This window comes from Geotrypetes seraphini, chromosome 1 (genome assembly GCF_902459505.1).
Source record: "Geotrypetes seraphini chromosome 1, aGeoSer1.1, whole genome shotgun sequence".
NCBI lineage: Eukaryota > Metazoa > Chordata > Amphibia > Gymnophiona > Dermophiidae > Geotrypetes > Geotrypetes seraphini.
In genome coordinates this window covers 488,145,936-488,434,293 of record NC_047084.1, presented here as the reverse complement: position 1 = coordinate 488,434,293, position 288,358 = coordinate 488,145,936, and the positions used below count along the sequence as shown (strand labels likewise).

At 41.3% G+C, this 288,358-nt stretch overlaps 1 protein-coding gene across 5 annotated transcripts; it reads left to right on the top strand.

Moving 5' to 3' along the window:
- Nucleotides 1–75,748: 75,748 nt before the first annotated feature.
- Nucleotides 75,749–261,165, top strand: MUSK (muscle associated receptor tyrosine kinase). Of its 5 annotated transcripts, none has more exons than XM_033926479.1 (18): nt 75,831–75,931; nt 79,305–79,360; nt 95,134–95,260; nt 103,937–104,088; nt 120,169–120,296; nt 132,553–132,694; nt 182,054–182,178; nt 196,584–196,743; nt 205,570–205,576; nt 210,861–211,124; nt 222,543–222,718; nt 227,782–227,805; nt 232,117–232,205; nt 234,228–234,387; nt 245,849–246,032; nt 250,925–251,116; nt 252,567–252,715; nt 259,165–261,165. In XM_033926479.1, exons 3-18 carry the CDS (start codon nt 95,196–95,198, stop codon nt 259,845–259,847), a joined length of 2,700 nt encoding a protein of 899 aa, XP_033782370.1. In that variant the 5' UTR covers nt 75,831–75,931; nt 79,305–79,360; nt 95,134–95,195; the 3' UTR covers nt 259,848–261,165. The 5 variants fall into 5 exon arrangements, with proteins under 5 accessions (XP_033782342.1, XP_033782370.1, XP_033782352.1 ...); XM_033926461.1 differs by lacking the exon at nt 75,831–75,931 and adding an exon at nt 78,211–78,433; XM_033926451.1 differs by lacking the exon at nt 79,305–79,360 and having other exon boundaries at nt 75,749–75,931.
- The last annotated feature ends 27,193 nt before the right edge of the window (nt 261,166–288,358 follow it).

The following is a 288,358-nucleotide window of genomic DNA, read 5'->3' as shown; positions in this document are numbered from 1 at the left end:
TCAGATTTTGTGTTTGGAGCCCTACATGGCCCCTCACTAAACTTCCCTTATGATTTCCTATTCTAAAAGTGGGTCTTCTATAGAAAACACTGAAGTCACATGTGCCAACTAAGGAGATCAAAAAAGGTGAACTGTTAAAAATAAAATAAAGAGTTAAATTAAAAACAGACATACTGGTGGTTTTTTTTTCCATTAGAGTGTTTATCAGATTAAAATACCTGAAGTATGTGTTTGAGATTGAGAGCATATGGAAGATGAGGTATTACAATTCAGTGAAAACATTTAGTTTATTGGTAATTTGGCAAAGTTGCACTGTTAGTTTCTAGTCTTAGTTGTACTGAAATGACCCAAACCTTATTAAATCAAAACAATAGTTTTAATAGCATTATGCACATAGGGCTCCTTTTACTAAGCTGCGACATGCACTAATGTGTGCTTACCACAGCTTAAATGGGATTATCACAGGGCATGCTGTGGTGTCAAGTTTTCAAGTTTATTAGGTTTTTATATACCGCCTATCAAGGTTATCTAAGCGGTTTAACAATCAGGTACTCAAGCGTTTTCCCTATCGGTCCCGGTGGGCTCACAATCTATCTAACGTACCTGGGGCTATGGTGTCCCATGGAAAGTTATGAATGTGTTTGTGCAAACCACACGTTTAAAAATTTTAAAAAGAAATTTTCTAGAAGGAGGTGTGCCTGGAGAGTGGGCATTTTTTTCTCTAATCAATTAGTGCATCTATAGTGTTGGCGGTAAGGGCTCATGTGCTAATTTTTGTGTGCATTAATGCAACATTAGTGTGTGACCATTAATTTAAAAAATGGAAAATTGGTCATTTTCTGGCAGTATAAAAATGGCCTTAGCATGTGGGAAAGACCAGCATAAGGGTGCACTAAGGCCACTTTTTTTTTACTACAGCTATGTAAAAGGACACCAGAGTGACTCCCACATATTATTCATGATGTTTGAAAAAAAAAAAAAAAAAGCTATCCCTCACATAACACCCTCTACTGGAGGGCATTAAGCATGTAACATGTAGTTAATGCAGGAAAATAGGTATCATTGTATTAAGGGGTTTTGCAGTATTACCTGTTTCCTTGCGTTATACTATGCGTTAGTGAATTTTTCACCCAGGGAGTATAGTATGGGCAGAAAGTGGGCATGGAAATGTTATCCACTAGTGCAGTGTCCCACAAAATTTTTGGTGTGGCAGCACACTAAACCTGGTGCCCCAGCCAGAAGGCCTCCGGAAGTGCGCGGATGTCGACATGATGACATCACATGCATGTGTGACATCATCACATCGATGTCTGCACATTCACGGAGGCCCTTCGGTCGTGACCCTGAACCTGTCACTTCGCCGGTGGGGAATCCTGGAGGAGGGGAGGTGCAGGGAGAGGAGGAGAGATGCCAATGAGGAGAGTTCTCAGCGCCGTGGGAGGCACATCCTGTAAGCAGTCAGCCAGCACCGGCGCCTCTTCTCCCTAGCGGCATCTTGGGGCACACCTAGAATCCTCTGCGGCACACTAGGGTGCCAGGGCACACAGTTTACGATACACTGTACTAGTGGGTTATATTTACTGCTCACCCACTGACTAAAGCACTGTTACAGTGGGAGCATTTAACACCAGCTAAATAAGAGGCAGTAACTACTCCTGTGTCAACCTGTGTTAGCCTGCTATTGAGACAGACCTGAGGGAAGCCACAGCTTGTGCTGTGATTGGTAGCATAGAATTCCTATGAGCGTCTGAACTTTTCCTGCAGCAACTTGCGATAAAAATCCCTAGCGCAGGTTGATAAAAGGGGGCCTAATTTTGTACCTGAGGCAGCAGATAGAATTGAACCCTGCTTTGTTGGTTTAACCACTAGGCTACTCCTTTACAAATGCACAGTTGTATGTGTAAGTGGATTAGGTTCTATTCTATAAGATAGCATCTGTGTCAAACTCTGAATTAGTTCTGGATTTGTCACAATCTATATGTCAGAATCAGCCCACGTGGATGGTGGAGGAACTTACTTCCTCTTCCATCTTATGATCTGCACAAGCTGATACAATAGTGGAACCCTTGCCTGTGCCCTCTAACATGCCTTTTGTATTTCCCTGACTGTGTTTACTCACAGAGGTTCCACAATGAATGGAGGCAGGTCAGTTCTATGAAAGACTCCAAACTCTAGGCTGAGCAGCTCTAGCAGTGTGAACAGTGGGGACTTAGAACATACACAGTGTTGTTGATTCCCACAGTCCATTATCTCTATTTTTGAGCTTCCTATCTAAACATGGAAGTACAGGTAGAAGGATGAGACTGACACCACTGCTTATGCACTGAATCTGCACAGCTTCTGCTGCTGACTGTGAGGAAAGAATGGAAGGGATGGAAGGGATATGAGAAGGAAGAAGACAGGGAAAGATGAGACGATGGGGAGGGAAGAAGAAGAAGGAAAGGGAGAAAAACTCAGAAAAGAAATAAGGAAGGTGCCAAGAATAAGCATGGAAAGATGAAGAAGAGAAATGGAAGAAGCTAAGAGGAAAGAAGAGAAAGATGAGGATGTGAAGGACAGAGGTGAACAGGCATAGGAGCCAGCTCTGTGGCTGCCAGAGGGTGCTAAGTACCTCCAATATTGAGCAAACTCCATTGTGTCCAGGAAGGGATAATTTGCATTTGTGTTGTTTTTGGCTCTTGTCTTTCATTTGTTCTGGGGCTGGCCTCAGCGTGGCTGCACTTTTCAAGGCTGTATTGTTTGTTCCCCTGACGAGCCAAACATTGGTGAAACAAGGTTGCTTGCTGGGAAGATTGGAGAAGATCAAGATGTGACAGTGCTCAAACTCAAGTCATCTTTTGTCAGCTAAGTCCCTGAACGTGCCTCCGGGTGACTTTGCCCTTTTCTAAACCTAAGCTGTTCTGTGAGGGAGTTTTTTTGCCAGTGAAAGTATCAAAAACAGTTTTTTTGTTTTTAATTTGTACCTTTTGGTTCTATACTGCTACATTAGTCTGAGGCTTTTTCTCCCTCTTTTTGGGTGCATGCTGGGTTTGAAAAGGGGGGTACCTCAGTGCCACGATCACACAACATTTTGAATCATTATGTGAACATATGTTATATGTTGTGCGTCCTCGTATAATTTGTTACCACAATAATTTTGAAATGTCGGTGACTATGGGGACAGGGAAGAAGAACGTGGATGAGGGAGACCACAGAAGAATGAAGGAAGGGTAGGGAGGAGAGAGGGGAAGGAAGGATGAAGACTGGTGGGAGGAGGAGCAGATGGTGAAGAATTGAGGGAAAGGATATATGATAGGAGCAGTGGAAGAACAGTATGCAAGAAATGGGAAAGAGTGAGTGCTGATGGAGGAGAACTGAGAGATAGAAGCAGGAGAGGAAAATTAGAATACAGTGTGGCAGAGAAACAGAAGAAAAACAAAATATGAAAGCTAGAATTAGCATAAGTAAGAAAGAGATAGCATGATGAAAAAATTAATATAAAGTCTCTGAGAATATAATAGGGAATAGAAGAAGGGAATTTCTAATCAAAGAAGGAGGAAATGTATAAAAAGGAAACATGAATAAAAGACCAAAAAAATAAAAACAACAAATCTACAAGAATAATTAAAACAGGAAAGATACTGGAGGAGAGAAAATGTCACTGCCCTTTCCAGAAAGATCTTTGAATGGGTTTAGGGCAGGGGTGCTCAATGTCAGTCCTCAAGGGCTGCAACACAGTTGGGTTTTCAGGATTTCCCCAATGAATATGTATGAGATCTATTTGCATGCATGCAGATTGATCTCTTGCATATTTATTGAGGAAATCCTGAAAATTTGGGTTGTGGCTCTCAAGGACAGACATTGAGCATTCCTGGTCTAGGCCAGGGGGACTGTTTAATCATTAGAGAGGTTAATGTGAGGAAAGGGGTTGTGTCAGTAGGATTACTAAATGGCTCCAGAAAAAGGAGGACGGATTGAGACATCCAGATTTTACTTCCATTGCTTTCAATAGCCCAGATGTCTCTATCTGTCCTCCTTACTTCCATTGCTTTCAATAGAATTGAAATCCGGATGTTTCAATCCGTCCTCCTTTTTCTGGAGCCATATGGTAACCCTAGTTGTGTGTATTAGGAAGCTGTTAAGGGATACTGGAGACTGGGAAGTTGCTCTATGTATAAGAGCTACCAGGAGTATAGGGGACATTTTTCTATGAATTGGGAGTGGTGTGGCCACATAGAAACATAGAAATAGACAGCAGATAAGGGCCCACGGCCCATCTAATCTGCCCACCTTAATGTCCCTCCCCTACCTTTGCCCTGTGAATAGATCCCATGTGCCGATCCCATTTTGCCTTAAAATCAGGCACGCTGCTGGCCTCAATCACCTGTAGTGGAAGACTATTCAAGCGATCAACCACTCTTTCAGTGAAAAAGAATTTCCTGGTGTCACCTCGTAGTTTCCCGCCCCTGATTTTCAACGGATGCCCTCTTGTTGTCGTGGGACCCTTGAAAAAGAAGATATCTTCCTCCGCCTCGATGCAGCCCGTAAGATACTTGAACGTCTCGATCATGTCTCCCCTCTCTCTGCGCTCCTCGAGCGAGTATAGCTGTAATTTGTCAAGCCGTTTTTCGTATGGTAAATCCTTGAGTCCCGAGACCATCCGGGTGGCCATTCTTTGCACCGACTCCAGTCTCAGCACATCCTTGCGATAATGCGGCCTCCAGAATTGCACACAGTATTCCAGGTGGGGCCTCACCATGGATCTATATAATGGCCACTGCTGGTGTAGGAGCAGGATCCAGGGGAAATTTTCAAAAGGCCAGTTTATTAGCACGCCATACGGTTTGTTTGTGAATTTAAACAAGCTAGCTTCAAAGAAAAGAGCTAGTAAAATTTGGGTCGAAGTGTGAATTTGAGGAGGCACAGCCTCTGAAGAAACTGTAAAGTGAAACGGTTGGGCAGCCTGTACAAATAATTAACACACTATCAATTTTGAGCCTGTTAATAAAATTTGACAGTATTTTGTGTATATGCCAATACAAAGACCGATGATGAACACATCACCCCTGCCTAGGGCACGAAAAAATGTATAAGTAGTTTCTCGGGTATTTGAGATCTTGTGGTGAAACTAGCTAGGTACTACACAGGTTTGTTCTCTATAATTTTGGAATTGTTCTTTTGAACAACTTAGATTTTCCTGTTTAGTGGACTAGCTAGGCTAATAGCCATCTAATGAAGCCACACATTTTAACCAGTCCACTGCTCTTTGAACATTTATCCCCTTTTGTTTTCCCCTCAAACACCAATAGTCAAACTTTAATCAAAATAATAATTCCAGTGAACTAAAGTCCTGGAAAACATTATAAATATAGAATGCATATAGAAGTATGCTATAAAAAATGTCTTGGTCTTGGAATTCCCTGATTGTTCTTCCAAGATTGCATAATTCCTTAGTTTATATTGCGTAAAACATAATCAAGTGATAGGAACAGACATTTATTTAAAACTCCTCTCCTACTTTGAGTAGTATCATCTGAACAAATATACTTTTACAGCTTGAGTGGAATGCTTTCTTTGATTTAATTCCTTAGTAGATCTGTGGATGGAAGTCAGCTGCTTATTGTTTGCAAACCTGGGTCAAAGGTTAGTCTGAAGTTTGGACTTTTCTCTCTTCCAAACTGAAAATGTAAACATGGTTTACACATATCTGCTTTTTGTGTGATAGCTGGCTCCATCTGAGTGTCAAGGATGTGGGGTTTGAAGAAGATGAAGCTATCAAATAAAGAGGAAGGGGCACATATCTGACAGAAAGAACACCACATGTTAACACAGTTCTTGGGGGGAGGGGGGAATGTTTATAAGATGGATCTTTCCTCTCTAGATTGCCAGTCAGGCCAGAGGAAGCTCATAAAATTCCTCTGTGACATTGTAAATTGTCTTTATAAATTACAACCAAATGTTTGGAATGTTCTGTAATGTTTGTCAGATTAAACCTTTATTTAACTCACCATTTAACTCATTATAAAATCCCCAAGCCTTGTGGGTTCTGTGCATAAAATATGCCATTCATCATGAATTCTAAGGGTTTCTCATCACCGTTTTTTTAAAAAAAATGATTACCAGTAGATCAGAGTCATATCCCTGCAGAGAGAAAAAACCCCAAGGTAGGGTAGCCAATTCAGCTGACTTCATAGCCTGATATCATGCTAGTGTCAACCCCCTGGCCTAAATCTAACTCATTAAAAAACGATAGCCATCTTCAGGAAAATACATGTCCAGTCTACTACATGCAACTGTAGTTCTAATAGCCCCTTTCAGTTGCTTCCTGTTTCCCTGACACTTCCTGCAGTGCTGACCTCCACATCCTTAATCTTAAAATTGTCATTAACTTTTTAATATTAAAATTGCAACTCACTTAATGGAGGCAGTATAAGGGCCTCATACATCCACAGAATGAACTTTTTCTAATAGTTGACTTTAATCACCAGTCTGGTTCAATTCTTTTTAACATATGCATAACATATATTAAAGTACAAAAATGGGAATACAGTATACCAGGGGTGACCAATAGGTCGATCTCGATCGACCGGTAGATCGCCAAGGCAAAGTGAGTCGATCGCGTGATAGACTCACTTTGCCTTGGTGATCTCCCAGGCCGATCAGCCTTCCTCTCCCCGATGTAAATTCTACCGTCGGAGAGGAAGTTCGGGTCAGCCAATCGCTGCCTGGCTGGGCCGGACCTTCCTCTCCGATGGCAAAATTGACATCGGGGAGAGGAATGCTAGTCGGTCCGACGAAGGGAAGCAGGGAGAGCTTGGGGCGGTGGCTTTGGGACCTGTTCCCCGATGGTGGCAGCTTTGGCTTGGTGGAGGGCAGGGAGACAGAAGGAAAGAAGGGAAACAGAAAAAAAAGAAAGGGGGCATGAAGAGAGAAAAAAAGAAAGGGAGGCAGGGAGAAAGAAAGGGCAGGGAGAGAGGAAGAAAAAGTTGGGGGAGGGAACGAGGTCTGGAGGAGAGGAAGCATACAGACTGAAAGAAGGGAAGAAAGATTGGATGCACAGTCAGAAGAAGAAAGTGCAACCAGAGACTCATGAAATCACCAGACAACAAAGGTAGAAAAAATGATTTTATTTTAAATTTAGTGATCAAAATTTGTCTGAATTTAAATCTGCTGTCTATATTTTGCACTTTGGCCCCCCTTTTACTAAACCACAATAGTGTTTTTTAGCGCAGGGAGCCTATGAGCATTGAGAGCAGCGCTGGGCATTCAGCGCAGCTCCCTGCGCTAAAAACTGCTATTGTGGTTTAGTAAAAAGGGAGGGGGGTATATTTATTTTTGTATGATTGTTACTGAGGTGACAGTACATAGAGTCATCTGCCTTGACCTCTTTGAAAAAACCCCGGAATAGGAATGATAATTAACATTTTCTCAGCATACAGTGCGCTTTGTGTTTTTTTAAATTTTATTGTTGGTAGATCATTTTGATTGGTCATTTTAAAAGTAGCTCGCAAGCCCAAAAAGTGTGGGCACCCCTGCAGTATACCATAAGCATTTAATTGGGAAAGCTTAGTCCACGAGATTATATTGTTTCTATTAAGTAAGCTGGAAAGATTTTGTTATGGAATTACGTGAATCTCTCCTTTTCTAAACTTACATTTTTTTTGTTAATGTGGAAGTACTTTATTTGTTGGAATCTTAATGTTAAAACAAAATCCACTATGTACCCAGAGGCCTTCTAATAACAATGGGGATCATTTAAAAAAAAAAAAATGGTTGTTCAAAAGATGGCATAAACCGGCACTTGGATGTCTTACTAGTCAAAACGTCCAAGTTGCCATTTTCGAAACTGACTTTCTGGACATCTTTCTAGTCATTTTGGCCCTGATTCTGCAAAGTGCGTCCCAATTGTAGGCAGCTGTAGGCGTCTTACAGCTGTCTAATCAGCCAATCAGGAGGCATGTTTTCTAAAAAAAATGCTCCCCAGGCAGGCCACCTATATTGAAGGCGCCTCCAAGAGCCTAGGGAGGCCCACAAGCCCGTCTAAGCTCACCTAAGGCTAGACAAACCTAGGCGGCCCTGCATGTCTCCCTAGTAGAGCGAGAGACGCTTACAATGTAGGCTAGCAAAATGCTGGCCTACATGGTAAGTAGACACGGCCGCTGTATTATGTTTTCCCTCTTCCTTCTCTTTTATAGGTAAATGTAAGTAATTATTTCTTTCATAGGTACTATAGTTGGATTGTAAGCCCGTTGGGACAGAGAGGGAAATTCAAAATACCTGACTAGATTTAATTGTTTTGTAAACCGCCTCAAATTCTTTGGGAGATGTAGCGGTATATAAGACACCACATTAAATTAAAGTTTAAATTAAATAAAACAAACATTCATTAAGTCCAATAAAAATTTGTTTGTTGACTTTTTCCACAAAGTAAAGGAAGAAATGCATGTTCATTTCTGGGTTTTCTAGTGCTGCACTGCTCATAAAGTCTTGCTTTTTCAGGAATACCCAATTAGGTTTTATCTATATGTTTCTGTTACTAGTTGGGGTTCCTTATTCTGTATGAGTTGAGAGTCTCAAAATTCTGCATGTGACTGAGGGGAAGGATTCTGCTAGTGTGTAGGGTAGTGTTGCCCGATTTGCAATTCAAATTGATTCATCGATTCACTTTGGTGAATCGATTTGAATCGATTTGTTTTAAATAAATCAGGCTTGCTGATTTGACCAGGTCTCCTAAAGCAGGAGCAGCAGCACTGCCTCTTGCTGGCCGTCCATTGCCGCTGCTGCTCATGCTTTAGGGGGCCCCTTGGATCAGGCAGGAAGTGCTGCAGTGCTTAGGTGCTCTTTGTAGCATTCTCCGGATTCCTCCCGGCCTTATCTTTAGCTAATTATGGCAGCCTGCAGAGAGGATCGCCAGTGCTGTAGCGATCCTTGCAGGCTGCCATCATCCTCCATTGCATGTTCCCTCTGCCGCGATCCTGCCCCTGATGTCAGAGGATGGGCGGGAGAATCTCGGAGAGAACGGGAACCTGAAGGCCTTGAGCATGCGCAGATGCTCAAGGCCCAGCACGAAGGAGGCAGATCTTCGGGCACCGGCACCAGCATGTCCTGTGCATTGGTGCCGGTGCTGGTGCCAAATGGGGGGTAAGAAATGTGATCGAGAGGGTGGGTGGGTGCCTTTTTGATGCTGGATCGCGGCAGGGTGGGGGTGCGATGCGAGCGGAGGCTGCCGGATCGAGGGGGGGTGGGGGTGCGACGCGAGCGGAGGCTGCCGGATCGCGGGGGGGGGGGCGCTCCTAAATCAAGGCACGCTCAATTTCCGAGGCGCCGATTTTGCAAATGTTTTGCTCGTCTTGCAAAAAACTCGCAAACCGGTGCACTCGCAAACCGAGGTACCACTGTATTTGTTATATATGTAAGGAGAAACATCCTTGTTTCACTGTTGCATACTGTGTTACAGACCTTGAAGTGCAAGTTTTTCTTTGAGATTCTTGTATACAATCCAGACTTTCTATAGCTGGGGTGAAGCTCTGGAATTCTCTTCCTGGAACCCTGAGGATTTGTATGGATCGTGTGCAATTTAAAAAAAAAAATGTTGAGAACACAATTATTTGTTGACGCCTTTTTATGATATAGCAAAGAATGATCCAGTATTAGTTTATTGTATATTGAATAGAAATACAGTGGTGCCTCACACAACGAACTTAATTCGTTCCAGGAGCAAGTTTGTTATGCGAAAAGTTCGTTATGTGAAACGCGTTTTCCCATAACAATACATGTTAAAAAAAATAATTCGTTCTGTAGCATAAAATATGCTAAGATGACATAAAAAAAGATAAATTTATCTTGTTAGAGCTGTTAGCATGATATAGAGGGGATATATGTGAAGGGGAGGGGAGACAGGGGTTTTGTTGATCCTTGCTGTGTATTATAATCACCCCCCACATACTCCCCAGTACCTTTTTTAATTCCTCCTATCTTTCCCAGCCAGTGGCGTACAGGCCAGAAGCGCAGAGATCAGGAGCAATTCCTCTGCACGCCTGTGTGGGCCCATGCCGATCTCCGAATGGCTGCAGTTAGTTCTTGTGAGTCCCGCGAGAGCTGGCTGCAGTTAGTTCTTGTGAGTCCCGCGAGAGCTGACTGCAGCCATTCAGAGATCAGCGCAGGCCCAGGCAGTAGCACAGAAGGCTTGCTCTTGATCTCTGTCTGCGCTTCTGGCTGGGAAATTTGCTAGACCACCAGTTCGAGTGAGCGGGTGAGATTAAAGTTGCAGCAGTGGTGGCTTTTTTAAAAAAATATGTGGCGGCGGGGGGAGGTTTAAAAATATGCGGTGGCGGCAGAGGCTTAAAAATATGCAGCAGCGGCGGCAGGGGGTTTAAAATATGTAGCGCCACTGCACAGGGAGCCAGGCGGAGAGAGGGCAGTTAAGCGATGCAGCTCGGGCGACTTCGTTGTGTGAAACGAAGTTCGTTGTGTGAAGCAAGACCTGAAGTTCGTTGTGCGCAGCGTTCACTGTGCGAGGCGTCTGTTATGCGAGGCACCACTGTATGATGATTTTTACTCTTGCCTTTACTCAGAATATTATGATTAGGTGAGGGATATGAAGGGATTTTTAAGTTAGAATTTATGTTGAGCATATTTTATTAGATTGTAAATGTAACAGAAATTGGTCGTAATGGTTATAACATGTATAATGTGTTGTTCGACTGAATATTATATATATTTTGTATGGAAACGATGTAGAGTTAAGCAGTCTATAAATTTAAATAAATAAATATATAAATAAATATATTGTAGAACAGTGGTCTCAAATTTGCGGCCCGGGGGCCACATGCGACCCACTAGGTGCTATTTTGAGGCCCTCGGTATTTTTATCATAATCACAAAAGTAAAATAAGACAGTTTCTTGATCATATATCTTTTTAGCTATAAATTACAATATTATTATTAAGACTTAGCTAAAAGGAAAGATTTATAAACTATAAAGAGTTTTACCTCATGTAAAATTGTCATTTATTTAATAAGACATTAACTATTTTTTCTGAGGCCCTCCAAGTATTTACAAATCCAAAACGTGGCCCTGCAAAGGGTTTGAGTTTGAGACCACTGCTGTAGAAGAATTCGTTGAATGATACTATTAATTATAATGGCAGTTCTACTAGATGGTTGTTACTGGCTGAGGGGTTTCTTTAAGCATAGAAGAACCTTGGTACAGTACTTTTCTTGTACTGTCTTTTATAGCTAATTTAAAGATGGAGGAGGGTCTGTGATTTGGTGGTAGGTATGATCTGTAGTAACATAGTAAATGATGGCAGATAAAGACCTAGGGCTCCTTTTACTAAGGTGCACTAGCGTTTTTAGCGCACGCAGGAAATTACCGCACGCTACACCGCGCGCTGTGCTTCTAGAACTAATGACAGCTCAATGCTGGCGTTAGCGTCTAGCGCACGCGGCAATTTAGCGTGCACTATTCCGCACGTTAAAGCCCTAGCGCACTTTAGTAAAAGGAGCCCTTAATATACGCTGGAAAGAATTAATATGCTGAAAAGTTCTCATCTTACCTAAATTCTGAAGATTATTTTGCCACTGTAGCTAAAAAGAGTATTATCTTATTTCGTCAAGTGCCAATTTGCAGAAATGAAATTCTATGTTTTTGGCATTATTTCAGATCATTGACTGAACCATATCCATGTCATTCTCTTTCTGATTAGGCTGAACTTTTCAGCACCCCCTCGTATTGTTTTTCCTGAAGGAATAGCAAAACGGTGTACAGACTAAAATTAAGATAAAAGGAAACACCAAGGAATAGATAGGAAAGAGATCAAAACAAGAGACCAACCAGTCTACACAGGGCTGATGCAGTGGCTTCTGGTGCCCCCCCTGCAACCTATATATCAGTGCCTCTTCCCTCATTAATATTGATGGTAGATCACCCAAACCCCTTTCCCCAAAACGCCTTTATCAACACTCAGTTTGTTCACACTGTGCTATTATTTAATTAAAGAGGTTTTACAAAAGATTACAACCATTTAGCCTTTTCCTGTTCATGTTTACTAAGGGGTCCTTTTATTAAGGTGCGCTAATATAAAGGTATTACTTTTGGTCCGTCTACCTATTTTCCGCCCATGGATGATGCAAAGAAATGCACTATACAACCGCACTGAGTGCAAACAAAACCGAGAATGTCCGTCGGTAACAGAGTTCTGAAACTTCCTGTGATTTCGAAGCCCGCCAACGGAGCCACAGCGGAAGCATCTGATACTTTGGAATTAGCTGGGCATTTTCCCCATAGATTGCATCTGCAAAAGATTTCGACAGTTTTGCAGACTGAGTTCATGGAGGATCAAGTTGCAGATTTAAGCAGCGCTGTGTTTACAGGACCCCCTACTCACTACTACTGGCATTCAACTGGACAGATATCTGGAGAGAACGAAGTGTGCAGGTCTCTAGTTTGCACATTTCTTTAGAGCAGCATCACACGCAGCTGCAGATGTCGAGTGTATTGTTTTTGGCGGCTAACCTGATGAAAACAGATATTAGAAATGAACTGTCCACGGTGGTGCCAGAGTTTAATTACTGTTAGAAATGGGCCTGGGAACTTTATGGCTATCGTAATTGATAGTGTAATGCCATCAATGTAGCCACTCAAGCAGCAAACTAGACAATTCAAATCTCCAATCTACTGATAACAACCCCAGACTGCAGGACATTCAGAAAAGAAATAAAGACTATACTCTTCAAGAAATCCCTGAAAAAGTCTTAACACTACGAGTACCTTCCTTCCTCCCATCTTCTTCCTAACCCCCCCCCCGAATCAACCTGATCTACTCTTTACTCGCTCTGGAAATGTCCAGAGATTTTCCTTTGTAATCCACCTTCTATAACTCTTTTGTGATCCGCCTTGAACCGCAAGGTAATGGCGGAATAGAAATCTCTAATGTAAAGTAATGTAATGTAATTTATTTCTTATATACCGCTACATCCGTTAGGTTCTAAGCGGTTTACAGAAAATATACATTAAGATTAGAAATAAGAAAGGTACTTGAAAAATTCCCTTACTGTCCCGAAGGCTCACAATCTAACTAAAGTACCTGGAGGGTAATAGAGAAGTGAAAAGTAGAGTTAGAGGAAAAATAAAAATAAAATAAACATTTTAACAAGACAGCATTGATCTAAATACTTTGGAAGGTAGAAGAGAGGAGAGAAAGGAATAGAAGCAGAAGGGGGAGCCGTTGAACAGTAGAATTCTGGAGAAATTTAAATGATAGAAATAGAACAAAACAAAGACAAAAGGCAAAACAATAGATAAGATTAAAGATAAATCATAAGCTGGAAAGAAAAATAAAATAAAACTTTGTCTTCAATCCACGGTTTCAGTGTCAGTGATGAAGTGGAGCAAGTAAGTTTAGGAGGAGCGATTGACGTAATCATAAAGGAATAACAAATGTGAAGGAAACGTGCATCTCCGATGATCTACAGTCTTTTAATAATAATAATAATAATAACTTTATTTTTCTATACCGCCATAATCTTGCGACTTCTAGGCGGTTCACAGTGAAGAGAGCTGTACAATCAGCGAATTACAGTGTACAAATAGTGAAGGTGTCACTGAACAGTCAGTGATTATGGAGTACAAATTAGCAAGAAAAAGATATTAATGGGTTACAGTATAATCTTAACATGTTACATTTGTTCTCCTTATACATGAAAGAGAAAATGCAAGCAACGATCAATGCATGTTTTATATCTTAAATATTACATATGTGAATAGCCTATCATTAGCACTATCACATTTAATACCTCATTCAGTGTTGCTAATTTTAAAATTAGCAACACTGAATGAGGTATTAATTTAAATAAAATTAATAAAATTAGCAACACTAATCCCCCCCTTTTGCTAAACTGTGATAACGTTTTTTAGCGCAGAGAGCCACGCTGAATGCTGCGTGCTGCTCCCAATATCCATAGAGTTCCTATGAGTGTCGTGAGCAGCGTGCAGTATTCGGCGCAGCTCCCTGTGCTAAAAACCGCTATCGCAGTGTAGTAAAGGGGAAGGGGTGAATGAAGTATTATTTATTTAATTTTATTTAACAATTTATATACTGCATAAAACTATGAATTAAATATGATAGTGCTAATGATAGGCTATTCACATATGTAATATTGTTGAATATTGCCTCATTTGAATAAGAGTTGTGTAACAGGCTATAATTGTTTTATATCTTATGCAGTAGGTAAAAGGTATGCAAATAACTGGCACCCCCCCCTTATTGAGACATCATCAACAACTTCTATCGTACCAAGCAGCCTTATGGGGCAAAGACCTAGGAAAACTAATCACACACTCAAACAACTATAGCGAATTTAGGAAACACCTAAAAACATACCTGTTCTTGAATTACATAGGTAACGAATAAGGACAATAGCCCCCTTCGTAATTCCACCCATATCTGATCTTGCAAACTGTTAACCTCTAATCTCTAAACTATGAATGTTCCAATCAATTTATGAAACTTTTCTAACTCATTGTAAATAGCACGGAACTTCCCGGTCCGGCAGTATATAAACTGTTGTTATTATTAATGTTGTTAATTTCAGATGTTCACTGTTATACTCTGTAATTCGCTGTCTGTACAGTTTCACCTCATTGTAAACCGCCTAGAAGTCGCAAGATTATTGGCGGTATATAAGAATAAAGTTATTATTATTATTATTATTATTGGCATTTCAACTCACATGTTTCAAACTTGCTCTAATTCAACCAGTCACCCTCTTTCTCTGGCTACGATATGTCCAACACATGCAAGTATGCTTGTTTGTGTTACTTTAGTACTCAAAATCTCAAAGCATTATTTCACAGATCCAAAGCAAATTACCAGCAAGAATAAATGACACAATACAGTAGAAATGAAAATAAAAACATAAGTGTTTTATGTAGCCTAATTATTAGATCAGCAGACTGAGAAGCAGGGAAGCCCAGTTCAGATCCCACTGCAGTTGCTTGTGACCTTGGGCAAGTCACTTATACCCCCATTGCCTCAGGTAGAAATTTAGGGGCCTGTTTACTAAGCAAAAATTGGCCTTAGCGCAACCTAGCATAGGTTTTTCGTGTGTGCAAAGGTCATTTTTACTGTGGCAGTAAAATGTCCAATTTTCCATTTTTTTTGTATTAATGACCTTGAACTAATGTTGCCATTAAAATTACTGTATGAGCACTTACCTACACCTATTTTGAAGATGGCAATGCTCATGTGTTAATCCTGCACTAACCAGTTAGTGCATGATATATAGCTGTGCTAAGCAAAGAAACACCCACTATTTGACCTCAGACATGCCTCTTCAAACAAACCCCCCCCCCCACAAAAAAATAAAAGAAATTTTAGCACTCAGATAGGGCATGCATTTGGAACTTACCATAGGACGCCTGAGCACATCCCATGGTACACGATTTTAAACTGTGTCATAAGAATATAAGAATTGCCACTGCTGGGTCAGACCAGAGGTCCATCATGCCCAGCAGACTGCTCACACGGCGGCGCTCTGGTCATAGACCAGCACCCTAACTGAGACTAGTCCTACCAGCATATGTCCTTGTTCATTATGAACTTGTCTAACTTTGTCTTGAATCCCTGGAGGGTATTTTCCCCTATGACAGACTCCGGAAGAGCGTTCCAGTTTTCTACCACTCTCTGGGTGAAGAACTTCCTTGCGTTCGTACGGAATCTATCCCCTTTCAGTTTTAGAGAGTGCCCTCTCGTTCTCCCTACCTTGAAGAGGGTGAACAACCTGTCCATATCTACTAAGTCTATTCCCTTCAGTACCTTGAATGTTTCGGTCGTGTCCCCTCTCAATCTCCTCCGGTTTCTCTAATCTTTCGCTGTACGGCAACTCCTCCAGCCCCTTAACCATCTTAGTCGCCAACTCCTCCAGCCCCTTAACCATCTTAGTCGCTCTTCTCTGGACCCTTTCGAGTAGTACCGTGTCCTTCTTCATGTACGGCGACTAATGTTGGATGTAGTACTCCAGGTGAGGGCGCACCATGGACCTGTCAGATGCATGTTAGCGCCTAATGCAGCTTAGTCAAAGGGCTTCTTAGTTAACTGCATTTCCTTGAGTAATTGTGCTTTCTGCAACATTAATTTTAATCAGTAGAATTATTGCACTAGACATTTAAATGAAGTTTGAAGTTAGGTGATTTTTTCTTTTCTTTTCTTTCTTTCTTTTTTTTTTCCACCTGACTATTTTCAATTTCCTGAATAATTCCAAAGAACTATTAATTCAAAGTATAGAGAAGCAAAGCAATGTCTAGATTGCTTATATGAAAAGTGTTCATTCTTGAAATCCTTTTGTTCATACACATCCAGGGTGGGGAAGGGGGTGGGAATACTTTATGATTTCTAATGCAAGGGAAGAAGTGGGGCCATTGGATGATGGAGACAAAAAAGGAGTGGTAAAAGAGGAAAAAGAGATAGCAGACAGGTTAAATAAGTTCTTCACGTCAGTCTTCACGAGGGAGGACACATCCAATATTCCGGAACCGGAGGACATCGTAAATGGGGATCGGGATGAAAAGCTGGTCCAACTAGAAGTAAGCCAAGAGGATGTCCTCAGGCAGATAGACAGACTAAAGAGCGACAAATCACCAGGTCCAGACGGCATTCACCCAAGGGTACTCAAGGAACTAAGGAACGTAATAGCAGAGCCACTTCGCCAAATATGTAACCTCTCCTTAAAAACTGGAGAGATCCCGGAGGATTGGAAAATTGCGAATGTCACACCCATCTTCAAGAAGGGTTCAAGGGGGGACCCGGGGAACTACAGGCCGGTGAGCTTGACCTCGGTCCCGGGAAAAATGATGGAAGCACTGATTAAGGACAGTATCTGTGAACACATAGAAAACAATGGACAGCTAAAGTCGAGCCAGCACGGCTTCTGCAAGGGTAGGTCATGCCTCACAAACTTATTGTACTTCTTTGAGGGGGTAAACAGACAGGTGGATAAAGGGGTATCCATTGACATCATTTACCTTGACTTTCAAAAAGCCTTTGACAAGGTACCGCACGAAAGACTGCTTAAAAAGCTGTGGAGACACGGGGTGCAAGGGGAGGTCCACCGATGGATCAAAAACTGGCTGGCGGACAGGAAACAGAGGGTTGGAGTGAAGGGCCATTACTCGGACTGGCATGGGGTCACGAGCGGAGTTCCGCAGGGGTCGGTGCTGGGACCGCTCCTGTTCAATATATTTATTAATGACCTGGAGGCAGGAACAAATTGCGAAGTTATTAAATTTGCGGATGACACCAAACTCTACCGCAGGGTTGATACCATGGAAGACTGCGAAGATCTGCAAAGGGACCTAACGACGCTAGAAGAATGGGCCAAAAAATGGCAAATGAACTTTAATGTAGGGAAATGCAAGGTCATGCATGTAGGGAAAAAGAACCCGATGTTCAGCTACAAAATGGGAGGATCATTGCTAGGGGTAAGTAACCTTGAAAGAGACCTGGGAGTGATGGTGGACACGTCTTTGAAGGCGTCGGCACAGTGCGCCACAGCCTCAAGAAAAGCAAACAAAATGTTGGGTATCATTAAGAAGGGTATCACGACCAGGACAAAGGAGGTCATCCTGCCACTGTATCATGCAATGGTGCGACCGCATCTGGAGTACTGTGTCCAATATTGGTCGCCGTACCTCAAAAAGGACATGGCGGTACTTGAGAGAGTCCAGAGAAGAGCAACTAAACTGATAAGAGGTATGGAAAACCTCTCATATACTGACAGACTGAAAAAGCTGGGGCTGTTCTCCCTGGAAAAGCGGAGACTTAGAGGAGACATGATAGAAACCTTCAAGATCCTGAAGGGTATAGAAAAAGTAGACAGGGACAGATTTTTCAGATTACGGGGAACCACAAGTACAAGGGGGCACTCGGAAAAACTAAAAGGAGACAGGTTTAAAACAAATGCCAGAAAGTTCTTTTTCACCCAGAGGGTGGTGGACACATGGAACGCGCTTCCGGAGGCTGTGATAGGCCGGAGCACGTTACAAGGCTTCAAAGAAGGTTTGGATAGGTTCCTAGAGGATAAAGGAATTGAGGGGTACAGATAAGAGTAGCGGTAGGTTATAGGGATAGTCTGGGACCATTGCTTAGGCAATGGGCCTGATGGGCCGCCGCGGGAGCGGACCGCTGGGCGAGATGGACCTCTGGTCTGCCTCAGCGGAGGCAACTTCTTATGTTCTTATGTTCTTAAGAACAATTGTTGGGTATAAGGGAGGGGGGATATTTGATGTGAGTTAGAATTTGATGGTATATTAAGTGATGTTAAAGTATAAAATGATTGTATCTTATGTTATACTTATTGGAAGTTTTAAAAATGAATAAAGATTAAAAAAAAAAAAGAAAAGAAAGAGATAACATAGAAACATAGAAGAAGATGAAGGTTATTAATTTACATCACTGGCAGTTGCTTTTCCCCCTCAGGGCCAAAGGAAATCTATTAGTTTCATTTTTTCATAATATGTGCACAGTGGACTGAGCGGAGTAAAACTTTAGCCTTTCCTCATAGGGTAGTCATCTCATCTAGAGAATGACACAGGGGCAAATTTATCCCCATCCCCACGGGAACTCATTTTTCCTTCCCGTCTCCATGAGTTCTTTTCCTGTCGCTGCCCTATTCCTGCAAGTTCCGTCCTCATCTGCACAAGCCTCAAACACTTTAAAATCATAAGTGTTCGAGGCTTGTGCGGTTAAGGAAGAGCTTACACCTAAATCCTTTTCCTGGGCTTTGACTCCTAACATAGAATCCAGCATCACATAGCTATAGTTCGGGTTCCTCTTTCCCACATGCATCACTTTGCACTTGCTCACATTAAACATCATCTGCCATTTTGATGCCAAGTTTTCCAATCTCACAATGTCCTCTTGCAATTTTTCACAATCTTCTTGTGATTTAACAACTTTGAAGAACTTTGTGTCATCAGCAAATTTAATTATCTCATTAGTTATTCCCATCTCTAGGTTATTGATAAATATGTTAAAAAGCAGCGGTCCCAGCACAGACCCCTGAGGAGCCCCACTAGTTACCCTTCTCATTTGAGAATATTGACCATTTAAACCCACTTTCTGTTTTCTGTCTTTCAACCAGTTCTTAATCCATAATAGAACATTACCTCCTATCCCATGACTTTCTAATTTCCTCAAAGTCTTTCATGAGGTACTTTGTCAAATGCCTTTTGAAAGTCCATATACATAATATCAACCAGCTCACCTTTAGCCACATGTTCATTCACCCCTTCAAAGAAATGCAGTAGATTGGTGAGGCAAGAACTCCCTTGACTAAATCCATGTTGGCTTTCTCTCATTAATCCATGCTTATGTATATATTCTGTCATTTTGTTCTTTATAATAGGCTGTACCATTTTGCCTATCACTGACTTCAGACTCCCCGGTCTATAATTTCTCAGATCACCTCTAGAATCCTTTTTAAAAAATGGCATCACATTGGCCACCCTTCAAACTTCCAGTAGTACTCTGCTGGATTTGAGAGAAAAATTACAAACTATTAACAATAGCTCTGCAAGTTCATTTTTCAATTCTATCAGCACTCTGGGAAATATACCAAACAATTCAGGTGATTTGCTACTGTTCAGTTTGTTAAATTGACCCATTACATCTTCCAGTGTTACAGTGGCCTGCATCTTTCCTCTCTCTCTCTCTCACTCCCTCCCACTCTCAGCGGTTCTATGATGCTCTTAACCTACCTCAATTGCTGCTGGCAGAGACACCGTAGTGGTTGAAAGGAACTGCTTTGGGGGCTCAGTCTTCCCCGTGATGCATCCTGCCTATCTAGTACAGGAAGTTGCTTCTGAAGAGACAACTTTCTGTTCTGCAAAGGCAGGACGCATCACAGGGAAGACTGAAGCCTTGGGGCAGCTCCTTTCAATTGCTGCAATGTCCCTGCTGGTAGCGTATGAGGCATGTTAGCACCATCAGACTGTGGGGAGCCAGCAAGAGGGAGAGACGCTGGAACCTTGGGGAGGGGGAAGGAGGAAAGATGCTTGACCTGCAGGGGAGATGGAAAGGGAAATAAGTGCTGCTCTATTGGACTGGGAGGGGGGAGAGAGAGGTACTGAAATGAAGACGTGCTGGCCCCTCCTACATCCAAATGGTCTGGAATTGGACATTTTGAACTTGGACATTTTTGTGGTCGAAAATGGTGAACAAGTTAGACATCCTAAGGATGGATGTCTTGATGGCCAAGATATCTAAGTAGGCTGTTTCTCTGCCTCCGACTTTGGACGTCTTGCTTGAAATGTCCAAAGTCGGACTTGGATGTCCTATCGAAAATGTTCCTCCACATGTATATATATATATATATCTGTGTGGGTATTAGGGAAAGGGGTGTGGCAGCACTGGTAGGGTGTAACGTAGAGAAAGCATGCAGAGCAAAAGTATACTCACAGGGGTTGTAACTCAATGAGAATGGCACAACCACACACTGTACCATTATTTCTCAGGCTCAGTCTTATTTATCGTTTAGAAAGTTGCTGAAAATTGATTTATTTGGTAAATTTGTAAATTGATATTTTATCTCAATGTAAAGTCATAACTTTGACCTTTCTTGAATGTACTTCCATGTTAATTGTATTTTTTCACTGATTGTACAGACCTCTTTGTTGTGAACCGCTTAGAACTATGTGGCGTGGCGGTATATAAGAATAAAGTTATTATTATTATTAATGTGGCCATGCAAAGGCAGTGTGTGGTTTTGCATTCTCATTCAGTTACAACCCCTGTGAGTATGTGTGTATATACAATATGTGCAGTGGCGTAATAAGGGGGGCGAGGGGGCAGTCCGCCCTGAGCGCTGTCTTCTTAATGGCGCAGCACCCTCCTCTCAGCCCCCCTCCTACTCCTCTCCTTGTCACACGCGTGCACCCCTTGTCTTCCCCTGTACCTTTTTTACTTTCCCGGCACAAGGTTGCTGCCTGCATTGGCATCGGCGCTCTCTCTGATGTCACTTCTGGGTCCCGCACCTAGGAATTGACGTCAAAGGGTGAGCCAATAAAGACGTGGGCATGCTGCTCATAACATAACAATCAATAATAATAAAACCCTTAGTGCGCATGCACACTTGAAACTCCGTGCCTCCGCATGCGCAGTACACCGCTGTGCCTTCTGAGAGCAAAGGGCGAGGGTGAAGGAAGGGAGAGATGGCCATGGTCAGAAGATGGGTGTGACCATCTGGAAGGAGAACTGGTGAAAAGAGACAGTCATGTTCTGAAGGAACAGACCGCCTCTGTTTGGGAGTGACAAAGGGGGTCGGAATGGTCTAAGAGCAGAGGCGAACGAGACCGGCCCAGTGCAGGTGAAGTTGACAGAAACTGTCACAGTTTCAGTGAGAGAACGCGCACATGTGTGTATGTGTGTGGGGGGGGGGGGAGAATCCTGGTGTGAAGGAGTGGAGAGACAGAGGGGGTCGGAACGGGCGTTGTGACTGGGTTCGCTTGCCCGGGAAGCCAAGGCGCCGGAGGTAAAAGGGAGGAGAGCTGCAATCGGACATCTTGCTTGCATCTCGGGGATGCATCCTATCTACCTCCATGATTGCCCCAGTTGGAAAATGCAAAAAAGCTGAATCCTCTCTCCCAACCGACTGGAAAGGAAATTAAATCCTTGCAGAGCAGGGGAGACAGAAAGAAAGAAAGACAAGCAGGCAGAAGGCAGGGAGAGAGACAGAAAGAAAGAAAGACAGACAGACAGGGGGCTAGGGAGAGATACAGCAAGAAAGACACACAAAGACAGGGGGGTAGGGAGAGAGCCAGAAAGAAAGAAAGACAAACAGGGGTAAGAGAGAGAAACAGAAAGAAAGAAAGACAGTGAGGGGTCCAGAGAGAGCCAGAAAGAAAGAAAGACAGACAGATAGACAGCGTCAGAGAGAGAGACAGAAAGAAAGACAGTCAACGGGCAGGGAGAGAGACAAAAAGAAAGAAGGACAGAAAGACAGGGGGCAGGGAGAGAGACAGAAAGAAAGACAGACAGACAGTGGGGCAGGGAGAGAAACAGAAAGAAAGAAGGCAGACAGACAGTGGGCAGGGAGAGCGAGAGACAGAAAGAAAAAAAGACAAAAAGCTGAATGGGAGAGAGACAGAAAGACAGACAGACAGCTGGCTGGGAGAGAGACGGAAAGAAAGAAAGACAGCGTCTGGGAGAGAGACAGAAAGAAAGACAGACAGCAGGCAGGGAGAGAAACAGAAAGAAAGAAAGACAGACACACAGAAAGACATAGGGAAGGGAGAGAGACAGAAAGAAAGACAGACAGACAGTGAGGCAGGGAGAGAGACAGACAGACAGAAAGAAAGAACAGACAGACATGGGGCTAGGGAAAGAGAAAGAAAGACAGACAGAAAGAAAGGGGGCAGAGAGGGAGAAAGAATGAAAGAAAAAAACGCTTCAGTGCCCCATTATGCTAAAAGTCTACACATCTATTCTAGCACCTGTTAATGTAATGGGCTTAAACACTAGTAATCTTATATACTCTACAACCTCACAGCTTAGCATGGTTTACAAGAAAGAGAACTGCACATATGCAGGGAAATGACAATTCTATGTAAAGAATTCAAGGAGAAAAATAGAAATATAACAGTTGAGATACTAAAAATTCTTTGTAAAGAGATAAATTTTTAATAATTTCCTGAGGTTAATGTAAGATTGAGAACTGGAAATCAGCTTACCAAAGATCTTATCCTAAAGGGCAGCTTGGTAAGCCAAACTTCAGCTGGTAAATCTTTTAAATCAGCAACCCCTAACCGCAGGAAAAGCAAAAAAATCTAATTTCATGAAAAAGGCTTCTACCATTTGCAAAGAGGAAATGCTCAGAGATGTAAGTTGGAATTAAACCATAGTTTTATAACAAAAACACCCAAATTTTTAAATACAATTCTCAATTCTATTTGTACCCAAATATAATTCTCAATGAAGTTTCTGATAGTAACCTGGAGAAGTTAAAAAGGTACAAGGAAAAGAAAGGGGTCATGTGGCGGGGAGAGGGGGAAGAGGGAGGGGGGAGAGGCGCCACCGTCCCATAATGCCGCTCACTCTTACATATGTTATACTGTATTTTATGTGCATTTGAATGTTGTATATGTATTTGTGCTTGTATATGTACATGTGTTGTATGTGTGCATGTATCTAAGTGTTTATTAATTTACTAGTATTTTAGCCCGTTACATCAATGGGTGCTAGCTGTCTGTCTTTCTTTCCCCCCACTTCCCTGTGCAGCAGTCACAGCAGCATTCCCTCCCCCTCCATGTCCCTGTGCAGCAGCATTTCCCCCCACCCTACTTCCCTGTACAGCAGCATTTCGATCCCCCCTCCACTTCCCTGTGCAGCAGCCACAGCAGCAGCATTCCCTTCCCCCACACCACTTCCCTGTGCAGCAGTAGCATTTCCCTTACCCCCCCATCCCATGGTCCCGACAAATCTGTCTATTCCAGCAGCGTGTGTAGCACTCTACACACGCTGCTTTGGGGCCTTCTACTGCCCTGATTTACTCTGGCACGTCCCTGATGACATCATCAGAGACACAGCAGAGCAAATCAGGGCAGTAGAAGGCCCCGAAGCAGCTTGTGTAGAGTGCTGCACACGCTGCTGGAGTCGGGACCGCGAAGAACGTAGCGGCTGGAGTGTTTTTTCGATGCTTCCCTTCCCACCCCGCGAGGTGTCGCCACGGCTCCTCTCAATCCCCGCCAGCGTCGGAAGCCTTCTCTAACGCTGGTGTGGCTGGTGAGAGGAGCCGAATATTGTGGAGAGTCCAGCGCTGGCGGCCAGTCCTGTCGGCAGTGTAGGTAGGTGCTGGGAAGAAGGCTGGGGACTCGCGCATGCGCACTCCTGCAGCCACAGACCTATAGACATGGAAGCACGCAGTTAAGAGTGCACATGCGCGGCTAGGGTTTTATTATATAGATTAATAGATGCTGGCACTCTCATCTTGAAGCAGGGACACTGGATCATTTGTTGTTCTATTGTCCTTTGATACTCAATTTTTGGAGATCAATATGGGGACAAATCAACTTGATTTTGGAATCTTGTATTCCGCTGTCGTATGTGGTGGTTATTTGTGGCACTTTGTTGTTATCCAAACCTCCTTTAGACAAATATAAAAATAGATTATTTGGTATCATGACTGGGATAGCCATACAGAAAATTTGGATCACCTTAATTTTCCTTTTTGGTGGTAGTCTGTATACATATGTTACAAATATGAGAGAGTGATCTCAGAAATTATGGGAAATAATAAGTCTTTCAAATTAACTTGGAGTCCACTGGTAAATTTTATTAATGTTGATTAGTTGGATTAGTCTCCTGATTTCTCATTTGAATTAGACATCCAGGGAGGGAGGGAGGGTGGGTAGAGGGGGATTATATTTTGAGGTCATCATTAATCAATAAGTTATATATGAATTCATTGATGTAATGTATCGTGCTTGATATTGAATGGGGAGGGGGAAAATGTTTTTGAAGAAATTTTATTTTGATGAGAATGCAATTTTGCAGTTAATTATTTGTATTTGTGTATTTTATTGCATTGTTTTTGATTGAAAATCAATAAAGATTTAAAAAAATTAATATACTGCATACAACTATGTGGTTTCCATATCACATACATAAAATCTTGTTTCCCTTCGATTTTCATATATAACATAGGCATGTCTGGACAACATCATAATCATCCCCCCAAAATAAAATATCAATATATCAAGTCAAGACAAAATTCATCAATTAAAAGACAGAAGACGTCAGATCAAATGATCGATTCCAAAGTAGGATGTGAACAAGAATATTTGTTGTGTGTGTGTGTAGTACCTGGATGGGAGACCACCTGCAAATACCAGGTGCTGTAGGCTGAGGGGCCCTATGCTGGGCAGCAGCAACATAGTGGAGCAACACACAGAATAGCAGAAGGCAATGACAAACCACTCCTGTACTCTGCCATGAAACATCACAGGGTGGATTTCTCACTGTGTGTGCTGCCTTGAGTTGGTGGCATGATTAAGGTGACCATACGTCCCGTTTTGGAACGGGACAATCCCTTTTTCAGATCCCCTGTCCCGTTGTCCCCACTCACAGCTTCGGGATGCCGAAATGTCCCGTTTTCAGAGAGGGCGTCCCGAAGCTGTGAGTGGGGACAAAGGGACAGGGGATCGCAGCCTGGATTCGGCAGCGGCAGCATCCTCACTCGGGCCCCACTGACCCTCCTATCTCTCCCTCCCATGCGAATCCTGCTGATCCTCCCAGCAAAATGACCGAGCAGCAAACCTTCCTCCAGTAGCGTTGGCAGCCGCAGCACACTAAGGCTGCTTCACCAGCAGGAGAAAGCCACGAAACAGCCTGTTTAGCGTGCTGCGGCTGCCAAAGCTACTGGAGGGAGGTTTGCTGCTCGGTCATCTCGCTGGGAGGATCGGCAGGGTTCGCATGGGAGGCAGAGATAGGATGGTCAGCGGGGGTTTAGCTGGGAGGGGGGAGAAGCGGTCTGTCTCGGGTGCACCAAGGCCTGGCGCCATTACCTTTTTCGGGCAGCAGCAGCGTTTACAATTCGCTGCTGTTGCCGGCTTCAGACCTTCCGCTCAGGTCCTGCCCACTACTTGTTTTCATGAAGACAGGACCTGAAAGAGAGGAAGGCCTGAGGCCGGCAACAGCAGTGAATTTTGAATGCTGCTGCCCGATAAAGTTCAGGACACCAGACCTTGGGTGACAGAAAGAGGAAAGGGAGCAGAGGGGGAGAGATTTGGGAAGAGTGTTGCTTTACCCAACTGGAGGGAGAAGGAAGATGAGGGAGGGAATGAAAGGAGATGCCAAGGAGGGAAGAAGAGATGTCAGGGCATGGAGGGAAGGAGGAAGTTATGCCAGATCAAGGGAAAAGAAAGGAGGAGATGTCAGAGCATGGAGGTGGAGGAAAAGATGGAAGAAAAGGAAAGGAGAGAGATGCCAGGGAATCAGGGAAGGGATGCCAGACTGTGGGGTGGGAATGAAAAAAAGGAAAAGAGAGAGATGCCAGAGCATAGGGGACGGGGTGGTGACAGAGAGAGAAACATGGAGAGGTAGCAGAGCTGAAATCAATCATGTACAAAGGAGAGAAGGGGCACAGGATATATAGTTTATGGAAGGAGCATAGAAAGAGAGAAGATGCCATATGGAAGAGAGAGAGAGAGAGGGTGGACACTGGATAGAAAGGGCAGAGAGGACAGTGAATGGAAGGGGCGAGACAGAGGGTGAACAATAGATGTAAGGGGTAGAGAGAGGGAAACAGACACTGAATGGAAGGTTTGGGGAGAGGAAGGACAGCCGCTGAATGGAAGTATGAGGGACAGTGGGAGCAGACGCTGGAAGGAAGTGGGGAGGAGAAAGAAAAAAGGGCACATACAGGATTGAGGGAAGAGGATAGAGTTAGTTACAGGAAGGGGTGATGGAAAGAGATGGCAAGCTATAGGTAGACACACTGAAAGAGGGAAATTGAGGACTGAATAGTAAAAAAGAATTTAGACAGAGGCAGAAAATAAATTGAGAAGGAAGACCAGGGAAGAACAGGAGGAAAGGAGCAGAGAGAGAGATGCCAGAGCAGGGGGGAAAGAGAGGAGACAGATACCAGACCTGGGAGGAGGAAGGAGACAGATACTAGATATGAGCGGAAAAAGGAGGAGAGAGATATGCTAAAATCTGCTGGGAGGGAAGGAGGGAGGAAGGAAAAAAGGAGAGAAAGAGGCAGAGAAAAGGGAGGAGGGGGTTGTAAGCACATTAGAAAGACTACAGAGAAAAAGGCTTGGATGAAAGGGGAAAGACAGGAGGCAGATGCAGGACTATGGGAGGTTCAGACAGAGGGGGAGAGAGAGGGAGAACTGGAACAAAGGTAGAAAGGAGAACTGACACTGGATCTGGGGAGGGTAATGGAGGGAAAAGAGCGAGAGACCTGGACCCAAAAGGGATGAGGCTGGATTGTGAAAGAAATGTTGGATGCAAAAAAAAGAAAGAAAGATTGGATGCACAGTCAGAAGGAAGTGAAGAGATTCATGAAATCATCAGATAACAAAGGTAAGAAAAATGATTTTATTATCAATTTCGTGATCAAAATGTGTCTGTTTTGAGAATTTATACCTGCTGTCTATATTTTGCACTATATTTGTCTATTTTTCTATGGTTACTGAGGTGACATTGCATATTTTAAAGTAATCTGCCTTGAAATCTTTAAAAAAAAACAACTGAAACTCGTAAATGATAATTAACATTTTCTCTGCGTACAGTGTGCTTTGTGGTTTAAAAAAAAATAATTTTATGTTTACCATTATGAATTAATAAGATATTGTGTGTACATGAAAATAAATGGAAGAAATTGGGGGCAGGGCTAGGGTGGGGCTGGGGGTAGGGCTAGGACAGGATTGGGGGACGGGACTAAATATTAATAGATGTCCCGTTTTGATGAAAAAAATAAATGGTCACATTAGGCATGATTCATCTTGGTGTGTGTCTGTGATTGGGAGAGGAGGATAGTGGCAGTTTGCTAACTATTCAATGCTAACTATTTCTGCAGCTTCTCCCAGTGGATTATTATTATTTTTTTTTTTGTAATGGGGGAATTATTTCTCTGCAGCCCATGGTCTAATCTGACCCATTTTTAAACTTGTGTCTTTTTACTAGTTTTTTTCTCCATTCCAGATTTGGCCCTGTTCTATTTTCAGAGTTTTCAGAGAGTTATCTTGCCCCCAGGCAGACAGGCGGACATTCTCAACCCCTTATGTATAATTCTTTCCAGCATCTGTTGGGCTGGAAAGAATTAAAATAAAATTACTTACCACATAAATAGATATGGCTTAATGGGAATGAGTCAGTATGGGTTTGGCAAAGGGAAATCTCACACAGTTTATTAGATTTTTTTGAAGCTGTAATGTGGATAAAGGTGAATTGTTTCATACAGCGTCTTTGCATTTTCAGACTCTTCGGGAGATTAAAGAGTCAAAAGATAGGAGGCAGGTTTCATCGTTGATAACTGGTTAAAGTAGAACAAAATAGGACAGATTGGTCAGTGTTTCAAGTGGAAAGGTTTGCAGCAGTGGCGTACCAAGAGGGGGGAGCAGCTCATCAGGGGGTGCTCCAGGCCAGAGTTCCATCCCTCCATGCTTCAGCCTGCAATCTTCAGGCCACCAGCAGTGTTAATGTGTTGAACATGCTACCTTTGGCGACCAGGAAGTTTTCCCTCTGCTGAAACGTCCTGCCTAGGACTACCAGATGTCCGGATTTCCCTAGACATGTCCTCTTTTTGAGAACTCTGTCGGACATTCAAGCAGCCTTTTCAATTTGCCACTTTAGTCCATTTTTCGTCATTTTGGGGGGCAGCAGCAGCCTGAAAAAGAAATCATCTTGGTTGGGGTCAGCTTTGTGCTGCAGAGCTCCTACCTCTTCTAGCAGCCTTTCCATCTGGCCCGCTCCCTTCTACTTGCATCCGGCCACACCCCCTTCCCCGCGGCCCTCTTTGGCAACTCATCAATCAAGACAGGCTGCCGACATTGGGGTTGTCCCTCTGCGAGTCCCACCTACTTTGTTTAAACTTCCTGTTTTCATAAAGGCAGGACTTGAAGAGGGAAGGCCCCGATGTCAGCAGCCTGTCTTGATTGCCGCTGCTGACGGGTCGCAGAAGAGTGTCGTGGGGCAGGGAGTTCGGCTGGGTGCAGGTGGGAGGAGACAGATGCAGGACTCATGGGTGAGGGAGGAGAACGAGAGAGAGAAAGACAGAGGGGAGGAAAACAAAAGGAAATATGTCATACCGGGCTGGGCCGGAGTGGAGGGAGGGTGGAAAGATTCTGGCTACAGGGTGCAGTAACAAAGGAAGAGGGGGGAAATAAGCTGAAAATGGAGATAGTGACAGAGAAGAGAAGGGGCAAGCAGGAACTATAAGGATAGAGATACAGAGGGGAAATGCTGAAAGGAGGGGTTAGATAGGAACATAGAGGGAGCAATGCTGAAAGGGGCTAGATTGGTACACAGAGGGGAATAATACTCAAATGGAGGTTGATGGGGATACAAATGGGGCAATGCTGAAAAGGGGGAGAGGAGATAGGGACACAGAGAGGGAGCAATGCTGAAGGGAGGTAGTGCTGAAAAACAGGAAGTGAAATAGAGATACAAAAGTAATGCTGAAAAAAGGGGGGAAGATAAGGACATTGAAAGGGCAGATGGTGAACATGTGATATACAGTCTCTTGATAAGAACATAAGAATTGCCACTGCTGGGTCGGACCAGTGGTCCATCATGCCCAGCAGTCTGCTCACGCAGCGACCCTTAGGTCAAATACCAGTGCTCTAACTGAGACTAGCCTGTAAACCACATCGATCTGGAAGGTGTTGTTGTCTAGAAATGTATGTTAATGGGGGAAAGACAAGGACAGGGACACAATGAAGATTCTGAAAAAGAGGTGAGATGGACACAAAGAAGGGTGATGCTGGAAAAGAGGTGGAATGATAACTCTGACAGACACAGAAGGGAAATGCTGGATCAAGGAGAGATGGGGGCTCAGGCTGGATGGAATGGGAGAAAGAGGGTCAACCCATAATGAAGGGGCACAGAAAGAGGACAGACATTGGAAAGAATGAGAGAGTGAAGAGACCATGAGGAAAGTTGAAACCCAGAGACAACCAAGGTAGATAAAAGTTTTTTTTATAGCAGTGTTAATAAATGTTTATAATTTGAAAATAGAAATAAGGTGATCTTTTTATTAGACTAAGTTTAATATTTTTTTGTCTAGCTTTAAAAGGCCAAAACTTCCCCACATCTCCCCACATCCCCCATTCAAAGCACAAAGATTTTAAGCCTGTAGTGTTTTTGGTTTTTTTCTTTTATTTTGATTGAAAAAACATCAGTAACAGTACAACAAACTACAACTTGTGTGGCATGCTGGGTTCTGCATTGTACACAGAAAACCAAATATCAGCTCAATACAATCATATTTTAGTCCAGACAATAATTTTAGTTCAAATTATTTTTACGCAAAACATATCAAGAACGGCCCTCAGAATATCACATACAAATAACTTAGGGCTCCTTTTACTAACCCGCATTAGAGATTTCTACTGCGGGCTGGTGAGGTAAATGCTCTGATGCTCATAGGAATTCTTTGAGCGTCAGAGCACTTACCTCACTGGCCTGCAGTAGAAACATCTATCACTGTTTAGTAAACCCAGCGTAAAACCTAGTATTATTCCTCTCCTTGTCTCAATCTGTCTTCCTTTTTTTCTGAAGCCATATGGTAACCCTAGGGCAGTGGTCTCCATTAATTTTTAAGTGAGGGTGGTTCTGGGTCCAAAAGGGCTGAAGAAGAGCCAAAATATCTTCCTACTTGTGGCCATGATGCCAATAATGCTTCTCAACCTTCATTCTTACCAGAACACCTGGTCTTGGTCACACATGCAGAACACAGATAAACCCTTTGCAAATACAAGACCACAAACTAAAAGTACTAATATACACAAATAAAAACCTAAGATGTCAGACTCTTCATGCAGTACAATACCAGAGAAATAGAAAGAAATTAATTTCTTCTTGAACAGTTCAAAATATAGACAGCAGATATAAATTCTCAACACTGACACATTTCAATCACTAAATTGAAAATAATGATTTTATTTTTCTAATTATTTTTCTCTGTCTCTGGTTGCACTTCCTTCTGTCTGTTCTCTTAACTTTGTTTCCAGGATCTTCTTATACATTTGCTGTTTTTATCTCCTTCTTCACTTTCTGCCCTACATCCATCTTTGGCATTAACTTTTAACATTCAACTTTCTTCCATTTTCTCCTTCCTTCTCAAATCTATCTACTTTCCCCATGCCTTCTCTTCTCTTCTATCCATATCCTTCCTCACTCAGCCCTTCCCTTCCACTCCCCTCCCCCATCCAAGTGTCCTATCTCTTCCCTCTTCCTTCTTCCCTCTTCCCATCTATCCATAAACAGTATTTCTTCCATCTCTTTTCCTTTCCTCTCTACCCATCCCTGTGTACCAACTCTTTTATTTTTCTCCTGTGTTCTGACATCTGTTTTCCCCTTTGTCCATACTGTGGTCTGTCATCTTTCTCCTCTCTTTCCCACAGTATGGTATCTCTCTTCCCTCTTTCCTTTCCCTCTCCGCTAGGCTGGCATCTCTCTCTACCTCCTTCCCTTCCCTAGTCTGGCATGTCTCTCCCTTCCCTGCCCTGGCATCTCTCTCCTATCCTGGCCTGCCCTGGCATCTCTCTCCTGCCATGTCCTCCCATGGTCTGGCATCTCTCCCCTTCTCTTTCCTGGCATCAATGGGCAGGCACAGCTGGCGTGAGAAGGGGGTAGGAGACCCTCTTTGCTGCTGGTAACAACTTCAAGAGATATGAGAGAGGGGAGGGGGGATGGGGTAGAATGCATTTTAAGAGAAACCTTCATGGAGGGGGAGAGGGAGATGCCAGCAGTGTTGTATAGTAACTAACACCCCCCCCCCCTTTATCAAACTGCACTAAAGGTTTTTAGCGTGGGCTGGTGAGGTAAGTGCTCTGACGCTTCTATGAGTATCAGAGCATTAATCTTGCTGGCTCATGCTAAAAACCTAAAGTGCAGCTTGATAAAAGGGGCCCTACGTAAATGTACTAATTACTGTACTGTACTTAAGTAGAAGTTTTTTGTTACTTTTACGTGTAAAGAAGTACAGGATAACATTTGTTACTTATAGTTTTACTGGAGTAATATGTTGTTTTTTTTTATTTCCATTACTTTTACCTGGTTACATTTGATGCTTATAGTTAAAAGTAAAAAGTAAATGTAGTGGGGATGTAAATGACAATTCCTCAGTAAACCAAATGAAACAGCAAAAATGGAAACCGGATCATTTCATCTTATATTTTGCTGTTCTGTGAATTTAGCCTATAAGAACTGTGGAGTTGTCTGTATTTGAACTGGTTACTAGTTTCTAGTAATGAGTTGGGTCACTTAAAGTGAACCAATATTGTAGTTGCGGTACTTTTATTTTTTTACTCAAAAAAAAGTATTATATTAGGCAAGAACCTTTCTATTGCTACTTACATACAATTTTTAAATGTGTTCTTCACTATATTTTTATTTTACTTAAGTACTTTGACCAACACTGAATACCAGGCGCTAGAGAATGTCACGCGGACACATTTTTTCCCCGTTCCCGTGGGAACTCATTTTCCCGTCCCATCTCGGCAAGTTCCTTTTCTGCCCCTGCCCCATTCCTGCAAGCTCCGTCCTCATCTGCACAAGCCTCAAACACTTTAAAATCATAAGTGTTCGAGGCTTGTGCGGTTAAGGCAGAGCTTACAGGAATGGAGCAGGGATAGGGATAGTGACAAAACTCACGGGGGACAGGAGGGGGGAATTGAGTTCCTGCAGGGATAGGAAAAAATTTGTCCCCGTGCCATTCTCTACCAGACGCCTCCACCCCAGGCACCACTGCATCTTGTTATGCCACTGTTCGGATGGGCTGACCCCAATTTGAAAGAAGAAATCTGATTAAACTTTAAAATTTATTCATTCAAAATGCTATTAGGTGCTATAGTAATAAAACGGCTTCAATTGGTTCAAAATACAGCAGTAAAAATTGTATTTAATGCAAAAAAATATGGCCATGTCACTCCTCTCTTATGTAAAGCTCATTGGTTAACAATAGAGCATAGGATCACCTATAAAATTCTATTACTAACCTATAAAACAAAAATAAATAACCAGCCAGAATTTATCAATAACTTACTTATTCTGTATAATCAAACTAGGACTCTATGATCTACTGCTCACAATTTTCTCATTGAAACAGATCAGCACAATGAGGACTACAATTTTTTCTGTCAATGTTCCTTTTCTCTGGAACAGTATCTCTAACTACCAGGGTGAAAACTTAACACTTATTGATTTTAAAGTGAAGCTAAAGACATTCCTTTTTCTCGATGCCTTTGTAGCTTAAAATGTCTTTTTAAGGATGATTTAGATTTAGAATTAAAAAAGATTTATTTTATAGTCCCCATCCTTTTTGGTTTTTTTTCCCTTAAGTATTTTTTTCCCTTAAGTCCCCATCCTTAAGGTTTTTTTTTCTATCATTGTAATTCCAATCCCTTCTCCCCTTATGTTACTGTTCGTTCTTGTCCTTAAATTGTCTTTGCCCTCAGTTTGTTTTTGATATTATTGCATTTTAATTGTTATGGCTTTTTTTGTACACCGCCTAGAAGGTTTGAGTGGGCAGTATAATAAATTTTAAATAAACTTGAATCTATATGCAGATAAATGACAATATGCCCACAATGATAACTTCACCTCTTAATCCCTATCACTAAAGGGCTCATTAGTACTTTCACTGACTCATAACTCTGTCTCAGTTTTCGGATGCCAGCTTCTCATACACACTGTCAACTGAGCCACAGCTAGTTGTCTGCCCTGAATTAAAAAGGCAGACATTCCCACTTAAGAACTCAATTAGACTCCACACCACTTTTGAATCTTTTTTTTTTGGTCAACTGTCTTCTTCATAGACTAAACAGTTTTCCTCCACAACATTTTTGTAGGCTACTGACTACAGACAACTTAGAACTTTAAGGCTGGACAGTAAAAACCAAACAAACCAAACCCAGAACTCACTGTTAAAGACTTAACTTTATAGGAAATAAAGTTAAAATATTCCAGATACTATCACTATTTAAACATCAGTTGACTTTTATTTGACACTTACCACAGTTATTTCAGATTATAAAAATCACTTTTCTACAATAAATTTTTACACAATCAACAAATGTCACAAAGAAAACATATTTTAAGCGTCATACATAGAGATTCTATTCTGTTCCAAACCTCACAGACAGAGCACATTCATAAAGGCCTGCTCTCCACTGCTTCTCACCTAAGAAATATGGCTTTATCCCAGGACAAGCAGGCAGCATATTCTCACATGTGGGTGATGGCATACAGGGAATCCTGCACAGACAGTCTAAAGTGAACTATCACTTTAAGAAACAATAAGACTACCTGTACCATGCATCCGTGGGTACCTTCTCAGCTGCTGGTGGCTCACGGGACCATCAATTTATTGTTTTCCGAGGAGCAGAGAAGCTGATTTCCAATTTTCTTTACACACGTCTTTCTTAAGTGTGTGTTGTATGATTTTCTAATGTACTTTTTTTGCACATGCATATCTTCTCTGTGTGTTATCAGTGTATGTTATGTGCCTTCATGATTTATTGATCTTTCCATCACCAGTGGTGGGGTGAGAGAGGAGAGAACAATGAGTGACAGCTGCAACTTCTACGCCCAAAAAATTGGCTCCCCTAACCCCGTCATCAAATATCTTTTCAAAATAGTCAACAACCTTTATGACATTCAGACCCTAACTCGTCCTATCTTAGACTCCCCGCCAACGGCCAATACCCTTGCCAAGTTTTTCAACAACAAAATCTGCAATCTGAGATCCACCCTATTGGCCGTCTCAAACAACTACCTGAACTACCCAGTTGCTCAGCTCTATGACGAACCTAGGGCTGATCTATTCTGGAACAATTTTACCATCCCCACCTGGCAACAATTCTGTAAGTTTACGCAAGATATACCAACTCCCACTGTAAACTAGACTGTTGCCCTCCAAATGTAATGAAAGTAGCCCCGGTCACCTTCAAAGCCAAGCTACACACTTGGATCTCCTCCCTTCTACAGTCTGGCACCTTTCCGGAGGACCTAGGCCAAATCCTAATCACTCCGATTGTAAAAAAACCCCAAAGCCTGACATCAGCCTGACATCTAATTACAGACCCATTGCGAACATTCCCCTCTTTACAAAGTTGATGAAAGGTCTGGTCAACCAAGATTTAGACCTACCTGGACAAATTCAACATTCTAAATGATAATCAGTCAGGCTTCCGTTCCGGACACAGCACTGAAACTGTTATTGCTTCTTTACTAGACTCCCTCCATAGCCTGTTTAGTCAGGGCACAAGTGCTCTAGTACTGCAACTCGATCTTAGTAGTGCCTTCGACTTAGTTGATCATGCCATTCTTTTGGACTGTTTGGATTCAATCGGCCTCTCAGGTAATGTGTTAAAATGGTTCCAGGGTTTCCTAAGTAAATGATCCTACCAAGTTTTCAGTGACAATACTCATTCCTTCAGCTGGGTAAACGCATTTGGAGTACCATAGGGCTCCCCCCTGTCCCCCACACTATTCAACATATACCTGGCCGCTCTAGGGAACCCATTGCAAAGTTTGAAAATCAAATTCTACATCTACGCTGACGACATCACTATAGTCTTTCCCCTAACTAACCTAACTCCCGAGACAAAAAAATCGCCTGGCATCTATCTTAAAGCAAATCGAACTTTGGATGACAGACTTCAAATTGAAACTCAATACAGATAAAACCAAATTCTTCCTGGCGAGTCCGAATGACAAAATCAAAGATTCATCAATCTCCTTGAATGGTCAAATCTTTCCTATCACAGATTCCATAAAAATTCTGGGAGTGACCATTGACCGCAACCTTACCCTTAAAGTATACACCGACCTACTGGTCAGGAAAGGCTTCTCCACCTTATGGAAATTAAGAACCATCCGAAAATACTTCGATGCTACCTCATTCCGCTTACTGGTGCAATCCTCCATTCTAAGCTTACTTGACTACTGTAATATCATCTATCTGGGGTCTTTCAAAAAAACCATTCAAAATTCGGCAATACGTCTGATATATAGGCTAAAAAAATGGGAACACATAATCCCCTACTACCAAAAACTCCACTGGCTACCCTTGAAAGCAAGAATACAATTCAAGTTTGCCTGTTTCTGTTTCAAATCCATCCTTGGATCGGCCCCCTTATACTTGGTTCCCCACTTTATCTTAAATCGCCCTTCCAGACCCACTCGCAAAACCCATCTGTTCAGCTACCCAACTCTAAAGGGCTGCCATTACAAAAGATTCCTGAATAGAACGCTTACCTTCCAAGCAGGTCAACTAAACGATTGGCTGGGCAATATTATCTCGCACTCCTCATCCTACCTAGACTTCAGAAAATTACTAAAAAACCAACCTATTTAACCGATTCATAACCTAATTCCCCTATGCCCGTCCTCTTGTTCCCTAGTTCTCTTAGCCTCCCCCCGCTCCCTGCTCCCCTTACATATGGCCCCTTTTATTATATTGTACCTATATCCTGCTTCCCTTTAATTGTATCTTCTTCGCTGATTGTACCAATATTAGCTGATTGCCCAGTCCTTCTCATATTATATTGTACCTGTATCCTGTCCCACTATGCGCTGATTGTATCTTCCCTTTAATTGTATCTTCATTCGCTGATTGTACCAATATTCGCTGATTGTCCAGTCCTTCTTATATTACACTGTACCTGCATCCTGTCCCAATATGTGCTGATTGTCCAGCCCTCTTAATTGTATCTTCTTTCTCTGATTGTACCAACTTTCGCTGTTTTTCCAGCCCTTCTTTATTGTAAACCGCCTCGAACTACTACGGCTTTGGCGGTATATAAGAAATAAATTAGTATTATTATTATGATGGTGGAGCCAGAGATAGCACCGAGTCCTGGACAGGTCACAGATAGAAACATGATTTATTTATTTTAAAACATTTTTAATCCGCCTTTATCCAAGACGGCTCACAGTATTACATACACATTTCAGGATTTACACAACATAAAAATCACATACATCAGCAAAAATATACCATCTCAACCTATAAATATACCATCTCAACCGCATCTACTACATTGCTTCGATAAAGCAGCATAAATCTGATAACCTGCAAAAAAGATGATATTCTGATGGCAGATGAAGGCCAAATGGCCCATCCAGTCTGCCCATCTGCAGTAACCATTATCTCTTCTTCTCTCTAAGAGATCCCATGTGCCTCCAGCATGTGCAGAATGCGTGTGACATCATCCGCGCATGCTTGATGAAAGCCCTCCAGACGTGGCCGGAGCTCGGGGCTTTCCAAAACCTGGACAAACTGCAGAGATTTGGAAAATCCAAAAGAAGACAAGTCTGGGTTTTCTCTGATGTCTGGTAACCCTAGTTGGGGAGGCTGTTCCAGGGGTAGACTTGCCCACTTTCTGTTAGACCAGTCAGAGCTGATTTTTCAGCGGCATTGTTTAGTTAAGTGAACATAAGAATAGCCATACAGGGTCAGACCAATGGTCCATCTAGCCTAGTATCCTGTTTCCAACAGTGGTCACAAGTACTTGGCAGAAACTCCCTAAACTTAAACATACTAGACAAAACGTCCATCCCTTACATGGATCTACTAGCCTGCCAACTTTCATGCACTTCACTAAAAGGATTCATAACCTGCATGCTCTGCTACATAACACCAAGGAACTGGAACACAGCAAGACCAGAATTCGAAGATTTTATATTTTATGTCCTCATTGGGAGTGCAATTGACCCAGCTGGGGATAAAACTATTTAGCTACGCTGACGACTTCACGATAATTATCCCATTCACTAACTCTGTCTCAGAAGTCACCCCCAAAGCAACAGAAGTACTAAATCGGATGGAGCAATGGATGACTGAATTCAGACTAAAACTAAACTCAGAGAAAACAAAATTTTTCATAGCATTGCTACACCCACTTGACACTAAAGCATCAATGTGCATCAATAACCTTAGTTATCCCATTCAACCCACTATGAAGGTATTGGGAGTAACACTGGACCAGAGCCTGACCATGAAAGACCAGGTAGACTCCTTGATTAGAAAAATCTTTCTCACCCTCTGGAAGCTTCGGTCCATTAGAGCTTACTTCGATGTCTCATCATGTCGAATTCAGGTACAATCCCTTATACTAAGTCAACTCGATTATTGTAACATCGCCTATTTGGCACTCCCACAGAAGAATATGCGGCGATTGCAAATGGTACAAAATTGTGCACTGAAGAAGTTTGATCACGTAACACCTTCCTATCGACTTCTACACTGGCTGTCGATGGAGGCATGTGTGAAATTCAAGTTTGGTTGTTTTTGCTTCAAGGTACTTTATGGCTTAGCCCCTAAATATATAACAGACCTTTTCTCTTTCACAACCAACAGACATAGGTGAAGCTCACACCCAAACTTTATTTCTCCACCGGTTAGAGGTTGTAAATTTAAAAGTCATCACCAACATCTTTTCTCACATCAAGCAGCACTATGGGGTAAAGATCTAGAACAATTACTCGTGCCTACTACTTATAGGGAATTCAGGAAACGCCTAAAAACACATCTGTTCCTGAAATATTTAGGAAACCAAACTATACATTCTTAGTCCTCAACAAACGATCTCTAGAACTGTTAATCACTAAGTCTGTACTTTGTTTATTCTACTCAATCTGTAACATCTTTAATCATTGTAAACCGCATAGAACTTCATAGTCCTGCGGTATATAAATTGTTATTATTATTATTACTCTTTTATAAAAATTAGCCTCTATTGGGGCAATTCTACAACTGGGCACTTCCACTGAAGTACTCGAAGGGTGCAAGTCAGGATCGAATACGAACTTAACCTGGCACTGGTACTGTTGCAGTTAATCCCCCCTCGCCCCCACCCCCCACCACAAGACGTGGTATAACTATGGCTATGTAAGTGCAGCACGGAGGTATAACTTAAAATATTCTGTGAGTTATGGGCATAAGGGGGAGCCACAGCCCTGTGTATGTTCACTTCCATTTTCACGTTACATGAATAGCACTTAGGCACCATAATGGCACTTTCATGGGGTAAGTGTACACCCACTGTACATGCATAAGTGTTAGCATCCTGCACACTTACATATGCAAGGAGTGCTTAGATGAAGGCACCTAGATATAGAACTGATTTCATGTGTGAATATTTGTTCTGTGCTATACAAATGATTAACAGCAATAATAATGGCAATAACAGAAACACTACTTAAAATTGTCACATTTAATTTTCAAATGGCAAAACTGCCAGAAAATCTACCATTTGAGGAGTCCCATCAGCGGACACATGAAAACACTTGTTCTTGGTGAAAATAGTGACTCTGCTGCTCTCTAGTGGCGATTAGTGCAAGGAGCTATGAAATCTGAGAAAGGCAATGTAGTGAGATGTAGAATACTTCCAGCTTACAAATACTTTTGAGAAATACCATGGTCAGACTGCAGTTGGCTATTCTTATATGAGACAGTGCATACTGCAACGAGGGGTCTATGGGAAAAACCAAAGTGGCCGTGTGCCAGAGGAAACATACAATGGCAAGACAGAGCAATGCTGATAAGGAGTCCAGGCCTCATCAGCAAAAATGGGAGCTGACTTACTGCATGGCCAGCTGGGTCCTGAAATGGGAGACTCCTAGGCCAGCTTGGCTTTAACCAGGGAAAGGAGGATATAGAGTTTAGATATTCAGGCCAGAGAAGGTCTTACACTGTGGTGTTCCAGAGTCTCCAATTGAAAGCAGCAGAAGGACCTAGGCTGCAGTTCAGACTGCAGAGTTAGAGGTTTAATATGCTTTGAGAGGCTGATAGTACCTAGAGAAGTCTAGACTATTTTGAGAGGGACTGATGCATCTTTAGCACCTAAGAAACTAAATGCATAGATGGCTCTGTTCACTTATGTAGCTGGTTTAATGTGGTAAAAAACCCAACAAAAAACAGATTAGTCATTAGACATTAAGGGGCATAGTTATCAGTGTGGGCCACTGTTAAGACATGTTATTTTACCTCACATCCCATTTTGTACAATGAGACCTAGTTACTAATAACTGGGGTTAAGTGTACAATAACTAGGGTTCCCAGACATCAGGGAAAACCTGAACATGTCTGCTTTATAGAGGACTGTCTGGGACCCCGGACAGACTTTCCAAAGTCCAGGGACTGAGCTTAAGCTCGAGCATAATGCTTCAAAATTCCTGCAGCGTTATGCTCAAGCTTAAGCTCATTCCCCTTATGAAGCTTGTTATAGCGAAACAGGGGCCCTGTGAGAATTTATTGAAGTACTGGAGGGGGTCCGTTGGAAAAACATCATTGAAGATGGAATAAATCCCAGACCTTCCATTACCTTTAGCTTCTGCCTACACACTATACTAAGAAGATCTTTACAGCAGATAAGTTTTTCTATTTATTTCTTTGTTTTGAGTTTTGTATGCTTTTGCTAACCATCTCATTTGAAAACCAGTTGATTAATGCAATATTTTTACTCAAACACTGAATGAATGAATGTGGAGTTTTTATGACCAAGGATGTGTTTACACCTTCAGATTAATATTTGAAGTTGTTTTGTCCGGAGGATTTTGATTTCTGATCCAACGTGACACTGAGGTCTTTTCTCCACTGGCCAATGAGAACTGTAATTTATTTCTTCATGTATTAGTGTGTTCCTGATTGTTTTTTAACCCTAACAATAACACATCTTAATGATAGCTCATGTTGCTAACTTCAACGCTCCCCCTAAATGATACTCTCCAGAATGTCCTATATTCAACAGAGTAATCTTTTGATTCTCTTAACATTCTCATTCACTCCTTAGTAATCTCTTGCATTGACTACTGTCACATTTTACATGAAGGAATAACCAAGAAAGAAATTAGACGCCTACAAATTATTCAGAATTCTTTCATTACAGTTATAACCAATATGAGAAAATGTTATCATGTTACCCCCTTATTGATTAACGCCCACTGGCTACCAGTAGAATATCACATTACGTACAAAATTATGTGACTATCTAGAGCCTCTGGTCAGCCGGATTTCATTAATAGACTTTTAATTCCACATTCCTCTCAACGTTACCTCCAATCAATTAATCAAAATCTGCTTTTAGTCCCATCTTTAAAACACATTAATACTATGCGAATTAACATTTTCTTTGTTACCACCCCTAGAAACATAGAAACATAGAAAAAAGCAGCAGAAAAGGGCTATAGCCCACCAAGTCTGCCCATTCCAAGTATCCCCTCCCCTGAATTTACTCCCTTAAAGATCCCACGTGAGTATCCCATTTTCTCTTAAAATCTGTCACGCTGCTGGCCTTTATCACCCTATGTTGTGGAACTTAGGCCCAGATTCACTAACCTGTCCGATCGGGCCTGATCTGGGCAGGTCCGACTAATTTAGTAAAGACAAATATGCAGATGGGGGGCGATCGGAGGAACGCCCCCATCTGCCTGTACGGATCGCTGTTGTGCGATCCGCATGCATGCGCAGACCATCTGTAGATGGTCTGCGCCTGCCCGTCCAAACTGGGGCCGTTTTCTTTTTTAACTTTAACTTTTTTATTGTTTTTAGCCCTGCGAGCCCGTGATTTTAACCTGCTTTAAACTTGCGTGTTAAAATCATGGGCTCACAGGCTGGGGAAGGGCAGGAGAGATTCAGGGAAGATCAGGGCAGAGCAGGGCGGCATTCGGGGGGGAAGATTGAGCAGGGCGGTATTCAGGGGGAAGATCGGGGCAGAGCAGGATGGTATTCAGGGGGAAGATCGAGCAGGGCAGCATTCAGGGGGAAGATCGAGCAGGGCAGCATTCAGGGGGTAGATCGGGGCAGAGCAGGGTGACATTCAGGGGGAAGATCGAGCAGGGCGGCATTCAGGGGAAAGATCGGGGCAGAGCAGGGCGGCATGCGGGGCGAGCAGGCAGGATAGATTGCAGGACAGAGAGCAGGGCTTCTAGTCGGAAAGATGTTTTCGACTGGTCCCCAGCAGTCGCTTCTTCAGTTGATCCGCCAGCCCAGTCGGTTCAGATTGATTGTGTTGTGAATCGTGTCCCTGCCTACTTTGCATGTGTTTCACCGCATCTGCATGCACGGATTCAAAGCGGATTGCAGGAGAGGTAAGTGAATCAGGCCGGAGGGAAATTTGCTCGTAAAGGGGTTGCAAACTAATTGGTACACAATCAGTTTGCTTTGTGAATCTAGCCCTTAGCCCCAAACTACCAAAGAGAAAGTATATCACTTAACACCTTTAAATCAAATTTGAAAACATTCCTGTTCAAAGACGCCTTTGACCTATGATTGTCCTTTTAAGGATGTTGTACTTACTTTTTACCAGCACTAATGCCAGCCATAAGTCTCCCCGCTCCTTCGTTCTTCCCTTCCCTTCTTTACTATCCAAATATTGTAGTTCTTCCCCTTTTCCCTTTGTTCCTGTTTAGTCCGTGACTTGTGTATATTTGTATTGCATATGTTTGTTCATTTTTATATTTTTTTATGTATCTCCTTTTGTTTTAATATGTAAACCGCCTTGAAGCCTGATTTGGCGGGATATCAAATTTATAATAAATTTGTAAACCTGCATTTGCGCATACACAATAATGCACTGAAATATTTAGTGGATAGCATTCTGCCATATGAGCTGCATCACACACTCCTTTCTGTGACTCATGTTGATCTATGCATTCTGACAGTGAAACAGCTGAGCTTGAAAGTGTCTAGAGTCGGCATGTTTTCTTGTATAGGTCCCCAAGAGTGGAATAATCTTCCTCGACACATACATCAGCAGACAAGTTTAAGAAGCTTTAAAAAATGGTTAAAAAGACATTATTCTGTATGTATTGTGATTATTGATTTTTATGCGTTTGGACTGTGTATGTATTTTGTTGTGACCTGCTTTTTTTTTTTTTTTCTTAACTTTATTTAGTTTTTAATGCCAACAAAAAGTGCAATACAATTTATATACAAATAATGATAATCAACCAAACACTTATAATCAATCAGTATCTATACAAAAGATAAAAATTCCCTCCCCAATCCATCATTACTATAAGGAATAATACCAAAACAAAAGATATACCCCCTCCCTCTCCCACCCCCCTGGATGTGTGGGTGAAAAACAACGGAAAATAAAGATAAAGGACAACTATAGCAAATCTACAAAAGGCAGAATACAAATAAATAAAAACATAAACATGATCACAAAAAAGTGGAGTAGAGGAGTGCCCTAGTGGTTAGATCAGCTACCTCGGTACCCTGAGGTTGTGAATTCAATTTCCACCACAGCTCCTTGTGATTCTAGGCAAGTCACTTAACACCTCATTGCTCCAGGCACAAAATAAGTACCCGTCTAAAATTTGTAAACCACTTTGATTGTAAGCACACAGGAAATCTGAGTCTCAAAGGCCTTATGGAACCTCAGTGTATGCTAGGATTTCTGTCTCACATATTTTCAGGAAGCTTTACTTTTGGTTCCTTCTCAGGCCAACTCTGCAGATGCCCTTTCCCTACTGATGTTGATAATTCCCACTAAAGGAAGCCCTGACGGACCTTATTGATCAAAGAATGTTGCTAATGTTCTGCCATTGCTTGTGCTTCTGAATTATTGAGATAACAGACCTCAGGCTTCCAACCACCTCAATTAACCCTTTAATTGGCAGACAGTGAAATGGCTGCTTTACGTAACTTGATGTTGAGCCGAGAGCAACAGTGCCAAGTAACAGACATTTGAGAGCCATAGAAAACACATGTTGCTTCTGAACAACAATGCCAAATAAAGGGCTATAGTCTTGCAGTCAGCCCAAAATGCAGCTGTATGTCTGCTTACCAGTAGAAGAGTACAGCATTATGGGGCTGGATTCAGTCAATGGCTCAGAACTCGGAAAAAAAATCAGTGCTAGCCACGATTCTATAAAAGGCATGCACCCAGCAGCATAGCGAGGGAAGGAGGCGCTCTTGCTTGGTGCTCTTCCCCACCATAGCTGCCCCTCCCCTGTATTCTTTCTCAGTTGCACACATCTCCCAGTGTACCTCTTCAAATGATCACCAGCAGCGAGCAGCATCTCTAACCTGCAGCTTGCCCTGGCCTCAGCTTTCTCTTTGACATCACTTCCTGGTCTCGCGACCAGGAAGTGATATCAAAGTGAGGGGGCCAGTCCTTCGCCTAAAAGCTGGATTCTGTAACCAGTGTCTGTCAAAAAGAACATCGGTTACAGAATCCCCCCCACCTCAACAACGATTGGCCAGGAGGGAGCCCAAGCCATCCTGGCCCGGCGACCCCCCCACCCCGCTGACTACAATCGAGCCAGGAGGGATCCCAGGCCCTCAGGCCCTCTTGTCCTCGGCGTACCCCCCTCCCATGATTGCCCCCCCTGAACCCCCGATCAGCCCCCCACCCACCGACCTTGCGACCCCCTGCTGCTTCTGTTTGCATGGCCTTAGGCACATGGGCCCAACCCAGCTCATGTGCCTAAGGCCCCGCCCACAGAAGGGGCCTAAGTCTACTGGGCCGATTCCAGTTGGCCCAGGTGCCTCAGGCCCCACCTGTGGTTGGGGTTTGAGGTGCCTGGGCCAATCAGGCCCTAAGGCCTGCCATTCAACGGATGGCGGGCCTGCCGGCTTGCCAGGCTTGGGACCTGTCCGTCCGGCCAACGTTTTTACAGGTACGGGAAGGGGGGCTAGGGGGGTCGAGGGGTCGGCAGGGGGGTGTCGCAGGGTCGGCAGGTGGGGTGCCAATCGGAGGTTCGGGGGGAGATCATGGGAGGGGTGTGCACCAAGGGCAGGAGGACCTGGGATCCCTCCTACCCGGATCTTAGTGGGGGTGGGGGGCAGAGGGCAGGAGGGCTTGGGCTCCCTCCTGGTCCAATCGTAGTCAGTGGGGTGGGGGTGTCGGCAGTTGCCAGGCCAGGAAGGCTTGGGCTCCCTCCTGCCCCGATCTTGTAGGGGGGGGGGGGGTGATGCATCACGGCAGGAGAGATTGGCTATCTTCCCTGCCGTGATGCGATCACCCCTCTACCCGAACTGCCACAAACCGCGGCAGGAGAGATTGGGCATCTCTCCTGACGTGGGTCGCAGCAGTTAGGGTAGAGGGGTGATCGCCATCACGGCAGGGGAGATGAGCCATCTCTCTTGCCGCAAATGGTTGCTGTGGGGAGTGGGTAGGTTGCTGGGCCGCTGAGATGATCGCGGCAGCCGACATCAGTTCAGTAGGCCCTTTTTCGGCACTTATACCTGTTTTGACTTGGTCTAAGTCAAAACGTATAAATGCCAACTAGGCAACCTGCTTAAAGTTTTGGTTATACCTGCTGGACGTCGTCCCACCTCCCGCCCTTTCCCCTCCTCTAAAAACGCCTCTTTTCACTCTATGTGTTTAGAGGCAGGGGAAAGGCCTAAGCTGGTTTTAGATACGTCTAAAACCAGCTTTGGTTATGAGTACTTGGACGATCAGGCTTTCTGATCGTCTAAGTACCCATTTAGGCCACTTTTTAGACGGGGTTTTTTATTTTGATTATGAGCCCCATAGGCAGCATTTGGGCAGAGTGCACATGTATGCACATAAATTATATAATACTATGATTTACATGTATTCATGCATGCAGTACATCTAGGTGCATACTTAGTGGGCACTTATGCCAGCCATAAACCTATATTGCAGGTGCTGAAGATACATATATATTTTATAGTATTCTATTAGATATGCGTGTAAGTGTGGTATGTGAAGTTTGGGCGCTTCTGTTTTGGCACTGGCATTTCAGCTCAGAGTTTTTGGGCAAAATAATTTTGACTAGACTGGAATTTTGTATGCTGGCATCCAAAAGTCCTCCCATCCACCACACTGATGTCTGGTACTCAGGAGCAGGGCCCATTTCTGCTTGCTGCTGCAGCTGGGGGTCTTTGAGCAGAAGGGAAAAAAAGAAAAACAATTTCATCATTAATTAATGGTGCATGTGACAGTGGCACTGAAATTCCAGCATCAAAATGACTTTAAGGGTGTACTATGCCAATACAGAATAGCACTCGGATGAAATTTTGTCACATTCACTTGTCTTTGCTGGTATTCTAATTATTTGTAAAGGCCACCTAAAACTAGGCGCCAATATCAATAGGCTTAATCAGTGCTGATACTGGCACTCAACACCTCACAATCAGCTTTAATGGGACTGAACTGAGAGGCTGTCTCGATTCTCTAAAAAGTAGGGGCCTATCCCAAAGTGCCTACACTAAAAGTGGTTACGGGGACTGATCATGGATGTGTTTTCGAATTAGGTGCCTTTTTGACAATTAGGTACCTTTAGACTCTGATGAAGGTGCCCAACTTTAGGTGAAGAAAACCCTAGAATAGATCAGGAATGCCTAAATGTTAGGATGCTGAGGTCCAGATTCTCTATTGGGTACCGATATCAGCAGCAGCTTAAAAAGCGTGTCAATCATGTGATGTGCCCTCTAGAGAATTGTGCCTCCATGAAAGATAGGTGCCAGAAATGTAGGCCAGGGTTTTCCGGGCCTACATTTCCGGTGCCTCTCTATGCCATGAATCACGCTTACATAGTCGCTTTAGGATGCCTACTGCCTCTTCCGGCATTAGCCACACCCTTAGTGGCGTTTGGTGGGCTAAAGCGCCTACTTAGGTGCAATTCCGTACTGATTTATTTTAAAAAATTATTTTAATGGCATTTTTAACTGAGTTTCGGTGCCTACTGGCACCTAAAAAATTAGCGCTGGTTAGAGAATCCAGGCCTGAGTGCCACCTAGGCAACCTAAGGTGATGCTATATGTGATTCTATAAACAGACACCTAAGTTTTATAGAGTCAGTGCTGATAGCAATGCCTAACTTCAGACAGACTTTATAGAATCAGGGTCATAATGTGCATGTATTATCACCTATTATGCATTTTTACAGAATTCTTATGAGAGCTGGTATCGAAATGATCATGAATGTTGAGCTTTTGAAAATTCTCAGATGGGAGCTAGAGGCTTGAAAGTTAACTGAGGGGAGGGTTAGGCTGAATGTTCGTCTAGTGGTCTCAAACACTTTTACTTTCTTGGCTTGTTAGTATATTTTGGGGAGATTTAAGTACTGTGAAATTCAGAGACTTGCCAGTAGGTGGCAGTGCCCACACAAGAAAAGGATTCCCACTGCTTTTCCTAGCAGAATGCTGAATAAATATAAATCTCATCTAAAGGCACATTATATGAGTCCTCTAGCATTATACACATATCACTGAATTGTTTAGAGTTGTGAATTCAAATATCATCCTGTATATATGGAGATAAATTTATTTTCTCTTTTAGGAAGTAAAAGATTCCATATTCCTTAGGTTGACTCTTCATTTTATCCCCTGTTTAAAACTCAGTACACATCCCCTTTCTGATATTTTATCCATTTTATTTACATATTGCATATTGCATATTTATTTACATATTGCATATTTTTTTTTCTATCCTTGTGTTTCACTTTGATACAATATAGTTTTATGTGCTTCTGTGTTTATATACGTATAATTTTTGGAATTCATTTTATACATATTTATTTCAGTTGTAGAGACCAGTGTTTCCCAACTTCTTCAAGCCAAGTACCCCCTAAGTTTTAAAAAAATGTCAAATGAGTACTCCTGAGTTCTGATCATCTCTGGCAGATAGAAACATAGAAACATTCCAAAACTGACATATTTGAATCATGAACTAGAAAATAAAATTACTTTTTCTATCTTTGTTGTCAGGTTTTTTTGTTTCTCTAATTTAATCTGGTTTCTCCTTTCCTCTCCCTTCTCTTACTTTCTTGCAGTGGCGTACCAAAGGCAGGGCAGTGGGTGCGATCCACCTCAGGTACAAACAGTACAGGAGTACATTAAGCAGTTATGGAGCCACAATCTACAGGCATGCAGAGATCACTCTGCTAGTCCCTTGCCCCTCTGATGTCAACTTCCTGTAGACTTCGGCTCCATGACTTCTCAATGCATCCCTGTACTGCCTGATCTCTTGTAGAGGCGAACCAAAATTGGTGGTTTTGGTTCTGGCTGAAACCAAATCCGTGGCTTGGTTTTGGCAGGAACTGAAGCCGAAACTGAAAAGTCATGACTGCTCCCTCCTGGGCTTTCCTGGCTATAGATGCAGCCCCTCACCCCTCATCCCCCAATGGTAAAAAAGAACCTGTGAGCTGCCAGTGCTGCTCCCAGCCCTCTACTGAGCATCAGTAGGCCCTCCCAGACCTACTTTAATAAGCCCTGGTCATAGGCGCTAAAACCAATAGAAACTACCTCAAGCACTCACAGCACCCACAGAGTTGGCACCTATGGCCCTGGTGGCCTCTTTGGAGGCAGGAAAGAACCCCACTTTTTCCCTGCTTGCTTCTCTGCCCATTGCTGCCATCGTCACTTTAAAATGGCTGCCGAGACAGCTGCAGGAGGTCACAACAGCCTTATTGAGATTGGAACTGGCATTAGCAAGAGCTCCATGTTGAACTTGGTCTACATGATTGCGGTGGTTGCAGTTCATACGTAGATGATGAAGGCATATGCTATGGGGCGTCATTGCTTTCCTCTGGGTCTTCTCAACCTAAATGTTCCCTGGGCTTATATACTTCCTTAACCATTTCCTCCTGGCTCCACTGCGGCATACCAAAAATAATCTCAAACTAAAAATACCAGCAGCAGACATAAATATCACTTCATTGATCTAGAGCAGTGTCAAGCAAACTTTCTTGAGCCACGGCACACTAAATGTAGTGGCCGCGGCTTGAGGCATCCGGAAGTGCGCGGACATCACCATGATAATGTCGCATGCATGTGTGACATCATCACGTCGACGCCCGCGCATGCCCTCCAGACAGGTCCTGAGACACCAGTGAAGGGTGCCAACAGTGAAGAGGACCGGAGAGAAGGAGGCGCTAGTGCTGGCTGATTGCCTCCAGGGCGTGCCTCTTGCTGCAAGAGGCACGTGCTGCAAGCTGTCAGCCTTCGCCTCTCCTCCTCCCCAGTGTGCCACGGCACACTTGAAATCTCAGGAGGCACATGGTTTGCGGTACACTGATCTAGAGAGAAGTATGCTTTGTTGATTCACATCTCTGGAATATTTATGTATGCTGCTGGTATTTTTGATCTGAGATATTTTGGTATTTTGCCTCTGATGTAGCCTTGGGCGAAAAGTGGCCAGGTCAGGCATACTATATAATTAAAAGTTCTTCAGATTTTAAACATGTCTGGTCTACTCTTTGTCCTGCTTTACGTTGGAGATGTACTAGTTTGGCTTTCTTTGCGGCACAAAGCTGCCTGCCAAATGGAACTTGCAAGGGCTTGAGTTGTGTCAGAACCTCTGGACCCAAACCGTCCTCCTGGACCAGGGCCACAGTCTTCAGAATCTACTTTGTTTTGCCTCTCCTGTCTGGCTAGACCACTTTATAAATGACAGGACTTGTCTTCCCTACTATCGCACCAAAAATTCACATTTTACCTAAAAGGTAGAAAAGTGGTAAATATGCTGTAATATATATTTTATAAATATATCGATATGAATGTTGGTAATACTTTCTAATTAAGTGATGAAAAGAAATGGTTATAAGGATGTGCTTCATAAATGTGAAGGTTATTTTATAGCTAGAAAAAAATTAATCCTCCATATCTGATACAGTCTCCAGTACAATCTGAGAGGAAGTGAGTAAAAGTGTTTGTAAAAACCTCAAAATTAAAAGGCTTTAAAAGTTAGTTGAGTTTTATCAAAGATTGAATAAAAGTTAGAATCGGAGAGAAAAAAAAAAGCATATGAGCCACAGCTAAAAGCAACTGTTAAGAAAAACAGAACTTAAAAACATGCTGCAGATTATCAGGCAGTTGAAGTATTTCAGTAAGGATGAAAGATCAGGACTCCAGATGGCATTTCAAAAGAAAACAAATCCCAAGAAAAATGAAAACAGAAGAAGAAGAAGAAAAAAAAAAAATGACATGGAAATGAGAGCACATGGCAGTGCACAAAGAGTGCACTGGAGGATATGTGAAACACTGGAAAAGTGGACGGCCTGACTGATTTGCAGAGACGGCAAGCATACAAAGTGGGCAGGTCACTGAAAAACCTGCAGTACTGAAGAATTATGTGCAGGAAGGAGAAAAATATGGAATAACTGATAGCTATTTTATTCCAGTCTTACTTAGAACCTCATTTTAGATCAAATGTCCAAATCGGAACTGAGAAGACAAGATTGAAACATGTCAAGTTCTGCTAGTATTTTAGGGCCTGTTGTGAAATACATGCAGGAATGGGCATGTGTACTTCAGTTACATGTGGTGAAAGCTCCATTTTACATGTCTGACTAGGATGAATAGACAGATGCTGAAATATTATAAGAAATTAGGGACGCTAAAGAACTGGGTAACATGTTAATAATGGGTAATTTCAATTACCCTATCCTACTCACACTATCCAATCACCACAGAACCCCTCACTGTATCGTACATTCAATGCAAGTGGAGAAAAAGACTCAGGTTTTAAGAGTCACACCCTGTGGAACCCAACGAGGAGTACCTCAAACATGATGACTCACCCTCAGTCACTGGTAGAAAAAACGGCTGGTGCTAAAAACTGCGCTATGGTTTTGGAAAAGGGGGGGGGCGGGGAGTTTAGAAAATTGGAAACAGGATATTGTGCTTGAAGGATGTTCTTATATCAAAACTAATGGCGTTGATATTCCCGCGGAAGATTTTTTGAAGCAGTTGCTCTCTTTCTAAAGATATTCCCCTGACGCAGCCACTTGGCGAAACAGGGCCTGTTGGGAATACTGAGTTCATTCTTTGAAAAGTGTGTCTGGTTCCGTATTGGAGCAACGGATATTTATTTCCACTGCTTGTGGGAGATGAATGGAAGATAAGTGCAAGTTTTTACAGTTTTTTGCTGTTTTTTTGCAGTTTAACTTGTATATTTTAAACTGTATCTTTATGAATCTTTTCCATGGAGTTTTTTGACCTGGGATGTGTTTTGTATGGCAGTTTATAACTGAACATATAGTTTCTTGGTTGTTTCCTTGAAACACTGAGGTCTTTTTCTCCATGTTAGTTACTTGCCTTTCAGCCTGTTTCCTTCCACTATTAGCAGCTTTATTCTGAATATTTGTTGGTTATTTTTTTGGATATTCAGCTTGTATACTTTTTGATAAGTTGATATTCATTTACCAGGCTGAAGAGGCACTTTTGTTAAACCACAATGAGGGGCCATTCCTGGATTTCCAGTAGCACTTAACTGTGCAGTGTCACTGAACATCCAGCAATGGAAGTAAAACTTGGATGTCTCAATCCATCCTCCATTTTCTGGAGCCATATGGTACCTAGCCCACTGGAACAGACAGGGAAAGCACCTGATTACTATGAGGCTCATAATCAAAACAGAAATACGACTAAAAACCCGCACAAATCGGCATTTGGATGACCTAAAAACAGGTCGTCCAAGTGTCGATAATTGAAATGGGTTTTTAGATGTATTCAGAGACTTTTTAGGCCTCTGAATCCCGCTGTGTACTGAAAGGGACGTTTTTGAACGAGTTGCTAGGGCGGGATGTGGGCAGAATGTGGGCCAAGCTAGACTTAGTCGGAGCAGTTACTGCCGCTGCTGGCGCTAAAACCCATGCTATGCGTTTGTAAAAGAGGGGGGTTTGTTACCCTATGGACCGTTATAAATGCCGGCTTTTCTTAATTATGACTGGGATAGCCATGCAGATGATAACACATAATTGGAAGAATTGGGATCGCCTCAATTTTACTTTTTGGTGGGCGAACCTATAGGTATGAAAAAATGGATGCTGAAATGCTGGGGCATAGCAATGTTGGTTTGGGGCCCGTTGACATCTTTTATTACTTCTCTGTACTTGTTTTTGTCTTTAATTTCTGTGCCATTTCCTTACACATCCAGGGTAGGAGGGATTGTACTATTGCATTATTTTAAATGTGTAGGTTATTGAAAGAGTACCGTATATACATTTGTGTTATTGATTAATCGATGGGTGGGTGGGATAAAATGGTTGATTTTGAATATCTGTAAGTTGAATGTGCTTTTCTTGACTTGTTATATGTTCTTATACGTGTGTGTTGCACTGTTAATATTTGAAAATTAATAAAGATTTAAAAAAGAAAAAAACATTCAAATTTCCATTTTTGAAACAAGTTTTCTAGACTGTTTTCTATGCTGCTTGTCTGCAGTGCATCTAAATCTCAAGGGGACATATGGGGGCATGTTTTGTGTGGGATTAGGGTGGACTAATGATTTGGACATTTTTCTATAATAATGGAAAATTGCTGAAAACATCCAGGACAAAACTTGAACGTTTGAGGCTAAACCTGTTTCAGTAAAATTTATGTGCCAAAAAGGTGGCCATGATGACCAGGTGACTACTAGAGGTGTGAAGGCATAGTCCCCCTTACTCCCCCCAGTGGTCACTGACCCCCCCCTCCTTACCACTGACCAGCAAAGACATGAATGAAACATACATACCAGCCTGTATGACAACTTCAGATGTTATGGCCAGTCCTATTAGAGCAGCCAGTAAGTCTCTGGAGTAGCCTGGTGGTCAGTGCAGTGGACTGCAGAGAAGGGGACCTAAGCCCAGATCCCACTCTAACTAGTATACTTATGGTGGAATGTATGAACCCTAAAAAAAAGCCTACTGTACATATATAAAGGTGACACCTGCAGGCATAAGGGCTATTGGGTATAATTGGTTGGTGAGTTTTAGAGATCTTATTATAGTGAGATGTGTACATGGATCCTTTTATGTGACGTTAACTGCAGTGCCCCCTAGGGTGTCTCACTGCTCTGCTGGGATGACTGTGTGGCCAATCTGCTAAGAATGTTGACACTCTCCCCCCCCCCATGTCCCAATGGCTGTATTTTGTGTGTTTTTCATTTTGGGGGGTTGTGAGGGTTTTTTTTCCCCAAAATGATCATGTAGATAAATGTAAGCTGGTTGATATCGTTTATTTGGATTTTCAAAAGGCATTTGGCAAAGTATCTCATGAAAGACTTCTGAGGCTATTAGAAAATCATGGGATAGGATGTAATATCCTAATATGGATTAAAAACTGATTAAATAATTTTAAAAAATCAGAGAGTAGGTTTAAATGGTCTGTGCTGGGATCACTGCTTTTTAACATATTTATCAATGGTCTAGACATGGGAATAACTAGTGAGATAATTAAATTTGCAGCTAGGGCTCTTTAGCTTGTAGGAGACAGCTTAGGGGTGATATGATAGAGGTCTATAAAATATTGAGTGGAGTGAAAAGGGTAGATGTGAATTGCTTGTTTACTTTTTCAAAAAATACTAGCTCTAGGGAGCATGTGATAAAGTTACTAAGTAGTAGACTTAAAACAAATTGTAGAAAATAATTCTTCACACAACGATTAAACTCTGGAATTCTGGTGAAATCAGTTAGCTCAACAGGGTTTTAAAAAGATTTGGATCATTTTCTAAAAGAGAAGTCCATAGGCAATTATTGAGATGACTTGGGGAAATTCACTGCTTATTCCTATGATAAGCAGCATAAAATTTGTTTTACTACTTGGGATCCTGCTAGGTATTTGGGACCTGGACTGGCCGCTGTTAGAAACAGGATATTGGACTTGATGGATCTTCGATTTGTCCCAATATGGCAATTCTTATGCTCTTATGAGGACAAACGCATATGGGAAATGGCCATTTTTGGAAAGAAAAAACAAAAAAACCCAAAACAACTTTTTTCTGTTTTGAAAATTGTCATTTTCTCTACTGGATTTTTAGACGTTTTTCTCAAAATGTTGCATTAGGATGTATTTTATTGATGTATAATGTCCTAATTCCAGGCACTGATAACTTTAGGGTAAGGAAAGATGTTTCCTGTCATACTCTATGCTTTTCTAGTATAAATATAAAGAGACATGTTTATGGCTTCATGAATACAAATGTTATCATGTCACTGGAAGCTGAAATTCTACAGAAGTTTTTGATGACTCACATTGAGCTAAGAAAGAAATGACTCAAGATGCAGAAATACTGTACCAAGATCAAGTTTATTTTGGTCAACAACATTCAGGAAAAATGGAAGCAGGCAAAAAGCTGACTGACCTTGAACTGACATAGGGTGGTAGAGTCCTTCTAGTGTTACCTTTTCAGGACCCTTTACAAGCTCACAAGTGGTGCAATAATTAACACTACCCTTCCCCCTCTGTATTCGCGGTTTCCGTATCTACGGATTCGCTTATTCGCAGTTTTAAACCAAAAAATGCATTTTCATTTTTCAGGCTATTTTAAGCCCTATAAGCCTCCCCTTAAGCCTTACCTGGTGGTCTAGCGGGCTTTCGGGGCAGGAGCGATCTTCTCACACTCCTGCCCGGTGCAGATCGCTCACAGGAAATGGTTGCCTTGAGCTCCTGTAGTCTCTCGAGATTACGACAGGAGCTCAAGGCAGCCATTTCCTGTGAGCGATCTGTATGGGGCAGCAGCGTGGGAAGATCACTCCTGCCCCAAAAACCCGCTAGACCACCAGGTAAAGCTTAAGGGGGGCTTACAGGGCTTAAAATAGCTGGGGGGAAGTGGGCGTTAAGGGCAGAACCAGCTCAAATATTATTTGCAGTTTTTTAATATTCGTGGGCCGGCTCTGCCCCTAACCACCGTAAATACAGAGGGGGAAGTGTATTCCTTAAGAAGCATCTTTTGTTGATTTACGGACATACTTAGCAATAGCATAAAATCTATAAGCTCTTAAAGTACTGTTACCAATCAAGTTACCATGATCATAGCCAGAAGTCTATTATAAGGGGAGGGGGGGGGGGCAAGGGAGGACTGCGGGGGCCAGGTGTTTTCTCTACCTTCCTTCTGCACTATGCTCACCATATTCAATTATACTTTTGCTGTCAGGAATGCTAAGCTCTACCAGCCACAGAGGCCTCCTCCTGTGGTTCACTTGTGCTGCCAGAGCAGTGCTCAAGTTAGAAGCACACTCCTGTGCATGCTCATTAAAGTTGTTGAACTGAACATCCATGAGAGAGCTAATACTGGCAGCCAAAACCTGCCTGCTGACTTACATCCTGTTCTGTCTGCACTGTCAAGACTTGAGAGAGAACTCTTCGGCTGGTGGGACCTGGCACACCCGCCAGCCATTAAAGCAGAGGAGGCCCGAGTTGAAGGTGAGAGGTCCCAGGCCCCCTGAGGCCCTCTGTGGCCATGCCACTGCAAGTGACCTTGTAACTACAAGATACTGGCAACCCCTACATATCTCATATCATGTTGTCATTCTAGATATTCATAAATCTGTTAACCACATAATTTCCTTTCAACTGATTTCTCAAAAATGATTTCAGTGCTATTGCTGTACATTCTTTCAGGAGTAGGGCATAACATGCTGGCTTTCCAATAGACAAGCAGTGAATTCTGATAGCCTTATTTGACGATAATAAAAGCATTACAGCACACTCAGGTCACAACAGAACAGGCGTTAACATCAGAGGCATGTGGGCCAAAAATGTTTATTTTTTTTTAGTTTCCTATGTTTGTAGGTGTAGTGATCTCTCTCTGGGGATTAATCAATCAGTTAAACTCATTAGCACTGTTTTCTCAAAAATATTACCAGGATGGTCTCTCAGTTTTTAAGCAAATCTTCCTTTAATGTAGAATTTGAACAGAAAAATTAACATTTACAGTTCAGCTGCTTGTAAAAAATTTTCTTCTGCAAACAGACCAACTCTCTACCAGTGAATCCCAAGGTTGGGATCTTGAAAAGTGATGCTGAATTTTATTAGAGTAATAGTATTAAAGGTAAAAAGATTTGAGATACAGTGCTTCTTGCAAGAATGCGTTTGTCTAGAATTATACAAGTGCTAGCCAGGGCAGGATTAACCAATAGGCCCAGTAGGCACGTGCCTAGGGCCCGAAATGGTCAGGGGGGCTCGATGAAGGAGGGCATCAACATTGTTTTTTCCAAACAGTGATGGGCCCCTCCTACATTGAAAGGCAACGCGGGCCCCCCTGATCGGCAATGAGAGCCTCCCTCCGATCAGCAACGCGCCCCCCCCCTCCATCGACGGAAAGTAAGACAAGCAAGCAACACGGGTAAGAAAGGCAACGGGAACTATAATTTTGCAAGCGGTGCTGCTTGCCCAAGGCTTCCCTCTGACGCAGCTTCCCATTTCTGCCTGGGCGCATGGTGGGGCGGGGCGGGGCAGGGGGCCCAGTGTACTTGTGTGCCTAGGGGCCCTCGACAAATTAATCCTGCTCTGGTCCTAGCTATTGTGCTGTGGAGAAGTGTGTGTGTGTGTGTGTGTGTTGGAGGGGGGTGCTAGCCCAGCATGCTAGAGAGCAAACAAACAATAGAAAAACAGTCCCAAGTTACACAGAGATCTGTCTAACACAGCGGTCTCAAACTTGCGGCCCCTCAGGTGCTATTTTGCGGCCCACGGTCTTGTACCTGATCTCACACTCTGCACAGGAAGAGAGGCTCCAATGTTGGCATCAGCTGACTTGCAACTTCATGCAAAATTGTCAAAATGGTTAATTTTATTAAAAACAGACCACTAAAGACCCTTTTTTTAAAGGAAATTTTGTATTGATATGGATTCACAGTAGAGAAATTTAATTTTACACACAGAAGTGACATGACTATCGAAGAGGAAAGTGCTATGTCGTGTACTTGAACTCCAAAAAGAGATTCTTGCATTTTTTGAGGAAGAAAACCAAGAATGCTTTTGGTAAATGTCTACATTGTGAATTTTGGATCTCCAGGCTAGAATATTTAACTGAGATATTTATGCACTTCAACAACCGTAATACAAGTATGCAAGATAAAAATGAAAATATTCTAACTTCAACAGATAGGCTAATTGCATTTCAGAAAAGGGTATTATTAATTTGGAAAAAAAAGACCTAAAGATGGTACTTTTTAAAATCCTTTTCTTTGTTACATAAAACTCATATTAAAGGTATGATCAGCTCAGCGGTCACGGCAACCTGCCCACCCCCCACAGCAAAGATTGCGGCAGGGAAGATGGCTCATTTTCCCTGCCGCGATAGCGATCCCCCAGCTCCCCGAACTGCAGCACTTTGAGATGAGGATCGCGGCAGGAGAGATGAGGCATCTCCCCTGCCGTGATCCTCCCCCCAAAGTGCCGCGGTTCGGGGGGTGGGGGATAGCCATCGCTGCAGGAGAGATGCCCAATCTTTCCTGCCGCAATCCACTCTCCCCCCACCGAACCAATATGGGCAAGAGGGAGCCCAACCCCTCCTGCCCCGATGAACCCCCACCCCCCAATCAGATATGGGCAGGAGGGAGCCCAACCCCTCCTGCCCCACCGACCACCCACCCCCGATGCGATCCGGGCAGGAGGGAGCCCAACCCCTCCTACCCACGATGAACCCCCCCACGAATGCCCCCGAATCCCCGATCGGCCCCCTAAACCCCGTGACACCCCCCAATCTGTGACCCTGCGACACCCTACCCCCGGCACCCTCCCTTACCTAAAATCCGTTGGCTGAATGGACCGGTCCAAAGCTCATCCGCCTGGCAGGCCCTCTATCCGCCGAATCCGTCCGTCTGGCCAATGGATTTTAGGTAAGGGGGTGTCGGGGTGGGGGTGTCACGGGGTTGCAGGTTGGGGGGTGTCACAGGGTTCGGGGGATGATCAGCGGTTCAAGGGGCGGTCATGGCGGGTTCATTGTGGGCAGGAGGGGTTGGGCTCCCTCCTGCCCGGTTCGCATTGGCGGGTGGGGGTTCATCGGGGAAGGAGGGGTTGGGCTCCCTCCTGCCTGTATCGGTGGGGGTGGGTGGGGGATCACCAGGGCAGGAGGGGTTGGACTCCCTCCTGCCTGGATCGCATCGGGGGGGGGTTGCTGGGGCAGGAGGTGTTGGGCTTCCTCCTGCCCATATCCGATTGGAAGGAGGTGGGGGAGTTCATCGGGGCAGAAGAGGGTTGGGCTCCCTCCTGCCCGTATCGGTTCGGGGTGTGTGTGTGTGTGGGGGGGGGAGGGGGTGGATCGCAGCAGGAGAGATTGGGCATCTCTCCTGCAGCGATGACGATCCTCCACCCCCCAAACTGCGGCATGGGGGAGGATCGCAGCAGGGGAGAAGTGCCACAGTTCAGGGAGGGGGGGAGATTGCCATTGCGGAAGGAGAGATGAGCCATTGCTGGGGGGGGGGAATTCTGTAACTGGTGTTCTTTTTGACAGACACCAGTTACAGAATCCAGCTTTTAGGGATGGACTGGCCCCTCCTTCGCCTAAAAGATCTGGGTTTGGGACTTGCTGTTTTTTTGGATGGTAATGTGTTCTAATTGTAGACGTAGTGGTGGTCTGGGCATTTAAACAGCTGAACATAAAGTTAGGCCATTCTCAAAAAAAGCTCATTTTGGAGATTTTTTTTGAGAATGGACATTTTCCCTTCTTCTGCTTTCAGCGTTTAGGCCAGAGCCTAGGCCAAAAGGGGACATTTTTTTTTAATTATGCCCCTCCACGGGTCCTTTTACTAAGGCGCGCTATCTGTTTTAGCGCGTGCTAAACGCTAACACTTAATAAAAGGACCCCCATGACTGGGCTCAAAACTTCTGATGTTGGTTTAAAGTTATCTGAAGAAGAAGAGCTGGCTTCTGTATCTAGTGATTGTGGGTTAAAAATTAAACATGAGCATATTGAAAAAGTTTAGATTTTAGAGAATATCCTTCAGTATCTAAAAAAGCTTTGCCCATTTTGATGCAGTTTTCTATATCATACCTATGCGAATTAGGGTTTTCTTCACTAACATCAACCCCTCTTTTTACAAAACCGTAGCACAGTTTTTAGTGCCGGCTGTGCCGGTACCAGCTCCGACACTCATAGGAATTCTATGAGTGTCGGAGCTGTTTAGTGCTGTGGTCGGCATTAAAACCCACACTATGGTTTTGTAAAAAAAGGTGGGGGGTAAATGCAAAAAAAAAAAAAGAGAAAGACTTCAATGCGTTGAAGATGAAATGAGGGTATGTTTGTCTCATATATCCCAACATTGCACATTATAAACATTGTCAAAAACATTGAAAAAATTGCCAAAAAACATCAAGCTCATGTTTCACACAACGACGCTTAATTTATTAAAACAAGGTTATTAATAGCTTTCTGAAATTTATTACTTTTATTCCTAGTTTTTATAATATTTTATAATTTTGTGTACAAACTGCACTGGAAAAATTTAGATATGTTTTACAGCGTGCCCTGAACCAAAAAGTTTTGAGAAACACTGCTATAGAGTATAGAATAACCACAAGTCTTTCTACAGTAATGATCTCTCCCTGGGGATTATCAGTCAGTTAAACTCATTAGCACTGTAGTCTCAAAAACATTATCAAGATGGACTCTCAGGCCTGGATTTTGTAAACGGTGCCTCTATTGGCCAGCACCTTCATAGACGGTGCCAGCTGCCTGTCAGTCATGCATAGATGTCATTAACAGAATCGCAGCTACCGAAAAGCTTAGGCGCTTCCTTTGTAACTAGTGTGTTTCCCCGAAAATAAGACCTACCCCAAAAATAAGCTCTAACAGGATTGTTGGGGTAGGTCTTAATATAAGCCCTACCTCATAAATAAGCCCTAGTCCTGGGATTCGCCAGCAGTTCCCCTTCCCTCCCTCGTGCAGCAGAACCCTTGAGCGAGCACCGCCCCCCCCCCCCCGCGCACTCGCACCTGCACTCGCCGCGCAGCCGAACCCCTATCCTTCCCTCCCTCCTATCCGAACCACGCCATCATCAGTAATGTGGCAGAGTAAATTCATGGGCAGACAAGGCCGAAGCAGCCTGTTTAGAGTGCTGCCAACCCAACGCTGCTTTAGGAGGTATGTAGGGCTCGCTCTCGGTCGGCAAGGATCAGATGGGAGGGAGGGAAGGATGGGGGTTCAGCTGCGTGGCGGGGGCAGGTGCTCAGGGGGGGGCGGGGGCTCACTCAAGGGTTCTGCTACACAAGGGATGGGAGGGAAGGGAAACTGGGCAAGGGTCCTGCTGCACAAGGGATGGGAGGGAGGGAAGGATAGAAGCTGGGTAAGGTTTCTGCTGCACGAAGGATGGGAGGGAGGGGAGGAAAGATGCTGCACATGTGGGGGTGAAAAAGGAAAGAGGAAGAATTGGGGTGAAGGAGAGGAAGGGAGAGATGATCATGTACATACCCTGAAAATAAGACCTAGTTCCCTTTTTTGGGCCTAAAATTAGACACTGTCTTATTTTGGGGGAAACACGGTAGCAGTGAAGACTTTAGGTAGGATACATCCAATTGGACAGCAGTGAGGTTGGAAACTAGGAGGCAGTTCTAGTCACACAGAAGAAGGAGGTTTTCTGGAAGAAGTTTCTGCATGTGGTGGTAGGGTTATCATATTTGTACATGCAAAAAAAACACATGCTTTGCTCCCAGCTCCAACCCACCCCTGCATTAACCTCTTCTCTCCTTCAGTGAGCTCAGAGCTGTGTCTGGAAGGTGTCTGAGCATGCGCAGATGTGATGTGATGACATCACATGCATGCACACATGCTTGGACGCCCTGCAGATACAGCCTCGAACTGCTAAACCCGGACAAACTGCTGGGTTTTCAAAAACTGCCTAGACACCTGAACGGTTCCCTAAAAAGCGTACATGTCCAGGTGGGAGAAAAATGAAGCCCCCCTCCAAAGAATGCCCCAATACATCCTTATAGGAACTTAAGGAACCGCCTGCCCCTCTCATCTCTTATCCTGATCCCAGTCACATAAAAGTTTCAAGTTTATTTATTATTTGATTAATTGCTTATTCCAAATTCTAAGCGATGTACAAATCAGCAAAATACATATTTAAAATATACATAAAGTAGACATACATAATTAATTAAGGGATAAGTTTTCAAAAATAATAAAAAAATAATTAATACAATACATGACACAATAGGGGAGGCAGGAAAGAAATACAATCTTAAAAAGAAAAGAGTCAACAATTAAAGGTTAAGCACAAGAGGAATGGAAAGACTACTAAATAGGTAAGTTAAAAATAAACGAAAGAGCAGTTAACATTTCAATTAAATATTGACTGCATCTTTAAAAAGAAAACTCTTAAGTTTGCTCTTAAACCTTTCCAAGTTCTTCTCCTCTCTTAAGTATAGCGGGAGTGAGTTCCAAGTCTGAGGCGCTGTAATAGTAAAAATAAATTGCCTTCGAGTATTAATGATTTTAAGAGAGGGAATGACCAATAAATGTTGGTTGTTTGATCTCAGTAATTTAGATGACTTATAAGGTATCAGTGCTTTATAAATAAAAGTTGGAGATTTAAATAGTAGAGATTTAAATGTAAGTAAACATAATTTATATAGAATACGATAGGATACCGGAAGCCAATGAGCATTTTGAAGTAAGGGAGTTACATGGTCAAATTTCTTTGCTCCCATAATTAATTTAATAGAGGCATTCTGGATTATCTGTAACCGCCTAATTTCCTTTTGAGCCATTCCCTTAAATAACGCATTGCAATAATCAATTTTAGAGATAATCATTGAATGAATTAATATATATATATATACACACAGGGTTACAGACGTCCTTTTTGAGGACATGTCCTGGGGTCCAGATGACTTTTCAAAATCAGAACTTTGTCCAGGTTTTGAAAAGCTTCCTCAAAATCACATCGGATGGGCAGCAGTGGGCGGGGCTGGGGAAGGGCTAGGACAGGATTGAGGACATAATGGGGCGGAGATGGATGGAACTGGGTAGGTATTGGGGTGGGTCTAGTGGATCCAGCCCTATACAGTATACCCCCGTGAATTCGCAATTCACGGACTCAGTCTTTCGAGGTATTTTCTGACCGCCTCTTCCGGGAAGAGGCGGTCAGAAAATACCGCAAATGACTGACCAATAGAAAAGCAACTTTCATTTTGAAGTTATGTTACCAGCTCTGCCAAAATAAAGTCGGGGGGGGGAATTCACAAACCGCACTCTTCTGCCTCTGATCGTCACCAGTAGAGCTACTGAGGAACTCCAGGGAAAGACATGGCAGTTGATCGCCCACCACCACAGTAGCAGAAGCCACTGTCCCTACTCATTAAACTTCTCCATGTAAACTGCTCTACTCCAAAGAAATAGTCCCCCTACTGCCCCACCATCCTTTAAACTATTCTACCCCCAAAAAATCCCTTGTAGTCACTCTGCCATCCCCCAATCTGTCTCATCCCCCAAATCTAACCCCTCATAACTGACACAATACCTTATAAATTACTCCCAACCCCCAAAACAAGCTCCACTGCAACTGCCCCACCCCCTGTTTCTCTCTTTATGTTTCTGACCTACTGCAAAGAGCTGTCACTCAAAATACAGCAGACCCGAAGGGGTGCAGGTGGCTTATTGCTGTGCCCAGCACTGTAGCTAGATGCCTAGACAGCACTATATTTTTCTCTGTGTTCACTGCCAACTTGGTGATGAGATTTCCATTGCTAACATTTCACCATAAATCTTGCTGTGTGTAAGTGAGCCATCTAGGCATACAGAGATTTATTAAAACTGGATTTAAATAGATAGCAGCTGCTCAGATTATATGTTCCTCTAGAAAAATGTCCCATGGGTATTACTCTGCATGTGCCACTCCAAATCCAGCACATTTTTGCAAAAGGACAAACACTTAAAAATTACATTATTATTTACAATTACCTGTTGTATATATGTTTGCTTATAATTCTGTTGTTCTGGTGACCTTCAGGGCAGCTCCACTGCGACAGGAGCTGCCCCAGCGAATTCACAGGCCATCGGTGGAGTGGAGTAAGCCGGGGTTGACATGGAAGACTCGTTCTGTCCCCCAACGTGTCGCCATTTATGGTGGCATGCTGCTGCTCGTCAGGTTGCCTAAGTTGCAAGCCAAAGGCGTGCTTTTTGCGCAGTTTCTGGGCAACCCTAGATCAACTGAAGCCTGATCAACGAAAAGGTACTATCATTAACCTCCTGTCTCCTAACACTTACAGTCTAGGAATATATCTTCCACACTCACTAAATCCTGGTTGTTTTGTACAGTCCTGCTACTTGCCACTATTGGAAAGAGTCTACCCTGAATTACCAAAGAAACAAACTCAAAAAACCATGATGAATCTCTCTATCACACAAATCTTACTTGTCCTATGCCTGGTAAGCCTAATAGAATTCCAGTCCAAATCTACCATCAACAGACCCATATCTTCAAGAAGCCAAACCCCAAAGTTCCACCACCACACCATGGGATAGCTACTCTCATCACCAATATCCCATCCCCGTTCTCAGTTTCATGCGTGATACTGACACAAAACAGTTAACACAACCCCCTTTCAGAAACCATGCTAACTTAAGATATATATACCAAATATTCAGCAATCAAAATGAGGAATAACCTCAAACTGAATCCCCTGTATGTACTTCAACGCTAGGTCTGTAGTCAACATTTGTGTGTTAGAAGCTGTAGTCCTTAAAGAGATAAGCAAGAGATGAATTTCTGTCAGTAACCCTGATGATGTTATCATGCATTTGATTTGTGTTTCAATTTGGAAAAATGTTATGCATGTAAAATGGTTTATTTTACATGTATTAAAATTATTTTAGTATCAATATTTTATTGAAACTTTTTAAAAACATATCCAACATAATTATAAAGCTAAAACAATATCAATACATTAGCAAGCTGCAAACTCACAAGTAAGAGATATAAAGGAGTTATATGAGGTTAACATTTAAATCTTTACAGAATGCATCAAGAGGAGCCTAAGTCCCAGTGAAGCTGAAGATGTTATTTTGTTTGAACGCTATTATTTATTCGTATTTTCTGATGGTACAAAGATGATGCCACCATTCGTGAAAGTTAAGTTTGGAAATTATCCTTCCAATTGTAGATAATATGATGAGTAGCTAAAGCAATCATAATATCAAAAATTTTTGTGAATGATGGTGGTATCGAGATATCTGGGTTTGAATATTAAAATTATTTTAAATACATTAATCAAATTTTATATGTGTAAATTTACCAAGCAAATTGAAACATGTTTGAAAGTTTCCAAAGAAAATAGACCAAATGATTTTTTACAAGCACACTCCTTATTCCACAGACTTTTAGTCACATTAAGGGCTTGCAATCTGTACTCTTCCAGGTAACATGCCCAAAAATCCAGTAGGGAAAATTACTATTTTCAAATCAAAAAAACACTTAAACCCCCCCCCCCCAAAAAAAAGGTCATTTTCTAGATGTGTTTGTCCTCAGTGCGTCTATCTTTTTGAACCATTTTCAAATACAATCCCTCCTCCGTATTCACGGGGGTTAGGGGCAGAGCCAGCCCGCGAATATTAAAAATCCGTGGATAATGTTCGGGCCGGTTCTGCCCCTAATCCCCGTTTCCCCTGGCTATTTTAAGCCTTACTTGGTGGTCTAGCGTGTTTTCAGGCAGGAGCAATCTTCCCATGCTCCTGCACCGTGCAGATCGCTCACAGGAAATGGCTGCCTTGAGCCCCCGTAGTCTCTCAAGCCATTTCCTGTGAATGATCTGCATGGGGCAGGAGCGTGGAAAGATTGATCCTGCCCCCAAAACCCGCTAGACCACCAGGTAAGGCTTAAGGGGGGGCTTTCAGGGCTTAAAATAGCCTGAAAAATGAAAATAAATTTTTAAATTTAAAACCGTGAATCCGTAGATACGGAATTCGCGAATACAGAGGAGGAAGTGTAAAGAGAAACGTCCAAATGAAAATTGCATAAAAATAACAACCATTGGGATGTAGGAAGAGCCAGTATTCTTAGCAGTCTGGCCACATACACATCCCTGAAAACAAGAAAACACTCCAAAAAGAAAACTTCCAGAGGAGCTTACAGAAGAGACAAACTGAAAGGCAGTATAGTCAACGAGTTCTGAGAGTGGTATTCTGACTTTAAAGTGTGAAGCAGGGTAACAAACCCTCAATAAATAAATAACATATTATACTTATAAAACGGGATATCCTCGGTGTGAAGGATTAGCGAGGGGAGGAGAACCTCCAGCGCTTAACACACCTAGGCAGAGGCAAAAAACCCTTACCTGCACACCATCATTGGATATCTCACGTGTGCCCAACCAAAACTGGTGAAAAATAGTGCAGTGAGTTAATTACTAATTCACACAAGTAAATATAATTAAAGCAAAAATACCACTCTGAGAACCCCCCAGCCAACTCCAAAAGAAAATAAACTCAGACTTAGCTTGGATTGAAGAGTAGACAAAATCCTCCCAATAGAGAAAAGTCCAGCAAATGACTGATTCCAAAGAATTGTTCTTCAGGTAGGGTTCAACCAAGCCTGGTTTCGGTGATAAAATATCCCTTCATCAGGAACCCATTAGAACTGGAGAGCAAAAAACATGCAGGACAATGATCTAAGCTGGATGGAAGGAGGGCGCCCTCTTTCCAGCCAGCTTAGATCATTCTGATGAAGGGATATTTTATCACCAAAACCAGGCTTGGTTGAACTTTAAAGTCAGAATACCACTCTCAGAACGCGTTGACTATACTGCCTTTCACATACACTTCCCAGCAGAGCACTGGGGCACCCTAGGGGGCACTGCTGTGAACTTCACATAAAGTGTCCAGGTCCTTTTCTCACATAACCCTCTTACAGTTCTCAGCCCAGCCAAGAAGAGAATGAAGTGGATATGATTTAATCAATGACCTAAAACAATGTCAAAACAGAGAATTTTGTTTCTGCAAATCGGCACTTAACAAAATAAGATAACACTCTTTTCAGCTACAGTGGCAAAATAATGCCCAGAATTTAGGAAGTTGGTTGGTTGGGCTGAGAACTTTTCAGCACCCCCTCATATGGTGAACCCTCCAAAACTCACCTACAACCTATTGTACCCAACTATATACCTCCCCAATAGACATTGTGCCTGCAGGTGTCACCTATATATCAGTACAGTATGCTTTTTGTGGGCTTGCACTTTCCATCACAAGTGTACTAGTTAGAGTGGGATATGGATCTGGGTCCCCTTCTCTGCAGTCCACTGCACTGACCACCAGGTTACTCCAAAGACCTGCTTGCTGCACTAATAGAACTGGCTATAATATCTGAAGCTGACATATAGGCTGGTATGTACTGTTTCATTCAGATCTTTGAAGGGTGGGAGGGGGGGGGGGCAATGCTTTCATGCCTCCAGTGCTCATCTGGTCAGTTTGGGCATCTTTTTGGCACTTTTTCATTATTAAAACAGGTCTAGCCTCAAACGTTCAAGTTTTGCCATGGACATTTTCTGCAATGTTCCATTATTGCAGAAAAACATCCAAATTCATACTTTCCCCCTCCTAGCGAGTCCTCAATAGTCCCTCTTCCCTAACTTGTGCACATCATACACTTTCTATTCTCTTAGACCAGGGGTAGGCAATTCCAGTCCTCGAGAGCCGGAGCCCAGGTCAGGTTTTCAGGATATCCACAATGAATATGTATGAGATAGATTTGCATGCACTGCCTCCTTGAGATGCAAATCTATCTCATGCATATTTATTGTGGATATCCTGAAAACCTGACCTGGCTCCGGCTCTCGAGGACCAGAATTGCCTACCCCTGTCTTGGGCCATCTCTACTTCTTTCTTAGTTCCTCCCTGCCTTAGTGTCTTCTTCCTTTGATTTTCTTAATCTGTTTCCCCCCCCCCTCGTGCCTATTCCAACACCCCATTTTATGCTTTCTGCTTCCTTCTGACTTGACCTGATTTGTCGCAACGTCAGAGGGAAGGCTTCCAGATGAGGCATGGGACGCTTCCCACAGCTTTGTGCAATGCAGCACTCAGGGAGCCAGCCTGAAGACCCTGTGTTGATCGCGCTGTGGACTGGTCTGAAGCTAACACTGGGGGGCAGGCCAGAAGGCAAGGCACATGGAGGGAGAGAGACAACAACGGTAGGGGAAATGGTTTTATTTTTTTTATTTAGTGATTTTACATCTGCCCTAATTGTCTGTCCTAACTGTCTGTTCAGGAAGAAATGCATTTGTTTGTTTTCTCTGGGGGTTGTACTGCTTGCAGAGCCTTGAATCTTAGGGTTTGTTTGTGAGTATTAGTACTTTTAGTTTTTGGTCCTGCATTTGCATGGGGTTATGTGTTTTCTGGTAGGAATGAATGTTGAAAAGCATACAGTGTGCTTTGTGTATTTTAATTTTGTGGTTAACCATTATGTGTTGTTAATACGATTATATTGTATGTGTGTATATATGAAAAATGGATGGAAAAATGGTGTTACAATTAGTACTATTAAGGGGGCGGGGTCTGGGGCAGAGATTGGGTGGAGATGGGCACGACTTAGCCCAGTGTTCTTCAACTGCCAGTCCGCGGACTGGTGTCGGTCCACAAAATAATTATTTTATTTCCGACGGTCCATAGGTGTCAAAAGGTTTAAGAACACTGTTCTAGTACACACCATATTTACCATACTATGCTTCCCAGGCTATGTCCACCATACCACAATATCTCATACCATGCCATTCAATGTTTACTGTACCATGTCTTCCATGCTATACACACTTTGCCTTACTGTTTTTGCTAAATTGTGTCTTACTTTGTCAGCCTTGCTTATAATACTATGATTGCCTTGCAATGCTCTGCCATTTTACGCTCACTGTGCTGTGTCTCACCATACTATGTTTTGCCATTTTATGTTTTACCATGCTTTGTTAACTGTTTGCCATCTCTATCAAACAATGGTTACCTTTCTATTTTTTACCATACAATGTCTAAAAGTGTGGTGCAGGGGTTATAATCTGTAGTTATGGATTCAAGTCCACGTTGTCTCCTGTGGCCCTTAGCGGGCCACCTGGTCCCCCATTGCCCCAGGTACATTAGATAAATTGTGAGCCAGATAGGGAATAGATACATGTAAACCTTTCTGAGCTCCCCTGGAAGAATGGCATAAATATATAAATAAAATGAGAATGGAAAGCCAGGGCTTAGGAGCTGAGCTGGAGCTTAGGAGCTAAGAACCTCTTACCCCCTTCCAGCTGCTGCCATGCTATTTCTTTAGAACTGTACAGCATAATGAGACCACTAAGGGTTCCTTTTACTAATGTGCGCTAGCATTTTTAGCGTGCGCTACAATGCTGTGCGTGCTAGCCCCGCGCTACACGGAAAATACTCACGCCAGCTCTATGGAGGCATTAGCATGTAGCGTGCGGGGCAATGTAGCATGCGCTAAAACTGCTAGCGCACCTTAGTAAAAGGAGCCCTAAGTTTCACACCACTTTGTCCCATTAGATTTAACAAGGGAATGAGTGTTTTTTATTTTTGTGAAAAAAAGGAGATGGTGTTACTCCCTATTCCCCTTTCATTCTGAAACTCAATCATAGGTCTCTGTATTTCAGAGCTGCCAAAAAGAAACAATTTTAAAGATATTTTTCAAACTATGGCATCAAATACTGGCATAATCCCTTTGTCCTCCCCATGTCCTTCTAGTTAAATAACATTAATTCTGGTGACTACAGGGCTGGAAGAGAAGGGCAAAATATAGCTTCAAGTTTATTTGGTTTTGATATACAGCTTTAAAATACAAAGCGGCTTATAGTTATACAGAAATTATAAAAAAATATTTAAAAATATAAAAGAGGTAGCTAACAGACTTACAGAAACAATACAGACATAACATGCTACGTAAGGGTAGATGGGGAGGATACGTTGCATAAAACTAAAAAGAAAGGGGAAAGAGAACAAAAGGGGTAAGGGAGTCTTTAATGTTGAGCCAATTGTCTGAGTCTCATAAGCGAAAATCCTTAGGAATAGATCTCGTAAGCGTCTTTGAAAAGAAATGTTTTAAGGCTGGATTTAAGGTTTCAGAGGCTAGTTTCTTGTCTCATAGCCAGAAGTAGGGCATTCCACAATGTGGGGGCTGTTACTGAGAAGATTGTTTTGCGTGTCGTATCATAAAACAACTGTCAAATGGAAGAAACTGCAAGAAGATGTTGTTCTAAAAAGAAGACATGTCCGGGTTTTCCCAGATGTCTGGTAACCCTACTCTTTTCATTCCCTTCACTCCTTCCTTTCTCCATTTATTTCTCTCCCAGTATGTCTTTTTAAAAATCTTAGGGTTACTAGATTTCATCATTAAGAAAAGAGGACACCTGGTTCTACCCTGTTTTGCCCCAGCCCTGCCCCATTCTGCCTCCCACCTAGGGTTACCAGATTTCCATTTGGAAAATCTGGACCCCCCCCAGACCCACCCGCAGGCCCACCCAGTTCCACTCATCCCCGACCTGTTATGCCCCAGTCCCACCCCCAATCCTGCCCTAGACCCTCCCCTCCACCTGCTCTCATTGGGCATGAGTGCATCCGCGCATGCGTGGATGCAACGTGATGATATCAGGCTGCAGGGGAGGCGGGAGCAGTAACTAAGATACAGAAGCATTTCCTTCCTGTGTTTGGCTGTAGTTCTGCAGCATGATGTTTGCTTCCTCAGATCTATAGACTTACAGGGAAAAATATTGGGGGTGTACAAGCACCCAGCGAGCTGGCGCCTGTGGTAAGATGGATGCATAAGAAGGTAGGGTCAGTTTAAAAAAATGTTTGTTCTGAGCAGCATTTTCTTCACTTTTCAACTGGCGTTTGCACTGGAACAGAACTTTAATAAATCTAACTATGATTTTTGCTTCCTTCTTCCTGGAACAGCTCAGCTCCATTGATGAAAGTGTAGTAATGGGGTTTCTTCTAATTTTGGCCTGTGTACTTTTCTGGTGGATTTTCTGGTGGTGTTATAACTTGTATGTGGGTTTTGAATGAAGGAGTGTGTAAGCCTTTTCTTCAATTCTTATGATATATATTAAAAGCATCAGTGGTAAACTTAAGCATTCAAACCCACAGGATGAGTCCCTTTAGCCTCCCCAGCAAGCATTACTCAGATATGACTTGAGTTTTGCTTTGGTCTCAGCACGTCCCTGGAGAAGACAAGCTTGACATGATTTGATGTGGTTGCATCCCCTTAAGGTTTTGGACCAAATAAGAAGAAATTGTTAGACTAAAAATAAAAAAGTTCTTTGCTTGCTTGTTGGGAGAGTCCATTAATTAAAAGCAAGGCATGTTTATATAGATCACTAATTAAAAATGGCACCTCTTTAGAAGTCTATGTATTTTAAAGCTATATATTCATACGGATAAAGCCAAAAGTTTAAAAGCAGGGCTTTAAAGAAACAATCCATCTGGGTCTATGTCTTCAGAACACAGATTCCTATAAGTGACATCTTATAGTCAACAGGGAAGGCCGTTTTATAACATGTCATTTAACTGGTGTGGCAGGTATTTACTTAAGATACGCTGTTTTTAAAGTAAAAATGTGCATCCTTTTCCTTAACCTAGCATGTAACTGTAGTTCTAGGCTAGAGAATGACATGAGGACAAATTTTTCCCCCATCCCCGTGGGAACTCATTTTTCCATCCAGTTCTTTTCCTATCCCTGCCCCATTCCTGCAAACTCCGTCCTCATCTGCACAAGACTCAAACACTTTAAAATCATAAGTGTTCAAGGCTTGTGTAGTTAAGGCAGAGCTTACAGGAATGAGGCAGGGACAGGGGCAGCGACAAAACTCGCGGGGATGGAGAAATTGAATTCCTGTGGGAACGGGGACAAATTTGTCCCCGTGTCATTTTCTAGTCTAGGACACACCAAGCCAGTCTTGTTTTCATGATATCCGTAATGAATGCACTGTCTCCATTATATGTAAATCTATTTCATGTACAGTACTCCCCCGATATTCGTGGGGTTTCCGTTCCAGGAACCCCCACGAATCACAAAAAACCACAAATACGGTTTTTCATGGGGGAGCCTGAAGAGAGCAGTGGGAGAGGGCAGCAGGAGAGCAGCCAGAGCACCGCGAGTGCAAGAAATCACTCGTGGTATGCTCCGACCTCCTCTTCCTGCACTAAGTTGGGCCTTATCCAATCAGGAGCTGCGTGTCAAAGTAGCTCCTGATTGGATAAGGCCCGACTTAGTACAGGAAGAGGCGGTCAGAGTGCTCCGGCTGCTCTCTCCTGCCTCTCCCGCTGCCCTCTCCTTGTCGGCGGTTCGCGGTCAGAAAATACCGCGAATGACCGGGAACACGAACGACCAGGGGAACACTGTATATTCATTGTGGATATCCTGAATAGCCGACTGGCTAGGTGTGTCCTGAGCACTGGGTTGAGAATCCCCTGCCTTAGAAAGTTAAACCATTGAAAGTGCACGCATATGTTTCCATCTCTTATTTAGTACACACAATATTCCCAATTTATGTTCAAATCTGTTTTATTATGAAGACAACACAACCAACAACAAAGTCAAAAGAAATATTTTCCAACAATACAAAAGTACAATGTTCCCAATTTATTGTAAGGCCTAGATGAGCATTTTATTTTTATTGAAATTTCAAATAAATTTCAAATAAATGTAACGGTTAGAGTGGCTTATGGGCCTAGCTCTTCTTATCTTTGGCTCAGTAGCCCATCCATCAGGCTACTTAAGACACCTATGAGATGCTTTAGTAGACGTTCCCATACTACAATACATGCTTCTGTTTTAGTGACAGGTATGTATTGTTTTATTCTGATTTTGGGGTGGGAGTAGGTTAGTGACCACTGGGGGAGTGTGAGGGAGTCATGCTTACTTACATCCAATGGTCATCTGGTCAGTTTGAGCATATTTTAGGCACTTAGGGCCTCTTCTATCAAACTACGCTAGCAGGTTTTAGCGCGGTGAGCCGCGCTGAATGGCCCGCGCAGCTCCCAATGCTCATAGGAACTCTATGAACATCGGGAGCAGCGTGGGCCATTCAGCGCGGCTCCCCACACTAAAAACTGCTATTGCAGTTTGATAGAAGAGGGGGTTAGACACATCTAAAACTGGTCTAGCCTGAAACATCTACATTCCGTCCAGGACATCCTTTGAATGGTTTGATTATAGCCGAAAGACATCCAAATCTAAGCCCACCCAGACAATTGTCCTCTAACATGCCTCTAACACAACCCTTTACCGTTTAGACGTTCTGGAGGTAGAACATCTCATAAAACATCTAATTTTTTTGTTTAGATTATCAGCATTTGAACGTTTGCGAGAAAAACGTCCAACTGCCAATTTATATGGTTTTTAAAAAATCTTTTGGAGTTTTGAAAATGCCCCTAATAGTCAGTTAATTAAATTCAGCACTTAACCAGGGAAAGACATCCCTGGTTAAGGAAGATCGAAGGAACCAGGCGAAGAGGGCTGGACACATTGAAAACAACCATGGGGATGAGGCTGGAAGACCTCTCCGGACCAGAACCAAATCAATTTCTTTTTAGATCTGCAATTCATCAAGTCACAAGGACTTGAAAACAAGTCGATGACACCTAACATCAACCCTGGCCATTTAGGTGCTGAATATCAGCATTTAACTGGCCAAGTGCTAATTTTACCCCTGAAACACCCTCCCCCCCCTCCTAAATAGCTAGTTTTGAGTTCAGCACTAACCAGTTAAGTGCTGCAGAAAATTAGCATCCCCAAGGAGAAAATTTAACTAGCCAGAAGCCATTTCTGACCAGTTAAATCATTTTAAATATCAACCCCAATAAACATAAGTGTTAGACACTTTTTCTATGTAGTAAAGTTGCTTAGTGCATAACTGTGAGGGGGTTCCATATTGGTGGAATGTTTGGTGCAGTGGTTAGAGCTACAGCCTTGGCACCCTGCAGTTGTGAGTTCAAATCCCACACTGTTCCTTGTGACCCTGGGCAAGTCACTTAATCCCCATTGCCCTAGGTACATTAGATAGAGTGGGATCCTATCAGGACAGTTAGGGAAAAATGCTTGAGTACCTGAATAATTTGTAATTTGCACAGAATTGTCGGTTATGCAGAATATAAAATGATTAAAAAACACAGGCAGGTCACCAAGCAATGTGCACACCTTTTAGAATACTACCAGTTGCACACATTGCATGGAACAATTGGGCACACCGATATGCACCATCCATTGAACTGTCACAAGTGTGCATGCCTACATTTTGGCACACCAATACGGCTTTGTGCTAGCATTCTATAATAGCTTAGGTTTTATCCAAGTGCCATTATAAAATCGGTCTAAGTATGCCTATGGTGGTGACTACCTGTTGGTGCCAAGTTATAGAATTGTCCTCTATGGGGGGCAATTCTATAACTGGGTGCAGTGAGAGCCTGTTTTATAATGACATCTGGGTGTCCAGATTCCACAACAGAAGAGCGGGACTTGAGTGTGATTGTATGTGATGATCTTAAGGTGGCCAAACAGGTTGAAAAGGTGACAGCGAAAGCTAGAAGGATGCTAGGGTGCATAGGGAGAGGTATGGCCAATAGTAAAAAAGAGGTATTGATACCCCTCTATAAGACTCTGGTGAGACCTCATTTAGAATATTGTGTACAATTCTGGAGGCCGCACCTTCAAAAAGATATAAAAAGGATGGAGTCAGTCCAGAGGAAGGTTACTAAAATGGTGTATGGTTTTGTCATAAGGCAGGTGGGAACAGACTTCAAGATCTCAATATGTATAGTTTGGAGGAAAGTCAGGTGAGGGGAGATATGATAAAGACGTTAAATACCTACTTGGCGTAAATGCGCATGAGTCGAGTCTCTTTCATTTGAAAGGAAGCTCTGGAATGAGAGGGCATAGGATGAAGTTAAGAGGTGATAGGCTCAGGAGTAATCTAAGGAAATACTTTGTTACAGAAAGGATGGAAGATGCGTGGAACAGTCTCGCGGTAGAGGTGGTGGAGACAGAGACTGTGTTTGAATTCAAGAAAGCATTGGATAGGCACGTGGGATCTCTTACAGAGAGAGAAAGATAATGGTTACTGCGGATGGGCAGACTGGATGGGCCATTTGGTCTTTATCTGCCATCATATTTCTATGTTTCTATTATAAAATACTAATTTAACCCAGTATTGGCATATCCAACTTTTAGGGCTCCTTTTACAAAGGTGCGTTAGGGCCTTAACGCGCGGAATAGCGCGCGCTAAAATGCCCCACGCGCTAGCCGCTACCGCCTCCTTTTACGCAGGCGGTAATTTTTCAGCTAGCGCACACTGTAGCGCGCGCTAACCTTGTGCGCGCGCTAAAAACGCTAGCGCACCTTAGTAAAAGGAGCCCTTAGACGCCTGCAGTTATCCTAGCACAACTACAGGCTCCAAAATGCGGCAACTGTGCATACTGTATTCTGAAAATTTATGGGTATAAATGGTAGCCCTGCCCATGCCCCCCCCCCTCATGCTCCACCCATGTCGATGCCCCCCTTGCAGTTACCTGCTATGCCACTTACATGCACCTTTACAGAAGGCATACAGTTGATTTGCTGCCACACTTAAAATCTCAAAAGGCACACTAGTGTGCCACGGCACACAGTTTGCGATACAGTGATATAGATAATAAACGATTAATGATAGATGATAACTGAACAGGCTGGACTGCAGTCCTAGCTATTCTTGGTTAGCTATATGGGTACGACACTAAACATTGAGTGGGCACTACCAAAGGCCTGGATATTGATTAGCAGTAATGTAATGTAATGTAATTTATTTCTTATATACCGCTACATCCGTTAGGTTCTAAGCGGTTTACAGAAAATATACATTAAGATTAGAAATAAGAAAGGTACTTGAAAAATTCCCTTACTGTCCCGAAGGCTCACAATCTAACTAAAGTACCTGGAGGGTAATAGAGAAGTGAAAAGTAGAGTTAGAGGAAAAATAAAAATAAAATAAACATTTTAACAAGACAGCATTGATCTAAATACTTTGGAAGGTAGAAGAGAGGAGAGAAAGGAATAGAAGCAGAAGGGGGAGCCGTTGAACAGTAGAATTCTGGAGAAATTTAAATGATAGAAATAGAACAAAACAAAGACAAAAGGCAAAACAATAGATAAGATTAAAGATAAATCATAAGCTGGAAAGAAAAATAAAATAAAACTTTGTCTTCAATCCACGGTTTCAGCGTCAGTGATGAAGTGGAGCAAGTAAGTTTAGGAGGAGCGATTGACGTTTCCAGAAAGTTTCCACATATAAGCAGGCACTGACTCTTTGGGCTTAATTCTGCTTATAGCAGTTAGTGCAGTCAAACATGGTGACTGCTGGAGGCTGAAAATTGTCCAATGCACTAAATTACAGTACAAAGGTTTTCCACAGAGAGGAGTCTATCTATGCCCATTAACATGCACAATACAACCCAAACCCACAAAGATCCCTGCTTTTAAGTGATTTTTCATATCAAGGGTCTGTTGTGACAAATTTTGCAAAATGAGCCCCTTGCCAGCCGTAAACCTTTGTGTGCAGTCTACTGGGCGCAAATGTTTATTGACATTCAGAGTTAATAATCTGCAATAGTGCAGTGCTGGGCAAAGCAGCTCATTAATCCAAAATGAAGCAAAAATGTCATTGTGAACTGGTCATTGCAAAAAAAAAAAAAAAAAAAAAAATGTTAACTGCATGTCAGCAGGTGTAGTTTACATTTGTTCAGGTGTTCCAGGAGCTCATGTTTGCATGCATGTTCATACCAATTGTATTTACAGTACATACATTAACCCATAGAAAAATGTACAGGTTATTACATCAGCCTCCTACTGATTTCTAATTTTAGAATAGTTTGGAGTAAAATCTTAGGGCTCCTTTTATCAAGTCACGCTAGCGGTTTAATGCGCCTAATTTGCGCGCGTTAAACTGCTGACCACGCTAGCCGTTACCGCCTCCTCTTGAGCAGGCGGTAGTTTTTGGCCAGCGCGGGGGGGTTAGCGCGTGATGAAAAGTCATGCGCGTTAACCCCGCTAGCGTGGCTTGATAAAAGGAGCCCTATGCTTGTTTGTTTTTTTAATTCAAATTTTTTTCCCCATTTCTTCAACCTTTAAAATATACTTCCATATCAAAACAGACTAATGTAACTGATAATAAAAATGTATTGTACTGAACTTTGAGCATACCATATCAGCTTACTGTTTTGGACAGGGATCTGGCCTTATCTTCCATTCTCATTTCTTAAAAAAAAGGATTTTAAAGAAGGCTTTCCCCTTGTTCCCCTTGCTCCACATTTTCATATCAAACTAAGTAGATGTACACCAGCTGGGCTTGTCTATCATGCCAGGCAAGTCCGGGAATTCCTGAATATACTTAGATCCAACAGGGCCTGCTGCGGAGACGGTCATTAGTTTGACAAACTCGTAACCGGCCATGGTCTAAAATGAAACAGACCCAGGATTTAAGTTGCTTTCTTTAAAGGATCCTGTCCTTGGATTAACCATGAAAGACACATCAAACATTCCACTCCTGCAGCTCCTTGTCCTGGCCGTCAGCCTGGCAGAGAAGCTTCCTAAAGGTTTGTATGATCCATTTTGTATTTGCTTGCTTTATTTCAGCGGTGTTTCTCTTTCAAAGGTAAAATGCCTTATTCTGGAGTTTGTTGAGTTCTTATTAGAAGCTTCTTAAATATGTAGGATTATTAGGAAGGCAAAAATCCAAATCTATTCAGATTGCATGTGATAAAAATACTCAAACCCTCCTTTGATTAAGTATGAGATTTCCTGTTGCTGAATCTGGATTTCAACAATTTTTATGCTTTTCCAGTTCCATATATTTTAGAGTAATCGCTGACTTGAACTGAGCAGTTTGAATCTTGAGCCTGTAACTCATATCGATAAAACAGCTTGTAGACCCTGCTATGAGGCACATCTCCCAAGGAATACCCAGCTAGCAAAAGAAAAGCAGAGCAGCAAACCCAGCTAGATCTAAAAAGGAGCTTTCTGGAACTGCCTAATTCTCTACTAGCAAAGCTCTTCATTTTGAAGTTTCATATAGAATAGAGCCTTGAAAACTACCAGTGATTTAGGGGAAAATTAAGGGCTCCTTTTACTAAGCTGCGATAGCGGTTTTAGCGTGTGCAGAATTGCCGCACAAGCTAGACGCTAACGCCAGCATTGAGCTGCCATTAGTTCTAGTGGTGTAGCGTGGGTTTAGCGCGTGCTAAAAACGGTATGGCAGCTTAGTAAAAGGAGCCCTAAGTAGTTAAAAAGTACTCCCTCTGTGTAATATTCAAACTCTTTAATCTGTTTTTAGGGAGCTGGGGCATGACTACTTTTCTAACATAGTGAAGTGTACTGTGTAGTACAAAACTTCAGTGTTCTTTGCATCGGAGCCTTATAACTTTCTCCTCAGTCCATCTAAAGCTGGCATTATTTCGGAGAGACTTGATCACTGCACATGCTAACTCAGAACTGTATTGAGGGCTGTGAGGGTGTTGTCGCTGTACAGGGTGCAAAAATGGCTCTTTGCATATTATTTACCCTACTGTAGTTGTGGCGAAGTGAGTGGGGAGGGGGGCACTTGGGAGCACGTTGCACAGGGCGCAATTCTAGCTCGGGACGCTCCTGTGGTAACCACCAGCTATATGGTCTGTTGGTCATGACTAGATTGTAAGCTTTAAGAAAGGACTTATCCACTGTGAGAGGTAATTTGATAAAAGAGTACCTAGTTGGTCAAGGCATGTAGATGCATCTTTTGTACCTGTCCTATAAAAACTCTAGCAATAGTGAATTAATCTGATGTCAACAACAATTGTTAATACTATATCATTAGAATCATTCCAAAAAGCATTCAATCATGTACAGTATTTAGGTTTGCGCAACATATGAGGGTTCTTCAAAGAGCTTCGGCACTTTCATATTTTTGTGCTCAACCAAAAACATTCTTTTCTGATTGCATTAAGAAGTTAGTAGGACGTTGGGAAAATATCGCAAAACAGGGTGATTATGTGGAAAAGTGAAGTAATTTGCTTTTGAGATATTTAATAAATAGTGTTTAAAAAATTAAAAAAAACCCCAGAAACTTTGAAAATCCCTTATACGTATACATCAGTTAAAATCATTTTTCACCCTAAATCAGCTGCATTCAATTTGCAATTTTTTAGGTGGTGAAGCCCTACTACGTATGCTGAATCATGCTTACATGAGTTCTTGTTTAGACTATTGCAATGCAATTTACACTGGTATATCCCAAACTAATTTAACACGACTTCAATCATTGCAGAACACAGCTGCCTGTTTCTTATGTAGAATTAAGTGTAGGGATCATGTTACCCCCCTCCCCCCTCTAGTTTTAAGATTGCATTGGCTTCCCATCCAATTTAGGATAAAATTTAAAATACCTTTGTTTTCAAAGCCTTACTTGGCAGGACCCCAGACTATTTATCAGCTCTGACAATTCCCTTGTCTTTTTTGCTCTCTCAGTCATTGTAGACTTGTTCTCCTGGGCCCTTCAAGTGCTCAGTGGGAATCAACAAAAAAAAACAGGGCATTCTTTTTTCTAACTCCTAACCTTTGGAACAGTTTACCATTACATCTGTGTTTTTTCCTTGTATCTACAGAGTGCTGAGAAGATCACAGGGATAGTTTGAGTCCTTTACTCTGTCATCCTCTTAAACTCTCCTGGCTTTCTTTCATCATGATTTGGAACCTCTCTATTGGGACTCCCTAAATATCCTGTTTGAATAGTATCCTTCAAGGATACTCTACATTGAACTGTCCACTCCTGGGTGACTGTTGACTCCTCTGCCCTCCACCTATTTTGCTCTATCTTCTTTTTTAAACGTTAGGGCCAGCAGCCTGGTTCAATCCTAGATAAGATGGAGTCTATCTTTTTGGAATAGGCTGTCCCTTTCCAAGAAGGTTGCCCATTTCCTAACAAATCTAAATCCCTCTTCCTATACCATTGACTCAACCACACAGTGGTTGCCTCTTGGGTCCTGCACGTGGATTTATTTGGATCAAATCGTTATCTGAGAGTTTGAAAGTGTTTCTACTTGTAGAAGACCATCTCAGCAGAGGTCAGTAACTTCTTATTACTATATCAGATGTTGAATCATACTATTTATAGTTCTGGAAACTTATAACTCTGAAGAGGAGTGGTTTAAACTTTTGAATAAGAAATTAACACTGATGATAACATGGCAACATCTGCTTTGCTCATGAAGTTGTCTTTTCATATGTTTATACTACCAATTATGGCTCCAATCCAGGCATTCCTGCCGCTGAGTACACTGCTAGGTCACAAGCCCAAGGTTTTCACCGAAGCACTACTTGCTATTCCTTTTCAACAGCTAAATCACAATTCATTAAGCATTGATTTTTGCCTACTACTGACTGCTTGCATAACATGGCATGGGTGAGAACTGTTCATTTTAGTAGGGAGATGAGTTACAATGTACTTGCAAAGAGCACATAATGAGATAGGAAAAGTAAGACAGCAAAAGATATGCTCTAAAAGGCACTATTCAGAGCCCGGGGATGGGTGTAGGGGGGCAGAGGGAGGGCAAGAGAAGGACGAATGAAGAGACTGATGATGCCTTTGATCAGTTTTCTAGTATAAGCATACTGGACTCTGAAGGGAAATCTATGACTTCTGGTCAAGATCCTTTACTGCAATGCCTGGCGCTAACTAGGGGTGAGGGAGCTATAAATATAGGAGGAAAAATTCCTGTAGAGTTGCAAAAAAGACTCATGGGGCCAGAACCCAAGAAAGGGCAGTTTTGATTGATTATAAGTCTAAAGGAGGAAAGAACTAAGTCAGCAAAGGTGAAGTTTTTCTTAACTAATAATTCTCTTCTTGCTTCCTGCCACACCAGTCCAGATGGACAGGATATGACTTTCCCTTCATCAGATAGAAACAGATTGAAACTGCTTGTCTTTCCTATATAGGTTGGTGCAGCTGGGAAGCTAATCCTGTTGCCACAGCTGACTCAGGCTGTGTACAGGTACAAAAGTTTTTCGCTTTATCATTTTTCAGACTTTTTCTCAACTTTCTGGTGTTTTTGGTTCATTTTATTCATTTTTTAAAAAATTCTTTATTCGTTTTAAAAATTTTCAAAAAGTGCAATACAAGAAAAAAAATAATTTTACACTTTACCATCACTTAATACTCTATCAAAGTCTAATTCCCATCCAATATCCCTCCCCCAACAATTATCCTCAGACTTAAGAAAAGAAAAAGTACCCTCTCCCCCCTCCCCCCAACTTGGACGTGTATGTTCAAAGGGAAAGAGTAATATTCATTTCTTACAATAATTTGTTAATGGGTCCCAAACATCTCTAAACTTCTTGAAATGCCCCTGCTGTATGGCTATTACACGCTCCATTTTAAAGATGTGGCATAAAGAATTCCACCAAAAATTATAACTCAGCCGGTCCCAATTTTTCCAATTTTTTGTAATATACTGTATGGCAACCCCTGTCATAATGAGTAAAAGTTTATTATTATTAGAAGATATTTGGCTCTTAGCTCTCATTGATGTACCAAATAACACAGTATCGTACGATAATGCCACCGGATTTTCCAATAAACTACTTACTTGACTCCAAATGGATTTCCAGAAATTAAGTACCAATGGACAATAGAATAGTAAATGATCCAGAGTCCCAGCTTCAACATGACAGTGCCAGCATCTATTAGACTTAGAGCTGTCTAATTTTTGTAAACGAACTGGGGTCCAAAATGCTCTATGTAACAAGAAAAACCAAGTTTGTCTCATGGATGCCGATGCCATACATCTCATTCTCCAAGCCCAAAATCATGGCCATTGAGATGCAGAAATCTGATGCTTTATCTCAATGTTCCAGATGTCACAAAGACCAGTCTTTGGTTTCATATTCAAAAATTCAGATATTAATTTATACCACTGAGCGGCCTAGTGTCCCAGGAAGTCCGCCTGAAAACATAAGACCGGCAAGCTATATTGATTTTTAAGACTTTTTCATTCAGGGAACCCCTCCTTTATTTGTTTTTTTTAACATGTTTGAACTTTTTAAAACATGCAAAGTGATTGTACATACGTTGATGCTTAGGATAAACTTAGGTTAAGCTTGTTACATCAATTTCATTTACACTACGTTTTTGAAGATTTGTTAATGAATGTACATCCCTACAGGAAAAATTGTCTGCAACAGAAAGAAAAAGGAAAAACAAGTCTAAATTCACCACACATCTTAAAGTCCACAAATTAATAGGGGGTAGGAGCCTTCACATTAAGCCATCAGGTATCATTAATACAGAAAATACTGACTATAACTTGTCTGCTTACACAGTATACACGGCAGAAATATTCATGGATACAAAGCTAATTTATTTATTTATTTATTTTAAAAATATCTATTCCGCTTTAAGCCTACACGGATTACAATAAAACAGACATGGAGCTCCTTTTACAAAGGTGCGTTAGGGCTTTAACACGTGGAATATTGCGCGCTAGACCTTAACGCCAGCACTGAGCTGGCATTAGTTCTAGCCGCATAGCACGCGCTAAAAACGCTAGCGCACCTTAGTAAAAGGAGCCCATAATCTACTAGATACAGAGGAAAAACATTACCTCCTCACCTTTTCCTTACAAACATTGTATTACATCAATTATACTTAAAAACATGCCATTCTAATACAAAACTTGTACAAATAAATAAGTTTTCGATTGTTTCTTGTAAGACCTCAGATCCTTACACAATCTCAAATAGCATATTGTGGAGTAGAAGTGGAAACTTATCAAACAGGGAAAAAGCCAGTTGAGAGGATTTAAAAAACATACTTATGTATTTTGCATCTTTATTTTTTATTTTTTGTAAATCTTTATTAGTTTTCAATTATTAACAGTGCAATACATTGAATTTAAACATAAATAAATCAAACAATAGCACTTTAAATATACAAATAATTAAACAACAAACATTTTCACCCCCCCAACTAATGAAAATAAAACCACATGTATAATTTCAATAAAATAGATATAATGAATAATAATTATAATGTTTTCCCATCTCCTTCCCTCCCACTCTGGATGTGTAAGGAGGACAAATAAAAAGAAAAGGTACATGACAACTATTGTGACTCAATGAATGATGTCAATGGGTTCCACACCCTTTCAAAAGCACTACTGTATCTTAAAATGTCAGCATTCATTCTTTCATATGTGTAGCTAGAACATAAGTTTGTCCACCAGAAAGTATAATTAAGTCTATCATAACTCATCCAGTTGCGTGTTATCATTTGGATGGATATTTCCATCGTTATTTAAAAAAAACAGCTTTTATAGCGATCCAAAGAAGGTTTAACATGTAATAGAGTACCACAAATTATGGCTTCATAAGTCAGTGGTATTGATGACCCTAGTACTACATTAATTTGGCCCCATATCAACTTCCAAAAATTAAGTATCAATGGACAATAGAATATCAGATGATCCAAAGTTCCTCTATTAGTATGAGCGCATTTTGCATCTTTAAATTTTATCACACACTTGCATGAGTATTTCAACAAAAAAAGTTGTTCCTATCTGGAGTACTCTCTGTTGGATGAGAAGAAACTGTTGCCTCTTTTTTTGTGCTGAACAAGCAATATTAGGAAATATTAGGATTTTTAATCCACAAAAGATAAAGGCCCTCTTTTACTAAGGTGCGCTAACCGATTAGCGCACGCTAATCGATTTAGCGTGCGCTAAATGCTAATGCGTGCATGTTAGTCAATGGACGCATTAGCATTTAGCCCACGCTAATCGGTTAGCGTACCTTAGTAAAAGAGGAGTAAAATCTCTACATTGAAAAAACTCAGTCTAGTCTCATAATCAGTCTGTTGCTTTAACCACAAGACTAGTTCTCTCAGGAATCAGTGCTCAAAGCTCTTAAAACTTGTGTTGATACATTGGAAACTTTATTTGAATCTGCTTTAATAAAAGATAATAACCTGCTACATAGAGACTTGAAAATATTTCCAAGAAAAGAAATTTGTGATATATTAACTTTTCCAAAGTCAAAAATACTTCAGCCAAAAAGATATATAGGAAATATATACTGGAGATCTTAAAACTTCCATAAGGGTCTATTCTACCTGTCTTGAAGGTTTACTACTTACCTACAAAACCTAAATTGGCTCTGTAAATGAAGCCTTGATGGATTCTTTAGAACTTATTTCTCCAGATCAAACTACTGGTCTAATTATATTTCTTGAAACAACTATTGAGCAGTAAGCAAACCCTACTACAATGACTGTGACCAGTGGCGTAGTGAGGGTGAGTGGTGCCCAGGGCGGTAGCGCTTGTCCCCTGCCCTCTTCTCCATCCCCCATTCCTTCCCAATCCCCCCCCAGCTGTACGCACATGCCCCCCTCCTTTTCCCCATACCTTTTTAATTTTCCAGGCGGGAGCAACAGAACAAACTTGCTGCTCGCGTTGTGTCAGCTATCCCTCTGATGTCACTTCCTATGTGCGGGACCCGGAAGTGACAGGGAAAATTAAAGAGGTACATTACATTAGTGATTTTTATTACAATACCTTGCGGTTCAAGGTGGATTACACAAGAGGTTGTCTGGACATTTCCAGGAGAGTTACAAAGTAGAGCAGGTTACTTCAGGGGAGATCTGGACATTGTTTCAGGGTCATTACAAGATAGATAATTTAGTTAGAAGGTTGTGGAATCTGGGGGAGATGGAAATGCTTCCTGCTGTGTTAGTTTGTCTTGATGGATTTCTTGAATAGCAGGGTTTTTATTTCTCTTCTGAAAGTTTTGTAGTCTGGAAGAGGCGAATGCTCGCAGCAGGGAAGTCAAGAAGGAGTTGGGAGGGGGGGACAGAGAGGAGGATGGGTGCCTGTGCCCCTTACAAAGACCACGCCCAGGGCAGACCGACTCCCTCTACACCGCCTCATACTAAGCCACTGACTGTGACTTTGGTCTCTGATCCTGATGAGGGATGAAATAATGAGACTGTTTTGACAATGCATTGTTTGATAACATTCAAAACACCTCACTCTGCAGGGGCAGGAGATGTCTTAAGGTCAGCCTGTTGTTTCTGGTTTCCAATCTGAATATTGACCCTCATGTCTTCACCTGAGACCAGTGACCCTGAATCACATGGCCATGACTGCTTCTTGGGATTAATAATAATAGAATGGCAGCAATGACAGAGGTACTAGGTCCATCCCTTTAACATGTTGTCCCTGTTTGGCCACACTTAGATGCTCCTCGATCCTTTTAAGAAAGGGAGCTACGCATTACAATTCTCATCCTCTAGTAACTGGATAAGAGGGATTCCTTGACCATGGTTCTAGTTCCAGGACTGATGCAATCATTCCCAGAGCCCTCAAGTAATCCAAGACCCACAGGATCTGGGAGCTTAACAAACCCCCAAATCTAAGCATGCAGGAAGAAAATGAGAACATACAAGGGCCAATCAAAAAGTAAAGGCAAAATACATTTAACAACTTTAATAGAAGTAACTGTGATCAACTGAACATATAACTTTTCCACCCAGTCTCCATGCAAGACAACACATTTGTTGTATCGTTCAACTAGCTTCTGCATTCCTGCAGAGAAGAAGTTTATTGGCTGCTCCCAAAGCCAGGTGAGCACTGTTTCCTTTATCATGCTTTGTCTTTTGCTCATCGCCAGTGACAATTCTCTCCAGAACACTCAGATCTTCTTCATTCCATCTCAGGAACTGGGCCACAATCTCCACACGTTGTTGCTTGTGCAGATCAGTAAACTGTATGAGAACCCATCGTGCGCAGACTTTCCTATATCCCAAGTCATCATGCATTATGGCAAATTCAGATCTGTAGCTGATATCCAAATTTGCAGCCAATTGAAACATTGTTTTATCTGTCAGTTTTCTCTAATCAAGGTTCCACCCTATCAATGTGCTCTCGTGTGTATGAAGTTGATGGGCAACCAGAACGACCATTGTCAGTTATACCTGTTCTTCCCAGTTTAAACCTTTCATTGATTCATTGGGCTGTGTCCATATTGAGTCAATATCCAATAGAAACATGATGGCAGATAAAGGCCAAATGGCCCATCCACAGTAACCATTATCTCTTCCTCTCTCTCTAAGAGATCTCACGTGCCTATTCCAGGCTTTCTTGAATTCAGACGTAGTATCTGTCTCCACCACCTCTTCCGGGAGACTGTTCTACCCATCTACACAGATTTCACTCCCTCTGCCGAAAGAAAGCGCAGTACTGCACGGTCTTCGATGATACAATTTTGCAATGGAGAATCCACGTTTCTGACCTCATGGCTGCCACATGACTAAAGGTCGAGCGCTACATTATGCGTGGACGAACTATCCAACAGAACTCTGTTCTGGTTATTGTGTAATTTAACAATTGCCTTTAATTTTTGATTCGCCCTTGTATATCTGCATTGTACCTATATTCCAGCAAATTATATGCTCTCTAGCTTTCTTCTACTCTGTTTGCATAGCGTACAATGACATTATGAGGTTGGAGTGGGAAAATATATAAAAGAGTAATAACCAGAGGAGGGGTTTGGAAACCATATAAGTGAAGACATATGAATAGTTGGGTTGATTGCTCAGGTCTCAAGTGCTCTCTCTCTCTCTCTATATATATATATATATACCTAGCAGCCATACTATATTACCATACACCAGCACGCGCCCTGTGCTCAAGACAAGAATATCTGCTGAAAATACCCTCCTTCAGAGACATCATATACAAAAATGTCAGTGCAAGAATGTTCTCAAGATGGTGGAACTCCCTTCCAAAGGAAGTAAAACTAGAAAAGGACACCAGAAAGTTCAAGAAATGGATAAAGACCATCCTCTTCATAGACTACATTAACAAATAATGCAATAGAGGAGACAGTGGGCTAATCTCCACTAGGAATACAATAGGGTGAATGAACATAGTAGAGATACCCAGAATTGCTGAGGATATGATAAACAAAGTAGAGTTAGATTTCATACATCCTGATAATTCAAGTTAAGATGAACATAGAACACGATATAGGTTTTATGTGCAAATAAGTAGGATTTAGTATGAACATAGTACACGATACTGGTATTATATGTATACAGTATATATTTATGGCATAAATGTGTGCATATACGCAGGATGGTATAAATGTGTGCATATACGTAGGATGATTATGGTATAAACATGTCTATATTGAAAACCATCACCAAAATCGGAGTGGAACATTTTATGGGTTTCCTCGAGGTCAGCAGGACTTGGCTCACTGCTGCTTTGATCTGAGGGGGTAGGGGAAGGCTTCCTAGCTGGCTTACCCACTGTGAGTTGTGACAACGGAGTCAATGTTGTCCGGATCCACCCTCGGTGTCGTCTTGATCAGTGTGGTCTTGGTTGGTGTGGACGGTGTCGGAGATAAACTGGGCTCCATATCCATTGCGGTGCTGAACAGTAGCCTGTGTTGAAGTAACCGATTTTTTAAGGTGCGCTTCTGAAGGGACGAGCAGTGGGAGCAAGAGACGGCACGGTGCTCGGGTCCCAGACACTGCAAGCACCAGCAGTGAGGGTTGGTTAAAGAAATGGTCCGAGCACAGCGACTTCACTTTTTGAAACCCGTCTACGGGCAGGACATGGATGGGAAAACAGCCATTGACAAATTGAACTCTATGGTGAAAAGAGTCCATAAGGCCCTGATGGGTCAAAGCCCACAGCGGGAAAATAAAATAAAATAGACTGTCTTTTTTTCTAGAAGCTCATGTAAACCGCTCTGAATTGCTTCCTCAGTTATTAGAAGCGATATAGAAACTTTCAATAAACAATAGTGTCAAGCAAAAGGTTCATGGTTTATCTCACAAAAGCACAGAAACAGTTGAGGTAGGGTACTTTGTAGAGGTAGCATTCACAGCCCCTCAAGGGTGGGAAGGCTTGGCTATTACCTTAGGGCAGTGGTCCTCAACCCAGTTCTTGGGACACATGGAGCCAGTAACATTTTCAGGATACCCACAATGAATATGAGTATGAGATGCATTTGCCTGTACTACCTCCACTAGTTCACTATGGCAAATTTATCTTTTGTAGGATCAGTTGAGAATTACTGCTTTAGGGTGATCTCTGATGTTTATATTCAGGACCCACAATTCCAAGTTCCAGCCACGATCATTGCTGCAATAACCAGACTAGGTGAAGCCTGGGTTCACTGAGGGTAGCAGTCTGTGCACCAAGGGGTATACAAATAATTTTATAAACTAAGAGGGTGCAGAGGCGAGCCACGAAACTAGTCAAAGGTATGGAAAATTTGTGCTACAAAGAACAACTCCGAAAGCTGGGGCTGTTCACCCTCGAGAAGAGAAGACTGAGAGGAGATTTGATTGAGACTTTTAAAATATTAAAAGGATTTGATAAAATAGACCAAGAAGCAGCATTACTAACATTTTCGGATGTGAAACGGACAAGAGGTCATAGCCTGAAACTGAGTGGCAGCAGGTTCAAGACAAGTGTCAGGAAGTTCTGTTTCGCACAACGAGTGGTGGGCGCTTGGAATGCTCTTCCGGAGGAGGTTGTGGCGGAGACTACTGTTCTGGGTTTCAAGCGCAAGTTGGATGCATACCTTCTTGCAAATCATATTCAGGGATACGGGAAATTCGGGTCTCCAAAAAGGAGTACCTAAATGGGCCACCGCATGTGCGGATCACTGGACTGGATGGACCTCGGTCTGATCCGGTGAGGGCGTTTCTTATGTTCTTATGTTCTTAAGTAAATGGGTCCTGTGGACAGGGCAAGGAAAAACCTTCATCAGATGACTTTCAAAGAAAAATACTGAAAGCTCTATTTTCAATACATGTCATAAGAATAGCCAAAAAAAAAAAAAATTGGCTCACAATTAGAATTCTCCCAGAAGGGAAAGTTTGAAAGAAAAAAGTAAAGTTAAATAGTATTAAACGGGCCTTTAATACATAAGCCCCTTATATATGATGGACATCAGTATGAGCCTTTCGAGTGGCACACAGAGTTTTTTTGGCTCAGGCAGTAACTCATTGATGACTAGCATCAAACAGACAGGAGTCTAAATAAGAACTGCCTCATACATCATATTGTCCTTTATAGTATGTGAAAAAACAAACATAAATGGTTTAATTCCTTTCACACGTTCACTCCTGGAAAAAATAAAGCAAATAATCTCCCAAGACGTAATGCTGTAAAGTGCTTCAAAAGAAAAAATCAAAAACAAATAACAAATCCTGAAATAAAGTGCCAGTGCAAGGTTTAAAAACTGTGTATCAAAAAATTGATTAAAATAGCACCCTAGATTAGTAGCTGAACAATTGAAAAATGTGCAAAATGTAAAAAAGTGTAGAAAGTGTAGAAAAATAAAAAAACAGTTCATCGAAGTATCCAATGAAAAAATAATGAATAATAAGAATCAAAAACAATTACTTTAAGCAAGTTCATAAATAAAGAAATCACTTAAAAAGTTCAAGGACTAGGTGGTAATAACAGTTCATAAGATGAATGTCAATTCACTCGCTCAAAAATCATAATGAGATTCATACATTCAATAACAGTTCATAGAATCTTAGAATGACGTCCACCAAAACCAATTTGCACACTAGCCCGGAACTTAAAAGATTGAATACTTAGCTTTACAATATTGAACAAAGTGTTGTCTGTAGAAGTCTGTAGAAATCTCCACTCAACAGAGCTCCGTTTCGTCACCTTCCTCAGGAGCGGGGATTGAAAAAAGTAGTGGGGCGACAAACCACTAATAAGGCCATCAGCCACATACCAAGTCAAAAAGGGCGACGGTTCAATAATAATGCCATCAGCCACATATTCTGAAGCGAGAGCGAATAGCACCGTCGCTCCCTTTGCTCCGATGCGACGGTGCTATTCGCTTCGGCAAAAAGTGTAGACGTTGTGGGAGTATACTTGTAGACGTAATGGTGATCTGGGCGTTTAGCAGAGGCAGGCCATAATCAAAACAAGGACGTTTGTTTTGGTTATGGACACTTTCCCTGCTTCTGCTTTAAACGTTTAAGGACTTAGGCCAAAAAGGGACTTAGACGGTTTTTTTGATTATGCCCCTCCACACTTTTAGTTGCCTAATTATTGGGCACCTCCATAATAGGTGCCGCTCAGCGTGAGCCATTAAACAGCACCCAATTTAATTTGAATCGCGCCTAAGTCGGCGCCTAACTTTTGGCCGCTTCTTATAGAAGTTGCCCTTTAATGAGCTAAGATTACAGAACACTGTCAGCTACGTGTGTAACTGACTGCAGTTAGATACATTTGCACCAGCCATTTTGCTAGCATAAGTGCTGGCACCTAAAGTTAGGTGCGCAACTAAGGACTGATGCTAACATTTTTTTAATGGCAATTACATGCACAATTGCCACCATAGAATTTACATTTAGGGCTCCTTTTACTAAGGTGCACTAGCGTTTATAGCGCGCGCAAACCCCCACGCTATGCAGAAAAACTAACACCAGCTCAATGTTGGCATTAGCGTCTAGCGCATGCAGCAATTCTGCATGCGTTAAAACCACTAGCGCAGCTTAGTAAAAGGAGCCCTTAGTGCACACACTGTAGGTGCCTTTTAAATGACCTTTTGAGAACTACCCCCTAATTGTATGTGTCTTTGTATCATTACCAGGAGAAAGGGACCTAGCAAAGGCATTCCAATAAATGGCTTATTTAGGAGCTCATGGTCTTCATACACAGTCTACTGTACCTGGAGTCACAGGTTTAAGTTATACTGATCAGTTCCAGCAGATGCAGATAGTGGAATTAGAAAAGGTACAGAGAAGGGTAACACAAATGATAAAAGGGATGGGAAATTAAGACTGTACTGTTTGATAGATTCATTTCCTAAATAGAAGTTATACTAATTACAATAATTCTACTCTGACTATTCTTAAGAAATATGTTGTACTGTTACTATTTGTATTTTGTACTTCGCTGATTGTCCAGCTTTCTTCAGTGTAAACCGCCTAGAAATCGTCTGATTGTGGCGGTATAGAAGAATAAAGTTGTGTTATGTTATGTAACTTCTCTATGAGGAAAGGCTAAGGTGGCTAGGACTCTTCAACTTGGAGAAGAGATGGCTCAGAAGTGATAGAAGCTTCCAATAAACATAAGCATATGATAGAGGTCTATAAAATACTGAGTGGAGTGGAAAGGGTAGATGTGAATCGCTTGTTTATTCTTTCCAAAAATACTAGGACTAGGAGACATGTGATGAAGCTACTAAGTAGTAGATTTAAAACAAATAAGAGAAAATATTCCTTCACACAACGTGTAATTAAACTCTAGATTTCAGTTAGCTTAGCAGGGTTAAAAAAAGGTTTGAATAATTTTCTAAAACAGAAGTCCATAGACCATTATTGAGATGGCTTGGAAAAAATCTACTCCTTATTCCAAGAATAAGCAGCATAAAATCTGTTTTACTACTTGAGATCTAGCTAGAAACTTGGAACCTAGGTTGGCCACTGTTGGAAACAGGATACTGGGCTTGATTAACTTTGATCTGTCCCAGTATGACAATTCTTATGTTCTTAATGTGCATCTCGTAGTCCTCATGTGACTTGAACAACTGTCCTCCATACCTACTAGCTACAGCATCCACTAAATTTAAAGCTAGTCTCATGCTATGGCTGCAAACTATACTAAGGGAAGGTCACTTCCCACCGGAACTAGGCGAAATTATAATTACTCCTATACTGAAAGATCTCAAAGGTCCAATAGACAACCCAACAAACTATAGACCAATCGCTTCTATCCCACTATATGTCAAACTAATAGAAGGCCTTGTAGCACATCATCTCTCCAACTACCTAGAAGACCACCACATTCTGCATCCATCGCAATCTGGATTCAGAACTAACCACAGCACAGAAACTCTACTGGTATCATTATTAGACATAGACCGACAGCACCTCAGCAAAGGAAACAAGCTGCTTCTCATCCAACTCGATCTGTCAGCAGCATTCGACCTAGTAGACCATCCCATTCTACTACAGATACTAGACGCCATAGGAATCTCAGGTAAAGTTCACAATTGGTTCCAAGGTTTCCTTAAAACACGATCATACAGAGTTAAGTCAAAAGATCTTATATCAGACTCATGGTCAAACCCATGCGGAGTACCACAAGGATCACCACTATCGCCCATACTATTCAACCTCTTCATAGCTTCCCTAGGCACAACTCTAGACGCCCTAAACATAGTATCATTCAGCTATGCGGACGATATAACCATCTTCCTCCCCTTCGACATCCAAGACCCCATATCCACAGAACGCCTGAAATTAACAATGGAAACCGTAGAAAAATGGATGTCTAACCATAAGTTGAAGCTGAACTCAGATAAAACTAAATTCCTACTACTAGAGAAGGACAAAAAACCATCCTTAATAGAACTGGAATTAAACACAATCAAGTACCCAATATAGAGCACACTCAAAATTCTGGGAATACAACTAGACAGAAACTGCACAATGCAGACACAAATCCACAAAATCATCCAAAAAGCATTCTTCACCATGTGAAACTTAAGAAAAATAAGAAAATTCTTTAACAAAGATCAATACAAGATCATAGTACAATCCCTTGTACTAAGTATTGTAGACTACTGCAACAGCCTCTACCTACCATGCCCAAACTACAGACCGTTCAGAACACAGCCCTCAGACTCATCTACTCCCTTGGCAAATATGACCACATCACCAATGCCTACCTAGACTCCCACTGGCTACCGATAAAAGCAAGAACCCAATTCAAATTCTACTGTCTACTATTTAAAGTAACCCATGGTACTGCACCCAGTTACCTAAACAACCGCCTATACCGTAACCTCTCACCCAGAATAAGGAGAACTCAGAGCCTATTTGCCTACCCTCCGCAAGAAACTATACGACAACCTTCTAGCGACACAGACAGCTAAAATTGACCCTACCATCTCCAAGCTGCTGATCAAAACAACAGACATTAAAATATTCCGAAAAGAAATCAAAACTCATCTATTCAAAAAACACCTCCCATCATTCTAACCTCATTCCTATTGCACTAGCATATTCTCTAGTGAATACCACCACCACAGTAACACCTAGTCAGTTCTTCAAACCATTTCCCCAATACATAGTCAGAAACCTAAACAAGGAATCACCGTCTGTAACCAGAAAACTGCTTCCTTCAACGTTGTGTAACTCTCTACTGTATCCCAAATGTATTGTTATTCATCATTGTAACCTGTTATATACTTGCTTCTTTGTTTTGTAATTCTCTTGGAAATGTCCAGACTACTAATTTGTAATCCGCTTGGAACCGCAAGGCACAGGCGGAATAGAAACCACTAATGGAATGGAATGGAATATACCTGATTATCTCTTGACAATTTTATGCAAGCATTTTGTGATTTGAAGCCTAAGAGGTTCATAATCAAAGCATATAAATGTCCAAAAAGTGTTCTAAATCAGCATTTGGACGTCCTAATCACCAGGATATCCAAGTGCTGATAATTGAAACCACCTTTTTGGACATCTAGCCAGCCTCTGTGCATCCAGAGCTCAAGATGGGTGTGGTGGAGGCATGTTATGGGCTGGCTTTGGGCATGCATAAGGGTGGGTTAAACATGGACGTCTTGCAGCAATAATCCTGGACGTAATTTAGATGTTTGGGCTAGACCTGTTTTAGAAGCTTCTAAGTGTCACAGAGGTACCCAAACTGACCAGATAACCACTGCATGCATCAAGGTAAAACTCCCCTTCACTTATCCACTACTCACTGACTCCCTTCCACCACACAAAAATTAGAACAAAAAAGTACATGCCTAGCTCTAAAACAGCAGCATCTGGTATGGGGAAGCCTAATAGAGCATCAAGTGTGCAGAGTTACTTGGTGGGTGGGCTAGTGAACCATAAAGAGTATGACCCAGGCCCATAAGGCACTCTTGCCACAACATCTATGGCATAAAGTATGAGCTCATCAAACCCTACTATATAGATGCCACTCAAACCCTACTATATAGATGCCACCTGCAACCATAAGGGCTTTTGGGGTGATAGGTGGGTATAGTAAGTTTTGGGGGACTTTTGGGGGGCTCACCATAAATTATTAGGGGGGGTATGGCAAGATATACATCTGACACCCTTTATGTGAAGATCACAACAGTGCCCCTTTCTAAGGTGTTCCACTGCTCTGTTGGGATGTCTACGTAGCCAGCTCAGTTTCTATTTACCTATTTATTGTGACAGTATTATTAAACCAGTAAGGATGGGATTATTTTGTTATACTGTGTATAGTGAATGTATTGTACCGTGTCAGTGAAAAGTGTGCACTTTAAATTATATTTTCATATGTTTTGCTGGAAACTCAATTGTAACAAGTAGTTTGTGACAGGTAGTTTGTAATAAGAGACTCAAGGTAACAGAAGTTTGTGTTTTAGAATACATAAGAACATAAGAAATGCTCCTGTCGGGTCAGACCGGAGGTCCATCGTGCCCGGCAGTCCGCTCACGCGTAGGCTCCTCAGGTCCAGGACCTGATAGTGCTCATACCCTAAAACTGTCATATGCTTTTCGCTTATGTCCTGTAGAGTGACCTTCTATCTATACCCTGCAATCCCCTTCGCTTCCAGGAAGTCATCCAGTCCCATTTTGAAACCCAGTATTGTACTCTGTCCTATTACCTCATTTGGAAGCATGTTCCAGGTGTCCACCACCCTCTGAGTGAAGAAAAACTTCCTTGCATTCGTTTTGAATCTGTCCCCTCTCAGTTTTTCTGAATGACCTCTTGTTTTTGTTGTCCCCGCTAGTCTGAAGAATCTGTCCCTCTCCACCTTCTCTATGCCTTTCATGATTTTATACGTCTGTATCATGTCTCCTCTCAGTCTCCGCTTTTCCAGGGTAAAGAGCCCCAGTTTGTCTAACCTTTCGGAATATGAAAGGTTCTCCATTCCCCTTATCATCCTGGTTGCTCTCCTCTGGACCCTCTCAAGCATCGCCATGTCTTTCTTAAGGTACGGTGACCAGTATTGGACACAGTATTCCAGATGTGGTCGCACCATTGCTCGATACAATGGCAGGATAACTTCCTTCATTCTTGTAGTGATACCTTTTTTGATAATGCCCAGCATTCTGTTTGCTTTCTTTGAGGCCGCTGCACATTGCGCCGCTGGCTTCATTGTTGTATCCACCAATATCCCCAGGTCTTTTTCTAGGGTGCCTTTCCCCAGCACCCTTCCTCCCATCGTATAGCTGTACATGGGGTTCCCTTTCCCCATGTGCAAGACCTTACATTTCTCCACATTGAAGCTCATCTGCCATCTTTTTGCCCATTCACACAGTTTGTTCAGGTCGCTCTGTAATTCTTTACATTCCTCAACAGTTTCTACTCTGTTGGAGAGTTTTGTATTGTCCGCAAACTTGATAACTTCACACTTCGTGCCTGTTTCCAGATCGTTAATGAATATATTGAACAGCAGCGGTCCCAGCACAGACCCCTGTGGGACACCACTCGAGACCCCTTTCCAGTCAGAGTAGTGTCCTTTTACTACTACCCTCTGCTTCCTATGGAGGGCAATTTAATGAATTAGTTCTCCTATCAATAAAGCTGCTTATCAATGCATGTAAATCTAAGATGAACATAGAACACAATACAGGTATTATATGTGCAAATAAGTAGGATTTAGTATGAACATAGTACATGATACTAGTACTATATGTATATATATGTAGGATGATTGATTATAGTATAAATGTGTCTGTATTGAAAACCATCTCAGAAAACACTAACTTTTAAAATTCTACATGGTATCTTTAATCCTCTTATTCCTTTATTTTGGAATGTTTACAGATTCTCCTTTGCAAGAGGTATCCAACAATTTAAACTCTCCCTTCTAAAAAAGGGATTAAAGGAGTCAAGATCTTCAGTCAATCTTTGGTCTTTAAACTCTCTCAACTCTGGAATGATGTCCCCTTTTTTTAAGGAGTTCCAGTTCATTTCAATTTTTTTGTAAATCTTTAAAAACTACTCTATTTGCCAAACATTTTGAAAATTAATTCTTTTGAAATTTTGCTATTATCTTCTATTTATCATTTGTAAATCATTCCCTGTTATTTAATTGCTGTAAACCGAGTCGAGCTTTAGTATAGAAAGTTAAGCTTTAGTTTAGTTTAGTTTAGTGTAACTCTATATTGTAACATCTTTACAGAAGCTCATCTAGTGTAAGACCTTTACAGAAGCTCATGTAAACTGCTCTGAATTGACTGCCCAGTCATTAGTAGTGGTATAGAAGCTTTCATTAAACAATGCTGGCCCCCTCCCACATCCAAATGGTCTGAATTAGGATATTTTGAACATGGATATTTTGGTATTCAAAAATGGCCAAAAAAGTTAGACACCCTAAAGGCCAAGACATCCATTCTGATATTTGGATATCTTACAGGATATCTCCAAAGTCGGAGACTATTGAAAATGCCCCTCTAAGTGTGTAAAGCCTGCCTATGCGTTTTTAAAATAACTTTATGAGATGGGGAAAACATCAGAGTTTGACCTTTTATACCTCCCTCCCTCCAAAAAAACCCATTAAATTATGAAACATCAGAGAAACTCAAAACCTGAGGCAGTGAGCCATATGGGTTTGAATTAAGCCTAACCAAGAGTTTTGCATCAGAAGGACTAGATCAGAAACAGATAAGCCTACATTTGATCATTACTCCCATGCTATAATGGTCTGTGAAATTCTCAGAGGATAAGCTGTTTGTAAAATTCCTTTCTTTTTTGCCTAGCACCTTTCATCACCACTCCTCTTGAAACACTGGATGCATTAGTGGAAGAGGTCGCCACCTTCATGTGTGCAGTGGACTCTTATCCTCAGCCAGAGATCATCTGGACGCGAAATAGCATTCCTATTAGGTAGGTACTTTCAAGCCTGATGAGCAAGTCAGGCACAGCCACATTTGCATCTGTACATCCTGTCTGAATGTTCATTTCAGTGAATTTTTGGGTGGGGAAGGAGAATGTTTGAAATGGAATAGGAAGTTTTTGTACCATGATAGATGCAGATTGCTGTGGAGTGCACAGTAACAGGAACAGAAACAGAGGATGGAAGGTTTTAAATATAAAGAATTGGTTTAGGAAATGTTATATTAACTGTAAATGTGTGTAGCTATAAATCACAATGGGAAGCAGTTTTGCCGAGGGTATAAAAGAAATACATAAAATGAAACGGTGGTCATTCACAGTATATTCAATCTGGATAAGCACGCTATATTTCATATTGGGTTTCCTGAAGAAGTCATCGAAACGTGGTCTGCGTCGAGATCCTTTAAACATCTTTAAGATAAGTGCTTAAGTTTTGACCTTATTGGCTCAACAAAATCCGCTGCAAAGACATGTGGGCTGTATTTACTGTGTTCTCATGTGCAATGATTGGGAAGTAAGCTCCTTAATGGGGACAAGTTTCCCAGTAGCTTCATATCTCTGAGCATATGATACAGAAAAAGACTATATATCGATCATTTAAAGAACATAATATATATGCCAAGTATATGTGAGGGATTATTTGGTATACTTCTGACTTTGGATTATAATCCCTAATTTTTTAAATGAGTCACTCCCTAGATATTTGATTATTAAAAAGACAGCACATCCAGAAAGCACCAGAATCACGACTATGGAGGTGCCTACTGAAACTTAAAGCTAAAATAGACGTAGTTAACACAGGAAGTACCCTTAGGTGTCAGTAGGCACCTCTGTAGTCACAATTCTCATCATAGATAGGCACTGGAAGTGTAGGCCTTGAAAACCCTGGCCTACATTTCCGGCACCTGTCTGACGTAGCCACGATTCTATAAATGGCACCATCGTGTGATTGACATGGCTGCTGATCGCGTTTATAGAATCCATGCCTGCAAGCTGTGAAGACCAGCCATCTTTAAATCCCTACAACCGATACCTATTTTTGCTTTCCCCCCTACCCACTGCTATCTCCAGCCGCAACTGAACATGTTGCAAGGTTGTTATTTCCTATATAGTTTCTGAGTAGCATATTTGTAGGTTTGTGTGTTTCTTCACAGTATCTGGCAATGGAGGGATTTTGTGCTGCTGTTACTGAGGTGACACTAGAATTTGAATATACCTATATTTGTTTTGTTGTATGACAAGTGAGAAATCTGGAACTGATGTGTCACATAAAGTTTTTTTCATATGGAATCGGTAAATCCATACTAAAATTGGAATGAAATATTTAGATATGCTTTGTTCAGCTGTGAATTATAGTGTTTGGTGTGGTACATACATGAACATTGTTTATTAGGTGTATCACAACAGAAGAAAAGTTGAGAACCACTGCTTTAGGGGGTTTCTGACTTTTATAGGGCAGGCAGAACTAGGGTTACCAGATTTTCCTTTGGGAAAATCCGGACCCATGGCCACGCCCCCCCAGTTCCGCCTCTTTTCTACCCTGTTCCGCCTCCAGCCCCGCCCCCAGATGGCATCCACCCATGCGCTGCCAAGACGCAATGATATCACGGGCCCACGTGTGATGTCACCGCGTTGTGCCCGTTCATGGGCGGATGCCTCTTCCCAATGCGATCATGTCAGGAAGCTTTTCAAAACTCGGACAAAGTGTCAGGTTTTGAAAAGCTGTCCGGACCCCTGGACATGTCCTCAAAAGGAGAACATGTCCAGTGAAATCCTGACGTCTGGTAACCCTAGGCAGAGCCATTGCAGCAATCTCAGAAGGGGGATGCTGAAACGAAATGATATACACCTCTTTTCTATTCCACCCCTCCCCCCACCTTTTACTAAGCCATGGTAGAGGTTTCTACTGTGGCCTGGAGCGCTAAATGTTCTGACACTCAGACACTCATAGGAATTCTATGAGTGTTGGAGCAACATCAGAGCATAGAGCACTCCGGGCCGTGGTAGAAACTTCTACTGCAGCTTAGTTAAAAGGGGAGTAAATTAGTATGCTGGGATGTCTGTGTAGCCAGTCTACTAAAAATGCTGGACTCCTCCTACATCCCAATGGCTTGTTTTGTGCATTTTCTTTTGGATGTGGGTTTTTTTTTGTTTTTTTTTTAATGGTTCAAAAATAAAGATGCATTGAGGACAAGCATATCTGAAAAATGGCCATTTTCAAAACGAAAATGAAAATAGTCATGTTCGCTAATGGATTTTTGTGTGTGTTTCACAAATTGTCCAAACTTAGATTTGGGCTTCATATTGAAAATGCCCCTCCCTGTCAACAATCTCATATTTATCCATATGTTGCAGAGAAACAAAGAGAAATGAAGGCAGATAAAGACCATATGACCAATCCAGTCTGCCCAACCATGTCATCCACTATCCTTTCCTCTCCCACATAGATCCTAATTATCCCAAACTTTCTTGAATTAGGATAGTTTTAGTGCTACTAACTCCACCAGGAGGCAATTTCCATGAAGAAATATTTCCTCAGGTTACTCCTGAATCTGTCCCTTTTCACCTTCCTCATTCTAGAGCTTCCTTTCAATTGAAAGAGACCCGCCTCTTGTGCATTTGTGTCACGGAGGTATTTAAATGGCTGTATCATATTTCACCTTTCTTGTTTGACTTCCAATGTATACATATTGAGATCTTTATGTTTGTTCCCATACTTTTTATGACAAAGACACTAACCAGTTTAGTAGGCACCCTTTGAACTAACTCCATTCTGTTTATATCTTTTTGAGGGTGCAGGTTCTAGAACTGTACACAGTACTGTTATAAATGAGGTCTCACCTTTTTCCTGTTGGTCATTCCTCTCCCTATGCACTCAAGCATCCTTCTAGCTTTTGCAATCGTCTTTTCTACCTGTTTGGCCACCTTAAGATCATCACACATGTTCACACCCAAGTCCTGCTTCTCTTCTGTGCACAAAACATCTTCACTCCCTAAAGCGTACCACTCCCTTGGGTTTTTATAGCCCAAAAGCACGACTCTGCCTTTTTTAGCATTAAAACTTAGCTGGTAAATTCTTGACGATTCTGTCTTCAAACTTTACTAGGTCCTTCCTCATGTTATTCATGCCATCAAGGGCGTAAGCTCTATTGTAAACCTTACCAGACTGCCCTTCAGCAATATTGCTTATAAAAATGTTATAAAAGAAACAACCCAAGAACTGAATCTTGTGGCACACCACCAGTAACAGCCCTTTCTTCAGAGTGGACTTACTCGCTAAATCCATGTTGACTCTGTCCCATGAAATCATGTCTTTCATCATTATGGAGGGAGGAGTCAAGATGGCAGCAGTATGGAGTCAAACACAAGACTCTTGAGCAGCTGAATTCCTCGGTGGCCAGGTCTTCTCAAGAAATTACCAACTTAGTAAGTACTGTTGATAGTTTGGGGAAATCCCTGAATAAAACTAAAGAATAATTTTCCATAGAAATAAATAGTGTAAAAAATAATGTAGCAGGTATCCAGGCTATAACTAATGGCCTGGTTAATGAAAGGACTATATTGAATAAAAAAATTGAACAATTGGAAAATTATAATCAAAGGTTAAATATTTGACTTTGAATTTTCCGAAGGCTTTTAGAGTGGTGCCCAGAAATATATGGAAGAAATATTTAATTGAAGTATTAAAAATTTCCCCTGAACATATACCGCCATTGAACCATATTTATTATTTACTAACCAAGCAAAAAGTTAGACCTATGCCATAAGCAGAGGAATTACCTCAAAAAGTAGATGATCCCTTAAATGTTACAGAATTACTAGAAACTACATTGTCTGGATCTACAGAGAGGACAACACTATCAATATCCTTTGTTTTTGAGCAGGATGTAAATGCTATTGTGAGAATGTATTTTTGTAACTCTCAAAGTTTGTTTCATGGGAAAAAAGTTTGGATGTTCCCCAACATCACAAGAACCACACAAGAGTGGAGAAAATTATTTCTTGCTATGAGAACTGAGGCATTAACTCTCAGAGCAACATTTCTTTTGGCATATCCGTGCAAATGTTCGATAAAATACCTGGGAGTGAAATATGTCTTTTATACACCAGAACAGTTACGAGCTTTTCTGGATTTGAAGAGCCAGGAAGCTGGGAAAGTATAATGAACAGCAGTAACGTTATGGGGTTATTGCTGTTAAGTCTGTTCCTTAACTGATTTCTTTAAGTTGGAGTTTTTCTTCACTCTATCATATTCTCCTCCTTTTGAGTTTGTGGTATAAGAAAGATTAATCTTTTTTTCATTAAGTTTGGCTGTAAATTTGCTAGATTGCTTTTTGAAGTTTTCCATCTGTTTTTCTTGTTAAAATTTCAATAAATAAAAAGTAAAAAAAAAAAAAAAGAAATCATGTCTTTCTAGGCATTCAGTACTGTAATTTTGTTTTTTAAAATAGTTTCTACCATTTTGCCCAGCTCACCAGTCTATAGTTTCTTATATCACCCTGTGAGAGAGTGAGTGGTAGGATTCCCTATGAACACTCCCTCACTGGTGTTGAAGTTGAGCCACTTTATGGCAGATGGTGCTAACCTGCTGAATCAGAGGAACAAGGCTCAGGCAGGGAGATGGTTAAATACCCTGTGGCAGATCAGACCAGGGAAGCCTTGATGCACAAGGTCTGCAGGAGGGATGCCCTCAGTGCAGATATCTCCTGAAGGGAAATCATGAGTCAAGATGTCTTCAAGGGAGGAGGCCCCAAAGTAAAAGGTCTCCTAGATGGAGGTCCTAACTGAAAGAAATAAGGTGTTGGCTGGGCTGCAGTACCTATGGGAAGTCCCAGAGAAGCAAGGAGTGGCCCCAGCTCAGAGATTTGCACCCAGTGTCAAGAAGTAAATGCCCAGGGATTGCATGACAAGAAACAGAAATCGGCAAAGGTACAAGGTTGCTTTTATTTATTTGTGAAGGTCCTCATCCTGGGTGTTACAGCTGGAACCAGGCTTGGATTTATGTGTGAGTAATTTGAACTGTGCTGAAGACGCCTGGCATGACAGAACTGTTAAGTGATATGGAGATAATTGTCAATGTGGTTGTTGCCCAAGATTGAGCCTGAATCTGTGACAGGAATACACTGTGCTACTTTGCTTGTTGAATAATAAAGTTCTTCTTTCAACTTATACTACACCCTGCTTGTGTCAGTGAGGGTTCCATTATTAGTATTTAAAACAATATCCACCAATGAACCACAATTCATAGATCGGCTTTTAATACCACACACTTCAAATCGCTTCCTCCGATCTGATTCACAAGGGTTGCTTGTGGTCCCTTCATTGAAAGTAATAGGAACTAGACGTCATGACATATTTTCAGTCATGGCACCTCTTACCTGGAATACTCTTCCTTTATATATTAGAGAAATAAAAGATCTTAATTTATTTAAAACTAATTTAAAAACATTTCTTTTCAAAACCTCATTTAATCTCTAAAAACAACCATTTTCTCACTCTTTTTCTAATCTCTAAGATCTAAAATCGGGTACCTCTCTATTAACCATACCCCAATCCAAGTGTTTTACCCCCCCCTACTACTACCTTTCTTTCTTCCCTATGGGAAACAACAATTTGTAACTTTAACCTCCTTTTGTTTTTTCCTAATGTATCTTAGTTCGTCCGTATTGTCAGTCTATCGCAGCCCCTTTTTTAATGTAGTATAATATATCTTAATGTTATATGTTAAATCATTTTTAATGTAATTCGCTTAGATTATAATAAGCAAAACATCAAATTCAAATAAACTTGAAACTTGAACTTGAAACATGCCTGTCCATCAGCCATGCTGCCACACACTTTGGAACCCTTTTTTAAAAATGGCATTACATTCACCACCCTCCAATTCTCAGGTAATGCAGATTATTTTTAATGATAGGTTACAGATTACTAATAATTCTGCAATTTAATTTTTGAGTGCTTTTAGTACTCTGAGGTATACGAGTATACCATCCAGTCCAGATGATCTGTTACTCTTTGGCTTGTCAATCTGGCCTATTACAGCAACTCTTCTAAGTTCACCAAGATTTGTTTCAGTTTCTCCAAATCGTCACCATTTCTGGTATGGTCCTCAATAAAGACCAAAGGAAATAATTTGTTATGGCCTTGTCCTGACTAGGTGCCCTTTTCATTTTGTAATGATCTAGTGCTCTAACTGACCCCCTCACAGGTTTCCTGCTTTTAATGTACCTGAAAAAAGTTTTTATTATGAGTTTTTATTATGAGTTTTTGCCTCTACGGCAAGCTTCTTTTTAAATTCTCTTTTTGACTTCCTTACCAATGCTTTGTATCTAACATGCCAATGCTTACTTTGCTTCCTGTTTTCTTCATTCAAATCTTTTTCCATTTTTGATAGTATGCAAAAACCTATACGAATCTAGGGAAATCATGCGGTGGAAAGGTTTTGCCGAAATTGTCGGCGCGTGATTTCCTCAGATTTGCATAGGCTTTTGCTTACTATCAATTTATATTGCGGTTTAATACAAACCCTATCAACCCTGGACCCCTGAAGAAGGCATGTTTTCTGAAACACGGACCGTGTTGGCTCTTTAGGTTTGTTTGAAGGGTAGTAACATTAACCACATTTATATTTGATATTTGATGACTGCATTGTCTGCAGTCTTCTCTTAGTTTTCATGTGTAACCACTGGCACATTTCTTGTCTAGAGTTTGAAGAACTGCTAGACAGAGGAATTATGCTCACCTTTCTGGTATTCTAGATCTCAACCCTCAGGAAAAAGATGGACTTTTGAAGGAGGCTCCTTAATCAGCTGCCCAGAGATGTGCACTGCAGGCTTACAAATCCTGCCATTTATACATGTAGGTGGTGTTCTTTAAAATCATGTTTTATGGGATAATTTTATAACTTGGGACCTGGTTTAAATAAGCAAGTAGGCAGCTATTTTGGCCTCACTTTATGAAGACACATAGGAGCTCATGGCCATTATTTTAGAAACATATCCAATGGTAAATAGTAGCATTTCCATGTATTTCACATATACTGTACATAAATAAGTTGATATTCAAAGCAATTTAAGTGTGCCAGGAGAGGTTTGATCCTTATTAGTAGTATGGCAAGACTACTATTAGGCTCACCAGCACCATTTTGAATCTTCCACTAGCAGGAACTGAAGTAACTGGGGATCACTTCTGTTTCAGTCTCTCTACATCACTAGGGATGAATAGAGGTAGACCCATCAGCCTATAGAAGATGAAAATCTTCTGTAGAGGAAGTCTTTTCTGGGGGGGGTCTTCAGGGGGTTCTCTTTTAGAGGGGTCTTGGTGGGAATTTGGAAAAACTCTGGTCCCTTTAACAGTGACATGGTCATGAGTGGGCAGGGATTTATCCACTTTGGGCTGAGGCCTATCCAGCAGCAGTGCACATCAATGGTGTAGTTGTCAGGGATCCTCGAGTCTGACAACTGAATACTGGCAGTCGATGGCCTTGCTTTCTGCTGCCGATACTGGTACCTCTCGTGCATGCTCGGTTCTCATGTGTACTGAACAGTCGAAGTGCAGTGACTGAGTAGATAATTACAGGCTCACCCATTTCACCCAGGGCTCATTCAGAAATTGCTTTCTGGCAAGGCCACAGCCCTTTAAGAAGACAAGTTGTGTTATTAGATTTGCATAATAATGAGGTACTTTATATATATATATATATATTTGTGTGCTTTGCACCTCATTATTATGAAGTTCATGGTAATTTATAATAATAATAAGAACAACAACTTTATTTTTGTATACCGCAATACCATGAGCAGTTCAGAGCGGTTTACAGAGGAAGAGACTGTACACAGACAGCGATGTTACAGAGAAAAGTTTCTAATTACATTGGTAAGCCGGGAGTAGCTAGGTCTATCCGGAAGTATTTCAGAGAAGTTACAAGGCAGGAAGAAGTCAGAGGAATTTGTCAAAGAGATAGGTTTTAGTTAATTTCCTGAAGGATTGGTAGGAGGATGAGTTGGAAATGAGGGTGGTTAGATATTTATTCCATTTGCCTGCTTGAAATGACAGTGTTCTGTCAAGGAATCTCTTGTAGATACAGCCTTTCGGGGAGGGGAAGGTGAACAGATAGGCATTACGTGTGCAAGTGGTGTCTGGAAGTTCAAAATGATGCGATAGGTAGATTGGGGATAGACCGGTTATGTTTTTGAAGAAGAGGCAGGCAAATTTGAAGATGACCCAAGCATTTCAGTATAATAAGGCATATTTTAATGTACATTAAGGAGCAAAAATCATGTGTTATTTCCTTAATGCGCATTAATAACTATCTCCTCCTCAATGTCCATTTGATAACCTAGATATCCTATACAAGATTATCCTTATAACATATGTTTATATAGCGATCTCATCACTGAATATTGACCTTTTTGGTTTCTTTCCATGAAGAGTTTTCACCATAGACATAATGGAAATGTAATCATTGTTATAGACATAATGATTTAGATAGTGATAAAATTAAAAATATTACATTCCAGAAACGTAAAATGTCAGAGATAATGCCTTTTTCAATAGATCCCCTGATATTGGAAGGAAAGGGATGGAATATGAGCATGTACTGTACTCTGTGTGATACTGTGAATGAAGGGTGCACCCTTTCATGCTGAGGTATACTCTTTCATGCAGGTTGTTTGATACACGGTACAGTATACGGGAAAATGGCCAGCTCCTAACCATCCTAAGTGTGGAGGACAGTGATGACGGCGTGTACTGCTGCACAGCTAAAAATGGAGTTGGTGTCCCTGCAGAAAGCTGTGGAGCTTTACAAGTGAAAATGAGTAAGTGCTGAAATTCTTAAGCCGCACTAGCTGAGGCATGTTCCACAACAGATGGTCCCTCATCTCAATCATATCACCTGGAAACAAAGCATTAGACTATATGTACGTATGTATTTATTTTATTCATCCAAAGAGTGGTACAATGAAAACACAATAGAATCAACAATAAGGTTACTATGAAATTATAATATACTAGTAAGTTTTAAGTTTTATTTTTAAGTTTTATTTAAGATTGGATATACCGCTTAAAAAATGGCCTAAGCGGTTCACAGAATTATAATCATTAAAATCAAGGGGAAAACATGGACTTTTTTACAAAGGTGTGCTAAGCTTTTTTAGCGTGCACGAAATATTAGCGTGCGCTAAACACTAACGCGTGCATGTTATCCCATGGATGCATTAGCGGTTAGCACACTTTTAGCGTGCGCTAAATCCGTGCTAAAACGCGTTAGCGCGTCGTTGTAAAAGATGGCCTACATTGACATACAGGAGACAAAAAGATTAAGGGTGAAATAGAAATTGTTAAAGGAAAGGAGACCATAAAAGGGTCAACACATGAGGGAGGTAACAATCTAAGGAGGACACATGGAATTCAACTGTATAAAGTGGTGCCTCCATTTAGGCACCTAAAGCCAGAGCTTTTTTTGTAGACCCAATGGAAATGGCACTGTAGAGCTGGGGAGGGAGGGGATGGGTAAGCTGGGGCAGAAACCACAGGAAAAGAGGGACTGGATTAGGGAGTAAAGCGACTGTGCTCTGCTCCAGGCTCACCTCCTTCCCTCCTCTTCACTGCAGGCTATCTAGAAAGGAGGGCTGTAGAAAAGTAGCCTGCTCTTCTGAAGTCTGCAAAGTGGGGAGACTGCGTTCTAAACCTATCCCCTAGAAATTAAGCCCTGCCTACAACACGCCTATTTGGAGCCTATTCTATAAAGAAAGTAGGTGCCTGGAATATCAACATAACATTTGTTTATTTATTTATTATAAAATTTATATACCGCATACAACTATGCGGTTTCCATATGACATACATAGAATCTTGTTTCCCTCTTGTTTCACGTATAGACATATCAAGACATCGTTTTTTGTTTTTTTTGTTTTTTTAAATCTTTATTGATTTTCCAAACAACAGTACAAAACACAAATATATATACATATAATAATACCAAGAAAAGCACATTCATCTTACAGACATACATGAGCAATCATTTTAACCCTCCCACCCACCCAATAATTAACAAGAAAACACAAAGCCATAGAATCTTTCAATAACCTTTCCCAATTTGAAATAATAGTGCATTTTCCCCCTCCACCCGCCCACCATGGATGTGTATGTTGAAAGGGCCAAAAATAAGATCAATTATCATTCCTTACAGAATTTTGTCAATGGTTCCCAAACATCCATAAATTTCCTATAATGTCCCTGTTGTATGGCCATCATAGGTTCCATTTTAAAAGTGTGGCATAGAGATTCCCATCAGAAAGTATAATTTAATTGATCCCAGTTTTTCCAGTTTTTCAAAATAAGTTGTATGGAAGACAACATCGTTAATCAACCCTATTATAATAGGGATAGTGCACAAATTCGATCAATTCAGAAGTACAAACAAGCTTTAAATCATACTTCGATGTCAGAAAAAAAAATTCCGAAATACATCTTAGCATACGAAGGCATTAGCAAACAATTGAGTTTTCAGCATTTTCTTAAAATTCATCCTCCCCATACAAAACCGCAGGATACCAGGCAAGGCATTCCATAGTTGTACGCCAGCCACAGATATCGTTGATGCTCCGATCCTAGCATGCATAGTCGACATTCTACCCTTACGTATAACATAAGTGGTTTACATTTGGGTACTCAAGCATTTTTCCCTAACTGTCCTGATAGGCTCACACTCTATCTAATGTACCTGGGACATTGGGGGATTAAATAACTTGCCTAGTCACAAGAAGTAACATAACATAACTTAAAAACTATTTATATACAGCAGTACCATAGGAGTTCTATGTGGTTTACAAAAGAAAATTGAAACAGTGTCAATAAAAATAAATGACTTAGAAAATACAAAAATGTCTTAAATAAGTAGGTTTTCAATAATTTCCTGACAGAGACAAAGCCAACTAATAGATTTACAAACTCTTTATCACAAGAAGCTGCCTGAAAAAATGGGAGTCGCTGAAGATAGCTCTTGTATAAACGACCCATTACCGATGGAAAAGCAAACAAATTACAATTATGTCTTGGGCATTGTGAATTAATGAATAAAAAATGATCCACAAGATAATCAGGTGCTAAACCATGTAAGACTTTATAGCATATACAACCAAACCTAAATCTGATTCTGGCCTCGACTGGTAACCAATGTAGTCTTTGTTAATAAGGTGTGACATGATCTGATTTTTTTCAGATTAAAAATTAATCAGACTGCTGTGTTTTGTATGATCCGGAGTGTATGAAGATTTTTCTGTTAACCCACTAAGTAATCCAAAATACTTAAAATTTATGACTCTACCAATGGTCTAAAAGAAGAAACATCAAAATATAGTCTAATAGTCCATAATTTCCAAAGCATATAGAAACATTTCCTTACTAAAGCATCTGTATTTGAATTAATTGTGAGATGTGATCTAAAATAACCCCTAGAATTCTTATAGTAGGATTAATCAAGTACAAAATTCCATTCAAATTTATACTCATCTCTTTTGTGATTGTGGTGGAAATTAACTGCATAGATTGAGAGAATGATGAATACCGTATTTTTCGCTCCATAGAACGCACCTGACCATAAGACATACCCTAGATTTAGAGGAGGAAAACAAGAAAAAAAACCATTCTGAACCAAATTCTCCCTGCCATCTGAAAACAAGAAAGGACATCAGCCACTTCATTCTCCACCCCAGGAACATGCTTTGCATAAAGATAAAGTTTAAGATACAGAGTAGACAACGAAATACAATAAAGCAGAAGAACTCAACAAGCATGAAACAACAAGATACATAGAAATATAGAACATGATGGCAGATAAAGGCCAAATAGCCCATTCAGTCTGCCCATTCGCAGTAAACATTATCTCTTCCTCTCTCTAAGAGATCCCATGTGCCTATCCCAGGCTTTCTTGACTTCAGACACAGTCTCTGTCTCCACCACCTCTTTCAGGAGACTACCACCCTTTCTGCAAAAAAGTATTTCCTTAGATTGCTCCTGAGCCTATCACCTCTTAACTTCATCCTATGCCCTCTCATTCTTATCTAGAGCATCCTTTCAAATGAAAGAGACTTGACTCATGCACATTTACATCACATATTTTACATCACATCATGTATTTAAACGTCTATATCATATCTCCTCTCTCCTGCCTTTCCTCCAAAGCAGGGGTCTCAAAGTCCCTCCTTGAGGGCCGCAATCCAGTTGGGTTTTCAGGATTTCCCCAATGAATATGCATGAGGTCTATGTGCATGCACTGTTTTGAGGGCCATTTTTGTTTTGAGGGCCATTATTATTTAGACAAATGTATGCCAATGGGCTGTGCTACTTTTGTTCATTGGGTGGTACAGTCTGTTAGTGGCTCGCAGGCTATTGTTCATTATTTGGATGATTTTGCTGAATGCGGTAGACTGATGTCCGCTTTTCATTGTGTGGCACAAACTTTGGATATTCCCCTGGCAGAAGAAAAGTTGGAAGTACCATCTACAGTATCGCCATTTCTTGGAAATGAACTGGATTCCATTAAGATGGAATCCAGACTACCTGGTGGTAGTGTTAGGTGACATGATCTGGATGGATTGTGTGAGGGAAAAGCTCTTACTTCAAAAGATTCAGTCCCTTTTAGGTCACTTGAATTTTGCTTGTAGGGTCATCCCTCTGGGGCGAATTTTTGCTCGTCAGCTAGCATTGTTAACAAAAGGTATCTGCAAGAAAAATTTTAAAGTGCATTTGATAAGGGCTGTAAAGTGCAATTTGGCTATATGGTTGCAATTTCTCAAGCATTTCAATGATGTTTGTGTCTGGCAGTCTGCAATGTTTCTATGTCACACAAGAGCATTGTGAAAAATTGCAAAAAGGACTTTACAAGACTAGGAGACTGGGCATTCAAATGGTAGATGGCATTTAGTCGTCCTTTAACTAAGGTGCAGTAGTCAATTTGGTGTGCCCTAAAAATCAGCACATTCTAAATATTAATGCACGCTAATGCATCCATAGAATATAATAGATGCATTAGCATGCATTAGCGTTCAGCGCGTGCTAAATCGGCTACTGCACCGTAAGGAGCCCAAACTATTGCATGATATATAGATGATGTCAGCACTGAGGAAAAGGATTGAGGATACATTGAAACCCTCTGCTCAATGTGCAGTAGCTGGTAAGAAAGCAAATAGAATTTTAGGAATTATTAGGAAAGGAATGGAGAACAAAATTGAGAATGGCTTTGTGTCACTCCCAAAATACAAGGATTATGAGGCATGAAATAAAGCTACTAAGTAGTAAATTTAAAACAAATCGGAGAAAGTATTTTTTTACTCAGGATGTACCGTATTTTCACTCATATACCGCGCACCCGTGTAAAACACGCACACGGGTATAGCGCGTGGGAAACTGTAATTTATGTAAATAAATTTTTATATACCGCGCACACCCCTATACCGCGCATGCCGCCCCGACTCTCCCGTCGCTGCCCGACTCTCCTTTCGCCCGCCCCGACTCTCCTCTGGCCAGCCCGACTTTCCTTTAGCCCGCCCCGATTCTCCTCTCCCCCTTGAAGTCCTGTCCCCCCTTGAAGTCCTGTCCCCACACTGAAAGCCTGATGCCCCCCCAACATCCGATTCACCCCCCTGCAGGACCGCTCGCACCCCACCCCGAAGGACCGCTCGCGCTCGAACCCGCACCCGCACCCCCACCCCGAAGGACCGCTCGCACCCCCACAGCCTCCCCACCCCCCCATCATGTAGAAGCTGCCTACCGTTGTCCTGCTGCTTCCTCTGCCAGCGGTCCTGCCCCTTCTCTTAGCCCTGCGTCTACGCTGCTTCCTCTTCCGGCGGTCCCGCCCTTTCTCTGACGTCTCTGACGTCTCTTCCGCCGGAAGAGGAAGCAGCGTAGACGCAGGGCTAAGAGAAGGGGCAGGACCGCCGGCAGAGGAAGCAGCAGGACAACGGTAGGCAGCTTCTACATGATGGGGGGGAGGCTGTGGGGGTGCGAGCGGTCCTTCAGGGTGGGGGTGCGGGTGCGGGTGCATGTTCGAGCGCGAGCGGTCCTTCGGGGTGAATCGGACGTCGGGGGGGGGAACTATGTAAAAAAAAAAAAGGGGATAACGCGCTCATGAATATAACGCGCATGGTTATACTCGGTTTGTAAAAATCGTGTATAACGCATGCGTTATATGCGTGAAAATACGGTAGTTAAACTCTGAATATTGTTGCCAGAGAATGTGATTAAAGGAGTTAGCTTAGCTGGATATAAAAAAGTATTGAACAAGTTCCTGAAAGAAAAGTCTGTAAGCCATTATTAAGATGGACTTTGAAACACCCACTGCTTATTCCAGGGATAAGCAACATAAAATCTGTTTTAGGATCTTGCCAGGTTCTTGTGACCTAGATGGGTCACTGCATGAAACAGGATAATGCGCTCAAAGGACCTTCACCCTGTCCCAATATAGCAATGCTTTGTGCTCTTAAGACCGGATTTTATAAATGACACTGTTGTCAACAGCCACCCTAAAATCATTCGCTGATCGTGTGTCAATCATGCAACAGCACAGTTTACAGAAATACAAATGCAAGCTTTTCCTTATTATGACAGGGATAGCGATGCAAATGATCACACGCAATTGGAAAAATTGTGACCGCCTTAATTTTTCATTTTGGTGGGCCAGTTTATGTTTAGGCTATAAATATGAAAAGATGTTGGCCCATAGCAAAGTATTTAAATTAGTGTGGGGCCCATTGACATCCTTTGTTAATTCAACATAATTGTCTTTATTTAATTTTCAATTTATTTTTATGCATATCCAGGACGAGGTGGGTGGGTGGGGGGGATATCTTTTTGGTTTATTTCTTGATTGAATTGTTAGAAGGAAGGGGTGGAATATTTTTCTTCTGTATTGTTATTGATGGAATTTATGTGCTTATGTTGATTATTAATGTTTGTACAATTCATGGCACTTTGTATTAGTTTTGAAAATGAATAAAGTTAAAAAAAAAAAAAAAGAATTATGGCTATGTGAAAGGTAGGCTAGGTTTTTCAAGGTCTACATTTCTGGCGCCTACCTTTCACAAGAATCACGTCAGCAGAGGCGCCTTTCGATGCCTAATGCCATTCTAGTGTTAACCACACCTAAAGTGGTGTTAGGCATCATAAGGTACTTCCATAGGCATAAGGGTGCTCTTTTTAGAGGCGTCCTTAGGTACCTTCATTTTTGGAATGGCATTTTTAATCAGTGCACCAATGAAGTTAAGTGGCAGTAGGGTGCCTACCGTCATCTAACTTGGGGTGCAGCTTTTAGTATCAGGTCCATAGAGGGGCATTTTCGATAGGACGTCTAAGTCTGTGTTTAGACTTTTTGGGAAAGACGTCCAGATATCCAGCAGAGAAAATGTTCATTTTCAAAACTGCAAAACATCTATCCTTTTTTAAAAAATTACTTATCTAGACATTTTGGCCCTTAGTACATCTCTCTTTTTTGACTATACCCAAATATAAAGATGTCCACATGAAAAACGCAGAAAAGCAACTTTCCTAATATCCATCAGGCAGCCTGCATTCTTAGCAAACTGTTCAGACAGCTGAGCATAGAAGTATTGTAGTGAATGCCACATAGAAAGTCCTGGGTACAGATGTCCCTATAACTTGCTTATATTGTATGGTGAGCTCTCCAAAATCCACCAAAACTTACTGTACCCATCTGTACACCACAACAATAGTCCTTATGACTGCAGGTGTCATCTTGGTAGGTACAGTAATTTTTGGAGGGCTCACCATACACTATAAGCAAGCTATAGTGACACCTGACCTGGGACATTTAATGTGAAATTCACTGCAGTAACTCTTAGAGTGCCCCTCTGCTCTCTCGGCTCAGAATGATGTCTGTGTGACCATCTGAAGCTGTTGGAGGGGGAGCTGAAAAGTTCTTAGCCCAACCAAAAAGAGCATGACATGGATATGGTTCAATCAATGATCTGAAACATAAACACTGTCATATTACATATATCTTTTTCATATGCATATTTATAGTATTTATTATATTTATTATATTCATTGGTGCATGTATTAGAAAACCATATTTTCTTCACAAGGTGTGTTTTTAGGGAAAGTATGTATGTGTTGCCCATTTAACCCCTTTTCCTTGGTGCAAAAAAGTCTATTCAGCTTTGGGAGGTTGTGGAATGCAGTTTGCATTTTCAGACACATATGGACTATATGATGTATGAGGCTATTCTCATTTAGACTGCGGTCTGGTGCTGGTCACCTCTTGAGATATTGCCTGAGCCAGAGGTTTATGTTCATTCACTTATGAAGGGCTCATACTGATGTCCACTATTTATTTACTAATCTGTAGATTTGCCCCATCTCCTTAGACTTTTCTCCCCAAGGACCAGGTGTGTTAGCCAATTCTTCATTTCTCTTATTATTTTTTGGATATTATTGGCTATTATCCATTCAGGGTTTTTTACTTGTACTGAAACAATCAAAACATAGAATTTCGTTTCTGCAAATTCACACTTAACGAAATAAGATAACACTCTGCAGCTATAATGGCAAAATAGAATTTAGAAAATTGGTTGCTTGCGCTGAGAACTTTTCAGCACCCCCTCGTAATATAGGCTAGAATATACAGGTTTTTTTACATTTTTGGGTGGTGGAAGGGGGTCAGTGATCACTGGCTGCCGTGAGCACCCGTCGTAGTCTCGAGAGACTATGGGAGCTCATGGCAGCTATTTCCTATGAGTGATCTGCAAGGGGCAGGAGCATAGGAAGATCGCTCCTGCCCCAAAAGCCCGCTAGATCACCAGGTAAGGTCCGGGATGGCAGGGGGAAGGCGGGAGGGAAGCGGAGGAAGATCTGGAATGCAGCTTTTTTTTTCTTCAAAAAAATTGCGAATAACCAAATCCGCAGATACTGAAACCGCGGATTCGGAGGGAGAAGTGTAGATGCTTTTAAAACAGGTCTAGCTCCAAACATCTTTTAAAAAGCCCAGAATGTTTTGTTAAAGGCTTGATTATGTCTGCCAAGTGTCCAAGTCCTAAGCCCACCCAAAATACACCTCTAACACGCCCCCTTAAGATTTGGATGCACTGGAGACAAAATGACCAGAAAGACATCTAGAAAGTCTGTTTTGAGAATGCCCACTTGGACGTTTTGACTAGTCAGATGTCCAAGTGCTGTCTTTTGGACGTCTGTCTTTTTTGAAAATGAGCTCTTTCATGTTTTGTTTTTCTTATTCCTAGAGTTTTGAGCTTTAAATATGCATTGATCTGACTAACCGCCATATAGAAAATCTCAGGGAGATGAGCTAGAACGGCATATCTCTCTGGGAACAGTGGTTCAGTGTAGATGCTGAGCTTTTTCTCTGTTTGTTGTGGATAAAAAGGAGAGGTATATTGGAAGATCTGTACTAAGGGGTCCTTTTACTAAGGCGCACTAGTGTGTCTTAGCGCGCGCTAAATGCTAACAGATCCATTATATCCTATGGGCGTATTGCCACGCTTTAGCATTTAGCATGCGCTAAGATGCACTAGCGCACCTTAGTAAAAGGACCCCTAAGTAAGCTTTACAAATTAGACGACTACTACTACTATTCCGCGGGTTTTCAAAGAGGTCGAGGCAGATGACTTTATGCAATGTCACCTCAGTAACAACTACAAAAATAGACAAATATACCCCCTCCCTTTTTACTAGACCGCGATGGTGGTTTTTAACACAGGGAGCTGCGCTGAATGCCCCACGCTGCTCTCGACGCTCATTGGCTCCCTACATTAAAGACCGCTGTTGCAGTTTAGTAAAAGGGGGCCAAAAATTTTCCTGGCAAGCCCAAAGGATAAAATTACCAGAACATCTTTACACCTAAATGGTCACGATTACCCAATAACAAAAACCATAAAAATACTAGGTGTCACATTAGACACCCACCTGACCATGATCGAACACACAAACCTGGTGGCAAAAAAGTGCTTTTATGCACTATGGAAATTGAAGACTATTAAAAAATATTTTGACCCTCTATCTTATAGACTTCTGGTTCAGTCATTGGTCCTTTCCACATTGGACTACTGCAACATCATTTATGTGGGTATACCTAAAAAAACTGTAAGAATAGTGCAGAACACGGCCATCCGCTTAATATTCGGACTAAAAAAAAGCAAGCATGTTAGCCCCTACTACAAACTGCTACACTGGTTACCAATGGAGGTGCGAATAATGTTCAAGTTCTCTTGCCTATGCTTTAAACTGGTGTGGGGAATGGCCCCTACCTATATCTTATCACATTTCGAGCTACACATTCCCAGTAGTACAACTAGAAACTCCAATCTTTTTGCCTACCCAAGGATCACTGATTGCAAATACAGGTCTTTTATGGACAGAACTTTGAAGTCTCAAGCTAGCAAACAGCAAACCTGGCTAGGCAACTACATCAACAGAGCTAGGCTGACCTATGTCGCATTTCGGAAAGAAATTAAGACAGCACTATTCAACAGATTTATCTCTTAATCAGTTACCAGTTCTAAACGATTAACTCCATGCTGATAACTTGAGAAATACGTGTACTGTACTAACTGTATTGTATCATATTGTATTTTTAACTGTATTGTATCATATTGTATTTTTAAAATTGTAATCTGTAATTCACTGACTGTACTGTATCATCCTCACCATTTGTATTTTGTAATTCGCTGACTGTCCAGCTCTCTTCACTGTGAACCACCTAGAAGTCGTAAGATTATGGCGGTATAGAAGAAATAAAGTTATTATTATTATTATTAATTATTTCCAGAGTGCTACCAGACATACACAGTGCTGTACAGACTGAACCAAGAACATGCATCCCTTCTGCATTTCAAGGCAAATTTGAAGAAAAGCCCAAGAGGCATGAGGCCTGCATTTTGGCCAATTACAGGCAGCTGCTTAAATCACTGTGGAGCTGAGACTTTATTTTAATGTGTTTATTTATTTGTACACTGCCTTTTTGAAGAAATTCACTCAAGGTAGTGTACAGGAAGAATACGTCAAACATAGGGCTCCTTTTATCAAGCCGCGCTAGTGGGGTTAACGGGCGCAACGTTTCATCACGCGCTAACCCCCGCGCTGGCCAAAAACTACCGCCTACTCAAGAGGAGGAGGTAGTGGCTAGCGCGGCCAGCGGTTTAACGTGCGCCATTATGCGCGTTAAACCGCTAGCGTGGCCTGATAAAAGGAGCCCATAGAGAATAGACAATTATAGCAATGCAAATATTCAAATAACACTACAAGGTATGGCAGGGGTAGGGAACTCCGGTCCTTGAGAGCCATATTCCAGTCGGGTTTTCAGGATTTCCCCAATGAATTTGCATTGAAAGTAGTGCATGCAAATAGATCTCATGCATATTCATTGGGGAAATCCTGAAAACCCAACTGGAATACGGCTCTCGAGGACCGGAGTTCCCTACACCTAAGGTATGGCATAGTATGCTACATTACAATGCCAACACAAAATACAATAAAATGTTTTAATAGCATAGTGTGTAGGAAACATGGAGCATATAGATAGGATGGAGAACACAGGAGTTAAAAATTGGGGCCTAATTTCAAGAAAGTTGTATATGAAGTCAGGAATGTGCTTGAATATTATCTGAGCTATGGTAGGAGTGGGTAAGCAATTCTTGCTACAGTATGTGCAGCCGGTGTTACTCCTTGTGTGTGACTAGCAAATTAGTTACTTCTTCCATGAGAGTCCTGGGTGAAGAGACAAACTTTCACCTGCTTTCAGAAGTAGATATAAGTTAAGTGAAGTGTGAGGATTGCTTCAAAGAAGCTTGCAGATGGGTGTCCATTGCATATTTACTAAACCACTATAAGTTTTTGCACTTATTGTGCACTGTATTTTGCATTCTGAAAATGTTATATCTGCTGCTTTCTTGGTTTGTACTTGGTTGTTCAATAAACTGTCTTGAAAAGAAACTGGAACCAACTTGATGGAAAAATAGATCCTTAGACGACAAAGGTAAACCCTCAGATTCTATATAAAGCGCTAAAAATTCCATGTGAAAATTTGGGTGTGCACACAATTTAATTGAATAATGAGACAATTAGCACCGATATTTGGGATCTTAATGAACAATTATTGTCACTAATTAGTTTTAATTAAAATGTACACATGTAAATTTAGACATGAAATCCACGCCTAAATTTTATGTGCGAGTCAAAAAAGGGGGAGTGAAAAAATGTAAGGATCATGGGTAGCTTGGGGGTGTTCCTAGGATTGCATAGTATAGAGTAAGGGGGATCCGTGCCTAATTTAGGCATGAGGATTTATACCACATTTCAGTTGCTAGGTTAGGTGTGTGTCTTGGGTGTAAGTGCTTTTCTATGTCAAATAATTTTTATTGAGCTCAACACTGGAAAAATACAGACATCTTAACCAGATACAGACAAGCTCAATTTTCAAAAACACAGACAACCCCACCAGTTCCAGCCCTCCAACATCACCCAACCTGCCCCCCCCCCCCCCGCCTCTCCAGTCCTCTTTCAAGCCAGTAACAATAATTGAGAAAATGTAGTTAAATTATACACTCGAACTCAATGTAAACCAAAGTACGGTAATGGAAATCAACAGTTCAAAAGGCGACTCCGGGCCAAGGGAGTCATGGTGTTCCAAAAGGGCTCCCATATTCACTGAACAGAACGTCCAGATAAGAAAGAAAAATCCTGAATGTCTCTTCTCTCCCATATTAGAAGTGTAATCAGACGACACTGCCATAGGAACAAATTAAGAGCATCTACCTCCAACCATTTGAGCAGAATGCATTTCAGAGCAACCAGGATTGTCCACTTAAGAAAAGCAGCCACTCCTCTTTAACGAGGATGATAGTAAGGAATGACTTCAAAAAGAAGCAAAGGTGAACGTTGTATAGTAATGTTCCAGATTCGCTCCAGAAAAAGAAATAAAGTGTCCCCAAAAGTTCTGATAATAGTACATGTCCAAACCATATGACCCAAACCCGCCTTTGGAGCATGACAGTGAAGGTACTCAGCAGATGCTCGAAACTGAGAGAGATAAGCCCTCTTCGGAGATACATACAATCTCAAAACCAGTTTATAATGTTGTTCCCCAAAAGAGGTGTATTTACATAGGGTAGATAATGTAAGTGCTATTCTATAAATTGCATCTAACTTTAAGCACTATGGGAAATTAACTTAGGTGCTGGTACGTGAGGCGACATCTTGGTGAGGGTGTAGGCACCCATCTTCCTCACTGCCCCCTGCTCCTTCCCTGCCCCCCCCCAATGCCATGCATGTGTGCCACTTCCCTTCTCCATACTTCTGTAATGTCCATGGTGCGAGCAGCAACCCCCAAGCTGCGCCTAGGAAGTGATGTCAGAGGAAGAGCCAATGTTGGTGCGACAGCAGCTTGGGGGTTGCTGCTCATGCCAGGAATGTTACAAAGGTACGGGGGAAGGGAAGTGGTGCACATGCAGCTAGAGGGGCAGAGAAGGAGTGTGTGGAGGTGGGGCGGAGAAGAGGGCAGAAGAGAGGCGCCACCGCCCCGGGCGCCTCTCACCCTTGTTACGCCACTGGGCGGGGCTCAGACAGGGAGGTGGTTAGATGCCCTGAGGTAGAACAGATCAGGAAGGCCTCGACTCAATAAATCTCCAAGGGGGAGTTCCTAAGACAAAAGGTCCCCAAGGGAGTAGCAATTGAGGCTACAGTACCTGAGGGAAGTGCCAGGGAAGAAAAGTGGTCAAGCTCAGTACTTTCCCTGGGGCAGGAAACTGTGTTTAATGTTCAGCCTCCAAGCATGACTCTGACACCAGTTCCTACTGAAGGTTCACAAAATGGGGTGCCTTGGGCATCAATTCCAAGCAGATAAGGGTATAAACCACCTTGATTCTTTGCTTTATAGGTGGTATATTAAATGTCATTAAACTAAACTCAATTAAACTATAGAGACTGCTCTCTCTCTTCAAAGGACTGTATTAATTACAAAAGGGTACATCTTTAAGAAGATGTTGAAAACCAAACTGTTTATAGACGCATATTTCTGGTCTGTCTTTCCTACAGTTGTTGGCCATTTCTTGTATTCTTTTAATATGTTATTGAAGGATTTGCAAATTTGATTTTTATATGTGTTGATGATGTTTTCAAGAATGTTTTTTGTACTGTTTTGTTTTCCTTGCTTTGTGTATGTTTAATTGGAAACCGCTGTGCCTCCAGGCGGTATATTAATAATAATAATAATTTTATTCTTATATACCGCCAAAGCCATGAAAGTTTGAGGCGGTTTACAACAAGAAGCGCTGGACAATCAGCGAAGAGGTCACAATTCAAAGTCATCAATACAATCTTACATAATGGGAGAAGTAGAACGCTATATAGTTCTTAAGGTTACTGGATGAATTAGCAAAGCTATCAAATTCTTAGTTTACAAATCGATTGAACAAACTTGTTTTTACCAATTTTCTAAAATTGAAGTAGGTTGAGGAGTGCGTGATAACGTTATTCAGCCGATTGTTCCATTTGCCACTTAAAGTCAATACTAAGATTTTCCATTAATTGTAGCTAGACTGTACAAAACACTTTTAAGTGATACACAGGAGACTGGATTGAACATTTATTTGAAAATTGGATTTAATGCACTGAGAGATGCATATGGTATAATGGTAGGGAGATTGATGATGATAGTATGAGCAGTTAATGCCTGGTCATTGCGTAATGACATTAATTTGATTAGGTCAACAAACAAAAAAAGCGACCCCACTGGTCCGCAGTAAAATGGTGCAACCAAAGAGCAAAAAGAGAAAACCGTGAAGCTGATGTTCGTGATGTAGTGATTTATTATATCACACAAAGACGCAGATGTCTACACAATCAACATTATCCAAATTAGCTTGGAAGGTACGGACCCGGCATGGGCCGTGCTTCAACTTAACCGTCTTCCTCTGGGGTCCTAAGATTGGTGGTAAAATTGGGGCAAACGTGGATGCTAGCAGGATTGTAGATAAAACTTTTTGAAGAGCATCTGAGACAAAACGAAGCCATCCTTGCTGCATCACAAACATCGGCTCTGCAGCATTTTCTTTTTGCTCTTTGGCTGCAATAATTTGATTAGAGCTCATATGAACCAGAAAGAACCAACTGCTCTCTTTCTGGTTTTTAATGTTTTTGCCTGCTACATTCATAGCATACTACATACAGAAATGCATTGGTACTATGATTTCATAAGTAGGGATGTATTTTCATGAGTCTCTGATTATTTAGTTTGATTACTAAAGGCCAAGCTTAAGTGTCGTGTATACTAGCGTTTCTAATGTATACCCCAAACAGTGATCTAGCTACTAATGATATAGTCTGGGTAAAAACCTATTCTAAATCAGACATATTTATGCTAGAAATGAGCATTCAGGTCTATGGAAATTATTAACCACAAGGAATTAGATCCAAAGTTCTAATCATGCTGGTTACTAAGTGGTGACTGTTTCGCTAAGCTGCTAAGTAGTGAGATGGCTGACTTATGTAGCAACCAGCTATTCTTAACTAAAGCTTCAATCACTACCTTGTTAGCTTGGCAACAATTGAAAATTCGCCCAGATTTAGCTCACTCTATAATAGTTGGCTAGCTTTATAAGTGCTTTTCTTGTAAACAGGGATATCTGCTAATATGTTGTGTTAGCCAGTGAAGTTCTCCGTGCTTCAAGCTCAACCATGTCTAAAGGAATGCCTAGTTTTTCAGTGGCTGACTATAAATACCCAGCAAATATAGGTGACTATATTTAACTGTTATGTAAGGGAACATTTTTCAAAAGCTTAATTCTAGACTGCTAAAGCCCCACTGTTAGCTGTTAGACCGTTTTGAAAATCTATCCATGTGCTGATAAATTTTCCAAGGTTGTTGGGTCCTGGTAAATTTAGCATTACCTTGAGGGCACATGCTAATGTTAGTATGCTGGACTGGTGTGTTATTTATATTTAACAATGAGGTAAAGCTGTGTCCTATGAGCTTGTCCTCAAATCAAGGGACACTCTGGATGCAGCAGCCCAACATTTGTACTTTCAAATAGAAGTAGAAGCCCCCTCTATAGATGCAGATCTATTTCTAGCCCCCTGATCCAAATCAAAGACCACTATTTGATACCTAACCCTCCCCCTTTTAATACAAGTCAAAGCTCGCACCCAGTGCATATTTCATTTTCTATTCCACAGAACACAAACTCCATCCCACTCCCCAGAAAAAAAGGCCTCTGTGTAGTCCCCGGCTAACACTTTCACCTTCTCCCTCTCCTCTAGCATTCTGGAGATCTCACTCTCCCCCGTCTTCACCTGCAGGGAGAACTCTAGAGCCTTCCTGTCAGCAGGGCCACCACACTACAAATGAAACCAAGCCTATACTGTTCATTTCTAACTGCTGTTACTGACTTTTCTTTCCAATTCACTTTTTTATGAGGTTTTTTTTTAAATTTCTCATCTGTACAGTATATCTGACATCATTACTTTTCTTCACTCCTCTCTTTTCTGTCACTCTCTTTTCTCCTCTTTCCTGCTCCATCATTCCCAGGTTCATATATCTCACTCTTCTATTTCTGCATCTCTTCACCTATCTCTTTTTTCCTTCTTCTCCTTCTTTCTAACCTCTCCTCCAATCTTACTAGTATTGTTCTTTTAGCTCTCCATTTACCTCATCACCTTCTAGTTTCATCTTCAAACACCTTCCATCCTTCTGTTTCATTCCTTCTTCCACTGATTTTTTTTTTTTTTGCTCCTCCCTCAGCTTCCTTATTTTTCTCTTTCTGCTGTCTCAGCTTCCTCCTGTTGCCCTGTAATGTTCAGTCTCATGCTTAGCCCTGCTCTCATTCTTTCAAAAATAGAATTTTTTTGACGTGTTTTTGTGTTATTTGTTTTAGAACCTAAAATTACTCGACCTCCCATAGATGTAAAAATAGTAGAAGGAGTGAAGACTGTCCTGCCCTGCACCACTCTAGGAAACCCAAAGCCTTCCGTTTCATGGCTCAAGGGAGAGATGGCAGTAAAGGTGGGTAGAGAAACACATTCATATTTACCAAGAATACTATCAGTTTACTAAGGGCTTCCTTTACATCATACTCAGCCTGTTCCAACTTTTCTGACTCTGTGGCAGTTCCTGTGCCTTAGGAATGCAGGTGTCTTCCACCAGAGCACATACAACAGGAAAGCCAAAGTTAAGGTTAACTAATGAGGCCTACATTTATAAGCATAACTTTTAAGCTCCTAAATTAAGATGAATTTTCAGCTGAAAACTTGACTTTGGCTGAAAATAGAGCACACATTCGGGATCCTAAATTTAGGAGCTCAGCCTTTAAAAAAAATATTGAGCCTCTAATTTATACCTGGTGCACTCCCACTCATTCCTCCAAAACAGACATAAATATAGTGGGAAGTTGAATTATAGCAATACCAAAAAGTTTCACATCTTTCAGATTATGATACCATAGGCACTCACAGATATCATGCAATACATATATTTATTTATTTCAAGCCCAGTTCATCTAATTTCTCTTTGGCCACTGGTGGGGGGAACTGTGTATAACTCCCATTTTGCACATTCCAAAAGAAGATAATTGAAGTGCAATGAAAGACCTTCATTTGTATTCTCCAACCTAACTACTGACCTGCCACAAAACCTCAAATACATGCCTGTATTTCATTTTGTCTCCATAAACCCTCAGAACTAATGCATTTATTCCTGCTTGACGATGGTTTTAGTCCAGCCCACATAACTGTGTAATCCAACTATGGTATTTTCTATAAGAAAGCTACCTGCATCAAAATCAACTTCAATTCAAGACATGAATTTAAGAAGCTGCACTTATTTTTATGCATTTCCTAAACTACTCCTTGCAGAAGTCACTTTTAAAGGAGCTTTGCCACTTTTTTCTGCAAAGATTGAAATACTTTTTCAAAAATGACACAATTACATTACCCAATGTAACATGAATATTTATATGTGCCGATATTTAAGGATAGATAATCAGAAGAGAAGCTCCTGCTTGGTTAAACCCCACTGAGCTAGCCAGTGCTAGATGTTCAATGAATATCCCTGCTAATTGGTTATTTCCTAACTGGCTAGGATAGGAACATGCCAGGAGCAGAGCATTAACAGTAGTGGCGTACGCCGCTGGAGGGGGTGGGGAAGGAGCGTGTGGAGCTTGGGGGACAGAGAATAGGGCAGAGGAGGTACGCCACCGCCCCAGACGCCTCTAACTCTTGCTATGCCACTGAATCACTTAATCCTCCATTGCCCCAGGTGCCATAGTTAGGATATGAACCTGCTGGGACAGATGGGTAAAAAAAAAAAAAAAATTGTACGCTGCTCTGAATTTCTCCAGGGTGGTATACAGTGTTCCCTCTAAGCGGGCGGGTGTTGTGAGCAAACTTTTTTCACCGTGAGCCAAAAATATCGGGCGCCAGCAAGTTATGAGCCAACTCGCCCGATTCTCCTCTCGCCGCCCTGCCATCTGCCGTACGCCTCTTCCGATCGTGCGCTGTGACGAGAAACGTGTGCGCTGCGATGTAATATTTTGTGCGCCAGCGCACGCCAGCGCAGCTTAGCGGGAACACTGGTTCAAATGGTTTTATTTATTTCCCCAAATTTATTTTTGTTATACGCATTGAAAATATTTGATATTGCGTTTAAATCAAAATCTCAATAAACTTGAAACGAGTGCCCGTGAGATTGTGGGAGGGTTAAATACTCAAAACTTAGAAGTTTTTGCTACGCCAGCTTTCTGGTATCTTTACATACAGTGGCGTACCTAGCATATGTAACATCCGGGGCCCATCATTTTTTGGCACCCCCCCCCCATCTGTAAGAAAAACATGATTTTTAGTAACAAACCACACGTCACACATGAGTACCTAGGAAAAGGCAGCATCTTACATATTGCAGTGAGCAGTACATCAATACACCCATTGTAAAACTAAACAAGCCAGACCAGCACAGATCAATCCTACACCGTCAATCCTAACAGAAAACCATGTCTTTCGAACACACAGAACACAGAAAACACCTTCGCCTAGTAAGGAATATGTAATCACAAACTAACCCCTCCCTCTTTTACAAAACTGTAGTGTGGATTTTAGCTACGGAGGTAACAGCTCTGATGCTCATAAAATTCTGAGCATCAGAGCTGCTACCACCAAGGCTGGTGCTAAAAACGCTTCACAGTTTTGTAAAAGGGGGGATAAAATAAAAATACATAGACAAAGGTTAAATTGAACCAGCAAGAAGCTGGACTCTGCATACAATGCTTCACAGAAACAGTGACACATGTCTCCTAAAGCAATAAATAAATAGAAATTTTTTTCTACCTTTGTCTTCTGTGGTTTCTCCTTTCCTCATCTTCTTGTAACTCTCTTCCTTCCATTCACTGTCTGCCGTCTCTCTTCCCCTATATGGCATCTTCTCTCCTTCTATGCCCCTTCCAGAAACTGTATGCCTCCCCCTTCCATCTCTCCTTTCACCCCATTGGTCTGGCATCTCTCTCCTCGCCTTCCCTCTCCCACACCTCTCCTCATAGTCTGGTATCTCCCCTTCCCTGATTCTCTGGCATCTCTCTCCTTTCCTTTTCTTCCATCTTTCGTTCCCCCTCCATGCTCTCACATCTCCCCCTTCCTTTTCCCTTAGACTGGCATACCTTCCTCCTATGCTCCAAGCCCTGGCATCTCCTTTAATTCCCTCCCTCATCTTCCTTCTCCCTCCAGCTGGGTACCGCAACACTCTTCCCTGCAGCTCTGCACTTCCCCACAATTGCCATGCTTCGGTTCCTCTTCTTCCTTCCTTCCTCCCCCCCCCCCCCCCCGCAGGGACCCTGCGGCACCATCAACTCTTACTCCCTCTAATGTCGGCCCTGCAGCTCCAGACTTCCTCGCACCTTCTCCCCTCCCCCTTTGGATCGCTATTATTTTAAATGTTATAGCCGCGGAGCTGTATCCATCAGTGGAGATGTCTAACCTCGGCCTGCCCCGGAACTCTTACTGCAACAGTGACTTCCTGTTCCTGCCTAGACGGGCGGCTGCTGCAGTAAGAGTTCCGGGGCAGGCCGAGGTTAGACATCTCCACTGATGGATACAGCTCCGCGGCTATAACATTTAAAATAATAGCGATCCAAAGGGGGAGGGGAGAAGGTGCGAGGAAGTCTGGAGCTGCAGGGCCGACATTAGAGGGAGTAAGAGTTGATGGTGCCGCAGGGTCCCGCGGGGGGGGGGGGAGGAAGGAAGGAAGAAGAGGAACCGAAGCATGGCAATTGTGGGGAAGTGCAATCCCCCCAATGCGTCCCCTTACCTTACCTCCCCTTACCTTTGCGACGCGTGTGTGCGCTGTGAAGAGAAACTTTGCGCTGCGATGTAATATTTTGTGCGCGCGCGCAGGCCAGCACACCTTAGCGGGAACACTGGTGGTATATCAAATGGCAATAAACATAATGCATTGATATTAGTGGGCCCTAAGGCCCCATAGTGCAGTGCTGAGCACAATTCTATAAAAGTTAGGCATACTTAGGTGTCCCAACTTTTAGGCATACCGTGTTTATGCCAGGGTTTTCTTGGCCTAAATGTGTGCACCTAAGTTAAGCAAACAATGGCACCTAAGTCAAAAACAGATGCTTATCTCGAAAGCATATCTATGATCCTTCCCTAACCACACCTACTTTTAGGTAGGCGCTTTGGACTAGTCCAAAGCGCCTACCTAAAAGTTATGGAATCACATTTATTGAGTTGGGTGCATAACTTTCAATTAAGTCCGATTAATGGCAATTATGATGCATTAAGTACCAATTATTAGCACCAATTAAGCCTGTTAATTAAGTTAGACACATACATTGGCTGGGCATATCAGTATAGGTACCTAACTTTAGGTGAATTTATAGAATTTGAGGGTAACTGAATAATTCAGACATAACGCACTAAATAGGAGGTGATACATACTCCCACATTAACATTTTTCAGGTAAATGCACAGAATATAAGAACATAAGAATTGCTGCTGCTGGGTCAGACCAGTGGTCCATTGTGCCCAGCAGTCCGCTCACACGGCAGCCCCCAGGTCAAAGACCAGTGCTCTAAATAAGTCCAGCCTCACCTGCGTACGTTCCAGTTTAGCAGGAACTTGTCCAACTTTGTCTTGAATCCCTGGAGGGTTTTTTCCCCTATAACAGACTCCGGAAGAATGTTCCAATTTTATACCACTCTCTGGGTGAAGAAGAACTTCCTTACATTTGTATGGAACCTATCCCCTTTCAACTTTAGAGAGTGCTCTCTTGTTCTCCCTACCTTGGAGAGGGTGAACAATCTGTCTTTATCTGTTAAGTCTTTTCCCTTCAGTATTTTGAATGTTTCAATCATGTCCCCCTCTCAGTGTCCTCTTTTCAAGGGAGAAGAGGCCCAGTTTCTCCAATCTCTCACTGTACGGCAACTCCTCCAGCCCCTTAACCATTAGTGCAAGACCTGGAAAAAAATAGAAAAATACCTTAAGGCCACATTAGAAATGAGATTAATGTGTGGAAAAGTCCCACATTAAAACACACTAAGCTGGGTTCCGGAACTTGGAGGCAGCAGAAATGGCTGTGTAGCTGTGTATACTTTTTGTGACTTTTCAGTTTTTAAAAATTTTCCCCATAGGAAGTAAAAGCTTAAAATTATTTATTAATGGCTTCTATTAAGCAATCCAAACTGGAATTAGCCTTTAATGCAGGAGGGAAGGCAAAAAGATTGAAAGCAGATCCGCCCATGTCTTCCAAGATTCCCCTGCTGCTGATGCTAAGGATATGACAGATCTAGTTGAAGAGCTGAAAAAAATAAAATTACTGCTACAAAGTAACTCAGAGCAGCAGTGAGAGAGGAAGTGGCACAGAAGATGGAGTTAGTACATACTAGAGTGGAAAAGATAGAAACTCGAGTGGAGATGGTAGAAATGGAGCAGTTGCAGTTTAAAAAAGATCATATGGTTCTCCAGGACATGGAAAAACGGATGGAAGAATTTGAAAACCAGTCTCGGAGGAATAATGTGAGAATACTGGGATTATCAAAAGGGGTGGAGGGGAAAAATGTAATAGCTTTCCTGGAAGAATTTATACCACAGATGCTCCCCCTTAATTTAAAAGTGTCATTAGAAATTGAAAGGGCACATAGAATCCAGGAAAAAGATCCAACAGTCAGAAGGGCCCCAGTCCATTGATATTTCGTTTACTTCATTTCCAGCATGTTATGGAGATATTAAGACTGGCAAAGGAGTAAAGAAACTTGAATTATAAAGATTCAAAAATATTGTCCTAGATTTTGCAAGGGCAACAGTGAAACAGCGCAGGCGATTTTTTATTATTAAGACCACAATTAAAGCTGATTGGGGTAAAATATGGACTATTTTACCCTGCAATAATGAGGGTCACCTATAAGGATAAATTTATGCAGTTTGATGATCCTGACAAATTTAAAGAATTTCTGTCTCAACAAGAGACACCAATGGACTGAGGGAACATTCTACTGTAACTTCAAGCAAGTATTTATGTTGTTTTTCTATTTGACTTCCATTTGATTTTGTTTACAATGATATTCCTGGCACTTATGGATTTCTAAGCACTAATATGTAACATGCCTGCAATATGCCTGCTGATTATAAATATCGGACAGTCAGAGATTTTGTCAGCTTTGTGGCTATGCTGGTTGGACAGTCCAGAGACTGTGGAGGAAACTGAGGCTTCAGATGACTTTATTTTTCCTAGATGGACCATTCAGGTCTTTATCTGCCGTCATCTACTATGTTACTATGTTATGTTACTATTTTGATTTTTGTATGTTTTGTTAAGACCATAGACAAAATTATATGATTTCAGAATATTTTTTTAAATATATTTAATGGTTCTGATTTCTAACTGTCACAGCGCTGTTATCACAAGGGCATTCCTTTTTTTCATTTGATTTTGCCTCGTGATTGGAGAAAGTTTGATCTCTATTCTACTTCTGACCAATGGGAGGCAATACAGAAGGTTAGTTCCCTCCCATTTGGGTAACTGGTGTCTCCAATTGGGAAGCACGCTAGTGGATGTAATGGCTATGTCAGAAGGGAGTGAAGAAGATTCACTGGGGAATGGAAGCTTAACATCTGAGAAGAAAATATTAATTCTTCTGAGCTTTATTCAAATAAAGAACTTGAGGGTTTAGAGTTCTTGAAGTTAATTAAAATTCCGGAGCATATAAAAGGAACTCTTGATGTGCCTAAATCAGTGAAAGAACTACAAGCAGCGTTGAAGTCCCTTAGAGTTGGATCCACTCCAGGTGGTGATGGTTTTACTGTAGAGTTTTATAAATCATTTCAAATTACCCTGTTACCTCATCTATTAAATTTATATCAGGCTCAATTGACTAAAGGTTGCATTATAAATCCTATGGCAGAATCTTTAACTGTTGTTTTACCAAAGCCAAATAAAGATCCCACATTGGTTTCAAATTACAGGCCTATTTCTTTGATTAATGCAGATGGAAAACTTCTGGCTAAGTTATTGGCTTTACGCTTGGCTAAGGCTCTCCCTTATATTATCGGTATGCACCAAACGGGGTTTGTTGCTCAAAGACATTCTTCAAACAACACCAGACTGGCTTTCCACATGTTAAATTTAACAAAAGCCATAGAAGATCCAGCCTTCTCTGTATCTTTGGATGCAGAGAAGGCCTTTAATTGTGTGGAGTGGACCTTCATGTATCAAGCAATGGATTGGTTTGGTATTGGTTCTGGATTTATACAAATGATTCAAACCTTGTATAGTTCCCCTTCTGCCAGATTATATATTAATAATACTTTTGCAGAACATTTTCATCTGAAGAGGGGAGTTAGACAAGGGTGTCCATTATCTCCTTTGCTTTTGTACTGGAACCCTTGCTACTGGCTATTCAACAGGCAAAGGAGATACAGGGTATTCCTTATTCAGGTCGGAACTTTAAGGTCTCTGCGTATGCAGATGATATTTTGGTTCATTTGAGGAATCCTGAAACTTCCATCCCTCGTTTACTGGATTTGATTGACCGATTTGGCAAATTTTCTGGATATAAAATAAATTGGAGTAAACTGGAGGTTCTTCCGCTAAATGTACACTGTCCAAAAGGATTATTTGATACATTCCCTTTTATTTGGAAAGAAGAGGGCATAAAATATTTAGGTATTTGGATTCAAAAAATGCTGAAAGAGACGATGAAAGTAATTGAAAAATCTTTATTGCTGAAGGTCACAGAAATGTGTGAGCAATGGAACCCCTTACATCTGTCTCAGTGGGGGAGAGTTCAAAAAGTTAAGATGATGATTTTGCCTGTGGTTTGCTACCAAATGGGCATGTTACCAGTGTTTTTCCAAGGGTCCTTTTACAAGAAATTAAATAGTATTCTTACTAAATTTATTTGGCTGGGTAAAACTGCGAGAATTGCTTTAGTATCTTTACAAAAACCAATTGCGGTGGGTGGGGTAAATTTTCCCAATTTTTATAGGTACCATCAGGCCTATATACTGCGTCAGGGTATGTATTGGATCCTTTCTGAGTTCATGGAACATCTCCCTGATTGGCTTTATTTAGAAAGGCAACTCATGTCTCCAATGCGATTGTGTCATGTTTTAAGTATCCCAGATATGTTAAGGACAATAGTATTTTATTTAAAACCTGGAAAACTTTGAAATTTATTAACAACTTAACAGATGTTTCAGTAGAGAAGTCTACGTGTCAGTCCTTATTGCTAAATTCCAAGATTCAAATTGGCGAGTCTAAGATCTTTTGGAAGCATTGGATGGCGAAATCTAAAAAATCTGTATAGCTTGCCGGTCCTATGCTTCCAGACGGATTTCCTAGGATATCAGGCCAGTGGTATAAATTAATATCTGGTTATATAAATAAGAACAGAACAAAAACACACAGGTTCCACATGCAATTGCAATAATCTTTCACCAAGAGGAAAAGACCTCAGAAGCCTGCACCATAAAGAATATTCAATTCTGACAATGGTAACTCAGCAGGACAAGTTCTCTATCATTGGTCTTAAAAACCTCTTGTGACCGATGGGAAAAATTTTTATTATGCGATTGTGTACTTAACACATATCTTGTAATCGGTACTTATGATTAGTAATATAATGCACTTATCTTGAATTACTGATAAGAGCCCGACGGGACCCGTTTCGCCAGGTGATTGGCTTCGTCGGGGGACTTTTTTGATAGCTGAAAAGCAAAAAAGAAAAAAGACAAGTGCTTGCACAACATTCTATCATTTAGATACATCTGAAATACAATTGTCTCAATATTTACGCGAAGTAGTACTCACTGCATTCAGTCTGAACTTGCTAGCACATCAAAAAATGGCGCCGGTACCTCTAGAACGCCACGCATGCGTACTTAAAGGGACTCAGAATGACGTCACATACTAAGTTAGAAAAAATCTAACCACCAATTACTATAATTCACCTATTAAGGTAACTAAGATTTCAAATGGACTCTCTACCATGTGTTAGTCTTGTAACTCACAGGAAGGCACAAACAAACCAAACAAAAAAAAACTACACAAATTTTTTCAACGTTGAGCCAAAATAAAGAGGCCATTTATGCCATGGCAACAAGATTTACAAAGTCTGCTTACCTGATCCAGACCCATGCCTGATCTGTGTGATCAGATGACCAGTTCAAGGGGCCACCCAATTTAAACTGGGTGGCTAATAACATTGGGCGAAGGCAAAGCCCAAAAAGAAAAATTGGGAAGGGGGCAGGAAAAGAACAAGGTTAGGATAGAGACAGAAAAGGAGGAATTCGATTGGTGGGAGTGAGGAGATCGGGGATTGGCTAAGAGTGAGGTGAGGAGGAAAAGAAAGGGATTGGGAGTTGAGTTCGAGCGGGTAAAAATTAGTTTGTGAAAGGGGAAGAAGAGGGTGGTGCGAGGGAGTCGGCGTTCCCCTCCCTGCCACCCAAGTTGGTAGGAAATGGGACAGGAGTACATGGTGGAGATGGGTGTGAGTGGGGATTGTTGAGGGGTGGGGGTCACAGCTGGAAGAAGGGCCTAGAGGAGAGCATTTGATTACAAATGGTTTGAAAGTTAATATAAATGAGATGAGTTGAATTATGTCCTCGTGGGTGGCACCACCACGAGTTGAGGTGGCTTGATGACACCGTGGGTCACCGGAGAATGTAAAGGAGAAGAGGGGGAGACTGGGGCTAGTTCGATACCGATTAGCACCAGGAATTAATTCAAAGAATTTTGAGAAATTGTTTGATAATTGGTTGTATGTTAAATGTTATAATCAATTGAGTATTGAAGATGATGATTAAAGAGTGCATTGGAATTATTTGAAAGGGGTGGGGAGAATATGTGATATATATGAGGAGTGTGGCTGAAGTACGAGTCCCAATGTTATTGATATTCTTTAGTTTCTTTAAAGTATAGTTGAGTAGAATGTGTGATGGACTATAACTGAATAGGACAAAGTTAGACAAGTTCCTGCTGAACTGGAACGTACGAAGGTAGGGTTGGTCTCAGTTAGGGCACTGCTGGGCACGATGGATCTCTGGTCTGATCCAGTAGCGGCAATTATTATGTTCTTATGTTCTTAAAACAAGAGGAAAAATCCAAGTCTGCAGTACAAATACGGTGAACCAAAGACACAGAAAGGTACTGCAGACAAATGTACAGAATACAGGCAAATTTTATTTTGAACTAACAAACAGATTGCTGCATACAAATGAACCACTTTTTACAGAACATGGGACCCAACACGGTCCGTGTTTCGATCAACATGTCTTCCTTAGGAGTCCCATAGGATGGTGGTTACCAAACACGCAACAAAAATGCCTGATCTATATAATTGAAAGCACTCAAGCATAAGAGTGACAAAATACTGTCTGTGCCAGCACTGTTTTGAGATAGACAGTGACTTCAGGCAACTCTAGTACTCATGACTTCCATCTACAGCAATCTATTTACAAGAAAAAAAATCATCTACAATAACCTCTTTACAAGAAAAAATAATTACAAGTTTCACCACAAGCACAATTTGATGTAAATTAAACACAGTTGGGCATAGTATGAAAGTCCCAATGAAGACTTGCACCTGTTCGTCAGCTCCTTTCACTACTCGCTTCATACACTGAACTCCAATTTTTGTTTAACTGAACTTCACTGAACATAATCCCTCAAAGCATGCTCATAACATATTTTGGGCACTACCACCAAGACTGAAAACACAGAGGTTCCAACTCTCTGGAGCATACATATAGTCTTTGGCAGGCATAGTAGAACAGTTTTGGGCTTAGGGATATAAGGCTGCAGCTGTCACTTTGTTCTCCTTTTGCTCTCCCTTTTCTGTCATAGGTCCTTTCTTTGTTCCTCCTCTATTTTCCTCTCACCCTCTTCTTCCTTCTCTCCATATCTTTGTACCTCCTTTTCTTCTACTTCCTTTTCTTTCTGTCTTACTCCTTCTATTTCTCCTTGTCCTCTTTTCTATTACCAACCCTCCTTTTTTTTGCCCTCCATATCCAAGATTTCACTTACATATGCAAATGTGCCAAATTTAGGTTCTAGGTAGTTACTGTATGTGTTATCAGACTGGTTTCGTATGCATATCGGGGCTATAGAGCATAGCGCATAATTGCTTGCATGAACATAACATACTTATCTTTCCAGCCCCTGTATGTCTTTCACTTTGTATATTTGTGAAGGTGGTGATGATAGGGTGCTATAATTTTTGTTTTTTATATATATATATATATTATGGGGTGATTGTAAGTTAATCATGGAAGGCACAAAATCTATGGATAGCTTTCATTTGTGGATTTTGCACCAATTTTCAACATAATGCGTGTATATTTTCACTTTGAAAATTACTTAAGGAAAAGTACCTGCACAAACTTACACCTAATTAATTTATGTGGGTAGTTTTTCTGAGATTACTTTTAAAAAACAAAACCTGCATGCTTAAATCTAGTAACTCATCTTCTAAAAAGGCCATTTCTGAGGTTCAAGAACTGTTTCACCTGTGGAAATGATTAAAAATTATTCTTCTCATATATAATCTGAGCAAATTTGAATCAGACTGAGGACTGAATTCTGTAGTATCACTCCTTCAATACTACTTTTGTTCTTCATAGACTGGGAGGAAAATGATGTTGATTTCTGTCTCGGTATTCAATACAGACATGGGGGGACATGATAGATTCTGACAATTCTTAAAAGTGAACCCAAGACAAATCAACAAAATACCAAATTTCCAGTGATGTGAGATATACTATTTAATGGGGTGTCAGAAAGATCTCTTGAAGTAAACAATACCTCAAAGATTCTTAAGATCTTCATTCATCCCCTATGGCTTTATAAATAGTCAATTAGATAATTTTTCACTCATTAATAATAAGTTATATAGAAAAGATAATAACTTAGCTTTTTTTCATTTTGTTCTTTTTCTTTGTCTATTAATTATATTGCAACTGCTTTATCTAGCGGTCAGCATAAATCGCTCCCCTGCCGATGCGTTTCACCTCTTTGTCAAGGCATGGGGTCTGAATCATTAAATGCTCCCAACTTTTATATTCAGCGGCTTTCTTAGAAGCCGCTGAATATAAAAGTTGGGAGCATTTAATGATTCAGACCCCATGCCTTGACAAAGATAGGCGAAACGCGTCGGCAGGGGAGCGATTTATGCTGACCGCTAGATAAAGCAGTTGCAATATAATTAATAGACAAAGAAAAAGAACAAAATGAAAAAAAGCTAAGTTATTATCTTTTCTATATAACTTATTATTAATGAGTGAAAAATTATCTAATTGACTATTTATAAAGCCATAGGGGATGAATGAAGATCTTAAGAATCTTTGAGGTATTGTTTACTTCAAGGGGACATGATAGAAACATTAAAATATATCACGGGCCGCATTGAGGTGGAGGAAGAAATCTTTTTTCTTATGGGTCCCACGGCAACAAGAGGGCACCCGCTAAAACTTAAGGGGGGAAGATTTCATGGTGACACCAGGAAATACTTCTTCACTGAAAGAGTGATTGATCGATAGAATGATCGGCCAGGTAGCCAAAGCCAGTAACCTGCTTGACTTTAAGAGACAATGGGACAAACAGGTGGGGTTGCTGCAGAGTTATACTTAAAAGATGGGTTCTCAAAGGAGGGAAGGTTCTTGAGTGGGTAGACTTCTTGGGCCGCCGGCCCTTTTCTGATGTCATACTCTATGTTTCTATGTTTTTATGTTACATGAATAGTTACATTTTGCACCATACTTTCCTATGGCAGGAAAATACTCGCATTGCTATTTTGGAGTCTGGAAGTTTAAGGATTCATAAAGTTCAAAGGGAGGATGCTGGGCAGTACCGATGTGTAGCAAAGAATAGCCTTGGCATGGTGTATTCCAAACCTGTGTTGCTGGAAGTTGAAGGTGAGTCATTGGTTTATTATAACCTCAGCCTTGCTGTCATAATGAAATAAAACAAGTCACTGCAAAAAACAGACCACAGGTTACCTGAAATAGATTAGCTCTCTGATGTTTATTTCTGATTGGTTGAGAGGTATGGGTGTTTATTTTTGATTGGTTGAGGGACATGCTTCTAATGTTTGTCTCGATGCTGAGTCAACCTAATTCAGCAAATGAAAGTTATATTCGATATTCTTTAGGTATTATCAAAGAGAATAAGTCTGGGATATTTATTGCTACTGATGATGTAATGCTCAAAATTATTTTTGCTTGTGGCCCTCACGCCAAGGTGGTCAGGGCAAGCAGTCTGAACTCCCCTTCTTCCTGTGTTACTGGTAGCAGAACTCTGCCTTGGGACCTTGATCCCTCTTGCTGGGCAAAGGACACTACCCCTCCATGAGGTTACTATTCACACTGACATAAAGTTTCCCCAGAGACTGGAGGACTGGAGAGGGGGCTTACATTGGAAAAAATAGTTAAAGTTATTGTAAGAGGAAGGGAATACCAGACAGAAGTGAGGTATTTCAACCAAATTTTAATTGTTCCTTTGATTGTTGGGTAGTTGAAGAGTGAATAAAACCAAATTGTTAATAAACATACAAGAAAATCAAGTAATGGGAAAACATGTAGGCAACAAGTTCACAAAATGTTATCCTTACTTCACAAAGCTACTCTATAATTTGGATATCACTCTGTAAAAGCTCAGTCTTCACATTTTTCTTTCCCCATGTCCTTTGTGAATCACCCTTCCCAGTTCTTTGAGGGGAAAAGTTAACTTGCAAGTATTTCAGATGTTATATTCCAGACTGGATGGGCCATTTGGCCTTTATCTGCCATCATGTTTCTCTGTTTAAAATGTTTGTGCACTTTCTCCTGTGTCTGCCTTTTACTGATGTACGAGTATCTGCTTCACTAATACTTAAGCCCAATTAATCTACTAGGGATATGCATTCATTTGAAATGATTTGGGAAAAATCAAATGACATTTCCCACCTTATTGCATGTCGTTTTTAATCTGAAATGACAGGGGGAAAACGGAAGTGTGTGTGTTCTCAACATTACCCCCAGAATGAAAAAAAAAGGAAGAAATACCCCTCCACCTTGAAACTAAATGAAATTTATTGGGAATGACACGGGAAACTACTGTAAATAAAAAGAAAATTTTTGAGCTGACTCCCCCCCCCCCCCCATTAGAGTCTATTGTTCTGACCAGGTATATAGTGAAGCAAGTTTGAGTGGAAACCCTGGTCTGATGGATGTCGTAGTGTCCCACGATGACCTGTGATAATCCCTTACTTTGGACCAAATGCCCTCCTGTCCCTTGAAATATTTTCTGTGGATAGGAGAAATGATAAAAACAAAATTTCCCTGGTGTCCATGAGGATTGTGGCTGGAGAGGCATCACAGGATAAGTCCAGAGGGGGGATGGAGTCCATGTGAGGTAGAGCCAGGACTGATATGGCAGCAACACTGTTTTGGAAGTAAAACCACAAGCCATATTTTTAGAATACAGCTGGGATCTGAAGGAGAGGCTATAATTAACATTATGGAGATCTGTGACAGTTACTTGCCTGGAATTGCAGGGACAAGCCTGGGTCAGCCAAATCAACAAAGCATGGCCTTACCCAATCAGTAGAGTAGCACTGACAGCCACAAAGACAAAATAGGCCACAAATTTAAAGGGGACTTACTCAGGTTTTGTTGGTTTTTTTTTTTTTACCTTCTCAGGGTTAGATGCTAGAGACCCCAAGGAAAGATTAAGAGAAAGTATACCAGGACATGTAGGTTGCAAGTAAGGAAACAACCTATAGCAGTGCTGTAAGTCCAATTTGAAATTTAAAGGGGGCTAAATATCTTTTTAAAAAGCTCTTTTTTTAGGTAAAAAAAGGGAAAATAAAAAGGTCTGGGCTCACTTGAGGGAATATTAAGGAATCCAGCAGTGTTGGATTGAAGCAGAACCAATAAGTTGGAAGAACTGGAGGGTGCTATGTAGGAATTTAAGGTACGGAACTAGTTCAAAAGGATTGGTGAGTGTAAAATGTGGTTGCAAATGGTTTTAAGAGAAGAAATGATTGTGATTAAAGTAATTGAAAACGTAATTCTAATTTCCAAACAGTAATTAATCCAAAAAACAAACCTCCTACATTAAATATGCATCACTTAATAGGAATAAGCCATTGTTCTTATGAGGAGGAAAAAGGCTCAGAATACATAACTGGTATGTCTCACTTTTGTACCTATTCAATCTGCAGGAAAAAAAACTCCTTGCAGAACTAATGAATTGCTTTATCTTTTAATATTTCCGAACTTCCTAATATCTAAGAGCTAATTTTTGTATTCTTTTATGCTTACTAAAGAGTTTCTCTCTCTCTTTAAATATATATATATATATATATCCAATATAATAAAACCCTAGCCGCACATGCGCACTCCTACCTGCGTGCTTCCATGATCTGTAGGTCTGTGGCGGCAGGAGTGCGCATGCGCGAGTCCCCAGCCTTCTTCCCAGCACTTACATTGGCCGCCAGCAGCAGCGGCTCCTCTCACGAGCCCCCAGCGCTGCTTTCAGCTCCTGCTGCACGGGGCTCATGCCGAGCCATCCAACAGTTCCAGCGGTCTCACGCATGGCATGTTAGACGGCGCGGGGACCCAGTGAGAGCAGGCCAGCATCAGCAGACCAGATCTTCCCCACCCGAAGCCCTACGCCCGCTGCTATGCCCCTAAACTCCCACGCAGCCTTGGAATCGCTTTTAAAATCTTCAGGTGCGAACAGTGGCTTGCCGCAAGCGCCCCAACGCCAAGCGCCTTTTTGAAATCTTCAGGCACGAGTGGCGGCTTGCCGCACGCGCCCCGACCTCCAAACTCCGAGCGGCGGCTTGCCGCACGCGCCCTGACCTCCATACCCCCCTGCCGCCATCTAATTTTCCCCCTCCTCCCTCTCGCCTGCTCACAGGGTTTAATTGAAAAGCGCTGCGCTGTGCTGCCACTGGCCTCACTATCTTCTCTCCACTGCGGCCCGCCCTCTCACAACTTCCTGTTTCCGCTAGGGTTGGCTGCAATGTAGAGAAGACACTGAGGCCAGCAACAATGCGGTGCAGCGCTTTTCTTTGAGGCAAGTAGATTTCTTGCGTATGCACAGGGGGAGCAGGAAAGGAATGCTGATGGATGGGGCGGAGGGAAAAGGAAGGGAACAGGTGGAGCAGGCAAGGGGTGGGTGCACAGGGAAGGGGGGAATGCTGCTGCTACACAGAGAAGGAGGGAAATGCTGCTGTTGCTGCACAGGGAAGTGGGGGAGGGGGGAAGGGAAAGGGGGCCAGGGAGCAATCTTGGTTTGCTTTGGGGGGGAGACAAAAGGGGGCCAGGCAGGCAGCGCACAAGAATGAAAGACAGCAGGCAGGGAGAGAGACAGAAAGAAAGAAACACAGAGAGACAAAGGGGGCCATGGAGAGAGACAGACAGAAAGAAAGACAGACAGTGGGAGGGAGAGAGACAAAGAAAGGAAGAAAGAGACAGGGGCAGAGAGAGACATAGAAAGAAAGAAAGACAGATAGACATATTCTAGCACCCGTTAATGTAACGGGCTTAATGACTAGTATATATATATATATATATATATATATATATATATATATATATATATATACTGTATGTACCGGTATATGAATTCAGCTACTCAGGAAAATTTCCAGTCCAAGTCCAGTCCAGGATTTTTAAAATTTTATATTAATTGCTGTTTTTACTCTTACCCTCTAGTGCAGGGGTGCCCAAGAGGCCATTCGCAATCGACCAGATCACAAAGGCAACACGAGTTGATCATGGAGACTCACATTGATTTCGCATTTTACCTGCAACCCGATGCCATAAACAGGATGCAGAAGCTCTGGGCTGATCAGCCTTCCTCTCCTTGACTTTAATTCTGATGTTAGAAAGGAAGTTCTAGGCCAGCCAATTGCTGTCTGGCTGGCCCGAAACTTCCTCTCTGATGGCAGAATTAATATCAGGGAGAAGAATGCTGGTCGGCCTGACGCTTCTGCATCAGGAAGTAGGGAGAGCTTGCAGCGGAGGTGGCTTAGGGGGCCTGTTCCACGATGGCGCGGCAGTGGCTTGAGGGAGGGCAGGGAGAAAGAAAGCAATGGGACAGAAAGGGAGACACAAAGAAAGAAGGGAAACAGAAAGAAAGAAAGGGGGGACAGGGAAAAAGACAGAAAGAAAGAAAGGAGGCAGGCAGAGAGACAGAAAGAAAGAAGGGAAACAGAAAGAGAGAAAGGGGGACAGGGATACAAAAAGAAAGAAAGGGGGCATGGAGAGATAAAAAAAGAAAGGGGGCAGGGAGACAGAAAGATAGAAAGAAAGAAAGGGGGACAGGGAGAAAGAAAGGGGAGGGGCAGGGAGAGAGGAAGAAAAAGTTGGGGGAGGGAATGAGGTCTGGAGGAGAAGAAGCATACAGAAGGCTGAAAGAAGGGAAGAAATATTGGATGCACAGTCAGAAGAAAGTGCAACCAGAGACTCATGAAATCACCAGACAACAAAGGTAGGAAAAATGATTTTATTTTCAATTTAGTGATCAAAATCCGTTTTGAGAATTCATATCTGCTGTATATATTTTGCACTATGGCCCCCTTTTACTAAACCGCAATAGCGGTTTTTAGCGCAGGGAGTCTATGAGCGTCGAGAGCAGCGCGGGGCATTCAATGCTGCTTCCTGTGCTAATAACTGCTATCGCGGTTTAGTAAAAATGGAGGAGGTATATTTTTCTATTTTTGTATAGTTATTACTGAGGTGACATTGCATAGAGTCATCTGCCATGACCTCTTTGAAATAACCCTGGAATATAAATGGTAATTAACATTTTCTCTGCGTACAGTGTGCGTTGTGTTGTTTAAAAAATTTATTGTTGGTAAATCATTTTGACTTCATCATTTTAAAAGTAGCTCGCAAGCCGAAAAAGTGTGGGCACCCCTGCTTTAGTGAATTTGATTGTACTTTCCAAACAGAACAGTTGCCAGCCCAAACCGAAACCCAAGCAGAAACTTGACACCTGATTGGTGTTGCCATGGGGTTTCCATTGTAACCACTCAGGAAGTAGTGAATAGCGACAATGGAGATAAGGCTGACAAGACAGAAGCGGAGAAGATGTGTGTGAAAACTCTGGACAAAATATGAAGCAAAATAGCCAACAACGGAGAGTTACATGACTTGCCAAGGATCATACCACAAAGTCTGACAAACATTAACCAAAACTTCATGTAGAAAGAATGTGGAATGAATATTTTAATGCAAATTATTGATCAGGAGGACCTGGAAATGAAGGTCTCCTTTTATTAAGGTGCGCTAGGGCTTTAATGTATGGAATAGTGCGCGCTACATTGCCCTGCGCGCTAGACCTTAATGCCAGCATTGAGCTGGTGTTAGTTCTGAAGCGTAGTGTGCGGTGTAACACGTGGTAATTTCCTGCGTGCGCTAAAAACCCTAGCGCACCTTAGTAAAAGGAGCCCTAAGCTACATTTAGGAAACCCTTGAGCTCTTACCAACAGAGATTTTGAAATGGACAATCCCAACACATATTTTAATCACAAATTAGAAAATAAAATGGCCTTTTCTAGTTAGAGGTTAAAAGCAGCTTAAGTCCTAGGCAGTTGTTTTGTTAAAATGCTTATTAGCATGTGGTGCAGTTTGCATGGAAGCACTTAGGTCCTGATTCTATACACGGGGTCTTAAAGATAGGCGCCGAGGAATGCAGCGCTTGTCAGTCTTCAGTTAAGCGCTGTTTAAAGAATCACGCCTAAATTGGGCTCAGGCACTGGTAGGCATCAAAATCTTAGGTGCTTTTTTGTTTATGCCAGGGTTTTCTTGGCCTAAATACTGGTGCCCTAGCTACACCTTTTTTCTGGTAGGCACCTACTGAGTTAGGTGCCTAGCACTCAATTAATTTTAATTTATGCAAATTATGAGCTCATTAATGCTCATTGAAATGATAGAGGTCTATAAAATATTGAGTGGAGTGGAATGTGAATCGCTTGTTTACTCTTTTCAAAAATATTAGGACTAGAGGGCATGCGATGAGGCTACTAAGTAGTAGATTTACAACAAATAAGAGAAAATATTCCTTCACACAGCGTATAATTAAACTCTGGAATCTGTTGGCGGAGAATGTGGTGAAATCAGTTAGCCTAGCAGGGTTTTATAAAGGTTTGGTTAGATTCCTAAAAGGGAAGTCCATAGGCCATTATTGAGATGGCTAGGGGAAATCCACTGCTTATTCCTAGGATAAACTGCATATAATCTGTTTTTACTACTATCTGTTTTACTACTTGGGATCTATCTAGGTACAGTGGTGCCTCACACAACGAACTTAATTGGTTCCAGGAGCAAGTTTGTTATGCGAAAAGTTCGTTATGTGAAACGCGTTTTCCCATAACAATACATGTTAAAAAAAATAATTCGTTCTGTAGCATAAAATATGCTAAGATGACATAAAAAAAAGATACATTTTTTGTTATTTTTATTTAGATACATCTAAAAACATAATTGTTTTTTAAAACAACACACATTTTTTAAATTTAAAGACAGACTAAGTAGAGTCTAATTTTACAGTGAGAGAGGGCAGAGTCTCAGCGGCAAAAACTGGGACTGTTCATTTTTTTTTTTTTTTCTAGCATCGGGGAAGCGGCGAGAGTAGCTCCGCCCCCCCCAACGCATCAGCAGTAGGCGCCGGGCCCCTGCGAGCCAACGGTCCGCCACTGCACAGGGAGCCAGGCGGAGAGAGGGCAGTTAAGCGCAGTGCCTGCGCGGAAGGATGCAGCTCGGGCGACTTCGTTGTGTGAAACGAAGTTCGTTGTAGGAAGCAAGACATGAAGTTCGTTGTGCGCAGCGTTCGCTGTGCGAGGCACCACTGTACTTGAGACCTGGGCTGGCCACTGTTGGAAACAGGATACTGGGCTTGATCGACCTTCGGTCTGTCCCACTATGGCATTTCTAATGTTCTTATTAATGGTGCTGATTAAGTACTTGATGGTGCCAATAGAAATTTGTAAAATTTATCCCACCTGCCGCAATTGGTTTTTGCAAAGATACTAAAGCTATTCTGGCACTTTTACCCAGCCAGATAAACTCAGTGAGAATTCCATTCAATTTTTTATAAAAGGACCCTTGAAAATAAACCGGCAACATACTCATTTGGTAGCAAACTACAGGCAATATCATCATCTTGATGGTTTGGACTCTCCCCCACCAGGAAAGATGTAATGGGTTCCAATGCTCACACATTTCTTTGACTTTCAGCAATAAAGATTTTTCATTTACTGTTCTCTGAATCATAATACCCAAGTATTTTATACCCTCTTTCTTCCAAAGGAATGGGAATGGATCAATTAATCCTTTTACACAATGCACATTTAACGGAAGAACCTCCGATTTGCTCCAATTTATTTTGTATCCAGAAAATTTACCAAATCTATGAGTCAATTCCAGTAAATGCGGAATGGTAGAATCAGGATTCTTCAAATGAAGCAAAACATCATCTGCATAAGCAGAGATCTTATATTCCCGATCTGGTTCTTTTTGTTATATAGAATTTTTTGGACCCCTGTTCGTTTACAAAATGTAGATAATTTAAAGTCTAATAGATGCTGGCACTGCCATCTTGATATAGGGACACTCGATCATCTACTGTTTTATTGTCCCTTGATACTTAGGGCTCTTTTTACTAAGCTGCACTAGCAGTTATAGCGCAAGCCCCGCAAGCTAGACGCTAACGCCAACATTGAGCTGGCGTTAGTTTTTTGCACATAGCGCTGGGTTAACGCGCGCGGCAATGCAGCGCACACTAAAAACGCTAGCGCACCTTAGTAAAAGGAGCCCTTAAATTTTGGAAATCCATATGGGGTCAAATCAATATGATATTGGAAGTTCCATTGTCATTGTCGTATGACATAGTGTTGTTTGGAATATTATTAATGCTCAAGAGTCCAATCAATGCAAATAAGAATAGATTACTTCTCATCATGACAGGAGTTGCTATGCAGCTAATCACAAAGAATTGGAAAAATTGGGGTAACATAAATTATAGTTTTTGGTGGGAAGCCTTATGTCAAATTTATAAGTTTGAATGTATGAATTCGTTACAATTGGGACACTATAATAAATTCAGAGATTCGGGGTCCATTAACAAAATTTTGTAAGAATTGATCATTAGTATTTCCCTTTGATTTCTGAATGAGTGTTATACACATCCAGGAAGGGTGGGTGGGAGGGTGCGGGAGGGGGTGTTATGTACTTAATATATCATTTGATTGTAATGAGTGCTGTTTATTGTACTATTTGTTTGTTAACCTGTTGCACTTTATGTTGGCTTTTAAAAATGAATAAAGATTTATTTAAAAAAAAAAACCCAAAACGGTGCTGATTAAGACAATTTAAAAAATAAGTTAGATGCAAATTAGCTGGGTGCACCAAACTTCAAGTGCTGTTTAAAGAATCTGGGCCTTAACACCTCCTATTTAGTGATCAGTAATTGGTCCTGGGCCAAACCATGTGTTAAAAGCCTAACACATTTTAGTAAAAGGGCGCTTAGCTCTCAAACTTGGCTGAAAATAGGTCAGAAATTTAAGAACCTAACTTAAAAGCATAAATATGGAGCTTAGTTGTTTTTATTTTTAATATCTGGCCCTTTTTTGTTTTTTTAGAGATACCCATAAGCCTCTAAGCCACTTTTGTTTATGACATTGGAGTTGATTATTGTTGTTGGTCAAAGCATAAATTAATTTAGGAACTCATTAATCATCATTTTAAAAAATGCCTTATATCTTGCCAGACATTTTTGGAAGCCCCATATTTCGCTGAATCAAATCCATGACGCATCACATTTTTCATTGTGTTGTTTTTCATCTGAGGGAGCTCTGGCACATTTTTTTACCCTGATATGAAAAAATTCCCATTGCTGTGTTCTCTGTAATTACACATTCTTAATTGCACAGTGAAATGAAACATACCCCCAAAATTGTCTTTTCACTTGGCAAACAGATGCAGAGTTGTAGTTTGTGGTCAGAGAATGCTGTCCTGTATTTATGTAGGCAGTTCACACATGGACATAAATCCAGCACACTGTCCAAAGAAGCATAATAATCTGTCACAAGCAAAATGGAAAAATAAATGTGCTTTGCCTGGTGTCTTTAATGAATATATCTGTTCTGTTTGTCTGTCTTAAATAGACTATTAACTCTATCAAGCAGAGATTCTCTTACATTTAGGTGTAAGCACTGCATATATCTAATAGTGTTACAGAAATGATAAGTAGTACTGTAATAATAGCATCGACTCAGGATGATACGTTCCCTTGCAAAATTACTTGAACCAGCCTCCTTAAACACATTGATCCATTCCCTAGTACCATTTCTTGTATAGACTACTGTAATGCCCTGTATAAGGGTATTACAAAAAAGGAAATTCGACGGCTTCAGATTGCACAAAACACAGCTATTAAGATCATTTGTGGCACAAAGAAATACGATCACGTTTCACCTCTTCTGATTAGTACACATTGGTTACCAGTCGAACATAGAATCAGTTATAAAATCTTACTTTTAACATTTACAACAAAATTAAACAATCAACCAGAGTTCATTAATAGACTTTTAATTCCTTATAATACTTTAAAATCTCTTCGTTCAATGTCTCAGAATCTTCTCGTCATACCTTCTTTAAAATTAATCAATACATTGCGCTCCAATAATTTTGCCGCCACTGCCCCTACTCTCTGGAATTCGCTGCCTAACCATTTGCGCAGTGAATCCGATATAAAACAATTTAAAGCAAAATTAAAAACATTCTTGTTCCAGGATGCTTTTGGACAACAACTGTCCTCTTAAGAACAAAAAAAAAAATAAAAAAATTTATTAAATTAAAATTTATTACTTTTTACCCTAACCTATTGTATTTTCCCTTTTTTGTTGCATTTTTCTTTTACGATTGTAGTTCTTCCACTTTATCCTATTGTCTGAAGTAGGTCTATACGTCTTATCAATGCTTTATTATGACACTTAGATTTTATTCAGTATCCCCAGTTTTAATATGTTTTTATGTAAATTTTATATTGTACATCGCTTAGAAACCTGATTAAACGGTTTAAAAATTTTTTTAATAAACTTGAAACTTGAAAACTTAGAATATTAAATCATATTTATCCACCCATTTTACAAAACCCTGCTAGCAGATGGCGCATGCAAACAGCATTGCAGCCCATTAATTCCCAAAGGGCTTCAGTGCAATTATCGTGGGCAGCCACAGTAATCAGCTTTGTAATACAGGGCCTTAATTAATTGAGCTGTTCATTAAAATGCATACCTGTGTATGTATTCACCAAATGATTTGGACTACAGCGTCCTGCTTCCAAGGTCTAAATCACCACAATTCATTTACACCCCACACTTCATATGGCTGACACCAGTTGAATTAAGGCTTGAATCTAATAATTATCATTTTCCAGTGCAATAGGAATGGTATGCTGAACTTTAGGGTACTCTATCCATTCTCATGAGCATACTGCAGAAAGATGTCAATCACAGCTTTTGAATCCTCCTCTTTCTCCCAGGAGACTGCTGCCCCTTTCAGGTTCTCTTTCTGAAGGCGAGCAAGAAAGGTGTCTTCTGATCTCGGTTTATTTCTTTTTTGTTTTGTGATAGTTTGCAGTTTTCTGCTTTAGTCGCGGTCTTTTTTTTAAATGATATCAGAGATCCTTGTTGTTCTATTGTCCTTTGATACTTAACTTTTGGAAGTCAATATGGGGACAGATTAATACCATACTGGAGGCATCAATTCCATTGACATATGAGGTAGTTATATGTGGAAAGTTATTGCATATTAATAATAATAATAATAATAATTTTATTTCTTATATACCGCCAAAGCCATAGTAGTTCGAGGCGGTTTACAACGAAGCCCCCCATGGACCGCTATAAATGCCAGCTTTTCCTAATTATGACCGGGATAGCCATGCAAATGATTACTCGCAATTGGAAGAACTGGGATCGCCTTAGTTTTCCTTTCTGGTGGGCGAGCTTGTGCTTAACTTATAAGTATGAGAAAATGAATGCTGACTTGCTGGGGCATAATAAGATATTCAAATTGGTTTGGGGTCCATTGACGTCTTTTGTAGATTTGTTATAGTTGTCCTTTATCTTTATCTTTATTTTCCATTGTTTTGCACCCACACATCCGGGGGAGAGTGGAAGAGCAGGAGGGGAGTATAGCTTTTGTTTTGGTATTATTCCTGATGATAATGTTGGATGTATAGATTCTGATTGTTTATAAGTGCTTATTTGATTATTATTATTTGTATGTAAATTGTATTGCACTTTTTGTTGGCATTAAAAACTAAATAAAGTTAAAAAAATAGAGATCCTTTTTGATAAGGGTCTACTCTGCCTGCGTGAAGAGGAGCAGATTTTAAATCTGCAGCTGGCAGGTATATCCTTCAGAGATCTGCTTCAGCAATCTGCTGAAGATTAGTGGAGCTCAGGGTCCGTTACCCTGGTGTTTGCTCGCCCCTTTGACTTGGTCACAGGCTGTTTAGGCAATAATAGTGTTCCTTCGGGACACTCACAGTGCTGTCTGTGTTTCATCCCCCCATCCCCCCTTATTTTTTATGAGAGGTCTGGGGGGTTGATGGTTAGTCTGTGGAGGTTCGACTAGCAGCTCAAAGATCCCAGCGAAGTGGCTGAATGACTGGAAGCAGAGGACCTCTCCTAGAACAGCTATACCTGAGTGGAGCTGAAGTAAGCAGCAGCTGCACCATATTCCCAATAAAAGGTCTGTGAGTAAGGCTATGCTACAACTTGTGAGAAGAATGGGGGGGTGTCTTCCAGTGGAATACCAAGGAGGGGGTGGGGGGGCGGTCCACCTCAGGTGCAAGCCCCAAGGGGGTGCACAGCTGGCCACCCTCCAGTGTTCTCCCTAGGGTAGTGGTTGGGCTCGCGAGCCGTATGCAGAGTCTGGTTTCTTGGCGGTTCAGTTTAACTTTTGTCTACATATTTCTATTTTTAGTTTGTGATTATTCCATATTGGGCGAGGGTGTATCTCTGTTCTGTGTGTATGAAAAGGACATAGTTTTCACTTGGCATTGACTGCAGGATCAATTGACTGTGCGGGATCTGGCTTGTTTAGTTTTACAATGTATGTGTTGGTGTTCTAGTGCTCACTGCAGTGTTCAAGATGCTGCCTTTTCCTAGGTACACTCTTGTTGTGCGATATGTGGATTGTTACTAAAAATCATATTTTTCATATAGATGGGGGGGGGGAGGGTGTGTGAAAAAATGATAGGCCCCGGGTCACATATGCTAGGTATGCCACTGGGGTCTTCAAAAGCTGTTTTTGACTCTTGGCCCCCCTCCCATAAAAATCCTGTTTTATTATTTTTTGAAAACAGCAAAATGAAAAAACCCTTTCAAAATATAGCCAATATAAACCTCAGAAAGATACTACTAAAAAATTGGCTAAAACACCTTAGATCTGAGGAGGAAAGTCTGGCAAAACAATTATTCCATGGGAGAAAATAGGATTTAAAGTAGTGGACATCAGTATGAGCCCATCATGGATAACGCAAACCTCTGGCTCAGGCTAAATCTCAAAGGTGACCAGCACCAGACATCAGTCTAAATGAGAGTTGCCTCATACATCATATAGTCCATAACAAATTCATCACCTGTGAAAATAATAATACTCCCAAATGAAAAATTCCAGACTTAACCCTCAGGAAAAAGGGGAAAGAAAGCATACAAACAACATACATCCCCTAAAGACTAAACCAACACAAAAATAAATAATGTAAACTGTGTGGGGTGGGAATAAAAGAGAAGATTGGTAGAATAAATTAATAAATTAATCACACATGATTCTAAATTTTGATAAATTTTGTAAATTAATACATGATACATAATTATCAGATCTTGCTGAATAAATATCAAGTGTATAAAAAGTGTATAAAAAAGCCCTGAGATAATTATTTTACATACTAATAGAAAGTGCAAGTGCAGAAATTCCTATCTTAAACAAATTACCAAAGAACAAAAACAGAACCTAACTTGGAAACTTGGGAGATGAAATAAATATCCCAACATTTAATAAATGACTTAATACCAAGCTAGTAAATTAGAAAACATTGCCTGAGCAGATATACAAAGGCTAAACTAAACACTAAATAATCAAACTATAAAAAAAAAATATATATATATATAAAGTGCCAATCCAAGGATTCATTGGTGAAAATAAATATAAATATAAATATATAAATAAATAAATATAAATATATAAATAAAAATAAATAAATAAATATAAATATAAAGTGCAAATGCTAGAAACTTAATAACAAAACTAGTAAAGATGATAGAGCACAAGCACTACAAAATACATCCAGGGTCCCAAAATATTAAAACCCCAAACACACACACACACACATCACCACTCAATCAAAACATATGAATATCACCACTCGACAGAGCTCCATTTCGCGTCTTCGTCAGAAGCGGGATACAAATAAATCCCGCAGACGCCATGTTGTTTCCTTCAGTTCCAGCGTTTTTGATTTGTATACGCTGTGCAATTTTGATTTTTTACTACTTTTGACCGACAAGTTTAGAAATTACTGTCGGCTTCTCCACTTTGTTATTGATTTATTTGTATCCCGCAAGGAATGACATTCAAATAAGGAAATGGTGGTTACAAAATTGCCAGGTTTATGTAACACTAAATACGGGATGTTTTAAACAACAGCAACTTCCATTGAGGAAGTTTAAACAGACAATAGTGTAGAATAGCAGCAAAAAAAAAAAAAAAAAAAAAGAACCTCAGCTGCAGAAAATAATTTCTGGCAATATTCAATATGTTGTCTCACTATATGATATGTATAAACATTATGGCTTCTGTGCTTACTTTCCTAAAATATTTTTGATTTTAACAAAGTGTACAGTATAGTAAACACAGGCCAGGAAAATATTTCTCCAGTGAGCCTATGAATGATTTTAAAGGGAGCATAAATCATTTTGTTACTGAGATCATGGTGATTCACAGAAAGTGATCACATCTGGGCTTCTTTCACTGATGCTTTCATATATTTAGGGCCAAATTCTATAAACGGTGCATGATTGCGCTGGCTGTGTGTCAATCAAGCTTAGGCGCCATCAGCCATGATACTTTAAATGGCACCTAAGCGTGATTGACACACAGCCAGCGCCATCATGCACCGTTTATAGAATTTGGCCCTAAATATATGAAAGCATATGTGCTAATTGGTTAGAGCATGGCGATGTAACTGCATTAACTGTTTAGCATAGTACATGCGTGAAGGGGCATAATCGAAAAGAACGTCTAAGTCCGTTTCGTCTAAGTCACAAGTCGTCAAAAGTAAAAAAACAGCCTAGGACACATTTTCGAAAAATACATCCAAAATTTTTTTGTTTCGAAAATCGTCTAACTATACGTCCTGCTGATCTGATCATCCAAGTCGCTAAATCATCCATCTTTATACCACATTTTCGTCCAACTTTTCGTCCAAGTCAAAAATGCCTAGAACAAGCCCTGTTGGATATGGGAGGGATCTGCAAAGTGATGGACCGAACACCCAGACATGGCACCTAAATCGTGGGGTACCTTACAGGGCACTGCTGTGAACTTCACAAAAAGGGTGCCATGTCTTCTCATCACTACAGCACCCTTATAGGTCATGGTGAGCCCCCCAAAACACTCCAGAATCTCCTAGACCTACTTATCTACCACCCTAATAGAGGGTGCTGTTTTACTGTCACATTTTTCAATTGTGAGGGACAGGCAAGTTCTGCAGGACTCCAGGGAACATACCTGTCCTTAGCGACTGAAAATATTCCACCCCCTAGTGGTAGCAATGCAGCTGGAGGACACCTGCTCAGCTTAGAGGGAACAGTGGTGTGCACATGTTTCATTATCAATGCAGTGATTATAGGGGCTTATGGACAAGGGTCCTCCTCTCCATGGGTCCCTAACCCACCCCCAAGACAGCTTAAGACGCTTCTGTGCTGGACGACTAGGCTTTCCTATACCAGGCTGCCAGGTGATGATAGTCTGAAGGCTGAATGTTAAAGGTGTAATTATGATTTTTATGAGGTTGGGTGAGGGTCAGTGATCACTGGGGTAGTGTGTGGGGGTCTGTATTATGTGTTTGCAGTGCTTATCTGGTGACTTTAGGTGGGTTTTCGTGACTTAGACCATCGGACTGGCGGAAGGTCACGAGCGGTGTTCCCCAGGGGTCGGTGCTCGGACCGCTGTTGTTCAATGTATTCATAAACGACCTAGAAGCAGGGACGAAGTGTGAAGTTATAAAATTTGCGGATGACACCAAACTCTGCAGCAGGGTTAGAACCACGGAAGAATGTGAAGACCTGCAAAGGGACCTAAACAAACTGGAGGAGTGGGCAAGCAAATGGCAAATGCGCTTTAATATAGAGAAATGCAAAGTCATGCATTTAGGAAAAAAACCCCCGATGTTCAGCTACAAAATGGGGGGGTCAGTGCTAGGGGATAGTAATCTTGAAAAAGACTTGGAGTGTAAGCAGATGGCTGGCTAACAGCTGAGCTCCTCCCTAAGAGCATTTTTCAGTTGAATTTGAATAATATTTTTTCTTCTGATTTAATATTAAATTCCTGAAAATGATTTCAACTAAGCAAAAGATCCATGAAGTTCCTTCTAAATCAACTGGGAAGACAAAAAGAATGAAAGAAGATTCTCAGTCCAGTGAGGTTCCTCTGCCAATGGATGCTTTGGACTTTATTGAAGTATTAGAGGAACTAAGGAAAATCAATATTAATATAACAGAAGTGAAACAGGAGATTAATATTATAAATAATAAATTCGACATATTAAACAACAGAATGGACAAGATAGAAAATAAAATGGACAAGATTGAAAACTTACAGCAAAACTACAAAGAAGACCATACCATGTTAATGGATATGAAAAAAAAATTGATTGATATGGAAAACAGATCGAGAAACCAGAATTTAAGAATTATTGGATTAAGAGAAGATGTTGAAGGGAAAAATATGATCTCTTTCCTAGAAGATATTATTCCAAAAATTCTCCCAATAAAAACAAAAGGATTAATAGAAATAGAAAAAGCACACAGGATTGGCAAAAAGAAACTTCAAGATAAAGAGAAACCAAGAACTGTTATATTCAAGGTAAGAAAATTCCAACATGTTTTAGATATCCTACAAGCTGCAAAAGAAATGAAAAATCTTACATATAAGGATTCTAAACTGTCTTTTATTCAAGATTTTGCTAAAGAGACTGTACAAGTCAGAAAACAATTCTTACTACTCAGACAACCATTGAAAGAAATAGGTGCTAAATATGGATTATATTACCCAGCATCTATGAGAATCACATATAAAGAAAAATCTTTTCAATTTGAAGACCCAGCAAAACTTAAAGAATTTATATCATCTCTTGAATCACCTATGAACTAAAGAATAATGGTTATTTGATGAATGAATGGAATATATGTATAAAAATCTACATTTAAAGTCTTTTAAACATTTATTACAAGAAAGGAAATATAGGAAAAATAATATTTCTATATACTTTAATGGATATAAAATGGCTGCCGAAACTGATATAATCAACTGTTTTGGAACTATTAGAATAGTTTTAAATAAAAATAAAGAAGATTCCACTCAAGAATGGTGAAAGCAGTATGCAAATTGATATTCACACTTACCTGGCAACGGAAGAACAGAGAGAAAAGTGATTGAATTCGAATGAGACCTTGTAAACTTTATGGATAAACTGACATTTTCATGATAGAAGTATGATAGGAAAGATTGGGAAAAGGAAAAGTGAGCAACGAAGAATGAAAGTGGAGTTAACAGCTTAACAGATGATATAGGCTAACATTTTCATATATTGAGAACGTTGGATAGCGCGACGGAGAACAACATGAGAAACAAGGAAATGATCACGTGCATTGTCAGCGGCGATCGAGAGACAGTCTACCTGAACGGCGAAGAACTAGGGCCGAGCAAACATGCAAGATGCAATTCCACGGGCCAAAAAATCTCATTGATATGGGAAACTTGATGATGTAGCTGCCGTCATGGTCAAATTTCGTTACCTGTCTGCGGACCTTGATCAGAATCATCCTGAAGTTAACTGAAGGTCGTCAGCCAGACTGCAACTGCAGGATCTTGAAGACATTGCCTTCAGTGAATGGCCGGAAACGAGAGATGACTCTGAATTACTCCACCCCACTAATTTCCGGTTTGACGCCCCATGTTCGAGGTCCTGTTTTTGTTTTTTTTTTCTTTTCGCCACCACCGCATGTCTCTCACACACTTGGCCCCGAAGGTGATAGTTTAAATAACCCAGAATATGGTAATCTCTTTGCCCTGAGATCCCGATATTCATCGACCCGGATTTTCTTCAGATCACTTTGCCGCTGAGATCGGGAACAGCAGATCTGGAGTCCCCTGTGAGCCCCAGCTGTGACGGCACCAGCAAACACCATCTTTGACTCTGAACAACTTTCCAGCAGAGATGGAGGTCATGCAGTTGCTGTGGGCCTTGTCTATGACAGCTATCCTGGATTGGCAATTGCTTGCTCCACCTCATCAACATCACTGAAACTATAGACTGAAGACAATGTTTTATTTTATTTTTATTGCCAATTAATTATTATTTAACCTGTTGTCTTGTTCTATTTTATCTTCTATTATTTGTATTTATCCAGAATTCTATTGTTTAACGGAAGTCACTTACTGCACTGACGTAAATTCCAATCAGTGCTGAAAATGAGGGTCTCTCTTATCTCATATACCGCTTATTAGGGTCATTAATCAAAGGGTGAAAACATATGAAAAATTGAATGATATTGAGCATATGAAGATGTGTGACAGAGTGTGGATTTGAATGACTGAACTTAGAGACTGAAGGGTTTTAAATTTCACCATTGCTTGAAATATAAAAAATTGAATCTGTGCTAATACCAAATATAATAGGGATATATGTGTACCTTTATGGATGTTTGTGGATGTTTGATCCCATTAAGTATGATCACTTGGACATGGAAGTGATTATTTCCATGAAATTCAAGGAGAATGGAAAGATTTCATGATCTGTTATACAGATGAGAAATTGCCCTGATTTAGTTCTCTCCTGTTATACAAATATGGAAAGGCAGATATGAAACTAACTTACTAGATTAGAATATGTTTGAAGTAAGATTTGACATCTGATTCATAATGAATAGAAAAGAACTAGTCCTTATATTTTATTTTTTTCCATAAATCTTATGGTAAATAGAGGAAAATATACTTAATTGTACATGTAAGTAGAAATATGAATATTGATATAGGTTTATAAAATAGAATTGATACACATATAAGAGGAAAAGCGGGAATTAACACTTATAGATTTTTAACTACAGTGGTGCCTCACACAACGAACTTAATTGGTTCCAGGAGCAAGTTTGTTATGCGAAAAGTTCGTTATGTGAAACGCGTTTTCCCATAACAATACATGTTAAAAAAAATAATTCGTTCTGTAGCATAAAATATGCTAAGATGACATAAAAAAAGATAAATTTTTTGTTATTATTTTTATTTAGATACATCTAAAAACATACATCTCCCTGTCCTTTTACTTCCACTATCTTCCTATCCCATCTCTATTCCCTTTTGTCCCTCTCCCCATGATCAATCATCTCACCACCTCTCTCTGCCCTCACCCTCAGGGTTCAAGATTGCTTCCACTCTTTTTCCTGTTGTTCTCTCTGCCTGTCACCCTATGATTTAGCATCCCTTCTGCCCTTGTCCAATATTTCCCCTTCTCTCCCTCCCTCTCATCCCCTGCTCCAACATGTGCTTTCAGCGGCCTTCTCCCCCCTTAAGCGTCTTTTCTTCTCCACTCCACCTTTCCTCCCTCCCTGCCTCCACCTTTGTGGCGCTTTTGCACCCGACCGACAACAGAACAGGCCCGGTCGGACAAATCTCCCTGTCCTGTAGCCGCGAATCTAAATTACCTTCTTACAGCAGCTGGATTATTGAAGCTGCTGTAAGAGGTAATTTAGATTCGCGGCTACAGGGCAGGGAGGTTTGTCGGCCGGGCCTGTTGTCGGTCGATCGGGGGACCTGACCAGCTGTGCACATTCTTCGGGGCGGACCGCCCCCTCCCCCCTCTTTCGTTCGCCATTGCCTTCTTCCTACCTGCTCTGCCGCAGCCGCACACAGCCGACCGGAAGTCTTCCTGATGTCAGCGCTGACGTCGGAGGAAGGGAGGGCTTTGCTTAAGCCCTCCCTCCGACGTCAGCGCTGACATCGGGAAGATTTCCGTTCGGCTGTGTGCTGCGACAGGGCAGGTAAGGAGAAGGAGACTACCCTCGCGGCTCGACCAACCCCGCTGCGATCCAACCCCGCAGGAACCCCGGAAGGATGCAGCTCGGGCGACTTCGTTGTGTGAAACGAAGTCCGTTGTACGAATCAAGACATAACGTTCGTTGTGCGCAGCGTTCGCTGTGCGAGGCGACCGTTATGCGAGGCACCACTGTACTATAATACAGGGGAAATAAGAAAATAAGTTGCTCGGAAAGGAGAAGAGGGTTGGTCTGATCTTTTGACTCCAAGTTATCGCATTATAAGAAGGGGTGGGATAAGGGAGGGTTTAGGGATGGGTTATTGGGATTTTATTAATATAGTCTATAAGATATTAAAGGGAGAAAGAAATTTATCTTATAAAAAATTAAGGGAAATTAAATCTATACAATGGAAATACTCATTATATAATTTATTAAAGTTTATATCTGATAATAATAGTTCTAATAATGGAGCTTAAAATACTTTCACTTAATGTTAATGGTTTAAACCATCCAATAAAAAGAAAGAAAACACTTTTATTTTTGAAACACCAAAATATAGATATCTGCTATATTCAAGAAACACATTTATCAGCTATAGAATCTATGAAATTAAAAGATAATTGGATAAAACATTGTTTTTATGCACCAGCTATAAAAAAGAAAGCAGGAGTTGCAATTTTAGTAAATAAGAGATGTACTGCAAATTTCAAATTTATTTCAGCTGACCCTTTGGGAAGATGGTTACATGTAAACATGATTCTGGGAAATACTACCATGGAGCTGTTCAATGTATACGCACCCAATATGAACCAAATTGAATTTTTTAAGACTCTACATCAATTGTTAATACCACTGGCTACTTCAAATTTAATTGTGGCTGGGGATTTTAATGCTGTTATAGATCCTTTTATGGACAAAAAACCTAGTAGAAATATGAAATCATTAGGATTAGATAATTTGGTAATAAATTGTGATTTAAAAGATATATGGCGAATATTTCATTTTAATGAGCGGGAATTTTCATTTTATTCCCATGTTCATAAATCTTTTTCAAGGATAGACTATATACTAGTTTCAAATTCCTTAGTTCAACAAGTAACACAAGCCTCCATTGATCCAATTATTTTGTCGGACCATGGTGGGGTGTGGATTAAAATTAAAACAGATGGTAAAGAAGATAGTAGACCTATATGGAGATTTGATAATACTTTGCTTGTAGAGCCAAATTTTATCGAGAAATTACAAATAAAAATAAAAGAATATTTTCAAATTAACAATACGAAGGATATTTCAATAGAAACATTATGGGATGCTTTTAAAGCAACCATTAGAGGTCAAATTATTTCTTTTTCAGCATATATTAAAAAACAAATTAAAGAACAATTTTATAGTTTGGAAAAAGATATAAAGTTAATGGAGTCTAAATTAATTCAAAAATGGGAATATTCTACATTACAAGACCTCTTAAAAGCGAAAGGAAAATATAATGAAATTTCTTCTAAGTTAATTAGGAAAGATTTATTTTCTCAACAAACATTGTATTATGGAAATTCAAATAAGGCGGGAAGATTATTGGCAAATTATTTAAAAGCTAAAAAAAGAAAAACAAAAATAGCAATGATAAAAGATGAAACGGGAAATAGTTATTCTCAAACTGGAACGATTTTAAAACAATTTTTAAACTTTTACAAAAACCTATATTCTTCTGAACCTTATTTGAATAAAGAAATAGATGGTTTAAAATTTTTTAAATCAATTACGGGACCGAAAATTCCTGAACATATAAAAGAAAGTTTAGAAAAGCCAATATCAAAAAACGAATTACAAACAGCTTTGAAGTCCCTTAGAGTTGGATCCGCTCCAGGTGGAGATGGTTTTACTGTAGAGTTTTATAAATCATTTCAAATTACCCTGTTAACATATTTATTAAATTTATATCAGACTCAACTTATTAAAGGACATATTACGGGTACCATGGCTGAATCATTAATTATTGTTTTGCCAAAGCCAAATAAAGATCCCACACTGATTTCAAACTACAGGCCAATTTCTTTAATCAATGTTGATGGAAAAATTATAGCTAAGATTTTGGCTATTCGTTTAGCCAATGCTCTCCCTTTTATTATTGGTATACACCAAACAGGATTCGTTGCTCAAAGACATTCTTCTAACAACACTAGACTTGCATTACATATGTTAACTTTGTCCAAAACCTTAAAAGACCCAGTTTTCTCTATATCTTTAGATGCAGAGAAGGCTTTTGATTGTGTTGAATGGACCTTTATGTATCAAGCGATGGAGTGGTTTGGTATTGGATCAGGATTTGTTCAAATGGTTCAAACTTTGTATAGCTCCCCTGTTGCTAAATTATATATTAATAATAATTTTTCAGAAGTTTTCAAGTTACAACGAGGAGTTAGACAAGGCTGTCCTTTATCTCCTCTACTTTTTGACATTGTATTAGAACCCTTGTTATTAGCCATTCAACAAATAGAAGAGATACAGGGTATTCCTCATAAAGATCGGGAATATAAGATTTCAGCCTATGCAGATGATATTTTACTCTACTTGAAAAATCCTGAGACAACCATTCCTTGCTTACTTAAATTAATTGAGAATTTTGGAAAATTTTCAGGTTATAAGATAAATTGGTCTAAATCAGAAGTTCTTCCACTCAATGTACATTGTACAAAAGGTTTATTTGATACATTTCCTTTTCTATGGAAGGAAGATGGAATAAAATATTTAGGTATTTGGATTAAAAATACATTAGATGAAACAATAAAAATTAATGAAAAACTGTTATTACAAAAGGTTACGGAAATGTGTAAGCAATGGAATCCTATGCACCTTTCATGGTGGGGGAGAGTCCAAACTATTAAGATGATGATTTTACCTGTGGTTTGCTATCAGATGGGCATGTTGACAGTTTATTTTCAAGGGTCCTTTTATAAAAAATTAAATAGCATTCTGTTAAAATTTATTTGGCTGGGTAAAACTCCTAGAGTAGCTTTGGTATCTTTACAAAGATCAATTTCAGAGGGAGGGGTAAATTTTCCAAACTTTTATAGGTACCATCAAGCCTATATTTTGCGTCATGGTATGTATTGGATCCTCCCAGAACTCATGGAAAAACTCCCAGATTGGTTAAGGTTATAATGGCAACTCATGTCTCCATTGCGATTGTCCCATGTCCTCAGTATCAAAATGCCTAACTATAGTAAAGATAACAAAATACTAGCAGATACATGGAAAACTTTAAGATATATAAGTAACTTAACAACTATTCCAATTTACAAATCTACAAATCAATCTATATGGGTAAACTCCAAGATTCAAATTGGCGGAGAAAGACTAGTCTGGAAACATTGGATGATAGCAGGAATACGTATATTGGATGATGTCATCTCTAATGGTGCTATGCTTGAATTTTCACAGTTGCAACATAAATTTGGACTTAAAAAATCAGAAAATTTCAGATGGATGCAACTGAAGCATGCCATTCAGGCGGGGTTCCCTGAATGGAAAAACCTTAATAATCATCATAGTATGGAGTTTCTTTGTTTCCAGACAGACTTCTTGGGTCACCAGGCCGCCCAATGGTATAAATTATTAACTGAACTTACTAAGAAGAAATTAAAAACTGGTTTAAGAGATATTTGGAGTATTGAGATTAAGCATGAAATTACTGCATCTCAATGGCCACGAATTTGGTCTTGGAGGATGAAATGTACGGTATCAGCATCTATGAGACAAACATGGTTTTTTCTATTGCATAGAGCGTTATGGACCCCTGTTAGATTGCAAAAATTAGATAGTTCTTTGTCTAATAAATGCTGGCATTGTCATCTAGAAGCAGGAACTTTAGATCATTTATTGTTTCATTGCCCATACATTAATAATTTTTGGAAATCAATTTGGGACCAAATTAACAATTTATTAGAAAACCCAGTGGCATTATCTTATGATACTGTGATATTTGGTATGGATATGAGAAAAAAAAGTCAGATTTCAGCGAACAATAATAAATTATTATTAATAATGACAGGGGTTGCCATTCAACAAATCACATATAACTGGAAAGATTGGAAAAGACTAAATTATACATTTTGGTGGAATTCTTTATGCCACATATATAAAATGGAAAGGTTTACTGCGTTACAAAAGGGATATTTTAAAAAATTTCAGGATGTATGGAAACCATTAACACAATATTGTCAAGATTAAGTAGAAATATTTCCCTTATGTTTATTAATTTATGAAGAAAGGGGGGGATATTTTATTTTAACATATATCATACAAAAATGAAGTTTAGGGATGGGAGGGAGGGAAGAGGAATAGAGATATAAATAACATTTAATGTAATTTATGAATATGAATAAAGAATTTATATGATTATAGAACATATGATAGAGAGGGATGGGAAGGGGAGGGGGGAAAAAGGATGTACTGCACAAATAATAGAATGTTAAATGATATATTTACTGTTAATGTGATTAAATATATATATACATTTAATGTAATTATGAAAATGAATAAAGAATTATAAAAAAAAAGAAAAAGACTTGGGTGTACTGGTAGATACTACAATGAAACCAACGGCACAATGTGCAGCGGCCTCCAAGAAAGCAAACAGAATGTTGGGTATTATTAAGAAGGGCATTACGACCAGGAAGAAGGAAGTCATCATGCCGCTGTATCGTGCGATGGTTCGTCCGCATCTGGAGTACTGTGTCCAGTATTGGTCACCGTACCTCAAGAAGGACATGGCGATACTTGAAAGGGTCCAGAGAAGAGCGACGAAAATGATAACAGGTATGGAAAACCTTTCATACACAGACAGGTTGGGAAGGCTGGGGCTCTTCTCCCTTGAAAAGAGGAGACTCAGAGGAGACATGATAGAGACTTTCAAGATCATGAAGGGCATAGAGAGGGTAGAAAGGGACAGATTCTTCAGATTATTGGGAACCACAAGCACCAGGGGGCACTCAGAGAAGCTGAAAGGGGACAATTTTAGAACCAATGCTAGGAAGTTCTTCTTTACACAGAGAGTGGTGGACACCTGGAATGCGCTTCCAGAGGTTGTGATAGGACAGAGTACACTACGGGGGTTCAAGGAAGGTTTGGATAAATTCCTGAACGATAGGGGGATCGAAGGATACAAATAGGGGTAAAGATAGGTTTTAGACAGAATATAGATAGAAGGATAAAAGGGATTAGAGAAGGATCACATTACAGGTCATGGGCCTGATGGGCCGCCGCGGGTGCGGACTGCTGGGCACGATGGATCTCGTGTCTGACCCAGCGGAGGCAACTTCTTATGTTCTTATGTTTTAAATGGTCTAAGTCACAACGTCCAAGTTCTGTCGATCCTGGGCTATATAACTTTCGGTTATACATGCTGTACGACTAAGTCTAAGCCGGCCCACATTCCGCCCAACTCCCACCATCGACACTCCTCCTGAAACGCCCCATTTAGCTCTGGTCGTTCAGCGGCACTATGAAGGCCTAGGTTGTTTAGAAATACGTCCAAAACCCGTTTTTATTATCAGCACTTGGACGTATTTTATCAATGTTCGTCCAAGTGCCGACTTAGGCCATTTTTTGGACATTTTCCTCTGTCGATTATGAGCCCCCTATTCTCCACCCCTAGCACTAAAAAATAAAATCTATTTTTTAGCACATGGAATGCTTGTGCAGATGCCAAAATGATGCCTGAGTGCTTTGTGGTAAGGCATTTTTAAGTTGCAGTAAGCATACTTTAGTATTTACTGCAGCTTAGTAAAAGGACCCCTAAGTTTGTACCCAAGGCAATGAAGGGTTAAGTAACTTGCCCAATTTAATAAAGAGCAGTAGTAGGATTTGAATCTGGCTCTTCTGGCTCTCATTCCACTACTCTGTTAGGTTATTCCTTCAACCACCAGGGTTATCCCTTATAAGGTATCAGTCCTTTTCCATAACAGGTACTGTGATTTCTCTTCGGCTTGGAAAAGAGACAGCTGAGGGGAGATATGATTGATGTCTACAAAATCTTAAGTGGTATAAGGCAGGTACAAGTGAATCAATTTTTAACTCCATTAAAAATTACAAAGACTTGGGAACACTCAATGCAGATACATGGAAATACTTTTAAAATCAATAGGTGGAAATATTTTTTCACTCAGAGAATAGTTAAGCTCTGGAACTCTATGCCAGATGATGTGCTCACAGCAGTTAAAGTAGAGGGTTTAAAAAAAAAAAAAGTTTGAACAATTTCCTGGAGGAAAAGTTCATAATTTGCTATTGAGGCAGACATGGGGGAAGCCACTGCTTGACCTGGATTAGTAGCATGGAATGTTGCTGCTACTTGGGTTTCTGCCAGGCACTTGTGACCTGGATTGGCCACTATTGGAAACAGGATACTAGGCTAGATGGACCATTGGTTAGATCCAGTATGGCTATTCTTATGTTTTTATGCGTAGTATAGACTCAATGTTCCCTCTAAGCTGTGCGCTTGTGCGCGCGCACACAACTTGCCGAACCCGTGCACACAAATTAAAATAGCGCGCACAAAAAAATAAATTTTTGCCTAAAATGATTTTCACTGCTAAAATGAAATGTTGCAGAAGACCAGCTGTTCCGATTTCCCATTTATCACATTTATTGAAGCGCTATAATATAAATTTTAAGTCATTCACGTGATTCCGTTATCTTTGGCAGTTGAACTTGACACGTCACGTGCCCCATAGGGCCATAGCCTATGGCCCATAGGATATGAAACACTTCCGATTCTTTGACTTCCTGAAGTTCCGCCATATTGTTTATTTCGTGGAATCGTAGTGTTCAGCGTGGTACTGCGGTTGTATAACTGTATTTGTTTATTAAATTGCAACCAGATATAACTCTTAAAATGTCTAAACCGCGAATGGTGAAAAGTGTAAAACGCAAGAGAGCTGCAACAGCTTTTAGGTCTGAATGGCGTGAAGGAATTGTTGAAATGGAGACATCGGAATCTCGAAATACAATGCGTGTTCGACTGTGTGAAATATTTACCTATGACGAAGACAATGGAGTTATGTGTTGTTATTGTCAAGATGCCAAAGCAACTGGAAAATTCTCTACTGGAAAAATGTGAGATGATGTTTGGAAACTGGACTTTCTGAAACGCCATCTATCAAGTAAATCTCATACCGACAGTATTAGGAAACTCAGAAGTAAAAATCCAAATTTAAGAGGGGGACTGGTTAACATGTTGCTTGAAAGCCCAACCAAAAAAGAAAACAGGCAAATTAGTAATGAACGGAAGCGTTCCAGTCCTGATGAAATTAAGGTTCTTGTTGACAGTGTTGTGCTGGCCATTAAGATGAATATCTCAATGCTCTCTGTTTAAGATATCAATGAGCATATGGCGAAGTATGTTAGTATACCTGATAGCTGGAGAAGCAAAAACTATGTGTTTGAATTTCTTGGAATTATCAATGGCATCGTGCAAGATGATCGTATGGCAGACATTAAATTAGCAATGTATCATACGTTAACTGTTGATGAAAGCACAGACATTTCTGTCAACAAGTACTTAATACTCTACTTTAAGTAACGGCCAGTCAATTCAAATGAGTATAGGACATCATTTGGTGGGATGCTACAGCTGGAAGCATGTGATGCTACATCAATAGTAACAGCAATTAGGGAATTCTATAGGAAACATGAACTTGACCTGAATAAAATGGTTATGTTCACCTCTGATGGTGCCTCTGTTATGTTGGGCAAAATAGATGGTGTTGCAGCACAGCTGAGAAAATACATTCCACATTTAGTGCAGCAACATTGTGTTGCACATCGGGAAGATTTGGGACTTTCTGATTCATGGAAAGAAGTAAAATTGATGAAAGAAGTAGAAACTGTAATGAGAACTGTGTACATGGTGTTCTGTCAGTCTTCTACTAAACGATGCAAATTTCAAGAAATAGCAGATGCATCTGAATGTGAATCAATTGCTTTCAGACCTCTGAATGAAGTGCACTGGTTATCTAGACATTTTGCACTTAAAGCAATTATTTGAAATTATGGTCCCCTGTTAAAATATTTTGAAGAAGACAAAGATAATGATCCTATTGCAAAGTACTGCTATAAGAAGCTGAACAGTGAACAATTTCATATTACACTTGAAGTTTTGAATGATGTCTTATCAGAACTGGCTTCCTTAACCATGGCATTTCAAAAACATGGTTTGACACCATTGGAAGCTTATCATCTTGCACAGGGTAAATTGAACAAACTTCAAATGCAATACTTAGGCGACAAGGTTAAGTGGAGTGATAAAGTCAACAGTCTTCTTGACAACAGGATGAAGTCTGGAGAAAAAGTTTCAGTGGATACTAATTCCATATTAACCTTCATCAACATCCTATGTTTGCATCTGGGTGAAAGATTTCCTGAAAATGAAGTTGAGGAATGGTCTGCTTTTGACTGTACAGCAATATCACAATGCGACTTTGACTTCGGAAATGGACATATCAGATCTCTTTATTTAAAGTACAAACAATTTATTCCGGAGGAAAGTGTTATCATTCAGCAATACAATGACTTTAAATTCCTTGTTGCAGAAAAAATCAAAAGCAATCTGATAAACAGCTTTCCAGATTTGACAAAATTTGCATTTCAGAATGATCAATTTGCAGATTTAGCAAAATTGATGGACATTGGTGCCAAATTCTTAACATCTAGTTCAGATTGTGAGCGTGGTTTTAGTCTAATGAACAATTTGAAGACTAAACAAAGGAATCATTTACATTTAGAGCATTTGGAAATGCTGATGCGTGTTAAGAGTCACCTTCAAGATGGAGGCTTAACAGATCTTGACAGAATTTATTCGGACTGGATAAATATGAAAGATCGCAGGGAAAAACTTTGAAAACTAAATTACTGTTATTTTCTAAATTTTAAGTATAAAGTACAATGATACCTTATTTAAAGGTAGCGCTCAATTAAACATTTCAATGAAACATAATTTATGTTTATTGAAATGAGACTTTATGTTACATAAAGTGTAACTAACATAAAGTGTAACTAAAATTACATTGTGTTTTCGTTAATTCAGACTAAACTCAAAGACCTGCCCATAACTGAACTCCGGGCCCTCTGGCAATCATTTTTATAGCGCACACAAATTTAGTTTTTCTTTAAAATGCGCACAGATGAAATTTTTTGCGCACACAGCCTATGAAAAATTAGAGGGAACATTGCTCAGCACCTCTCCCTTTTCCTGTCCAAACTGAATCATTTGTAATGATCAAGTAACTACTAATAGCAGTACAGCTATTGCCAAAACATGCTGCTTCCGAGGCTTATGCAGACAGTACCCTATCATTATCAACCTGAGGCATCAAAGGGGATGTCTCAAGGAAAGTCATATAGTTCCTGTATCTCTTCTCTACATTTTCTGGTTGTTGTGAATATATAAATCTGTAGTCATTATGTAGGATTCTCTAGCTATACCAAAAATTTCTAAAATGCATGGGAAAAGTGGGAAAAGATAGAATTTTATTGTTTGGTAAATGACAAGGGTAACTTGCAAGAAGAACATTATCACACAGCACAGTAAAAGGATATTCTAAATCACAGAATAACAGGTATTCATTGTAAACCCAAAAGAACTTACAGTACCACAATTGCCTACTGTACAAAGAACATATGATTAAAATGTGTCATTATTCCTCTTGTCCATCTGCAATGTTTGAAACAGTTATGCAAGGCATAATCATGTTAATACCATGTCTGAAATGCAATGTGATAATCACAGTTCACAATGCAGATACTATGGTCTATCAGGAAAGCCTCAGCGATGGTAGAACTATACAAAATTGTCCAGCTGCACTTCACAAGCACATTGGGATCTGAAAAAGTTTGAAGAATGGTCTGGTAGTTGGCAACTATTGCTAAAAAAATGCAAGGTCATGAACTTGGACTGCAAAAATCCAGGAGAACAGTATAGTACTTCTGTGTGCTGATTTTTTTTAGTCAGGGGTTTCCTACCATGAGAGCTTAGGATATCCTAAGCTATGATATAACAGGGCAGTTAGAGACATCTGACTAGGAGCTGCTCTGACTCAATGGGTAAAAGCCCTATGCTTATCTTCCAGAAGTCATTGGGACAAATCCCAAACAACTCCCCCAGCACTGGGTTTAGATGAGGAGGCGAGAATATGCATGGGGGATTGCCCTGAAAAAGCCGGTACAGCAAAGCATGTCAGCATCTACCCCCAGCCAACAAAGTTGATATAGCAGCTGAAGTCATATAAAGCTAAGTGATTCAGTTTAAACAATATTTATTGAGCAATCAATTTATTAGAAATATATTTAAGAGTATAAAAATTGAAAGTACAAAAACATAAAAAAACACAAAAAATTAGTTATTTAACTCGTTGAAGGATCAATGATGATTTAGCTGCACTACATAAAAATTATTGCTGAAGACTATTGTACTACTTCAAAGATCCTTAAAAGAAGTTATATGTTTGTAAGCAGAAATAATAAAAATACATACATTGCATGGACTATACATTCAGTGTTATATATATACACCATTACAATTTAAGCCATGTATGCCAAACAAGTGAGCCTATTTTAATTGTGGCTTTCTACCTTGCAGGTGCACCTTGATGATCTCACAGTGAGGTCACCATTGTGCAGCTGCACACCTCCATTTGCAATGGACTAGAAGCCATGCTAAGGTCCGTATCTGTTTTTTTCTGGTTTTACCATTTTGCAAATGATGTTATCTGTTCAATATATATATTTATTCTAAGACAAAAATCTCTTACAGATAGATGAAAATAGGAGAGTTGTTTAACAAAAATCCTTCAAATATGAAATGATGGGGTTTAATGTATTTTCAGGCTGAAAGACCTCAAGTGTTCACAGCTCCTCAAGTGTTCTGGGTCCGGAAATAGACCTGCCCAGATTGCTCAATGTGAACTATCACTTGTCTTATTTGCCTTTATTTTGATTGAAATACTCTTTAGGCAGTTGTTCAAGTTGGATGGGATGTCACCATTTATTTATTTAAATAGTAGACAGTAGAATTTAAATAGTATTCTTGCTTGAATTGGGAGCCAGTGTGAGTCAAGGATGCCTCGGTGATGTGGTTGTGTTTTTGTAGTGAATAGATTAGTCTCAGGGCTGTGTTTTATACTGTTTGTAGTTGTTTTATCATTGTTGTGGGGTAGGGAAGATAGAAGATGCTGTAGTAGTCAAGGAGACCTAGAGCTAGGGACTGGACCATAAGCTGGAATTGTTTTCTGTCAAAGAATTTTCGAACTTGTCTTAGGTTTCTCATGACCGCGAATGATTTCTGTATTGTTTTGTTGATTTGTGGTTGCATGGTGCAGCATCTGTCTATCGTTATTCACAGAAGTTTTGGAGAGGGTTGAATGGGGTATGTGATTGAGTTTATTACTAGGTTTGTTATGGTTGGGGTTTTATTTTTTTTGAGAAGTATAAATTTTGTTTTGTCTGGGTTCAGTTTTAGTTTGTAGTCTTTCATCCATGTTGCCACTGTTTCTAGTGTAGTGTGTCTGTCATGGTGGGCGTTGGCTGATCAAAAGGAAGGAGAATGGTGATTTCGTCTGCATAGCTAAAAGAGGTTAAGCCTATTTTGTCTAGGCAGGTGCCAAGGGATGCAATGTAGAGATTGAAGAGTGTTGGGGATAATGGCGATCCTTGGGGTACGCCACAGGGATTAGACCATGGCTCTGATTTTTCATTGTTTGTCTTTACTCTGTAGGTCCTGGATTGTAGGAATCCTTGAAACCATGTGTGCACTTTGCCTGTGATTCCTATTGTATCTAGTATTTGTAGCAGGATATCGTGGTCTACCAGGTCAAATGCTGCGGTGAGATCTAGTTGTATAAGTATTTTTTTGCCTGTGCTGAGGTGTTGTCTAGCTGTGTCCAGAAGGAAGCCTAGTAGTATCTCAGTGCTGAAGTTGGTTCTGAATCCAGACTGTGTAGGGTGTAGCAAGTTGTGGTTTTCTAGGTAGTTGGTGAGGAGTTTAGCTACGAGTCCTTCCATTAGCTTGACATATAGTGGAATTGAGGCTATGGGTCTATAGTTGGATGGTTGATCTGTTGCTCCTTTTGAGTCTTTTAAGATCGGGATGATTTTGGAGAGGTCTTGTGGGAAAAGGCCATCTGTGAGCATGGTTTGTATCCATTGCATGAGGAGAGTGCAGAATTTTAGACTGGAGGTTTTTAATAGGTATGGAGGGCATTGTTTGAGATTGCAAGCTGCATGGCTGTATTTTTTATAGAGTTTGTTAAGGTCGAACCATTGTATTGTGGAGAAGTGGGACCAGGTTCTATCTGCTGCAGCTGATTATTTTTCTGTAGGGGGCATTGTGATCTCTTCTAGGTGGGTTGGGGTTTGTCATGGCAGTTGTAATTTTGTTTTTAAAGTATTCAGCTAAAAGTGTGGCTGAAGGGGGAGGGTTGTCATTTTTGGCTAGGTAGGGTTTGGTGTCTGTGAGTTCTTTTAGTAATTGGAATAGGTTTTCTTTTGTGTGTCTTAGGTTTCTATGCCTATTTGGTTTGTGTAGTTTGTTTTTCTTTTTTCTTTTAGTTTGTATTGTTGGTTTAGTTTTTTCCATGTTGCTTTTGTGTGTTCTTGGTTACTTTTTCACCATTTTCTTTCTAGTCGTCTGCATTGTCTTTTGAGTAGGAGTAGTTCGTTGTCGAACCATTTGTCTGATCATCTGCTGATTCTGGTTCTCCAATTAATTCCATAACCTTAAGAGGTATCAATTTTCCCTTCTCCACAACCATCAGAATCCTAGGATTACACATCAACCTAGGCATTCGAAAAGGATTTTGCGTTCTCTGGAAGCTCAGATAAATAAGGAAGTAGTTTGACCAAGCATCTTTCATCCTCTTTAGTTATAAGTATCTTGGATTATTGCAACATTACCTACTTGTCTGGACTTCGCAAACATTTCCAGAAGCTTAGCATAATCCAAAACACTGCTGTTAGACTAATATTCAACTTGAAAAAGTCTGACCACATTACTCCTTTTTATCACAAACTTCACTGGCTGAAAATGGAAAACTGAGTATTATTCAAACTAGGCTATCTCTTTTACAAAGCACTTAATGGATTATTACCCTCCTACCTTACCAATCAATTTTCCTTCTCCAGACCTGGGCGAACCACAAGACCTCAATCATTTTTTACCTTTCCATCAGTTAAAGATTCTACCCACAAGAGATTCTTATCCAAGCTCCTAGCCTACCAAACAGCCTCAAAAGATCCAGATTGAGTCAACTAGTCCGCCCCTCAACCTCCTATATGCATTTTAGAAAACTCTTAAAAACATTTATCTTCTCAAATTAATCGTCCTAATTTAATAACTTCTTTTCCCTCATTATTAACTAAACTCTCCCATTCCTTTCCATCCTTACTTTTCCATTGCAATATTTCTATTGCCTTGTAAACCGCTTTGAACTGTAAGCTTATGTGGTATATAATAAAAAAAATTATGTTATGTTAACTCCCCCCCCACCCTTTTACAATGCTGCAAATGCTCTGACGCCCATTAAATCTCTATGGGTGTTGGAGCGATAACCACACCAGCAGCTGCTACTGTGACTTTGTAAAATGAATAGCACTAAAATATAGAGAATAGCACTAAGTATAGAGAATAGCACTAAAGTATAGAGAATGTACTAAAGTACTAAATGCACTAAAGTACTAGAGAATGGCACTAAAGTATAGAGAAATAAAGTTAAGCACTGGTGCAGGCCCCATATTGCTTGCAATTACATTCACTATTTGAAAATTTCACCCCTATAACTCAACTAAGCTTTAGAAAATGTAGCCACTACATTTATGATGGAAAGTGAGTGGCCACCAAAACCCATCAAAGCCTTACTATACCGCCATATTCAAAATCCTGCTATTAAGATAATTTCTGGAGCAAAGAAGTATGATCATGTAACCCCTCTCCTTCAAAAAGCCCACTGGTTGCCAGTCTCACAAAGAGTAACATATAAAATCGCCCTTTTAACATTCGGAACTCTGCAATCAAATGCCCCAGCCTTCATAGATAGATTACTGATTCCATATGACCCACCAAGATCCCTAAGGTCCATATCTCAATTTAACCTCAATATTCCTTCCCTAAAAAATATTGGCACACGCCGTACCTCAATTTTTTCAGTTACAGCCCCTACACTCTGGAACGCTCTTCCACTATATTTAAAAATGGAAAAAAACTTAAAAAAATTTAAAAGCAACTTAAAATGTTTCCTTTTTAACGACGCTTTTAACTGAAAAAAAAAAAATAAAGAGGCTCATTTTAGAGATTAAATAATATTTGTTTTTAATTCATACCCATTTCCCTAATTCCTTTTGTGTTTACCTTAAACGTTTCTTTCATTTACTTTATCAATTGTATTTCTTACCCCCTTTACCATTTGTGTTTATTGCATGCCAGCCCATAATTACCTAGTACGTTCTGTAGTCAGTTATGTAGTTTATAGAAAGTTTGTTCTAAATGTTATACTTTCTTTCTTGTTGTAATGTTATTTTATATTCTGTACAACGCTTTGAAGAAACGAAAAAGCGTTTAATAAAAAATTAAATAAACTATAAACTATATAGGTGCCACCTGTAACCATATGGGCTACTGAAATCGTAGACAAGCAGGTATGGTAGGTTTGGGGGGAGTTTGGGGGGGTCACCATCAATTATAAGGGGGATGTATATCTAACACCCTCTAGGTCAGGGGTCTCAAAGTCCCTCCTTGAGGGCCTCAATCCAGTCGTGTTTTCAGGATTTCCCCAATGAATATGCATGAGATCTATGTACATGCACTGCTTTCAATGCATATTCATTGGGAAATCCTGAAAACCCGACTGGATTGCGGCCCTCAAGGAGGGACTTTGAGATCCCTGCTCTAGGTGAACTTCACAGTAGTGCCCTCTAAGGTGTCCCACTACTCTGTTGGGATATCTATGTGGCCAGTCTATTACAATGCTGGCCCCTCCTACGTCCAAATGGTCTGGGTTTAGATGTTTTGGATTTGGATGTTTCTGTGGCCATAAATGGGGTATAAAACTAGGCATCCTAAGGTTGGATGTCCAAATAGGAAATAAAAAATTATATATATATATATATATATATATATATATATAGACATCTAGCGGTTTGCCTTTCGAAAATGGACTTTTGTTTCTGAGCCTCCAAATTTGGATGACTTGTACAAAATATCCAGATCGGACTTAGACATCCTTTTTGAAAATGGCCCTCTGTGTGTCCACAACCATCACACAAGGATCTGGATCACTACACCTTTTCTTCTGGTCTGTGTCTATGGGAAAAGAAATCCAGTAATTCAGGGCCTTAGTGCTTGGAATATCATTGACACTAAACATTGTCATTATGAGTCAACAGCTCACTAGTTAATTACTATCTTGCACTTCCTATATTGTATGTCACTCTCTTATCCCAGACCTTGTAATCTGCTGGTTTTATAATAAGGGTAATTTTAAGCTTTTTGGGTCCTTTTTTTTTATTCCTTTTCATATGGCAAATCTAAATCCTGTAAAATGACAGTTACAGACCTAAATATATATGGCTTAGGAAAGGTCTTTTTCATGGAGAGGTGAGTAGGGAAGGTAAGTACAAAAACAGTGACCAAAGTCAAACATGCATGGGATAAATACAAAGGACCCTTACACAGAAAAATCACAGGATCAAAGCAAAACTTAGCTTTACTTTTTAATATATACATGATTCCACTCTGTCGTGTTTTACCTTGTCTGGGGGTACAGTCACAGACGTATACAGATGACATATGATTTTTCTTACGGTAACTTTGAAAGAGACTGTAGACTATTCTTTGGATGTCGTTAGGATGAATTTAAATATGTTTAAGAGCTGGATGGAGGCCAATAGGCTTAAGTTAAATATGAGTACTTTTCCTGTCTATCAAATAGAACCCTTCGGTTATTCCATTTAGTATGTTATTGATGAATCAACTCATGCTCGAATCCTAGTGACTTGATGAGTTACAGATCTAAAAAGAGATCGGTTTTATTCTAGTCCAGTAAGGTCCTCTGTACCAGTCATTAATATGTCTCATTCCAAATGCTATCCCAAAAAACACTAAACAAGGAGTCAAAATCACATATACTCGTATCATACAGAAAAAAATGAGCGACTAAGAGCTAAATTCACTAAGCAAACCGATCGTGTACTGATTGGTTTGCGAGCCCTTTGCAACCTGATTTCCCTCCTGCAGTATTCACTAACCTGTTTTGCGATCTGATTCCGATCCACACATGCAAATGAGGGGAACTGCATGCAAAGTAGGCAGGGACGCAATTCACTAAACAAATTTGCCGATTCGACTGTGCTGGCCGATCAACCCAAAAAGCGACTGCTGAGGACCAGTTGCTGAAGCTCTTTCTGACTGCCTTCTGCCTTCTGCCTCCCTGCTCTCAGCCCTGTCAGCCCCGATCTCCTGCTTCCCCGATCTACCTGCCTGCCCCAACTGTAGCTGCCCTGATCACCTGCCTGCCCCGATCTGCCTGCCTGCCCCAACTGTAGCTGCCCTGATCGCCTGCCTGCCCTGAGCTGCCTGTCTGCCCCGACGCTACCCTCATCGCCTGCCTACCCCAACTCTCCCACCCTTCCCCACAGTGTAAGCCCATGATTTTAACCCGCAGGCTTTAAAGCAGGTTAAAACCACAGGCTGTAAAAAAAGTTGAAAAAAAGAAAGAAAAAGTGCCGGGCCGGAGGTCCCGTGCATGCGCAGACCATCTAAAGATGGTCTACGTATGCGTGGGGATCGTTATAGACCAATTTGTGCCAGCAGATGGGGGCGTTCCTCCAATCGCCCCCATCTGCATGTTGCAGTTTGGTGAATTTGTCGGACCTGGCTTGGAGGTAGGCTTCAGAGGGTAGTGGTGAACAGCACCCCCTCCGAAATGACGGAGGTAATCAGTGGAGTGCCGCAGGGCTCGGTCCTGGGCCCGATCCAATTCAACATCTTTATAAGAGACTTGGCAGAAGGGCTGCGAGGTAAAATAACATTATTCGCCGATGACGCCAAACTAAGCAATGTAGTGGGCAAAAGCACAACAGACATAAATTCAATGTCTGACAACATGATGCATGACCTACTCTTACTGGAGCGCTGGTCTAGGTCCTGGCAACTCAGCTTCAATGCCAAAAAATGCAAAGTCATGCACCTGGGCAGACAAAATCCATGCAAGACTTACACCCTTAATAGCGAGATCCTAACAAGAACTGAAGCAGAACGAGACTTAGAGGTGATCGTCAGTGAGAACATGAAGACTGCCAATCAAGTGGAGCAAGCTTCATTCAAGGCAAGGCAAATCATAGGTTGCATACGCAGGAGTTTTGTCAGCCGTAAGCCTGAAGTCATTATGCCATTATATAGATCCATGGTGAGGCCCCACCTGGAATACTTTGTACAATTCTGGAGGCCGCATTACCGTAAGGATGTGCTGAGACTGGAGTCGGTCCAGAGAATGGCCACCCGGATGGTCTCGGGACTCAAGGATTTCTCGTACAAGGAATGGCTGGATAAGTTGCAGCTGTACTCACTCGAGGAATGCAGAGAGAGGGGTGACATGATCGAGACATTCAAGTATCTCACATGCCGCATCGAGGTGGAAGAAGATATCTTCTTTTTCAAGGGTCCTGCGGCAACAAGGGGGCATCCGTGGAAAATCAGGGGCGGGAAACTGCAAGGGGACACCAGGAAATTCTTTTTCACTGAAAGGGTGGTTGATCGCTGGAATAGTCTTCCACTTCAGGTTATTGAGGCCAGCAGCGTACTGATTTTAAGGCCAAATGGGAAAGACACGTGGGATCTATTCACAGAGAAAGGTAGGGGAGGGTCATTGGGGTGGGCAGACTAGATGGGTCGTGGCCCTTATCTGCCGTCTATTTCTATGTTTCTATGTTTCTATGATTCATGAAAACTATGATCTGTGAAACAGTATATAGTCTAACCTTGACAGGATGCTATGTGCTCTTGATACATGTGTGTAGGCCCGTCCCACTCTGAGTAGACGTCATGGATCTATCAAATCCAGGGCAGTACTAAAATACTTTACCTCCCTAGTGTACTTCTGCTTCCCACAAATTTTGAAGCAGATCTATTTAAATGAGTTTCTATAACCAAATTGAAGTCACTTACCATCATTATGTTCTTTTCGTAAAAAGGGGTAACATATAGGGCTCCTTTTACGAAGGCGAGTTAGGGCCTTAACGTGCGGAATAACACGCGCTAAAATGCTGCGTGCACTAGCCGCTACCACCTCCTCTTGAGCAGGCGGTAATTTTTCAGCTAGCGCATGCTAATCCGGTAAAAGCACTAAAAACGCTAGCACACCTTCGTAAAAAGAGCCCATAATCAATAAATAATCAATAAATAACAGGCTGAGCTGTGAGTTATGGGGCTATACACTATCAAACGAAACATTTCCTGGCCCTAAAGCTGGGGCTTCAACAGCAGAAACAAACTGCAGATGCAAACCTTCTGTATCTTTAATTAAAAGTTCTACATTACACATTAAAGACTAACACAGCCACACCACCTCCCTGATGAAAAAATAAAACACCTCTCCCACCCACATGCACTGTAGCTTTTGATGTTCTGTTTCCGAAAGCGTCGTTTCTTGTAGGCAGGCGATGTCAGCTCAATTCCTTTTTAGCACTGACAAAAAGTTTGCATCTTTTAATCATGGAAGTGATCCTTGCCACTTTCCAAGAAATGATATGATTTATTTTAACATTCAGAACAAAAAAATTAAAAGAATTCTGAACCTAACATACCATATTTTGATCTTCCCTTTATATATTTGATCTTCTCTTTATATATTTGAAATATATAAAACCAATGGGGTGCTAACATCATGATACAAAAATAGACTCATTCTCCCCATAATCGACAGTGGATAAGCCTGCCAGATATTTAACTTCTGTATAAGGTCTCTAAACCAAGGCTTTACAGTGCAATCATTTGAAGAAGCCAAAATAGCCAGAATTAACACTCCCCCGCCCCCAAAAAATATTTTATATCTTCTCCTGGATGCCCAATACTCACCCATAGAATTTGTACAACTAAAATTTCTCCTGACTCAAGATACATGAGCATTTTAACCTTCTCACTAATGCTCATGATACCACACAAATTAAAGCCTTAAAATGATCTCTTCCAAATAGAAAAAACCCCAGAAAACTATAGTGCACTCAGTGTAGTGTATTCCTAACCCCTTCTCCCGACTCCCCTCCCACCTCTGCACAACCCAATCCATTTGAAATATCTATTAATTCCTCTGTTGCATATGTGCTCAGAGGAAAATGAGTCACATTACGAGCTATGGGGGCCATGCTCTCCCTACAGTTGTCTTCCTTAACACACACTAGTACTGATAATCCAAAATAGCTATAATTCAGAGCGTCAGACATTCTACTTAACTCAGAAAGATACCAATATGGAAAACACTCTAAATGAGCAGAACAGACAAAATAAATTTGAATGGTTTCACATTTAATTACACGACAGAGCAACATAATTATAGCAACTACAATATAATATGCTGAATAGCTTATGGACATGAGCTGCACAAATACTGAAACCATAGGAGCTAGCTGGTTGTCTCCCACAGTCTACGGTCAACTTGGAAATTCAGTGCCAGTGCCTTATCCATTGACCAGAATTGAATTTCCATTTTGGGGGGGGGGGGGCTAAGACATAGCTGGCTAAGGCCCCCCCCCCGCCTCCTTTTATCAAGGCCAGACCAGTGTGGTAAATGTTCTGACGCTCATAGGAATTGAATGAGAGTTGGAGCATTTCCTGTGGCCTAAGTCAATATTCATCGGCTGGCTGGTTAAGTCATATTGGCCAAAGATAGACCTGATTTTTAGGTGGGTCTACCTGACCACTGAACTTAGCCAGCTAGCTGATGAATATTGGCAGTGACCGATGAATATTGGCAGTCACAAGACTTAGCTGGTCACCAGGCTAGACGGCAAACTGTATATTCATTGGGAGATAGCCAGTGATCTTCTGGCTATGTGCCATTCAGCAGGTAACTCTTCAGCATGTGACTACTGAGCAGTCTGTTAAATATTTTTAAGTAAATAATCTTCAAATTTCATCAGTTTCTCTCCTGGATGTATTTATTACTCTACAGGCATTGTTCCTTTGCTTCCCTTTGATACATAGCCTACTCTCCTTCTCAACTTGTCCTAAGGAAGTATGCAGAAGAGTTCACAGATTTGTAGGAATCTGACAGAAGGTGTTGTATTAATGTTTTTTCCTATAGCCACTGGAACTGAGCCAAGAAGACCATCTCATTTCATGTAGGCTAACCTGTATTGGGATTGGAAGGAGGGAGGGGAGAGGGAACCACAGGTGAAAGGCTTTGGAACTTTGTGACCATTGGCCCTGAGCCATCCAATCCCCAGGAAGTGCAGATAGCATTTTGCTTTGTTGAGTAATTCAAGCTGTTCTCTATTTAGAACTAAGTTCTAATACTGTGCAGGTTTTATATAGTCACACAGGATATTAGCTATCTATTTACATCAAACATGTAGTTATTATAACCTTGTACATTTCAAAAGGCATTTATTTTTAGAATTCCAAAGCAGTAATACGTGGTACCAGTGCACGGGATAGCTCCTTAATACAAGTAATTCTAGTATCCATTCATCAGAAGTGGTTTTGGAAATTACTATTGATATAAAATTCTTACCATTTTCTATAATGAAAATGTAATATTGCTCATCGCAGTCAAGATGGTACACGTCTCAAGGCTGTCCTGGTACAGTTTTCATCATTGCTTCAGCCTTCAGACAAGCAAGGAAACTAATTCCAGGCTCTGCTACCCTGTACACAGAAGGACAGCATGACTGCCATCAAGTCCAGTGAATATGGGCCTGATTCACTAACCTGCCCGATCGTGACCGATCCATGTCTGATCCAGGCAGGGCCGAGCGATTCAGGAAGAAAGAATGTTCAAATGGGGGCGATCGGAGGCACGCCCCCCCCTCTGCCGACACAGATTGCTAGGTAGCAATCCTGATGCATGTGCAGGCCATCTACTTTGCATGTAGATGGTCTGCGCATGTGTTTTCTGACTGTTTTGTTTTGTTTTTTTTGTTTTTTTTTTAAAACCCTTTTTTACTGGCCCCGACTCACCTGCTTTCTGTTACTCTTCCCTGCAGCGCAAACCCGTGGTTTTAACCTGCGGGTTTAAAGCGGGTTAAAACAACGGGTTTGCATTGCAGAAAAGGGTGGCAGAGAGCAGGAGAGTTGGGGGAGGCAGAGAGCAGGTCATGATAGAGAGCCAGGGAGCCAGAGCAGGAGAGTTGGGGGAGGCAGAGAGCAGGTCATGATAGAGAGCCAGGGAGCCAGAGAGAGAGAGAGTCGGGGAAGCAAAGAGCAGGTTTATTTCAGGGCTGCAGGGCTGGCAAGACAGTCGGAAAGGACATGAGTGACTGGTCCCCAGCAGCCACTTCTAGTTGATCGGCCAGCCCAGTCGGTGTTCAAGATTTTTGTTTAGTGAATCGTGTCCCTGCCTACTTTGCATGCCGTTTCCCCTCATTTGCATGCACGGATCGGAATTGGATCGGCACAGAGGTTAGTGAATCGGGTCGGAGGAAAATCGGGTTGCAAAGTGATCGGTACACAATCGGTTTACTTAGTGAATCTAGCCCTATATAGACAGCAACTAAGGATTGTCTCAAACAGTGTCTAGTAGGGATGGGCGGCCAGAAAATTTGCATTTCCTTTCCCTTGTCATTTCCTGGAATGTTCATTTGGTTCATGTTTGTTGGTCCTGGGAGCAACGTTGCAGAGTGCATGCTCTTTCAAAAGAGTGTACACTATTTGCATAGAGTGCGCACTTTTCACAGTAGTGAATGTGTGTACAGTGGTTTGTGTATGTTCGATGGTTGAAATAGGTGCACTATCAGAAAAAGAGTACACATTCTTCAAAAGAATGTACACTGTTATCGGCAAATGAAAAAAAGACACAAAATGTGCTTTTTCTGCTCATTTTCATTCGTTAACAACATGCTTGGGATGTGTCGTCAAGTTTCCCATGTCTCTGCAAGCCCTTTGGAATTGTGAGTTTGCACAAAATATACTTTAGAACAGCTTCCAAGCATCAGGCAGGACAATAGTCTGCATGAGTCTTTAGCATCTCTGAAGCAGATTACAAAACGGAGCACATAGTTGGACTATCTTTGGCCAGCAGCACATTAATGCCTGAATTTTTTTTTTACATTAATACAAAAGGCTATTCGTTGACTGGACTCTAATTATAGCTTCAATATATATAACATCCAGTTATTACAATCAATACTAGTCCAAAGAGACCATATACTTATTATTTTAGACTTTTCATGATCCTCAGAGGGCTAAAGAACCTCATTGGTTCATGTGAATCAAATCACAGAACCCAGTCATCATAGGATCAACAATTTATTAGTTTTTATAGGTTTTATACGTTGTTGTTTTTTTTTTTAGCTTTTGTAGCTTTTTTTAACTGTTTTTTTAGTTTAGAAACTTTTTCATATCAGTAGCTAGTATTTAGCCTCTACCAACATGCACAAGTTTCAAGATAACTTTTTGTCAGGGTTGAGGCTCCCATGGTTAATCTAAAAACAAATAACAAAAATAATTTGTCTTAGCCAGTAAGAATAACTACTTCAATTCTAACCATATTATACATACTAACAAGGACCTCTTCCCTATTATTTAGCATTTATAACTTAGAATGTATTAGACTTACTATCGTGCTCCTCTCCATAGAGTATCATATTTTATTAGTGTCTGTCGTCAGTTCCGGTTAGAACAAAAAAGTTCAAACTGAATCTAGATATCTGATGGGAGCGATTACCCCTGAAGGACAGATGGGAAATGACCAACATGGTAAGAGATATTATTAAACCACTGATTTAAAACAGTTCATGATAAATAGATAAGAAAGCAAAATCTTCATATTGTAAAGCATTATATTTAATTTAGGCTACTCCTATTTATAACTGATTGAAACCTAGTTCTAAACTAGAGACATCTAGTCTATTTCTTCATTTAATCCATTTGGAGCCAGAGTATTCAAAGAATAGATCCATTTTTGTTCTTTAGTATTCAAAGCTTTTTTTAAATAATTTCCACCCTCCCTCCCTACTTGTACAGTGTCAATCACATGCCATTTTATGTCTTGCCAAGTATGATTCATAAGTCTGATATGGTTTATAATCAGAGCTGTATCTGTCTCAGTATTAACTCTCGACTTATGTTCATTGAACTGTATTTTCACAGATCTATAGGTTCTTCCCACATATACTTTTGCATATGGGTATTGAATAATATAGATAACATTAATTGTCGCACAGTTTGTAATCCCCCTTGAATAAATTTCTTCTCCCGTCTATGGATGAACCTGACATAGGGAGCACCACTGGCAGTGACCACATGCTTCATAATATCCACGTTGATATGGTGAATATGGGCTATGAAGAATTTCTCCTACATTATGATGTCTCTGAAACGCAAATAGTGGGCATTCAGGCATGTCCTTCAATAGCTGTATTATATGCCAGTGTTTAAGAATTAGTTGTTTTATTTTCATAGAAAGCGTGGTAAACTTCTGTATATAAATAAGTTCTGGTTCAGAAGGTTGTCTTCCCGTTTGTAAGAGAAGGTCACGATTGGCATACTTAGCTCTTAGGTATGCCTTTTTTATAACTATTTTGGGATAACCTCTCTGTGAAAATCTATGCCAGAGTGCCTTTGCTTGAACTTTAAAATCCTCCATTGAAGAACAGAGACGACAAATTCTTAAAAACTGGCTAGTGGGGAGATTCGATCTTAATTCTCGGGGGTGAAAACTATGATAACTAAAAAAACTTGCACGATCTGTTCTTTTATGATATAAGGAAATCTGAAAAGTATTATTGTTTTTCATAATATGGATGTCCAAATAATCTATCACACTCTGGTTCATGGTAGCTATAAATTGAAGATATGGATCATTCATATTTAGCCATGCAACAAAAGTTAGTAGTTCTTCTTTAGTGGCTGACCATACAAAAATAATATCATCTAAAAATCTTTTCCACAGTTTAACATGTTGAAATAATGGATTCGTGTAAATATAACATTCCTCAATATCGGCAACATTATAGTTGCCACAGATGGGGCCAAACAGGCACCCATTGCAATTCCGTGTATTTGTAAAAAATATTTGTCTTCAAACATAAAATAGTTTCTTTTTAATACCATAGTGGTAAGTATTAATAGGAACGCTGGAGTAAGTCTTGGGATCCATATCTTAGTTTGAAAAATATTCTCCAATATAGTCAGAACTCTATCTATTGGGATCATCATATATAGGGAAGTTATATCCAGTGTAACTAACCAATCCTGATCAGTGACATTGTCCATGTCATTTAAACTATTCAACATGTGGGTAGAATCTTTCACAAAAGAGACCGCTTGTTTAGCTATTTGTTGGAGATAAATATCCATAAATTTGGACAATGGTTCTAAAATAGAGCTCTGCATGGTCACAATAGGACGACCTAGTGGACTGTCAATAGTTTTATGTATCTTCGGAAGAAACTGAATTATTGGGGTCCGTGGATATTGTTCTACTAAATAGGAAGCCTACTTAGATGTTATAATTTTTTTCTTTCAATGCTTTTGTGATAATATTTTTAATTTCAATTTGTAAATCTTTCATCGGGTCAACAGGGAGATGTTGATAAAATCAGGTTTATTCAGCTGAGAATAGGCTTCTTTTAAATATGCTTCCCGGGACTGAATTACGATTGCTTCCCCTTTATTCGCACAAGTGATAATTAAAGATGAATCTTGATGCAATGTTTGTAGAGCTTTCCATTGACTTAAGGGCAAAATTGATCTATAGGGCTGAGCTTCTTGTTCCAAAGATTCCATAACCCTAAATATCAGATCCCTAAAAGTTTCAATATGATGGTTTAAGGCACCCGGGGGACACCAAAATAACTTAGGTAGGATTATAGATCCATCTGAATTAAACGAATGATCTTGAAAATAAATTTTTAATTGTAATTTCCTTAGGAATCTATAAATCTCTCGACGGGCTTGAAAAGGATCATAATAAGGGGTAGGTACAAAACCTAAACCTAAATTTAAAACTTCATATTGTTGTTGTGTTAATTGTTGGGTAGTGATGTTTATTACTGATGATTTTATTGTTGTTGAGAATGGGTGTTTGGGTGATTGCTGTATTGACCTTGTCCTTGAAACCCTACCGTGTCGATCCTCTATTTCAATTTCTGCCTGGTTGTTGACAGGACCCTTGTGCTGTTTGTTGATATGTATAACTCTGTGCACAACTATCGCTACCAGAATCAGTAGTTGTAGTATCATCTTGGAATGGTTGTTTTTGAATAGTTTTAATATCTTTATGTTTAAAAGTCCAAGTATAAATTAGGTTTTGATTACAATCTCCTTCATCTCGTTTGTTTCTTGATTTTAGATAATTTAATTGATTTGCGAAATGTATCCAGTCATTGTTGGGTATCTTCTTTCAATCTAGGAAACTGTTCAGCCACTGTATTCTGTTGATATCTAGTTTCGGTTTGAACTTTATTGTTTTAACCGGAACTGACGACAGATGCTAATAAAATATGATACTCTATGGAGAGGAGCGGTTTCTTAGAAGCACGATAGTAAGTCTAATACATTCTAAGTTATAAATGCTAAATGATAGGGGAGACGTCCTTGTTAATATGTATAATATGATTAGAATTGAAGTATAGTTACTCTCACTGGCTAAGACAAATTATTTTTGTTATTTGTTTTTAGATTAACCATGGGAGCCTCAACCCTGACGAAAAATTATCTTGAAACATGTGCATGTTGGTAGAGGCACTCCCTAAATACTGGCTACTAATATTAGGCTAAGTATATTGATATGAAAAAGTTGCTAAACTAAAAAAACAGTTAAAAAAGTTTCAAAAGCTAAAAAAAACGTATAAAACCTATAAAAACTAATAAATTGTTGATCCTATGATGATCGGGTTCTGTGATTTGATTTGATTCACATGAACCAATGGGGTTCTTTAGCCCTCTGAGGATCATGAAAAGTCTAAAATAATAAGTCTATGGTCTCTTTGGACTAGTATTGATTGTTATGACTGGGTGTTATATATATTGAATTTTTTTGACGGCATTGAAGATTTAAAAGTTAAATTGGACATTTTGCTTTAAGATTTTTGCTATTGATTTATTTCTCACCATTTTAGAAGGACACTTTGAAAACACTGACTGGCAAATTCTATGAGGGACCTTCAAAAAGTTTCCACACTTTTATTTTTTTTAAACACTATTTATTAAATATCTCAAAAGCAAATTACACCACTTTTCCACAAGTGAACCAACTTGCCTGACTAGTCACATGACATTCTACGACATGTTATCTTACCACATCTTCTGCCCCAACCATTTCCTGTGAAAATATGAAAGTGCGGAAACATTTTGAAGGACCCTCATATACAGTATAGTCCGCAAAAAGTTAGGTGCCTACATCGGTGTACTTATCTGAAGTAGGCGCCTAACTTAATAGGTTAATAGGCTTAAACGGCACCAATGATAGGCACTTAACACCTCATAATTGCTGTTAATTGGATTTAATTTCAAGTTAGGCATCTAACTTAATAAATGCAATTTTATAAAAAGTAGGTGCCTAGTCCACAGTGGCTACTTAAAGTGGGTGTGTTTTCAAGTTAGGCGCCTCTTTTTGAATTAAGTTCCATTAGGTGTCTAACTGAAGCGCAGGTATTTAGGCGAAGAAACCCATGTCATAAATATGGTGCGCCTAAAATTAGGATGTCTAGTGATGCCTGTATAAAGAGAGGCGTAGCCAGTAGAAGGAAGAAGGTGTTGATGCCGCTGTACAGGTCGTTGGTGAGGCCCCACTTGGTGACAAAAATGATAGGAGGTTTGCACCAGAAGACATATGAGGAGAGACTGGAAGCCCTGAATATGTATTCCCTAGAAGAAAGGAGGGACAGGGGAGATATGATTCAGATGTTCAAATACTTGAAAGGTATTAACATAAAACAAAATATTTTCCAGAGAAAGGAAAATGGTAAAACCAGAGGACATAATTTGAGTTTGAGGGGTGGTAGATTCAAGAGCAATGTTAGGAAATTCTACTTTACAAAGAGGGTGGTGGATGCCTGGAATGTGCTCCCGAGAGAGGTGGTGGCTAGGAAAACGGTGACGGAGTTCAAAGAAGCATGGGATGAACACAGAGGACCTAGAATCAGAAAATAATAGTAAATATTGAAGAACTAAGGCCAGTACTGGGCAAACTTGCATGGTATGTGTCTGCATATGGCCATTTGGTTGAGGATGGGCTGAGGAGGGCTTTAATGGCTGGGAGGGTGTGGATGGGCTAGAGTGAGCTTTGATGGAGACTTCATTTGGGTCTTTATCTGCTGTCATCTACTATGTTACTTTGTTACTAACGTCACTTAGGCGGTGCTATGCGTGATTTTAACAGTGTTCTTAACTTTTTATAGAATTACACTTAATACTGCACTTCTTCATAGTTGCCATTGAATCGTGCTTGAGTCCTAGTGACTTGATGAATTACAGATCTAGAAAGAAATTATTTTTGTGCTAGTTCAGTAAAGTCATCCAGTGTTGTCCCCATGGTTGTTTTAAACGTGTCCAACCATCTGATTGCAGGTCGTCCTCTTTCCCAGGTTTCCTCAATCTTTCCAAACATGATGTCCTTCTCCAATGATCTTTCTCTTCTGACAGTATGCTGTGTTGGGGGGTGTAACACCTCACATTATACTGAAAAATAGGGAAAAAGTTAAGTTTCCAGTATAATGTGGGATTACAACCCCCCAACCTCCCCCAATGCCAGCGTGATCCCTATTAAGCAAAATTGGGGGATTCCCCACCAACACCCCCCGTCAGAGCCCTTTAAAAGAAGGTTTTCCTGCGGCACGCTGAAGGCTTGCGCTGAATTGTCAGCGCTCATTTGTCTCTCGCGCTTAAGACTATGAATCGTACAATTGAGAATTCTACTGTGTACACACAAAGGCCCTAATTCCATAAATGCCACCTAAATCAGCTGGTGCCGTTGAAAACAGCACCTACCATATGTCAATCCAATTAAGGTGCTATTTACAGAATTACGCCTAGTGGCGCCTGATTTGATTAATGTTAGGTGTTGGTAAATTAGGCCAGGGTTTTCCTTACCTAATTTACCGGCACCTAGCACAGATGCTTACCAGTGCCTAAATCATTCCATGCCTTGGCTCCACCCCTAACCATACCCACTTTTCATATAGGTGCCAATTTCCACATGGAAATTTAATCATTTTTAAATTGTTTTAATGCCATTTTCAAATTATTATGCCATTCAGCCAATTAAAATATTTAGGTTTCTTGTGGAAAATCGGCTAGGTACCACTTAGACTAGAGAATCGGGGCCAAAACAGGAGGAAAGAAAATCTTATCTGAATTTTCCATGGAACTTTCTGTAGTTCTTCAATTATAATATATTAACTTATCAGTAATCTCAAATGGATATGTCCTTCACGGTTCACAGACAACGGCGCAAAAGACAAAAGCGTGCGCCGACAATTGAGCGCAATGCGCGCCGCCGCGCCGCTCTAAATTACAGTTTTTAGGGGCTCCGACGGGGGGTTTTGTTGGGGAACCCCCCTCAGTTTACTTAATAGACAATGCGCCGGCGTTATGAGGGTTTGGGGGGTTGTAACCCTCCACATTTTACTGTAAACTGAACTTTTTCCCTAAAAACAGGGAAAAAGTGAAGTTTTCAGTAAAATGTGGGGGGTTACAACCCCCCACACTCCCCACAACCCGGCGCGATGTCTATTAAGTAAAGTGGGGGGTTCCCCCCCACGCCCCCCCCGTCGGAGCGCTAAAAACAGTAATTTAGAGCAGTGCGGCGGTGCACGCTGCGCTCAATTGTCTGGGCGCGCCTTTGTCCCGGCGCGCTTTTGACCTGACACCGTCCTGCACTAGCAGTGAATGCCCTTTTGTAAAGCTTAGTGCAGGCTAAAGGAATTAGTGTGCACTAAATACTAAGAAGCCCACAGCTATAAAATGGACTTCTTACCATTTAGTGTGTGCTAATTAGGTTAACATTTGCTAAGCTTCCTATGAGTTTAAAGCCTGAGACAAAGTCCAATGACCTTTAACTCGGAGCGGTATGATTGCTTTTACAAAGTAGCCCCTCTCTTTTCTCAAACTGCGCTAGAGGTTTTTTGCGCAGGCCAGCGAGATACATGCTCTGACGCTCACATGCTAAAAACCTCACATGCTATAAACCTCTAGCACAGCTTGATAAAAGCAGGCCTAAATTAGTATAGGTTTTAATGTTTTTATTTAAGGTATTTTTTTTTTTTTAAAGAACTGTGCACGAGAGTACTCTAAATTGTTTAAAGTTTTTTTTTCTTTGTTTCTTGTCTCTGTTGGGCTTATCCTGGGTGCTGCTTCATTCAGATATTTATCTCACAGTTTTATACAATTTTCTTTTAATAAATAAAAGGTTTGGCCTTATGGCTAACTTTGTTACCATTGGTTTTTAAAGCATCTTTGTTAGTTAGTTGTACCGCTTGTTGACTTGAATGATATTTGACTCGTACCTGAGGTGATTTACTCTTGTGCAATATGTTTCCTTCACATATACATGAATTTAGCAGAAGAGAAACCATAATGTTTTTAAGAAAGTGCTGAATGTTAAGATATCATTTCATTCCGTGAATCTGCATATATTTTACAAATTTAACTTGTATCATTCGTGTATAAAAAAATTGTTAGCAAAGAAATGCTTAACTTTATTATTGTTGAAATGCAGTCATTAATGTAAGCATTCATCTTCCCTGCCATCAGCTGTCGCCAGAATTCTGAAGGCCCCCGAGTCACTCAATGTCACCTTTGGTTCTGAAGTGACTTTGCAATGCACAGCTGCAGGCATTCCAATCCCCACCATCCGATGGTTTGAAAATGGAAAAGCAGTAAGTGTTACACTGATACTAGATCAACATCTCTAATAATGGTCCCAGCATGGAGTGTATTGATGGTGGTCTTATTTATTTTATACATTTGTATTCCTTCACTATCCAAAGTAGAGAATGGCATGAGGATACATTTTTCCCCTTCCCTGGAGGAACTCATTTTCCCGTCCCAACCCCACGAGTTCTTTTCCTGTCCCTGCCCCATTCCTGCAAGCTCTGTCCTCATCTGCACAAGCCCCAAACACTTTAAAAATCATAAGTGTTCGAGACTTGTGCAGTTAAGGCAGAGCTTACAGGAATGGGGCAGAGACAGACAGCAACAAAACTCATGGGGACAGGATGGGGAAATTGAGTTCCTGTGGGGACGAGGAAAAATTTGTCCCCCGTGTCATTCTCTAATCCAAAGTTCTAGTTTTAACTTGATGAACTGCAGAGAGCAAGATCAGCTAAGGACCATGCCTGTGTAACATAGCCAAATCTAATGCATTGTAGGTGCACTTCTTGCTTTCACCATTGTGCCCCACTAGACATCTTAGCATTACCTAGAAATTCATCAATCAACTGATCACATGACTATTATCATAGAAATGTTAATTAGTTCCTTCCAAAATACCTTTATCTATTGCTCTTAAGCATAGCAGATTAAAAGGTGGGCTGGAGGGGTTAAGGATAGCTTTATTAAAATTTCACATTTCTTTATGTCCGATACTATCAAGTCTTTCTCAAAGACTGATCAACATCAGTTTAATACATTTTAGATTATTGAGCTTAATGACCAATCATATTTTCAGGCTTACACTTTGGTAACTCATAAACTTTCAATTGCAGAATTTGGTAGATTTTAGAAAAACATACTGTAAGTCCTTTGGAGTCAAAACTTGGAAACCTCACATCCATAAAATGTGAATTTTCTTTTCATTGATAATTCAAATAGGGGAAGAGAGGAGATCAGAGAATCTTAGTCCATAGAAATCTATCATCTAAAGCAGCCATTCCTAATCCAGTCCTCGGGACATACTAAGTCCTATAAAGTTTTCAGTTTAGCTACAATGAATATTCATGAGTTAGAGTTGCATGCACTTGAGGCAGCACTAGGGTTCAGATTTTACGTAACTAAAATCCGGCCCCATGGCCCCGCCTCCAGGCCCACCCAGTTCTGCCCATTCCTACCCAGGTCACGCCCAGTTCTGCTCCCCCGGCCCTGCCCCTCTCAACCTATTCACTTGTCGGAAGGGCATCTGCGCATGCGTTGGTGTGACGCGATATCTTCACCGCGCACATGCGTAGATGCTATAAGAACATAAGAACATAAGAAGATAAGAAGTTGCCTCTGCTGGGTCAGACCAGGGGTCCATCGCGCCCAGCAGTCCATTCCCGCGGTGGCCCATCAGGTCCATGACCTGTAAGTGATCCTTTGTCTAAAAACCCTTTAATCCCCCATTTTTCTTCTATCTATACCCTTTCATGGTCCTATCTCTACCTCTATCTATATCCCTCAATCCCCGTATCCTTCAGGAACTTGTCCAATCCCTCTTTGAATCCCCTTAATGTGCTCTGTCCTATCACATCCTCCGGAAGCGCATTCCAGGTGTCCACCACCCTCTGAGTGAAGAAAAATTTCCTTGCATTGGTTCTAAACCTGTCCCCTTTCAGTTTCTCCGAGTGCCCCCTTTTCTTGTAGTTCCCAGTAGGCTGAAGAATCTGCCCCTTTCCACCTTCTCTATGTCCTTCATGATCTTGTAAGTCTCTATCATGCCTCCTCTGAGTCTTCGCTTCTCCAGGGTGAAGAGCCCCAGCCTTTCTAGCCTCTCTGCGTATGAGAGGTTTTCCATACCTTTTATCATTTTTGTCGCTCTTCTCTGAACCCTCTCCAGTATCTCCATGTCCTTGACGTCATTCCTAGCTGGAAGCTTTTCAAAACCCAGATAAAGTGCTGAGTTTTGAAAAGCCATCCGGACGCCCAGATATGTCCTCTAAAAGGCAGACATGTCCGGGGAAATCCGGACGTCTGGTAACCCTAGGCAGTATATGTAAACTAAACTAAACCTTAAGTTTATATACCGCATCATCTCCATGGAAGTAGAGCTCTGTGACCATCTCTAGGAACATAACATAACATCGTGCTTATATACCACGTAACCAGAAGTTCAACGCGGTTAACAAAAAATTGATAATAAAATAACATAAGAAATGCCTAGAACTACTTGGCCAAATCCTTTGAGAAAAGATAGGTTTTCTAAAGGGTTCTAAAGTGTTTGTAAGAACAGGCTCTACATAACAGCGGTCAAAATTCTTTGTCATAGGAAGCTGCCTGAAATGCTAATGTATGATCCAAGTATTTCTTACTTTTACAACCTTAAAAAGATGGAAAAATAAACAGGGCATGAGATCTTCTACTGTATTTGTAAGATGCTATAAGAAATCTGTCATATAGATAGGAGCAGTGCCATTCACAACCTTAAAGCAAAGACAACCCAACTTAAACAGTACACGAGCCTCCATCGGGAGCCAGTGTAACTCGCAATAGAATGGTGTCACATGATTATACTTCGTCAAACTATAGATCAATCTTACTGCCGTATTCTGAATTAATATAAGTCTAGCCATCTCTATCTTAATACATGGTAAATAAACTATATTACAGTAATCAAGAAGACTCCATAGCAATAATTGAACTAGAAGTTTGAAAGCTGAACACTCAAAATATGGTTTTATGGTCCGGAGTTTCCATAAAGTATAATAACCCTTTTGTACCACCGAATCCAGCAGTTTTTTCATAGTCAAATGTTGGTCAATAACGACTCCCAATATTTTAATCGTCGTGTGGATTGTATATAATGTTGAGTCTATAGTAGGAAAAGGTCTATAGTAGGAAAAAATGTCTAAAGTCACCAGAAACAAAAAACTACAGTAGATTTTAATGAATTCTGTTGGATCAAACAGTTCATAGTACAACAGTCTAAACCCCATCTTTTTATGTTAAAAAAATATTTAAAAAGTTTAGGTGTTCAAACAAGTAACTTCTGCAGACATGAAAAATCAGCCATTCTCAATGTATTGGATCTGCTACTTCAGTCACCTTTTCCCATAGTCCTGCTATCAGAGAGTGTGCTAGAATAGGAAAGGTCCTGAAGGGTCTCTTAGAAATGTATTCAAATAAAGGTTAATAACTTCAAACAAAAAAAGATAAAGCCTTTTTGATTTAACTAAATACATTTCTTGACTTAGCATTCAGGACCTAACTCCCCCTAACCAGGTCAGAACAGAACGTCACTGAATTCTAATCTGTAATTTTATCTAGGAAAAAAATGTGGTAGTTGTTAACTGCCTAGAAGACACATATTTCTAAACAGTTACTTCATTTACTCAAAAAAGGAGGAAGGTGGGGGAGGGAATGTTAAAACAAACAGGATGTCCCTAAACTACTTAGTTATGTTGCTTTTTGTGGAACAAGAATGCTGGAGAGGGGGTTGGAGGGAGGGAGGGAGGAAGGAGGGGTCTAAATATTCCATACCATTTCATCACAAGGCTATTTCTTTGTAAAGGTTTTCAGCTCATTACAAAAAAAAAAAATCTCAGTAAATGGAAAATATTAAGGGATATAGTTCAAAATGCCTGACATGAATAAGCCAGAGAACCTGAATCCAATTTCATGTGTAAAACAGCAGGCTGTGTTTAATTAAACTAGAGGCTGACTCATGGGGTGATGCAGAAAGCTGCTTGTTAGAGCTGTGTGCCAATGGCTGAGCTTCTAACATGAACATAACGTGAAAGTTTTGCTTGCCAATGCAGTACACTAGTTAGATGCAAATCTGAAGCATGCAGAACCTGTGCCATAGTTTGGTTGCATGTGCAAGGTTCTGTGTGTCCGAGCAAAATGGACGTGATGGTGCGCCTCAGTCATGTGCTGAAATGTTATTGCGCGGTCAGTGGCATAGTAAGGGTGAGAGGCGGCCGGGGCAGTGGTGCCCTTCACCCGCTGTCTTCCCTGCCCCCTTTCCGTTCCCCGAACCTTTTAAACTTCTCCAGTGTGAGCAGCATGCCCACGTTGGTGTTGGCTCGCCCTATGACGTCACTTCCTAGGTGCGAGTCCTGGAAATGATGTCAGAGAGAGTGCCGATGCAGATGCGGGCAGCAACCTCACGCTTGTGAAGTAAAATAGGTACGAGGGAAGGCAAGGGGCACGCGTGCACGGCATGGAGAGGAGCAGGGGAGGGGGGCAGAGAGGAGGAGGGGTGCCACACCCTCAGCAAGACTGCGCCAGTGGTGGACGGCCCCTCCCGCCCCCCCCCCCCTTACTACACCAATAGAAGCATCACAAACATTTTGGACCTGACTCAATATATGGCACCTAAAAATTAGGCATTGACTAATGTGACATTAAGCACAATTCAATAAAAGGTGCACTTTATAGAATCACGCTTAGCGCCTCATAAGTGGCCTTAGGCATCACTAGGCATCCTAACTTATAGGTGAACCACATTTATGTCAGAGTTTTATTGGCTTAAATGCATGCACCTAAGTCTAAAACATGCTGACGATTTGCTTCTAACTACCATATTAGGGGCCTAACATCCAATTAAATGCAATTTACATCTGTTATGAAGCTCTTATTGTCAATTATCAGTGCCAATTAAGTCTATTAAATAATTAAGCTAGGTGCCTCATTGGCTGGGTGTGCCGATGTAGGTGCTTAACTGCAGGCATCATTTGTAGAATTCCCCAGTTTGTTAGGGTTACCAGATATCTGGGTTTCCCCGGATATGTCCTCTTTTTGAGGACTCTGTTGGGAGTCCAAGTGGCTTTTTTTTTTATTTTACTACTTTTGTCCGGAGAAACTGGGCATCCAGTAATCCTACAGCAGTAGTTTTCATTGCAAGGCCTGTGAGCCAATGGCAGCCCGCAGAGACTTTCTGGACAGAGTCTCTCCTGGCGAGATTCAGTGCTTGCCCACCATTCTCGTTCCCAGTGGAACTGTTCAAACTCTTTTGGGCTTCCGGCAGCATGAGTGAAGTAAACATGCTGCCATCAGTGACCTGGAAGCTTTTTCTCTGCTATTGCTTCCTGTTCCCTTTAAAATACGGGTTTTCTTCGGCGCGATTAAGCCCAGCGCTCAGTTGTCCGCGCTCGGTTGTCGGCACGCCTTTGTCCTCGTGCGCTTTTGACCCATCACCGAAAAAGAGTACAGCCTGCTTTAGTGTGTTAGAAGTTCTTTCTTGTTTTCTTGTTCTTTGTTCAAGCAGATATTTACCTGTTTGTTCTGTAATCTGTAGTTATATTGTAGTTGGTAACAAATATATATTGGACTCGCTGATCCCCCGGCATTGCCCGGATATTTATTTATCCTAATCTTCCAGTATCGATAGACTTGTATTCAGTGATTTACGGCGGGAACTTGGACTTAAATGGCATTGGAAGTGTCATCTCAGCAAGCACGAAAACTATGGATTAGACACCCCCTTCCCACCCCTGCGGTATTTTTTTCCCAGATAGTAAGTCATATGTATACCAAGAATGGTTGAAATCTGTCCATGTGTTTCAGAGTTATGTGGAAGGAGACAAAATTTTTGTGTTCCGTTTTGAAAGCTCACGATCGGAGGTCACACCCTGAGGCAGCATTACGTGAAATGCTGGCCATCGTTGGTGTTCCGACTGAGCTAATGACAAAAGATAAGTTATTTTTGAGTCAGTTTACAAATATAAGTGTGACCACCTGGTGATATATTTATTGATTTTTTTGCTACATTTGCACAGCATAGAGCCATATTTGGCCCTCTGGGAGGTTTTTATGTCGATGAGGTTCTCCGCTTGAACACCTTAAGCCACAGCGGTGGTGGTGGGAGGGCTTTGTCTGAAGCTTTTCCTCCCGGAAGAGCCCCCCGTCTGACTCATGTTTTAGTTCTTTATACCTTCTACAAGACCTCTGTAAATATGTTTATTGTAAAAATCTTTAGTGTGAAAGTTCACTATTTCTGAGTTATTGATACTATCAGAGTTATGCTGGAACATACATACAATATTGCAAAAGGTGAAGTGGGGAAATATAAATAAAAGTAGTGCAAAAAAACCTCCATTGGTGAGATCGTGAGCACAACATTGTCACTCTGCGAAGATTCAAGCCATATTAGCCCTGAAGAAACTGCTTAGTGTTGTGAAACGTTGGCATTTTAACAGACTGCTTTAAACACTCACAGTGGTTTCAGTTGCAAAATATCTCAGTCCTCAATTACACTTCCCCCTCCTTATTCGCTAATTCCGTATCTAAGGATTCGGTTATTCGCGATTTTTGACCAAAAAATACATTTTAATTTTTCAGCCTTTTTTTATCCCTGTAAGCCCCACCCCCCCCTTTAAGCCTTACCTGGTGGTCTAGTGGGTTTTCAGGCAGGAGCGATCTTCCCACACTCCTGCCCCGTTCAGATCGCTCACAGGAAATGGCTTGAGAGACTACGGGAGCTCAAGGCGGCAATTTCCTGTGAGCGATCTGCTTGGGGCAGAAGTGTGGGAAGATCTCTCCTGCCTGAATTACCACTAGACCACCAGGTAGGGCTTAAGTGGGGGGGGGGGGCCTTACAGGGCTAAAAATAGCCGTGGGAAGTCGGGGATAAGGGCAGAATCGGCCTTAATATTATTACACACACACACACACACACAGATACATCCGATTTTATATATATAGATTATATAAGATTTTTTGGTTTGCTGATGTATTTTCATAATGTACTACAAATGATATTCTTTCTTCTTTGTATGTCTGTGAGATTTTTAGTACTTCTGAAATAAAAGAATATTTCAGAGAGAAAGGGTGTTCTGTTGTCTGGGCTCAGATGTGAGACAGGCGTGCATGAGTGAAATCTTGAGCACTGGGAGATGTAATGATTGAAGGGTGAGTGTACCTTATGGTCCTGGGTGTGGCCCCTGGGGGCCCCTTATAGGATGGAGTCACCCATGCTCCTCCCATGGCCATGTCCCATTTGGAATTACGCACTATGGGCTAGATTCACAAAGCAGACCGATCATGTACCGATCGCTTTGCGACCCCTTAGCAACTCCAGCCCGATTCACTTACCTCTCCGCCGACCATCCCCTGATCTGCACATGCAAATGAGGGCAACGGTATGCAAAGTAGGCAGGGTCCCGATTCACTATCCAAAACCCTGCAACACTGACTGGGCTGGCCGATCACTCCCAAGCTACTGCTGAGGACCAGTCGCTCAAGCCCTTTCCAGCTGCCCTGCCTTCTGCTGCCCTGCTTCTGCCGCCCTGCTTCTGCCTTGTCAGCCCCGATCTCTTGCCTGCTCCGAACTCCTGCAGCCCGATCTCTCCTGCCGCCCCGACTCTCCCACCCTTCCCTTTGTGTGCACAAAACCCCTCTCTTAAGAAGAGGGAACAGTAGTGTCCCGGCGAGTCCTACGCCCATTGCTCGGTCTCTCTCAAGCCCCTCATTCCGCTCCAGCACCGCCACCTAATAAGTATGCATTAAAATACTCAAATAACAGAGCAATACAGCTTACCAGTGCCCTTTGCAAACACTCCTATGGATATAGTATGGATGCAGCAAGGGGTCAGTTGCAATATACAAATATATTTTATAAAATACATGGTATATACTTAGAGCACCCACATAGATTTATACCTTCTTCAGAGTAGGTGCAAATTTTTGCATGGGCATTTGCATGTCACTGGCATAGGTTCTGGGCACTTCTGATATAAAGGCACCTATACTAAAGAAAAAGGCATAAAACAGATACTTTCCCAACTTTAACAGAGAAATCCTCTGGTAAATGTATCCCTATATGTATAGGTTAGCCTCAAGACCAATTCAGAAATGAAGAGAAATGACCTTTCTGTATCTAACTAGGAGTGACCTTTCTGTATCTGGCTTGGCTAGCATCCCATGTTATTTTTAGTCATCCCTGTCAATCTGTATCAAAGGAGCACTCATTCACGTGGGGCAACTGTAAATTTTGCACATTGGACAGTCGTGTTCTCATCAACTGGCATCCAAAATTGTTGAATCCTTATGACTAGTACAGTGGTCTCAAACTCAAACCCTTTGCAGGGCCACATTTTGGATTTGTAGTTACTTGGAGGGCCTCAGAAAAAAATAGTTAATGTCTTATTAAAGAAATGACAATTTTGCATGAGGTAAAACCCTTTATAGTTTATAAATCTTTCCTTTTGGCTAAATCTTAATAATAATATTGTAATTTGTAGTTAAAGAGACTTATGATCAAGAAACTGTTTTATTTTACTTTTGAGATTATGATAAACATACCGAGGGCCTCAAAATAGTACCTGGTGGGCTGCATGTGGTCCCCGGGCCGCGGGTTTGAGACCGCTGGACTAGTAGGTAACAAAAGTTGTACAACTGGAATACTTGTTAGAATTTATCACTTATGGGATCGATATTTATAGTGACTTAAATGGGCTCCTGCCTGGTTAAATTGCGTTGAATATGTAGGGAGTGGATACGTAGTACAACTTACCTGAATGGTGCTACTGAATATCTGTTCTGATCACCATGCCACTTGCTAATTAGTGCCAGGGCAGTTTAGACACTTAGGCCCTGATTCTATATATAATGGCCTTTATCATAAATCGTATGGGGACAGACTTAGAGAACTTTTTTTTTAAAAAAAAAATCTTTATTCCTTTTTATTTCTCTCAACAAGTGTCCAATATTATTACAATTAATTCACATAACTCACTTGACATTCTTAAACAATATTATTATACATGTTTTAATTCCCCCCCCACCCACCTCCCATCCCTTCCCATATCAATAAAATAATCTATCCAAACATATACATACTTAGACATCCCTCTTCCATAATATAATTAATCATACATTAACCTATCCCTACCCCCACCCTTTCTTCCTCAAACTCTTTTTTCATTTTATTATATACATTAATACACAACAAATATATCTCATCATATTACATATATCCCCTAATATTTCATAACAACATATTTCCAATAATTTTACCCCCTTTCCTTTTCTATTCATACATATATACCATGTTTCTTATATCCATTAATCAGTTGAAATATACCGCTATTTAATTAGATTATCCTATCCCCCCACCCCACCCATTTCTACAAATTATCCCCTAAGGAAAAAGAATAAACCTTAATCATTATAATATTCAATTAATGGCCTCCACACCTCCTGAAACCTTTTAAAATACCTCCTCTGTACTGCAAGAAATCTTTCCATCTTATACATATGGCATACTGAGTTCCACCAGAAACTACAATTCAGTCTAGAACAGTCTTTCCAATTAGTCGTTATTTGCTGAATTCCCACACCAGTAAGAATCATCAGTAATTTATTGTTTGCTGCAGATATTTGGCATTTAGCCCTCATGCACATTCCAAAAACCACTGTGTCATAGGACAATGCCACATGATTCTCCATCATTAGGTTAACTTGATCCCAGATTGATATCCAAAATGCCTGAATACATGGACAATAAAATAAAAGATGGTCTAAAGTTCCAACTTCAATTTTACAATGCCAGCATCTATTAGACTTAGAGCAATCTAATTTTTGTAATCTAGTAGGGGTCCAGAATGCTCTATGCAACAAAAAGAACCATGTTTGCCTAATAGATGCCGACATCGTACCTTTAATTCTCCAAGACCAAATACATGGCCATTGAGATAGACTTAGAGAACTTAATATGTATACTCTAGAGGAAAAACAGAAGAGAAGGGATATGATAGAGACATTTAAATATTTCTGTGGTGTTAATATACAGGAGGTGAGTCCTTTTCAAATGAAGGAAAATTTCGGAAGGAGAGGGCATAGGATGAAGTTAAGAGATGATAGCCTCAGAAGTAAAGTAAGAAAATACTTCTTTACAGAAAGGGTGGTAGATGTGTGGAATGGTCTCCATGCGGAGGTTGTGGAGACGAAGACTGTATCTGAATTCAAGATAGTGTGGGACAGGCATGTGGGATCTCTTAGAGAGAAGAGAAGATAATAGACAGTAGGGAAGGCATACTGGATGGTCCACTAGGCTTTTATCTGCTATCATGTTTCTATGATGCCTAAAATATAGGCGCTGAGCAATGCGACACATAAGAACATAAGAATTTCAGCTGCTGGGTCAGACCAGTGGTCCATCGCGCCCAGCAGTCCGCTCACGGGGCAGCCCCCAGGTCAAAGATCATTGCTCTAGAAAATGAGTCCAGTCTCACCTGTGTACATCCCTATTTAGCAGGAACTTGTCCAGCTTAGTCTTGAAATCCTGAAGGGTGTTTTCCCCTACTCCAGAAGTGCGTTCCAGCTCTCTGGATGAAGAAGAACTTCCTTACGTTTGTATGGAATCTATCCCTTTCAACTTTAGAGAGTGCCCTCTCGTTCTCCCTACCTTAGAGAGTATGAACAGTCTTTATCTACTAAGTCTATTCCCTTCAGTATTTTGAATGTTTCGATCATGTCTCCTCTCAGTCTCTTCTTTTCAAGGGAGAAGAGGCCCAGTTTCTCTAATCTCTCATTGTACGGCAACTCCTCCAGCCCCTTAACCATTTTAGTCGCTCTTTTCTGGACCCTTTCAAGCAGTACCTTGTCTTTCTTCATGTACAGCGACCAGTGCTGGACGCAGTACTCCAGGTGAGGGCACACACCTGTACAACGTCATGATAACCTTCTCCGATCTGTTCGTGATTTCCTTCTTTATCATTCCTAGCATTCTGTTTGCCCTTTTTGCCGCCGCAGCACATTGTGCAGACGGCTTCATCGACTTGTTGATCAGAACTCCCTAGTCTCTTTCCTGGGAGGTCTCTCCAAGTACCGCCCCAGACACCCTATATTCGTGCATGAAATTTTTGTTACTGACATGCATCACTTTGCACTTATCCACGTTGAACCTCATTTGCCATGTCACTGCCCATTTCTCGAGCTTGATTATGTCACTTTGTAGATCTTCACAATCCCTCTGTGTCTTCACTACTCTGAATAACTTCGTATCATCCACAAACTTAATCACCTCACTCGTCGTACCAATGTCCAGATCGTTTTTAAAGATGTTGAAGAGCACGGGTCCAAGCACCGAGCCCTGCGGCACCCCGCGGGTGACACTCTTCCAGTCCGAATATTGTCCATTTACCCCCATTCTCTGTTTCCTATGCTCCAGCCAGTTAGGAAGCATAGTTCATGTCAATCATGAGTTAGGCGCTGCTTACAGAATCGTGACTAGGGGTGCCTACATTGGACTTAGGTGCTGGTAGGTATCAAAACCTTAGGCACCCCCTATTTATGCCAGGGTTCTCATGGTCTAAATACCAGCGTCTAAGTCCAATTTAGGCACTTACACAGAAAACACACCCAAGATCCAGCCATGATCTGGACCTAACCATACCCACTTTTTGGTAGGCACCTTGGGCTAGGTGCCTACCTGAAAGTGGTAGGCTCTTACCATCCAATTGACTTTAATTTTTGCTAATTATGTGCTCATTATTGCTCATTATCGGCCCAATTAAACCTATTAAATAACTGCTTCATGATAGTCCTATTATTAAGTTTCAATTTACTAATTTTAACTTTACCTCATTCATTGTATCTATGTATATACCGTATTTGCCGGCGTATAAGACGACTTTTTAGTACCTTAAAATCCTCCCCAAAGTCGGGGGTCATCTTATACGCCGGGTACAGTTTACATGCCCTTACTTGCGGGGCTGGATGTACTCAGTCGCGCGGCTCTTCTTCTCCCTACCTTCTCTGCTTGCAGCACAGAGCCGAATGGAAGTCTTCCCGACGTCAGCGCTGACGTCGGAGGGGAGGGAGGGCTTAAACAAAGCTTAAACAAAGCCCTCCCTCCCTCCGACGTCAGCGCTGACGTCGGGAAGACTTCCGCTCGGCTCTGTACTGCAGGCATGGCAGGTAAGGAGAAGGAGAGTAGCCTCGCGGTACCAAGAGAGAGGGGCGGCCGCCCCGCCCCGGTTGCAGCACAGCCGGCCAGGTCCCCTTACTTTTGTGGCACTTCCCCGACCGACCGATAACAGCCCGGGTCCGACAATCCTCCCTGCCCTGTAACCGCGAATCTAAATTACCTTCTTACAGCAGCTGTAAGAAGGTAATTTAGATTCGCGGTTAAGGGCAGGGAAGTTTGTCGGACCCGGGCTGTTGTCGGTCGGTCGGGGAAGTGCCACAAAAGTAAGGGGACCTGGCTGGCTGTGCTGCACCCGGGGCGGTAGAGAAGGAGGGGGGGGAGAAGGACGCTGAAATGCCATGGTGAAGACAGGAGGGGGGGGGAAGGACTCTGAAAGCACATGGGGGAATACAAAGGGGTGGAGAAGGAAGAAGGGGTCGTCTTATACGGCGAGTATAACACAAAACTCTATTTTTTAACTAAAAGTTGGGGGGTCGTCTTATACGCCCAGTCGTCCTATACGCCGGCAAATACGGTATTTGGACTTTTTTACTACTGTTATGCTGTTAACAAAACTGAAAGTTTTATGTTGAATTATACCTGCTGTACACTGTCTTGAATGAATCTCTTCAGAAAGGCAGTTAATAAATACAAATAAATTCAGATTGGTGGACTGCCCTGTTCCCAATCAGGTCAGCGAACCCACTATTTACAAGACAAACTGTAGACCTCACAGCGTACCCTGAAGAAAGCCACAGCATGGTGGCTGAAACGTTGGTTTCTACCTGACAAGACACAGCGAGACCCGGAAGCCTGCTACAAGCACAATGCCAGCTGCGGAAACCCTGACGTTCTGTCGGTCATTCATTTCCTATGAGCATTTGAGCATTTCCCTTGCCAGCCCGTGGTAAAAAGCTCTACCGCCTTTTAGTAAAAGCCAGTGTAAGTAAGGCTCCTAGATCGGCTAAGCGCGCTGAACTAGGCACCTAACTTCAGGTGCCATTTATAAAATCTGGACTTTATAGCATATGCTAATAATATCTGCAAGTTTATCCCCAGCATTTCATAAAGACACAGAGGCACCCATGTCTCTTTATAAAACAGACACTTCCTTGCTCTCCAAACATAGGTGGCCTGCTATAAAATCACCTTTAGAATGAATTGGGAGAACACCCCATGCTGAGCAATCTACTTGACTAAAGACCTTCGAACAGAATGGTCTAATTTGGGTTTAAAAAAAAAAATAGTTCTTTACCAAATACAGGCATCTATCTCATGAATAATAAATGTGGATGTCTTGGAAATCTTATCATTTTGGGAGTCTGCAGGACTGGATATGGGTGGAGACAGGTGCCATGTGGCATTACCTACCAGTGCCCACATACTGTAGCTATCTGTTCAAGTAGTGCCACATAAATAGTACTCCTAATTTTGCCTGGCTGCCTGGTTAGCTTTGAGGGTGCAGCAGTTAATATCAACCGTAGCCAGATAGCTTCAGGGCACAACTAAAGACCCAGATATTCATTGCTGGGGCCGAAACTGGGAAGACTTGCATGATCTGCGCCCTGTATATATAGGGCTCCCAGACGTCTGGATTTCCCTGGACAACGTCTTTCTTTTGAGGACATGTCCGAGGGTCCGTATGACTTTTCAAAATCTGGCACTTTGTCCGGGTTTTGAAAAGCTTCCCGACAAAATCGCGTTGGGAAGGGCTTGACATCATGGCATCGCGTCCACACATGCGCGGATGCCATCTGGGGGGCGGGGCTGACTGGGCAGTCCTGCAGGCGTGGCCATGGGTCTAGATTTTCCTTTGGAAAAATCTGGTAACCCTATGTATATAGCAATTCGGTTTAGGATGGGCTGGAGAGGGCTTTGACGGAAACTCCAGAAATATGCAATGTGAAGATAGTGCCGAGCAGACTTCTATGCTCTATGTCTCAAAAAGGCCAAAGAAAGACAATTTAATCAAGACTTTATCTGCTGTCATTTACTAGGTTATTATGTTACAAGGATAGGACTCGGCAGGAAGGGAAGGAGGTGCCTGGGGCAGTGGTGCCACGCATTGCTATTCTGTGCACTTCCCATGGGCACGCTTCCCTTTTGCGCACCCTCCCACACTCTTCCCCACTGTGCATGTGCCCCCTGTGTACCTCTTCAAATCTTCACCAGTAGCAAGCGGCATCTCTTACTTGCCGCTCGTATAGGCCTGAGCTCTTCCTCTTACATACGCTTCCTGGTCTCGTGACCTGGGTGGAGGGGAAGAGGGATGCCGACGCCCTCACCAACATGGCATCTGAAACGGTCTGTCCCTGTACCCCCATGTCGCAACGCCACTGGGGCCTGGCACTGAGTATCCAGGTCTAAAACAACCAGCAGCAAGAAACACTGAATGCTGCGAGCTGAATATTGACTGCTATGGGTTTTATTGACTCTCCAATGCTATGGAATAATAATTGAGCCAACTGCTTATTTTGAGGTACAGTTTTCACAAATACATGTTATCCTTTTTAACTGCAGGTTGCAGAAGGATCCATTGTGGAGAGTGTCAGAGAAGGAGCTATTACCTCTAAACTGCATACGTATGTCACTAGGCCTGGACTGTTCACCTGCATAGCCAATAACAAACACAGTGGAAGTTTTGGTACTGCAAAGGCTTCAGCGGCAGTCAGCATTTCAGGTACGTGGGAAAAGCACATATTTTACAAAAATGTATTTATTTATTTGTTCATTTTTTCTATACTGTTCTCCCTGGAGAAGGGACTCTGGGAAGCAGTGATCACAATATGATCCGCTTCAACCTGGACACGGGGGCGAAACATCGATCCAGAACGAAGGTCAAGGCACTGAACTTCTGAAAGGGGAATTACGAAGGGTTGAGACTCATGGTGGGGAAGAAGATTAAGAAGAGGATAAACACTGTAAAAACGCTAGAACAAGCATGTTCCATTTTTAAGGACACGGTCACCAAGGTGCAAAATCTATATATACCGCGCATCAACAAGGGATCCAAGAGGAAAAAGAACAAGGAACTGGCGTAGCTCACTGTAGCGGTGAAGGAAGCGATCAGAGACAAGAAGACTTCGTTTAAGGAATGGAAAAGGTCAAAAATGGACGAAAACTGGAAAAAGCACAAACAACATCAAAGCAGGTGCCATAAGGCAGTAAGAGGGGCCAAAAGAGACTACGAGAATAAAATAGCCAAGGAGGCGAAAAACTTCAAGCTGTTCTTTCGATATATTAAGGGGAAATGACCCACGAAGGAAGCGGTGGTACCATTGGATGACCACGGAATAAAGGGAGTGCTAAAGGAGGACAAAGCCATCGCCGAAAAAATGAACACAATTTTTGCGTCTGTATTTAACAAAGAGGATATATACAACATACCAGAAGCCGACAGGTTATATGAAGAAAACGAAGAAGTGAAACTGATGAGGTTGACAGTCAGTCTAGAAGAGGTATGCAGGCAGATTAATAGGCTTAAAAACGATAAATTCCCGGGACCGGATGGCATTCATCCGAGGGTAATCAAGGAACTGAGGGTAATGAAAGGGGCTATAGCTGAACTGCTTCAACTAATAGCCAATCAGTCAATCAAATCGGGAAGGATTCCAGAAGACTGGAGGATGGCGAATGTTATGCCGATCTTCAAGAAAAGTTCGAGGGGAGATCCAGGAAAATACAGACCGGTGAGTCTGACCTCGGTACTGTGAAAGATGGTAGAGCGCTGATATAGGACCACTTCATTGATTACCTTGACAGATGCGATCTGATGAGGACCAGCCAGCAAGGCTTCAGCAAAGGAAGATCTTGCTTAATGAACTTGGTGCACTTCTTTGAGGGAGTAAACAGGCAGATAGACAAGGGTGGCCCGGTCGACATTATATATCTGGATTTTCAGAAGGCGTTTGACAAGGTTCTGCATGAACGACTATTTCAAAACAACTATTTCAAAAAATTGCGAGCCATGGAATCGAGGGTGAAATACTCACGTGGATTAAAAACTGGCTGGCGGATAGAAAATAAGAACATAAGAACATAAGAAGTTGCCTCTGCTGAGTCAGACCAGAGGTCCATCGCGCCCAGCAGTCCGCACCCGCGGTGGCCCATCAGGCCCATGACCTGTACGGTGATCTTTGTCTGAACCCTTAAATCCCCTTGGTCTCTATCTAAACTCTCTCTATATCCCATCTCTACCTCTATCTGTATTCCTCAATCCCCCTATCTTTCAGGAATTTATCTAATCCTTCTTTAAAACCCTGGAGTGTACTCTGTCCTATCACAGCCTCCGGCAGTGTGTTCCATGTGTCCACTACCCTCTGAGTGAAAAAGAACTTCCTAGCATTGGTTCTAAACCTGTCCCCTTTCAGCTTCTCTGAGTGCCCCCTTGTACTTGTGGGCCCCATTAGTCTGAAGAATCTATCTCTGTCTACCTTCTCGATACCTCTCATGATCTTGAAAGTCACTATCATGTCTCCTCTGAGTCTCCGCTTTTCCAGGGAGAAGAGCCCCAGCCTTTCTAACCTATCTGCATATGAAAGGTTTTCCATGCCTTTTATCATTTTCGTCACTCTTCTCTGGACCCTCTCAAGCATCGCCATGTCCTTCTTGAGGTACGGCGACCAATACTGGACACAGTACTCCAGGTGCGGGCGCACCATCGCTCGATACAGCGGCATGATGACTTCCTTCGTCCTGGTTGTGATACCCTTCTTAATAATACCCAACATTCTATTTGCTTTCTTTGAGGCTGCTGCACATTGTGCCGTTGATTTCATTGTTGTATCCACTAGCACACCCAAGTCCTTTTCAAGGTTGCTTTCCCCTAGCACCGATCCCCCCATTTTGTAGCTGAACATCGGGTTCTTTTTCCCTATATGCATGACCTTGCATTTCTCTGTATTAAATCGCATTTGCCATTTGTTTGCCCACTCTTCCAGTTTGTTTAGGTCCCTTTGTAGGTCTTCGCATTCCTCCGCGGTCCTAACCCTGCAGCAGAGTTTGGTGTCATCTGCAAATTTTATAACCTCACACTTCGTCCCCGTTTCCAGGTCGTTTATAAACACATTGAACAGCAGCGGTCCGAGCACTGACCCCTGTGGAACACCGCTCGTGACACTCCGCCAGCCTGAGTATTGTCCCTTCACCCCAACCCTTTGTTTTCTGCCTGCCAACCAGTGTTTAATCTATCTGTATATATCCCCTTCCACCCCGTGGTTTTGCAGTTTCCTAAGTAGTCGCTCATGGGGCACCTTGTCAAAGGCTTTCTGGAAGTCGAGGTAAATGATGTCTATGGGTTCCCCTTTGTCCATCTCGCTGTTTATACCTTCAAAGAAGTGCAGTAAGTTTGTTTGGCACGACCTTCCCCTGCAGAAGCCATGTTGGCTCTCTTTCAGTTGTCCGTTTGTTTCCATGTGCTCACAGATGCTGTCCTTTATCAGTGCTTCCATCATCTTGCCCGGAACTGAAGTCAAGCTCACCGGCCTGTAGTTCCCGGGGTCACCCCTTGATCCCTTTTTAAAAATAGGTGTGACGTTAGCTATTTTCCAGTCCTCTGGGATCTGCCCCGTTTTCAAGGATAGGTCAAAAATTTGTCGGAGTGTTTCCGCTATTTCGTTTCTTAGCTCTTTTAGAACCCTTGGGTGGATTCCATCCGGGCCCGGCGATTTGTCGCTTTTCAGTCTATCTATCTGCTGGAGGACATCCTCATGGCTTATCTCTATTTGCGCCAGTTTTTCTTCTTCTCGATCTCCACTTATGGTCTCTTCGGGTTCTGGTATATAGGATGTGTCCTCGCTTGTGAAGACCGACGAGAAGAATTTGTTCAACCTGTCAGCTACCTCTTTTTCCTCCTTTACCACTCCCTTTCTGTCTCCATCATCCAAAGGTCCTACTTCCTCCCTCGCCGGTTGCCTCCCTTTAACGTATCTGAAGAACGTTTTGAAGTTTTTTGCTTCCCCAGCCAGCCTCTCTTCGTATTCTCTTTTTGCTTTCCTAATCACTCGGTGACAGTTTTTCTGGTATGTTTTATGTTCCTTCCGGTTTTCCTCGGTTTGGTCCTTTTTCCATTTTCGGAAAGATTTCTTCTTGTCACCTATCGCCTTCTTCACTTCATTTGTTATCCATACCGGGTCCTTTGTTCAATTTTTTTTGCATCCTTTCCTAAATCTGGGGATGTACAGGTTTTGTGCTTCTTGCACCGTGTCTTTGAATAGGGACCAAGCTTTCTCTACGGTCTCCATTCGTATTGAGCCTTTTTTTTTTAGTTTCTTTCTCACCATTGCTCTCATAGCATCGTAGTTCCCTTTCTTGAAATTGAACGCCGTTGCTGTGGTTCTCATCACTTTGGATGTTCCTACCTCTAATTTGTACCGGATCATGTCGTGGTCGCTGTTTCCCAGTGGTCCTCCTACCACCACTTCCTTTGCAGGTCCCCCTAGCCCATTTAGGATTAGGTCAAGAGTGGCATCCCCTCGCGTTGATTCCTTGACAAGCTGTTCCATGAAGCAGTCCCTCACGGCCTCCAGGAATTCTGTTTCCCTCGCGCAGTTTGAGTTTCCAAGGCTCCAGTCTATCCCGGGGTAGTTGAAATCCCCCATCACTATCACCCTTCCGCTTTTGCATTCCCGCCTCAATTCTGCTTCCAGCTCTTTGTCGTTCACTTCCGTTTGTCCAGGAGGGTGATAGTACAGTCCCAATTTTATGTCAGCTCCATTTCCTCTTGGTAATTTAACCCATAATGATTCCAGTCCTTCCGCCCTTGCTACCATATCCATTCTGGTCGACTGAATGGTGTCCTTTATGTACAGTGCTATTCCTCCACCCTTCTTGTAAGTCCTGTCTCTCCTGTAGAGTTTGTACCCTGGCAGTACTACGTCCCATTTGTTGTCCTCAGTCCACCATGTTTCAGTGATTCCAATAATGTCTAGGTCCTCGTTTTTGGCCATGACTTCCAGTTCTCCCATTTTGGTCCTTAGGCTCCTTGCGTTTGCGTATAAGCAGTTTAAGTTCTGATTTTTTTTCTTCCTGCTGTTCTTCCTTGTGAATTGTTCTTCTTGCCGTCCTCCTCATGAGCTGTCAGCCCCTGAATTTCATTTTGTTCTTCCTAAAAGGAAACAGAGAGTGGGGATAAATGGACAATAATCGGACTGGAAAAGTATAACAAGTGGAGTACCACAAGTTTCGGTGTTCGGACCCGTGCTCTTCAACATATTTATAAACAACCTGGAAATTGGTACAACGAGTAAGGTGATTAAATTTGCAGATGATACAAAGTTATTCAGAGTAGTGAAGATGCAGGAGGATTGCGAAGACCTGCAACGTGACATAAATACTCTTAAGAAATGGGCCGCGACATGGCAAATGAGGTTTAACGTGGATAAGTGCGAGGTGATGCATGTCGGTAACAAAAATCTTATTCACGAATACAGGATGTCCAGTACGGTACTTGAAGAGACCCCCCAGGAAAGAGACTTGGGAGTACTGGTCGACAAATCAATGAAGCCGTCCGCGCAATGTGTGGCGGCGGTGTGGCAAACAGAATGCTGGGAATGATTAAGAAGGGGATCACGAACAGATCGGAGAGGGTTATCATGCCGCTGTACCGGGCCATGGTATGTCCTCACCTTCATGTATGGCGACCAGTGCTGGAGTACTGCGTCCAGCACTGGTCGCCATACATGAAGAAGGACACAGTGCTACTCAAACGGGTCCAGAGAAGAGCGACCAAAATAGTTAAGGGGCTGGAGGAGTTGCCGTACAGTAAGAGATTAGAGAAACTGGGCCTCTTCTCCCTTGAACAGAGGAGACTGAGAGGGGACATGATCGAAACATTCAAGATAATGAAGGGAATAGACTTAGTAGATAAAGACAGGTTGTTCACCCTCTCCAAGGTGGAGAGAAAGAGAGGGCACTCTCTAAAGTTAAAAGGGGATAGACGTAAGGAAGTTCTTCTTCACCCAGAGAGTGGTAAAAATCTGGAATGCTCTTCTGGAGGCTGTTATAGATGAAAACACCCTCCAGGGATTCAAGACAAAGTTAGACAAGTTCCTGCTGAACCCGAACGTACGCAGGTAAGGCTAGTCTCAGTTAGGGCACTGGTCTTTGACCTAAGGGCCGCTGCGTGAGCGGACTGCTGGGCACGATGGACCACTGGTCTGACCCAGCAGTGGCAATTCTTATGTTCTTACATGAATTTATTCAGGTACTCAAGCATTTCACCTGTCTATTCTGGTGGGGGGGATTAGGTGACTTGCTCAGGATCATGAGAAGCAGTGTGGGTTTGAACCCACAAACCCAGTATGCTGAAGCTGTAGCTTTAACCACCATGCCACACTCTTCCCCCTTTTAATTTTTCAGTTTGATTTGTAGCTATCGGTTCCTTTGTGTGCCATGATCTATGGCGGGTTAAAGGTCAGCAAGTCTTTAACCCTTGCATTAATATTTACCCAGATATTGTTACACTTGAGGAGCTGCTGCACCTGTCGCTTTCTGGCTCCTCATTCATTTCTCGAATGCAGCTCCCCAGAAGCATTCTGTAAGGGTTCACGATGCCTGGAGAGGAAGTGGCAGCGCTATTAATATCCTCCAGCAGCAGTGTCAAAATAGTTTGAGTCGCTACCCAGGACAGGTGATGGAGCTAATATATGGGCAGTCATTGATTTCTTGGCTGGTTATGAGAGATTCCCAGGCTTTGCATCTCCCTCCAACCACAAAAAAGCAAAATGCATAAAGCAGGGCTGTGAAAACCTTGGGGTTTTTTTCAACAAACATACGGAGCTTAGTGGTTTAACTGTCTTCATTTATTTGACGGATTTTGAAGATGTCTATTACATCATGGGGTAATTCTTCACTTAGGTGCGTTATACAAATGCATATTTTAGAAAGTCAGCAATTACCCAGGCACATGTGCAAATACATGCATAAATGTCGACTAAGCATTTTAAGCACTATTCCACAACTATGCACGTATCCCCAAAGTGGAAGATTGGCTTTACATGGGTGTGTGTGTGGGGGGAGAGGGGGGAAGGGGTGCATACATTTACACATGTAACATAGAATATTGTAAGTTACTCTTGTATCTTCCACATTTAGGTGCAAGCATTTATACCAGCTCTTTGGCTGCTGTTAGTACTCATGCCTAAGGCATTGGTACATATTGTTGAAAGGGGGCATTGCATGCCTGCAATTTCTCCAGCGCACCCTCTTGTGGCTTACAGTACAATTACCCAAACTCTCTTCAGCCTATTGCCGTCCCAAATTAGGTCAGAGATAGTCAACAGCTCTGTCATGGGGTCCAAATCTTTAATTCTTCATCAGCAAGTGCATATTTACATATCGGCGACTGTTCATTTCTGCTTATCACTATACATAGTTTCGTAAACCATAGCATTTCCCCAGAACTGCCACTGCCGGACCCCCAGAACCCACTCAGCAGGAAATTCAGAGTCCGGCCCCAGCAGGGAATGAGACGATTCAGCAGGGCCGTTTCAGCGTGGCCAGTTCAGCAAGGCCCTTTCAGCGCAGTCCTTTCAGCACGGGGCAGTTCATTACAGCGTTTCTTCATGGCCCTTTCAGCATGGGCTGTTTCATCTCTTAATATTAAGATGCCCTCTCAAGGTCAACCTGAACTCTGAGGACTTTCTTAGAGATCAGACTCCACAGGTGACCTGCAAAAGTACATAAACACATCAGAACAAAACCATAAAATGGTAAAACAAATTATGAACAACTAAACAAAAAGTTAACAGAGACTACCACTCTATAATCACGTAGGCCCTGATTCTACAGTATAAAGTCCACCTAAAGTTGGGTGTCGATATTAGCGCCCATTTAATTGAGCAATAGGCTTAATCAGTGCTGATATTGGCACGTACAACCTCACAATCGGCCTTAATTGGACTTAATTGAAAAGTAGGTACCTAACTCAAAAAACACAATTCTATAAAAAGTAGGTACCTAGCCCAAAGTGCCTACATTAAAAGTGGGTGTGGTTAGGGGGGCGGATCATGGATGTGTTTTTTAGTTAAGCGCTTCTTTGTGAATCAGGTGCCATTGGGCTCTGAAATCAGTGCCTAATTTCAGGCATAGAAAACCCTGGCATGAATTGGGGGTGCCCAAATGTTAGGATGATGATGCTGAGCTTTATTCTATAATGGGTGCCTAAGTTTTATAGAATCGGTGCTCATATCGGCATAACTTTAGGCAGACTTTACTGAGTCAGTGCCAAATTGTATATACAGTATACATTGATAAAGCTTTGTTGCTTATACCGAGAAGTGCATCTGAACTATTCAGTTTTGATAGATGGAATTTGTGGATTCCAGTTCTTGGATGTCTGAAGAAATAACTAACTTCCAAGACATCTTCTAAAGCTCAGTCTCAGATGTCTGCAGCTGTGCATTGAGGTCACCTGCTAGCCACGATAGTTTCACAGAAACCATTGCTGATGCCTACGCCAGATCTACTATCCTTGCTCTGAACAAATTCTTCAAAGCAAAGCCAGGACATCTCTCTGTCAGCAAATCAGCACGATTAGGAAGGTTCCTCTGGAAAATTAGGGCTTCCTGAAAAAGAGAAATAAACACATTAACCCCCAGATTCTATATATACAGTGGCATAGCAAGGGTAGAAGGTGCCCGGGGTGGTGGTACCCTAGCACCCTACTCTCTGCCCCCCTTGCCTTCCATGCCCCCACACATCACATGCGCCCTCCCTTCCCAACCCTGCACCTTTTAAAATCTTTGCCAGCGCGAGCAGCTTTTCCAGCCTGCTGCTCGTGATGGCTTTCCCTCTGATGTCACTTCCTGGCCCCACGACCCGGAAGTGATTTCAGAGGGAGCTAGGCCAGCGCGAGTGGCATGCTAAAGTAGTTGCTCGTGCTGATGAAGATTTTAAAGAGGTACGGGGGTTGGGGTAGGGAGGGCGCTAGTGTGGTGTGGGGGGAGCGGAGAGGTGCCAGTGCCCCCACCAAGATGGAATCCAGGATGGTCCACCCTCCCTTCTTTATTATGCTACTGGGCATATAAAATTGGGGTGCGAAAATATGCACTTCGCTAAATTGGCTAACACAACAATTAATGTTAATAATTTGGAGCTAATTGGCACCAATTTGGATTTGTACACACATCTTGCTCTGCCCTATTCTATAACAATGTGCAACCCAAAAGGCACGTTCTCTAAAATTTGTGTGCACTGTTACTAGAATATCAAGGATGCGCACCCAAATTGGGGGCCAGGAATTATACCTGGTTTCAGCAGGTGTTAAGTCTTGGCGCTCCAAGTCTGGGCGCCATCGATGCTAATTCAATAATGGGTGCTCAGCTTTGAGTGCCGGTTACAGAAGAGTGTTGAGCACTGATTTTTGTTGGTGCCGATTTTCAAACACAATTTACAGAAACTTGTTTTAGATGCTCTTGAATGAAAATCGAACTAATAACGTTTGCTCTCTTTTTTTCTCCACATACCTGGCACATGATCTTGGATGGATTTTGTGCGTTCGCTATAGAATGGAGGTAAGAAAGATATCATGTTGTCATCTTAGGTCTCTCAGGCCTTGATTCTATAAACACAGTGCTCCAGACAATACCACTGAAAATGTACAGAAAGGGAACTAATTTAGTGGCCACTGCAAAATGTGAAATTTCCTTTGAGTATTAGGCCCTAATTAGGTTACCAGATGTTCTCATTTACCTGGACACATCCTCATTTTAGAAGACTGTTCAGGTGTCCGGACGGCTTTTCGAAACCCAGAACTTTGGGATTTTAAAAGTGTTGAGCTCAAGGCTGCTTCTGAAGGGCATCTGCGCAGATGTGACGTGATGATCTCACACACGTGCATGCGTCTGCGCATGTGCGGTAACCCTCCAGACAAGTACCTGAAGAGATTAGGTTTGTATGAGGCAGGGGTTGGGTAGGGCTATGGATGGAACGGGGTGGGGCCCTGGATAGAATGGGGCTGAGCTGGGGGGGGGGGGGGCAGAATGGAGCCGGGCCACGTGTCCTCTTATTTTGCATCAAAAATCTGGTACCCTAGCCCTAATGCCCTGATTCTGGTGTTTATTCAAAATTTTCAAGCATACAACAGAATTCATGAGTTACTGTACAAATGATACTTTTACTTAAAAGTTCTGATTTACTAAGAAATTCCCCCATCTGTGTCTGTAGGGGATTCTAGGTCTCCACTAAAGGTGACTAGATACCATATATACTCGAATATAAACTGAGATTTTTTGTTATAAAATGGTCTAAAAATGAGGATCTCGGTTTATATTTGAGCCACCACCCGACCAACGGCACAGTTGTCTTTCTCCACTCAACCCCTGATGACGTTGTAGTCTTCATGTGCATGCCCCCCTCCCCTGTGATAAACACTGGCACGGCTGTCCACCATACACCCTCCACTATCCTTCATGGATCCCCCCCCTCAGCCTACATCACGCTTACCATTATGTCTCAACTATTTATTAGTTTTATAACGTCATATAGAGAATGTATAAAATGTAATACAATAAAATCCATAAAAGCACTTCAATACTACATGCCCTGATTCTATAAAATCCTCCTAAAGTTAGGCGCCAATATTGGTACCAATAAGTGTAGAGCTAAGCATGATTCTATAAAATGGTTTATTTTATTTTATTTTTTTAATCTTTATTGATTTTTAATCTAAAAACAGTGCCAAACAAATAAAAGAACAGTAGATATTACATACATTGCACTATTATCTGTATAGGTAACATATATATCATTCAAGATTTTCAGATTTCCTACATTTAATAACATAATATAACATAATATGTAATATAAATGAAGAATAAAGTTACCTAAATGTCACCATCAAAATTTATTTCCCTCCCTCCAACCCCCCTCCCCCATGGATGTGTAAAAGTACATGAACAGAAAGAAAGATAAAATAAATATACATTATTATGATTCCACAAATTTAGTCAACGGGCTCCAAACTTTATTAAATACACCCACTAAATCCCCTACATTCTGCATTAATTCTTTCATATCTGTATGTAGTGCATACATTCACCCACCAAAAAGTGTAACTTATTCTATCATGGTTTTTCCAGTTACTCATGATCAATTGAATGGTTATGCCTGACATGATCATAAAAAGACGGCTCTTATATTTATCTGAAGTGGGTTTCACATGTAGTAACGTACCATATATTATGGCCTCATATGATAGTGGAACATTTGACTCTAGAACCAGATTTATTGACTTCCAAAATTGACTTCCAAAATATAAATATAAAAGGACAATATTATAACAGATGGTCCAAAGTACCTATATCAATATGGCAATGAAAATAGTTTATTTTATTTAGTATACTGCCCTTCCTTATGCAATAACAGAGCGGTTCACAAAATTTATAAAGCATACAATAAAAATAATGTTGCAAAAAGGAAAAAGAAAAAAATATATATTTTTCTCTTTCTTTCCCCTTTTTTTTTTTTTAAATAAAATTAAAAACTATTAAAAATTAAAATAAATTCAAAATTGCAGTTGCAGGTTACAATGTTAGTAAATCTTAACCATATCAGAGACGTCCAACCGAATAGAGAAAGCCTGTTCAAAAAGATATGTCTTTAATAGAGTTCTAAATCTTAAATATGTAAGTTCAAGATGCACTGAGGATGGAAGAGAATTCCAAAGAGATGGTGAGAGACAAGAGTAAGTTCATAATGAATTGAACATGGAGAGCGAATATGAAGGCGTTGGTCATTCAAAGAGCTTAAAGCTCTTGTTGGATAATAAAGACGAATAAGTAATGAAAGAGGACCATTGCAATGTATTGATTTAAAAGTCAGGATAAGAATTTTAAATTTAATATGAAACTAATGTGCCCATCATAGAGTAATGCTTAGCATTGCCTAAGTGTGCTTGCGTAGCACTAAGTGATCTAACATTTAGGCATACCATATTTATGCCAGAGTTTTCTGCGCCTAAAGTTAGGTGCCAGTAGCAGCGCCTAGTGACAGCTAATTCACAAAGAGGCATCTAACTTGAAAACACACCCATGATCCTAACTTTCAATTAAGTCCAATCAAAACCAAGGGCCTCTTCTACTAAACCTCGCTAGCGGTTTTAGCGCCAGGAGCCGTGCTGAATGACCCATGCTGCTCCCGACGCTCATAAGAACTCTATGTGTGTCGGGAGCAGCGCGGGCCAGTCAGCTCGGCTCCCCGCGCTAAAATCGCTAGCGCGGTATAGTAAAAGAGGGGGCAAGTATGAGGTGTTGTTGAGTGCCAAAATCAGCACCAATCAAGCCTATTGAACAATTAATCCTCCCCTTCTTTTACAAAATTGCAGTGAGATTTTTAGCGCCGGCCACAGTGGTAACAGCTTTGACGCTTATATGAGTGTCAGAGCTGTTACTGCCATGGCCAGCGCTAAACACTGCGCTATGGTTCTGTAAAATGTGTGTGTGTGTGTGTGTGTTGGGGGGGGGGGAAGTTAGGCGTCAATATTGGTGCCTCACTTTAGGAGGATGTAATTTTTCAGAGCTTATAGTCCTCACATTCAGTGACACCAATGTGCTTTTTTATTCTTGATTGTACACAGGCTGGTATAATGTCCACAGTCTAGACTCCTTTCTTACTAAAACAGGGTAATCTATATCATTCTTGTCTTTAATCAGTTTTATAACTAAGTACAAAATGGGAAACCTCTCAGTGCTACTTTCTCTTGTTACTTGTGTACAGTTTGGGTAAGCATATAGGACCTGATTCTATAAAAGGCATCTCTCGAGTTAGACGTCTATAACTTAATTTTTTTTTAGTTGGTTAATTGGTGCTGATATTTGAAAGCATCATGAAAAACGATTAAAAAACAATTCAAAAAATTTAATTAGCTGGTAGGTACCTAACTCAGTAGATGGTGACCATCTCGCTGTAAGTGTTTACACTGAGGCACCTTCCAACGCCTACATGAAAAGTAGGCATAGTTAGGGAGGGTCAGAGTTTGGACAAGGACTGACTTAGGCACCGGTATATTAGGCCAAGAAATCCCTGGCTTAATATATCAGTGCCTATCATGTTACCTACCAGCGTCTAAGTTGAGTTGGGTGTTGCTAGGTGCAATTCTACTAACTTTGATTGATATTCAGTAGGTGCCGCTTTACTAGGCGTCAGTAGCATAGTAAGGGGGATGGGATGGACCATCCTAGGTGCCGGCACCTCTCGGCCCCCTCACGCCACGCTCGCACCCTCCCTTCCCCGCCCCGTACCTCTTTAAAATCTCACCAGCGTGAGCAACGACTCTAGCCCGCTGCTTGCACTGGTCTAGCTCCTGCTGAAATCACTTCCTGGTTGCAGGACCAGGAACTGACATCAGAGGGAAAGCCAGCATGAGCAGCAGACTGGGGAAACTGCTTACGCTGGTGAAGATTTTAAGAGGTGCGGGGATGGGAAGGGAGGACATGACTGTAGCGCGGAAGGAGCATAGAGGAGGGTATGAGGCGATTGGCGTGGAAGGAGTAGAGGTGGTGGAGAGGAAGGTGCAGGGGGGGGGCACCACTGCCCTGGGTGCCTCCTACCCTCGCTACGCCACTGATTCTCCGGCCCCAATCCGTGGCCGATCCGTGCAGGCCCGACCAATTCACGAAACAAACCTCATCTTTTACAAAGGTGCGCTAAGCTTTTTAGCATGCACTACATATTAGTACGCACTAAATGCTAATGTGTGCACGTTATCCTATGGACACGTTAGCGGTTAGCGCATGCGTTGATTTAGTACGCAATAAATCCATGCTAAAACGCTTAGCGCACCTTTGTAAAAGAGGGCCCCCAAAATTTAAATGAGGGTGACTGGAGGAACGCCCCCTTCCGACCGCACGGATCACTAGTGTGCGATCCTGACGCATGCGCAGACCACCTTCTTTCCCTGTAGATGGTCTGCGCATGCGATTGGTGTCCTTTTTTGCTGAGTTTTAGTTTTTTTATTACTGGCCTAGACTCTCCTGCTCTCCCAGGGAAGGGCGATCCCCAGCGGCACCAGGGAACTTTTAAAAGCAGGCATTTATTGACTCTCCTGCTCTCTGCCGCCCTTCCCCACAATGCAGCCCCGCTTTAAAACCACGGGCTTGCACTGCAGGGAACGGGCAGCAGAGAGCAGGAGAGTCGGGGCGGCAAGAGCAGGGCTCGGCTGGAAGGGGCAGAGAGCAGCAGCAGAGATGGGCTGCAGGACTGGGATTTCAGGCCGAGGACAGTCGGAAAGGACGTTTGCTTAGTGAATCCAGCCCAAAGTTCCTGTCTCAGAGAATATTTAACTGCTATGACTTGGAATCCTAAACATGTCAGAATTATTGAGAAGTCCTAGTTGTCAAGCTGTTCTTGCAGTTCCTGAAACTAGAGGGCAGTAATCTTCGGTGGATTTAACAGAGAGCTGCTGACTGCAAGCTCTGACAATCCTCAGTGAGCATCACTGGTTCATAGTTTATTTGTATTTCGGTTTTGGCCAAAACCAAGTGCTAAGTTTTGACTGCACTTTTGCTTTTAGCTGAAAACGGTCAGAAAGTTTTGGTAGCAGTTTTGGTTTTGGTCAAAAAGAACAGGTATAAATATGAATGCATAGTTTTCTAGGGTAATTTGCAAATGCATACACATTCATGTTGAAATTCCAGCCAAGCCCACAGAGAGGAAAGTATGCACATACTTTAACCCTGTACATGGTAAAATTAAAAATTTTCTAGCAGACCTGAAAAAACACATTGACTTGATCATCAGTATGGAGTGCATTTTACATATGATCAATATTCAATGATTTCTTTGTAATTCCTTTAACAGATTATACAAGCGTGACACAGGATACTGCAGTACATACAGAGGGGAGGTGTGTAATAATTTCTTGACCAATCGTGCTCTTGTTTTCTTCAACTTGTCCAATACCAATCCCGAGGAGACGCAGGAAGCGCTTGCTAACACTGCCTGGAATGAGTTGAAAAGTGTGAGTCCGTTCTGCCGTCCAGCTGCCGAGGCTCTGCTGTGCAACTACTTTTTTCAGGAGTGCAACCCCACAGTGGATGGACCAGCTCCAAAGTCTGTGTGCAGGTAACAAGTGTGCTTGTTTCACTCTGTGTGTTTGGGAATATTGCTACACCTTGAGTTTTGGCCAGGTACTGGTGACCTGGATTGGCTACATGGGAACGGTCTACTGGGCTTGATGGACCATTGGTCTGACCCAGTGAGGCTATTCTTATGTTCTTATGGGAAGATAATGAATGAAGAGACAGCTAGCAAGCATGCCTTTAGGGGATAGTGTCAACAGAGCCATTTCCTCCTCTGTATCTATGGAATAAAAAAATCATTTTTTTCAATAAAAAGTCTTATGGAGGCGATTTATGCTGAGCTCCAATTTTATAACAGCATCTGTGTGCCAAGATGCAGTAATTCAAAATCCAAAAGGCACAATCAAAATATTTTTATTCTGAGATCTTCATAAAATGTATATATTATTCTCTGGAAACTTACCCCAATCTTTGAAAAGCAGATTTTAAAGAAAACATTAATCAAACCATTCTTATTACACTTAAAACGTATCAGAAAGTTTAATCAAAACTTGAGGAGTCACTCATTGCCAAGAGATTTACACACCAGCCTCCTCATGAGTCTTGTCGCCGCTGCTTTTTAATATCTTTATGTCGCCCCTTCTGACGGTGGTCCAATCTATTGGCTTTACCACATTTGCGTATGCTGGCGATGTGCAATTAATCCATCCCATCGATCTTAATAATATGGAGGAGGTTGTATCCATAAACCATAAATTAGAAAAAATTAAAACATGATTAGATTCAAACAAATTGTCTCTTAACATCAATAAATCAAAACTTATGATTTTTCCTTGAATTTCCCTTGAAATTTGAATCGCTCCCTATCAAAGTTGTTCCTCCTTTAAAACTGTTAGGAGCCACTATCGACAGTAAATTCTCTTATCACAATCACATTAGTACGGTTGTCCAGAAATGTTTCCATTGTCTTAGAATGATTCGTTCTCTTGTGAAGTTACTAGAACCAGCTTCCTTGAATTCATTGATCCACTCTCTAGTAATTTCTTGCATAGATTAATTACTGCAATGCCCTTTATAAAGACATTACAAAAAAGGAAATTAGATGGCTTCAGATTGTGCAGAACACATCTATCAAGATTATTTGTGGTGCCAAGAAATACAATCACGTTTCACCTCTCCTGTTCAGCGCACATTGATTACCCATTGAACATAGAATTAGTTATAAAATCTTACTTTTAATTTTTGCAACACGTTTAAATAATCAACTGAAGTTCATTAACAGACTTTTAATTCCTTATAATCCTTCAAAATCACTTCGTTCAATGTCACAAAATCTTCTTGTCAAACCATCATTAAAATTAATCAACACGTTGCGTTCCAATAATTTTGCTGTCACTGCCCCTTCTCTCTGGAACTCACTGCCCAATCATTTGCGCAGCGAATCTGTAATAAAACAATTCAAATTAAAACTAAAAACATTTTTGTTCCAGGATGCCTTTGGACAAACCTGTCCTCTTAAGGACAAAAACAAACAAGTTTTATCACTTTTTACCCTAACCTATTGTTCTTTCCCCTTTTTGTTGTGCTATTTCTTTCATGATTGTAATTCTTCCCTACTGTTTGAAGTAAGTCCATATGTCTTATTATGTGTTTCATTAAGCTATTTTTGTATTGTCTAATATCCCTAACTTTTAATCTGTTTTTATGTAATTTTTATATTGTACACCGCTTAGAAACACGATTAAGCGGTTTAAATTTTTTTTAATAAACTTGAATTTTAATCGTAGTTTTACTTCTCTTAAATATAATAAAATCGATGAAAGTTTAAATATTTTAGTATAAATCTTTGCCCCAAACACCTCATTATACTTTTATAAAGGTGAATAAAGAGCTTAATCACTTATCTTAATCAATCAGCTTAAACACATTCTGTCCGTCGGCCCAGGGAAGTAAATCCTACATGTTTCGCCAGATAACAATGGCTTTATAAAGGACTCTCCCTGTAACAGTAATAGAACAGTATTAACGTAGAATAAAATCTTTTTCAGAGAAAGGAAAATGATAAAACCAGAGGACATAATTTGAGGTTGAAGGGTGGTAGATTCAAGAGCAATGTTAGGAAATTCTACTTTACGGAGAGGGTGGTGGATGCCTGGAATGCGCTCCCGAGAGAGGTGGTGGAGAGGAAAACGGTGACTGAGTTCAAAGAAGCGTGTGATGAACACAGAGGATCTAGAATCAGAAAATATTAAATATTGAACTAAGGCCAGTACAGGGCAGATTTGCACGGTCTGTGTCTGTATATGGCCATTTGGGGGAGGATGGGGTAGAGAGGGCTTCAATGGCTGGGAGGGTTTAGATGGGCTGGAGTAGGTTTTAACGGAGATTTCGTCAGTTGGAACCCATGCACAGTACCGGGAAGAGCTTTGGATTCTTGCCCAGAAATAGCTAAGAAGAAAAAATTTAAAAAATTTAAATTGAATCAGGTTGGGCAGACTGGATGGACCATTCGGGTCTTTATCTTCCGTCATCTACTATTTTACTATGTAACATAGTTCAAACAAAACTTAACCTACAAACACTCTCCAAAAGCTAACCTAGCTATTAACATTCTCACCTCAAATGCCGAGTCAACTGATTGCTCCAAGGTTCCTGACATGCAGCTATAGGGCACACCCACCTCTTATAACTTCCTTTTTTATCCAATGTTGTCATTATCCCTCTCATACCAAATCTGGAAGATCCATTTAAATTAAAGAATACCATTCAATTTCCTGATTTAATCCAAAGGGGGCCACTGTATTTAAAGAAAAAATCCAAAACTGCTCCTTAAAATTTAGAATCTTCTCAAATTTCCCACCTTCCTGACCCGGTTTTACTACATCAATCACACGCCAGCTCAGACCCTTTATTTCATGTTTTGCCTGCAAAAACCCAAACTGGCCTGCCAACATTTACACTAGGTCAATGGCTGCTACAAATGGGCAAGCCTAAGTGTGTCATGCAATGCATGTTACTTATAGTATTCTATAAAGCATGTGCATAAGTTGGAGACTCGCTCATGCCCCTCCCATGCTCCGCCCATCTGTACACTTCTCTTGCAGTTACATGTTATGTAAGATGCTTTTGTGCTATTATAGAACAGGCAGAGTGTACTTCAATGAGTGCCAATTAAAGTACCACTTATGTCTGCAGGTGTGCAGAACTGCACACACCCAGTTCTAGAATTGTTCAGTCCATCGTTTAAAAAAGATCACTATATTGTTTTGTTTTGTTTTAAATCTGCTTTTACAGTTTCAAGTTTCAAGTTTAATAATTGTTTTGATTAATCGCTTAATCGTATTTCAAAGCGATGAACAAATTAAAATTACAATTTCTGGGAAACAATACATGACAGAACAATAAATATTAACATACAATATTAAAAAAATTACCATTACAAACTTATAAACACAAGGAAGGGGGGAGATGAAATACAAAATCATTATAGAAAAGTAGAACAAAAAAGGAAAAATACAAAATGAGTAACAAAAAAAACCCCAGTATAATATAGTACAATAAAATAATCTGGGCTGCGGTGAGTTTCATTAATTATCAAAAGCGTCTTTAAAGAGAAATGTTTTTAAGTTACTTTTGAATTTCTCAAGATTCTGCTCTTCCTTTTACAGCACATACAAAACGGGTTTTCTGTTTAGGATTAAGAATGTCACTGAAAAAATAGGAGCAGCAGATGGCAAATGCAGAGCTCGTCCATCTGTATACTTAAAGTTGTTATATGGATAAAATCTGACTATTTAGCATGCTAAACAGCCAAATTTTATCCATATACTGTAAGGGACTGCCTTTGGGGAGGAGCGAAGGTGGAGCCACCAATTGCCTGTTTAACTGCTAGATAATCATTATTGCAGTCACCACTTACCTGTATTTTCAGCAGCACAACTTAAACAGATGGTGTCGCTGAACGTATATATAAAGTAAAGCAGCAGGGTTGAAACTTAACTTTAAACAGTGGCTGCATCTGTTGAGAATCAGGCCCATACTATGCAAATTGGAATCTAATTATGAATAACTTCAATATCTAATCTGTTCATAAACGTTTGGGCTTCACATGCTATATGTTTCCTTCAACATTGGGTTGAGTTCAGAGAGGACCACAAGTCTTTCTGGTCCAATTTTCTGACTACCTAATTGCTCTCTCTGCTTTAGCCAGGCCAGATGAAAAAAAACCCACGGTATATCTGTAGCCAGCTCTGAATATAAGCCCTTCTCAGCCCTCCAGTTGATTAAATTAAAATTCTGGATCATTTTCATGAATGTCTAACTTTATTATATTGGATCTCTTTAACTTTAAAAGCCTGTCTAATTTTTATCTTTCATATTTATGAGGGTAGACATAGATATTCAGTGCTGAACCGTGTGTGGGTATCGACTTTGAGTATCCATGGTTGATGGGATAGGAGGCAAATGCTGATCCTTATGAGGGCTCCGCTGGTCACCCACATAAGACACTTACGTGGGTCAATGCTGAATATCACCCAGGACTGCATAAGAGTTTTTTGCTCAGGTTCCCCAACCCTCTTGAATCCAATCCCCACTCACCACTTCCTCAAGAACAAGAGCAAAAGTTTCTTAACCCCCCCCCCACCACCCGCTTGATTCCCTTCCTGCCCTTGCTAAGAGCAAAGGCTCACCTCTGAATTTGATTCTCCCTCCCTCTATCCTTCCCTCCCACCTCCCCATGAGCCTTGCAGCCCCAAGTATGGTTTCCTCCATCCCCTGTAGGCCTTCCTGGGCCTACTTTTCAAATTCCTGCTGGTCTAGAGGTTATTGAGCAGTAGCAGTCCCCATTCACTCCTGCCCATTGCAACTCCAGATTCAAAGTGGCTTCTGTGATCTCTACCAGTAGTCTCACAGCACTAGCAGAAAAGAGAAGATCAGATTGGGGAGGTTGTACTAAGGAGGATCGATGGGGGGGGAGAGGGACTTTACTTTTCAGGAGGGGAGCTGGGAGGGATGGGGGCAATAGGATGTTTCATGGTGCAACTAGACGTTATCTAAGTATCAATTGATATTCAGTGCCAGTGCCTGGTTAGCTAACCAGGCAAAGATAGATCTGATTTTCATGAGGTCCTATCTGCTCAGTTAGTTATCTAGGTACTAGCACTGACTATCACTGGTGCATGGATAAGTGCTGGCTCTGCCCAGACTCTACCCCGCTGAACCACCCCAGAATTATCTAGACAGTGCAGGGGCATTCAGTGCTGGATATCAGTGGTTAGTTGCCCGCAGTGAGTTAACCAGACAGGATCTCTTGCCTGTGTAACCCTGGTCCCACTCACACACAGTCTGTGGACACTGGCCAGCTCCCTGGGACAGGCACCCGTGACTAGGACTTACAAAAAAGAATTGATTTGGAACTGTTTTAAGTCTCTGAGTTGGGCGTAGGCCAGGGCCAGACTTACTTTGGTAGGCCGAAGGATCACAATTACCACACTCAGTCTTCACCTAACTACTTAGCAAGGAATCAAGCTGAGCCCAAGGTGCAGTTGATAACTGGAACTTTACTTGACCTTGATTGCAGAGTCGGTGCATAAACTGTTTACATTTTCTTCTGGTGTGGATGCTGAAACTGTTTTGCAAAGCTGTTTATGATAAAGTCACGTTAGAAACATTTCAGTTATGTTCCCCCATTTCTTCATACACATGGTGAGCCGCTCCAGATAGGGTTACCAGGTTTTACTTTAGTGCCTAAGTTAATTATGAGAAACGCCATTTAAAATGGTGAAAGATGTTAAAGTTAAAGTGCCTACTGGTGCCTTAAAAATTGGTGCTGGAATCACTCCTCCGTAGGCGCTTTAGGCCGTCTAAGGCCACTGTAGGTGTGGCTAATGCCGGATGTGGCATTGGGCAGCCTAAAATGCCTATGAAGGCGTGATTCACGACAAAGATAGGCACTGGAAATGTAGACTTGGAAAACTCTGGCCTACATTTCTTTTGCCTATCCTTCCCAGAGGCATGATTTTGTATACGGTGCCGTCGCATGATTGACATGTGATTAGTGGCTGCCAATTTTGGCGCCGAATAGAGTCCGGGCATATGTGCACACTATCCCTTAGAAAATTTATGTAAAGTATGTGCATACTGACTTCTCAAGTTATGTAGCCTCGTAAAATGATTCTCCCTGTCTTTTGACAGTTCATTTAGTGCATTTCATCTCTTTTCTCTTGCAGTTTGTGTCTCAGGAGTGCATTTATCAAATATCTCTACTGCTTGAATTTCTTTTTGATTTCTTTCATGATGAGTTCTGCATCCCTGTATAACTCCTAACTCCCACTCACTTGTAAAGTGACCGTGTCTGTTTAACATTCCCTCTGTAAGAGATTCCCTAACACCTGTTTGTCTGTTTTAATTAGACTGTAAGCTCTATTGGGCAGGGATTGTCTGTTACATGTTTAATGTACAGCGCTGCGTACATCTAGCAGCACTATAGAAATAAGTAGAAGTAGTAAAAATTTAATCAGCAGCCTGTGTGTTTATCTATTGCTGAGCTTTTTGTAATTTAAAGCTGTGACTTTCTCTCTTACTTTTCTTTTCTAAGCTTTGAAATTAAATTCATCAGACTGCAATATCCATTTTTCTTGGCTTTCCTACAAGACCCTACAGTGTCCCCCCTTAAGTACATAAAGAAAACCAGATTCCAAATCACTCCTGTTTTGCTGGTGTTTCTTCACTGCTAGGTGAGAGAGTTGCCCTTGAGAAACTGGACCCTCGCCTACCTCACTGAATGACTCGTTTCCTCATTCTGGTCTGTGTCTGGAAAACCAGCATCTACCACTGTTAATGCTTCTTCCAGCTTGCAGGTCTGGCTAAGTAGTTTTAATCCATTCTCCACTATAATTTTGCTAACTCTTAGCGTAAGCTGGTTACTACATTGTTGGGTCTTATTTTCTTGCTTCAAACTTCTACCCATAAAACCCCAGCCACCTCCTTAGATTCTTCTTATCGTCTACTGGGATATAATTGAGATCTGATACAAAAGCAGACGTTTCTTCCTTTCTAATGACTATGATCCTTTATAAATTATTTTGTTTACGTTTTCTGTATACAGTGTTAACATGCAGAAATTAAAGAGCTACAATCAGGCCTACGAAAAGCAAACAATGAAAAACTTCCACCTTCGACTGGGAGGCACAGATCAGAAAAAAAATACAAATGTTGGACTGCTAAAGATCTTTGTATTTACATGAAGGGCAAGTCTATAACTTGGGGCTCCTTTTACTAAGGTGCGCTAGCGTTTTTAGCGCACGCAGGAAATTACTGCGCGCTACACCGCACGCTACGCTTCTAGAACTAATGCCAGCTCAATGCTGGCGTTAAAGTCTAGCGTGTGTGGCAATGTAGCGCGCGCTATTCCGCGTGTTAAAGCCCTAACGCGGCTTAGTAAAAGGAGCCCTTGGTGTCTGTAGTTAGGCACACTTTGTGCATTTACATACCGAGAAAATTGACTTTTACATGGTTATGTGTACTGTGTGCTGTTCTATAACAGAGCGCACTAATGCCCTGATTCTGTAAAGACGCCAAGCCAATCTAGGTGCCTAAATTAATTTTTTTAATTGGCATTGATAATTGAAAGCATCATTAAAAACAATGAAAATATGATTAAAAAAATTAATTAGCTGGTTGGCGCCTAACTTGGTAGGCACCTGCCACTTCGATGTATGTGTCTATAACAGTGGGCCGTTTTGGGTTCAAAAGTGCTAAAGGAGAGCTGACAAATATATTTCTACTTGGGGCCATGATGCCAATAGCACCTCTTGACATTCATTCTACCAGAACACTGGCCTTGGTCACACAATCCAGAACACAGATGAACCCTATGTAAATACAGGACCACAAACTAAAAGTCCTAATATATACAACTGAAACCCATGATGCCAGATTCTGCATGCAGTACACTACCAGAGAACTAGACAGAAATGCATTTTGAACAATGCAAAATATAGACAGCAGATGTAAATTCTCATAACTGACTTACTGTATTTCAACCATTGAATTGAAAATAAAATCATTTTTCCTACCTTTGTCGTCTAATCATCTGTTCCTAGGCTCTTGCTGCATTTGCTTCTGTCTGTGCTCTTAACTGTTTCTAGGACCTTCTTATCCATTTTCTGTTTTCCTCCTCTTCACTTTCTGCCCTACATCCATCTGTGGCATTAACTTTTAACATTCAGCTTTCTTCCATTTTTCTGCTTCCTTCTCAATCTGTCTACTTTTCTATGTCTTCCCCTCCTCTCCACCCATGTTAACCATCTCCTCACTCTCTCTGCCCTTCCTCTTTTCTCCTCACAAAGGTCTGGCATCTTCTTTCCCTTCCATCCCCCTCCCCCCCCCCCCCCCCCGGGGTCAGGATCCTACACTTTTTGATTCTGGTGCTGCAGTCCTGCTCATTGGGCGTGGGTAGCGTGAACGAAGTAAACACGATGTTGCCTTCGGTGGCCCTGGAAGCTTTTCCTCTGCTATAGCTTCCTATCAGGGTTGATTGTATTGATCGACTTTGCTTTTAATTAAGAGCTAATTATGCCATCTTTCTATGTATGGTTTCTTTTTCACTTTTTTTTAAAATTACAATATACATTTTGTTTGTATATGTTCCTTTAATTATGTTATGAATTATGCTGTTTCTTTATGTTCATCCCATGTTGTTCTTATACATATTCTTTTAATTATGTTATGATTCATGCTGTTTGTTCTTATACATATACATTTTTTTCATATTTATATACGTTTTTATGATGCTTTGCATTATGTTGCATGGTTATGTTCAATTTGTAATTATGTTTTATTCTATTTCATTTTGTTTTAACATGGTCTCTTAGACTCTTGATAAAGGCATGTATGCCGAAACACTGCCAGTGTCGAGTCTTTGAGCTATTGTGACATATTGACCAATAAAGTGACTTTTTGAACTATACACCTCTGGCTGATCGTTCGACATCTTGTCCTCCCGACTTCTCATTGTGTGTTCTCGTCTTGTCGTTGAGACCTTCTGATTCAGTACCTAAAATGAAGCACCAGTTTATAGAATTGCTAAAGTGCATTAAGTGCAAAGCCAGTGGGGTAGATGCAAGCGGCTTGCTCTGTATCTGGCCTATATTTATTCCATTCCTGGCTCAACTGGTTCTTGATTTCAAAATGGCGGCAAGACTACCATTAGGAGTCCAATGGGTAGAAGTGGAAGGGATCCCTCATGTCTTGTGCCACCAGACTACCAGATAATGCCGCCCCCCCCCCCCCCAGGTGAGACCTGGAGGTGATTTGTGGAGGTGAGAGAGTCAGGGTCTGCTTAAAGGTTCTAATGTTGGGAGGTTGTAAGGAGGATCACATGTGGGGGAGGGGGTTCTGATGTTTAGGCGATTCTCATGTTGGGGGTAGTTCTGCTATGGAAATTGGATTTGGGGGTTCTGATGTTGGAGATATTGGGCGCTTGAGGGTTCTAATGTTGGGGGATAATCAGATGCTGAGTATTCCGTGTGAATTTGGGTGGGGATTGTGGTGTCAAGGCGGGATCAAATAAGGGATAGTGGCAGGGGGAGAATTGAAAGGGGTCTGACCCACCACTGCTGCCACAGCTTTATCTGTTGTTTAAGAAATGGGGCAGTGGCCATACTACCAGATTGCCAGCCTCTTGAGATGTTGTTAAATGCAGCTGCATTATCATCAGTCATGACTGCTAGTATAAAACACTGATCTGGGTGCTACCTGTTGGCCAGCCCTGTCATGCTGATGACTCCCCCCTACCTGCATTAAGCAGTTAGCATAGGTTGTTGTGTTTTTTGGTTGTTGTTTTTTTTTTTTTTTTTTAATATACTGGTTTTGATGCATTGTAACCATTAGCTAATGGCTACTACATGTTGAAACCTTTACAGCTTAGTAAAAGGGCCCCTTGACTGTATTTATGTTTAAAAATTATGCATGATTATTTTTAAGGAATATGTAATTGAACAGTGTTGAATGTACCATCTAGAATTCATATGACAGGGTTTGGAGGCAGAAATGCTGACTGCGCTATTTAAATATTAATCCTATAGAATCAGATATTAAGCATTACATTCTGCTTTAACATTGAAAAGTACTACAAATCTAATTCCATATGTTCCCTCGTGAAACCTCAAATCTGCGCACCATCAACTTGCAGTTTCCACACAACGAGACATGATCCATAAACAAATTTTCCCCTATTACCGGTTTGATTTGCACATCCAGGGAAGGGGGGGAGGGAGAGGGATATTATATTAGGATTTGTTTATTAATTACATGGATGTACTATTTTCCTTCCATTTATTCTTTGTTTCATTTTATAGCTCTCAAAGTACACGCTACCATTAGTTGTAGGAATAATTTAACATAAACTGAAAAGTGGAAATTAGTAAGTGCTGTCCTAGACATGGATAGTTTAAATCAGTGGTTCCCAAACCCTGTCCTGGGGGACCCCCGGCCAGTCGGGTTTTCAAGATATCCCTAATGATTATGCATGAGAGAGATTTGCATATAATGGAAGCGACAGGTATGCAAATCTCTCTCATGCATATTCATTAGGGATATCTTGAAAACCCGACTGGCTGGGGGTCCCCCAGGACAGGGTTTGGGAACCACTGGTTTAAGCCATGTTTGTCCACCCTTTTTCTACTGGGGGGGTGTCACATTTTATACTTTGCAATATTTGGAGGACCAAAATATGCACCATCATATTTTGCCTCATGTTGTGTCAAATAGTGGCAAAGTACAGCAATGCATCACCCCCTCCCCAGCTTTTACCTAGTCTCGCTCTCACTCATGTTGCCCTCCCCCCAGCCTTCACCCAGTTTCTTTTCCCTCACCTGGTTTCAGCTGCAGAAGAAACAGTGGGATTCCTATTTCCCCACAACAACTTGGCTCTCTGAAAGCTTATGCCCTATGGCTTGGGAAGTTCCAGTTGGCCTTATGGTTTCAAGTCTTATGAGACTTGAAACTACGAGATCAACCCAAACTTCCGACATTGCGCTGCTCATGCATAGAGCAAGCCTATTCTTGCAGGAAAGCAGGAATCCCACTATAAGCGCTACAAGAATTGCCAAGCTTCCAAGGGCCAGAAAAAAAAGCACTTGGTGGCCACAATCTGGCCCACAGGCCATAGGTTGGACAAGCCTGGTTTAAACAGTTTTGTTTCTGTTTAATTTTTGATGTATTTTATTCTTTGCATTGAAATGGAAGTTTTTTGCCAATGAGGTTAATGCCTAAACACTTTTAACCACCTCTTGTGGCGATGGGAGGGCTTTTTCCTCCTGTTTTTCAATTGCATTTTGTAACTAAATCTAAGCCTGAGCTGTGCTGTCTTCATCCACTAGACATTGTGCATTTTCTTGTGAAACTGTTTTTCTAATATAATTTTTGATGTATTTACACTGTTGTTCTATTTTTGTAGGGAGCACTGCCTTGCTGTAAAAGATCTGTACTGCTTTAATGAGTGGGATTCATTAGCAGAGACTTTTCATGAAGGGATGTACAAACCAGGATTAGCGTTGCTGGCTCTTCCTGACTGCAGCAGTCTTCCCAGCATGCACCAGAGTGCTTCGACCTGCACGAGAATTCCATATTTTGGTAATTAATTCTTAGAATTTGTCTAGGGATTAGTCTACTTGTTGTTCCACTGTGTAATATGATGGGGCAGAGTAGTTAGGGTCTAGGGCCTGATACGTAAAACTCCGGCACTAGAGGTAAAAGTGCACATCCCATAGCGCAAGAACAGCACTGAAAACTAGCCCTCAATACTCAGAGCAAATGGGATTCAAATTGCATGCCAGTAAAGTGAATGCAAGGGGGTGATTGGGGGTGAGGGTGGAATGTGACTGTTGCAAGAGCTGTGCTTACAGTGAAACTCCTGTGCACATGCACCAGACAAAACAGGAAGTACAAAAGCACGTTGGCATCCTTCCCCCGTGCCATGAAATATAACCACCTTCCCAAATTAATCTGAAAAAGACTACCAGACACCTTTCTCTCACCACTTCTCTCTGTTTATGGGACCCCTGAACCCAGTGTGGATTTCTCTCTGACAATCTCTATAATTTATGGCTAAGCTCTCACCCTTCAAATCCTCTTACAACAAAAAGGTAGCTCACTTCTGGTACTCAACTGCAATTAACCACACCAGTAGACATCCTTCTTGTCTGTGACTCCCTCCCAACACTGGCAAGCTACTATCTGTAGATTCCAGTTTTTACTTAGCCAGAAAGGAGTTAAAACCCAAAATAAACCATCTCTTTCCTATGAGCCCCAAGTTTGCTTCTAATTAGAAAAAGAGGTAACTTATGTTCTCCCTCTGATACTATATGCCAAAAAAGATGTCACTGCTGTACCATCCATTAAATCATATAACAGTTGTTAGAATATTTACATGAACATATCAAAGGCTAGCTGTTCAGTATCTCATCTACTTCCTGCCGTGTCTTCATCATTAGTACTTTACTTTTACAGGTAAATTTCTTTTTCAAAATATTTTTGTATGGACCTTCAGGTAGCAATCAGGCAAACAGAGCCAGTTGCTTAAACTCTGCATCAGTCCAATCTTTATTCATAATTTATTAAATCTGTATTCATCTTTTTCTTTTTCTTATTAATATAAAAGGAGCCTCACTTATAGTACTCTCCTCTCCCAACATACATGTTTCAGAATGAAACCTTTCTTCAGGGTCGAGGAATGCGTATGCAGGGGCTATCACGAGTTTTAGCACAATTTAAAGATTATTATTCAGTGCTATTTGGCTGGCCAAGAATGGCTCATGGCTGGCCAAATAGCATATAACCAGTTAGCAGATTGGCCAATGACTAGCTATATTGCTGCCAATATTCATTTATTTCAGTGTCTCTCAAACTGTGTGCCCCAAAGTAGAGAATGACACGGGGAAAAAAATCTGTCCTCGTCACCGCCCCGTCCCCGGCCCACCATCCTCTGCACTGCCCCGTCACCGTCGTTCCCTTCACCGCCCCGTCACCGTCACTGCCATCCCTTTCACCGCCCCATCACTGCCACTGCCATCCCATTCACCGCCCCGTCACCGTCCCCGCTGCATCCATATAAGCCTTAGTACTGTAATATTTAGCTTATTCCTTTCTTATAAATCAAAGTTCCTGCTGCTGAACTAGAGAAAGAGATGTTCAGCTGGCAGGGCTTTGTTTATAAATTTTTATCAACACAACTAATATACTACTTTATCCTAAAGCAAAAAATAAATAAATATAATATTTTTTCTACCTTTGTTGTCTGGTTTCTGCTTTCCACATCTTCTCATTCAATTCCTTCTATCCACTGTGTGTCTTCTCTCTGCTTCTTCCATTTGCTGTTACTGTGCCTCTCCCTTCACCACCCCCCCAATTGGTCTAGCACCCATCTTCTTCCTTCCGCTCCCCCATAGTCTGGCATCTGTCTTCTTCCCATTCTGTCTTCCACATTTCCCTTCAGGGTCTGTTCCTCTCCACCCTCCTTCAATGTCTGTCCTATTCCTTTCCACCACCACCCTTCCCTCCCTCCTTTACCATCTGTTCCTTTCTACCACCCTTCAGCTCCTCTCGCGTGGCCTATCTATCTACCTTCCTCCCTCTTATTTTCATGGCACGTTACAATGTAATTTGTGCAAGCCACTGGAGCCTGCGAGCTCGGTCCCTGTCCCATCCCCACAAACCATCTCGCTTCTGTGCTCCTATTTTCCCCATTTCTAATATCTCCCCTATGTATCTGTCATTGCCCCCCCCCGTGTCCATATACCATCTCCATGGCATGTCCCCTTTATGTCTCTGTCCCTATGCCCCATGCACATAATTTCCCCTCTTTCTGTTACCTTCCTGTGTCCAGATTTCCCCTATCTTCCACATTTCCAAGTTTCCAAGTTTATTGATTTTTAATATACCAACCATCACAATCTATCTAATGTTTCTGGGGCAATGGGAGTATTAAGTGACTTGCCCAGGGTCACAAGGAGCAGGGTGGGTTTGAACCCATGACCTCAGGCTGTAGCTTTAACCACTGCACCACACTCTTCCCCTCTCAATGGCTGGCTGGCTAAGGCTAGTGGCTCAGACCCACCTAAAAATCAGGTCTATCTTTGGTCACTAAGCCTTAGCTGGCCAGTTGCTGAATATCAGCTTGGCTGGTTAAGTCAGCGGTGCCAACCTTGACCTGGATATTCAGTGCCAGTGGTTGGATACGGACCCACACTGAATATCCAAGATCACCACAGACTACAGGAAGTAGTTGGGCTGCCTCCTGTGGTCGCAATATCAGTCCTCTAGTAATCACTCTTCCCTTGGCCACAGCCCAGCAAAGTGAGCCAGCTACAGACTCACTCCCATTTAAATTACAGCACACCCACTGATAGAGGGAAGTGGTACCTCTTTAATTAGAATAGTGTCTTAATTGGTACATTTAAACGTACAGTAGCTGTCTCCTGCTGGTTTTCTAAAATAGTGGCCTCAGTGTAATAAAGCACTCTGATCTTAGAGTGGGATTTATGTGTATTTTGGGATGTTTCCATGCTAATTTTAATCCTGTGTTTATTATGGATTTATTGTGGAAAGCACAAATGCAGTTTGTGTAGTGCAAATGAATGGAGAATCTGCTTATGCAGTTACTTCCAATGCAGGAAAGTTCCTGGAAGAAAAGTTCACAGTCTGCTACTGAGACTGACATGGAGGAAGCCAATGCTTGTCCTGGGATTATTAGCATGGAATTAATGGCGTAGTAAGGGGGGGGAGGTTCACCTGGGCACTGTTTTGGTGGGGGCGCAGGCACCCATCCCCATCTCTGCCCCCTACTCCTTCCCGAGCCCTCCTGTCACATGTGTGCACCCTTTCCCCCGTACCTCTTTAATTTTCCCAGCGCAAGCAGCATCACAAACTTGCTGCCCGCATCAGTGTCAGCTCTCTCTCTCTCTCGCTCTGACGTCATTTCAGGGCACTTAGGAAGTGACATCAGATGGAGCGCTGACGCTGATGTGGGCAGTAAGTTCGCGATGCTGCTCGCGCTGGGAAAATTAAAGAGGTATGGGGGAAGGGGTGCAAAAATGACTGGTTGCAGATACAACTTTTTTTGGATAAGACTCTCGCATTCCAAGCAGGTAAACAGCAATTTTGGCTGGGTAAATACATTGGTGAAGCTATGTTGTCTTATGGTGCATTTCGTAAAGAAATTAAGTCAGCGCTGTTTGACAAATTTATTTCTTAAATGTGGTTACTATTGTTAGCAAAACTCTACTTTGAGCATATCTAAGTAACTGTTGTATTTTTAACTATTTGTATTTCGCTGATTGTCCAGTCTTCTTCTGTGTAAACCGCCTAGAAATCGTTTGGTTATGGCGGTATAGAAGAATAAAGTTATGTTATGTTATAAGTGTAACTTATAGAATACCATAAATTACGTATGTCCCTAGGGCACGTGGGCATTAACACTTACTTCAGTCCTATGGCTGGTGAATTATTGCTTTTAAATGACAGGCACGTTAATACCTGATTACTCTAGTATTCTGTAAAGGAGTGTAGGCACCTATGTTGATTTACAGAATGGACCCGACTCCTACGAGGTGTCCTCCAGATGCATAATTGTAGGTGCCTTGTTTCTTTGATTTAGTTTGTAAACTGCTTTGCTTGCAAAGTCATGAAATCAAGTCATCAAATAAACCTAAACTTATAGAACTGACCCTATACAGTAAATCTTACCTCTTAGTACATTTGCCTTGATGGAAGTATAAGGAAATTTTAAAAATTTAATATCCTAAGCCATGGAAGCCCTTGATATTAGAATTCTTGAGCTAGGGACTCTTATCTGGGCTTGAAATGTCAGGTAGCCTAATAGTCAAATAAGTACTCTCCGTCCCTCTCACCTGTGTTCCCATTTAGTGCTATCTTTCAACATACCACTAGGGGTCAGGCATTACTATTTTTCAAGAAAATGGGGATTGCTCCTGCCTCCAGCTGCAGTCCCTTTTATTGGGGATGAGTTTGAGCTCACTTGGGACAGGATGAGGAGGAGTTTAACAGACCACCAGTGATTTCAACCCCATCCGGGAGCTCCCAATCAGGATGTTTCTCTGGGGTTTCTCCCAAGGACATCTCAAAAAGGTTTCTCCTAGAATTTCCTACGGGTGCATCTGTCACCGGTAGTAGAATTCTTAATTCATCTAGTCATACAAAATGCGCATCAGACTTTATCACACATTTAAACTTACCCCCTCTTCTACTAAACTCAATGAGTGTCGGGAGCAGCGCGGGCCATTCAGCGCAGCTCCCCGCGCTAAAACCGCTAGCGCAGTTTAGTAGAAGAGGCCCTTAGGGTTTTAGTGTGGATTTGCAATTGTACAGTGCATGCTTTAGATTAGTCTGGTTTATACCACATTATGTTCAGTCTTTGGCTAGTTTCACAGTACTGGATGTTTATGCAAATATGTTGCCTAATAGTTGGGGGGAGGGGGTAATTTTTGCTGTAGAAAATCTCATGGCATTACAGTTGGGTTTTAGAAACCATTAATGCAAATAGTATGAAAGAATCTCTTTCTGAAGTTTTAAAATACAGTATGCTCTCTTTTACATAAAAAGCGATTGCCATTGCATTTTAATTCTAAAATTCCAGCCCACTGTGATATTTTGTTATAAAACGTTTCCTTTGTTTTCAGATGTGATGAAGGAAAATGTCACAAGTAAGTAGACTTCTTGTTCCCTTATTCTGGGATCTTTGAAAAGGATGTGAGTGTGAAGAACACTTTGTGAAAATAGTTAAATGTTTTTTGCCTTGAGATATTGTGAAATAAAACAGTTCTAGCCTCGGACAAATGGACTCCAGCAAAGTGATGAGTCCTTATAAAATCACAGCCCCCAGAACAGCCATCTAGATAGGAAAAGGGATGCCCAAGTTAAGACATTTGCAATATGTAAATTATTTTACTAAAGGCTCCCTGTAATGGGAAATACATTTCTGTATGCTGGTGTGAGTGATGGAACTTACGCTTGCAACTTTTGGGTTTGACATTACCGTATTTTCACGCATATAACGCGCGCGTTATATACGATTTTACAAACCGTGCATAACCATGCGCGTTATATGCGTGAGCACGTTGTACACATTTTTTTTTACATAGTTCCCCCCCAACGTCCGATTTACCCCGCAGGACCGCTCGCACCCTTACCCCGAAGGACCGCTCGCACTCGCACTCGTACCCGCACCAACGTCAGAGAAAGGGCGGGACCGCCGGAAGAGGAAGCAGCGCAGATGCAGGGCTCAGAGAAGGGGCAGACCGCCGGCAGAGGAAGCAGCAGGACAACGGTAGGCAGCTTCTCCATGATGGGGGGGGTGTGGAGGCTGTGGGGGTGCGAGTGGTCCTTCGGGGTGGGGGTGCGGGTGCGAGTGCAAGCGGTCCTTCGGGGTGTGGGTGCGAGCAGTCCTGCGGGGGGGTGAATCGGACGTGGGGGGGGGCATCAGGCTTTCAGGGTGGGGACAGGACTTAAAGGGGGACAGGATTTCAAGGGGAAGAGGAGAGTCGGGGCGGGCGAAAGGAGAGTCGGGGCGGGCGAAAGGAGAGTCGGGGCGGGTGAAAGGAGAGTCGGGGCGGCCAGAGGAGAGTCGGGGCGGGCGAAAGGAGAGTCGGGGCGGCCAGAGGAGAATCGGGGCGGGCGAAAGGAGAGTCGGGGCAGTCAGAGGAGAGTCCGGTCGGGTGAAAGGAGAGTCGGGCAGCGACGGGAGAGTCGGGGCGGCATGCGCGGTATACGGGTGTGCGCGGTATATAAAAATTTCTTTACATAAATTACAGTTTCCCGCGCGCTATACCCGTGTGCGTGTTTTACACGGGTGCGCGGTATATGAGTGAAAATACGGTATACGGTTGTAGTACATGTAAAGTCCAAATAGGCAATTCTTTTAAACTAATTTCATAAAGGAAATGTAGGTATCAATATGCCGTTATAAAACACAGTCATCAAGAACTCTCTCTCTGTAGTACACAAATGCTGATATGTTCAGTATATTTATACCTATGCCGAAGCAGATGTAAATGTGTGTGGGTACACATATATTTCATATAATACATGTGTAACTCTTGCTTGCTCAGTGAGCATCAGGGTGAGTTTCTTTTTAATAATTTTAGAGTTTGCTTTGTAGGGTCAGAAGCTGGGAGGCCAAAGGCTTATTAATCCACTCAATCAGCCATCTCCTTTCGTCCAGTAAGTTAGCCTGGGCCAGAAATTGTAGTTTTGAACCAAAAGGTTTACCTAAACTTTGATGTGCTTAGTAGTAACTATATTCAGAATAGTATAAAGTCATTTCTGCCATGTAGGTCTTTAATAGGTTTCCTTATGAATGCTCTTCCTTGGAAGAGGTTCTTGGCAAAAGTGCTTTACAGCTGCAATCTCTAGTCTAGCCACCTTCTCTAGAGGGGCACTGCTGTGTAAGTCCCTTATCAGACTTAGATGAGTTCTCTGAGCCTTCAGGTACAGTGAGTGCCTCTGTAGGTGACCTCTTCCCTGATGAGCACACAGCTACGAGACCTGGAGTCCCTTTATCCTGTTTCTTGAGGCTTGATCATGTTACTGTTTCTCCCCTTGCTGCTTTGTACAAAGAGTGCTGAGCTAGGCCCTGGTGCTCAAAACTTAATGCAGGCATTGGAGGTAATTAGCGCCAGATTAGCACACGTAAATGGGTGCAGAACGTTAGAGGGCTCTAGCACAGAAAATGTGTGGGTCAAAGATGGCTGCCAATTGCAGTTAAATGCACACAGACAGATGTTCATGAGTTCATCTGGTATTCCCTACCAATGCTCAGAGAACAGTGCGGAAACAAATGAGGCCCTTAACGTTGGAAACTTACCGCCTGCTCATTGTGTGGCGTCGAAGGTTTTGAAGGGAGGAGTTCTACAGAATGTGGTGGATACATGGAACGCGCTACCGGAGGATGTGATAAGCAGAAGCACGCTACAGGGCTTCAAAGAAGGTCTGGACAGGTACCTGGAGGACAAAGGGATTGAGGGGTACAGATAAGAGTAGAGGTAAGGTTATAGGGATAGGATTAGAGGTAATTTGTAAAATTAGTCAGAGACCACTGTTCAGGCAGTGGGCCTGATGGGCCGCCGCGAGAGCGGACCGCTGGGCGAGATGGACCTCTGGTCTGACTCAGCGGAGGCAACTTCTTATGTTCTTATGTTCTTAAACTGCCGGTTTTGTCATCTTTTAGAAGCAGAAGTCATGCAGTCTATGAATTCTGATAATGAGAAACAAATGTGTGTGAGCCCGAGCAAAATTGAAAGCGCAAGCACACATCGGTGCTTGCTGTTCTGAGCTTAAATAAGTGCCTTTCAAGTGAAAACAATTTATGAAAAGCTTATATTTAAAGATGCAGAAGAATGGTACCGACTTGTGCATGCGTTTCCGGTTTTGCATGGCATGCGCAAAAGAGCTGGCGTTTACAACAAAATTCTTGTGTGCATGTGCCAAGCATGTTCCTCTCCTTGCTTTTGGTTTTATAGCAAGCATATAATTCGAATATCATTTCCTTATATTGGAGACAGTAGCATAGTAAGAAGAGGGGGAGCAGACAGCCCCAGGCGCCATCTTGGTGGGGGCACCAGCATCTGTCATCCTCTCCACCTCCCCCACCCTCCCGCTCCTTCCCTGCCCCCCATTACCACATGCACGCACCCCTGCACTTATTTAACATTCCCAGCATTATCAGCAACCCCATCCTGCTACTTGCACCAATGTCAGCTCTTCCTCTCACGTCACTTCCTGGACCTGTGCCTAGGAAGTGATGTCAAAGGAAGAGCCGATGCTGACGCAAGCAGGAGGTTTGGGTTACTGCTCACGCCAGGAACATTAAAAAGGTACGGGGAAAGGAAAGGGGCTCACACACGTGGCAGGAGGGGATGGGGTAGGAGCAGATGGGGTGGTGGCATAGAAGTGGGTGGGGTTGGGGCACCATCAATCCAGGCACTTCTCACCCTCGCTATACCACTGATTGGAGAGCTGGGTTTCTGTGCTACACTTCTCCCTCTGTATTCGCTGTGATAGGGGATTAACAGAACCGCAAATACAGAAAAACCACGAATAACTTTTTCATAAGTTATTCGCTGTTTTCTATTAAAAACCATCGTGAATATGGTGAAACCGCGAACAACATGGTGGGAAACCTGGCCTGTTCCTGAAGGAGAGGCAAAACACGGTGAAGAAAGTGCTGGGAATCGGTGATTTTCTCTGTAAACGCTTGGAATCGGCGATTTCTCTATGCAAGCTGATGTAATTTGGGGGGGAGAAGCCAGCAAGCTAAAAAAACGTGAATAATCGAAACCGTGAATACTGAAACCGTGAATTCGGAGGGAGAAGTGTATTCTTGTGGTGTAGAATGGTTCCGTTGGCTTTAGTACCAGAGTTTTGAAAATCAGCTCTCTAATTCCCTGTTCCAGGTATGCAAATATAGACGCTTGGTTGCTTTTGTTATATGGACTTCCTTCCTGCTCTCTCTCTCTCTCTCTGGGTGCAGTAGCTTTGGAACCCAAAGACCGTTTTCCATTTTAGTTAGAGAGAACAGAGCCAAGGCTTTTACGTAATTTATACAAATTGCAAACTATCACAAATCAGAACCTCTTACAAGTTTAGAGACTGTTAGAGAGAGTCCCCTTCTATGACTGGTAGGCCTGAGGCCTAGCTGAGAACTTGCTGGATTTGGTAGCTCTGTCCTGTTTTGGACAGCCATAGAGCCAGCGCAAAAGTACAGTAGTAAGCATCCTAGGAAATGGTCAGTTGACGATATTCAGCGGCACTGACTGTTCAATTGCCGCTGAATATCGGGTGCCAGGTCAGTCAGCGAGGTTTAACCAGGCAGGAGCACTTTTCAGATTTTTTTTTACTTAGGCACCCTGTTATGAAATGACGTCCTATAACAGAGAGACATTGTAGTGCTGGTTTAGCATGAAAGTGAACAATGTCCAACATGGGATATCACAATTCTTTCCAAAATCTATTCCCAGGACTCTGCTACAAAGAAAATGGAAGGTTTTATCAAGGTTCTGTGAGTGTTACTTCTTCTGGTATTCCTTGTCAAAAGTGGACTGAACAGGTGAGCCCCGGTCTATATACAAGGAAGATTCATAAGCCAAAATTATAATAATCTTCCAGAGAGAATTTCTTAATGTATATTATATGAATTACTAAGGGCTCCTTTTACTAAGCTGCGCTAGCGGTTTTAGCGCGCGCTGCATTGCCGCGCGCACTAGACGCTAATGCCACCATTGAGCTGGCGTTAGTTTTTGGCGTGTAGTGCGGGGTTAGCATGCGGGGCAATGTAGCGCGCACTAAAAACGCTAGCACACCTTAGTAAAAGGAGCCCTAAGTAGCCTATTTTTTTCTTAACATGCATTAGCTAAGTAAAAAGTCATGTCACTACTACTGCTATACTACTCTTTACTTCTACTACTATTACTACTACTACAGTTATACTGCTGTTATATTACTACTACTCCACTAACATTACTTCTGCTATATTATTACTACTATTCTCTACTACTACTAGTACTATAGTACTACTACTGTGGTACTACTACTACTACTAATATTACTACAACCACCAGTAGAATTAGAAAAGGTTCAAAGAAGAATGACCAAGATGATAAATGGGATGGAACTCCTCATGTATGAGGAACAACTAAAGAGGTTAGAGCTCCTCAACTTGGAAAAGAGATGGCTGAGGGGTGATATGATTGAAGTCTACAAAATCCTGAGTAGTGAACAGGTACAAGTGAATCGATTTTTTACTCCATCAATAATCTCAAAGACTAGGGAACACTCAATGAAGTTATAGGGAAATATTTTTAAGATCAAGAGGAGTAAATATATTTTCACTCGGAGAATGGTTAAGCTCTGGAACGTGTTGCCAGAGGATGTGGTAATAGCAGTTAATGTAGATGGGTTTAAAAAAAAGGTTTGGACAAGTTCCTGGAGGAAAAGTCCATAATCTGATATTGAGACAGACATGGGGGAAGCCACTGCTTGTTCTTGGATTGGTAGCATTGAATGTTGCTGCTACGTGGGTTTCTGCCAGATACTTGTGACTTGGATTGGTTACTATGGAAACAAGATACTGTGGACCATTGGTCTGACCCAGTATGGCTATTCTTATATTCTTATGATGTGCTAGCGGCAAAGTGCAATTACACATAAGAGACTATGTGAGGGCGGTTTGAAAAGTTTGGTAAATTTCAATGAGATAGCGCTACAGTGCACTTAAGTCATTGATGCCGTGAATGAGTATTTTGCAGAGTTTGACAAAACCTATTTTTCTTACATTACAGAAAAACTGTAAACTTGCTGGACTAAGGGCTCGTGGCACACCTGAAACCTCGGGCAGCAGACTAGTGTGCTGTGGCACACAGTTTGTGATACACTGATCTAACTTATAATTACTTATGAGTCAAATTTACATTACACTTCCCCCTCTGTATTTGCGGGGGTTAGGGGCAGAGCTGGCCTGCGAATATTTAAAAAACGTGAATATTATTCGGGCCAGTTCTGCCCCTAACCCCTGCTTCCCCCTGGCTATTTTAAGCCCTGTAAGCCCCCCCTTAAGCCTTACCTGATGGTCTAGCGGGTTTTAAGGGCAGGAGCAATCTTCCCACGCTCCAGCCCCGTGCAGATCGCTCACAGGAAATGGCTGCCTTGAGCTCCCGTAGTCTCTCTAGCCATTTCCTGTGAGTTCTTTTCTTGATGAATATGAACTATGTATTGTAAACCGCTTAGTTCCTTTTAGGCTGTTATGCGGTATATAAAGTTCGGAATAAACATAAACATGTCCATATGTGTCTTACAGACCTGGACTCCATATTCTGAGTTGTACGTCCTTTCTAAAATGCTGCTTTTTATTGCATATCCCTACGGAAGATATTTCAGCAATTCGAATGATAGTGAAATAAGAGGAGCCATCATTTGAAAGGCAGATTTTCTACTGGAGAGATTATATTTTTACTTTACATGGTTGAATTTTCTGAAAACTGTAGCATTGCCAGCTCTTCAAACACTAGAGAATTGTAAATTGCAAGATGAGATGTTATACTTGAGTAAAACATGAGCTGTCTTTTCTGGCTAGGTCCCACATTCGCATAGAAGACCTCCCCGGGTTTTCCCAGAACTTTCAAACTCAGAAAATTATTGCCGTAATCCGGGAGGGGAGAACGACCGCCCCTGGTGTTATACAACAGACAAGAATGTGCGATGGGAATATTGTGATGTGCCCCCGTGTGGACGAGGTAACTATTTAAAATCACAATGGAGAGAATTCCGTAAATGGCACTCAAAAATGGGCACAGTAAAACAATTGTCATTAAACGCTATTCAATTAAGGGCATGTGCCTTTTATAGAATAGCACTTAGCGCTGATTCCCATATTTAACTATAGGCACCAGACTTATGACTACTGCAGCCTGGTAAAAATACTGGCACTCAAGTTAGCTGTGCAGAGGCAGTATTCTATAACTACATGTCCCTGACACACCCATGGCCACACCCCCTTTGAGTACTTGCTAGTAGAGTTAGGTTGCATGCCTTATAGAATATGAAATCAATATTAACACCAATAAGTTCCCAATATCTCAGGTGCACGCAGAAATCTGGACACCATATATAGAATCTGGGGGAATGTAGGTCATTTTATAACAGTTTTTTTCTGCAAGTTAAGGATGTTTTAGATGTAGAAAGGGGCATTTATAAAATTGCAGGACTGGTACATATCGGGCAATTCTATAACTTAGCATGTTTGTTTATTTAAAAACTTGATATACCGCTCACCTTTATCAGATCAGAGCAATTTACAATTGCAAAATAATCTTTCCAAAATTATCTAGACTCCCTAAATTGTATACAGTACAAAGAAAAGCAAATAAAATTTTATATATATATAAATTTTTTATATATATATATATATATATATATATATATATATATATATATATATATATATACAGTATATATATATATATATATACTGTATATATATATACAGTATATATGAATTGAATACACTGATTTCACTGTGTTTTTTTATAGGAAGGACACATTAGAAGTTTATACAAATGCATCCCTGTTTTGAGCATTAATCTCCATGACTAGCATTTTCTAGAGGTCATAATTTGCCTGAACACCTAACTATGGGCTAGATTCACTAACCTTCCGATCCGTGTCCGATTGGAGGCAGACCAACCAATTCACCAGCCATCTTCATGCAAATGGGGGCGATCAGAGGCACACCCCCATCCGATGGCACGGATCCAGAGAGAGAGTTGGGGAGGCAGAGAGCAGGTCGCGGCATTGAGCAGGAAAGCCGGGGAGCCAGAGAGAGAGTCGAGGAGGCAGAGAACAGGTTTATTTCAGGGCTGCAGGGCTGGCAGGACAGTCGAAAAGGACCTGAGCGACTGGTCCCCAACAGTCGCTTCTTGTTGATTGGCCAGCTCAGTTGGTGTTCAAGATTTTTGTTTAATGAATTGCTGCCTGCCTACTTTGCATGCCTTTTCCCCTTATTTACATGCACAGATTGGAATCGGATGAGCACAGAGGTTAGTGAATCAGGTCGGAGGAAAATAGGGTCGCAAAGGGGTCGCAAACCAATTGGTACACGATCGGTTTGCTTAGTGAATCTAGCCCTATGAACTCTAACACTTTCCTCCAGCATCTCAAGAACTGTATTCAGGAGAACATATTCCATGTGGCAAATGCAAAACCTACCCCAACACTATTTTGTTGAATCAGTTTCAGTATCCAGTAGATCAGCAGGTATTTTGATTAAAATATCACACTAATTGTGACAGTGATTTTGCAGTATATATATTATCCACTGTCCATGCCCCATATTTTACATGGGTAAGACTAACAGAATGCTAAAAAACAGAAAGAATGAGCATCAATTTTGTCTTGCCTGGCACCATGTCCTTAGTGCTGTCCCGGAACTTTCTCTCCGACATCAGAATTCACGTCGGGAAGAAGGCTTCTGGGCCGACGCCTAGACCTTCCTTTTCTGGGCGGCAAGCAGCGACGGTGGAACAGAGTGGGGGGGGTGGGTATTGAATCCGCACTGGAGGGAGAGAAGGATGAAGGCTGGCTTTGGCGCAGCAGGGAGAGAGGGGAAGTGATCGCTTGTCCTGTTGTCCCCACGCACAGCTTCAGGACGCTGTCTCTGAAAACGGGACATTTCTGCGTCCCGAAGCTGTGTGTGGGGACAACGGGACAGGGGATCTAAAAACGGGATGGTTCTGTTCAAAACGGGATGTATGTTCACATTAGTGTAGGCTCATGACAAAGCGAAAGTGAAACTGAGACGCTTTATTGAGTCTGACACCTGATTTAAATCAAGTTACTGCTGGGTGGTTTGTGAAGTTTAAAACTGTGGTGGACTAAATATTGGACACTAGAAAAATTCACTCTAAAGTAATTATGGCAATAGGAAGGTTTTTCTGACCAGTGATGGCTCAATCAAGAAGGGTTAGGGCATGAGATACTCAATAGCTCTATCACTGTGAGCACTTGAGATCTTTTCCTTCCTATGTAAAAACATGGTGAAATTAGTGTATCCAATTCATATACAGTAAATGCCATAATTGGGCACACAGAGCTCATTAACCAATTGATCTATTCACACACCATAAGAACATAAGAGTTGCCATACTGGGACAGCTGACGGTTCATCAAGCCCAGTATCCTGTTTCCAACAGTGGCCAAGTAGTAAAACAGATTTTATGCTGCTTATCCTAGAAATAAGCTGTGGATTTCCCCAAGCCATCTCAATAATAACATAACATAACATTGTGCTTATTGACTGCGTGACCAGAAGTTCAACACAGTTTTAAAAAGTTATAAAAGTAAACATGTTACATGAAATAAGATGATTCGTTAAACAGTCAAATATTTAGAAAAAAGATAGGTCTTCAATTGTTTTCTAAAATGGCCTTAGGAATGGGTAGTAAGCAACAATATTCGGAATTTGTTGTCATGAAGAGCTGCCTGAGATGCCAAAGTATGATTCAGAAATTTCTTACTCCTGCAACCCTGGACAGATGGAAAATTAAACAAAGGATGAGTTCTTCTACTATGTCTGTATGATGCTAAAGAAAATCTATTGACTAAGTAAGAAGGAGCTGTACCATAAACAGCCTTGTAACAGAAACAGCCTTGTTTAAAGAATACCCGGGTGCAGTGTTCCCGCTAAGCTGCGCTGGCGTGCGCTGGCGCACAAAATATTACATCGCAGCGCACAAGTTTCTCGTCACAGCGCACACACGCGTCGCAAAGGTAAGGGGAGGCTGGGGGAGGAATCGGACGTCGGGGTGGGGGTTTGGTTTCCGACCCTGGCGGTGGAGACATCTAACCTCGGCCTGCCCCGGAACTCTTACTGCAACAGTGACTTCCTGTTCCTGCCTAGACGGGCAGCTGCTGCAGTAAGAGTTTCGGGGCAGGCCGAGGTTAGACGTCTCCACTGATGGATACAGCGCCGCCGCTATAACATTTAAAATAATAGCGATCGGGGGGGGGGGGGGAAGGTGCGGGGAAGTCCGGAGCTGCAGGGCCGGCGTTAGAGGGAGTAAGAGTTGATGGTGCTGCAGGGTCCCGCGGGGGGAGGGAGGAAGAAAAAAGAGGAACCGAAGCATGGCAATTTTGGGGGAGCAGGTGTGGGGAAGTCCCGCGATGACTCGTCTGCTGGCTCTGCTCTGGAAGAAGTAAGTTACGTCGGAGGGGGTGGACCCGGCAGACACAATCATTGCGGGACTTTGCCGCAACTCCCTGTGTCTGCCGGGCCCACCCCCTCCAACGTAACTTACTTCTTCCAGAGCAGAGCCAGCAGACGAGTCGTCGTGGGCCCTTCCAGCATGCAGCTGCTGAGTCCGCTCTAGAGCAAGTACGTCAGAGTGGGGTGGATTGGCAGCAGGCAGCTACAATCATCGCGGGACCTTGCTGCATGAAGGGAGAGAAAGGAGCAGGACTGCTGGAATGGAAGAGTGGTGGAGGGAAAGAAAGGGGGCAGGGTGGTATGGAAGGGTGGTGCTGATGGAATTGATGTACAGAGAAAGGAGAGACATAAGGGGGAAGGATATTGGAGGGAAAGAAAGGGGGAAGATGCTGATTGAAGAGGGGTGGATGGAGGGAGAAAGGGCAGACATTGGATGGTAGTGGGGAACCTATGCTGGATGGAAGTGCAGATGGGAGAGATAAGGGAGCAAATGCCAGAAGGAAATGGGAGGAGAGAAAGAGGGGAGCAGATGCTGGATGATAAGTGGACAGAGAGAGGAGAAGGTACTAGATGGAAGGGTTGGAGAAAGAGGGTATATGATGGAAGGAGGGGATAAATAAAAGGAGGACACATGATGGGGAGAAAAGGATTGAGTTAGGGAAACACTGGAGGGGTGAGGGAAAGAGGTGGCAAGCTTTAGGTAGACAGTAAAAAAGAACATTGATGAGAGAGTAGTAAGAACATAATCTAGACAGATGCAGAAAATAAATTGAAAAGGGAAATGAGGGAAAAAAGGGAAAGGGATTGCAGAGGAGAGGTGTGGGAGAGGGAAGGAGAGGAGAGAGATGCCAGACCAATGGGGGTGAAAGGAGAGATGGAAGGGGGAGGCATACAGTTTCTGGAAGGGGCATAGAAGGAGAGAAGATGCCATATAGGGGAAAAGAGACGGCAGACAGTGGATGGAAGGAAGAGAGTTACAAGAAGATGAGGAAAGCAGAAACCACAGAAGACAAAGGTAGAAAAAAATTTCTATTTATTTATTGCTTTAGGAGACATGTGTCACTGTTTCTGTGAAGCATTGTATGCAGAGTCCAGCTTCTTGCTGGTTCAATTTAACCTTTGTCTATGGGAGGGGTTAGTTTGTGATTACATATTCCATACTAGGCGAAGGTGTGTTCTGTGTGTTCGAAAGACATAGTTTTCTGTTAGGATTGACGGTGTAGGATTGATCTGTGTTGGTCTGGCTTGTTTAGTTTTACAATGGGTGTATTGATGTACTGTTCACTGCAATATGTAAGATGCTGCCTTTTCCTAGGTGACGTGTGACGTGTGGCTTGTTACTAAAAATCATGTTTTTCGTACAGATGGGGGGGGGGGGGGTGCCAAAAAATGATGGGCCCCGGGTGTTACATATGCTAGGTACACCACTGCATTATGTAAAGATACCAGAAAGCTGGAGAAGCAAAAACTTTAAGTAAATTGTTATTCTTCTAAGTTTTGAGTATTTAACCCTCCCACAATCTCATGGGCACTCATTTCAAGTTTCAAGTTTATTGAGATTTTGATTTAAACGCAATATCAAATATTTTCAATGTGTATAACAAAAATAAATTTTGGGAAATAAATAAAACCATTTGAACAATAAACATACAAACATATCCACAGATGATTAAAAATACATAAGGAGTACAAGGATAAACTACATTTGTTTACAAATGCGTCCTCCGTGCCTGCTCATAAATTTGTGGAATATGTAACTTGTCGCTCATGCATATTTTTTTTTGCACACACCTCATCAATCCTTAGAGGGAACATTGCCCGGGTGTCCATTGGCAGCCAATGCAATTCACGATAAAAGCGTGTAACATGATCAAATTTCTTCAGGCCATAAATCATTCTGACCGCTGTATTCTGTATTATTGTAAGTCTTGCTAATTTTTTCTTGGTGACTGTCAGATAGATAATATTACAATAATCGAGAAGACTCAGTAGTAACGATTGAACCAGTAATCTAAAAGCAGTAAATTCAAAATAAGATCTAATTGTTCGCAATTTCCATAACATGAAGTGGCATTTATGCACTACAGCATCTATCTGAGCATGAATTGTAAGATGCTGGTCTAAAATAACTCCCAAAATTTTAATCGTTGGATGAATTATACACTGAGTTGAATTTATACTAATAGAAGGTTCAGAAGAAATATTACTAGCAGTCGCCACGAAAAACTTTGTTTTGCCAGAGTTTAGTTTGAGTTTAAATTTTTGCATCCAGGAATCCATATGTTTCATTACAATTTCAACTTTAGTGGTAATCTGGGATAGGGCTGAAGTAAAAGGTATGACAATAGTAATGTTGTCAGCGTAACTAAACAGTTCTACATCCAGGTTGCTCAAACATGAGCCCAATGATGAAAGATTAACATTGAATAGTGTAGGTGAAAGTGGAGAACCCTGAGGAATACCACATGGGTTATTCCAGATTGAAGAGAGGTGGGTCCTAAACCTAACTTGGTACAATCTGGACTCCAGAAACCTTTGAACCAGGAGTAAACATTTCCTTGAAGGCCCAAAGTATCCAAACAAATTAATAAAGTAGGATGATCTACTAGATCAAAGGCGCTACTAAGATCGAATTGAAGCACTAGTGTGCTTTTGCCTTTACTTAGAAGGCTTATTAAATAATCCAATAATGCAGCTATCACCGTTTCAGTGCTGAAGTAGGATCTAAATCCTGATTGTGAATCATGGAGTAGAGTGTGTTACTCAAGATATTTGGTCAATTGGATATGAACCAGACCTTCCATGATTTTAACAAAAAAGGGGAATAGATGCTATTGGTCTGTAATTGGTAAGCAGAGAAATAGATTTCTTAATATTTTTTAATTATCAAGGTAATTATTATATTACCAGCATCTGAAGGAAATTTTCCTATATCCAAGGAGTCGGTAATCCATTCAAATAACTTCAATTTAAAATTTGAGGGAGCAACAACCATCAAATATGGAGGGCAGGAATCAAGCCAGCAGTATGATTGAGCATATTTATGAAATAAGTTGGAAAAATCGTGCCATTCTGGTTTATCAAAAGTAGACCAACACATGTCAGCATGAACCTCTTCTTCATCATTAATGGCTTCAGGACTTTTGTTTTAGGAAATAATCCCTGCTAAGCTAATTACTTTCACCACATTCTCCTGCAACAAATTCCAGAGTTTAATTACATGTTGAGTGAAGAAAAATTTTATCTGGTTTATTTTAAATCTATACATCTCCCTCCGTATTTGCGATTTCAGCAATCATAGTTTTGATTATTCACGGTTTGTATCTTGCTGGCTCCTTCCCCCAAATTACATCAGCTTGCATAAAGAAATCGCTGATTCCAGGCGTTTACAGAGAAAATCGTTGATTCCCAGCACTTTCTTCACCGTGTTTTGCCTCTCCTTCAGGAACAGGCCAGGTCTCCCACCATGTTATTCATGGTTTCACCATATTCACGATGGTTTTTTAATAGAAAACAGCGAATAACATGTGAAAAAGTTATGGTGCCATGATTGAATGTGGCCTCTGAGAAAGGTTAGCGTCTTAGGAGCCGGTGATTTGTGAATGACGCAGGAAATAATTTGAGCCGAATTCATATGTTGTGTCCATTGTGAGTTTAGATGGATGAAGTTTACATTTGTTGGAATTTGGTACATTTTCCTGATCTCCTGAGGAAGCCAAGGGCGAAACGGGTTCCATTGGGATCGATGACAAGAAATTTGATAACAAAATTCAATTTTCTAAGCTAAGTTTTTTGTTCCTTACAAAGATATTGGTTTGATAATTAATAAATTCTTTAAAGAGTGTTATAGATTGTAGGAGGTGGTTAACCAGTGATTATTACCATATCCATAGAGTAGTTCAGCTATGGCTGCTCTATAATGAATTGGGTAAACATCTGAGGTCTTTCTACACTCCAGTTTAGTACTATAAGTTTCTACAGCCAACATATTTTAAGTTGAAGAAATATAATATCTTATACAAGATTTTTTTGTGTTATCATATTTTGGCTCCACATTTTGCAAAGCGTCTTTACTGCTAATCACATACATGCTACTGAATATCGGGCCCACAATTAGTCTAATAAAAAAGCACCACCTTATATATTTTTGGGTCAATATTGAATGGCAACAGTGACCACATTTGTACAAATTCTAGCCACAGTGTTTAAAAAATATGTATATTCTGCACTGCTATACGGATAGGCCTAGGGACGTGTCTAGGGGTCTGAATTTTCCGTTTGGAAAATCTGGCAACCCTATTATGACTTGATATACCGTTTTTCTTTGCCAAAGTGGTTTACACCATTACAATGTATTCCTTCAGTAACCTTTCCCAAGTTAAATTAATGGTTTATCCCCCTCCCCCTCCCAACCCCCCTGGACGTGTATACTCAAAGGGCTAAAATTAAAATCAATAGTCACTCCTTACAGAATTTTATCAGTGGCTCCCAGACATCCTTAAATTTCCTATAATGTCCCTTTTGTAGTGCATTTATACGTTCCAGTTTAAAAGTGTGGCATAAATATTCCCACCAGAAATTATAATGCGTTGGTGGTATAATGGTGAGCATAGCTGCCTTCCACCATTACAATGTTTAAAAAGTTAAAAACAGTAGAATAGTGGGCTTTACAAGGCATATGTAACAAATGTTTAACCAACTTCATCTTAAACGCACTTTTATACCAAACATATAGGAAGTCAATCAAAACTTATCTCTTTGACAAATTTCTCTGATCCCACTTTAACCTTTAGGTACTTCCAAAACACTTCCAGATAAACTTGACTAAACTTAACATGCCAATGTAATTTCAAAAGTTCTCTGTAATGTTGCTGTCTGTATACAGTCTCTTCCCCTGTAAACCGCTTAGAACTGTTTGTGGTATGGCGGTACATTGCTTCCCTGGTCATTTGCAGTCGGCAATTCGCGGTCCCAGTCATTCGCGGTATTTTCCGACCGCCCAAATTTGGTCATCATTTACCGAATCTAGCCCAATCTGAATAGTTGAATGCTCTGTTCTTGCTCTACCCTCTCTTTTAACATAAGAACATAAGAATTGCCACTGCTGGGTCAGACCATTGGTCCATCATGCTCACGCAGTGGCCTCTGGTCTAAGACCAGCGCCCTAACCGAGACTAGCCCTAACTTTGTCTTGAATCCCTGGAGGGTGTTTTCCCCTATGACAGACTCCGGAAGATTGTTCCAGTTTTCTACCACTCTCTGGGTAAAGAAGAACTTCCTTACGTTTGTATGGAATCTATCCCCTTTCAACTTTAGAGTGTACTCTCATTCTCCTTACCTTGGAGTGGGTGAACAACCTGTTCTTATCTACCAAGTCTATTCCCTTCAGTACCTTGAATGTTTCGATCATGTCCCCTCTCAATCTCTTCTGTTCAAGGGAGAAGAGGCCCGGTTTCTCTAGTCTTTCGCTGTACAGCAGTTCCTCCAACCCCTTAACCATCTTAGTTGCTCTTCTCTGGACCCTTTCAAGTAGTATCGTGTCCTTTTTCATGTACGGTGACCAGTGCTGGTGAGGGCGCACCATATCCCGTTACAGCGGCATGATAGCCTTCTGCGATCTGTTTGTGATCACCTTCTTTAACATTCCCAGTGTTCTGTTCACCCTTTTCACCACTTCCGCACACTGCGTGGATGGCTTCATCGATTTGTCGATCAGAACTCCCAAGTCCCTTTCCTGGGAGGTCTCTCCAAGTACCACATCCTGTATTCGTACATGAGATTTTTGTTACCGACATGCATCACCTTACACTTATCCACGTTAAACCTCATTTGCCATGTCGATGCCCATTCCTTGAGCCCAATTATGTCACATTGCAGATCTTCGCAGTGCCCCTGCATCTTCACTACTCTGAATAACTTTGTATCGTCAGCAAATTTAATCACCTCGCTCATCGTTCCTATGTCCAGATCGTTTATAAAGATGTTGAAGATCATGGGCCCAAGCACCGAGCCCTGCAGCACCCTGCTAGTGACGCTCTTCCAGTCCGAGTATTGTCCATTTACCCCCACTCTCTGTTTCCTTTGCTCCAGCCAGTTTCTAATCCATGTGAGTATTTCACTCTCGATTCCATGAATCGCAATTTTCCGAATTAGTCGTTCATGCGGAACCTTGTCGACCGCCTTCTGAAAATCCAGATATGCAATGTTGACCAGGTCGCCCTTGTCTATCTGCCTGTTCACTCCCTCGAAGAAGTGCAGCAAGTTTGTCAGCCAAGATCTGCCTTTGCTGAAATCATGCTGGCTCGTCCTCATCAGTAGGCACATTCTCTTCCATATATGCTAGTATTTTAGAAAGACAAATAGATTCCTACTTGTCTTTATGAAAGAGTATCTACATCAACTGCACTATAGATGCCTACCCATTGCGCCAGTGGCATAGTAAGGGGGGCAGTCTGCCCCAGCACCATCTTGCTAAAGCCACAGCACCTCTTCTCCTCTCTGCCCCCCCAGCTCTTCTTGCCGCATAAGCCCCTTGCCTTCCCATGTACCTTTTTTTACTTACCCAACGTGAAGTTGCTGCCCGTGTCAGTATTGGCACTTTATCTGACATCACTTCTGGGACCCATGCCTAGGAAATGATGTCAAAGGGTGAGCCGACATGGACGTGGACAAGCTGCTCATGCCGGAGAAGGTTAAAAAGGTATGGGGAAAGGGAAGGGGGTGTGTGCGTGGCAGGGGGAGCGGGGAGGGGCACCACCTCCCCGGGCACCGCTCACCCTTACTATGCCACTGCACTGCACCCTGTTACAAAATTATCTGTTAGTGGCAGCTACTGCACAATTATCCTGCGCTCAGTTGTCGGTGCACTGAAATGTCTGCATGCATTTGTCAGCGCGCATTTGAACTAGGTTCAGTAAATGGCGCCCAAGTTTTGTCACAAAAAAAAAATCGATATGGAGCACTATTAATATGAATGTTGTTCCGAGTAGCACATCATTTATAGATTTCCATGTCCAATTTTGGGCACGAGGATTTACACCACTTAAACCTGGTGTAAATGTTGGTGCATAAGTTAGGTGTGGATCTCCGATATTCTGTAATACTGTGCGCATCTTTAGTGAATGCCTCTGACCCATCTGTGCACCCTCCAGTCCCCTTTTTGAGCTTTGCACTATAAGATTTGCACGCCTATCTTTATAGAAATTCAAATTGTTGCACATTAACACAAATAATTGATTGCTAGTGCCCAATTATTGGTGCTAATTGGTTTGTAAGACAGTTTAATTGCATGCACATTTCGGGCTCGTGTACAATTTGGCGCATGTAAATTTGGGTGCCATTTATAGAATTGCCCTTTAACGGCCTGATTCTAAAATGGCATCCCAATTGTAGGTGGCGGTAGGCGTCCTACTGCCATTTAACAGACCAATCAGAATGCACATTTTTAAAAAAATGAAAGGATGCCTACAATGTAGGTGTTGTTTGCACGTGTACGAGATGTCTAGGCACGCCTAGGGACACCTAAAACTGGCATAGGCGTGGTTTATGCTGTAAGTGGCCTTAGGCATCCCTAGGCATGCCTAGGTGCTTCTTGTAGTCACGAGTCAGATGCCTTAAATGTGGACCTGTAAAACGCTGGCCTACATATATAGCATCTGTAGAAGAAAATAGACGCAATTCTGGAAACGGCGCCTACCGGTGATTGACACGTGGCAGGCACCATTTCCAGAATCAGGCCCTACGTGCATAAATCTCTTTGAAAACTGAAATGTTGCTCCTTAATTCTGAAACTTTCCCCTCAGTTTTGTTGTGTCAGCTGCTTTGATTTTTTTGCATTCACCTGAGGCTTCTGTCCCCAGGTGATCAGTAGAAATTCATACAATGAGTGGATGGCACTTCATACCCTGATCAACAGATTTAGCAGTAGGTTGTGCTAACCCTTACATTATTCAGCCAGTCCATAATGTAAGTATACTCTCTTATTCTTCCCATAGCCTCTTCTCTAGTGACTGCAAAAGCAAGTTTTGAGACTCCCAATTCACCTTCATCTTCTTCCTTCTCTCCAACTCACTCCATGACTGTCATCATTTCCATCATCTCCAGCTTTGCTGTGCTAGCATTCCTCATAATTATGGCCATCGTTTGTTGCCGGAGGCAAAAGAAGTGGACAAACAACAGGTGAGGCTTACAACGTCTTGGATATATGAAGGTTTAGCAATAGGAGGGAGTGCTGAAATGTTCTCAGCCCAACCAAGAAGAGAATGATGTGAAACTTATAAGTTATTCCACATATTCACCCCTAAGTTCAACACACTTGGCACATCATGTCTGAAGTTTGTGTAACCCTTCCAAAAAATACTCTGATGTCTAGTCACTGAAATACTACTCCGCTACTGCAATCACCTTTGAATCACTCAAAAATTGTCACCCTTTAAAACTCTTTTTTAAGGTTTGGAAATAGAAAATAGTCAGATGGAGCAAGCTCTGGTGAGTAGGGTGGATGGTCTATGCACCGAAACCCCAGCTGTGTTAAAACATCCATCATTTTGTCAGGCTTGTGAGTAGGTGCACTGTCTTTCAAAAAGAGAACTCCTTTTCGCGGCTTCCGTCTCCTTTTTTCTTTCAATGGCTCCTTTAATCGGCACAGCAACTTACAGTAGTATTCAGCATTAACTGTTTGGCCCCTTGGAATATAGTCAGTCATTATAACATCTTGTTGATCCCAAAACACTGTGGCCATGACCTTTCCTGCTGACTTTTGGGTCTTCAATTTCCTTAGCCTTGGAGATCCTAAGTGCTACCATTGTATTGACTGTGGTTTTGTCTCAGGATCCTAGTGGTGTAACCATGTTTCACAGTAACTACCGTGTTTCCCCGAAAATAAGACCTACCCCAAAAATAAGCCCTAGCACCATTTTTGGGGGTAGGTCTTAATATAAGCCCTAGCCCAAAAATAAGCCCTAGTCCTGGGATTCGCCGGCAGTAACTGTTCAACCAGCCCCCGCCTCCGCCCCCACTGTGCAGCTGAACCCCTGCTGACCCTCCATCCTTCCCTCCCCACCGACAACGAGCGAGCACTACCTTGATCCAAAGCAGCGTCGGGCTGATCCAAAGCAGCGTATAAACAGGCTGCATGGCATTGTCCGTCGCAGAATTCAATCTGACGCGTTACTGATGACATCATCACTAACACAGCAGAGTGAAATCCCTGATAGACAAGGCCAAAGCAGCCTGTTTAGAGTGCTGCCGGCCCGACGCTGCTTTGGATCAAGGTAGGGCTCGCTCGCAGTCAGCAGGGATGGAAGGATGTAGGGTCAGCATTGGGGGCGTCGGGGGTGTGTGTGTTCAAGGGTTCTGCTGCACAAGGGATGGGAGGGAGGGAAGGATGGATAAAAGCTGGGCAAACTTCTGCTGTACAGGGGGATGGGAAGTGAGGAAAGATGCTGCAAATGTGGGGGAGAGAAAGGAAAGAAGAAGAATTGGGGTGAAGGAAAGGAAGGGAGAGATGATCTTGTGCATACCCCGAAAACAAGACCTAGTGCATTTTTTGGGCCCAAAATTAATATGACAGTGTCTTATTTTCAGGGAAACATGGTAGTTGTTCCAAAAAGTTGGCACCGGCTCACTGAAAATGCGGCAAAATCAACCTGGAAGTGTCCACTCGACGTTGTTTCTTGTCAGCATTCAAACATTTGGGCACCAGCTTGGCTGACAGCTTCATCATACTGTGCTGCTTGTGGATTATACACCCAACAGGTTCCCTGGATATCTGTAGTGTCTCAGCAATTATTTTAGCTGATATTCACCAATCTTTCAAAATCCGGTCAAGGTCAGCAATTTCAGGAGCATACACTATTCAGACCTTGCTGCATTTTTGGTCTCAAAATCTCCAAGCTGAAAGTTTTCACACATCTTCTTCATTTGTGGAGTATGATGGGCTTTTGTCACTCAATATTTGCATCATACATTCATGGATTTCCTTTGATGTTTTCTTCTGCAGGAATAGGAACTTCATGTTGGCTTGGAGTTCCACACTTGAAAATGCTACACTTCTCATTGACATGGTTCAATCATTGATCTGAAACAATGTCAAAACATAGCATTATGATTCTGCAAATTGGCACTTCGCAAAATAACACTCTTTTCAGCTACAGTGGCAAAATAACACTCAGAATTTAGGAAATTGGTTGGGCTGAGAACTTTTCAGCACCCCCCTCCCGTAAGATTTAGCAGCTGAATATCACTAGGTTACAAATAGCTGGTGACTGCCTTGTACATACATTCAGCACCGCTGTCCATTTATATAGAAGTACTGAAAATACATATGTGGTTTTAAAAAAAATATCTTTATTCATTTTAAAGCCAAAAATAAGTGCAACATATTTTACAAACATTTTACACTTTAACAACATTTAACTTCTATCAAATTATATTTATGACAAATATATATATCATCCCCCCCTTTATACATATCCAACAATTACACTTTAATTAAAAGTATCTCCCCACCCACCCTGGATGTATATGATCAAAGGGCAAAATCAGCAATCACTCCTTACAGTATTCTGTCAATGGCTCCCAAACATCCATAAATTTCTTATAATGTCCCTGTTGTATGGCCATCATACGCTCCATTTTAAAAAATGTGGCATAGAGATTCCCACCAGAAAGTAAAATTTAACCGATCCCAGTTTTTCCAATTCCTCAAAATCAGTTGAATGGCAACCCCTGTCATAATACAGAGAAGTTTATTATTATGGGCAGATATTTGGCTTTTGGCCCTCATTAATGTGCCAAATAGCACGGTATCGTACTTCAATGCCACTGGATTTTCCAATAATTTATTCACTTGATCCCAAAGGGATCTCCAAATGTAAGTATCAATGAACAATAGAACAGTCAATGATCCAATGTCCCTACCATGAGATGACAGCTCTAGCATCTATTAGACTTAGAACTATCCAATTTCTGTAAACGAACAGGGGTCCAAAAAGCTCTATGTAACAAGAAAAACCATGTTTGTCTCATAGATGCATATGTTTTAAATGCCAAGGCTAACATTTATTAAAACTGTATGGTTGTTTCCAAACTGGGCTTTTTAGGTTTGTCCAAACTCATTTTCATAGGCTTCTTCTACTGGAATCTGTGACCAAGTTTACAGTTAAATAAAGAACATACTTTTATGGGTTCATATCTTTGCATCAAGAATTTGTGAAACCCTTGGATAATTTATGAGCAAGCTTGCAGCATAAAGTGAAAAAGAAACAAAGATAACATTAGGTTCTAATAAAAGAGAAATATGTTTGTAAATGTGGTTGGAGCACTTTATCGGATACCATCAGCATGATGGAGTGGAAAGAGAAATATTTAAGAAAGCTATAGCTTTTGTAAAGTTATTTTATATTGACTTAGTGCTTTCTTTTTCTCTTCTGCTTCTTTTTCATCCAAGTTTGGTGACTTAAAAAAAAAATTACTTTCTTTTGAAAATATAATCCAAAAAACATTGACAGAAATAATATCAGAACCACATTAATGGGAAAAGAGAAGTACATCAAACATAGGAAAACCATCCTAGAATTACTGTCCAAAAATTGCCTGCCAAACATTAAGGGCTCCTTTTACAAAGCCGCACTAGGGCCTTAACGTGCGGAATAGCGCACGCTAAATTGCCGCACGCACTAGCTGCTACCGCCTCCTTTTGTGCAGGCGGTAGATTTCTGGCCAGCGCACGCTAAACCGGTACGTGCAATAAAACCCTAAGGGCTCCTTTTACTAAGCTGCGATAGCGGGTTTTAGCGCGCGCTTAGCGTGCGCTAAATTGCCCCACGCGCCAGACGCTAACGCCAGCATTGAGCTGGCATTAGTTCTGGCCACGTAGCGTGGGTTTAGCGCGTGCTAAAATTCTGCATGCGCTAAAAACGCTATCGCAGCTTAGTAAGAGGAGCAGTAAGACTCAAAATCATGTTTCCTGAGGCAATTTCTCCAAATGGGTTAAGTTTTACGCATACCTCACTCCTAAGCTAGGGTATGTGGAGTCTGATACGAGGATACTTAAAGAACCACTCAAGGGTCAAAGAAAGCATATTGACTATCTTGAGATTTAACCCTGCTCTTGCATAGGACCCACAAGAAGAGGGAGGCTCCAACCGCAAGAATATTGTTCTTGTACTTTCATTTTACATGCCCCAGCAGGACAAACCTGAATAGACTGATCGCAAAACATCCCGTTCTTTTTTCAGAAGTATCATTATATTCTCACATGTGGCCGATATCATCCAAGGAGCCCAGTGCAGACACTACCAAGTGTGCTATCACTTTAAATCTTTCAGGCAGTGCACTGACTGTGCGCATGCAGGTGTCTTCCCGCCTAATGTTGTTGGTGTGCAGGACCATCAGTCTTTAGTTTTCTGCGGAGCTGAGAATCCGCACTTTTTCAATCTCTCCTCAGCGCGTCAAACTTTTGATATTTTTGTGCCTTCCTGGTACCAACCTGGCCCAACTTCTTTGCGCTTTTTTAAAAATAATTTTTATTGATAGTGCAGCCAACAGAACAGATAAACAGGAGCCACTGCATAGATTCTATACATTGTCATAAGAATGAGCCTAGTTCTTAGGAAATATGACTACATTGAAACTTCCTATGGCAAAACGAGTGTGCATCATCATTAAAATTTAATAATAATAATAATAATAATTTATTTTTATATACTGCCTAACCAGCAGTTCATAACGGTTTACACAATAGGTAGTTAGCATACAATATAATAACATCATACATAATAAAAAATTCTAAGTACCTAATAAAAGCATTAAAACTAATGAATAAAAAAACACAATATAAACTAAAATAAGTATAGATAAAAAGAATAAAAGTACATTATAACTACATGATAATGTGAAAATCAGTAATGTATATTATATTATTTAAATAAGTGGGTTTTAAGATTTTTTCAAAATTGATAGTATGTAAGAAATGGAGAAAAAGGAAGATTCAAACATGAATTCATTAATCCTGCTTGGAATGCTAAGGTCCTATCCAAAAATTCATTTTGCGTTTCTTTTATATGCAGGGAAGCTGAAGTGCCAACAATTACAACCCTTCCATCGGAACTACTCCTGGACAGACTCCATCCTAACCCCATGTACCAGCGTGTGCCACTTCTCCTTAACACCAAGCTGCTCTCCCTAGAATACCCAAGAAACAATATCGAATATGTGAGAGATATTGGGGAAGGAGCTTTTGGAAGGGTCTTTCAAGCAAGGTAAAGTGTTAAGTTATTTATCTTGGGAAAGCGCTATGGAATTAATTTACTGCTAGAGGATTTGGCCTCTCAATGGCATTCCCTATGTGCCGGCGAGCGTTGTCATTTCATAAATAATGCACACTATTTTTTTTATTTATTTTTTTTAAAATTTACATGTTTTATTTTTTTTCAAGTATTTCTTTACAATCCTTCAATATAGTCTCCCTGCTTTGCAATGACTGAGTCCCAACATCCGGGAAGCTTCATTATTCCATCCAAGACACCGTTTTAGTTCAGTTGTGTAGCTTTTCAATGGCATTCCCTATGTGCCGGCGAGCATTGTCGTGAAGCATGAGTGGCCCAGCCAATAGCAACTGAGGTCAGGTTTTGTGCATTTTTCTGCACATTTTTTGCAAAAAATCACGATAATACACTGCTGTGACATCTCTTCCACATGGAACTTTGTCTGTGATGATGATGCCTTCATGATCAAAAGCAAAAAAATCGTCATTTGTTTGACTTTTGATTGAGCTCATCGAAATTTTTTTGGTCATGGGGAAGATGGAGCTCTCCACTCGTCATTGAAAAACTACGCGACTATGGCTGGGAGGTGTTACCTTATGCTCCCTACAGTCCAGACATGAGACCACCAGACTTCAACATATTTCTAAAGTTGAAACAACCTATGCATGGACATCATTTTGCATATCTCTGGAAGAGCTTTCTTCCACCAGTACCCGAGCCATTTGGCAACTGAACAAAACGGTGTCTTGGATGGAATAATGAAGCTTCCCAGATGTTGGGACTTGGTCATTGCAAAGCAGGGAGACTATATTTAAGGATTGTAAAGAAATACTTAAAAAAAAAAAGAAGTTAAATAGTGTGCATTATTTATGAAATGACCCTCGTATAATCATAGTGTGGCAAATGGCACTTACATTTAGGTGGTAAGGGCGAATTTTGAAAAATTGCAAATACGGTTTTTAGGCAGGGGAGACAGGAGAGGGCAACTGGAGCACCGGCAGGTGAAGGAAATCACTCGCGGTCTGCTCCGACCACCTCTTCCTGTAGTAAAGTCGGGCTACACCAATCAGGAGCTGCTTTGACATGCAGCTCCTGATTGGTGTAGCCCGACTTTACTACAGGAAGAGGCGGTTGGAGCAGACCGCGAAAAACCGGGTCCGCAATTTACGAACAGCGAATTCAGAGGGGAACACTGTACACTCAGACTTTCTGTCTCTCTCTCTTTCTTTGCTCGCTATTTGGTCCTATGTAGCATACACTCCCCAAGCTTACAGTAGCACATACTTTGCACATCTCATCTCCAAAGAAGGTTTTTAATATTCTACCTAATTATTGTATAAAAATGTATAATGATATTTGCATATTTTTGCATTATTTTCAATATTTTGACTCCTAATTCCCTGAATATACCAATATATTATTTTCTATATCTATGTAACTCTAGGGCTCCTGGACTGCTTCCATATGAACCATTTACTATGGTGGCAGTTAAAATGCTCAAAGAAGAAGCTTCAGCTGACATGCAAGCAGACTTTCAAAGGGAGGCAGCGCTCATGGCAGAATTTGATCATCCGAACATTGTGAAACTCTTAGGTATTCTTCATAATGGTGCTGGGCTTGTGAGGGGAGGGGTGAGGGTTGTTTGTATAATCAAAAAATGTTTCAAAAGTGTTTATCCTAAGAGGATAGTTTTCTGTTTATCTTTTGAAGCACCATTTGCATTTTAAATGTGCATTACCTGGCACTTAAAAACGTATTTTGTATACACATCTAAGTTCCAGTTTTACAAAGTCTAAAAATGAAAAATGTGCAAATGACATGGGAGCATGATCAGGCTTTGCTTTGGCCAGGCCTCAGAAATGACCTTTTATTCCCCTTTGCAGAAGGAGAGTCAATGTCTGTATCGTAACAGATCTTTAGAAAACAAACACGGATCACCTCATAGGATATCCAACCCACAAAAATGAGGACTAATAAAGGAGGTATTTCGGATAATCTGTCAATATATTTGAGCAACTTTCTTGACACAATAGTGTCAAATTTTTATTCAGATTTCACATAATATTTCAGTGCCCACTTACTTATAAACCATTCATATGGTGCCCCACTTCAACAACAAACTCGCCTACAAGAGAAATAACTAGAAGGTTGGAGTATCATATGGATGTTTAATTCTTAGTATAGGGACCTCTTATAACATGGATGTTATTTCAAGTCCTCATCCTGGATTCATGTAATATAAACATTTACTTCAATACCTCCTTCCCACCCTTTAAAACTTTTTTTTTATTTTTATTTTATTTTATCTTTATTTTTTTGTCTAATTTTGAATTCCTATTAACTTATTTAAAAATATGGAGAAATATTATATGAAATCTGAATAAAAATTTGACACTATTGTGTCAAGAAAGTTGCTCAAATATATTGACAGATTAGCCGAAATACCCCCTTTTTTCTTCTTAACAGATCTTTGCCGGGATTGACACTTGCTATCTGGGATCTCTAGGTTTCAGAAAAGTGCTCATGTTGAGCAGTGCTACACTATGACTACTAATCGTTTCTGTAACGCTATTAGACATACGCAGCGCTGTGCATCAAAACACAGAAGAGACAGTCCCTTATCAAAAGAGCTTACCATCTAGTCAAGACAGACAAACTGGACAGGAAGGAGCATCAATACACAGTGCTCAGGAGGGGGAAGTACAGAAGGAATGATAAGACAGAGATTGGTGCTTAGAAGGTAGGTTGGAGTTTGGAATTGAAAGCAGCTTCAAAGACGTGGATTTTGATCTTCCCTTTCACCCTCCCAGAACAGCATAATTCCCCTTTCTGATCCCCCCTCCCACCTCTATAAAGGCCAGTCCTGAGACCCCAGTGGTCCTATCTGGGCAGGGATTAGGGGCAGTTATCCTCTTAAACCACTAGGGCAGGGGTAGGGAACTCCGGTGCTCGAGAGCCGTATTCCAGTCGGGTTTTCAGGATTTCCCCAATGAATATGCATTGAAAGCAGTGCATGCAAATAGATCTCATGCGTATTCATTGGGGAAATCCTGAAAATCCAACTGGAATACGGCTCTCGAGGACCGGAGTTCCCTACCCCTGCACTAGGGCATAATATTCCTCCCCCTCCCCCCACCCCCGAAAGCCAGACTGGCAAGTTATATTGGGTTGTATAACAGCTTCAGGAAAAATAAATGTTTATATGCTTGAATATAAAGGTTTATCAGCAGTTCTAGACAGACAGAATCCCACCGCCCCCTCCAACAAAGAGTGGGAGTGACCAAGTCAATGACTGGAGATCAGAAGAGCAGTAAATGCCAGTTTTATTCCTTCATCTTGAGTGGTACCAAGCTTCAGAGTTAGACCCAACACGATCCTTGCTTTGGCTCGATAGCCTTCAACAGGGGTTCTTTACCAATCGGTAGAAGCCACAATATTCAGTGGCACTAAAGGGAAAATTCTATAAGAAGCGCCCAAAAGTTAGGCACTAATATAGGCACTGTTCAGCGCGATTCAAGCACAATTGGGTGCTGTTTAGTGAATCACGCTGAGCGGCACCTATTTTGGAGGCGCCCATTAAATAGGCCAGCTCTAGGCACAACTAAAAGTTAGGCGCCCATGCGAGCGCTTAAGCACGCTTAAGAGCAGTGATTCTGCAGGAAGGCATCTATCACGTAGCCACGCCCATACCTAACATGCATAGCGCCTATTTTTTTGCAGGACGTCTAAATTTTTAGAGGCGCCCTGTTACAGAATCGCGCTTTCTTGATAGGCGCCTTTGTTTCAATCAGTGCTGATTAAAAAGCTTAATTGAGCTTGTTATTCAATTTAGATAGGTGCCTATCTGGTTGGGCGCCTCCGAGATAGGTGCCTAACTTTAGGCACTGGTTACAGAATTTGGACCTAACTACTTAAGTGCATTCCCCAAATTAACACCTATCTTTATAAAATATATTCCTCTTTTTAATAGTGATATATTTTATTGGTGGAGAATGCTTCTTATGACATTATATAAGAATATAAGAACATAAGAAATGCCTGCACCGGATCAGACCTGGGGTCCATCCAGTCTGGTGGTCCGCACACACGGAGGCTCAGCCAGGCCTACCTGGGCGAATACCTTAATCATTTGTATCCCTCAATGTGTCCCGCAAGAAGATGTGCGTCCAACTTTACCTTAAATCCTAAAATGGTGGTTTCCTCCACCACATTAGAGAATGACACGGTGAAAAAATTGGTCCCCGTCACCGCCCCGTCCCCGTCTCACCATCCCCGTCACCGCCCCGTCCCCGTCTCACCAACCCCGTCACCGCCCCGTCCCCGTCTCACCATCCTCTTCACCGCCCCGTCACCGCCACTGCCACCCCATTCACCGCCCCGTCACCGCCACTGCAATCCCATTCACTTTTCTTTATTTACGTATAAAGGAAACATTCTTTAAAACTTTAAAACTTAGTTAAATATTAGTTAATAACTATACAAAAACAAAACACGCAGAGAAAAAATTAATTAATATAAATTCTCAAAACTGACACATTTTGATCACTAAATTTAAAATAGTTATTTTTCATACAGTTTTTCAATCACTAATCTTCCACCACCCCTGGGGCTAGCAATGCAAAAACAAACACGACATGTACTTTAAATGCTGCCGTGATTAGCATAGTGACCGCGGCTACGGCTGCAAGTCTCCCCTCCCCCCAGCGATCACGGCAGGAGGGCACCCAACCCCTCCTGTAGACCCCCCCAACGGCCCTCCCGACAATCGCAGCAGAAGGGTACCCAACCCCTCCTGCCGGTCCTCCCAATGGCCTCCCCTAAGATCGCCGGCAGGAGGGTACCCAACCCCTCCTGCTGGACCCCCCCCCCAACGAACCCTCCCACCCCGGAACCCCCTTAGTCTTACTTTTCAAGTTGGACCGGACAGCTCCTCGCTCGTCTGGCCAGCAGGCCTGCCTCCGTCCAAATGAGGCGGGCCCGCCCCTCCCCTCCCCTCCCCTCCCCTGCCTCCCAATGGCCTCCCCTAAGATCGCCGGCAGGAGGGTACCCAACCCCTCCTGCTGGCCCCCCCCCAACGAACCCTCCCACCCCGGAACCCCCTTAGTCTTACTTTCAAAGTTGGACCGGACAGCTCCTCGCTCGTCTGGCCAGCAGGCCTGCCTCCGTACAAATGAGGCGGGCCCGCCCCTACCCTGCCCAACCCACAGGATCCTAGGGCCTGATTGGTCTAGGCACCTAAAGCCACTCCCGCTATAGGAGGGGCCTTAGGTGCTTGGGCCAATCAGGCCCTAGGATCCTGTGGGTTAGGCAGGGGAGGGGAGGGGCGGGCCCGCCTCATTTGGACGGAGGCAGGCCTGCTGGCCAGACGAGCGAGGAGCTGTCCGGTCCAACTTGAAAAGTAAGACTAAGGGGGTTCCGGGGTGGGAGGGTTCGTTGGGGGGGGGGGGGTCCAGCAGGGGGGGTTGGGTACCCTCCTGCCGGCGATCTTAGGGGAGGCCATTGGGAGGACCGGCAGGAGGGGTTGGGTACCCTTCTGCTGCGATTGGCAGGAAGGGTTGAAATGACAAATGAGGAGCACGGTGAAATAGCGGTTCCTAGAAGGGGGTACATTGGCCCGCGGGACAAACCTGTTCACCGTTTCCGCGGTCGGTGAATGGCCTTGTCCCCGTCACCGCAGCGACTGCTAGTTTTCTTCCCCGTTTTCGGCGATGACCCGCGGCTTAAATGCGGTGGCCGCGGGTAAACCGTCACCGTGTCATTCTCTACACCACATCCTCTGGGAGAGAGTTCCAGGCGTTCACCACCCGCTGTGTGAAGCAGAACTTTCTGACATTTGTCATGGCCTTGACCCCTCTTAGCTTCAGTCCATGACCTCTTGTCCGAGTCACATTTGACAAACTGAATAACGCTGTGTCTTGCTCTCCATCCTTTCCCCTTGTCGGTGAGCGAGCTTGCTCCATTTTGTCGATTCCTTTTAATATTTTAAAAGTCTCTACTAGATCCCCTCTCAGTCTTCTCTTCTCAAGGGTGAATAATCCCAGATTTCTGAGGCGTTCTTGGTAGCTCAAGTTCTCCATACCTTTTACTAGCTTCGTCGCTCGCCTCTGCACCCTCTCCAGCAATGTTATATCCTTCTTCAGGTACGGAGACATTCTTAAAACATTATAACTTGACAGGAGGTGCACAAGAAAATCCACAAAAAGTAGAGTACAAACATAGATAATAGAAATATAATGTATATTCATCTTTCTGCCGCAGCCACACAGCACGTGCTTGAGTCTTCTCTGCCACAGCATCAGTAGCCCTGAAAGGCGTATGCAGTGCTGCATTGAGGCAGATTAGTGCATTGCTGACATGCTGTCTATAGAGGAAGGAGTGGCCTAGTGATTAGAGCTCTAGGCTCAGCACCCTGAGGTTGTGGGTTTGAACCCTTCACTGCTCCTTGTGACCCTGGGCAAGTCACTTAATCCCCTTGAGCCCATCAGGACAGAAGGGAAATCTGAGAAAGTAGCCAATATATAAATGATTAAAAGATAAATAAATAGCATATAGGGCTCCTTTTACTAAGCCGCGTTAGGGCATTAATGCGCGGAATAGTGCACGCTAAATTGTCACGCACACTAGACGCTAACGCCAGCATTGAGCTGGCGATAGTTCTAGCCATGTAGCGCAGGTTTAGCGTACGCTAAAATGCTGCGTGTGTTAAAAACGCTAATGCAGCTTAGTAAAAGGAGCCCATAATAGTGGTGCTTCTGTAAAATTGGGCTGCCTTCTGCATGCCATTGTACTGTGTACAATTTTAATGTAAAAAAAAAATCCAGCATAAAACCGCCATTCTAATGACATCATAATGCTAAAACACGATAACGTTGTGAAGACGTCTATGTGATGCCTAAAGGCGATTCTATAAAGCATGCCTAACTATATAGATGTGCTTAAATTCACTGAGTGCCGATGAGCACGATTCTCTGTTGTGCGTCTGTGCTTATAGAACCGCGCTCAGAGTTGTGTTGCTGGACGTCTTAACGACGCCTAACTTGTAGGCGTCCTTTACAGAATTTGCCCATTAGTATCTGTATCGTGTTCTATGTTCATTATGTTCTATGTTGTCCGAAGGAGGCAGAGTGCCGTATTCTTGGAGAGCTGCCCATGAGCATCCGCCGCCCACCGAGAGCATTGCGGCCCGGCACTGGATTGTTCTGTCTGTGTGCATCTTCTGCCTGGAAGCAATGAGTCAGGGCTGCAGCAGCTGGAAAGCCCGCGTGATATCTGTCCCATCTGGACTTTTGCTGTTGGGATTATTTAAAATATGCTGAGGCAACAGAGCTGCTTCAGCAAATTGGACTTCTGCCAGACTTATTTGATTTTGGTTTTCAATTTTTTCTTCCAGTTTATGAATTATTTTAAATTTTATTCCATTGTTTTTACCCCTATTCTTTTTTATTTTATTAACTGAATTCTATTGTTTAACGGCTCCTCCCTTTTATTCCTTTTTCATATTACTTTAATTCATTTAGATATCATTTACATAGATGGTGCTCCTATCTGTAAAGTTAGGAATTTCTATGAAATATTCTACATGCTTCTCTCCTTTCCACTCCTTCCCGCCCTCCATAGTCCTCCCTACCCTCTTCTAACCCCTTCCTCTGTAATGTCACCTACAGCTTGTATAGGTATGTGTGACGCACAAATGGACGAAATAAAATAAATACTGATGGTGCAATGGTACAAGAATAATTAGGGGTTTGGTCATACTACATTTGGGACCAGAGAGATTCTATTGTAAATGTTGAGTTTGGGAGGTAGAAAGGGTACTAATGCCCCCAAGTCATTTTATAATAATAATATTCTGCATGGAAACTTGTTTTAGATGTGGAAATTGTTATGAAAATTACTCTCAAACTTTATATTCCTACAATACAGGAAGCATCTTACATGAAACAAAATCTACATAAATACTGTTGACCTCTGTGCTTCTCTTGTTTGCTTCTCTTGGTGCCAGAATTTATTGCAAGTAATGTTAGTTTCTCCCTTGATTTCAGGGGTTTGTGCTGTTGGAAAGCCAATGTGCCTGCTCTTTGAGTATATGGCACATGGAGATCTCAATGAATATCTTCGACATCGATCGCCCCAGGCTTTGTGCAGTCTCAGCCACAGCAGCCTTGCTCCCAGAGTCAGACTCTCCGACCCTAATCCATTTCCTCTCAGCTGCACCAATCACCTTAGCATTGCCAAGCAGGTAGCAGGCGGTATGGCTTACCTCTCTGAGCGCAAGTTTGTCCATCGGGATCTAGCCACTAGGAACTGTTTGGTGGGTGAAAGCATGGTGGTCAAAATTGCTGACTTTGGCCTCTCCAGGAACATCTATTCAGCGGACTATTATAAAGCCAATGAGAATGATGCAATTCCAATTCGCTGGATGCCTCCTGAGTCTATCTTCTATAACCGCTACACATCCGAGTCAGATGTATGGGCCTATGGAGTGGTTCTGTGGGAGATATTTTCCTATGGCATGCAACCTTACTACGGAATGGCCCATGAAGAAGTTATCTATTTTGTGAGAGATGGGCACATTCTTTCCTGCCCAGAACACTGCCCCTTGGAGCTGTACAATCTGATGCGCCTTTGTTGGAGCAAGATTCCGTCCGACCGACCTAGTTTTGCCTGCATTCATCGCATTCTGGAGCGCATGTATGAGAGGGCTGTATCTGCTATTCATGTCTGATGTGTGCATTGCAGTACGTATTACATCTTCAATTCTACACACTCTGTGATCTTCTGAACATAAGTCAAGCTGCTGTAGGTCAAGAGAGGACACACATTACAGAAACAGACGAGGTGGGACTTTTTTTGTGGCCAGGAACTCTATTGAAAGTGTTATTTTACATATCGTTTGAAGGTTGGGGCAGTTCGACAGAAAATGGAAACATTTTGCTTATCTCCAAAGCAAAGTTCATATTTCAAATCTGGAACAGCTGTACAGGAAGGTCTTATTCCCTTTTCTTTAAAAAATTACAGTGTAATGCTATGTATGGTATACTATTTCAGGTTACAAAATGAAAAATGAAGAAACTTCATTTGTTGTTTTTGTCTTTTCTTTTTCTTATTTTAGTGAGATTTTTTTTAAAGTTAACAAAGATTGCATAAACAATGCCAGAAATAAAAGAACTAATTACATAGAGAAGTCATATGCATTGATAGTTATATAATAACAGATAGAATATAAATCTAACCCACCCACCCCATCTCACATTGAAATGAGCTATTTATAAGTAAATGTAATTGACTTAACCTGTAAAAGTAAATTATGATCCATTAGCATATGTCTATATAGGCTCCCAAATTCAAGCAAAATGGCGATTAAAAGATAAGTTCTAATGTATATTAGCTTTGTATCTGAAAATTAAACATACTGATTGCCACCAAAATTGGAAATTTAAAGATTGAAAACTTTTCCACGAGTGTATAATGTCTTGTAATGCAATAGCTATAAGAATGGATATAAGCGTGAGTTCCCTCATCAGTAAAGGAGTAACAGTCACCAAACTTATTTACTAGAACACCAATGTAAGTCAGTGGAGCATCCGTGTTAAACGGTGTTTGAAACCTTTGCCAAATTTTTCCCCAGAAATCATATACCAATGGACACTAGAATAACATATAATCAAGCGACCCTTCTGCATTCTGACAAGACCAACATAGTTTCAAAGCAGAGGCAGATGCAAGCTGTGATTTAGTTGGCGTCCATAATGCATGATGTGCAATTAAAAACAATGACAGTTTAGATGAAGTAGATCTCAATACATGTATGCGTTTTAACCAGAGATGTCTCAGGTCATTAACATTAACCGTAATATCAAAAGAAGAGTTCCAAGAATTGTATCATTTCTGGAGTGGTGATTTAGATGTGAATTTTGTTATTATTTTATACCAATTCATGTCCAGTTGATGAAATTTGAGTGCAAATGGTGAAGACAGATGGTAACAATAAAACAGGGGAAGCAATGCCACAAAATCAAACGGCAAGAGCAAAGTGGAAATGTCCAATCAGATTGGTGCACAAAAAAGTGTCTTTCAACTCATCTGATAAATCCAATGGTCTTTATTAATCCAAATTAGCTCATACATACATGGTCATGTCGAGTCGTTGAGTTGCTTTGGATGTATGAACTAATTTGGATTAATAAAGACCATTGCATTTATCAGATGAGTTGAAAGACACTTTTTTGTGCACCAATCTGATTGGACATTTCCACTTTGCTCTTGCCGAAGACAGATGGTAATACATCATTAGGAAATGAGTTCCTGTAATGCACTCTCAAGGAATGCTTCATTTGAAGCCTTTTAAAGCATTACTTAAATGGTAAATTATATATTTTATGAGCTTTATTAAAAGACATAATATTATTTTGAATAAACATATCACCAACTGTTAATATACTGTTACATGCCCATTGTGAACATATTAAAGTTTTACCTTCAATTTTTATATCTGAATTATACCATAAAGACCAGTATGTCGTGTCTTGTATTTTATTGATCATATGTTCATTCACTATATTCAATGCTTTTTGTGTGGATTTAATAATTGAGTTTTGTAAGACTTGTTTAGGTACTTTCATGTCTATCACATATTTGCACAAGATTGGATGAACAATATGGGGCTCATAATCGAAAGAGAAAAACGTCCCAAAACCAGCCTAAGTCAGCACTTGGACGAACATTTCTCAAAAACGTCCAAGTGCCGATCATAAAACCGGGTTTTGGCCGTATTTCTAAACAACCTAGGCCTTCATAGTGCCGCTCAACATCCAAAGCTAAATGGGACATTTTGGAAGGCATGTCGAGGGCGGGAGTTGGGCGGGACATGGGTCGGCATAGACTTAGTCGTATAGCATTTAGAACCGAAAGTTTGACAACAGAGCCTAGACGGAACTTGGACATGGTAAAACATGGTCTAAGTCACAAAAACCCACCTAAAGTCAGCAGATAAGCACTGCAAACACATAAAACAGACCCCCACATACTAGCCCAGTGATCAACAACCCCCACACCCCATAAAAATTTTAATCATAACTTTAAAATTCAGCCTCCAGACCATCATCATCTGGCCTCCTGGCATATGAAAGTCTAGTCTTCCAACCCAGATGCAGCTTAAGTCATCTTGGGGGTGGGTTAGGGACCCATAGAAAGGAGGACCCATGCCCATAATTCCCTGTAATCACTGCATTGATACTTAAACATGTGCACTCCCCTATACACCCCCAAAACCCTTTTTTACTGGCATATAAGTGGCTCCTGCAGCCATAAGGGCTATTGGGGTGGTAGATAAGTGGGTCTAGGGGATTCTGGAGGTGGTTTGGGGGGCTCACCATTACCTATAAGGGAGCTATAGTGAGGCGAAGACATGGCACCTTTTGTGAAGTTCACAGCAGTGCCCTGTAAGGTACCCCACTATTTAGGTGGCTTGTCTGGGTGTGCAGTCCATCACTTTGCAGACCCCTCCCACATCCAACAGGGCTTGTTCTAGGCGTTTTGGACTTGGACGGAAAGTTGGACGGAAATGTGGTATAAAGATAGACGATTTAGCAGCTTGGACGATCAGATCAGCAGGACGTATAATTAGACGATTTTCGAAACGGAAAAAAAGTTGGACGTATCTTTCAAAAATGTGTCTTAAGCTGTTTTTTACTTTGGACGATTTACGAGATGGACGTAAATGGACTTAGACGTCCCTTTCGATTATGCCCCTCCACCCTGTTCAAGCAATAGCCATGATGGAGCATCTTTGATAGGCTTATCTAACAAACAATACATGCTTTATATATGTGAACAGTGATAATTATAGATATTGGGAAAGTTGACCCCTCCCAGCTCTTTCAACAGAAATAATTTTGAATGAGCAATTCTGTGTGATTTTTCATTCCAGAGAAAGTCAAAAAGTATTTTATGAACATTTATGATCATACTAAGCATATGAAATATAATAGGTGCTATAGACATTTTAATAGTTTCAAGCCTATCCTACAATGATAACCATTTTGGTTTCCACCTTGGACATAATTTTTAACTTTGGTTGATTAGTGTCACAAGTGTCTCGAATTGTGGATGAAATTTTCAGATTGAGATATTTTATATACTGACTTGGTAGCAAGTATATTTAAGGGTAAAACTCCAGACTTCAACCAGTTTATTTTGTACCCCAAAAATGTGCTGAATCAATTAATGAGATTAAGTATGCTAGGAAGTATAGTGTCAGGCTTAGTTAGATAATCATCAGCATCAGCATATGTGGAATATTTATCATTTCTATTATTTACCCATATGCCATGAATATTATGAGATTATTGGATAGCTAATAGTAAAGGTTCCAATGCAAGGTCAAGCAAAATTGGAGACAATAGACAAATAGACATCCTCTCTTTGTTCCACAATGCAAATGAAAAGAATCAGCAAGTATATTATTATTAATAATAATAATAATAACTTTATTTTTATATACTGCCATACCACAAACAGTTCTAAGCAGTTTACAGGGGAAGAGACTGTATACAGACAGCAACATTACAGAAAACTTTCGAAATTACATTGGCATGTTAAGTTTAGTCAAGTTTATCTGGAAGTGTTTTAGAAGTACATCAAGGTTGAAGTGGGGTCAGAGAAATTTGTCAAAGAGATAAGTTTTGATTGACTTCCTAAACGTTTGGTACAAAAGTACATTTCAGATGAAGTTGGTTAAACATTTGTTCCATTTGCCTGCTTTGAATGATAATGATCTATCGAGGTATCTCTTGTAGGTGCAGTCCTTTAGGGATGAAAAAGCGAACAAGTAGGTACTGTGTGTATTAGTTGTGCCTGGGAATTCGAATTGATGAAACAGATAGGTTGGGGATGAACCTGTCATGGTTTTGAAGCAAAAGCAAGCAAACTTAAAGATGATCCTTGCTTCCACAGGCAGCCAGTGTAGTTTTTTGTAATATGGGCTTAGATGGCCTGATTTCTTGAGGCCATAAATGAGACGGACTGCAGCATTTTGGACGATTCTCAGTCATTTGATAGTTTTCTTGAGAGATCCCAAGTATATAATATTGCAGTAGTCTAAGGTACTTAAGATCAGGGATTGAACCAGCAGTCGAAAGGAGAAGAAATCAAAGTAACGTTTAATGGTACGAAGTTTCCATAAAGTGAGAAAGCATTTTTTGACTTGAGCGTTAGTATGATCTTCAAAAGTCAGGCTTCGGTCAAGGGTGATGCTAAGGATTTTTGTTGTAGGATTAATTGGGTAGTCTGACCCATTTAGTCTCAAGGAGGTGTTCACGATCTTGTTATTGGGCCTTGCCAAGAAAATCTTGGTTTTTGGGGGGATTCAGTTTTAATTTGGAATGCATAGTCCAATGTTCTACCTTGGTAAGGACAGATGAGATGAATTGTTCTGTCTCTTGGGTCAATGAGGTTATGGAAATAATAATTGTTATGTCATCCGCGTATATGTATGATTTTAGTTTTAAGTCGGATAACATATTTCCCAGTGATGCATATAGATATTGAAAAGTGAGGGGGAGAGTGGGGAGCCCTGGGGCACTCCACAGGGATTGGAGTAGGTTCCCTCGCTGTAGACCTGGTAAGTATGTTTTTTTAGGAAACCTGTGAACCAATTTAGTACCTGTCCAGAAATGCCGATGGAATCAAGGCACCTATGCAGGATGTCATGATCAACAAGGTTGAAGGCACTGCTCAAGTCGAACTGCAGTATCAGTGCACTTTTTCCCCAGGAAAACAAATGGAAAAGATGGTCAGTCATAGAGGCTAAAACTGTTTCTGTGCTATAATTTGTATGGAAGCCAGATTGAGAATCATGTAGAATGCTGAACTTCTCTAAATATTTTGTGAGGTCGATGTTAACCAGACCTTCCATTAGTTTAAGAAAGAATGGTATGTTGGCAATGGGTCTGTAGTTGTCCGTCAAGGAAACAGACTCCTTTGGGGTTTTGCTAATAGGAATCACAAGGATATGACCAAGTTCCTCCGGGAATTTGCCCCTATGCATGCACGAAGAAACCCAGTTAAAAAGTTCAACCTTGAAGGAGATAGGAGCTGTTTTCATAATAGTCTTGCAGAATAGCATTTATATATAGCTTTAATTATACTACAGGATTTGTATCCAAATCCAAATAATTCAAGTGTTTTGAACATATAATTCCATTCAACTTTGTCGAATGCTTTCTCAGCATCCAGCGAAATTGCAAAAGTAGGGACTGATCATTTTTGAGAGTTTTGCATTAGTTGCAAACAGAGTCTAACATTGATAGCTGAATGTCTGTTGTCTATAAAACCGGTTTTGTCTTATTTAATTAGTTTACCAATATATTTTGATAAACGATTAGCTATTAGCTTAGATATATTTTACCATTGATATTAATTAAAGATAAAGGTCTGTAGCTTGCAACGTCAGTGGAGGTCACAACCAGATTTTGGGAGGATAATGATTAAAGCTTCAGCAGTGGTTCCTGATATACGTTCAGATGTCACGAAGGACTGATAAGGTTTCAGCAGTTGTGGGGCAATCAACTCTTTAAATGCATTATAATACTCTGCAGTAAGCTCATCTATCCCAGGTGTTTTACCAGATTGAAGAGCAGAGGTGCTGGATTGAATTTCTTCAAGAGTGATGTCAGCTTCCAAATCATCCCTTTCATGTATTGATAGCGTAGGAATTTTTAGTTCGTACCGGAAATCATTTATTTAACAAATTTCTCAGCCGCCTATTACTAGGCGGCTTACAAATAGCAACATTCATAAAATAAGTAAAAACAACCAAATTTATCAAATCAATATACATTTCAAATCCCTCAAAAAGAACAATCAACTGTTATGGTATTATCTAAGGGACTTTCAGATGAATATAGTTCTTTATAAAGCATAGGGCTCCTTTTACTAAGCTGTGCTAACGGTTTTAGCGTGCGCTTAGCACGCACTGCATTGCCATGCATTGAGCTGGCGTTAGTTTTTGGCACATAGCGCGGGGTTTGGGCGCGCTAAAAACGCTAGCGCACCTTAGTAAAAGGAGCCCATAGTGAATTGTCCAACAATATCAGCTGGATGTGTAAGGACCGAACCATCATCATTTTTTTATTGATGTAATAAGTTATTTTGGGGATTTTATTTTTTACCTTTCCAGTAAGCAGCTACGATTTACCATGTTTCATAAAATAAAGACTGTTGTATAAAAAGTTCACCCTTAGCTTTTTTACTAAGAAGGTCATGATATGTAAATTTGAGTTTCATTAAGGCCCCCTTTTATCAAGCTGCGCTAGGTTTTTAGCACTGGCTGCTGCGGTAAAAGCTCCGACGCTTAGATTATTCTATATTTGATATACCGACCATCAGCGAGTATCTGAGCGTTGGAGCTTTTACTAAGGCAGCCGGTGATAAAAAAAAAAAAAAATCCCAACGTGACTTGATAAAAGGGGGCCCTAATTTAGTTGAGATATCTGTAGGCCAGTGCTGTTTTAACAGATTTTTATAATGTTTAATTTCATTTCAATTGTGATTTTTTTTTATGTCTGTTAATTTTATTTATTCTAGCTGTATATGACATGATATAAGCTCTAATAGATGCTTTGAATGCAGAGGTTACAGAATCTTTATTAAGTAGGAAATATTCATTAATTGCAATTTGTGTTCCTTTAATGAATTCAGCATCATTCAATAAACTGTTATTAAATCTCCATGTAAGAGGTGCTTGTGTATATTGATTAGTAAGGGATATATAAGCATGATCTGAAACTAATGGCCTCTTTTACAAAGCCGCACTAGCGGATGCCGCGCGGCGAGAGCCCCGAAGCCCTTTAAATCTCTATGGGCTTCGGGGCCATTTGCGCAGCGCAGATTTGTAAAAGAGGCTGTAAGATACTTTCTATTGAGGAATATGTGGTATATGATACAAGTTGTTGTTTTTTTTTATTATTAGAAACATATCTATTCTGGAAAATGATTGTTGAACATGTGAGCAAAAGGAGAATTCCTGATCTTTAGGGTGACAAGTTCTCCAAATATCTGTTAATCCATGTTCAGTTATCAGATTAATTATATCCTGATTAGTTTTTTCACCTTTTCTTATAGGTTTTCTATCTATAAAAGGATCAATTACAAGATTGAAATCTCCAGCAATTATCAAATTTTCATGTGATTTGCTAATGATTTCAGCCTGAATATTATTTTAAAAAAATTCTTGACTATGTATAAATGGAGCATACAAATTAATTATGGAATATTTATTGTGATTTAGTGAAAATTTAAGTAGAATCCAATGACCATCAGTATCACACATTTAGCCATCAATTTGTAAATTAGATATTTTTAATAATTAGTATAGCAACACCTCTTTTTTATCTGATGAATTTGAATAGATACATTCCTTGATCCAGTTAGCCTTCAGTGTTATATTTGATTTTTTTTTTTTTTAATTAAGGTGTGTTTCCTGAAGAAGGCATAAATCAGAGTTAGTTTAATTTTTTTCCCTCCTTTTAACTGGATGATTTAGGCCCTCTTTTACAAAGGCGCGCTAAGCGTTTTAGCGCAGATTTAGCACGTGCTGAATCAACACATGCTATAACTGCAAATGCGACCACAGAATAACATGCATGCGTTAGCGTTTAGCGCATGTTTAGCGCGCGCTAAAAAGCATAGCGCACCTTTATAAAAGAGGGGGTTAGTCCATTCACATTCAGCGATACCATTTTAAAATTAGCCATAGTTATTAATTCTTACTCATACATTCAAAGACATACTAGTCATCATCAAAGTAAGCAATAAGAAACAATAATGATACTCATTTACACGTGAAATATTATTCCCCCAGCCCAAATAGTAAACAAAATGCATGAATGATCCTCTATGGAGTAACAAGCCAAGAGAGTGGCAAGCACTGGAAGGAAAAAAGATGGCTGCCTACACTCACTTCCCCCACCTGAAGTAAACACAAAAATGTGCTAACTTAAAGCAAAACTCAGCATCTTATAATGTAACAGAAACGTAGAAAATATTATGCAGAAATGTGTGACTTAATGCACTAATAATGCACATTAAGCAGATATAAAATTCACACAAAACAAAAAAACAATTTATGATAACTGCTCAGCAAATCCAACAAAATAAATGGTTAAAGGTAGGCAGCCACTGTGGAAAAAGTTAACCAATTCTAAACAATAATAATAATAATAATAATGATAATATATAGTGTTATGTGGACCCTCCATGTGAGGTTTTGAGCTCTGAAGAGCAGGTTTCACAAAAAGTAGCCGTTCTATTGCTCAATTAACCAGGAAAATACCTCCTCCATAAGCCCTTCAGAGGTATTAACCACAAACCATCATGGGGTTCACACTTGAATACATTAGTGAATATTTATTTCATTTATTTATATTTTATTTTATTTATTTATATACCGCCTATCAAAGTTATCTAAGCGTTTTACAATCGGGTACTCAAGCATTTTCCCTATCTCTCCCAATGGGTTCACAATCTATCTAATGTACCTTGGCCGGTGGAGGATTAAGTGATTTGCCCAGGGTCACAGGGAGCATTGCAGGGTGCTGGGGCTGTAGCTCTAACCACTGCATTCATCGAAATAATCTTTAGCAAAATCTCATTAATTTCCACAGTGACTGCCCCCAATAGCCAGCCAGGACAAAAAAAAAGCAACAGCGACAATTATGCTAATATTCAATGAACTTAGCTTTATGAAGCTGAAGCAGTTCTGTTTAATCTGAACAGTGTCTTGGTTCAGTGTCCCCAATTCAATGAAATCAAACTATTTTCTTCATTCTGGGACACCAGAACCGCGGTTCGACCCAGCTTGGTTTCAGGGCAGAAATGGCCCTTCCTCAGGAACCGCAATGGTGATTTTATCGGCGTTTTGCTTCTCTTTTTTCTGACTCTTGTTGCAATTCCTGAGGAAGGGGCATTTTCTACCCTGAAATCAAGCTGGGTTGAACCACGGTTCTGGTGTATCATGGACATTCGTAGTGGACATTTTGATGTGGATGAAGTTAACTGGTTTACATGAGTGATTGTTTGCATATGTATTTATTGGATTAAAATAATATATAAGAAAATCAACTAGTTTACATGAGTGATTGCTTATATATTTAAGAATTTTAAGAATTTATGGCATAAAAATATATTTATATTATAGCATAAAAATATATTTATATATTATGTTTAAAACCACTTTATTCAAGTTTTTTCAAATATATTATTATTTTAAACCCACTCAAGCCGCAAGGCTGGACAACCAGATCTCCAACCTTCTGATGACCACCCCAGACTATAGGACGTTCAGAAAAGAAATAAAAACCACACTTTTCAAGAAATTCCTGACACAGCAATAACACCACGACATCTTAGTAACTCTAAAACTGACATTTGATCTACCCATTACTGCACTAATAATAACAAAAGAATCTCCACTATGACCACCTATTAACTCTTTTACAAACCACCTCACCCTCAACAACCCGCAAAATGTCCATAAGATCTAAAATTTACCTCTCTAGCTAATCATTGTTTCTCTGTTCTTTTTAAATTAACCTTTTGTAATCCGCCTTGAACCGCAAGGTAATGGCGGAATATAAATCCCTAATGTAATGTAATGTAATGTAATGCCATAAATGCTTAAAATTCTTAAATATATAAATATATTTTTATGCCATAAATATATTTATATATTTAAGAATTTTAAACATTTATGGCATAAAAATTGGGTTTAAAATAATAATATATATGAAAAAAACTTGAATAAAGTGGTTTAAACATAATTTTTTTTAATTTAATGTATTAGTTTGAGGAATGTAATGCAAATTAGGTTTAATATGAATATATGATAAGCTTCAATGTGAGTCTGAATAATAAATATGCATTATAGATTTGTGTTCAGCGGAGATTGTAGGCATATTCATTAGGTATATCCTGAAAATTAGGCCTTTTGGTGGCTCTAGAAGACTGCGAGGGAAGACCAACGCTCTATACTAAGGTCCATAATTAAATGACTGGGGATTTTAGAGGGTAATGGTGAAGGGATAAGACAATGGTAAAACAATGGTGACTACAAAGGACAGCTGATGAAACTGAAAGTCCAAAGGAACAGGCAGAGACTAATGCGCTTTTTTTTTCTTATTAATTTATATCATGAACAATCTGTTTATCGGAGAGGTGTTTTTGGCCTGCTATCCAAACTGTATTCATGGTTCATAGACAACCCCGCGAAAGACAAAGGTGCGCGCCGACAACTGAGCACAAGACGGAGGCGCGCGCCGAAGAAAATTACAGTTTTTAGGGAATCCGACGGGGGGGTTTTGTTGGGGAGCCCCCCCAGTTTAGTTAATAGAGATCGCGCCGGCGTTATGGGGGGTTTGGGGGGTTGTAACCGTCCACATTTTACTGTAAACTTAACTTTTTCCCTAAAAACAGGGAAAAAGTGAAGTTTTTAGTAAAATGTGGGGGGTTACAACCCCCCAAACCCCCCACAACGCCCCCGCAATGCGGCGCGATCTCTATTAAGTAAAGTGGGAGGCCCTAAAAACAGTAATTTTGTGCGGCGCGCACCCCCGCGCTGCGCTCGATTGTCTGGGCGCGCCTTTGTCCCGGCGCGCTTTTGACCTGACACCGTATTCATGAATGGTTATTTGATACAGCTGCTATATTATTGTATGCAGTAAGATATGTTACAAACAAGCTTATAGATACATAGGGCTCCTTTTACTAAGCTGCGCTAGCGGTTTTAGCGCACACTTAGTGCGCACTAAATTGCCGTGTGCGCTAGACGCTAATGCCAGCATTGAGCTGGCGTTAGTTTTTGGCATGGAGTGCAGGGTTAGCGCACGCGGCAATGCAGCGTGCACTAAAAAATGCTAGCACACCTTAGGGCTCCTTTTACTAAGCTGCGTTAGCATTTTTAGCGCATGCAGCATTTTAATGCGTGCTAAACCTGCGCTACGCAGCTACAGCTAATGCCAGCTCAATGCTGGCGTTATCATCTAGTGTGCACAGCAATTTAGTACGCGCTATTCCGCGCGTTAATGCCCTAACGTGGCTTAGTAAAAGGAGCCCATAGTTCTATCTTTGAAGTCAAGGATCCTGTGAGGTTTTTCACAAAACTAAATAGTATCACATTTTGAATAAATAGAAAAACTATGAAATCCTACTCATACTTCTGAATTACTTTTTACAGAGTTGTGTTTTTCTTTCTCTGTATTTATCAGATAATTATTTATTTAAAAGATTTCTCAGTTTCAACATTTGTATTAATTTTTATAAACAATATACAGAAAGTGCAAGAAAATATATTACAATAAAAACATAGAAGCACTTATACTCTAACCATAAAACCCTAAGTATAAAAATACCTCCCCCTCCCTTCTCTCCCCCCCCCTCTATCCCCTAGTCAAGATATGACATTGGAATTTCAAAGCTGACAGGAACATGTAAAACCTTATTAGAGATCTTTAATATAAGACTCCAATGGTCCCCAAATCTCCTTAAATTTTTTGGAATCCCCTAATTCCTCCACTAGTATTTTCTCATATTGGTAATATAAACAGAGACTCCAACCAAAAAAGATCCATGAAGTGGCAATTCTGAGATTCTTTCCTTCATTTAATTAATCAATTAATTAATCTCCATTTGATTAACCTTATGTGGATCTGATTGTTTTTGGTTAATCTTTTTCGCTCTGCCACTAGACCTGCCTGCCCTATGCCCTGTGCCCTGTCCCTGCCCACCCTGTGCCCTGTCCCGGCCTACCACTAAACCACCAGAGGGGGGACATGGTACAGAGCCTGGCAGGGAGGGGGGACAGGGTGCAGAGCCTGGCAAGGAGTGTGGGTTTGGGTGAAGAGCCTGGCAGGGAGAATTTGGTTCAGAATATTTTTTTTCTTGTTTTCCTCCTCTAAATCTAGGGTGCGTCATATGGTCAGGTGCGTCTTATAGAGCGAAAAATACGGTATTTCGTTTATTAAGTATAAATAACTGTACGCACCGATAAGTACTTCCAAACTTGGAAATAATTTCATATGCGAATTTTCGAGTATTTTCAAACCTGGCTGGCAAATATTTGTCAAATTCAAGCAAGCCGACTTCACTTTATTTTGTCTTTAAATCTGAATTGCACTATATCTCAATTTCTTCCATTTGCAAATGATTAGGTACTGATCCTATATTTATTGAGAATATCAAAGAAAACTTGTCTTCCAAAGATTTAAAATCAGCAAATCTTGTTTCAAACTTAGTTCTAAGGCTTAAAATTTTTTTTCTGTGTATTTTTTAATACGATGAAATTTCACCTAAACTTGGTTTATGTTGCATATCGGAAAGTGCATAAATCTTCCTTTTTCAACTGCTTTTCCCAAAGAAACAGTTTACGTTGCATTGGAACACTTTAACTTGATCACATATGTTTGTAATGATCTGATCTTTTCCTTGCAGTTTTAAATTTAAATTAAGTGTTGTGTTATATCAACCATGAAGGAGAAATCTTGTAACCATAGTGAATCAGAAAACAACCTTGTGTCTTGATTTTTAGTTATTACAAACTGACACATTTCTTCTTTCAAGTCCCAGAATTGTTTAAGGACCTTGGAGCAGGATAGCCAACGTACCTCGGTAAAGTAGGACAAACCGGAATATTCACTTTCTAATTCACTTAAGAAAGCAGAGAATTGCCGCTGATTTAAGCCTCGAGATCTTATGAAATTGATCATTTTTTTGATAAATGTCAACACATGGGAGAACAACTGCTTTTACACCAAAGCAGCATTGGGACCAACCGCAACTACCAAGAGCCCATAGACCAGATCATGACAGGAATGTGAGCTCCACACCTCCTGCAGTCCGCTAGGAAGATCAACTGCTTTAACACCTAAGTAGCAGCAAGACCAGCTGCCTATAATAGGAGCCCTTGCCCCGATCCAACCAGGCATGTGAGCTCCTCCCCCTATATCCCGTTTTAGAGATCAATCTACCTGCTTTAAATATCAGCAGCAGTAGAAAAACAACTGCTTTTACATCCAAACAGCAGCGAGACTTACCGCAACCACCAAGAGCCCACAGACCCGATCCTGCCAGGAGTGTGAACTCCTCCCCCTGCAGTCCATTGGAGAGATCAATCTGCCTGCTTTTAAATATCAGCAGCAGTGGAGATCAACTGCTTTTACACCTAAGCAGCAACAAGACCAGCCACAACCACCGAGAGTCCACAGACCCGATCCTACCAAGAGTATGAACTCTTCCCCCCCTGCAATCCGCTAAGAAGATCAACTGCTTTTACACCTAAGCAGCAGCAAGACCAGCCGCCACTATCGGGAGCCCTTTACCACGATACAGCTAGGCATGTGAGCCCCTCCCCATGCAATCAGTTGGAGAGATCAATCTGCCTGCCTTTAAACATCAGCAGCAGTGGAAAATCAATTGCTTATACACCTAAGCAGCAGCGGGTCCAGCCGCTACAACCAGGAGCCCATAGACTTGAAAATAAAACTGCCTACCTGCATAAATAACTGTTAAGCATATATTTCCATTAGAGACATACAATTACTAGATGTATTTCTTCATATAGCTAGATAATTGATAGTATTACTTAACTAACTTGTATTTCTACATATAGATTGATAAGTGATAATACTGTTTAATAACCAATAATTCTACATATAGATTGATAAATGATAATACTATTTACCTCCAAAAGAACCTACATACACTCTTAGAGCCTGATAGCTATTAATACTAGATATCCTCTAAATAACCATATATCTTTATATAACCTGTCAAGCTGATAGTACTGTATTTCTGCATTACCTCATAGATCCTGTTAAATTGATAGTACTGTTTATCTCCAAAACCACCTGACAAGCATAGACAAATTGCTACTGCCGATACTCTTATATCCCACTGATAGATCTCCTTAATCCTACTTAACACTGTTAGCTCCCCATGAACCAGCAATACCCTATATAATATTGATAGCCGCACACCAAGTACCTAACTCCAGACTCTCTGACTCCCTAAACAAAAATAACTATGCTTCCCAATTTATCTACAATCACACTCCTACATTTAATATTCTTCCTACTCCTAACCAACAGAAAAGCAGAAGGATATCATACATCCTTTATCCCAACCTTAACAAAATCCCATAGATTCCATCCACCTACCAGAAAACTATACTCACCCAGAAACTTGATAGACTGCTCCTCACTTAACCATATCAGCATACCAACCAACTGGAGAAATAGACCAACCCTAAAACCAAAATCGGTAAACCACAACTATCACCCACTAACCAAAGAAAATCTCCTCCACCCAAACTGCTCACCCACTCCCCAAACACTTAACACTACATTATCCTGTGCATATATGAACATCAGATCAATAAGCACAAAAGCAGACCTTATTAAGGACTGGATAATTAAAAAACAACTAAGCTGCTTATTCCTATCCGAAACCTGGTTAACCTCAGAATCCGATCCCTCCATCACAGAACTCTGCCCAATGGGTTATAAAATTGAATTAATCTGCAGAAAAAAAAAACGTGGTGGAGGCCTAGCCATCATACTCAAAAACAACATCAATATAAAGACCCTAGACAAACACTCCACACCCCACCTAGATCTCCTAGCCTGTCAACTATCCGATGATTCTCTCATAGAAACTCTAACATGCATCCTCTGTTACTCAACACCAAGAAAATGGAATGACAACAAACAAGCGCTTGAAGAATTTATTTACCAGAACTCCCTAACATCACCTCATAACCTTCTCCTAGGAGACATAAACCTCCATCTAGAAGATCACACCTCAAAACAAGTAATAAATTTACTCTCATACCTCAATGCACTAAACTACCAGATCCTCAATCCCCAATCCACACACGAAAAAGGACACCAATTAGATCTTGCTGCTTATATGACCCAACATCTTCACAAACCCAAAATCAATATCTCTAATGGGGCATGGCACCCCTCCCTTTGGTCAGATCACTATAAATACACCTTTGACATCAACTGGCCTCAAAACATTAACAAACAACCTCCAATAAAAACCTCCTTCAAAACACGCCAAAAAATCGAACCCTCCATATTCTGGGATAAAGCAGACCACGCCACCACCAACATAGCTCCCAACGAATTTATATCCCAATGGAGATCCATAAGCGAAACCATTCTAAATGAGCTAGCCCCAGAAAAACTAAAATTCAAAATATGCAGACCTTCTGATAAATGGTTCGACGCCGAACTTCTCCAATCTAAAAAGCTCTGCAGACAACTAGAAAGAGTATGGAAAAAAAACAAGTGTTTAGAACACACTAAAACTACATGGAGATACCAAATTAATCAATACAAAACCAAACTCAAGGAAAAACGAAAAACCTACTACTCCAATATGATAGGCAAAAAAATCCCAGACACAAAAAAGCTATTTAATCTATTAAAGAACCTCACAGATACCAAACCTTACCTCTCCACCCAAGGTATCCACCCACCAACAGCCATCCACCTAGCAGACCATTTCAAAAACAAGATCACCAATATCAGATCTACATTCATCAACACACACACCCATCTAGAAAAGATAACAACAAACCCATCAACTAGCGAAGCCATCGTAGCAGACAGAAGCTGGTCCGATTTCCCAATTCTAGTCTGGTCGGATATGAACCGACTCTACAATAAATACAGCCATGCTTCCAGTGACCTAAATAATTGCCCCACCTACATATTATCAAACGCCTCCACCACATTCAAAACCAACTTCATGCTATGGATTCAAACCACATTGACAGAAGGCCAATTCCCACAGGACCTAGGAGAGATCTTAATCACTCCAATCATAAAGGATCACAAAGGCCCAATAGATAGCCCCTCCAACTACAGACCTATCGCTTCAATACCATTGTACGTTAAAATAATAGAAGGCCTAGTGGCACAATACCTCACCGAATATCTGGAAAAACATAACCTACTCCACCCCTCACAATCAGGATTCCGAACTAACCATAGTACAGAAACACTACTTGTCACATTACTAGATACAGCCCGACAACACATCAGTAAAGGAAAAAAAATGATATTAATACAATTAGACCTCTCCGCAGCATTTGACCTAGTTGACCACACCTTATTACTACAAATTCTCGACGCCATAGGAATCTCAGGCAAGGTCTACAAATGGTTTCAGGGGTTCCTCAAATCTAGAACCTACAGGGTAAAATACAATGATATCAAATCAGAACCATGGACAAATCCCTGCGGAGTTCCACAAGGATCACCTCTCTCACCTACGCTCTTCAACCTCTTTATCTCCTCCCTAGGAGCCACTTTAGATATCCTAGATGTCACATCTTTCAGCTATGCTGATGACATCACCATAATCCTCCCATTCGACCCATCAGAGACCACCACCACAACAAAGCTAGAAACAACCTTAGACACAGTAGAAAAATGGATGATGGATCACAAACTAAAACTAAATTCTGAAAAAACAAAATTCCTTTTGCTCGAAAAAGCCCAAACTCCTACCATCACTGAACTGAAAATCAAAAATACCAAATACCCAATACAACCCGAACTAAAACTCCTAGGAGTTACGATAGACAGATGTTGCACAATGCAGCCCCAGATCAACAAAACAACCCAAAAAGCTTTTCTAACCATGAGAAATCTCCGTAAAATCAGAAAATTCTTTGACCAAGCACAATTTAGACTAATCGTCCAATCCCTAGTCTTAGGTCTGCTGGATTATTGCAACTCCCTATATCTTCCTTGTCCAGCCACTATGATAAAACAACTCCAGACCATACAAAACACCGCCCTCAGATTGATCTACTCACTCAAAAAATATGATCACATAACAACTGCCTTCTTAGACTCTCACTGGCTACCCATACAAGCACGAATCCAATTCAAATTCTACTGCCTGATATTCAAAGCATTACACGGCTCTTCCCCCTCCTATCTAAATAACCGCTTAAACCAAATCTCCACCTCAAGACACAGAAGAACATCGAACCCTTTCACCTTCCCCCCACTCAAAGGCACACAACGCAAGAAAATGTTTGACAACCTTCTAGCAACACAAGCAGCAAAAATCAACCATTCCATCTCCAATCTTATGACAATATCAGACAACTTCAAAACATTCAGAAAAGAAATCAAAACCCTGCTTTTCAAAAAATTCATCCAAATATCTTAACCCCTCCTCTTTTACCTCCAGAAGATTCACCTACCTTCAGATAACCTTCCCCCAAATTACCCACCTTAACACCTTCCAATTAAACAAATACCATAAATAGATTGTAACCTACCCTCTCTAACTGAATTCCATATGTATTTTTCATACAGTTCTTCACTGTCAGTTTAATTTCCATCCTATAAATTCACATAGAATTTTTCTTTTTTCAACCATCTTTATTTTCTCTTCTTTATTAATTTCCAGGTACTTTAGTTAGATTGTGAGCCTTCGGGACAGTAAGGGAATTTTTTAAGTACCTTCTTACTTCTCATTTATAATCTTAATGTATATTTTCTTCAAACCGCTTAGAACCTAACGGATGTAGCGGTATATAAGAAATAAATTACATTACATTACATTACATTTTCCATGTTTATTACCTTTGTAAATAATACTTCTTGATGTATAATGCAATGTAGAGAATGACACGGTGACAAAATTCATCACCGTTCCCGTCCCCGTGGATAACCGCGGGAAACCATCTTCATGTCATTCTTTAAGGAGAGTGGAAAGAATCAGAGTATAATTGGGCACAACCACTGACCCGCAAGCTTTGCTTTGACAAATGCTGTTGTAGAAGGACCGAGGTTGAAATAGACACTAGAAAATGACATGGGATTATTTCCCACGGTTATCCGTGGGGTCGGGAACGGTGATGAATTTTGTCACCGTGTCATTCTCTAATGCAATGCGTAAGATGAATCTTAGATCCGTCACAAGTTTCACTATGTTTTTTTCGCAGTAATGCCACAAAACTAGCCATTGAAAGAAGTTAGTTTTGACAGAGGTAAATTGTATTTTTGCAGAAGTTCATAAACACAATTAAAAATATCTTGTCCCATTGTAGTGCCACGCATCAGTATTAGTTCCAATAATTCCTCAAAAATGTTGGAATTCGTGTTGCAAGCACGAAGAAACCCAGCTAATTGAGCTATGCCCCCAATGGTCTATACTCTCATCAGAGGCAATAGAAAAAACTTTGAAACTAGATAATTTTACTTTGATCTGATCACTTAAATTGCTGGTCAAATCAGTAATTCTTTTTGCAACTGTCTTTTGAGACAAAGAGATTGTTTGAAAAACCTTCACACTTTCAGGACAAACAATTTCTTCAGCTTTAATTAGACATTCCTTGATGAAATCACCTTTGGTAAAAGGTTTCGAGTGTTTAGCTATCAACTCTGACAAGATGTAGTTTGCATATACTGCTGCTTCACTTTCTTGTGATAATTTAGTAAATATGAACTGTTTTTTCAGCCCCAGCTTGAGCTGTTTCAACTTTTCTTGTCTCATTAATCCTTCGTAATTGTCATATTTTGATTTATGCTGTTCATAGTGCCGTTTAATGTTATATAACTTTGGCACACATATCAAGCAAATTATTTTATCTATATACTCTAATTTCCACTTTTCTTGGAAATTTTGATGTTCATCAGCAATTTTTTATTTAGTTTTACTACCACTTGGGGGGGGGGGAATGGTGCATTGTGACTAGAAGTGCAAACTTGTCTTGGGTACCAAAGGCATCCGCATCGTAGTACTTAATAAGCATAAGCAACTGGTTATACTCATACGTTGTATCGTTGTTTTAAACTGGCTTAGATAGGTGACTGCTCGGCACCGATGGATTGTGGGAGAAATTTTGCAACTCTAGTTATGACATTGGATTACATTGGCTGGGCCGCAAAGATGTTTGTTGTGAGCCGCATGCAGCCCGTGGGCCTCGACTTTGACATGCTTGGTCTAGGGCAGTGGTCTCAAACATGTGGCCCGGGGGCCACATGCGGCCCGCCAGCTACTATTTTGAGGCCCTCAATATGTTCATCATAATTTCAAAAGTAAAATAAAACAGTTTCTTGATCATATGTCACTTTAGCTACACATTACAATATTATTATTAAGACTTAGCCAAAAGGAAAGATTTCTAAACTATAAAGAGTTTTACCTCATGCAAAGTTGTCATTTCTTGAATAAGACATTAACTCCTTTTTCTGAGGCCCTCCAAGTACCTACAATCCCAAATGTGGCCCTGCAAAGGGTTTAAGTTTGAGACCACTGGTCTGGGGGGGGGATTTCAACTTTAGAGATCTAAATGTTTCCAAATCTAGTTTAGCAGAAGCCTGTTATGCAGAGTCTTAACTGCACTGAACCGTACTAACCATGCTGGTAAGGGAAATCATTTTGTTAGGCTGGCCAGTTTATTTTTATTTTTTCTAGAAACATGCTTAATTCTTTATGAAATGAGATGTGGGTGGAAACAGGATGCAACATTTAAGTGGCCGCACGGCAACAGCCCCGAAGCCCTTTAAATCTCTATGGGCTTCGGGGCCGTTAGCGCAGCGCAGCCGCTATCGTGCCTTTGTAAAAGAGGCCATTAGATTCCAATTCACCTACTCTACCAGCAGATTGTCTTACACAGGATCCTAAGAGGCCTCATTCCTGACAGCTTTTATCAATTAAAGTGTCCTCTTCCCACCTGGTTTAGTTTTTCTAATCACAGCCTCACTTCTTTCATTCATAAACCTTCAGTTAGTTGGGGTGGGGGGTTGTCTTGTCTGCACTCTAGATCAAAGGATTCAAGAGGCTGGAACTTTCTCTTTGTTTCCCTCTTATGCTGCATACATCTGGTCTGTGCTATAATAATGCTATTAATGAATTCCTGGAAGGAGGAAAGTCATAGAAGTTATAAGGTACATTCTTACTAGAAGCCGAGAAGACAACCAGCCTAAAATGTGGCTGAACCATAGGTTGCAGAAACACATAGCACTGCACCGTCTCGAGTGTCCAGAACTCGGCAGTCTTTCAGAGGCAGAGGAGGAGCAGTGCTTTGGTCAGCTCACAACCCTTGCTGCTTTGATCACCACATACTGTGACTCACCAAAGGGAAATGGGCCTGGTATCACGAGGAGAGCGGAAACAGAAGGGATACACCATATTCCAGTCTTCTGTGCTGCTCAAGGTAAAAAAAATGAAGAGGTCAGTAGGGCTGAGGATTCACTGAATCTCCTGACAGCATACCAGTCGATAAAAATAAAGAATAGTTAACCTGTCATCATCATCCACAACAAGTTTTTGCACACCACAAAATCAACAATAGATGAGCAATTTATGTTCTGCCCCTGGCAGCCTTCTACTTATTCTCATGCCTACTACCGTATGTTTATAAAAAGGGAATGTATACTGGAACTTGAACCTCTGTATATGGCATACTAGGACATTTGCATTGTATTGTAAACATGACATATTATAACTGTTTGGACTGTATATTATGGGGCTCATAATTAAAACTTAAACACGTCTAAATACCTGCCCAAGATGGCACTTGGATGACCTAAAAGACAGGTCGTCCAAGTGCCAATAAACCGAATTTCTGGACTTATCCAGGGACTTTTTAGGCCTCTGAATGCCGCTGTGCCCAAAGCTGAAAGGAGCGTAGCTAGAGGAGTGGTTAGGATGGTATGTGGGTGGGATGTTGGCCGACCTACACTTAGTCATCCTGCAAGGATAAATCGAATATTTCATGAGACTTCTTGGATGAAACTTATACGTTGTGACTTAGACAATGTAAAAGCAGGTATAAGTGGCAAAAAGGTATCCAAAGTGACCAGATAACTACTGCAGAGACAACGTAAAGACGCACACACACTCCCCCAGTGATCACTGACACCCCTCACACTGCCACAAATATCAGAATAAAAAAGTATACACCTGTCTCTGGAACATCAGCACCTGGTATAGGAAAACCTAATAGAGCTGCACAGAGGTGGCTTAAGTAATCTGGGGGTGGGCTAGTGAACCACAGAGAGGAGGACCCAGGCCCATAAACCACTCTAACCACTACATTCATTGTGGAAAATTTGAGCACACCAAAACCCTAGTGAACTGCAATATAGGTGCCACCTGTAGCCATAAAGGATATTGGGGTTGTAGACAGGTAGGTATTGTGGGTTTTGGGGGGCTCACCATACCCTATAAGGGAGTTCTGGTGAGATGTTTATGTGGCACCCTTTTTGTGAAGTTTACAGCAGTGCCTTGTAAGGTACCTCACCGCTCAGTTGCCATCTCTGGGTAGCCAGTCCATCACAATGCTGGCCCCTCCCACATACAAAAGGTCTTGTTCTGGGCATTTAGGACTTGGACAAATTTTTGATTGAGAATGTGGTATAATGATAGACATATCGGCGGTCTGGACGATCAATAGCCTGGATGTCCAGATAGATGATTTTTGAAAAAACAAAATATTCTAGATGTGTTTTTTGAGAATGGACATTTTGCCACTGCCGACTTTGGGCGTCTAGTGCCATATTTCCGAATCGGACTTGGACGTTTCTTTTGATTATGTCTCCTCTATGTATGTATATACAGTGGTACCTCGGTTTATGAGTGCACCGGTTTGCGAATGTTTTGCAAGACGAGCAAAACATTCGCAAAATCGGCGCCTCGGAAACCAAGTGTGCCTCGATTTGCGAGCAGTGCCCCCCGTGATCCGGCACCCTCCCCCCGCGATCCGCCCCCCCCACGATCCGGCACCCCAAGCCACAATTCGACACCCCTCCCGCCGCAATCTGAAGTCCCCCAGACCCATCTGAACCCGCTTCTTACTGTCATCTGGGCCTTGGCACCGGCACCGGCATGTCCTGTGCGTTGGTGCCGGTGCCCGAAGATCCGCCTCCTCTTCTTGCTGGGCCTTGAGCATCTGCGCATGCTCAAGGCCTGCGAGTTCACGCTCTCTCTGAAATCTCCAAGAATCTCGGAGAGAGCGTGAACTCGCAGGCCTTGAGCATGCGCAGATGCCGTCTTGACTGTATATTATGTACGTTTAACCTGTAACACGTTCTGAGCTCGTTGGGGAGAACAGGAAAGAAAACGAAATAAATAAATAATATTAGTTTTATGACATAGCACTAAGACAGTGTATCGGAAACTGTGTACCACGAGACACTGGCAGGAGGAGAGGTGCTGGCGCCAGCTGACTTCCTACAGGACATGTCTCTTGCCGTGAGAGTCACATCCTTTAAGCAGTCAGCCGGTGTCGGCACCTCTCCTTTTCACCGGTGTCTCTCCTCCTCTCCTTCTCCAGCACCCCTCCCCCACCGGCGGTAACTGGAGGCTCAGGACCACGGCTGGAGGTCATCCTTGCATGCGCAGGCATTGACATGTTGACATCACACATGAATGTGACATCATCACATTTGCATATGCACATTTCTGGATGCCCTCCAGCCACGGCCCTGCATTTAGTGTGCCACAGCTGCAAAAGGTTTGTGGCACACTGCGTAAGATGTATTAATGATATTCTCACTTTCCAACTGAAACAGGATTGACTACGAGGTGTCTAAATTGACACCTGTATGGAAAAGATAGGGAAATGGATGAATGAAAATATGTTGATGCTAAATTTACAAAAAACAGAAGTGATGTTTGTTGGTGATGATGATCAGTTACTGCATAAGAACATAAGACTTGCCATACTGGGACAGACTGAAGGTCCATAAAGCCCAGTATCCTGTTTCCAACAGTGGCCAACCCAGATCCCAAGTACCTGGCAGAAACCCAAAGAGTAAGAACATTCCAGAGCTGAGATTGTGATGTCATAATGCCTCATTCCACCAATGCCTATGAGCCAACCTCATCAGTGATGTCACAATGGCTTGATTGTCCTAGACTTGGCTCAGATAAAAGCTGCCGTACTGGGACAGACCAAAGGTCCGTCAAACCCAGTATCCTGTTTCCAATAGTGATCAACCCAAGTCCCAAGTACCTAGCTAGATCCCAAGTAGTAAAACAGATTTTATGCTGCTTATCCTAGGAATAAGCAGGGAATTTCCCCAAGCCATCTCAATAATGGCCTATGGACTTCTCTTTTAGGAAATTATCCAAACGTTTTTTTTAAACCCTACTAAGCTAAATGATTTCACCACATTCTCTGGCAATGAATTCCAGGGTCTAATTACATGTTGTTTGAACTGAAGTTCAAAGAGATGATAGTGCAGGATGTGAAATTGTCAGTTTTCCCTAGTATGAGGTTGTTGGATATTTATTTGGACAGCCATTTAACAATGCAGGATCATTTTCTATATGTTGTTAAAGGAGCTTTTATGCAGATAAGAATACTATCCAGAGTTAAGTCGATGTTGTCTGTACTAGACTTTCAATTAGCAATCCAAAGTCTTGTTATTGCAAAACTGGATTTTTGTAATTCATTATTTCTAGGTATGTCTAAAATCTAAGGTACATCTTTTACAAGTGGTGCAGAATACAGCTGCAAGGATGATTACTGGTTTTTCCCGTTACCAACATATCTCCCCAGTGTTGAAATATGACTAGATGCCTATCATGTTTTGTATTGAATACAAAATTCTGACAGTGATATACAATGTAATTCATGGAGAAGCACCATGGTACTTAAGCATCTTAGATTACTGCAATATTATATACTTGGGATCCTTTAAGAAAACCATCAAATGATTGAGAATCGTACAGAATGTTGCCGTTCACCTCATCAAAAAATCGGATCATGTAAGCCCGTATTACAGAAAACTGCACTGGCTGCCGATGGAGACAAGGATCATCTTCAAGTTTGCTTGCCTTAACAGGCTCATCCCCAATCTACCTGTCGCACCATTTTGAATTTTCAGGTCCCACCCGCACACGTAATGTCTACCTGTTTGCCTTCCCGTCCTTAAAGGGCTGTATCTACAAGAGATTCCTTGATAGATCTCTGTCATTCCAAGCCGGCAAATGGAATAAATGTCTAACCACCCTCATTTCAAATGCACCCTCCTACCAAACCTTCAGGAAATCAATTAAAACCTATCTCTTTGATAAATTTATCTGACTCCCTCCCTGCCTTGTATCCCTGCCTTGTATCTCTGATATGCCTCCGGATATACCTGACTACTCTCGACTTGCTAAGCTAATCTGAATGTCTTGTATGTAACATCGCTGTCTGTGTACAGTCTCTTCCTCTGTAAACTGCTCTGAACTGTTGTGGTACTGCGGTATACAAAAATAAAGTTATTATTATTATTAATGCAAACTTTAAAGAAGTACTTACCAAAGCGTTCGTTACACTCACAATCAATAATGAGTTATCGCCTGAGCATCCACATGAGGTACATTATTTAAAAAAGCATGGATGGCAGCAATCTCTGTAGCTAGACCTCAGTTATGGAATGCTCTGAATGAAATCTGATATGAAATCTTTCAAAAAATCTTTGAAAACACATCTATTTGTTAAAACAGTCTTTTAGATCTATAGGATGTATTATCTTGTTGGGTTCTCTGCTCTTTGTTATATTATTCTGGATTTGTGTATGTGAACACTAATCTGCTTAGGTTATAAGCGGATAAGCGGAATAGAAATTTTAAAATTAATTAATTCCCTGCTATGTGTGAGCAAGTCATTGTGCGTAATGTAGTCTAATTCATGGTGTAACCACTCTTGCTTAGCTGTTTAAACTTCACTGCTTGTGGTCCTTTCTCCTAAGACTTCCTCCTTTCTCTCTCTCAGCTGAACTTGATCCCTACTGTATTTCATAGTTATTTCTACATCCTTTGCCCTGAGAGGTCAAGGGTATGACCTCTCTCTGTAACCTGTTAATCAATCTCTGTCCCTATTGGTCTCTTCTCATCACCCCCTCCCCCAGCTTTGTGGGTGTTCCCTTTGATTCTTTTGTCTTAGGGTCAGTCACATTTTTCCTTCCATCAGAAGCACATGGGTCTCTTCCTCTCTGAACAGAATTAGTTTTTTTAACCTGAAGCTATCTGACCACACACATGAATGATTCAGCCTCACCAAGGGTTACCAGATTTTTGGCCCCACTCTGCTCTGCCTCCAGCCATGCCCTGTTCCACCCCCAGCCCCACATAGAAAATGAGAGGTCGGAATTGAAGACGGCTCCAAGGTTGCGAGGAGAGGAGACTGGAACAATGACAGTATTATTTACCGAGATGGAAAAAGGAGGAGAAGGAGAAGAGGGTTTAGGAGGGAAGAGGAATAGCATTATTGGACATATTTAGTTTCAGGTGACGGCAGGACATCCAGGCAACAATGTAAACCAAACAGGCAGAGACTTTTTCTTGGACTTTAGGTATAATTTCAGGTGTAGAGAGGTAGATCTGGGAGTCATCAGCATATAAGTGATACTGGAAGCCATGGGAGGAGATCAGGGCATTGAGAAAAGAGGTGTAGAGAGAGACGAGAAGAAGTCCTAAGATAGAACCCTGGGGTATGCCAACTACTAGTGGCATAGCAGCAGAAGAGGACCCACCAACACATATACTAAAGGTGTAATGGGAGAGGTAGGAGGCAATCTAGGAGAGGACTGATTCACAAAATCCAAGCGAGGACAGCGTATCAAGGAGTAAGTTGTGATTAACAGTATCAAAAGCATCAGACAGGTCAAGAAGGATTAGGATCAAGTAAAGGCCCTTAGATCTGGCCATGAACAAGTCACTGCATTCTGTAGAGGATCGAGAATCTGTTGAGTTGAAAGGAAGTCCAGGCAGTGACAGAGAACAGCACGCTCGAGTAGCTTGGATATGAACAGAAGAAGGGAGACAAGGTAATAGTTGGACAGGCAGGTGGGGTCCAGCGAGGGTGTTTTGAGAAGCGGCTTAACCACCGCATGTTTTAAGGCAGCAGGGACAGTTGCAGTGGAAACAGAGAGATTGAGAATATGGCATATGGGAGGAATAACAGGATGTGAGATGGGATCAAGTAAAGGGGTGGGAATAGGGGCTGAGAGGCATATAGTAGGCTTGGCTGAAGACTGAAGCTGTACACATCATTCTCTTCTTGGTTGGGCTGATAACTTTTCAGCAGCCCCTCGTATATTACACTTTAGCTCAGATATATAGTTTCAAATGAAAATCAATAACACATTTTCAGGCTAGCTGTAGTTGACTCAGTTCTGACTTTTTTGAACACTGGAATGAACTTCATGATCCCCAGCTGTCTGTTGACAAATTTGGGTGTATTTCTGGATAATTTGGTAATGGACAGTAATGTAGAAAGCCCAATGCTGTAAACGATCACTGTTGATAATGAAGAAAGTTTGATAGAACTATGTAAACATCTGTTGGAATGTTGCACTTATGGGCCAATGAACTTTGGTATGGTGTAACTGTAAGCTATGACAAAAACAAGAACATTTTTAGAAAATCAGGACCTCGGAAAACTGAGTTTTAACAACAGCTTTGTCTAGCATTGTCACAAAAACATGATCCAAATGAACACAACATGCAAACATCTGTAAGCTGTGCAACGTCTCCTGGAATGTGTTGCATGTTTTTTTTGATTGCTTGGCTCGGGTTTGGTAATTTTACAGTTCTTATTTTACTACCAATATTTTATATGGAAAACTCCCTGTTTCCTATCAGTACTGTGATGCGTACTGAAAACCTTGACATTAACAACATGTTATTTATCTTCAGTTTTCTAGTGCCAAATCCTGTAGAAATTTTCTTATCGTTTGAGAAATGTAGCCAGCCAAAGAATTTTGCAACTAGTGGTTCCTGGATATGCTTCATCAAATTCCATGTACACTCTGAGAGAATCCAAAAGGATATCTTTTTTATTAGACTAACTTAATACATTTTTTGACTAGCTTTCGAAGAAATACATTCTTCTGACCCGATGAAGACAGTATTTGCCTTTGAAAGCTAATCAAAGAATGTATTAAGTTAGGCCAATAAAAAAGGTATCATTATATCTTGTTTTTTAGATTTCGTTTTATTTTTAGTCATTATTTCAAAAAGTGGATTAACCACATCTCTTTATCCATGTATGCTCTGAAAATTGAGCTTGCTTTTTGTGTCTGCATGTGTGAAACATACATGAGACAGATGATTCCAGTGACCGAAGAGGCAACAAATTCAACTTAAAGCCATGATCAGAGGACTGTAGAGTAATATTTCCTGGAAGTGTTTAAAGTCTCATGATATATTTCCAAGATTAAAGAATCAAGAAGATAAAAAGCCATACTGATTGGAGTGCAGTGGCATAGCCACAGGTGAGCCCAGGAAGACCCATTTTGGGTTCAGGCCCACCCAGTAGCAGCACATCTATGAGGCAGCTGATGGGGTTCCCCAAGCCCCACCAGCTAAAACCTCCCCAAACCTCTCCTCCTGCATACCTTCAAAGGGCCTGTCTTCGCTGGCAGCGAGCAGTGTGGCTGATATATATTGCTCACACAGGCCACAAAGCCTTCCTTCTGATGCAGCTTCTTATTTCTGCAGAGGTGGAATATGTCAGAAGGAAGGCTGTGAGGCCAGTACGAGCACCGTGTATCAGTCGTGTTGCTCACTACTGGCAAAGATCAGCTCTTTGAAAGGTAAGCAGCGGCAGCGGGGTGGGGAAGGGGAGGGATCAGACCGGATTAGATCAGATCACCCCTGCTTGGGTGGGAGGAGAGATGGCATCTTCTGCCCACCCAACTGGGGTCTAGGCCCACCCAAAATTGGGTGTCTGCCTACGCTCCTGTTAGTGTGAGTCTGTGTCATTCTGAGAGTGCTGCTTGTGTCATAAGAACATAAGAACATAAGCAATGCCTCCGCTGGGTCAGACCTGAGGTCCATCGTGCCCAGCAGTCCGCTCACGCGGCGGCCCAACAGGTCCAGGACCTGTGCAGTAATCTTCTATCTATACCCCTCTATCCCCTTTTCCAGCAGGAAATTGTCCAATCCTTTCTTGAACCCCAGTACCGTACTCTGCCCTATTACGCCCTCTGGAAGCGCATTCCAGGTGTCCACCACAAGTTGGGTAAAGAAGAACTTCCTAGCATTCGTTTTGAATCTGTCCCCTTTCAACTTTTCTGAATGTCCTCTTGTTCTTTTATTATTCGAAAGTTTGAAGAATCTGTCCCTCATGCCCTTCATGATCTTATAAGTCTCTATCATATCCCCTCTAAGTCTCCTCTTCTCCAGGGAAAAGAGACCCAGTTTCTCCAA

What these genes read in the sequence shown, in the direction of transcription:
- MUSK (XM_033926451.1), top strand. Translation starts at nt 75,856, where the DNA reads ATGAAAGACACATCAAACATTCCACTCCTGCAGCTCCTTGTCCTGGCC. An exon ending in GGTTTGAAAATGGAAAAGCA is followed by an intron (nt 182,179 to 196,583) that starts GTAAGTGTTACA and finishes TTTTAACTGCAG; the next exon opens with GTTGCAGAAGGATCCATTGT. An exon ending in GGAAGGGTCTTTCAAGCAAG is followed by an intron (nt 251,117 to 252,566) that starts GTAAAGTGTTAA and finishes ATGTAACTCTAG; the next exon opens with GGCTCCTGGACTGCTTCCAT.